At 40.7% G+C, this 288,358-nt stretch overlaps 3 protein-coding genes and 1 long non-coding RNA gene across 9 annotated transcripts; 1 reads left to right on the top strand and 3 right to left on the bottom strand.

The window, feature by feature from the left end:
- The first annotated feature begins 31,787 nt into the window (after nt 1-31,787).
- LOC134346623 (uncharacterized) lies at nt 31,788-156,493 on the top strand. 5 transcript variants are annotated; one of them, XR_010017963.1, is made up of 7 exons: nt 31,788-31,857; nt 109,207-109,318; nt 116,331-116,416; nt 116,760-116,860; nt 123,642-123,783; nt 134,127-134,262; nt 148,693-156,493. It is a non-coding gene; the product is annotated as an uncharacterized LOC134346623 (long non-coding RNA). The 5 variants fall into 5 exon arrangements; XR_010017961.1 differs by lacking the exon at nt 31,788-31,857 and adding an exon at nt 93,923-94,154 and having other exon boundaries at nt 116,311-116,416; XR_010017960.1 differs by lacking the exon at nt 31,788-31,857 and adding an exon at nt 93,923-94,154.
- A 1,068-nt stretch (nt 156,494-157,561) lies between these two features.
- On the bottom strand, nt 157,562-191,995 carry LOC134355039 (transmembrane protein 179-like). Of its 2 annotated transcripts, XM_063064834.1 has the most exons (5): nt 191,617-191,995; nt 179,658-179,795; nt 179,384-179,462; nt 165,070-165,276; nt 157,562-157,658 (listed from the first exon to the last, which is right to left on the bottom strand). In XM_063064834.1, exons 1-4 carry the CDS (start codon nt 191,916-191,918, stop codon nt 165,097-165,099), a joined length of 699 nt encoding a protein of 232 aa, XP_062920904.1. In that variant the 5' UTR covers nt 191,919-191,995; the 3' UTR covers nt 157,562-157,658; nt 165,070-165,096. The 2 variants fall into 2 exon arrangements, with proteins under 2 accessions (XP_062920904.1, XP_062920827.1); XM_063064757.1 differs by lacking the exon at nt 157,562-157,658 and having other exon boundaries at nt 164,146-165,276; nt 191,617-191,992.
- A 3,431-nt stretch (nt 191,996-195,426) lies between these two features.
- Nucleotides 195,427-209,164, bottom strand: LOC134346822 (kinesin-like protein KIF28P). Its single transcript, XM_063048969.1, has 4 exons — nt 209,092-209,164; nt 208,706-208,859; nt 208,464-208,618; nt 195,427-195,603 (listed from the first exon to the last, which is right to left on the bottom strand). Exons 2-4 carry the CDS (start codon nt 208,815-208,817, stop codon nt 195,427-195,429), a joined length of 444 nt encoding a protein of 147 aa, XP_062905039.1. The 5' UTR covers nt 208,818-208,859; nt 209,092-209,164.
- A 10,753-nt stretch (nt 209,165-219,917) lies between these two features.
- On the bottom strand, nt 219,918-284,381 carry LOC134347399 (kinesin-like protein KIF28). Its single transcript, XM_063050072.1, has 21 exons — nt 284,328-284,381; nt 281,216-281,407; nt 275,767-275,973; nt 275,632-275,667; nt 269,105-269,326; nt 260,214-260,368; nt 253,804-253,915; nt 251,489-251,556; nt 248,909-249,051; nt 245,049-245,170; nt 244,320-244,410; nt 243,519-243,555; nt 242,729-242,852; nt 241,489-241,636; nt 238,706-238,818; nt 237,484-237,591; nt 232,204-232,349; nt 230,401-230,529; nt 225,004-225,138; nt 224,271-224,371; nt 219,918-219,934 (listed from the first exon to the last, which is right to left on the bottom strand). Exons 1-21 carry the CDS (start codon nt 284,379-284,381, stop codon nt 219,927-219,929), a joined length of 2,451 nt encoding a protein of 816 aa, XP_062906142.1. The 3' UTR covers nt 219,918-219,926.
- Nucleotides 284,382-288,358: the final 3,977 nt, after the last annotated feature.

A 288,358-nucleotide genomic window follows, 5' to 3' on the forward strand; every position in this document is an offset into this window, starting at 1 on the left:
AAATACAAAAAATCACATAAGTTAAAAAGTAAGAAGAAAGTAAGAATAGATCGGAACGGCTGTACCAGGCTACATGCATGACTGGCGCATGCACATGTTTCTGTTTTCTTGGATTTATACCTTTTTTGTCCTGATGACCTGTTTTAAATTCCATCTGTACATGTTTGCTCATCACTGATTTCACCTTTCATTCATATGACATAGGCGATCATGGTCTTTCCATGAAAATGACTGCTCTTGGCTAATTCTTCCGCAGAAGTGGCTTGCCATTGCCTTCTTCTGGGCAGTGTCTTTGCAAGATGAGTGACCCCAGCCATTGTCAATACTCTTCAGAAATTGTCTGTCTGATGTCGGTGGTCACACAGCCAGGAAGGAGTTTGTATATTACCCCATGGAAAGTGTGGGTTTCTTCCTACAGTCCAAAGGTCGTTGTAAATTGTCCCATGATTAGGCTAGGGCTAAATCAATGGGTTGCTGGGTGGCATGGCTCAAAGGGCCGGAAGGGGCTGTTCCACTCTGTATCTCTAAATAAAATAAATAAATAAATAAAACCCATTGCATGTAAGTCAATACGAAATATACCGTATGGTTGAGGCTTCAGCTCCTACCCTTGTAGGACAGAAACAGGTGAATTGATTATGGGGAGCAAGGACATGGCAGACCAATTGAATAATTACTTTGGTTCTGTCTTCACTAAGGAGGACATAAATAATCTTCCAGAAATAGTAAGGGACAGAGGGTCCAGTGAGATGGAGGAACTGAGCGAAATACATGTTAGTAGGGAAGTGGTGTTAGGTAAATTGAAGGGATTGAAGGCAGATAAATCCCCAGGGCCAGATGGTCTGCATCCCAGAGTGCTTAAGGAAGTAGCCCAAGAAATAGTGGATGCATTAGTGATAATTTTTCAAAACTCGTTAGATTCTGGACTAGTTCCTGAGGATTGGAGGGTGGCTAATGTAACCCCACTTTTTAAAAAAGGAGGGAGAGAGAAACCGGGGAATTATAGGCCGGTTAGCCTAACGTCGGTGGTGGGGAAACTGCTGGAGTCAGTTATCAAGGATGTGATAACAGCACATTTGGAAAGCGGTGAAATGATTGGACAAAGTCAGCATGGATTTGTGAAAGGAAAATCATGTCTGACGAATCTCATAGAATTTTTTGAGGATGTAACTAGTAGAGTGGATAGGGGAGAACCAGTGGATGTGGTATATTTGGATTTTCAAAAGGCTTTTGACAAGGTCCCACACAGGAGATTAGTGTGCAAACTTAAAGCACACGGTATTGGGGGTAAGGTATTGGTGTGGGTGGAGAATTGGTTAGCAGACAGGAAGCAAAGAGTGGGAATAAACGGGACCTTTTCAGAATGGCAGGCGGTGACTAGTGGGGTACCACAAGGCTCAGTGCTGGGACCCCAGTTGTTTACAATATATATTAATGACTTGGATGAGGGAATTAAATGCAGCATCTCCAAGTTTGCGGATGACACGAAGCTGGGTGGCAGTTTTAGCAGTGAGGAGGATGCTAAGAGGATGCAGGGTGACTTGGATAGGTTGGGTGAGTGGGCAAACTCATGGCAGATGCAATTTAATGTGGATAAATGTGAAGTTATCCACTTTGGTGGCAAAAATAGGAAAACAGATTATTATCTGAATGGTGGCCGATTAGGAAAAGGGGAGGTGCAACGAGACCTGGGTGTCATTATACACCAGTCATTGAAAGTGGGCATGCAGGTACAGCAGGCGGTGAAAAAGGCGAACGGTATGCTGGCATTTATAGCGAGAGGATTCAAGTACAGGAGCAGGGAGGTACTACTGCAGTTGTACAAGGCCTTGGTGAGACCACACCTGGAGTATTGTGTGCAGTTTTGGTCCCCTAATCTGAGGAAAGACATCTTTGCCATAGAGGGAGTACAAAGAAGGTTCACCAGATTGATTCCTGGGATGGCAGGTCTTTCATATGAAGAAAGACTGGATGAACTGGGCTTGTACTCGTTGGAATTTAGAAGATTGAGGGGGGATCTGATTGAAACGTATAAGATCCTAAAGGGATTGGACAGGCTGGATGCGGGAAGATTGTTCCCGATGTTGGGGAGGTCCAGAACGAGGGGTCACAGTTTGAGGATAGAGGGGAAGCCTTTTAGGACCGAGATTAGGAAAAACTTCTTCACACAGAGAGTGGTGAATCTGTGGAATTCTCTGCCACAGCAAACTGTTGAGGCCAGTTCATTAGCTATGTTTAAAAGGAAGTTAGATATGGCCCTTGTGGCTACAGGGGTCAGGGGGTATGGAGAGAAGGCTGGGTTCTGAGTTGGATGATCAGCCATGATCATAATAAATGGCGGTGCAGGCTCGAAGGGCCGAATGGCCTACTCCTGCACCTATTTTCTATGTTTCTATGTTTCTATGACACATCATAACCATCATCTCTAATCTCTACCTTCTACCAAGCTAAGCTCTTAACCAAGTCAATAACCCACATCCATTGCATGAGTTCTAACTTTAACTTTTAGCTAAGTATGCAGAATTATATAATTTATATCCAGAGTCATTTCTTTGTTGCATTGATTGCTTTCCCCAAAATTCTAGACAGGTGCTTTTGGCAAAATGTATCTTTGACAATCCATGTTTTATAAATCATGACTAAAGCAGCTAAAATATTTAACCATTCTTTTAAAGCCTGCAATATCAGGTTTGAGGAAATGACAGTATTTTGTGTCATTATCATTTCTATTTGTTTTAACACATTAGTGAGTCCCAGTCCTTCCTTCATTTTTAATTTTCCTGGAATATTAAATGCATAATTCTCTTCCTTAACGGTGAAAACTGACTGAACGTAATTCAGGGAGGGACTCCAGCAGATCATGAGTCATGGCTGACAGGTCTCAGTGAAGATTTCCATTGACAGATAGTCAGCAAGCTCCAATATCTTTAAATTTCATTCGCAATACCCTATGTATTTTTAAAGTATCTACCATTATCCTTGAAATCTACTTTTCTTCAAAGGTAACTGTAAAAACATTCCTTTTTAATCTTGATGTACCTCCCAAATTCCTTTTCAATTCTATTTCCTATTGCTTTTCCTACCTGTCTTCTTTCTTTATACATTTCCTGTCAAGTGGATCACCTCTCTCTTTGGGGTTTCAGCATGGTCCATATAAGCCCACTGTTTGTTAACTGCAGTCCTATTTGTTTGGATCAACCTGGCTGGATGTGAAATCTGTCTCAATGACCCTCCATGCCATGAGTTGAAGGCCAGGGTCTTAGCATTGACTAGTTCACACGCAGTGTAGTGCAGAGGCTCCACTCTCAGAATAGCCTTTGACAGAGACAAAGTTTTGGGACAGAGGTTTGCTTCCTATCATATTTTCGTCTGACTCCCTGTTTAATTTGCAGAATAAACTTCAAACAGTCTATAGCTCTGCTGTGTGCATTACAGAAAAAATGTGGAAATGTTAGAGGTGCAATTCTTAAAAAAACTTAAAAAAAAATTTATACCTAACTAATAGTGGTGTTTTGGCTCCTATTGAGAAACCACTACACTCCTTCCACCGCCATCATTCTCAGGTGAGTCTTGGGTATATAGTGGGGCAACATATGGTATTAAAAGCCCTGAACATGAGGCTGATTCACTTCCTATCCCATCTGGAACAGAAGTGATGTCCCAAAATCTGGTCTGATTCAGCCCTGGCTCAGCTAATGTCCCTCAATGAGCTGCCTCTCTGAAACCTCCACATTGAGACCACTGCACCCATCATTTCCTGCTGTCTGATGTTCCTGACTCTAATCCAACTCAACACACGCCCATCTCTCTGTAGGCCAATGGATTGCGGTAGTGGCTTATAAATGCAGAGTATGCAATTTCGCCAAAGTGCAATATTTAGGTAGGACCAATACTTTGATGTTGATAACCTAAACTGTTCATAAGACGGAGATGTCCAAAAACAGTGTGTGGAAGAGAGTCACAGAAACAGATATATGGGAGGGTGAACAGGCACAGGAAAGGTAGTTGACTGCCAGCCTCACTGACTCAATAAGTTTATGAGGAAGTGCGCTCAGCACTCCCAGCTCTGCTCAACCCGACCCAGCCCCAATTGTTGCAGCTTGATTGGTTGGATGAGTGAGGAGGGGAGGGCAATGGCAAGAAGGAATGCAGATATGTCCTAGCCTCCGACTACTATGGGGCTCTGAAACCCTTGTTGATATCTACAGGTTGTCCACAAGCCGGGCACTCATAAACTGGGGAGGATATGTACTTGGAAATATTAAAAATATCAGAGTAAAATTACCCAAACGACAGTCTCATAGCTGTGCAGTGTCCTCCTCTGTACGACGCTGAACTGAAGGTAGCCCAAGGCACTGATGTCATTTCCTTTAAATAGAAAGTTATCTTTGACAAAGAAAACCTAAGATGATTCATATCGTTATTGTGAATCATAAATGAAAAGCAGATGGGTTAGTTGTTTCTCACTTTGTGGTGCTACAGAATAGCTTGAAAATACTGAAGTTTTTGAATTGAGTTTGTTCGTGAGAGGTTAACATTACATGAAATCGATGGCTCAAAAAATAAGGTTACCACTCTAATCCACTGATGAAAGGTCAGAGACTGGTGGAAAGAAAATCATTGTACTCATACTACGGAGATGTGGTGAGTCAAATGTCTCATATTGTGATGGATACATTATTGAAATACATAATAATGTGCATTAAATAACAATTAAAGAAATAGTTAAGTCCCTATACACTTCAATTTCTCTTAAAATCAGATCTACATTTTTGTAATGTGCTTTTAATGCATAAGACACAATTTACTTGTTAAAACACAATTCAAATAAAGGAGCCCCACCCAGCCCTAGTCTCTCCTTAAGTGCCCCTTCAGCTGTGCCTCCAAAATAACCCAAGGCATAGTTTCAATCCAGTATATTGCTTATGTCCTTCAAATGACATGAATCAATCCAACATCTGCATGGAATAACTGACAGACAAATCTAACTGTTGAATTATGCTATTGTTAATTACTTTGGCATTTAATTAAGGGAAACTATTTAATGATTCAATTTATTTTTCACAAGGAAAAAAAGGAGTTGTTCTTTTGGTTGTTGCATCCATTAAAGCTAAGGAATGAGGAGAAAGTATTTCAGTTAAAGTTGTCAGGGATGTAATAAGTACCATTTCTGGTATTCTTTCACCCTTTCAGCCAACCTAGTTCAAGCAAGGCTTGATCTCAAGATAATTCCACAATAATCTCCATCATTTCAGCAAAAAAGTGAACATTTTTATTGCAGCAATAAAAACAGTGAAGTGATCTTTTGATGCAGTTTTATTAGATTCATTTTATTTCTTATTGACTGAGCATGACATACCAAAACCAGAATTTATGAAGCAAAAATTAATGTGAGAAGCCTATGATCCTTAACGCAGTTGTGAAAAATATTGAGTTGGTGTTCATTACAATCTACACCTTCATCAATCTTAAGATACAACACAGGAAATTTAAAATGTTCTGTTTTGTACATGTAACAGTTACTGACTGCAGGTGACACTGGACTGAAACATCAGCAGTGTCTCATTGTCTTAATGTGCCATGAACTTCCAAAATGATTTAAAAATCAATGTGTATACTTTAAAGATTTTATTATTTGCAGCTCAATAATTAAAATTTTGAATCATTTTGTATTTAATGGAGAGTTATGGGAATTCCTTCTTAAGCTTCAGGATAATTAATTTCTCTAAGACATTCTCTTGTTCAGCAGCTTATTGCAATTGTATATGCCACTGATTTGCATTATATTTATTTCCTTGTGCATCAGTTTTGTCAAATGGCACGCATGCCTCCTGTATTTTTCAAGGCTGCCAGCAACATGTATTCCTAATAGAATCTCAGGAAGAATATATAGAATCCTGCAAACATATCTTATGCTACTATGCTGAAGCACACATCTTTGTTTGGAATAAACAGACAACATCAAAGTGTCCTTTGTTCCTGTTTCATGCTCAGATGCTGACAATTTCTATTAAATAAATAAATAAATAATGCATCACGGCTTTTATCATTAAATCTGCAGCAATTGTAGTACATCAAGAGCAGTTTTGCAGAATGTTACAGTACACTTGTCTCTTCAAGACCCAGATGTTGAGTAAGATAAAAAGAAAAATAACTCCATATGAAATAAAACAGAATTCTATTACTTCTATCACATTACTCTTCAGTTCTACATCACACACTTCCATTGTTTTCTCAGGATTCACAAAAATGATTATTTTGCTTGACGCTTTGCTTCATTTTGCCCCTGTACTTTAAAGTGTTCTTTTACTTTGACAATTGCTGCACCACTTGTCCATTCACCACAACAGCATTCGTGACTTTTCTGGCACTCCCAAACACTTTGATCACCTCACTATCTCTTGGACTAATTATTTTCCATCCTCGCGGATGGCTATTCAGAGGTTGTAACATTGTGTGTAGCTGGACCACCACATACTACTGTAGAAAGAACATTGTGAAGTTCAGTGACAGAGCCAGAGTGAGTTAGGGAGGAGATTACATAATGACACCACCCTTGCCGACAGCCAGCTCCACACCCTTCAGTTGTTTTGAATATTGACAATGCATCGTGGGAGGGTTGCCTCCATTTTACTTCTTGTTTTGCCCTCAGACTGAGTCTCGGTCATTGAACCACGTTGACCAGCATTCTACACTTCATTGATTGGGCTCCTTCCCGACATGTTGTCTTAATTCTGGAGCAGGCTCCATTCAGACTCATCCCTCCAACAGCAATCAGTCTAATCAAGTTCTACCAGAGATTACATTTCTGCAGAGAAGGCCGACAATTTGATTCCTAGTATCCATATTAGATACTTCAGAATTTGAGCTTGAGTCTGTGTGGTGACAGATGCATTCTTTCAGTGTCTCAGTAGATTGATCCATGTGCAATATAGGTGAAACTCTGGCAAATAGAAATGAATGTGGGGGAACTGTGAGGTCATATAGTCCAGCAAGGGAAATCAAAGCAGCACACACACAAAAGCTGGAGGAACTCAGCAGGCCAGGTGGCATGTATGGAAAAGAGTAAACAGCTGAGGTTTCAGGCCGAGACCATTCATCAGGACTGGAAAAAGAGATGAGGCCAGAGCAAGAAGGTGGGGGGTGGAATACATACAAGGTGGTAGGTGATAGGTGAGGGGGACGGGTGAAGTAAAGAGCTGGGAGGTTGATTGGAGAAAGAGATACAGGGGTAATCTGATAGGAAAAGGTAGAAGATCCTGGAAGAAAGGAAAGGGGGAGGAGCACCAGAGGGAGGTGATGGGCAGTTAAGGGTGAGAGAAGGAAACGGGAATGGGAATGGTGAAGTGGGGGGGAGGTAATTACTAAAAGGTCAATAAATCAATGTTTACGGCATTAGGTTGGAGGCTACCCAGGTGGAATATAAGGCGTTGTTCCTCCAACTGGAAGGAGGCCTCATTGCAGCAGTAAAGGAGGCCGTGTACCGACATGTCGGAATGGGAATGGGAAGTAGAACTGAAATAGGTGACCACCGGGAGATCCCACTATTTCTGGCAGATGGAGTGTAGGTACTCGGCGAAGCAGTCTCCCAATCTACATTGGGTCTCACTGATATACAGGAGGCCATACCAGGAGCATCGGATACAGTAGATAGCCCCAACAGACTCACAGGTGAAGAGTCACCTCACCTGGAAGGACTGTTTGGGGCCCTGAATGGTAGTGAGGGGGGAGGTGTAGGGACAGGTGTAGCACGTGTTCTGCTTGCAAGGATAAGTGCCAAGAGGGAGATCAGTGGGGAGGGATGAATGGACAAGGGAGTCATGTAAGGAATGATCCCTGTGGAAAGTGTGGGGGTGTGGGGAACAGAAAGATGTGCTTGGTGGTGGGATCCTGTTGGAGATAGTGGAAGTTATGGAGAATTACGTGCTGGGCACAGAGGCTAGTGGGGTGTAGATGAGGCCTAGGAACCCTATCCCTGGTGTGGCAGCAGGAGGATGGTGTAAGGGTAGATATGTGCAAAATGGAAGAGATGCGGGTGAGGGCAGCATTGATGGTGGAGGAAGGAAAGTCCCTTTCTTTGAAGGAGGCCATCTCGTCAGTTCTGGAATGAAAAACCTCCTCCTGAGAGCTGATGCAGTGGAGACAGAGGAACTGAGAGAAGGGGGTGGCATTCTTACAGTGACAGGGTGGGAAGAGGTATAGTCCAGGCAGCTGTGAGAATCAGTGTGTTTATAAAAGATAACAGGAGGTAATCTTTCTGCAGAGATAGAGACAGAGAGATTGAGAAAGGGGAGTGAGGTATCAGAAATGGACCAGGTAAATTTGAGGGCAGGGTGAAGTTGGAGGGAAAGTTGATGAAGTTGATGAGCTCAGCGTGGGTGCAAGAACCAGCACCAAGGCAGTCACCAATGTAGAGTATCAAAGTTGGAGAGTGATACTGGTGTAGGCGTGGAACATAGACTGTTCTATGTAGCTGACAAAAAGTGCAGACATAGCTGGGACCCATGCAAATGCCCATGGATACACCTTTTGTTTGAAGGAAAATTATTGAGAGTGAGGATCAGTTCTGCCAGATGGAGGAGAATGGTGGTGGAGGGGAACAGGTTGGGTCGGTTGTCCAGAAAAAAGAGGAGAGCTTTCTTGGAGTTTAGAAGAATAAGGGGTGACCAAAAATGAAGGATCCTAAGGGAGCTTGACAGGGTAGACGTTGCGATGTTTCCACTAATGGGAAAAATAGGAACCCAGGACATAGCCATTAAATATGGGGTCAGTCTTTTAACAATGGGATGCATAGAAATTTCATCCTTCAGAGCACGGTGAATCTGTGGCATGTAGAAGTTTCATCTGTGGAATTCACTGTTCCCAGGAATGGTGGGGACCAGATTATTAGGTCTATTTAAGGTGGAGTTAGAAAGAACAAGAAAATGAGGGTTATGAGTAACTGGTACCGAAGAGGTGTTGAGGCCGGCACAGATGAAAACTGAATATTGGGGGAATGTTTGAGGAGACTGTCTCCTGCTCGTTTCCTCGTGTACTTACTTCATGATCCTTCAGAACTTAATAAATATCTCTCTGAAAGATACTGGAAAATAGTCAGTAATTCAAACCTAATAACGATCTGCTCTACTTAATAACAACAAAATAACATCTTTCAGAACATCATGTCTTGCTTCTTTCTCCAAGGAGGCAGACACTGGCATTTTTGACAATAAATATTGTTGCAACACAAGGGACAGTTAGTCACATGCACTGTTCCCTCCAAGCTGCACGGGTGCACAGCCGACCAGTAACTGAAATGCTCCCGCACAGATAGCCTTTGCTGCCACACAGCTAGAAATTTCTTTTATATAATATTACTTAAAGTGCCACGTTGTTTTCAAGCTTTTAAATGTAGCAGGTTCCCCTCTCCACGCAGCTAATGAATCCAAAGGAACAGCAGAGACCAATGTAATTTGATGGTGCTGCAGGAGTTGCTAGTCAGTATTGAATTCCACATAGGGCTGCCTTAAATACTCAGCTCCTGATTTTTCCTTGGGATTTATTCCCGAAGCCTTCTCCTGAATGGATATAGGCACAAGGCAGTGGAGGTTTGAGATCAGAGTTTTCATTCTCCTAGATGAGATGCCAACCACAGCTGATGAGCCCCATCTGGTTTTAAGGCGCCAGCAACCCAACTTGCCCCTTCTCCTGTCAGTAGAAATGGTTCCACCGGGTTTAGTAGCTAAGCCACACGTGAAGACCAGGAGCTGGAATTAGTTGTCACAGGCTATTTGAGACACACACCATTCAGAGTATTTAATAGCGAACTTATCCACACCTCCTCCCCTCCCGGCTATGACATCCTTAAGGTACCTGTTCAACCTGTTCTTTACTTGGTGTAGAGCTTAAAGCCCAGGACAGGTCAGATCTGACTGTCCTCTGAATGGTGAAACAGAAACAAATTAATTCAGGGAAGTGACTGCGCTGACAACATCACCAATTAAAAATGGTTAGGGTGGTTCTTCAACAAGAAAGTAAATTGAAGATATATGCTGCAAACTATACCTTGTTTTTAAATGGTCATTCAAATAGCCAGAAGATCTTTCCCAGTTCGGTAGAGTTTGAGTACCCCCTTTTCTTTCTCCCTAGGCCTCCTGTCCCATGATCCTCTCATATCCCTTTTGCCTATCCACTTTCCAGCTCTTGGCTCCATCCCTCCCCCTCCCCCTCCCACTTTCAAATCTCTTACTAGCTGTTCTTTCAGTTAGTCCTGACGAAGAGTCTCAGCCCGAAACGTCGACTGTACCTCGTCCCAGAGATGCTGCCTGGCCTGCTGCGTTCAGCAGCAACTTTGATGTATGTTGCTTGAATTTCCAGCATCTGCAGATTTCCTCGTGTTTGAGTATCTATAATTAATTCTATAATCTATAATAATTATTGTTAATTAATTAATTAAATCAATTAATTATCTATAAATAATCACTATAATTAATTCCATAATTCTACTCTTATCCATTCAGACAACAGTCAACAATCACCTTAGCCTATTCTCACCCTTAACAACGTTACCTTTAGCACCATTTATTTTTGTCCAAATGAGATGATATTCTTGTGGGAGACTAGAAGCAGCAAAGTTTATCTTTGTGTAAAAGAAGCAGTGTAGTGCTTAGTTCAATACTGAAATATTTATCCATTACACTAATGACTGTATCATTGCTGATTCCTATTCTAGATTGGAGAAGATACATGGAGATTTTGGCAATTTCTACTCCCTGCAGTCCATCTCAAACTTACTTCTTCTGCTTATGTCTTTCAACTGTGATTCACTCTTGTCTCTGAATTAGAAGAATATGTACTTCAATCCATCCCGCGAGATTTAAGCATATCATTCACACTGACATCTCTGCACTTTACGGGAGTACTGCTGCTGCATTGTTGGAAGTGCCGTTTTTCGTTTGGGGCAATAACCTGCCTCCAGAGTTAGGCAGGCATACACAAATCCACCTTTCTATCCTGCAGTATGATGACAGTATTTACTCTTTAACTAGAACCTAATGTAGATCAATCTTGTTGTTGTTTATATAGGGTTTGTGTGTGTTTATTAGCAGCTGCATTTCCTACAGCTCTTCAATGTTAATTCTTTGGCTGTGAAGTAATTTGGAATATTCTGATGCCATTAAAACAAACTCCAAATTGCAGAGGTGAACCAGATGGAACTGTTGGTTCCTGTGCTCCTTTCGCTTCACCATTGCCCTAGCTTCTGTGTTCCCTTTCCATTCTCCATGGACCCAGCTCTGCACTCCCTCTCAGTATTTCATGATTCCCTTTAAAATCACCTTCTGTTTTCTATGCTCGCTTGCAATTTAACAGGTCTTGTTTCCCATATTCCCTATAAACTTATCAGCTTCTCTGGGAAATAATATTCTATTGGTAAACTCTTAAAGTGTGTTGGTGTATTGTTAGAATGACACCTGATTGCCAATGATATCTAAAGTCCAGCACCACCAATGTCCCCAGCGTGACAGGTTAATGGAGTTTTACTTATTCTGTTCACAAGAGCAAGATTACCTCAAAGATGTCTCCTCCTTTTCAAACAAAGACAGGATCCTCTTATTAAGAGTAAAGACATGGCTTGATCTGGATTTGCCTGTAGGCTGACTAAGTAAGAATGGAGTGTTTGCGTGTAAGTAAGAATGGAGTTATCTTCTCCAAACGATGGAAATGAACCATATGAAGCGCTTGTTTTATTGTCAGCACCACTGACACTAGCCTTTTACTTCAGTCCTTAATTTGCCAGAATCTCTTCAGCCATTATAATCGCACCAGAAAGTAACTTAGGTCTTCAAGCTGATTTTTAAATGATTTCCTCCAGGATAATTTAGATTGCTTTACTATTACACTCAACCCTCCACCCTTTCCCTCTGCCAAGTACCCCTTTTTCTCTAGTGGAACTTTGGCAAATCTAACACAATTGCCAACATTCCTGGGCACACTTTCTATCACCAAAAGAGTGTATCTTTATCAACAGCAGAATACAACAGTTACTTGAATACTGTCTGCAGCGGTTTCCAACGTTGGCTCGGAACCTTGTTTCCTTGGTTATTTTCTCATTTCCCTACCATTCTCAAATAATTTGCATTTTGGCATATTTCTTTTTTAAGGGATTGTAAACATATTTGCAAACTTAAGGTTCTTGTCAACTATGTAGTCTATCTTAAAGGCACAAAACAGGTGCAGTTATACTTGTACAACAACATCTCTTCAAGCATTGCCCATCTGGATTTAGTCAGGCTCCTACCCAGAGAAGCATAATAAATATAGTCATTAATTAGAAAACATCACTCAAAAGGACGCGCTTAGCAGAGGCTGGATGAATAAAAAAATCAAATATCTTCTCATTTTATTGGTCTATGGGGTTGTTATAATCACTGCAAAACTAGCCGGCAGGATGTCCATATTGATTCTCTGCAGTCCTGTGAAAGTGAACTGCTGGCCAGTTGAATAATAAATCTTGATATCAGTTTTGCACAAGTTCATGTTCAGGAACGATATGGCAGTGAGTGCAGATGAAAAAGGTCAACATGATCAATGCACTAACCTGTGGCTTACGTTGAGCTGCAGTCATCACTTCCAGAGTCATCCCACAAAACCAAGCAGTTCATATATGGTGACTGAATCTCAGGTAGCAGATACTGAGACTTAACCCAGTATGGCGCTTTGAATGTTTAAAGTGCTTAATGTCTCTGATGACCAAGCATTAAAAAATAGATTATTTTTATTAAATTGAAAAACTTAAGAATTTTTAATTAAGCTAATTAAATACATTAATTAACATTCAAAGAGTGTGTCTTCCATCCAGGTCGGCGACCCTATTCTGATGAATGGGGTCCTACTGGATGCATTATCTATAGCAGGAAAGCAGAGGACCCAGGTACAGCTCAACATAACCAAACATTGCCTCTGGATTCAGTTGTAATGTTGCAGGTCACTGCGCTTCTCTCTGAAAGCACTAGCAAAAGAGGAGCATAACCTGGGCCATAATCTGTTTGGCAAGATGCACTGAAAATGTTAAATATGCCTTCTGTAGACCGAGGATGCTTGCCAAATAATGATCAAATATTATTGTGCATGGCACCTTGCAGTGGGATAAGTTATTTTAAAGCAATCCTATAAATCTGGCTGTTTGAACAGATTTTGTTGATGAACACTTATGCCTTATGTTCCTATTACCAAATATAGGGCCATTTATGTGTGCTGCATCTATTGTGTTGTCTTTTTGATTGTCATGTAATTATCTGCAAGTGTACTGCAGTATGTTGTTTATATTGGAAGCGTGTTTAACCAGTCTGTGCTGAGTTATGCAGGTCATCATACTCACTTATTATTAAAATTGAATTAAAATCAATATGTTCGAGGAAGAACATTATTGTTGTCAGGTCGCTGTGGTGTGAATATATTTACCTTTAAACAGAGGCATACATTAATGTGACAAAGCAGGATTTTCCTACCACCTAGAGATTTGTGGGAGATCTTTCAGAGATGAACAAAACTCAATTTACCCTTTCTTCAATTTGTTAGTCTAACTGAAAGGGTGGCTGAAGATTTGGTGTAACACCTGTCTGTTATGGTTGTGAAGAGGAATTTTTTTTGATAAAATAACTCTACCCAGATTAAAATTACTTTCAGGCTTAATAAGTTAAGAAAAAGAGGCAGGATGCTAATTTAGTGCTCATTACAATTTCCTGAAATATTAGGAAGAATATCATTGTAGCTATAACATGACCTTGTGGTTGATCAAAGAACACATGAGAGTACTGCAGTGTGGTCTTTCTGACGTTTCCTTGTGATATTTGGACCACATTTGAATGTGCAATTTAAAAGATTTCAGTCTGAATGTAGATTTTATCCTTTTGAACTGACAAACTGACTGATTTACCACTTAAAACCAAACTAAAGCAAACTGCAGCTGGAAAATCAGCTGAAACAGCTTCCCTTTTTCTCATAGGTGTTTCCTTTTACTCCGGCATGCCAAAAACAAAACAGCAGGCAATACATACACAAGGCTGAAATGCAGCTCTGCCTCTCTACAACTTTTTTCACACCTCCACTATCACTAAATGTTGTGTTGCTCGGTCAGCATCCCGGCCTGAAGAAAAAGAAACTGCCACCAGCCAAACAGTGACAGGAAAACAAAACCACATAAACTCTATGCTCCCTCCCTGATATTTTCACACATTTGAATGATAACATTTGCATTTTTAGTGTTGAATTTGTGTCTAAGTTGAATACCCAACCATACATCCCACCCAAACTCAAGACAACATATTTCAATCCTCTTGGCATAATTGCTTATTCATTGTTGTTGTTATTATAATTATTATTATTACTATTTTTTAATTATTTATTTTTTCTCAGCTCAATCTTGTAACACATGAGGTTTTACATGAGCTGGTAAAACCTGAGAAATGACCCAAGCACGCTCATTTCTCAATTGCTAAGAACTTTTAGAGTATTCTAGTGGTGTTTAATATTGTGATTGTCTGAAGATTTGCATAGATTTGCAATTCGGGTTGCAAGTAGTTTAATGCTATTATGTAGTGCCTTTGGAGTGATATCAGATATTACTATTGGGACAATCAATAGTCTGTTCACATTCCATAGTCTTTCAATTTCCTCTTTTAATTAAGCACATTTCTGCTGTTTTCACTTCCTGATTTCTGTAAGTTAGGTCTTTTTGGAAAGTTGATCTTACTTGTCTATCCTGTTATATTATATCTGTTGTTATGGATTGTCCTATTATTATCTCTTTTTTCATATTTTATGTGCACAGTTTGTTGTCTTTGCACAATGGTAGATTACCCAAGTTGATGCTGTCTTTCATTTGATTTTATTATGGTTATTATTCAATTATAGGTTTATTCAATATGCCCACAGGAAAATGGTGTATATGGTGACATGTAAGTACTTTGATAATAAATTTGCTTTGAACTTTGAACTTTGTTGTCCTTTGCAGCCCCAGCAAGTGAGATTCAACAGATGGTACTTAAGGAATTTTCTCTGAAGTGTCTTATGAATACTTAACACATCTGCATACGACAAAGGAACATAATCCAAAGACATTGTTCATCATATCAAGTGCTGTGATCAAATAGTTTTCTCACTGCTTTAAGTAGAAGAACCATTGCAAAAGCTATGCAAATGAATTCTAGTAGGTAACATAATGGGCGATTAGATATTAACAGCAAGCTGCTTATTTCTGCAATTCGGATTCTGCCAGGTACAATGCCACATCCACTTTTGTGGCTTTCATCTCAATACCCACACAGCAAACATCCGATAAATCAGTTCAGATTAAATTTCTACATTATAAGAATTCTTCCAAATATTTTAAGCATGGAAAGATTTATAATTTTTAATTTAGTGATGATTGTAAATGTTTTGTTGCTATATCATATTGTAAAGGAAATTACAGACCTTTGTATGAATTTTCCAGAGGACACAACCTATATGTAAAACATTTTGAAGAGCAATGTTTGATTGTCAAATATTTAGTAAACAAATTATTTCCCTTTACAATTTATGATCTTTGGGGATGACTGTTTGTAATATTTCACCCATCAAGGACAGGACCTGGATTATTTACACTCTGTGATGAGACTGTCCAACTGTTAGATGTCATCGTAAATGATAGCCTAGTACTAGTATACTTCTTGAATGCTGTCTTCATGACTTGCTAAGTTTGACTATTTAAAAATTCAGTTATTGCAGCTAGGAATTTTAAAAGGTGGATTTGAGATTATGCTTTTAGAGTTTGAATTCCATTTTGCAGTGGAATTAATAGACAAATGCAAATATTGTAAACGTTATACTTAAAATAGTAAACATGAACTGTTACATAAATTAAGTTGCAATGAATTGAGTGGAGTTGTGCAATGGACCTTTTGTAACAAGGTTAGGTTGCTTAAAGTTCCAGATTTACAGTAATCTAAGGACTGCTGATGCCCAACTAGCAGTGAGCAAAAATGCAATCCACACATTTTCCACAACTCAAAAGATCACAAATTTTGCAGGTGCTGAGGTACATTCTAAGATGTGCTGGCACACATGATCAGTGATGCACCCTGGGGTCATCAGGTGTTTCTGGTCTTTCAACATCAGACACTCTCAGCCAGGGTTGATTAGGCCCTAGCTTCTGTCTGACAGCATTGGTCCATGGGTCACACCTCTTGATCCATTGCCATGTGGAGGCACGTTCAGCAGCCTCTGCGAAGGTCCTGATGGCTCTTTCCTTTGCAGCCCCATAATGCCAATGAAAGAGTAATTCAGCACAGCAAGAAGCCAGTAAACCTCTATGGCCCACCTCTATAGGCTCACATCGTGCACTCCAGCCCTGTCTTTGGCACTGTTCTACCAACTCCTGGTATCTGGCTTTCTTAAACTTGAACACCCTTTTAATCCAGTCTTCCCAAGGAAATCTCAGTTCTACCATCATCACCTGCTTCAAGGTTTCTGACAGTTACCAGATCAACTGATTAAAACAATCCTCAGCAAAATAAGCACTTCTATGCAATAAAGACAATGTGTAATTCTTAATAATAGCAGAGGTTTTATGAAAATGTAAAAAAAAACTTACTAAAAGCAAAAGGTAACTATGTCACCTTTCTATTTTCTAAGTCAACACCTGAATCCTGTGAGGAGACATACATTTTCTAAGCAGTGGTTAATAACTGAGTCTGTATTATAATTAAAGTGGCTTTTTATCGTACCGGCCTGATTTGGCAAAAAAACTTTGATTGATACCACTCCTAGACACAAGAGATTTTTAATCTTTCACTTTACCATACATAGACCTAGGATCTGAGTTGGAATTCTCTGCTGTATGCAATAAATTAATTTTTAGCTATGCTCTGCTATTTATTTAATATAGCCAGCAAATTAACCAACAGATCATATCAAAATCTGCCATTCAGCATCCGAGCAAGAAATAATGATGTATAATTAATTAACTAATAAAAGGCCCGTGAATATCCTTTAATTATGGTACAGCTCAATACATGAATACAAAAGACTGAGTTGAAATGCTGATTCAGCAATTTCATTTACACTTGAGGGTGTCTTGGTAGCATAGTGGTTAGCGCAGTGTTTTACAGTACCAGTGACCCAGGTTCAATTCCCACCGCTGACTGTAAGGAGTTTATACCTTCTCCCTGTGGCCACATAGGTTTCCTCCGGGTGCTCCGTTTTCCTCCCACAGTCCAAAAATGTACCGGTTGTTAGGTAAATTGGTCGTTGTAAATTGTCTCGTGATTAGGCTAGGGTTTCGGGCTGAAACGTCGACTGTTCTCTTTTCCACAGATGCTGCCTGGCCTATTGAGTTACCCCAGCATTTTGTGTGTGTTGCTCATATTTCCAGCATCTACAGGTTTTTTCTTGTTTGTGACTGGATGAAGCAAGATAATTTTCAGACATCACTGATACCTGGGAACTCATCTGGACAATAAACTGGACTAAAAATACAGAGGCTCTGAACAAGGAGGGACAGAGCCGACTGTAGTTTCTGAGGAGGCTCCGGTCATTCAACGTCTGCAGTACGATGCTGCAGGTGTTCTATGACTCAATGGTGGCCAGCGTTCTATTCTACGCTGTAGTCTGCTGGGGCAGCAGGGTGAGGGCAGCTGACACAAAGAATATCGATAAGCTCTTAAAGAAGTCTGGTTCTGTTCTGGGGTTGGAACTGGATTCCCTGGTGGTTGTGTCTGAGAGGGGGATGCTGCAGAAGCTACATAGCATTATGGAACATCCCTCTCACCCCCTCCATGATATACAGGACAATCAGAGGAACACCTTTACTAACGGACTGATTCCACCAAGGTTTCCCACCGAACACCACAGGAGATCCTTTCTCCTTGTGGCTATAGGACTCGACAACTCTTCCTCCTTAAATATACAAGTATATGGTTTCATTGCACATCTGTATTTTGGACTATTACTTTTTAATGCATATTTTGTATTCTTTACGTACTTCAATGCTTGTATATTGTATTCGAAAGCATGTATTTCTGACTGAGCAACCTTGCAATGATAACTTCCTTCAGGATAAAGTTTTATTTTATCTTATCTTATCTTATCTTAATCCCAGCTTCAAGATATCCTCAGGGGTGTGTCACAGGCCCAGCTATCATTAGTTGCCTCTTCAGTGACCTCTCTTCCATCATAAGATCAGAAGCAGAAAAGTTTGCAGTAATGCCATGTACTTCAATTTGCAACCCCTCACTTAAATTGATTGAAAAGTCACATGGCCTTTATTATTCACGGGTTAGAATTTTAAAATAGAAAATTGCATTATTACAGTTGAAAAGGGTGTTATTGAGGCCACATGTATAACACTGGAGTGACAGAGTGACACAGCTGTTAGAGCTGCTACATTGTAGCACTGGAGTTTTGGGTTCAATCCTGACACTGGGTGCTATCTGAGTGGAGTTTGCATGTTCTCCCTGAGACTGCTTGGGTTTCATCCGTGTGTTCTGGAGTCCTCCCAAACCAGGAAGATGTGCAGTTTGGTAGGTTAAATGGCTAGTGCTGTGGGTCCATTGTAGTTTGTTATCTATATCAACAATCTGGATGTTAATGTGGTTAACTGGACAGGCAAATTTTGTGGCTGACACCAAGACAGGGGGTATAGTGGACAGCGAGGAAGGCTATCGTGGATTGCAGCAGGATTTGGATCATCTGGAAAAATGGGATGAAAATGGAATTTAATGCAGACAATGCGAGGTGTTGCACTTCAGTAGGACCAACCAGAATAGGTCTTACACAGTGAATGATAGGGCACTGTGGTGTGTGGTAGAACAAAGCGATCTGGGAATACAGGTGCATAATTTGATGAAAGTGGTATCACAGGTAGATAGGGTCATAAATAAAGCTTTTAGCACAATGGTCTCCATAAATCAATGTATTGAGTACAGGAGATGGAATGTTATGTTGAAGTTGTATAAGACACTGGAGAAGCCTAAGTTGGAGTATTGTATGCAACTTTGGTCACCTACCTACAGGTAAGATGTAAATAAGGTTGAAAGAATAAAGAGAAAATTCACAAGGGTGTTGCCGGGTCTGGATGACCTGAGCTATAAGGAGAGAATTTATTCTTTGGATTGTGAAAGATTGAGGGGAGATTTGATAGAGGTATACAAAATGATGAAGGGCATAGATTGGGTAAAAGCAAACAGATTTTTCCCACTGAGATTGGGTGGGACGGCAACTAGAGGTCATGAGTTAAGGGTGAAAGGTGAAAAGTTTATGAGGGGAAACATCTTCACTCAGAGGGCTGTGAGAATGTGGAATTATGTGCCGAAGCAAGTGTTGCATGTGAGCTTGATTTTAATGTTTAAGAGAAGTTTGGGTAAGTTCGTGGAGGGTAGGGGTATGGAGGACTGTGATCTCAGGGCAAGTCCATGGGAGTAGGCAGTTTAAATGGTTGGGTATGGCTTGATGGGCTGAAGGGCATGTTTCTGTGCTGTACTTTACTATAACTCCAATTAAATTGCCCCTAGTATATAGGCAAGAGGTAGTCTAATGAGAATGTAATAATAGGATTAATGTAAGCAGCTGCTTGACAGTCAGTGCTGATTTAGTGGGTGAAAAAAAGATTTAACGATATTTTTTAAAGACTGGCTTTATTTGTCATATATACATTGAACATCCAAACATACAGTGAAATCCTTCATTTATGTCAAAGACCAACACAGTCTGAGGATATGCTAGGGGCAGCCCGCAAGAGTCGCCGTGCTCAGGGTGCCAACATAGCTTACTAACCCTAAGCCGTACATCTTTCGAATGTGGGAGGAAACCAGAGCACCCAGAGGATACACATGTGGCCACAGGGAGAATGTACAAACTCCTGACAGACAGACAGCAGCAGGGATCAAACCCCGATTGCTGACAATGTAAAGCGTCGTGCCGACTGCCACACCATCGTGTCGAAGAGCCTGTTTCACTGCTGTGTTACCACATGGCTCTCCGGTGTACAGTTGTGGGTTGCCTCATTTAAGAAAGCCACCTAAATGCTGCAGGAAATATGAGCATCATAAAAAGCTAAAGGTATCTACAGTAAGCTGTATTCTTTGATGTTTAAAAGAACGAGGAAAGACCATAAGATCCCATGGACAATGACAGGGTAAATGGTGAGTTGTTGCACCAGTGAAAGAGGGGACAGAGTTCCAAAATAAGAGGAAGTCATTTAAACTGAAGTACGTAGGAATTCCTTTTCTCAAAGGCTAGTTGTTTTCTGGAATTCCCAACTACAGAGCATTATGGAGGCTAGATAAGTAAGGGAATACCATCACTTGCATGTAAACACCCCCAACTCAGACTACATACAACTGAAAATGCTGCCACCAACCCCCCTACCACACCCCACTCACTTTTTATCGGTGTTGTCATTAATTGACTCATTGACTGAACTGAAATTGCATTGGAAGTTAGCTGTTCAAAGTACATTTATTATCAATGTATGTATACATTATACAACCTTGAGATTCATCTCCTTACATGCAGCCACAAAACAAATAAACCCAAGGGAACCCATTTTAAAAAAGACCATCAAACACCCAATGTGCAGAGAGAAAATAAAACAAACAAATTGGACTCACTTTCGTTCTGAAATAGCATTCAGAACGAAAGTGAGTCCACGGAGACGAAAAAGGGAATCACTGCGACTGAAGCAGATCACAGCCTCAGTTCAACGCAGAGCCGAGTAAATATCACAGAGAGGTAAGCAGAACTGGCTCAACTCTCACCTCTGGTCCCAGTTCTCTGGTCTGGTCTTTAAATTGTCCACATATCAGTTTGTTCCTCACTCCAGGATTTGGCCCTTGTCGATTCCTCTGGGCTTGGACCTTACCGTCATGTTTTGGCCCGTACCCAACCTTTCCGAAACGGCCTGGCAATTATATTGATCAAACCTCAGGTCTTCCACCGCTCTCAGTTTTGGTGCATTGCTTTGCCATTGCTCGCCTGCCTCTGCCTCCCCTCCATTTGCCTTGACTCTGCCATGTCTCCATTGTTTGTGGTGATCGTTTACCAGAAATTATACCAAAAAATGAGAATATTGGCTGAAACCTTATGAGAGATGGAGAAGGAAGAAGCATGAGACCCAAGTAAAATCTAGCCGGATTTTCAATCACAAGAATTGGCCAACAAGTGGTTCTGCTGCACATTCCACACATGAAAGCGTTAAATTAATTGGGCATTAAAGTTCTCCTACTTGATGGATTGTTCCCTGTCAATATACAAGGAGGTATCTTCAGATCTGAGTAACGTATGCACATTTGTGTGTGCTTGGAAATGAGATTATTCAATATTAGCATAGAAATGTTTTAGAAAGTCTTTTGGAAATTATGTTTACAGTCATTTAATAAAAAATTTAACTACTTTGTAAAGACAAGAAAAGTAATGATGCAAAGCATTTGTGCAAATATCAAACAGGCTTTTTATTGATAGGATTACAAAGAACTCCACACATTTGTACAAGGGCCATGGAATTAACCTCAATATAACAAATAAAATAATTGATGGTCAAGTGTCATTCATTTATTATCGGTTACCTTTTCGTTTTCCTTCTAAGTTGTTTTTTCAAAGCTTTGTTTCAAGCATATATTCTTTGCAAAACAACTTTAAAATGCTGAGCAAACGTTTTGAAAATCTTAAATCAAATTTGTGCTTAGCACTCAACCAGTGATTTCATTTCTTTAAGGACAGAATGGATCACAGCCAAGAAGATTAATATTTCAAAATGTGTGGCCATGTTGTATGTTTGAATATTTGTAATGTGTGTGTAGGTTTGACATTTATTCATACAGCATGAAGAATACTTGTAAAGTCCACTTGATCTTTAATTCTGCAGTCATTGAATTTGGTAAGTCCAGTGTTAGCAAGATAAAAAAAACTTCAGTTTAAAATACAAAAAGCTCACAAACTGGTTCTCCAAGTACTACCCTAATATTTAAGACTTAGAAGTTCAATCACATTGTAGTTGTTTTAGTAAAAATATGTTACAGTTGAATTGAGGTATGAAAAACTTTGTGGATAATGCACAATGCGATTTTGGATTATTGACTTCTATCAGAATCGCGTTTATTACCACTTACTAACACATATGATGTGAAATTTGTTGCCTTGTGACACCATGAGACTGTCAAATGTGCAGTGCAAATCTGAGCTGCAATGGTGGTTCATGAGTATATGACAAAGGACAAGAATGGGGCAAGAACAGCAAAGTGATCCCTAACAGACAAACCTCACCTGGATTTTTTTTTGATAATCCCTCACAGATATAATTAACTCCCATTTCTCTTTTAGGATGTTTGTTATTTATATATTTTATCACAAAGTAAATATCAAATACAATGGTAAAATCTAGAAACCAGGCCATAGAAACCATAGAAACTACAGCACAGAAACAGGCCTTTTGGCCCTTCTTCGCTGTGCCAAACCATTTTCTGCCTAGTCCCACTGACCTGCACACGGACTATATCCCTCCATACACCTCCCAACCATGTATCTGACCAATTTATTCTTAAATGTTAAAAAAGAACCCGCATTTACCACCTCGTCTGGCAGCTCATTCCATACTCCCACCACTCTCTGTGTGAAGAAGCCCCCCCCTAATGTTCCCTTTAAACTTTTCCCCCCTCACCCTTAACCCATGTCCTCTGGTTTTTTTCTCCCCTTGCCCCAGTGGAAAAAGCCTGCTTGCATTCACTCTGTCTATACCCATCATAATTTTATATACCTCTATCAAATCTCCCCTCATTCTTCTACTAACTGTACTTATCCGGCAAAAAGGTTCAATATCAGGTGACAGGAACATCAACTCTAAAGTTTGATTAGGTCAAACAACAGCCATATTACTGGGCGATTTTCTGCTAATTAAATTCATGACCTGATCAGGGTAGCAGTGGGGGGTGGGGGAGGAGGGTTTCTTCTTCAGACTTTAGAGGAACGGCCAGTGTGTGAGTGGCTCAGGGTAGGAGTGGAGCTTTGAGGCTTTGGCTCAAGAGGCTTTGGCGAGCAGAAGCTGAGGACGAGCTTGCTCCCAGTGAGGTGAGGCCGGGTAAGTTCCTTTAATTAATTTAATTAACTTAGGAGTAGGTAATAGAGGCATCAGTTAGGGCAGTCGAGTGCTCCGTATGCAGTATGTGGGAAGTCAGGGACAGCACAATTGTCCGTGATGACTACACCTGTAAAAGGTGCATCCAGCTGCAGCTCCTGACAAACCAAGTTAGGGAACTGGAGCTGGAGCTGGATGAACTTTCGTGAGGCAGAGGCAGAAATAGACAGGAGTTTCAGGGAGACATGTCACCCCTAAAAGTCAGGAGACATGTAGCTGGGTGACTGTCAGGAGAGGGATGGGGAATAGACAGAAAGAGCAGAGCACCCCTGTGGCCATTCCCATCAACAATAAGTATACCATTTTGAATACTGTTGGTGGGGATGACCTAAAATCCTTAGCCACGGGTGTGGTGCCGGAGGATTGGAGGGTAGCTCATGTTGCTCCATTCTTTAAAAAAGGCTCCAAAAGTAAACCAGGTAATTACAGGCCGGTGAGCCCAACATCAGTAGTAGGTAAATTGTTGGAAGGTGTTCTGACAGATCGAATATACAAGTATTTGGAATGGTATGATGATTGATGTTTTGAAGTACGCAGAGACCACTGCAAGGGATAGAGAGAGGTTATAGATTTCTGTAAAAACCTCTGTGAGATTTTAACACTGAGTTCATGGTCATTCTTCCTTTATGGAATCCAGACTGGTATACAAATAATTTTCCACTACTTTCCACAAAATAAGAAAGCCTTGCTATAACTGTTCATTCAGCGTTAAAATGCCTCAGTGACAACAGACCATTTGCACTCTCCCCCACGGCTGCCAAGTACCTGGAGAGATTGGTTATGCCCCACATTAAGAATGCTATCCTGTTACTGGGGACCAGCAGTACTTCGTCAGATCAACCAAGGATGCCACCTCCATCGCTCTCCACATCGTACTGGAACACCTGCAGCATAAGGACACCGATGCCAGAACGCTTTCTAATCTACTATAGTTCAGCTTTCAACACCATACTCCCTAACAAGTTGACCATTAAACTACACAGTCTGGCATTCAGTACATCAATTTCCAACTGGATTCTGGAATTTCTTACCAATTGCACTCAGTCAGTCAGACTAGGTAAGTACACATCAACCTCCCTGACCCTGAACACCAGTGCACTGCAGGGATGTGTACTGAGCCCAGTCCTTTACACTCTTTTCACCCATGACTGTGCCCCTGTCATGTCACCAACTCCATCATCAAATTTGCAGACAACGCCACAGTAAATGGATTAGTTATAAATAACAACGAAACAGCATACAGAGAAGAGGCACAGAAACTGTCTGAACAGTGCAATAACCATAACCTTAGGGAACAGTGATCACAATATGATTGATTTCACATTGAAATTTAAGAGGGAAAAAATAAAATCCAACGTGTCAGTATTTCAGTGCAATAAAGGAAATTACAATGGCATGAGAGGGGAACTGGCCGAAGTTGCCTGGAAAGGGACATTTGCAAGAAGGACAGCAGAGCAGCAATGTGAAAAATGAGGGACGTGCAAGACAGATATATTCCAAATAAGGAGAAATTTTCAAAGGGAAGAAGGACACTACCGTGGCTGACAAGTGAAGTCAGAGCCAAAGTAAAAGCAAAAGAGAGGGCATACATGAAGCCAAAGCTAGTGGGAAGAGAGAGGATTGGGAAGCTTTTGAAAACTTTCAGAAGGAAACTAAGGAGGTCATTAGGAAGGAGAAGATGAATTATGAAAGGAAGCTGGCAACTAATATCAAAGAAGATACTAAAAGCTTTTTTAAAGTATATAAAGGGTAAAAGAGAGTCGAGGGTAGATATAGAACCAATACAAAATGATGCTGGAGATATGGTAATGAGAGACACAGAGATGGCAGAGGAATTGAATGCATATTTTGCATCAGTCTTCACAGTAGAAGATGTCTGCAGTATACTGGACATTCAAGAGTGTCAGGGAAGTGAAGTTTATGCAGTGAAAATTACAACTGAGAAGGTGCTTTGGAAGCTTAATGGTCTGAGGGTGAATAAATCTCCTGGACTTGATGGAATGCACCGTTGGGTTCTGAAAGAAGTAGCTGGTGAGATTGTGGAGGCATTAATGATAACCTTTCAAGAATCGATAGATTCTGGCATTGTACCGGATGACTGGAAAATTGCAAATGTTACTGCGCTATTTAAGAAGGGTGGGAGGCAGCAGAAAGGAAACTATAGACCTGTTAGCCTGACATCAGTGGTTGGGAAGTTGTTGGAATTGATTGTTAGGGATGAGATTACGGAGTACCTGGAGGCACATGACAAGATAGGACAAAACCTGCATGGTTTCCTGAAAGAGAAATACTGCCTGACAAACCTACTGCAATTCTTTGAGGAAGTTACAAGCAGGGTAGACAAAGGAGATGCAGTAGATGTGGTGTACTTGGATTTTCAGAAGGCCTTTGACAATGTGCCACACATGAGGCTGCTTAGTAAGATAAGAGCCCATGGAATTACAGGGAAGTTACTGGCATGGGTGGAGCATTGGCTGGTCGGCAGAAAACAGAGAGTGGGAATAAAGGGATCCTATTCAGGCTGGTTGCTGGTTACCAGTGGAGTTCCACAGGGGTCGGTGTTGGGACCGCTGCTTTTTACGATGTACGTCAATGATTTGGACAATGGTATTAATGGATTTGTGGCTAAATTTGTCGATGATACAAAGATAGGTGGAGGATCGGGTAGTGTTGAGAAAACAGAGAACCTGTAGAGAGACTTAGATAGTTTAGGGGAATGAGCAAAGAGGTGGCAAATAAAATACAATGTTCGAAAGTGTACAGTCATCCACTTTGGTGAAAAAATAAATGGGCAGACTATTATTTAGATGGGCAGAGAATTCAAAATGCAGAGATGCAAAGGGACTTGGGAGTCCTTGTGCAAGATGCCCTAAAGGTTAACCTCCAGGTTGAGTTGGTTGTGAAGAAGGCAAATGTAACGTCGGTATTCTTTTCTAGAGGTATAGAATATAAGAGCAGAGATGTGATGTTGAGGATCTATAAGGCACTCGTGAGATCACACTTGGAGTATTGTGTGCAGTTTTGGTCTCCTTATTTTAGAAAGGATATACTGACATTGGAGAAGGTTCAGAGAAGATTCACAAGAATGATTCCAGGAATGAAAGGGTTACTGTATGAGGAACTTCTGGCTGCTCTTGGGCTGTATTCCCTGGAGTTCAGGAGAATGAGGTGGCATCTGATAGAAACATTCTGAATGTTAAAAGGCCTGAACAAATTAGATATGGCAAAGTTATTTCCCATGGTAGGGGATTCTAGGACAAGAGAACGCAACTTCAAGATTGAAGGGCGTCCACTTAGAACTGAGATGCGGAGAAATTACTTTAGTCAGTGGGTGATAAGTCTGTGGAATTTATTGCCACGAGCGGCTGTGGAGGCCAAGTCATTGGATGTATTTAAGGCAAAGATAGATAGGTTCTTGATTAATCAGGACATTAAAGGGTATGGGGCGAAGGCAGGGGAGTGGGGATGACTGGAAGAATTGGATCAGCCCATGATTGAATGGTGAAGCAAACTTGACGGGCCGAATAGCCTTCTTCTGCACCTATATCCTTTGGTCTTATGGTCTTATGGAAGGCTCAGTAGTGCCTATACTATCTTAGGAGGTTAAAGAGAGCAAATCTGCCACAAAAGCTGCTGGTAAATGTTTGTCAATGTGCAATTGAGAGTATACTGACCGTGCTGCATGACAGTGGCAAAAAAATTGACCAAAGAGCATTTCAACGAGTGATCAGGACTGCACAGAATATCACCGGGACACAATAACCAGATATGGCAACCAACTACAACTTTACGGCAGTCTCACAAAATTGTGATGGACTCATCCTCTAGTAATCACCTGTTCAACCTCCCACCATCCAGAAGGAGATACAGAAACATCTCTGCACAGACATCTAGACTAAAAAACAGCTTTTTGCCCAGGGCTGTGCAACTGAACAACGCCATTCCCCCCCACCCACCCAGAGTCTATAGGCACTATGGTCAATCTCTCTTTGCAATACGTGGGCATTATTCTTGATGTCATTTTCTATTTAATCACTGTATTTTATACCACGGGCAAGTGCAATACCCGAATAGGGCAGCCACAGTTGCCTTGTATTTTAGAGTTGTTTGTTTCTAATTCAATTGTAACTTAGATGTCATTCTAAATAACTCCGACGTTATTTTAAATTTAGACATTGTGCGTTTATTCATTGAATTGCACTAAATGGAGTAGCAGTACAATCTTGTTGTCCTCAGAAATGACAATAAAGCTCAAGTTTGGAATCTGATACTTGTAAGTTCCAAGTTAATAAGAACCAGTGGTGGCAGTTGATAAAGCTTATGATATTTTATGGACACAAGCGTTGCTGCTTAAATTGGAAAAGATGGAAATAGGTGGTAGAATGTTCAATTGAATTCAAGATTTTTTGTGTGATAGAAAGATTCAAGTTAGGGTGGGAACAACATTCTCTAAGGAGTATGAGATACAGAATGGGACTCCACAGGAGAATGTGTGTAGCCCATTTCTTTTTGTTATTATGATTAATGATATTTTCTTAAGTGTTGGCTCAGACATTTCCAAATCGTTACATGCTGATGATCATTCAGTGTTGAAGAAAGGCAGGAATATAAATTATGTAGTTAGGAAAATGTAGGCAGCTATTAATGAAGTAGAGAAATGGGGCTGTCAGTAGGGGTTTAAATTTTCTGTTATAAATACTCAAGCTATTTGTTCTTTCTAAAAGGAACATTGCATTCACAATGGAATTTGAGTTATATGGTGAAACTCTTAAACGAGTGTCAGTGGTAAAGTTTCTAGGTATGTGGATGGACACAAGGCTAACATGGAAGGTGCATGTGAATAAAATTCTAGAGATGTGTAAAATAAAAGCCCTGAATGTGCACAGGTGCTTAGATGGGTGTGATTGAGGTGCAAGTAAGAGGTGACTTAAACGAATGAATGTTGTTTTAATCAGATCGGTCTTTGATTATGAGTCAGCCTCACCAGCATTAAATAAAGGTCAAGCTCAAGCATTGAGATTACGTAGTGATGCAGTTAAAGGCCCCAATTTCAGCATTACTGGTAGAAATGGGTGACGTACCTTTACATCTACACCGATTACAGTCAGCAATGGTTTATTGGGTTCCCGTAAGAGGACATAACTTTGGTCATCCAACACTAGCAATACTAGAGTGTTGAGAACATTATATTAATGTCTTCAGTTCTGGGTGGATGGGAAATGAATTGGCACAAAATCTTTGGTTGTTTAATGTGGATTATGGTCCCAGTGTACCCGTTTCTGTCACTTTTCCATGTTCCTTTCCCTTTGCCTATTATTGACGAAGGCCTTCAGGAAAATGTCAAGATGAGCGATGATTACTTATCAGTGGCACAGTAAGTTAGCAATATATACAAGGCAGATATTATGGATTCTTACATATCTGCTCAGGTGGTTCAAAAGATCCAGTCACAGGTTGTACTAGTATTTCTGTGTATGTTCCAAAGCTCCAGGTGTCTATTAAGATAAGATTATCAGACAAAGTATCAGTATTCGCAACTGAGATAGTTGCTATCACATTAGCCATGGAAAGAGTTAAAGAATTACACCCTGATTAGGTACTTCTAAGCGTCTGTTCGTTCTCAGTCCTGACATTTATTAAATCAGGTATTTCAAATTGCAGGCTAAAACATTCTTCTTGAGAATGGACAACATTTGTTGAAGCAGCAGGGTGTAGGCTTGTGTATACATCCCCTATGGGTCCCAGCCCATGTCGGGATCGAAGGAAATGAGGTGGCAGACATTCTAACCAAGCAATCACTTCAAATTAAGGATATAAATGTAGAAGTGTCTTTGTTAAGGGTGAAGTGAGGTGAAAGTCGTAATTAAAAAGTCTATTCAATCGCTGTGGTAACAAAATTGCAAAAAAGGAAAAGAAAGGGTGGCATTGATATAAACTTCAGAGGATGGTGAGAACTCAGCTGGGAGATGGGTAAAAGAGGAGGGAGGAAGCTATATTTACATGTTTACATATCGGACATACTAAATTGAATAATTCCCTTTCGGAATTAATATGCACGGTACAGGCATTTGTAGGGAGGGCATTTGTGAAGAAATGGCGGAGCATGTATAGCACAGTAGAGGGTAGAGGCTCCATACGTCACTACTACAGGGCGTGACGACCCTGCCTTACACGAGTCCCCGGCTCAGCTGGCTCCAGCTGACAGTACCCAGTGTGGGCCCCTATCCAGGGTTACGGATCCCACTGCCTTGTGGGTATCTTCGAGAGAAGAGAACGCTAAGGACTAAACCCTACACAAATCCGGAGTGGAGCCCCGAAGGCGGTTGGATGACGTATCACGTCACCTCCCGGCAGCTCCTACAGCCAAGTTGATGCCAACTGTACCGTTTTGCGTTCCTTTCGACCACATCGCGAGGCCGAGAGGGGGATCTTGATGTCTGGGCAGCCCAGGATCTCCATATTCTTCGCCCAGGTCTGTGCCCCAGAACAGGCGCATCCATTGTCTACTCAGACAGCCGGAGCCATGATATAGTTTGAATGTAATTTCTGTGAGTTGCAAAAGCAAAAATCAAATTGCTAAATTGAGATATTTGGGACAGACACAGTTCAACATGGAAAGTTTGCTAGGATATCAGTGCCATCATAATGTATATAAGTCTGTATTTGACTTTCTGAAAAGCATTAGATATTTTGATATTATTTGAGTATTTTTGGAGGGGGGGGTGAACTTAGTGGGTATACTGCCTGACCCTTTGATCCGGCCTCTGACTCAGTAAGTGACAGTAATGCACCTTAGAAGAAGAAGATGCAAAGTAAGTCGCAGATTGAATACTGGAATCATTGTTGAGTTTGGAACGTGTGGAGCTGAGGGTAGAAGTCAAAGCTGCCTTGATGTCTGTTGGACATTTGGACAATGACTACAACAGTGAACACTCTGGTTCAAAAATAAAACAAAGGGAAACTTTTAAATGTTCTAGCCAAGAACTACTTGAGGAAATTTCTAGACAACTGTCCAAAAATTTGTATTTAGTCTGACAACACAGAAAAGGGAAAATCAAACCCTAGTGTCGCCAAATGCTTGTTCGGTAAAATTAATACTTGCTCTGTGTTTCTAAGTTCACCATCCGGAAGGAAAGAAGAACATTGTAGTCAAAGATTAAAATTTTGAAGGCCTTGCTGTACAGAAATATTTTTCACACATTCAAGCAAAAACATTAAAATATTGCCACATGGAAAGCCAAAAGTGGCCGGCGTACACATTTTTCAGTAAGGACAGATTCATTCTTAGTTGCTATGGAGGTTAAAATTATTAAATGTGGAAAGACTAGTAAGATTGTAGCATGACACATTGACAAATAAAATGTGACTCGATGAATCATGGCTCAGTGAATCTTACAATCAGATTTAAAGATTAGTGATTTGATTTTCATACCTTATGTTTCAACACCATATAAATTCCAGTCAGCTTCCATTGTCATGTTAAGCATAAAACAGTGGTAAGATGGAATATTGCATGGGCCTGTGAGGCGGGTAGGACAACTTTTCTTCATTACAGGGATGATGCTTTGGACATTGCCTACATATATCAACGACACTTTATCTGTCACCTAGAGGGATAGCTTTTGATTACTGCTATCATCTTGCGCCAGTCCAAGCCTTGCTTGAAAAGCACTTTGAACATATTGCAGTGGCAACATACTGAAAGCTGGAGTTTACAACTGGGCAGTGATCCAACCAGTTTATATCGTTCTGTCGACTAATTAGTGCGGCCACATTTAGTTAACAAGGAGAATGGATGCCAGCTGCTATGCAGCGTTGGTCTGCTGCTAGCCACGAGGTTAGTTGCAGGATAAAACGTATCATCTTCCTTAACTCGGGAATCCTATTTGTTTTTCTTCTTGCAACTCGAGATAAAATAGTTTGCCAGAATACTGAAACAATGGCAGTTCTTTGCATGCTGTTTTATGGATGATTAATTATTGCAAGTTATCCAGAAGATACCAATGAAAATCCATGTGGAGGTTTTATGCATTTAGTACTAAAGCCAAATTTCCATTTAGCAACATGAGGAAATACGTTAATGGACCTAATTTATTAGTACCTGCAGAATCATAAACATTTGGACTCACAGAGTCTGGATAATGCAATCAGTTTTCCGATAAAATTTTATCATGCCATGCACATGCACCACAGAATTTCCCAGCCTTAACCTTCTGGAATTGCAAGCAAGAAAGAGACGGTTAATGAAATAATTCTTTTTCTCTATGGTTTTATTTTGAGGACCGCACTGGCCTTCAATGGCTGATTTGATGGGACGGCACATTAGCGCAACAGTTATCACAACACTATTAATGCACCAGCGATCTGGGCTTGATTCCCACTTCCGTCTGTAAGAAGTTAGTACGTTCTCCCCGTGATCGCATGGGTTTCCAGTTTCCGCTCACTTTTGAAAGACGTACGAGTTAGAGGGATAATTGGTCACGCATATAGTTGGGCAGCAGAAGCTCATTGGGCCAGAGGACATGTGACCATGCTGTAGGTGAAAAAATTCTGCAACTTAAAATAGTAAAGAATCATCAACAGCATATTCATTTCCTGTTGCTTTGGAATTAAATTGCACTTTTTTCTTAAAGCAGAACTGCAAACATCGGCTTCTCATTTTAATGATTGGAAACATTCAAGCATTTTGAACTTCATCTGAATTCAGAGAGGTGAGTACAGACTCTACAGGAAAAGATTGTTCAGGTATGTTAAGATCATTTTCATGATCAGCCTCATGCCACTCAGTGTTGGTTATTTCAACTCTTTTAAATAACTTTCTGAATTCCAACACCATACTTTTTCAAATATTTCTTCTTCAAATATTTATATCATTACCTCAGGTAAATGATAGATATTCTACATAGATTTCTCCTCACAGCACCTCTGGACAATTACATAAATCCCTGTCGAATGATTATTGACAACCCTACCAGAAGAAAGCCAACACAAACATAAGAAAATCTGCAGATGCTGGAAATCCAAAGAAACCCAGTTCAGTCCTGAAGAAGGGTCTGGGCCCGAATTGTGGACTGTTTACTCTTTTCCATAGATGCTGAGTTCCTACAGCATTTTGTGCATGTTGCTGCCAGTAGAAAGAATTGTTAATTTTCCCAGATCTAAGGAGACATTCACAACTTGCCTAATCTTTCCAAGTAACTTCAATGCCTCATCTCAGATACTGTTGTAAATGCCCTCTACAGCATCTCCTGACAGAACCTGTAAAATGTAGGATAGTTGGGTGCCTAGCATGTTGTAGGGCAACTGATAGGTATGCTTACACTAACATTGGTAGGGCATGAATGCTACCCAGCCCAACAGCTACACATCTGGTCTGCAGATATTCTGCATCTCCTTCCCGAGGGTACTGTATAGACCATGACCTTCTGAAGGTTAGGTGAACTGTTTGATGTAGCAGAGGTCAGGAGCTGGGCTAAGCTCTCCGGATCCCTTTTTTTTGGGTTGCAAACTACTGGCAGAATACCACTAAGTCCAGCTCTCTGGATGGATGATTCTTCCCAGCAGGACCAACAACTATTCCCTTAACCAGTAAGCCAAAGCTACATAGCCCTCGATTTCAACACATATCTAGATACAATCAACATCACCTCCATATAAATTATGGAGGGGAGGGGAGGGGAGAAAGGGAGAAAAATAATCATTATTACTTTCATTATCAAGAATGCATGCAATAAAAAATGGCTCATTTATCAGCAACAAAATAAGATCAGAAATAAAGATGTCACTCCAAGGGTGGGGGGGGGGTGCTTATTTCTCTGTTGTGTGGACTTTGGATTAATGTCTGGGCATTCCACCCATCGTGCTGTGTGTCAGCGATTAATTTTCAGTGGTGCAGCAGTGAATGAGCATGCCTTTGATTAATGTGTAATTGTCAGTCTTCCACAATGTGAAAGATATGAATGTAGAGGAGTTTTTTCAAAGTAAGATGGAGAAAAATAGGCAGTCACAGAATTGTAATCTCCATTGAACAAACACAGTGTGTAATGTAGTATGGGAGGTTGAAAGAAATGTGTGCCTGTTACTTATTAACTAAGAAAAAATTGAAACGAATTTTAAAATAATTAGTTAAAATTATTAATTCAAATAATTAAAAAAAGTTATAAAGCAAATGCTGGTCCTAGAAAAGTAATGAGGAAAGCTATTACTTGTGCAATGACATTGAGAAATAAATGATATATTTATCCTAAAATTTGCCAAGAAGATGTCACTTCACAATTGAGCTGTTCCCAGCCATAACAGCAATCGCCTTCATTTAGGCCACCCAAGGGTTTAATGCTCAACTGTGTTAATCAGAGAATTAGGACATCCATAACATAATGATTTAGGTCACCGCCTACACTGGACCTTGTCACGTAATCTTACAAAATGAAAATGTACATGCTAATTCTGTACAAGCTAATTGGCACAAATTTATCACCTGTCCTTGGAATAGTCATGAATATTATGCATATAAAATGAACAGCGGGGCAGTCAGATAAATAACCTTGGGCTTATGATTGCTTTTGTACAGAGAGGAAAAGTAATTTTCTATTTCAAACAGTATCTAAACTCGGTAATCCAGAAGGTTTGCACTTTAAAAATCTAAATAGCATTGTACTACTAGGACTGTTAGATCACAACTGATAATTAGAACAGCTTCCCTCTCGATCATTGTCAGGGTGACTGAGCTCATATTCTGCACAAAACACAAATGTGGAAGGAAATGCCTTAAGCAATAGTTCTTGCAATCTGTTCCTTTATTTTTAAAAACATTCATTATTATTCTTTGTTTATTCCTTTTTTTTCCAATTGTGAAGTTTTTGACACAGGAGATTTAGGCAGTTGGTGAAAAGGACATCTGTGAAAAATTCTTGTTCCATGTTGAGTGAATTTAGGACAGTAAGAGTGCTGTTCTTGTGTCCAGTGCCACTGGGCTGGGTAAGAGGAAGTTTCCAATGTTCACACCACTGATTGGCATCCAACTCCCACTTCCATCAGGGAACAACTACGCCAGGACCACCAGACTCAAAGACAGTTACTTATCCCAAGCAGTAAAGCTAATCAACACCTCCACCCACTAACCCACACCACCACACTCCCTCCACCACTATTTTCTCATTTCCTGTCAGACACTCCTGTGCCTAGCATCACTCTATGTACATACAATCAAACTATGTATATAAGCTATGTCATGTGTTTATATTTATTGTGTTTTTTTATTATTGGTTTATTTATCTTATTGTGTTTTTGTTTTTCTGCATCGGATCCAGAGTAACAATTATTTTGTTCTCAATAATATTAAACCACCTTGAACCTTGAATAACCCCAGCCATAAATAGGTATGCAATTGAGGACAGTACCAGGTGGGTTCTGTTCTGCTGTCTGCAGCTGCTGTTCAGCCTATGGACACTAACTGTCTTGTCCATAGACAGTTGGGCAAATATACCAGACTGCTGAGATCAGAACCTAACAAGGTAGAAAGCCTGATGGAAACAAATGGAAATAGAACAAGTAAGCAGGGTACTTCTGGTGTAAGATGGTGCTGGTAATGTTGATGGCAAAAAAAACCCCAAAGAGAACTACTAAATACCTTACTAATAACACTTTATTAATAACGATTAAAGCTAGCTATCAAAGGTGAGCAATAGCAGAGGCGGAGGCACAGGTGAGAAATGGCCGAGGAAAACTGATGCGATCAGTGGTGGAGGCGGAGAAGCAGGGAAGGCAGGGTCGAGGCAAGCGAAGCTGGAGGCGGTGTCAAAGCATAGTCAAGGCAGAACTGTGGTGTCCCCAAGAATGAGGAAAGTCCTGATGTCTGATAGAATTAAGCGCTGATCCGAATTGGAAAGGTCAGCTACGGGCCAAATCTTGCAGTGGGGTTCAGGCCCCAGGGCAGTCCAAGAGTGAGGAATGACCTGACGTTTGGACGATTTAAGTGCGGGGCCAGACTGGAAGAGTTGGGTGTCAGGAATGGAGGTGAGGTAAGAGCTGGTTCTTCTCACTGCTCCACGACATTTACTCAGCTCCACGCTGAACTGAGCCTGTGGTCTGCTCCGGCTTTGTGCCTTTCTAAAATTTCAATTCTGAAGTGATTTGCTTACTTTTATTGTTTGCAATATTTGTTTTCTGCTAGCTCTCCATGCATTTGGTTTGACGTTCTTTTTTAAAATGGGTTCTTTTGAAGTTTTTTTGCTTTGTGGCTGCCTGTAAGGAGATGAATCTCAAGGTTGTATAATGTATACATATTTTGATAAGAAATGTACTTTGAACTTTGGATTTGAAAAGATTTGGCACTCTGAGAGTGCTGAATTAACGATTCTTAAAAGGTCTTTAGCCCATGGTCTTCAGAGGCATTGTCATTTGAACAGCCAGGCTTATTAATTGCTGTATGATTTAGTTTGTTTGATGATGCCATTAGGATATATTTTAGAACAAAGTTGTTAACAACAAGGAGAGGCAGTGTACAGTTTAGTGAAGCATAGGGCTATTGGCTTGAATCCTGGGCTTCCTATCTCCCTGGAAACTATCAATGTGTATAATTTTACTTAGAATTACATATTGACTTCTTTATGACTTTAGAACATCATCACCTTGAAATTACTGCTGCTAATAAGAACAAATAGGTTAAAACCTCTACTGAAACTGCTGTCTGAGGAACTCTAGAAACTGTGAATAGATGCCCATGGGGTATTGTTGGCAGTGGTTCTAAGTCAGCCAATGGGAATACAATACTGAAATCAATACTTCAGAAACAGGGTAATGAAGTTATTTGGTAACTACAGTGAGAGACAGAGTAGTTTCATAGAAACATAGAAACATAGAAAATAGGTGCAGGAGCAGGCCATTCGGCCCTTCGAGCCTGCACCGCCATTTATTATGATCATGGCTGATCATCCAACTCAGAACCCCGCCCCAGCCTTCCCTCCATACCCCCTGACCCCCGTAGCCACAAGGGCCATATCTAACTCCCTCTTAAATATAGCCAATGAACTGGCCTCAACTGTTTCCTGTGGCAGAGAATTCCACAGATTCACCACTCTCTGTGTGAAGAAGTTTTTCCTAATCTGGGTCCTAAAAGGCTTCCCCTCTATCCTCAAACTGTGACCCCTCGTTCTGGACTTCCCCAACATCGGGAACAATCTTCCTGCATCTAGCCTGTCCAATCCCTTTAGGATCTTATACGTTTCAATCAGATCCCCCCTCAATCTTCTAAATTCCAACGAGTACAAGCCCAATTCATCCAGTCTTTCTTCATATGAAAGTCCTGCCATCCCAGGAATCAATCTGGTGAACCTTCTTTGTACTCCCTCTATGGCAAGGATGTCGTTCCTCAGATTAGGGGACCAAAACTGCACACAATACTCCAGGTGTTGTCTCACTAAGGCCTTGTACAACTGCAGTAGTACCTCCCTGCTCCTGTACTCGAATCCTCTCGCTATAAATGCCAGCATACCATTCGCCTTTTTCACCGCCTGCTGTACCTGCATGCCCACTTTCAATAACTGGTGTATAATGACACCCAGGTCTCGTTGCACCTCCCCTTTTCCTAATCGGCCACCATTCAGATAATAATCTGTTTTCCTATTTTTGCCACCTTTTCCTATTTTTGCCACTTTCCTTTTCCTTAAACACTGGACTCCACAATAAATACCATCAAGTCCAAGCCTCTTAAAAGCAGTTACAATTACAGATTGATGTCTCATATTAGCACAATGTAAGAAGTGAATTAGTTGGCTGATAAGATAGCAATTTAAAGTAAAGCAAAATGCTCAAGAATTCAAACACAAAATGCAGTTTTATAGGAAATGAAAATGATCTTTAGCCTGAGTAAAAGACAATAGCCATCCATTTTCAAATTGTTTCACATCACACAAGAAATTAGCCAGGCTTTTCCATCATAACTTTGTCCTTGCAAGACGGAATGATTGACCCCCAAGTCACATATCTGAACCAACTGCTGCATGGTCTTTTCACTCGACCTTCTCTGCATTAACTACAAGGAGAGGTTGTAGAAGTGTTGGAGACTGAGGGATAACCTCTGACCTGATAGAAATATATAACAATTCGAGGAGGCATATATAGGGTAAGTAGTCTTTCTTCCTAGGGTAGAAATATCAAATACGAGAAGCATAGATTTAGGTTGCGAGGAGGAAAATCAAAAGGAGATTTGCGGCTCATTTATTTTTACACAGAGTGTGGTAGGTGTCTGCACCACACATTCAGGGAAGGTGGTAGAAGCAGATGCAATGGCATTTAAGAGACATTGACAGGAACAGGGAAGCGATAGAGGGACAAGGACTAGGTGCGGGCTGTTGAGATAAGTTGGATTGGCATCAAAATCGATGGAGATATGCTGCTGAGGGCCAAAGGCCTAATTCTGTGCTGTACTGTTTTATGTTTTGAATCCCCTTCTAAACCCCAATTCCAACCCTCATTGTTCCTCTAGATCCACAAGCTTGACCCCCTGGCCTTTAAGTCAAGGACCAAATGGACTTTAGTGCCCTACTGGTGCTCCAGAATTTCCACTCTATAGTAGGAGGTCGACTCCTCACCAAATCATATTCAATGGTTCCAAGACATTTTTCGCTGAGGCCAACTTTTAGTCTCTCCTAGTCTTAATTTCAACATGCTTCAATGAGCAAAGGAGAATCTCATCCCATAGAGAAAAACTACAACAGTGAGGAATACTTCTGCTACAGTCAGTTTGGTTACATAATTAATTGATTGTTGCTAAGTATATAGCTTCATGCCACACATCATGTTAAAATCATAGGATAATCAACATAAATGATACTCAGTGCAGCTTTGTTTAAATTCCATCAGTTTGTGGTTAATGCTACACATTTTCACTCTTCCCAAAATAACAGTAGAAGGAATGTACATTTCTAGATAAGAATCTCTCACAGCAAAGCTAACAGCTTCACTGCATCTATGCGTTCATTGAAAAGTATTTTCCCTCTACCTTTAGAATCATGTCCTTCTCCACTGCTAGTCCTCCAAACTCACTTATGGACATTGTTGACTCTTTAAGGAGATACAGTTGCATTCAATATATGCTCTTTGGAAACACATATTGATAAATAAACATATAAATGGACGAAGATGTATTGTTCTGGAAAATGTTGCAAAATGTATTATCGAAATTCCCTCTTATTCAAATCACTGAAAGGAGGATTCCCAACCCGGGGTCCGGGGACCCCTCAGTTAATGGTAGGGAGGTAGGGATCTTTGGCACAAAAATAGTTGGGAACCTTGACTTAAAAAAATATTGACTATCTTCCATACTTTGGTAAATGTTTATTAGGAACTAATACAGAAAGGATAGATGTGGATTACAGTATTAAATTATAAAATATACAATAAACTTCAAACACAGGCTAAATAAATTAGTAGGACTTTACCTGAAAGTTAATTAATAATAAATGCCAAAGAGGTACAGAGAGGAAAGGTCAACATTGTCAAAATTTCCTAAAGTGAGAGCACTTTTATCTATAGTCGTGAATTCCTAAAGACACTTAAGTAGATTGAATAGCACCACAGGGAACATGTTGAAGTCCCCATACCCAGTACATGTAAACAAGAGGAAATGCTAGTTCTCTGACAAGCATTTCATGTTGGAGAGTCTGTCAGCATAGTCATTTTGAGACATTCTGACACAAATACAAACGGTTAAAAAGAGGACAATCACTTATCCTATTAGGAATTGCATTTACCCATATTTAAATTTAAAAGGACTACCTTAGAGGGACTAGTTCTTACATATTTTAGAGGGGATGCTTGGAAAATCAATTGCTTTAAAAATCCAGTGCTTGTTATTCAGACAAATGTTGCAACCATTTTGCATTTAGTAATACCGATAAGCAATGAACGTATTTATAAAAACACTCACATATTAAACTTCCCCTTCTTCAATCCTACCACTGTACCATTAAGACCTATCAGTCTGGGTCTCAATTAACATCCTATCTGAAAGAAATAACCTTGTTTGTGCTTTACCTTCTTCGTACTAAATGGTATGACAACATAGATGATGATCATGAGTTCCACATACATCTATGATGTCACCTCTTACCACTTAATAAAAAACTCCAGGGATTTATTGAAGGCATTAATTTCTCAGTCATTGCAGCAATGACTTTGAAATAAACCTAAATTTATTCAGAATTCAGTTCCCATGCTCATACATGGGTATTTCTAAATTCAGTGTTCATAACTCAATCCAAATCTAACAATGAGCAGGTAAATCTCACTCAGATCCCTGACTAATTTAGTTCCTTTATTGAACTTACAGTCTAAATACATATGCACCTACCCCTTTTTACCAGTGTTAGGGTGTATTCTGGAATTAGCATGCAGAGCAAAATATTAACTTCAGCAACTAATCCTTAGACCTGAGCATGGACTGTAGATTATTAAATTTAAAATGCAACCCTTGACAATAGTTTCCTGGAGCTGTGGACACCAGTTAATTGAGAACCAGACAATGCTGACTAGCATTCATTTTGGGTGTCTGGAGTGTGGTTGCGAAGAAGGAGGTGTGAAATTTATATGTAATTCAAAGAAAGCATTGTAGGTACATTGTAACTATAGAATTGTCCTTTGATCTTCAGCATGTAAAATGTCATGTAAACTTGGGTCAAACAGACCTCTTCCTCAAAGTGTGTCTCATTTTCTTGAATAAAGCTCTTTGGTACCCATTAGCTTCAGTGTCTCTCTAGTGACTTTCTTCACATTACAACAACCAAGCTTCAGATTAAAACTAATCTTCTCCTTTTCTTGAAAACATGATCAAACTACTGTTATTAGTAAGGCAAAACGTGCTTAGCTCTTATAAATGACTACAGACCGGTGGCATTGACCTCCCACATCATGAAGACCCTGGAGAGACTTGTTCTGGAGCTGCTCCGGCCTATGGTCAGGCCACACTTAGATCCCCTCCAGTTCGCCTACCAGCCCCGACTAGGAGTTGAGGATGCCATCGTCTACCTGCTGAACCGTGTCTACGCCCACCTGGACAAGCCAGCGAGCACTGTGAGGCTCATGTTTTTTGACTTCTCCAGTGCGTTCAACACCATCCGCCCTGCTCTGCTGGGGGAGAAGCTAACAGTGATGCAGGTGGATGCTTCCCTGGTATCATGGATTCTTGATTACCTGACTGGCAGACCACAATATGTGTGCTTGCAACACTGTGTGTCCGACAGAGTGATCAGCAGCACTGGGGCTCCACAGGGGACTGTCTTGTCTCCCTTTCTCTTCACCATTTACACCTCGGACTTCAATTACTGCACAGAGTCTTGTCATCTTCAGAAGTTTTTGGATGAATCTGCCATAGTTGGATGCATCAACAAGGGAGATGAGGCTGCGTACAGGGCTACGGTAGGAAACTTTGTCACATGGTGTGAGCAGAATTATCTGCAGCTTAATGTGAAAAAGACTAAGGAGCTGGTGGTAGACCTGAGGAGAGCTAAGGTACCGGTGACCCCTGTTTCCATCCAGGGGGTCAGTGTGGACATGGTGGAGGATTACAAATACCTGGGGATACGAATTGACAATAAACTGAACTGGTCAAAGAACACTGAGGCTGTCTACAAGAAGGGCCAGAGCCGTCTCTATTTCCTGAGGAGACTGAGGTCCTTTAACATCTGCCGGACAATGCTGAGGATGTTCTACGAGTCTGTGGTGGCCAGTGCAATCATGTTTGCTGTTGTGTGCTGGGGCAGCAGGCTGAGGGTGGCAGACACTAACAGAATCAACAAACTCATTCGTAAGGCCAGTGATGTTGTGGGGATGGAACTGGACTCTCTCACGGTGGTGTCTCAAAAGAGGATGCTGTCTAAGTTGCATGCCATCTTGGACAATGTCTCCCATCCACTACATAATGTACTGGGTGGGCACAGGAGTACATTCAGCCAGAGACTCATCCCACCGAGATGCAGCACTGAGCGTCATAGGAAGTCATTCCTGCCTGTGGCCATCAAACTTTACAACTCCTCCCTTGGAGGGTCAGACATCCCTGAGCCAATAGGCTGGTCCTGGACTTATTTCATAATTTACTGGCATAATTTACATACTACTATTTAACTATTTATGGTTCTATTACTAGTTATTATTTATGGAGCAAGGGTAACGAAAACCAATATCCCCCGGGATTAATAAAGTATGACTATGACTTATAAAGGTAAACTACTATCTAGTCATTAAGATGAATTAAACAAATATATGGCTGGCTGGTGGTGTAGTGGCACCAGCGCCAGACTTTGGAGTGAAGGCTCTCGAGTTCGAATCCAGCCGGCTCCCTTGCACGCTTTCCATCTGTGTTGGGTTGAGCGTCAAGCTAGCAACTCAGTCTCATAAAAATAAGAAAGCCATCATAACGGCGTCCCAATGACTCCATTCGGAGTTGAGGGCTTTCTTCTTTCTTCAAACAAATATAATTCAATGACCAATTTTTGCAAATGGACAATTAATATTGCAGGAAAGTGTAAGTATACTGAAAAAAATAGATTTCAGCTCTTTGTGAAAGAAGCCATTTGTATTTGTCCGGAATTAGTCGTGAAGCAATCATGTACATCCCTGACCGCCAAGAAAACTATGATGTACCAGTCACTATTGTGAGAATATTTTTACTAACAGGGTCCTATTCAAAAGGATCTCTGGTGATCAGCTGTTATTAAGAAAGCATTCTCAAAATCAGCAGAGAAAGAAGCAAATTGCATTATTTTATAGAGGGGCATATTAAAACTATGACATATTTTAAAAACTGGGATACATTTAGGATTCTAGATGAACTATACAAATTTTAATAAACTCAAAATTTGACATGCATTTTGAAATACCATACCTTTTAAATATGGTATAAAATGCATAGATTCATAGAAATATACAGCACAAAAATGAGTCTTTGCAGCCCACCTCATCCATGCCAAATGATGTCTATCAACATAAATCCTGTCTGCCAATACCATTCTATCCCTTTCCTATCCGAGTAACTGCTCAAACAAACATTTGAATGTTGTAACCGTATCTTCCTCTACCACCTCCTCTGCCAGTTCAATCCAAATATTCTCCGCACACTGTGTGAAATACTTACCTTTCAGATCTGCTTTAAATGTTTCCTCTCTCACCTTAAATGTGTGCCCTCTTGTTCTAGACTGCCCTGCCCTAGGAGAAAGATGATTATCTTTCTTATCTACACCTTTCATAATTTGGTAAAACTCTATAAGTAACTCCTCCGCCTTCTATGTCCCAGTGAAAATAAACGCAGCCTATCCAATCTCTCCTTAGAAATACAACCCTCCATTCCAGGCAACATGAAATTAATCTCTTGTGCATTCTCTCTACTGCTACCATATCTTTCTTGCAGTATAGAGACCAGATGTTCACAAAATACTCCAGGTATTATAACGAATGTCCCTTTCACCACCTTTTCTACCTGTGTTGCCATTTTCAAAAAGCTATGGATTCGCACTGCAAGATTTCTCGAAAAAAAGGTATATCAATGCCATTTACTCTAAATATCCTAAGGGAATTTGGCCTCCCAAAGTGCATTACTTCAGACTTGTCTGGATTAAATTCCATCTGCCTCTACTGAGACCAACTTTCCGGCTGATCCATGTCCCATTGTATTTTTAAAAAACTTTTATTGCTGTCGCCAACTCCACTATTCACATCCCTTATATTCCCATTTAGGTCACATATATTGCAAGCAACAAAATTCCCAGCACTGAGTCCTGAGATGTTTGCATGTACTACACCAAATAATCTACAGATGCTGGGGTCAAAGCAACACTCACAACACGCTGGAGGAACTCAGCATGTCGGGCAGCATTTGTGGAAAAGATCGGTCGATGTTTTGGGCTAGAACCCTTCGTTAGGACCATCCTGACGAAGGGTTCTGGCCCGAAACATCGACCGATCTTTTCCACGGATGCCACCCGACCTGCTGAGTTCCTCCAGCATGTTGTGAGCGTTGCATGTACTCCAAATTTCCAGTCAGAGAAGCATCTGTCCATCACTATCCTCTGCCTCCTATCATCCCGACAAGCTTCAGATCTCTTGAATCTCAACCTTCTGGATTAGCCCATCGTGCAGCACCTTGTCAAAGGCCCACAGAAAATATTTACCACCCTACCTTCTTTAATCTCCTTGATTACCTCCTCAAAAATCTCAATTAGATTTCCGTGAAGGAATTACAACGCGTTTACGTCGAATTAGGTGAGGAAAGCCAGGATGCAAATAGATCATTTTAAAACATGTTTGTAAGTTCACACGACTATCCTTTTCCTTACTGGGATGGAGAAGACTGAAGGTTCTGCAGATCACAACAGGATTTCTGCAATAAACTACCAAGCATAGGAATCCCAAAGTTTCACCCTCTTAGTACCAAGGTAGCTAAGATTGTTACATGGGTTCTGGGAGAACGTGTACTAAAACATTTTAGCAGATTTTGTGAATGAATTTTATTTCAAATCTGATTAGTATGCATGATCAAGATACCTGCACAACCTTCAAGTGCATCCAGAAAATCAAACTAGCCCTCCATGTATTTGCCAGGCATTAACAGGGAGGCTGCTGAGCGCACACAGTGACGTCAATGACAGGCATCGTTGTGTGGGCAATTCGCAGCAAACTGGCCCTGCCTAGAGAAGCAGAGGAAGATGGACTTTACTTAATCAGTTAGTGGAGAGCCTGAGGCACTGACCCTCTTGGATCCCCTCCAAGTAGTTTCCCTGCTCAGTGTTTCTAAACCTTCCCTTTAATTAGGGTGTCTTTCAGGCCTATGATAACAAGTTTAGTTCCCTATGCAACCCTTTCACTCCTGAGTCACATGTCTAATTCCCATTCTGCTTTGCTTTCACTTTCTTGACCCCACGCATGCTTCCCTCCATAGCTGCCCTGTTCTTCAATGCTCCTTACCCCAATGACTCTCACTTCCTAGTGCTCTGACTCCAAGCCCAAGCTCTGTATTTCATTCTTGAACCCTACCAAGCCCCATGACCCAAGCCAGTTGTGCTGTGTTATACATGCTGCCTGTATATCTCACACAAGATTTTGTTTCTCACAAGGGAAATAAATGGATCTGTTAGGAATCTCACTCAGTACAGGAGTGCCCCCCTTTCCCTTCCACAGTGCTTCTTTAACCTCTCCTTTTGAAATAAGAAATGGTTCCGGAATCAGCTACAAGAACCCTTCAATAAGATCACAGCTGATCCGACCTTGACCTTAGCTCCAGTTTCCTGACCATTCCCTATGGACCTGAAATCAGTGAAATCTATCCGTGTGTTCAGTGACTCATTTTCCACAGGTCTCTAGGGGACAGAATTCTATTTATATCAATTTGATTATATAATGTTCCAAGCCTACACTGGTGACCATCCTGCACTTTTCCTATGCTACATCGACAACTACATTGGTGTTGTTTCCTGCACCCATGTTGAACTTGTCAACTTCATCCACTTTGCCTCCAACTTCCAACCTGCCCTCAAATTTACCTGGTCCATTTCCGACACCTCCCTCCCCTTTCTCGATCTCACTGTCTTTATCTCCAGAGACAGTTTATCCACTGACGTCTACTACAAACCCACGGACTCTCACAGCCACCTGGGCTATACGTCCTCCCACGCTGTTACTTGTAAAAACGCCATCCCCTTCTCTCTATTCCTCCATCTCCACCACATCTGCTCTCAGAATGAGGCTTTTCATTCCAGAACAAAGGAGATATCCTTTTTCTTCAAAGAAAGGGACTTCCCTTCCTTCATCATTAACGCCTCCCTCAACCGCATCTCCTCTATTTCACGTACATCTGCTCTCACCTCATCCTCCCACCACCCTACTAGGGATAGGGTTCCCCTTGTCCTCAACTACCACCCCATCAGCCTCCGCATCCAGCACATAATTCTCTGCAACTTCCGCCATCTCCAACAGGATCCCACCCCAAAGCACATCTTTCCCTCGCCCCCACTTTCTGCTTTCCGCAGGGATCGCTCCCTACATGACTCATTTGTCCATTCATTCCTCCCCACTGATCTCCCTCCTGCCACTTATCCTTGCAAGCAGAACAAGTGCTACACCTGCCCCTACACTTCCTCCCTCAAAGCCATTCAGGGCCCCAAACAGTCCTTCCAGGTGAGGAGACACTTCACCTGTGAGTCTACTGGGGTCATGTTCTGTGTCTGGTACTCCTGGTGTGGCCTCCTGGGTATCGATGAGCCCCAACATACGTTTGTAGATTAGGAGATGGCTTCGCCAAGTACCTACATTCCGTCCGTTAGAAACAGCAGGATCTCCTAGTGGCTACCCATTTTAATTCCATTTCCCAATCCTATTCCGATATGTCTTATCCATGGCCTCCTCTACAGTTGTGATGAGGCCACGCTTAGGTTGGAGGAATATCACCTTATATTCCATCTGGGTGGCCTCCAACCTGATGGCTTGAACATCGATTTCCTGAACTTCCAGTAATGCCCCCACCCCCTCCCCACCTTCTCCATTCTCCATCCCCTTTTCCCTCTCTCACCTTATCTCCTTGCCCATGCAATGCCTCCCTCTGATGCTCCTCCTCCCCTCTTTTCCTTCTTCCATGGCCTTCTGTCCTCTCCTATCAGATTCCCCCTTCTCCAGTCCTGTATCTCTTTCACCAATCAACTTCCCATCACTTTACTTCATCCCTCCCCCCCTCAGGTTTCACCTATCACCTGGTGCTTCTGTCTCTCCTTCAACCCACCACCCCAACTTTTAACTCTACTCCTCAACTTTTTTTTCCTCCAGTCCTGCCAAAGGATCTCGGCCTGAAACATTGACTGCACTCTTTTCCATAGATTCTGTCTGGCCTGCTGAGTTTCTCCAGCAATTAGTGTGTGTTGCTTGGATTTCCAACATCTGCAGATGTTCTCTTGTTTGTGATGGGATTCCAATTATACACCATCTCAGCTCCAGGAGTATAGGCTCACTCAACTCAATCTTTCCTAATGATGCAACTCTTTCAAGGCAGGAATTACTATCTTACACTACAATTCAAGTCCATCCTTCCTTGAAAAGTAGGCCCATCCTTTCAGTCACTCCAAGTGTAAAATCTGTATGGTTTCAGGCACAAAGAATTTCTGGCTCAGGATTTGTGAAAGGAGCAGGCAGCATGATCTCACTCTCTTAATATTATTAATGTTTCTATATAAAATAAGAAAATTTCAAGAGTACAGACTTTCAATCACATTTTCTTATATCATTAAACTTTATGGAACCTTTTAAGCAATGATGAAATGCAGTCTACGAATGACAGAGAAAGTTATAGCAGAAATCAGATCTTCTGTGACAAATTTACTTCAGGCAGACTTTAGTTTGCAGTATTCATTTTGCTGGTTTTCTCTTTGGAATGCTTAATTATTTTGCAAATCATAACAATTCCATTTGCTTTACTTCCTTCTGTGCAATTTGCCCAGTGGGTGAAAATGCTAATCACAGGCAAACCAGGTTTTAATGCATCTCTGAATGTAATCTTCATAATCCGTGCCTGACGAGGTTCTGTGACCTCAGTCCACTCTGGTGTGGAAATCACTGCCTATCCTTGTGACCTTCTCCAGGTTAGCCAGACATTGCATAAAGAAAATGCCACAATGCAGCAGCAATATTACAATAAATGCTAAACTGGTGTAGATAATCAAACAATGAAAATGTAGAGCAGTTTGATCAACATCCAAATGTGAGAGGTAGGTTAGAAATTCTTCAGAACTCTCTGCTTCAGGTCAAAGGTCACAACCAAATAGAATAACCTGTTTTCCTCTGCTTTATTTGGGGTTTGAAATTCTTGGCACTATGTGTCACTATCCTTTCCACAGACACAAGAATCCCAGAGGACAGATGGGTACACTCTGCTAACCATACCTCACAGCAATTTCCTGGTATTTCAATACTGTGGTTAATGTTATTATATAATATTCATAATAATATTAATATTGTATTTGTAAAATAAAGTTATTATAGAAACAAATATGTGAATTACTTGCTGATTTTAATTATCCAGGATACAGATTAACAACTTATCTATATGTAAGATGATGCTGCAGTCGGTATTTTATGGAAGCCCTTAGTTCTGCAGACCTAAAGAATTATATTACACTTTAAATAACAGAACCGTAGAAGAATACTAATAATAGCATAAATTGCATTGAGTTTCGTATTAATTGACAACATTGCCACCTAGTGGACGTAAGGAGGATATTCCCATGGTGCAAATACATTTACAGTCATCAACTTTGATTACTAAAATGCACATTTCCTCAATGAAAGCTTCTTACTTAAGCATTATCTACCTGACATGCTGTATTACCATACAAATATTATTAAGCTCTTAATTTTGCCATAACTAATGATAATTTTTTAGCTATTCTTATGTATCTTTATAGGACAGAATTCTTCTTTATCTGTATGTACAGCAAGCTCCGAGGTTCCAATTGTCTAAAGATTAATTACACAAAGTAACATTGCAGACTGAATTCACTTGGAGTCAAAACCAAGTCAAAGCAAATTGTGGTTCTTTCCATTTTGCTGCTCAGTTCTCCTCAGTATACATGCAATTAACTTCCTAAGGTCCACTTTAACATTTCTGCAAAGCAATGCAATATTTTTATAAACCATGGTATGTGTCCCAAATTATTTTACACTTCCTGCTAGTACCATAAATAAATTTCTTTTCAATAGTGAGTCAACATGATGCTAAATATACAACTTCAAATTAATCTGTTCCTATTGTGTATCATGTTCATGTTTCTCTGAATTCTATATCTTAACTTCTTTAGGATGACTAAATTTATATCTGGCTTTGCATATTTAATTTCTTTTGAAACCAAATGTGTCCGTGGTATCAGAGATCTTTTCTTAGCTTCCGGTGTTAAATATATACAACTGTCAACATCAGGAATACTTTGACATCCCTGAACATACTGCATTGAAGACATTCTGTAATAATTTGGCATAATCCTAATCATTTATTTGATCCAGATGTTGAAATGCCACAGCTGCAAGTCCAATATAAGTCTAAATTTCAAAGTCATTCTAATGCATGAGCACATTTAAACTTTAATAGTGTGATGATATTGACTGTAATGGTATCCCTGCAGCGACAGTGTAAAGTTCTTCATATGTAGTTTCATAATATCTAGAAGAGGAATCTCACTGGGAGTCTGGAGCTCATTGCAAGGCATAAGAAATCATGTCCTTTAGCTCCAGCTGTTATGTGTATGTGCAAAAAAAAAAGTCCTCGTTATTGCTGGTCTGAAATTCCTATTGCACTGCAAATGCCAACATCAACCGAGAACCAAACTGAAGTTTTTGATCAGAAACAAGAAAAACAAAATGCAGATGGCAAGCAAATTAAATGAATATTTTTTTAAAAACCTGACTGACAAATCACAGGCAGTCATAAAAAGAAAAATAAAATCCCAAACTGCAACCAGAGGTTTCTTAGATATTGGACCAAGAATTAGTTATCACAGCCAGGATTCGCTGGTGGCATTGAGTGAAACAAAATGCATAAACTGGCCTTTAAAAGAAGTGCTGAAATGGAGATTATTACATTTTAAAAGGGTTGTGCTAATTCCTTCTGAGATCCTCATGTAATGATAACATTTATTTAAAACATTGAACATTTATCCTGGTGCACCGTGCATATGTAAAATGACAGCAAAGCTAATCCCTGACAATAATGTTCATGCATTGTAATTATCTCTTCTGTGCCTTTCGATGCACAAATCAGTCCAGCTGCTCTCTGAAGCTTACCATCAGGGTTTGTATTCAATTCCCAGGGTCTGTCATACATTTCTGATACTCTGAGACATCAACTCATCTTCCTGTCATTTTGTGCTATCACCTACGAAGCTATTCTACAATAAGGTTTATCTTAAAAGCACAACATAATCATCATCTTCCTCACCATCGGAAAATATAAATGCTTTATGATTCACTAATAAATCCACCCAAACATTATTGGTTATTTTTCGATCCGTAGTCTCGTTTCATGGAATATTTATGAATTGGCTTTTGTGATGATAATGATTTTCCTAATTGTGTGTTTCATATTGGTTTGCAAATATGTAGGATGAAATGGTAGTTAAATGTCCCAGTGCAATATCTAAATATATGTTGCTAGATTTGTTGTTAACATGCTTCCTATTTCCTTGTCTCATATTCAAACTTGTTTTCATGTTTTCATTTCTGAGCCAGAGTAAATAGAATACACGGCCAGTAGTAGATCAATTAAAAATATCACCCATTGGAAATAAATACTGTAATAGTTCTGCAGCATTAAATCTTGCGACGAGTGGGTTTACTTTACATGAGGAGATATTGTGGGTTTGGTTAATAATCAGCCTCCACGGGCACTATCAAGAGATAACAGTAGGTGTTTTGATTTCTGGTAAGTTTATGCAGATATTAGAAAACAAGACGTTATTTAATTAATTAATTGAGATACAGTCGGGAATAGGCCCTTCCAGCCCTTCGATCTGCGACACCCAGCAACCACTAATTTAACCCTAGCCTAATCACTGGACAATTTATAGTGACTGGTATGTCTTTGGACTGTGGGAGGAAACCAGAGCACCCAGAGGAAACCTATGTGGTAGTTGGGAGAATGGACCAACTCCTTACAGAAAGTGGTGGGAACTGAACCGGGGTCAGTAAAGAATCATGCCACCATATATCAAATAAAAAGGAGTCTACTGGCTAAACTAGGATGTTCAAAATTGTTCAAAACTTCAAAATAGGGTATTTTAATCAACCATCTTAACATGGTGAACTGAACCATGAGGAAAGAAACAAACTTACTACCTCTTTATACTTTTTATTTCTTTTTATGATCGGCCTAGATTTGTCTTTGGACCTGTGTCGGTGTAATTGAAGCAGAGTAGGTGACTGAGTCATTATTTAAGCTACATATTTTCTGGAAAACTTCCCTTTACACTGATCAAAACAGAAAGGAATGACCGTATTTCTTCTCTGTTCAAAACAATGGCAACGTCCATTTTCTCAAAATTGAAGCTGCCATTTTGTGACACTATAGTTGAGACCTAAACATAAAGGCCCTAGCAACCTGGTAACATGACGTACAGCTCCGTGATTGGAATGAAAACTGAAGGCCTCAAAATCAAATTCTATTCTGTGGCATTGTTGACTTTACTTTGAAGTGTGCTGGACCATTTTGTAATGTTAATTCTCCTGGGAAGGCTTCATCAGTTTCAAATCAATGAAGGATTTTAATCATTTGTTTATTGGGCCAAACCTTGCTAGGAAAATAACTGAGTAAATGATGCGTAATGTCATTAATGTGTAGATTCACTGGCAAATTCAGTGAGTGAAGAGATACAGTCTGGCTTAGAAACCGTCAGCACATCAACTCATGTTGCTCTGTTTAAATGGCTTCTCACCCTGAGCTCTCCTGTGAATTTTCTTTTTAAATTGATGGATTTACAGATAACTAGCACATTGAAGTTGTGGCAGAATGTTAGGATTCATGATTAATAAAATATATTTTAACAGCACATTAATTGCTAATGTAATTCTAACTAATTTCTCTGGCCCAGAAAAAGAACACTTTAATTTTCTCATAAACACAAGAGATTTTGCAGATGGAAATCTCGAGGACACACACAAAGTGCTAGAGGAACTCAACAAGTTAGGCCGCTTCCGTGGGGAGAAATAAATAGTTGACATTTTGGCCAAGACCCTTCAGTGGGACTGAAACATCAACTGTTTATTCCTCTCCATAGATGCTGCCAAACCTGCTGAGTTTGTCCACACATCGTGTGTGTTCTCGATTTTTTTCTATCTCATTTTAGTCTGCAGTAAGTTGTAGTTAAATAAAAATTCACCGATTTATTTCACCAACCCCATCTATTTTTTTTAATCCAGTCAGACTGTGTATAATTGACACAAACACGAGGAATTCTTCAGATGCTGGAAATTCAAGCAACACACATCAAAGTTGCTGGTGAACGCAGCAGGCCAGTCAGCATCTCTAGGAAGAGGTACAGTCGACATTTCGGGTCAAGACCCTTCGTCAGGACTAACTGAAGGAAGAGTTAGTAAGAGATTTGAAAGTGGGAGGGGGAGGGGGAGATCCAAAATGATAGGAGAAGGCAGGAGGGGGAGGGATGGAACCAAGAGCTGGACAGGTGATTGGCAAAAGGGATACGAGAGGATCATGGGACAGGAGGCGCAGATGGCATGAACATTGACTTCTCTAACTTCCGCTAATGCCCCACCTCCCCCTCGTACCCCATCCGTTATTTATTTATATACACACATACTTTCTCTCTCTCTCCTTTTTCTCCCTCTGTCCCTCTGACTATACCCCTTGCCCATCTTCTGGATTTTTCCCCCCTCCCCCTTTTCTTTCTCCCTAGGCCTCCTGTCCCATGATCCTCTCATATCCCTTTTGCCAATCACCTGTCCAGCTCTTGGCTCCATCCCTCCCCCTCCTGTCTTCTCCTATCATTTTGGATCTCCCCCTCCCCGTCTCACTTTCAAATCTCTTACTCACTCTTCCTTCAGTTAGTCCTGACGAAGGGTCTCGGCCCGAAACGTCGACTGTACCTCTTCCTAGAGATGCTGCCTGGCCTGCTGCGCTCACCAGCAACTTTGATGTGCGTTGTGTATAATTGATTTGTCTCTGATTCATTCTCTTTCACTGTTATTTCTCTTCATTCACAATAAGTCAGTCAAGGATCTACACTAGATCTAGAGGTCATAGGTCAAGGGAAAAAGGTGAGATAGTAAGGGAACCTTAACGGGAACTTAATCATTCAGAGGTTGATGTGAGTCTGGAACGAGCTGTCAGCAGAATGGTGGATGCAAGTTCAATTACAATATTTAAGAGAAGTGTGGATAGGGTTGTGGATGACAGCAGTATGGAGGGCTATGGTCCAGGTGCAGGTCGGATGGAACAAGGCAGAATAACAATTTGGCATTGACTAGATGGGCCAAAGGGCCTGTTTCTGTGCCATAGTGATCCATGACTATGACTATCAAGCCCATCGCCTGTTAAGATCACAGATGCTTCACTCTCTTCCAAATTAGTTCAGGTCCTGCATGATAGAATATAAACTACAACACAACTAGAGGGCAATAAATGTCTAATACTGCATGCCATAAGACTGAAGGTTTGATCCAATTAATAATCTAGTTAGCTATCTTAAATAACATCCATGATTCTTCTATTTTAAAAAGACAAGTATTAAAAACAACATTCAATCATCGATTAAAATGTACTTACACTGCAATGCGAACTATCCTGTGCTCCTGATAAAGGTCCTGTTAAATCACTGGTTCGTAGCCAGAATTGGAAGTATTGATCTGCAGACATGAGCTCAAAGCCTAGCAGCCAGGTAATATAGGTACAAGAAATCAAATAAACCAGGAATTAATAAAATCAATTGTATTAAAAGGTTGATTAGCAGTCTTGAAACACAAAAAAATGTCCTATCAATGTTATCCATGAAGCTACTGGCTCACATTTCTGATGTGCTTTAAGCACCAACATCTGCCAAACTGATCCAGTTTGGCCTATGTGTGACTCGCAACCCACTGTGGTGAACAACTGTATCAAAATGAGGGTGGGAATAAATGCTGGGATTATCAGTTTCAGTGCAACCTGTGAATAAATTAATCAGAAATATAATTTCTTAGATTTACAATGAGTGCATATGAACAGTGAGAAGCATTCCAGTCAGGAAATCAAGAAAAGTTAGCCATGGTAGGCAGTGCAAACAACACCAATCTGGAAAGATATGAACAAATTATTCAGTTCAGATCAAACTGCTATGATTAGTACATTTAAGCAACACACATAAAAGTTGCTGGTGAACACAGCAGGCCAAGCAGCATCTCTAGGAAGAGGTGCAGTCGACGTTTCAGGCCGAGACCCTTCGTCAGGACTAACTGAAGGAAGAGTGAGTAAGGGATTTGAAAGTTGGAGGGGGAGGGGGAGATCCAAAATGATAGGAGAAGACAGGAGGGGGAGGGATAGAGCCAAGAGCTGGACAGGTGATAGGCAAAAGGGATACGAGAGGATCATGGGACAGGAGGTCCAGGAAGAAAGACAAGGGGGGGGACCCAGAGGATGGGCAAGGGGTATATTCAGAGGGACAGAGGGAGAAAAAGGAGAGTGAGAGAAAGAATGTGTGTATAAAATAAGTAACAGATGGGGTACGAGGGGGAGGTGGGGCATTAGCGGAAGTTAGAGAAGTCGATGTTCATGCCATCAGGTTGGAGGCTACCCAGACGGAATATAAGGTGTTGTTCCTCCAACCTGAGTGTGGCTTCATCTTTACAGTAGAGGAGGCCGTGGATAGACATGTCAGAATGGGAATGGGATGTGGAATTAAAATGTGTGGCCACTGGGAGATCCTGCTTTCTCTGGCGGACAGAGCGTAGGTGTTCAGCAAAGTGGTTTCCCAGTCTGCGTCGGGTCTCGCCAATATATAAAAGGTCACATCGGGAGCACCGGACGCTCGAATGCACCTCTTCCTAGAGATGCTGCCTGGCCTACTGCGTTCACCAGCAACTTTTATGTGTGTTGCTTTAATTTCCAGCATCTGCAGAATTCCTGTTGATTAGTACATTTGTTCAGTTTCAAAAGCTTTTGGCAATCATAATACCTTCTTAATTCTTGTATCTCAACCCTATTTCAATCTTACTCACCCGACTTGGAACATTTAGCAGTAAAGTATTGTCCATTTTTATCAGCCGAGTGAGTTTTCTGCTGTCATCCTGGTAGCAGTGTACTACACATTCCACCTCAGGCCAATGTCTGACAGGCTCTGGAGGAGCTGAGCACCGAGATCAGCATTCATGAAACAGCACACCCTGATTCCTTCCCTAACCAGGCGAACTTGAAGAAGTCTCTGAACAACTACCACCAACATATCACCTGTGGAACCAGAGGCGCCAACACACTTGACCACAGTTTTACCATCATCAAGAATGCATACCGTGCCATCCCACAGCTACGCTTTGGCAAGTCTGATCACATGCCTGTACTTCTACTCCTGGCAAACAGACCGAGACTAAAGACCACAGCACCAGTGGTGAGAGCCAAGAAGGTATGGTCAAGGGAGGCGGAGGGATGCTCACAGGACTGCTTTCAGTCAATGGACTGGACAATATTCAGGGGTGCATCTTGGAATCTGAATGAATACGCCACAGTTGTCACTGACTTCATCAAGGTCTGTGTGGATGAGTGTGTGCCTTCAAGAACATACCAGACATATCCAAACCAGAAGTGGTGGATGAACCAGGAGATTAGTAGACTGCTGAAGTCTTGATCTCTGGCAGCAAAATACAGTGATCCAGAACTATATAAGAAGTCCAGATATGACCTTCAGAAGTCTATTTTAAGAGCAAAATAAAACAATTCCAGTTGAAGTTAGAGATGGAATCAAATGCATGTCAACTCTGGCAGGGTTTGCAGGCCATAACTTCTTACAAGGTAAAAGATAACATCATCAATGGCTGTGATGCTTCACTCCCAGATCAGCTCAACACCTTTTATGTAAAGGGAGAATGAAACTACATCTGTGAGAATCCCTGTAGCATCTGGTGACCTTGTGATCTCTGTCTCGGAGGCTGACCTGAGAACATCTTTCAAGAGGGTGAATCCTCTCAAGGCATCAGGCCCTGATAGTCTACCTGGGAGGGAGCTGAAAACTTGTGCCAACTAACTGATGGGAGTGTTCAAGGACATCTTCGATCTCTCACTGCTACAGTCGGAGATTTCCACCTGCTTTAAAAGGCAGCAGTCATACCAGTGCCCAAGAAGAGCAGGTTGAGCTGCCTCAATGACTATAGACCAATTGCACTCAGATCAACTGAGACATGGTGCTTTAAGATGTTGGTTATGGCGAGAATCAACTCTCACCTAAGCCAGGACCTGAACCCACTGCAATCTCACTAGCTTTCTACTCGACCTTGGATACCTACATCAGACTGCTGTTTATTGATTACAGCTCAGCGTTCAACACCATCATACTCTCAGTTCTAATCAACAAGCTCCAAAACCTGGGTCTCTACCTCCCTCTGCAATTGGATCCTTGACTTCCTTATCAGAAGACCACAGTCGGTGTGGATCAGAAATCACATCTCATCTTCACTGAAAATCAACACTGGTCCACCTCTAGGATGTGTGCTTAGCCCACTGTTCTACTCTCTGTACACCCACAACTGCATGGCTAGGCACAGCTCAAATTCTGTCTATAAATTTGCCAATGACACAATTATTGTTGGCAGAATTTTAGATGGTGATGGGGAGACCGGTTGAGTGGTCTCGTTACAACAACCTTGTCAAAGTCAGTAAGACTAAAGAATTAATTGTGGACTTAAGGAAGGGGAAGTCAAGGGAACACACACCAGCCCTTAAGGGATCAGCGGTGGAAAGAATGAGCAGTTTCAGCTTCCTTGGTGTCAACACCCCAGGCCCAACAGCTTGATGCAATTACAAAGAAGGCATGACAGTGGCTATATTACATCAGGAGTTTGAGGAGACTTGGCATGACACCAAAGACTCTCTTAAATTTCGACAGATGTATCGTAGAAATCATTCTAACTGGTTGCGTCACCATCTGGTACGGAGGGGCAACTGCACAGGATCAGAAAAAGCTGCAGAAAGTTGTAAACTCAGCCAGCTCCATCATGTGCACTAGCATCGAGGACGTCTTCAAAACGTGATGCTTCAAAAAGGCGGCATCCATCATTAAGGGCCCCTATCACCCAGAGTGTGCCCTCTTCTCACTGCTACCATCAAGCAGGAGGAAAAGGAACGTGAAGACACAAATTCTACACTTTAGAAACAGCTTTTGCCGTCAGATTTGTGAATGGACAATGAACCCATATGCAGACTACCTCAATATTTTGTTCTCTTTTTTTTTGCTTTATTTATTTATTTTATTTTTTAAAAATATACTTCTTATAAATTATAGTTTTTTATTATTATGTATTGCTGCCATATGACATATGGCTGTGATATTAAACCTGATTGTGATTCTATCACAACATTAAAGAGATTCTGCTGAAACCTTAATAAGATCACTGCAATTTTTTTCCTGTCAAATAACTTAGTATGAACTTTAGCTATCTGTGGCCTGTTTACCATGGAACAGTCATAAGGCTTTTTTTGGCAAAGTTGCACTGAATTTCAAGAGGGAAAACAGCACAGCATGAGAACTGGGTGCTTATTTATCTGTAAGAGATGGATAGCAGGGCTGAGGTGCCGATTGCACTATGGGAACTGCTCTATTTGTCTGTTTTCACAGTTTAAAGACCATGTCATGTCAGCAGTCCCATAGTGAAGATAATCTGCAACCCACAACCCAAAATGACAAACGGGTCCTGAATCGATCATTATCTTTCCACTTGGTCTGACTAACGTGAAAATCACCAACTGTTCATTTCAAAGAAAACACAGCTGCAAATGTCACAAATACCATTAGGGTTTTTTTTAAAAAGATGATCATATTACAAAATTAGACTGCAGTTGCAAGTTGTTAATTTTGCAACTCACGATTGAAGCTCGGGAGATGAGGCCTTGCTAGCACTTAGCTCTGAATTGCATCATTGTTAGACCACTATTAAACATGACAGTCTAAGACTTGGTTAAATGCAATTTGGTGCTATTGGTTTAGAACAAGCATGAGAAAGTAGTCGGGATACAAAGGACTTGACATCAATTATTGAAGCCAATTCAGTATTATGTGAAGGAAATGGAGAAAGTGGCAATCAATAGGATTGTGTTTTGGTTCTGTTCTGTCCAATTTCTCCAGCTGCCAGTGAAAATCCAGACCATACATAATTTTAAACACTGACTTGATCAGCTTTATGCATAGTCACGTGTTAGTTATGGATTTGCCGTTTGTATCAGGGAGTTGCCATGCCATCTCCATGGTATACAGTACTGTGCATTTTTAAAATCTGAGTGACGATGTTTTCAAAAATAATGAAATGAAAAGTTTCTAAATATCAAAAAATGACTAAAGAGAGTAAACAGTGAAAAAAAGCTAAATCAAATCAATATTTGGTGTGATCATCCTTTACCTTTAAAACTGCTTCAATTCTCAGGTATAGTGTTGTGCGGGTATATAAGAAAATTGGCTAGTAGTTTGTTCCAAGCATCTTGGAGAGATTGCCACAGTTCTTCTGCAGACTTTGGCTGTCTCACTTGCTTCACTCTCTCTACAGGTAATCCCAGATAACCTCGATGATGTTGAGATCAGGGCTCTGTGGAGGCCATTCCATCCAAAACCGTATAAAAATCCAGGGTGCCCAGGTATCTTGCACAGGATGGTATATCAGCATGTTTAATTTGCTTTGCACACTGTTCAATTTGCCCGTTTTTGCTAACTTCAAGCCAGCTGAAGAACAAAAGCCATGGCAAAGCAAGCTGCTAGCCAAATGACCTGTATCTATCAGATATTATTGGAATATATGCCGAGCTGTTTGTGCTGCCCGTTGTTCATATGCAAAGGACCACTAAGAATGACTGCATAACTTCCTTTATGGATTTGCCTTAGCTGAATGGTCTATTTAACTGCTTAATTATATTTTCCTGAACGGCTGCAAAAGGACACCTGTGGTGTGTTTCTCAGGCCAGCTCTCTGATTTAACCAGGTCAATGGCATAGTTATCTATCATCGCTGTTTAGCGTAAACTAGCTGCGAAAAGAAAACAAAATTAAGCAAAAATGCTGTAGCAACTTAATTGAAAAATACATGATGGACTCATTTAACTAGCAATCAGATGGGCTTTCACAGAACTATTATGTGTTAATAAAGGACTGATCGCTTAGTATAAATAAGCGGCAAGAAGAAATAAAGCAAAATTAAACAAAAGATGCTGCAGCAACTTAATTAAAAATACATGATGGACCCAATTAACCAGCAATCAGATGCTGGTCACAGAACTATTATGTATTAAGGCAGGACCAATTGTTTCCCATTTAAACGTGCAAAGTGGCCCAATTAGTAGAAAATCCACCACCTGCAGATTTTTCAAACACAAATCTATCTATATCCAACATTTTCCAAGGTACAATAGTGCAAGAATAAAAAGTTCAAATTTCTTTATCTGGGTATTGCAGTTCTTGAAAATACATCTTAAAGAAATAGAAGTTTATACATAAATACATATATTGTATTAAAGCCACACTTTAAATTTGCATCATATTGAACAAGGATTACATATTGACCAATTTATATTTAATGAAACAAAATTAGCTATGACAAAACCAATAAGGGTACAAAACATTATGAAGAATGAATTTTTTGCAGATTTGCAGGCTGTATAAGATGAGTGTTTATCCTATTTCTGCACACAGATGAATATAATTCACCAGAAAGGTTACAAATGGTGTATCTGAAGTGCATAATAAATAAAACAGAGATAAAACGTTCCTTTTTATCTGGTTTTATCTGTGTTTTATTTATGCACTAAATTAAAGTTACGCTTGTTTATATCAGGTAATTGAAATTAAATTGCATGCTGACAATTGTAGATGATTTTCTGGTACAGTAAAGCTAAAAATAAATCAGGCAAGGCTACTGTACAACTCTCCTGAATCCACAAAACTGAACAGCAACTGTGGGATTTTTAGGATGCAAATTTAAACATGTATATTTTGAAGTTGCTCTTATTGAGCCGGTACATTAATTCAGCCTGTGCTGCTTACAAAATTACTGCCATCCAACTGTAAAACACCATGAAAAACTTACCTAACTACCTCAGGGCAAAGTTAAGCCTTAACGCCATAGAGGTAAATTCAGAGGGACAGAGGGAGAAAAAGGAGAGTGAGAGAAAGAATGTGTGTCCGGGAAGAAAGATAAGGAGGGGTGTCCCTCTGAATATACCCCTTGCCCATCCTCTGGGTCACCCCCCCCCTCTTTCTTCCCGGACCTCCTGTCCCATGATCCTCTCATATCCCCTTTTGCCTATCACCTGTCCAGCTCTCGGCTCTATCCCTCCCCTCCTGTCTTCTCCTATCATTTTGGATCTCCCCCTCCCCCTCCAACTTTCAAATCCCTTACTCACTCTTCCTTCAGTTAGTCCTGACTAAGTGTCTCGGCCTGAAACGTCGACTGCACCTCTTCCTACAGATGCTGCTTGGCCTGCTGCGTTCACCAGCAACTTTGAAGGATTTTCTCATGTTGAATTTGGCCTGTTTTATTACGTGCCTCCAAGTACCTTGAGACCTCGTCCTTAACAATCAACTCCTATGTCTTCCCAAACATTGAGGGCTGTCTAACTGGCCTATAATTTCCTTTCTTCTGCCTCTCTCCCTTCTTGAAGAGTGGAGTGGTATTTCCAATTTCCAGTCCTTCAAAACCGTAGCAGAGTCTAGAGATTTGTGAAAGATCATTACTAATGCCTGCACGATCTTCCCAGCTACCTCTTTCAGAATCCTGGGGTACAGTCTATCTGGTCCAGGTGATATCCATCTTCAGACACCATCTCTCTAGAAACAGTAATTGCACTCACTTCTGCCCTGACATTCTTAAGCTTCCGGCCTACTGCTAGTGTCTTCCATAGTAACATACTTATTTAGTTTCTTTGTCTCCCATTACGACCTCTCCAGCATCATTTTTTAGCAGTCCGATATCTACGCTCGCCTCTCTTTTACATTTTATATATGTGAAAACTCTTTTGGTATCCTCCTTAATGTTGTTAGCTGTTGATATGAATGGCTTTGATTGCAAATGTCAGATTAAGTTACCTAAATTGGAAAATGCAAGCAAGAACTGCAGGAATAATTTATTTTTCTTCGGGGAAGTTTTTAACAAATGCCAATGTTGAAGTGATTGAAAAAAATCAACATGTAAAATGGATTTTGTGATGTGCCAGAAATCAGTTATACTCTAATAAATCGTCTGAGCAGTGTCCTGATTAATCTACAACTGTATTTCACTTTACTAATAGGGACCTGGTTTAAAAATTAAAGAATGAAGCAGCAGAATAAAGAAGAAAGTTAATTGATTGTGAGTGCTGGATGTATAGGAAGTACAATCAGATGCAAAGAGCATCTTTGTCAAGTTTGTGCTTTCACTGAAGATTGCTCAATATTGTATCCAGGTAGTGATATTACTGAAGAGGCCACCTGAACAAAGGTGACCAATCAGACTCTGACCTCATCTGTCACCTTTGCCTGAGTGGTTTCGGGAAGGTGCCCCTCGGCATCATCCTGAACCCACTGGATAGAAGGAGTCCATCTCTCCTCCACCAACAACTGCAAAGCAGAGACAGTCGAACATGGGTCATCTGTTGTTACTTCTCTGCATCTACCAATAATAGTTTTCAGTGATAGTTACCTGCATTTACAGAGCATGTTCCATTCAGATCTGCAAGCTGCTTTTAAGTACATTGCACAATATAAATGCCCTTTTTTCTTGCAATTGAACAGTACGAGTAGCAGGTAGTGCTGGTAGCCACCTGCATTATTTAAGCAGGGTGCCCAGTGTGGCCTCCACTGCACATGTTTTGAGCAGGTCATCCTATTCTGTGCGTGATTCTGCACGCTTTTTAAATAAAACATGATACAGACGTGAGTCGTGTCCCGAAACAAAGACTATTTATTCCTCTCCTTAGATGCTGCCTGACCTGCTGAGTTCCTCCAGCATTTGTAGGCTTGATACCAAACTTTTCAATAGTTTGCCTTAAACTATCATAATATTGTTTATCATATTGAGCATCATGTTCGATTAGTTGGAAGACCTTTTCAATTGATTATTTTATGAAGGTGTTGCCTTGTGATAATGAAATTACAACAGTCACTTTCTTTACTTAAGATATGACAGTTGCATACTCAAAGACTCCATAAGATCTTGTCATTAATGCCATTACCCAGCAAATGTCCCTTGTTAGTATAGTTGTTTGTAGACCCATCTGTCATGTGGGAGACAGGTTCAATTCACCAGTGGTTTTAGTGCTTCCATATTAAATGGAATGGCAAGTTGTATTTTGCAGAGCAGACTGGATGGGCTGAATGGTATAATTCTGCTCCTATGCCTTATGGTCTTATATTTAAGGAATAATGGATGAACAAGGATTGGTGTCTTGACCCACAGGAAGATTCATTAAGAATAAGAACAATGCCACTCCAATTTGAAAGATTCCAAACAACAAATCAAAAATGTCTTATTACTGTCTTAAACGGGTAAGATTCAGGTTCAGATACATCTATTTATCACATGTAATTGAAACATACAGTGGAATGCGTTAACAACAAATACAACCTAAGGATGTCCACAAATGTCGCCACACATTCCAGTGCCGATATTGCAGGCCCCCAATGTAACACACACAAAATGCTATCACCTATCACCTGGTGTTTCACTCTCCCCTCCCACCACCTTTTGAATCTACTTCTCAGCTTTTTTTTTTCCCCGGTCCTGTCGAAACGTTTCAGCCCGAAATGTGGACTGTACTTTTTTTCCACAGATGCTGCCTGGCCTGCTGAGTTCCTCCAGCATTTTGCGTGGGTTGCTTTGATTTCCAGTATCCGCAGATTTTCTCTTGTTTGTGATACGCACGATGTTCAGCAGTCAACACAAGCAACATGACAACTGTAAACAAAACCAGCCCCCTTCCTCCATCCCATTCACACACAGACAGGCCTCTAACCCCAGGACAAGCTCCCCATGGACCTCCAGCCTCCAGGGGACTCAAAGGCTTGCAGACATCAGGCTTCTGACTCATTGGGCTCGAGTCTCACAGACCCTGGGCTTCAGTCATCAGGCCTTGACTTCTTGACCCACCGACTTCTGTCTTCGCCTTTGAACTTCAACCCTGATATTGACAGAACCCTGAATTCCTAGAATTCCAGATTCACCAACTCGTCAACTAGAGGGTCACCAGCCATCTTGCCTCCTGCTCACATATATTAAACAGTGGTCTCCAGCTATAGATACCCTCATAAGTAGACATATCCTCTCGACATCCACCCTGCCAAGAACCTCTGGAGTCTAGATCTTCCATGTTTCAAAGCACGTCTGCTCACTTGAAGTTCAAGTTCAAGTTTACTTATCATTCAACTATACATGAAGACCCATAAATACAGCCAAATGAAACAGTGTTACTCCAGGGCCAAGATGCAAAATACACTACCAATGGCCATAGACAGCACAAAGCACATACAGCACATATAAAATAACAGGTAAGCATACAGTCACACAAAAAACAATATAACCATATAACAATTACAGCACCAAAACAGGCCATCTCAGCCCTTCTAGTCCATGCTGAACTCTTACTCTCACCTAGTCCCACCGACCTGCACTCAGCCCATAACCCTCTGTTCCTTTCCTGTCCATGTATCTATTCAATTTAACTTTAAACGACAACATCGAACCTGCCTCAACCACTTCTGCTGGAAGCTCGTTCCACACAGCTACCACTCTCTGAGTAAAGAAGTTCCCCCTCATGTTACCCCTAAACTTTTGCCCTTTAACTCTCAACTCATGTCCTCTTGTTTGAGTCTCCTCCACTCTCAATGGAAAAAGTCTATCCATGTCAACTCTATCTATCCCCCTCATAATTTTAAATACCTCTATATATAGCCCAAGTCCTTGAGTGACATGTCCTGTAAATTGATGGTGCATGGGTGTTATCAGCAAGAACAAGCAATTTCCAACAATCCGCACATGAACATATGCACATAATCCGGCCTGTCATTTCACAAATCAGACACTGGAGGGCAGCACTAACAGGAGGGCTAGCCCCCAACCCAGCATGGACATTGTACTACACTGCCTCCGGCATTAAGGATTGCCAACTGTCCCGTATTAGCCGGGACATCCCGTATATTGGGCTAAATTGGTTTGTCCCATAGGGGACCGCCCTTGTCCCGTAGTTCCCCCGCTAAGGTAGAGCGTTCCTATGAAACCATTCATAAGCCAAAATGATGTAAAGCGAAGAAGCAATTACCATTAATTTATATGGGAAAAATTTTTGAGCATTCCCAGACCAAAAAAATAACCTACCAAATCATACCAAATAACACATAAAACTTAAAATAACAATAACATATAGTAAAAGCAGGAATGATATGATAAATACACAGCCTATATAAAGTAGAAATAATGTATGTGCAGTGTAGTTTCACTTAACAGAATCGGGAAAATTAAGCCAAAACCGATTTGTAGGAAAAAAATCAGCACGTACACGCATGCGCACACAGGTACCCACGCAAGGCTTCATGGTCATGGTGGTCTTTGTCGGGGTAAACACTGTCCCATATTTGACTGCTACTTTTGTCCCTTATTTGGGAGTGAGAAAGTTGGCAGCCCTACTGGCGTCTCCTTCCTAAACTGCTGCCCTCATGAGGCCTAGACCTTGCTACAACTGAGGCCATGCAGTTCCCCTGCCATCTGTCTCACAATAAACAATGCAGCATTTTACAATATCAATGTCCAACAGGGTCTTGCAAACACCCACAGTGAGACTGCACACCACCTTCACGCACTGACTCTGAAGCCTTCCTATAGCAGGCAGTAATATGATCCACTCCGAGCCCAGTTCCTTCACCAAAGAGCAGCTCACTGATGGGGTAGACCTGCAGTACCTGAAGTTCTTAATGTCCAGCATTGTCCTACGATCATAAAAATGTTTAAAAAAGACAAAAACATCTTTAGCTGACAATTGAGAGGCTGCTGTCTCCAAACGTGCTGCCATCTTACCGGAAACTCTTCTAAACTCAGCAGCCCAGCCTGTCCAATCTCTCCTCAAAAACCAGCCATCCCATTCCAGGGATACGAGTCTCACCCTGAAGCGTGACTGTTTATTCCCCTCCATAGATGCTTGCCAAGTTTCTCCAGCTTTTTTTAAGTGTGCTTATCAAGATTTACGGCACCTGCAGAATCTCCTGTGCCTCTGTATATTTGGTCAACCTCCTCTGAATTGATACTTCCTCCCCAAACAGGAAGTGTGTTAACGTATGATGAAAGCATGTGAAACCAGACATGGTTTCACCAATATCCTGTATGAACCATGTCCTCTCATGAAAGTTTTCTAATTAATTACCATGCCTGCCTATTAAGAATCATATTCTAGATCCCTTTGCATCGCGAAGTTCTACATTCTCTCAACATTTAAATAATATGCTTGAAAATCAAAACTACAGATGCTGGAAATCTGTAATAAAGGCAGAAAAAGCTGGAAAACTCAGCAGCTCAGGCAAGCTTCTGAGGGGAAGAGAAAACATCTCTCCTGACCTACTAAAACATTTCCAGCATTTTTTAATTTTCATATTTTTTAAATTTTCATGCAAAACTGGATATTTTTGCATTTACTCACATCTTACCTGCGTTTGTCAGATTGTTGCCCACATACTTAATCTATCAATAGTGCTTTGTAAGCTCTTCATCTACTTCACACAAGTTTAATTTCCTATTTAATTGTTTGATGTAACAATATCTAAATTTGCAATTGTGATATCTCCAAACATAGCATGCAAACCTCCATATTGTAACAAAAGAACGGTTAAAGACATATTACTCAAACTCAATTCAAAGAGACACAAGTTACTAAATACGTTCTTTGTCCCCTTCTTGACATTCATCTCCATTGATCAGGAAAACATAATCATTATTTTTAGATTTCTTTAAATACTCCATGGCATTTGCCTCTTGAAAATTTCCAGAGCAGAATGTAATTTCGAATCATGATTATACTGACAATCTCCAACATTTTGTGTGTGTTGCATAGGAAAACTTTGAATTGATACAGTATATATACTGTACCTTAGTTATTATTGTAGTCTGATATATGCTTTCAAATATTCCTCAAGATCAGCAGATTATTTTAGTTCTAAACTTATGACGGCTTTGGCTGAGATCAGAGAAATGATGTTATGAGTGAACGTAACATATTGGTTTTAATTGCATAAGCATTTGTCAAAATTGTGTACACTTTGGATTTTTCCCTTCATTGCTCATGTGAACTGATAGCTCCATTGGATCAGAAGCCCTTGACACACATTATCCTTTGAAGTCCTGGGAAGTGAGCACAGGCAGGGCTTCAGGAGAGCGTAAACAGGGAAGAAACATTTGCCAAGTAAAAAAAAAACTATACACAACAGTAGTCCTTATGCAAAAATATATTTTAAAAACTTCCTTTGTATTCACTCCTTCTGATATTCCTTAAGGTAGAAGGGCCTGTTTGTTAACATAGAATGTAACAGCTCAGTACAGTCCCTTTGGCCCATGAAGTTTTGCCGACTTTTCAACCTACTCAAAGATCATTCTAACCCTTCGCTCCTACATAGCCCTCCTTTTTGCTATCACCCATATACCTATATAAGAGTTCTTTAAACGTTTCTAATATATCTGCATCTACCAATACCCCTGGCAGTGCATTGCACGCATCCAACACTCACTGTAGAAACCTCTGATCTCTGACATTCTCCCTATACTTTCCTCCAGTCACTTTAAACTTAAGCCCCCTCGTATTAGTCATTTCTGCCCTGGGAAAAGGTCTCTGGCTAACTACTGGTTACACCTCTATCTAGTCACTCTTCGTCCTCCTCCACTCCAAAGAGAAAAGCCCTAGCTCGCTTAACCTATCCTCCTTTGTTCTCAAGGTTTTAATCATCTTCTCACTTTGTTGGACTCCAAGGGGCTTGTTTCTGTGATGCAGTGTTCTATGTCCTAATTTGTTTTAGGAGTCGGTGATGTTAAAATCTAGTTCCCTCTCTCAACACCCCTCCCCAAGACTTCAATTTCTTTTCTTTTTTTAGATTATGGACATTATCACGAAGGTGGGTGATTGGCTGCCCACCTGTGCCATGTGACAAAACACTCAGTGAAACAAGGCCAATTCATACTGTTTTGTATTTTTGTAGCCTTTATTACTGTAATGACATCATCAATATGGTGAAAGTATCTTTTCCAAGAAGGTTTCCAGCTTGTGAATTCTCCTTTCAACCTTTTTACCTTCATGCCTGCTGGAGTGCTGAGTGCATCAACAGGAAGCCCTGGGGCCAGGATTTTACTTCTCCAAGTTCATAAATGCAGAAGCTGGAAATCTTGAGCAACGCAAAATGCTGGAGGAACTCAGCAAATCAGGCAGAATTAACAGTCAACCTTTCAGGCTGAGACCCTTCATCGCGACTGGAGAGGAAGGGGTCAGAAATCAAAATAAGAAAATGGTCTATTATCGTCTCCTATCAGATCCCTTCTTCAGCCCTTTACCTCGGCCACCTATCCCTTCCCAATTTATTATTTCATCCTGTCGTGTATGTGGCCTGGTTACACAACAATGGTACAGGTGCCCCCCGCTTTTCGAACGTTCGCTTTACGAAACCTCTCTGTTATGAAAGACCTACATTAGTTACCTGTTTTTACTAACAGAAGGTGTTTTCACTGTTACGAGAAAAAGCAGTGCGCGCCCCGAGCAGACGCTCTCCCCCGGATTCGGAACTGCATTCTAGCCGGCATTGCTTAAACATGTGCCTGTGAGCAGCCATTTGCAAGATGAGTTCTAAGGTATCGGAAAAGCCTAAAAGAGCTCGTAGGGGTGTTACACTTAGCGTAAAACTAGACATAATTCAGCATTTCGATCGTGGTGAACGAAGTAAGGACAACGTGAGTTTGGCTTGTGGAAGTTGACGAAGATGATGTTGAAGAGGTTTTGGCATCCCATGACCAAGAACTGATAGATGAAGAGCTGATGCAATTGGAAGAGGAAAGGATAACAATCAAAACTGAAAGCAGTAGCGAATGGACCAAAAGTGAAGTCGTCCAGGAACTGAACGTGAAGCAACTGCATGAGATTTTCGCTGCAATGATAAAGTATGACTTTAATTTTGAAAGGGTATGTCGGTTTAGGGCATATTTGCAGGATGGTTTGAGTGCTTACAAAGAACTGTATGATAGAAAAATGCGCGAGGCTAAGCAGTCAAGCAAGCCTTCCACATCAACCACAGCTGACGACAAACCTCGACCTTCGACATCGAGGCAGGCAGACATAGAAGAAGATGACCTGCCTGCCATGATGGAAACAGACGACGAGATGACACCCCAGTGTCCCACCACCCGAACCCCCGGGCCGCAGACGGATACCAATTCGTGGAGAATGTAGTGGTACACGGGACGCATCCAGCACATCTTTAAGAAAAAGCTGAAATAAACAAGCTAATTAATTAGGTGCCGCCTGGCACGTAAATGTCGGCCCAGATCAGAGGCGATTGCCGATTGCGTCGCCTCTGATCTGAGCTGATATTTACATGCCGGGCGGCACCTGAATAATTAGCTTGTTTATTTCAGCTTTTCCTTAAAGATGTGCTGGGTGCGTCCCGGCTGCTGCTGGACACCTGCATGCTTCGCGGATCGGTATCGGTTCGCTGCCCAGAGGGTGGGGGCCACTGCACCACCCTAACCTCCGACGATTCAGCTTAACATCCCATCATCAGTGTGCTCGGCGCTGTCCCAATTCCAGTAAGTGATACTACACTGTACATACATTATTACTACTTTATATCGGCTGTGTATTTTTACGTGTTATTTGGTATGATTTGGCAGCTTCATAGCTTAAAGGTTACTGAAGAGCACTTGCGCCGTGTTTGTGCCAAGAGTGCTTGCGTGAGATTTTCACTACGGAGAACAATGCGGCAATGATTGTGGAATAGTATTTTTACTTTATATAGGCTGTGTATACATCATATCATTCCTGCTTTTACAGTATGTTACTGTTATTTTAGGTTTTATGTGTTATTTGGCATGATTTTGTAGGTTATTTTTGGGTCTGCGAACGCTCACAAATTTTTCCCATATAAATAAATGGTAATTGCTTCTTTGCTTTACGACATTCCGGCTTACGAACCGTTTCATAGGAACGCTCTACCTTCGGGTGGCGGGGGAAACCGGTATTAATAAAAACACTGGAGACGGGAGCTAAGGTTCATGGTTCTTTACTGGCAGAAACCGAACTCGCACACACATACAGATCAATACGCGCCTAATAGCGCATTCACCGACGTGTTACTAAAACATAAAGTAGTCCCTTATTATACTGTAGGCTATACAGTACACTCCACCCCTTTTATTTTAATAATGTATCAACTGTTTTTTTTACTGGGGCACTATGCTAAACAAATATGTTTGCCCTTAACATAAAAACGCCTACCATTTGTTTAATTAGTAACGTAATAATATCAAATTATGGAAAGCTTTTTTTTAACTTTTGGTCTAAGTTAAAGTTAAAGTCTGTCCCGAGCCTTGTGGCCCATCAGACCCATTTATAACTCAAGTCTCGGGGGGGGGCGGGGTCTTCTCTGCCTCTCCGGGTAACACCTGTCAATAAATTTAGATTAGATTAGATTATGAGGACACGCAGTCCTATTTTATTGTTATTTAGTAATGCATGCATTAAGAAATGATACAATGTTTTTCCAGAATGATATCACAGAAACACATGACAAACTGACTGAAAAACTGACTAAAACCACATAATTATAACGTATAATTACAACAGTGCAAAGCAATACCGTAATTTGATAAAAACAGACCAAAGTCTGCACGGTAAAAGTCTCAAAGTCTCTTGAAAGTCCCATCATCTCACGCAGACAATGAACCTCCAGCGCCGCAAACTTGCCGATGCAGCATCCTGGAAGCATCCGACCACAGTCCGACTCCAAGTCCGTCCGAAAACTCTGAGCCTCCGACTAGCTCTCCAACACCGAGCACCGAGCGCCATCTCTGCCGAGCACTTCGACCCCGGACCCGGCAACAGGCAATAGGCAAAGCCGAGGATTTCGGACCTTGTTTGTTTTAATACAGATTTCCATATAAAAGTCATGAAAAGGTGACCTCTGAGCATCCGGAATTCAGAAGATATGCACCTCCAACTTGCTAATAGTTCTAGGCAGCAGATCGCCTCCGTATAATGAAGACTCCTCCATGCAGCTGTCCTAGATATATACGTATATTTGTGCTATCACTTGTCTTCCTTACCCATATCTCATTTGTTCCAACTGAGCTAATTACATGGCTAATCTTTGTTTTCTCCTTAGATTCCAAATAGATAGCCTGACCTTTATGATATTATCTCTTATTGCATAATAACTTCCCATCTTCTATTCACGCTTCATATCTTTGTGCTGGTGATTCAGCAGGAGCGCTGGGAAGATGCTCAGGAGAAGACGGAGATGCTGTCACTGTTTGTGGAAAACATCATTTTGGGAGTTAAAGAAATACATGATAAATTGGAGAGCAAGGTTGCATTCTACGCTGGTCAACTTGCAAAGAGTTTGAACAGCAACGCTAAAAGATCCTGAGGGCTCTTTCGGCCGTGATTCAGGTCCTCAGGGACTGTAAAGATAGTGCAGGATGTCTGTTCTTCAGGTACGATCTGAAAGAATATACAATTTACTTAGGAGAACTCAACGATCCCATCCTGCTTCATTGTGATCATTTTTACGGTTTGAAATGTATAAAGTGGTGGCTTGAATCAGGATAACAACTCTGCCAACTGTGCTGTACTTCTCTAGATGATAATTATGTACTAGTGGTAACAGAAGAAATAAGTGAAAATGTAGCAAAATTATTTCACAAGAGGTGTGATGCATTTTTTGTAGCTTTGGTTTCCATGGTCTGCTTCAAAGATGACTTGCCACAAACAAAGAAGTGGTTGGTGATCTGCTGTCTCTGCTAGTTATTCAAAAGTCGGGGCAATCCAATAACTCACAGAAAGATCAGTACTTTACCAGTAATCGTTCACCATTTGATGAAGCAGTTGATCAAAATCCTGTTGTTCGTTCCATTGTTCTTAAACTGCTGTTAAAGTACCGTTTTGCTGATATTAAGGATGACCTGCAGTGCTATCTGTCTGGCTCAAGAGGGAGAATTCCTTCAGATGCACATTCAGCAGAAGTGTGAAAATACAACAATAGAAACCTTAGTTTGTTGCCAGAATTCGCCTCTGTTGTGTTGCTCTTTCCCAACTTCTTTCTGAAAAATAAGACACATTGCTGAGGATTCAAAATATGTACGTGCAAAAGAAACTTCTCTGCAAAGGATGAAGTGAATGATTCTTAATGGAGGAAGTGATTGGTTTGAGATTTACCGTGTGGGAAAGCTGTTCTGTTTGACTGGAGATGCTGGACTTCTTGGAGATTTAAGCTTATTGAGAGTTCGCAGATCTTCCATTATCTGTTCATCTGTTAACAAGTAATTTAACTGCGCAGGTGCAGATTTTCGTCTTTTGTCTGTAATTGGAACAGGGTCATTAGGTCTCTTCCTTAGTTTCCTTGTCATTATTGGCTTTACCTCCATAGAATCTCCTGTGAGTTCCATTGTTAGCCTCTCATTCTCAATCATCTTTTTCTTTTCTTCCAACTCAATCTTTTTATCTTCAAATTCCTTCACTGCTGCTTTCTTCTCTTTAATATAATTCCTTTCTCCTTGTTCTGTCTCCAATTGTTGAAAAAGCTCTGCATTTCATATTCTTTCCTTGTATTGTTGATCTAGGTTCTTAATCCTTTTCTGATACTCCTGCAAAGTGCCTTCCTGTTACTACTGTAGCTGTCTTTTGCGAAATATCAATTTCACCTGGTACATCTGCTCTTTTACTTCCAGGTAGTCTTCATCATCCTGCTTATTGGCAATATCTGTTTCCCTTGCATCCTCTGTATCTTCATCTGAGTCGCGGCCACGGATACTGCGTTCATCCTCATCGTCGACGCTGTCTAGCTCCTCCTCGTCCTTGTAATAGTCGACAATGGGTGAGTGGAGAGCTGTGGACATCTTCCCCGTTGAGCTGCCCTCCTTCGTTGACACATCTAGTGCCTTGATGGTATGCCAATCCAACTGGATTTTCCTGAGCCATTCACATTCCAGCAATGGTGGTCTCCATTTTTCAGTACATAGAGGTTCAGCTGCTGTGTTTTGTCTCTGTAGGTCACTGTCACTTTAATTTTACCTTTGGGATGCACTTTCTGTCCTGTGTAAATCTTTAGTAGTAGTTTAGTTCGTTTCAGAGGCATGTGAGAAAACAGTTGTTTGTAGTCGTGTTCGGAGATCACTGTTAAAGCTGAGCCTGTGTCCAACTCCATTTTCAGTCTCACGCCCGCCACTTGTGGAGTGATCCATATTACTCTTCGATCATCTGTCTCTTTCATGCTGTGAAGTTGCCGACAAGACAAGACAGCTCATTTTTGTCGGAGTCGTTTTCACCATATTCGTTTTGGAATATGCTACAAATAAAATGTCACTGAACAGAAATGAAGGAAAGAAATGTTACTGTTGTGGGAACAGGACACATGACCCGGATGACTGTTGGTTTAAAGACAAAAAATGCCGAAACTGTGGCAGACAGGGCCATATTGGCAAAGTATGCAAAGCTAGTAAACAGCAGAAAAAGGGCAAAATACAGAGAAACAAGAAACCCCAGAAAGGAAAATACAACAAGGTACAGCACTTTTTGTGTATTTCTCCCTTTTGCCTATTTGGAGTACTGCTCCGGACTCATCTGCAGGACACCTACAAATTCTCCAGAGCACATGAATCCCTGACTTACAGTATGACCAGCCCATACATATGAACAAGCATTTGGGAGACCAGCAGAATGGATTTGCCAGCTGTTTCTGTGGGTGGGAATTTGTAACTTGAGAAGTTTTCTAAAGGTGGACATGTGACCATGTATCAAATTCCCACCCACAGAAACAGCTGGCAAATCCAAGTCCTCCACAGGTTCCACCCCTGTGAATTGTCTGCAACTTGAGAAGTTTTCTAAAGGTGGACATGTGACCATGTATCAGACAATTCACAGGAGTGGAACCTGTGGAGGACTTGGAATGGGAAATCTATGGCTTGGGATGTGAAGGGGGATGGGTGGGGAGAGATGGCCTGGGGGCTAGGACAATTTCAGAGTATAAACATAAATTGCCAGATGACACTGACAGAGGAAAATAAAATTAAATATAATAAAACCACCCTACCTGTAGAATCATCTGTCTCTTTATGTAAATAGCACAGGCTGGGAGTGTCTTTTTAAGTAGGTTACACTTGTACTTCTGTTATTAATGTCATTGTAAGTACTCATTTCAACTCTATGTTGTATGAAAATATAAACGTAACATAAATTTAGTCAATGAGATGCTCTTTGTTGTTGTTAGTAATGCTTGATAAATTCATTGAACTAGGAAAGCGTTCTGGTTGCTTTCAGTAAATTAATGTTTGTGTTTTTGCTCATGTTCACTGAATGAAGGTAAATACTTGTAGTCCCTGCTGCAACCACTGCTGGTCATGTAAGTCAAGTGAGTTTGCCAATTTTGTCAGATGTGTTTAATTTGCTACGCTCACATCTCTCCGTACTGTGTCAACACTGTCATATGTATGAATCATTCCAACAGAGAAATGTGTCAACCCATGCTTCAGGTACTTTTTTGTGATATTTATTAATCTAAAATTTAAGCCCACAGATGAACAGATTAAATACTTTTCTGATTTTGTTTCTGTTTCAGCAGATAATGGATAAAAAATCCTTTTGTCCTTCGCTTTTCATTTCCATTTCACGATGTGAAATGTGAATGAGAGCCATAATAGCTTTCCTAATAAGGAACTATTTTGTTAGGAATGAAAAAAGGGCAGAAATCTTGAATTGTTATGCCACCTTTAAAGGCATCCTAAAAATTCTTAACTGCCAAGGAAGTGTCCTAAGTTTTGTTTGGGACTTGACAGCCAATTTACACATTTTAGACATGTGGGTTGTGGGATATGTATTGTCAAGGACAGGCAATCTATTACTGTATCTACTGGTAGAGATTTTAAAAGAGAGAACAGCTTTATTTTGGATTCAGACAGTATGATGGTGGCTGTTTATTTTAAAGAAAAGTATTAGATTTAGGTTTTTTTAACTTTCTTTAGGATTAACAATTATAAAATCATCAACAATGTGTGTAAATGTATATATTATATTTTAAGGAAATAATCCACATGAAAACAGAATGATAAAAGTGCTTACTTCCTGGAGGAGCTGCCAATTAGTTTTCCACCCCTACTTTTCACTCAGCCAGGTATTTCACTTTGAAATCTAAATCTGATCCCCTTTATTTAAACCTGCTATTGGATCTGCTTGAACCTTTTTAATAGCCAGGTAACACTTTTAAGAAATTGACAGAGGAAAGGAGGTTAACAGATTAGTGGATGAAATTAGAGGCCCGAAATCTTAGTGAGTGGAAGACATGGACTGGGATTGGTGGGAGTTAGATTGGACCTGGTAGCCAGTGGATAGCTATAGGAAAAGGTTTACAAGGGATTAAAACAAACAAAAATAAATGCAAACAGGGCACTGAGTAGTTTAACCCTAACCCGAACCTAGATGATCAACAAGATGCTGATCATGATGATCATCAAGAGAATGGAGGGCAGCAAGGACTGGCCTTGAAGTTAAACATTTGTGGTAGGAAGTGGAATCAGCTAGAAACAGAGAGAGGGATTCTCTCTTGCAGAATATGGTAATTTTTAAGAATAATGCAACAGCAAAATGGACCAGGTTGCGAAGGAGGGAACCATTCCATGCTCATGATTGAAATGGAGGTGAGAAACCTTTGGCAGTAGCATCCTGCTGGAAATGGGAGAACAAACCCATTGAATGTAAAGACTGCTGGAGTAGAAGACAGATATAAAGGGAGAATTTTGGTTTTGGGATTAACTGAGAAATAGTGTTCTGGAAAGTAGGGCAGAATCAGCTAAAGATATGCTTAACAGAGGAAAGGAATCCTTGTCTCAAAAAAAATTGGGAGAATGATCTGAGATGTGGAACCATTAGAGAGGATGTGACTGATGGGGAAGCTGGGAGATAGAAGTGAGAACCTCAAAGGAGGAAGGTTGTAGGAAATAATATTCAGATACAGTAGCTATGGGAGTTGATGAGTTTGGATTAGATATTGCACAGTTTTTCTACGGAAATAGTATAATGTTAGTTGAGTATGTGAAAGGGCAAATGGGAGGTAAACCAAATGAATATCGGCAGATGTTGAAAGCAAAGTTTACATTTTCAAAACCATGGAGAAAGTACAAGTTGCACTCTCAGATTATTGATGTACAACAGTGTGTAACAGAAAATGAGGTGCAACATCGAGGTACGATCACGTTAGACCCAGGGTGAGCTATCCAATTGGATATGATTGGCTTGGTGATAGGAGATGAATGGTGGTAGTGGGGGTGGGGAGTCATCTTTCAGTGACCATTGATGTGCTGCAAGGATCTGTGTTGGATGCACTGTTGTTTGCCTTTTATACTAACAATCTGGATAAGAAAGTATGTGGCATGTGTGGTGTATTTAATATTCAATAATATTTGAGTAATATTGTAAATATATTGCTTGATTAAGCATTCTTTGTTTTTACATAATATTATAGTTTATATGCAATAGTGTGTGAATGGCATATGTGATTTTGTCATATGTGCCAGTCTCACTGAAGTAAAATTAAACATACATACTTTCTCGCACTCCTGTGTTTTTTCTTTTGAATAGTTTTTGGAATTACAAAACATAGCAGTGGCAATGAGTAAGTTTTAAAACAAACCTGGGACGACTTGCTGCCTGTTGAGAAGCAGCAAGATGTTAGAGTTTAAAAAAACCACAGTGCATTTTTTCTTTGAAAGGGGAGACAGAGAGAGAGACAGAAAGAGAGAGAAAGCAATGTTAGAGTTAAAAAAGAGCATCAAGTTTTTTTCTTTCTTCACAAGGGGAGAAAGATGGTTGAGTTTTTTTAAAAAAGGCAAAAAAAGGATGAAATTCGCAGGTCCATAAACTTTGAGTACTGAGTGATAATAATAATAAGTTTTAAAAAGCAAAAATGATTGGCTACATGGGAAAGATAGATACTTTTGTTTACACGTGATAATTCAGTAATATATACTGAACAAATTAAGCCGTACATTATAGCAAATGAAACAGCCAATGAGAAACAAGTGCCAGATTTTCTGGGTGTGATTGGTGGAAGAGCATACAGTTGGCTTAGAAATTTGACTGATCCAACCAAACCAGCTGAAATGAGCTTTGCTGATACCATGAACATAATGCAGGAACATTTAGATCTGAAGCCGTTGTTAACTGAAGAATGCTTTAAGTTTCATAAATGGAATCAAAAGGAAGGGGAGTCAATTTCAGCATACCTGGCTGAACGGAAGAAATTATTTGAGCATTATGAATTCAAAGATGCACTAACAGATCATTTTGTTGTGGAATCTTACAAGAAAGCATACAAAAATGGCTCCTAACTGAAGCACAGATCACATTTAAAAGAGCTGTTGAAGTCACCGCAGCAGCAGAGACACAAATGATTTGCAGTCAGAAATGAAAGTGAGCGTGAACAAAATTGCAACATCTCAACAGAAAGCTGCTTGGCTGAACAAATTGTGTTAAAGTTGTGGCAGATGCTCACATACAACAGAGCAATGAAGGCTTAAAGGCCAAACTTGCAGAAAACGCAACAAAATAAGACATATACAAAGAGCATCAAAATCAGGTTTAATGTCATCAACATACGTCGTGAAATTTGTTGTCTTTGCAGCAGCAGTATAATGCAAAGCATAATAATAGAAAAAAAACGTTGAATTACAATAAGTATATAAAAAGTATTCACCCCCCTTGGAATTTTCATGTTTTATTGTTTTACAACATTGAATCACAATGGATTTCATTTGGCTTTTCTCAACGCTGATCAACAGAAAAAGACTCTTTCGTGTCAAAATGAAAACCGATCGCTACAGTGATCTAAGTTAATTACAAATATAAAACACAAAATATTCTGCTAAATATTCACCCTTTTCAAGTCAGTATTTAGTAGATGCACCTTTGGCAGCAATTTCAACCTTGAGTCTGTGTGGATAGGTCTCTAGCAGCCTTGCACATTTGGACATTGCAATTTTTCCCTGTTCTTCTTTACAAAACTGCTCAAGCTCTGGCAAATTGCATGGGAATCGTTACTGAACATCCTTTTTCAAGTTTGGTCACAAATTCTCAATTGAATTGAGGTCGGGGCTCTGGCTTGTCCACTCCAGGACATTAACTTTGTTGTTTTTAAGCCATTTCTATGTAGCTTTGGCTTTATGCTTGGGGTCATGTCTTGCTGAAAACCAAGTCTTCTCCCAAGTTTCATTATCTCTTGCAGACTGCATCAGGTTTTCTTCCAGTATTTCCCTGTATTTTGCTGCATTAATTTTACCCTCTACCTTCACAAGCCTTCCAGGGCCTGCTGCAATGAAGCATCCCCACAGCATGATACAGCCACCACCATGCTTCACGGTAGGGATGGTGTGTTTTGATGATATGCTGTGTTTCGCTTCCGCCAAACATAGTGTTTAGTCTGACAGCCAAAAAGCGCAATTTTGGTTTCATCAGACCATAGAATGATCTTCCTGTTGATTTCAGCCTCACGCAAACTCTAACCAAGATTTTTTGTGAGTTTTGTTTTCAACAGTGGCTTTCTCTTTTGCACTCTCCCATATAGCTGTAATTGGTGAAGCACCTGGGCAACAGTTGTTGTATGCGCAATCTCTCCTATCTCAGCCACTGAAGCTTAGAACTCCTCCAGAGATGTCGTAGTTCTCTTAGTGGCCTCCCTCACTAGTTCCTTAGTTACTCAGATTTTGAGGACGGCCTGCTCTAGGCAGATTTTACAGTTGTGCAATGTTCTTTCCATTTCTTGATGATTGACTTAACTGTACTCCAAGCGATATTCAGTGACATGCCGGACATCCAGGCATGATCAAAATAAAAGTGCTGGCTTGAAGCTTTGTCTGGTGGCCTGAGGTAAATCAGCAGATCGAGCAGCTTGCCATGCACTGTTCAGGATGCCAATATGTCCAGAAGAAAGGTGTCCAGATCTGTCAGTATCATTTCCTGCAGTCCCAGAGTCAACTCCTACAACCACTACAAAGGAGACCCCAAAACTTGAACAACAGGAATTCTGCAGATGCTGGAAATTCAAGCAACACACATCAAAGTTGCTGGTGAACGCAGCAGGCCAAGCAGCATCTATAGGAAGAGGCGCAGTCGACGTTTCAGGCCGAGACCCTTCGTCAGTCCTGACGAAGGGTCTCGGCCTGAAACGTCGACTGCGCCTCTTCCTATAGATGCTGCTTGGCCTGCTGCGTTCACCAGCAACTTTGATGTGTGTTCCCCAAAACTTGAGATTGTTTCACAGCCACAATTCTCCCCTGCCAAGAAGAGTGATACATCTTGTCAGGAAAGATGTTATCCCACAAGAATAAGAATTCTTTAAACCAAGCATCATTACTGTGGTCACACTATGGGCACATTAAATGTTTAGGCCTGAATTGGACGATTTAAAATTTATTGTGCTGTGGATGTTTATATAGTAGTTGTGTTGTATTATTATATACATGTCCAGCGAGCAATACAGTACATATTTGAGCTGAGATGCATGCTATATTAAATTGGAGTTTATAGGTAAGCAGGGAGTAGTGTGTAGTGTGTATATTTAATATTTCAGTAATATTTGAGTAATATTGTAAATATTTTGTTTGATTAAGCATTCTTGTTGTTTACATAATTCATTACAGGTTATATGTAAAAGTACATGAATGGCATACGTCATTACATCACCACATCAAATGTGCGCACCTCACTAAAGGAAAACTAAGCGTACATGACTCCCGGGTTCCTATGTTTTACTTTCGATTAGTTTTTAGAGTTACAAGACATAACAGCATGGTTAGTAGGTTTGTGGGTGACACCAAAATTGGGGGAATAGAGGACATTAAAGGAGGTTGTCTAAGATCTAGATCAACTGGGAATTTAGCCAAGGAATGGTAGATGAAATTTAACTTGGACAAGTGTGGTGTTGTATTTTCGGAAATTAAATCAGAGCAAATTGTAGAAAGTGGTGTAGAACAGAGATTTTTAAGGGTACAAGTCCATTATTCCCTGAGAGAGGTGAGATAGTTAGACAGGATAGTGAAGAAGGCATTTGGTCAGGGCAGTGAGTACAAGAGTTGGGATGTCATGTTTTAGCTGAGCAAACTGTTATTGAGACTGTATGTGGAGTGTTGTGTGCAGTTCGGATTGCCTCACTGTCATTATGATGGTGTTAAACTGAAAAGGGGACAGCAAAGATTCTTAAGGATATTGCCAAGACTGGGTGGCTTGAATTAAATAGGGAGACTGGATAGGCTGGGCATAAACTGAGGGATGATCTAATAGAGCTTTAGAAAATTATGAGGGCCATAGACAAAGAGGATGGTCTCAGTCATTTTCCCTGCTGTAAGAATTCTAAAACTGGAGAGGGGAAAGATTTAGAGAAATTCGTACTTTAAAATGGAGGCTCGTTCAGTCGCAGTGGCTTCTAAGGGGTCAACCAAAGGTGTTATTGTCTTTTTTTAACATATTTTATACAGTCGCAAGACTTTGCTGGACATTAAGAACTTAACGTACTGTAGGTCTACCTCAACAGTGAGCTACTCGTTGGCAGAGAAATTGAAAGAGTTGGGGTCTCGGCCCGAAACATCAACTGTACTCTTCCATAAATGCTGCCTGGCCTGCTGAGTTCCTCCAGAATTGTGTGTGTGTTGCTTGAATTTCCAGCATCTGCAGATCTCCTCTTGTTTCTGAAGGAGTTAGGCTTGCTGTGGATTGTGCTACTGCCTGCGTCAGAGAGGCATCAGAGGAGTCAGTGCGCGAAGGTGGAGTGCAATCTAACAGCGAGTGATCGTCTTAGTTGCATTCCTTGTGATCGCAAAACCCTGTTGGATATTGTTAATGTGGAATGCTGCAAGTCCGATTCACTGATTCGTTGGCAGGCAGCATGGACAGATGTCAGAGGAGCTGCATGAGCTCAGTAATAGCGAAGGCAAGAACTCAGGCCGCGGTGTCACGTGTTTACGACCACCCAGGAGAGAGGCATCAAAATCGGTGCAGCCCACATGAGGTGATGCAGTGCAGCGTCCAAGCTGGAGTTGATGCTGCCCCCAGTGTTCACTCAGCAGAAGACCAGCTGTATTGTGGTCAACTGCAGGCTGCTGCAACATTCATGGACTCTAGGACTTGGACTATTATTTTTTTGTGTGTCTGTATTTTACTGATACCTTTTATGTGCTGTATGTGCCTCGTGCTGTGTGTGACTGTTCGAAATCTGTTTTGTACCTTGTCCATGGAGTAATGCTGTTTATTTAGCTAGATTTATGGGTATTCATGTATAGTTGAATGACAATTAAACTTGAACTTAAACCTTACAGAGAATCTGAGGGGCAACTTCTTCACACAAAGGGTCGTGGTTATGAGGAACAAGCTGCAGAAGACTGACATCCTCTGCACCACAGTTCCCGAGGAGATGTTGGATTGTGTAGCAGGAGAGAGTTCAAAAGAAACCAGCGGGGGCAGTCGAGTCATTCTGCATGCCACAGTTCCCAAGGAGATGGTGGGCTGCATAGCAGGAGAGAGAGGTCAAAAAAAGCGAGTGGGAGCAATCAGGATATTCTGACTGCCACACTTCCTGAGGAGATGTTGGATTGTGTATAATTAGGCACTTGGCAAAGTCCAATGAAATTTAAGTGGTGTGGCCAGTTTTAGAGTGGAGAATTCAGGCTTTGGTGAAGAGAGGTGAAGGCTGTAGGTATATTTTTTTCCTTTTTATTTCTCTTTCTTATTGCACAGTTACAGCAGTGAAGATGATGGGCAGGATAGTGGAATGCTCCTTTTGCAGGATGCGGGAAGGCAGGGAGACCCCCAGAGTCCCTGATCACCACACCTGCAAGAAGTGCATCCTTCTAGACCGTGTGAAGGAATTGGAGTTGCAACTGGATCAACTCCAGATCATTCAGAAGAGAGGGATTGATCAACAGGATAAAACAGGGAGAAGGCTATCACACAAAAGGTGGAGGACGCAAGTAACTGGGTGACTGTCAGGAGGGGGAAAGGGTTAGGCAACCAGTGCAGAGTACCCTCCCTGGCCATTCCTCTCAACAGCACTTAGGGGGCAGGGAATGACTTAGCAGAGGAAAGCCACAGCAGTCAGGTCTCTGGCACTCAGCCCTCCTGGCACTGTGGCTCAGAAGGGAAGGGGTGTAAAGAGGCAAGCTGTAATAAAAGGGGATTCAATGGTTAGAATAACAGACAGGAAGTTATGTGGACAAGAATGAGATTCCCGAATGGTATGTTGCCTCCCAGGTGCCAGGGACAGGGATATCTCAGATCAGGTCCACAGCATCCTTATGTGGAAGAGTGAGCACCCAGAGGTTGTGATCCACTTTGGTACCAGTGAAAAGGGTAGGAAGGGTGAAGAGATCCTCCAAAATGAGTTCAGGGAGTTAGGAGTTAAAAGACAAGACCTCCAGGGTTACAATCACAGGATTGCTACCCATGCCACGTGCTAGTGAGGCCAGGAGTAGGAAGATCATACAGTTTAACACATGGCTAAGGAGATGGTGCAGGAGGAAGGGCTTCAGATTTTTGGATCAATGACCTTTCTTCCAGGGAAGGTGGAACCTGCAGAGAAGGGACACTTTGCACCTGAACTGGAGAATGACTAATATCCCTGGGGGAAGGCTTGCCGATGCTGCACAGCAGGGTTTAAACTAGAGATACAAGGAGATGGGAACCAGAGCACCAGAGCAGACGGTGGAGTTGGTGTGGGAAAGATGTTGTTAAGCCTTTATACAAAATCAGGAATTGAAAAATTGAACATGGTAGGACTAATGTTCTGAGTTGTGTAAATTTCAGTGTATTGTAAGAAAAGTGAATGAGTTTAGGGCATGGAAGCACATGGAATTATGACTTAGTAGCCATTACTGAGACTTGGCTACAGGAGGAGCAGGACTGGCAGCTCAATGTTGTTTTAGATATGATAGAGCAGGAGGATTAAGAAAGAGAGGTGGCATTATTAGTCAGGCAGAACATTACGGTAGTACCCAGACAGGGAAGTCTGGAGAATTTTTCCACTGAGGTTACATGGGTGGAGCTGAGTAAGGTAGAAAGGATGACCACATTAATCTGATTATATTATAGGCCTCCCAACAGTTCACAGGGTTTAGAGAAGCAACTTTGTAGAGAGATTGCAGACTGTTGTAAGAAACATTAAGTTTGTAATAGTAGGTGATTTTAACTTTCCACATATTGAATGGAACTAACATACTGTAAAAGGGCTGGATGGGATAGAGTTTGTGTTCAGGAAAGATGTTCAATCACTACATAGAGGTTCCATCTAGAGAATGTGTGATACCAGATCTCCTATTCGGGGATGAGGCACGCCATGTGACAAGAGTTTCTGTGGGGGAACACTTTTCATCTAGTGATTATATGCCATTAGTTTTATGATAATTATGGAGAAGGATAGATCTGGTCCTAGGATTGAGATTCTAAAATGAAAAAAAGTCCAATTTTGATGGTATCAGAAACAATCTGGCAAGTGTAGATTGGAAGAAATTGTTTTCAGGTCAGAGAGTAGTTGGTAGGTACGAAGCCATCAAAAACGAAATTTTGAGAGTACAAACTTTATACAGTATATTCCTGTCAGAATAAAAGACAAGGATAACAGGTTTAGGGAACCTTGGTTTTTGAGAGACATTGAGGCCCTGGTTAAAGGAAAGAAGGAGGTGAATAACAGGTATAGACAGGCAGGAACGAGCAAATGAGTAATAGAAGTGCACGAAAACACAAAGAAATGATGAGGGCTTAAAGAAGGCATGCGTTGCTCTAGCAGACAAGATGAAAGAGAATCCCAAGGGGTTCTAAAGATATATTAAGGGCAAAAGGACAGAAAAGGGACAAAATTGGTCCTCTGGCAGATCGGTGTGGTCACCTATGCATGGAGTTGAAAGATGTGGGAGATCTTAAATGGATTTTTTGCATCTGTATTTAATCAGAAGACAGGCACAGAGTCTATAGAAGTGAGACAAAGTAGCAGTGAGGTCATGGACCATATATCAGATGACTGGGGAAGAAGTATTTGCTGTATTGATGAACGTTAGATTGGATATATGCCCGGGGACTGTCAAGTTGTTCCCTCAGACCCTCTGGGAGGCTAGTGGAGCAATTGCAGGAGCCTAGCAGAGATATTTAAAACGTCTTTAGCCAAGGATGAGGGGCAGTAGGATTAGAGATAGCTAATGTTATTCTGTTATTTAAGAGAAACTCCAAAAATAAGCCATGAAATTATAGGCCGGTGAGCCTGACATCAGTTGTGGGTAAGTTATTGGATCATATTCTAAGGGACTGGATATATAAGTACCGTTTAAAAATGCAAACATGAGGAAATCTGCAGATGCTGTAATTTCAAGCAACACACATAAAAGATGCTGGTGAACGCAGCAGGCCAGGCAGCATCTCTAGGAAGAGGTGCAGTTGACGTTTTTGGCCGAGACCCTTCGTCAGGACTAACTGAAAGAAGAGCTAGTAAGAGATTTGAAAGTGGGAGGGAGAGGGGGAAGATCCGAAATGATAGGAAAAGACAGGAGGGGGAGGGATGGAGCCAAGAGCTGGACAGTTGATTGGCAAAAGGGATATGAGAGGATCATGGGACAGGAGGCCTAGGGAGAAAGAAAAGGGAGAGGGGAGGGAAACCCAGAGGATGGGCAAGGGGTATAGTGAGAGGGACAGAGGGAGAAAAAGGAGAGAGAGAGAAAGAATGTGTGTATATAAATAAATAACGGATGGGGTACGAGGGGGAGGTGGGGCATTAGCGGAAGTTAGAGAAGTCGATGTTCATGCCATCAGGTTGGAGGCTACCCAGACGGAATATAAGGTGTTGTTCCTCCAACCTGAGTGTGGCTTCATCTTTACAGTAGAGGAGGCCGTGGATAGACATATCAGAATGGGAATAGGATGTGGAATTAAAATGTGTGGCCACTGAGAGATCCATATACGAGGTTGGTCAAGAAAGTTCAGTTGCTTGGTATTCAAGATGAGGTAGTAAATTGGATGAGACATTGGCTTTGTGGGAGAAGCCAGAGAGTGGTAGTAGATGGTTGGGTCTATGACTGGACGCCTGTGACTAATGGAGTGCCGCAGGGATCGGTGATGTTTCCATTGTTGTTTGTTAACTATTTCAATGATCTGGATGATCATGTGATAAACTGATTGGGGGCATAGTGGACAGTGAGGAAGACTATCAAAGCTTGCAGTGCGATCTGGATCAGCTGAAAAACTGGGCTGAAAGATGGCAGATGGAATTTAATGTGGGCCTGTGTAAAGTGTTGAACTTTGAGAGGATCAACCAGGGTAGGGCTTACACACTGAGTGGCAGGGCACCAAGGATTACAGTAGAACAGAGGAATCTGGGAATACAGATCTGTAATTCCATGGAAGTGGTGTCACAGGTAGATAGTGTTGTAAAGAAAGCTTTTGGCATATTGGCCTTCATAAATCAAACTATTGATTACAGGAGTTAATCAGTAGACAGACATCCCACCTCTCCCGGAAGTTCCGGGAGTCTCCCACATATTAATAGTGGCTCCCTGATGCCCTCAAATTATATACAATATCATGGAAATCAATTTTTTGAGGGCAAGAGAGAGAAAGCAAGAGAGAGCGTGAGAGTGACCACGAGTGAGAGCAAGAGCAAGCAAGCGAGAGTGCGCGAGCGACCATGAGAGAGAGCGAGAGAGAGAGAGAGTGCACCATGGGAGAGTGTTCCAAAAAAAGAAAGTATAAAAAGTATGTCACCACAGATGACCCTAAAGTGTACCCCTGCCTAATAGGGGTCAAAAATAATGACAGTGTTGCTCGCTGTGCTGTTTGCAACAGTGACTTTTCTATTGCCCATGGTGCATTAAGGCTGTAAAAGACATGTTGAGGTGAGTTTAACAGGTGTCATTCATTCATTAGTATAGCTAATGTTATTTAAACTAGCTGCTAAGGAGCTACTCTATTGCAGATATCCCACCACTCCCGGAAGTTCCGGGAGTCTCCCACAAATTGATGGTGCTACCTCCCTGAAATGAGTTTTTGCAGGGTGGGATGTCTGCGTTGAAGTTGTACAAGATGTGGGTGAGGCCTAATTTGAACCATTATGTGCAATTTTGGTTACTGCCCCACATGGAAGATGCCAATAAGATTGCAAGCGTGCAGATAAAACTTACATGGATGTTGGCAGGACTTGAGGACCTGAGTTATAGGAGAAGGCTGAGTAGGTTAGGAATTTTATCCATAGAGCATAGGAAAATGAGGGGCGATATGATAGAAGTATACAAAATTATGAGTGGTATAAATAGGGTAGGACGGCACTGCAGCATAATAGTTGGCACAATGCTTTTGAGTATCAGCGACCGGGTTCAGTTCCTGCCGCTGCCTGTAAGCAGTTTGTACGTTCACCATGTGACAGAGTAGGTTTCCTCCAGGTGCTCCAGTTTCTTCCCACATTCCAACGATGCACCGGTTGGTAGGTTAATTTGTCTTTGTTTATTGTCCCATGATTAGGCTATGGTTAAATCAGGGGATTGCTGGGCGGTTTGGCTCAAAGGGCCAGAAAGGCCTACTCCACACTGTGTCAATAAATAGAAAATAAAAAACGCAAGTAGGCTTTTTCCACTGAGGTTAGGTGGAACTAGAACTAGAGGTCATGGATTGAGGATGAAAAGTGAAATATTTAAGGACAACATGAGGGGAAATTTCCTCACTCGCAGGGTGCTGAGAATGTGCCAGCAGTATTGGTGGATACAGGTTCAATTTCAATATTTAAGAGAAATCTGTATAGGTAGATGAATAGGAGAGCTATGGAGGGTTCTGGTCCGAGTCCAAATTGATGGGACTAGGCAGACAAATAGTTCAGCATGGACTAAATGGGCCAAAAGGCCTTTTCTCTGCTGTAGTGCTCTAATTGAGCACTTCATATTGTTCAGCTGTTTTAGCAGACAAGTTATTTGATTTAGTGCAGAGGTGAGTAGAACTGCAATGCTTAATAGATATTAAGACAGGTTCATGGATAGTAATCGTCTACAAGAATATGGGCAACATGCAGGCAAATGTGTCTAATTCAAGTAGTCACCTTGGTCACCATGGATATATCATGCAGAAGGACATTTCCATTCTGTCTAACTCTATGACTCTTTGACCTTGGATTCTGATTCATATTTCATCCCTTGGAATCCTCTAACCAAAACTTTTTATTTACCTGCAAACTACACTTCATGCACTTTTCTGTGTCATATTGACATTAAGCCATATATCCTTCCTCACATTCAATGTTCCTACAGATGTCTAGATCCTCGGTTGATGATTCCACTCATCCTTTAGTTCTATGCCATAGTGCACACATTTGCACAACACTCTTACTGCATTGTTTGTTCTGACTGCCGCCTTTCCACTTCCACTACTCCAGTCTCACAGCCGTGTCTAGTCCACCAATGAATAATACCAGGGAAAATGAACTAGTACAAGAAAAAATGCAAAATCTACAGAAGTAATTCATGCCAGTGCCTTGCTTTCTCATTAGATTTTACCATATATTAATATTTAACACCAAGAATGATTGCACGTTAATCAGGGCACGATGTCATCCTGAGGTAAGTAGTTAAGTAACTTTCTATATGGATATGTATAATTTTACAGTTGATGGACTGAAAATTTAGTCCTATAATAATACAAGGTTTTTGTAGAATGAAAGCACTATTTATAACGTTCCAGAGACATTTCTCCAAAAATTTGTTGAATCGTAATTTTTATTTTCTGCAAGCAATATATGCAAAACTAATCACTAATATTATGATTAATAACCAAGTTCTTTATTCACTGTTTTAAATGTGCCAGTTGGTACATCAGGAGTGCAATTAATTTTAATCGACAGCCTTTTGTGGTCATAATGTCTAATCTAAGTTAAGGATGACTTTAAATTTGTATAGTAATTGAAACAGTTCATGAAGGATGATTATTATGTCTCATTATTCTTAAGCATTTAAGACTGATTAACCACGTTGAGTCAAAGGATTCAAGCCTTTAAAGCTATTCTCTTGTTCAGTCATACAAATTATACCAATCAGTACAGCACAGTTGGGAAACACGAACAATCAGGGCATTAATCAAACGCAAAACAAAGAATTGATTTTCACTCTGCTGTTTAAACAGTTGCTATTTTATATTGTATCTGCAAAGCATTAAATTCATCTGAAATAGTGTCAAATTAAAATATATACAATAAGCAATGCTTCTAGTATTAAATATTCTCCGTCATATGTTAATGGAGAAGTTCCAAGTAAAGCTTTTTTAAAAAAATAAACCTTTGTTTCTACGCTCTTGAAGGCAGCAAATGACACTGGAACATTTTTCAATCCATAAGAGCTATTTTTAAAAAAATAGTTGTGTATTAAGTAGTAATCGGAATCAGGATTATTATCACTGTCATATGCTGTAAAATTTGTTGTTATCCTTTGTAAATTACTTATATATAAAATAAAGAAATTGTGCAAAAAGAGAACAAAATAGCGAGGTAGCGTATTCATACGGGTTCATAGACCATTCATAAATCAAATTGCAGAGGCACAGAAGCCGTTCCTAAACCACTGAGTGTGTGCCTTCAGGCGCCTGTAACTCCTCCCTGATGGTAGTTATGATAAGAGGGCATGTCCTGGATAGTGGGGTTTCTTAATGACAGATGCCACCTTTCTGAGACACCACCTTTTGAAGATGTCCTTGATGGTGGGCTGACGAGTCTCCACGATGGAGCTGGCTGAGTTTACAATCCTCCGCACCTCTTCTCCAATCCTGTGCCGTGGCACCTACTGTATGTACCTACCAAACGGTGAGGCAACCATTCCAAATGCTCTCCACAGTACATCTGGAGAAATTTACTACAGTTTTTGGTTACAAACCAAACCTCAAATTCCTAATGAAAAATAGTAGCTGGTGTGCCTTCACAATTGCATCAATATGCCGGGCCTCAGTATAGACCTTCCGAGATGTTGACACCAGGAAATTGAATCTCCTCACCCTTCCCACAGCCGATCCCTCGACGAGAACTGCTGTGCGCTCTACCAATTTCCCCACAATCAATTCCTTGGTGTCACTGACATTGAGTACAAAGTTGTTGTTGCGACACTGCACAATCAGCTCACCCGTATCACTCCTGTCGACCTCTTACAGCAGCGGTTTAAGTATGTATCCTTGAGGTATGCTTGTGTTGACTGTCAGCGAGGAAGAGTTTGTTGGAAGGATTAACCCTCCATAATAATGACCAGTTAGGCACAGAAAGAATTTCTATTTACTAACAAGTATCTTTATTGGCTCAGCTGACAAACAAGTGAATTTACACAACCAAATACCTGTATCAGACCTACTAGGTTTTCCTGACCCTCCATAAACAGTCAAAGAAGAGGAAAGGTGATACTCGGGAAAAGGAGTCAGTGCTGGTCAGGTATTCCTCATGGTCCCAATGTAAACCCCACATGCTTGACACAAGGTACTCCACATCCACAGTGGTTGGTCTCCAGAGAGCTGATGCTGTCTGTGATCCCAAAATCCTCCATTCTTATTCTTATCCTTATCAGATCAATATATGCTGTTTCAATTACATTGCCTCAAAGACACCTGATTGACCTTTGTCAGATTCTCATTGGATGTAGCTCAGGGCTACAACCAGTATTGCTTTTTGGCCTTTTCCTCTAGCCTCATGACTTAGGCAATTTCCTTTGTTTTGTTCTCAACTCAGACCAGTCTAACAGGTCATGTAAATACTAGGCCAAGAAAACCAGATCAAAGGCTGTTCCTTCTGTGAGCCTGCATTTTACAGAATAAATAGCTTATTTTTTGCGAATTTATTTCAAGTTTTATACACCATTAGTAAAAACTCCTTGTGCCTACGTTGAATTGCTTTGATTAAGTTATTCCGGTGCAAGAATCAACTAGTTCACAAAATGGCGCCTGCAAGGACTGTCTCAGAAAATGGCTGTCTCTATTCCTGCAATCGTGTGGCAAGAGCAAAGACTTCTGTTTTGTCTGCTTCCTCCAGCCTTGCCTCATTTCTGTTCACTGATTTGTAGATTATAGTCTTTTCCACAGCAACAAGAGGTTATTTCCGATCTGCACTGACAGTGGCCTCCCGATGAAGAAGTCAAAGATCCAGTTGCAGAGGGAATTACAAAGATCTGGTTTTGAAGCATTGATTAGTACTGAGGGGATGATGGTGTTGAATGCTGAGCTGTAATCAATAAACAGCAGCCAGACATAGATATTGCTGTTGTCCAGGTGGTTGAAGACTAAATGGAGATCTGGTGAGATTACATCCACTGTAGACCTGTTGGGTGGTAGGCAATTGTTCAGGTACTTACTCAAGAGTTAACCTCTCAAAATACTTCATTACTGTAGATGTGTTTTGCTACTGGGCAATAATAGTTGACACAGCTTCCTACTCTTCTTGGGCAGCAGAATGATTAATGCCCTTTAGAAGCACTGAAAGCATTGATGTTATATTTCCATTATCTTTCAATCAGCACACTATCACTTGGAAATGGAACTTGAGAGATGAAAATAACCACACTTTGTTTTTTTTATTTTTCCTCGTTCTCTTTTATTAACACGTGAGATGCCATTAAGAAACATGGCTGTGGCTATCCCAAAGTTAGTGATAGTAGATGTTCTTACCTGTGTATGTAACCCTATAGACATAAGGAAATGCAGGTTTATCCATGGGGATTACTTAAAGGGAGTCTATATGTCTAAGTATAGATTTCCAAGAATGGTGCTAAGAGCCATCATTTAAAGGGCACTCACAATACAATAAATGGACTACTTTCTAGATTAAATTTTGTAACAAATCAACAATTAAGATCTGAACTATTAGATGCAAAATTTATGGGTTTTAAGACAGAAGAGAAATAAGGATGTTTCTGAGGAAGACTGTCATTTTGTGTATTTCATTTGGATAAATTGAATTTGCATTTGCCTCTTCAATTATGTTGATCTAATAATACTATGTAATAACTTTAAAAATAGTAGATATCTGATATAGTGATTAATACATTAGAACACATTTCAGGACTTAAGAAACATTAAATATATTCATAACACTACTCTTCAATACACACTTCGAAAACAGGGGCCCATTTACATTAGTGCAAAAGACAAAATGTAATATGTTAACATTTAAGAATAAATTGGACAGATACATCGATGGGAGGTGTATGGAGGGATATGGTCCGTGTGCAGGTCAGTGGGACTAGGCAGAAAATGGTTCGGCACAACTAAGAAGGGCCAAAGGGCCTGTTTCTGTGCTGTAGTTTCTATGGTTCTATGGTTAATTATCTTCACCATCCCTCATACTTTTAGCAGTTTATTTCAGTGAAAATCATATTTGCATTAGACATCATTACAAAATTATTTGCATTGCTGAAAGAGGTGATTGTCAGAGGTAGGTGGTGTGCATAGAACAACTGATTATACTGCTGTTAGTATTTCCTGTTTCTGCTTATCAATGTTGGGCGGAATGAGTACACATAAGTATCTCTGATCCAGCAGAAAATCCTCACAAAATTTTCCTAAAATTTGCTTTGAGAAGGAACATAATTATTGCCTAATTACTCTTCGTTTGTTCATCATCTGAAAGCAAAAATGTAGTTGTATTCTTTCATTATACTAAATGTCCTGCAGTTAGGCACTATTCATTGTATTGCCAATTTACATTAAATTGGTTAAAGCAGTATATAAAATGAGGGTTTTGACCATGTGCATTTTCCCCTGCCCAGAAACTCATATTCTACACAGTTTAGGTGCCTGTGCACTGTCAAAATTATGCAATAACCATTTACTTTAAAATATTCTCTTTATATCTTTCATTCTGTTCCACATCAATACTCAGCCATAACCTTATAATATTCAGTCAAGAGTGGACAGACATGAGAAAGTCATGGGATTCTATTGGAAATGTAGCACTGTTGGAAGATGCATGGGTCATTTAGAAAACTGGAGCGATTTCATTAGTATGTATTGAGGATTGGTTGAAGGTCAAAACAGATTTAGAATAAAAGAAACATTGTACTTTTACAAATTATGTGGTTGTCATGTGGATGTCACAGGGATCAGTTCTGGATTCTCAACCATGCACAAGTTATGGTATTGATTTGGATGAAAAGACAGTGTAATCTAAACAAAGGAGTTGTGAGAAGGACATAGGAAACTGTATTTAACCTTCAAGGCTTAAGCAAGCGGGGAGAAGATGGGATAAGATTCCAGGTTACAGTCACTTAACCTTTGACTTCTTATCCTAAACTTAAGCAATCTAGATTTGTATATCTGTACATTGGACGAAGGTTTCCTATTACCTGCCCACCCTTTGTCGTACTTTTGTATATGCCAATCAGGTACCCTCTTAGCCTCCTGACTTCAAAGGTAACAAACCTAATCTGTCTAGTTTTCCTTCACAACAGAATTGTTCCACTCCAGACAACATCCTGGCAAATTTCCTCTTCACCTTCTCCAGCGCAATCACACCCTAGGGTCTAGTGACAAGAAATGCACCCAGTAATCCAGCTTTGGCTGAACAAATATTATTCCCAATTAATCCATAACTTTCCTGCACTTATATTCCACATCTACTAATGAAGTAAAGTATCTTGTTTGCCTTCTGCACCACCTAATCTACCCATGCTACCATTTTCAGTGATCTTTGCACTTACACACTGAGGCCCCCCTATTTCTCAGTACTCCCAGGGCCCGGTCTTCATTGTCTATGATCTACAGTTATTAGTCCTTGGTTGTACCTGCAGTTTGTTCAATTAAAAATGTTATGAAGCAGCTTTGATTTTTCTTGTTAGACTGATGGAGGAATCAGGCAAGTTCCTTAATTGCCCCCTTTTAATCGTGTGGGACATTCTGAATTTATCATTGGTAGATGGCAAGGACTGTATTTTGCTTACATAAGTATATTTTACATTTTAAAAATAAATCCCAGTATTATTCAACTACGATAGCTTCTGTTTAAATTGCAAGTGTTGTAATTTGCCACCAAAGTATATTTTTATTTCATCTCTCCTGGATTTCCAATATTAACATGAAGTAAGCATTTATTATTTGTGCTAACATTCATTGTAATTAAATGGTACTTTGCATTAACTACTTACAGAAATAGAATTCTCTATTGCGAAATGCTATATTGCCCATTTCCCATTCTAAGTTTGCCACAGGACATAACATTTCCTGTCTCTTCCTCTCTATCTCATACTTGTTTGTGTCTGTGAATAAGAGAAATTACCTCACATTGGGAATGCTGAAACAAAAGCAGAGAATACTGAAAACACTCAACATACCAGGCAGCTCCTATGACAAGAGAAATAAGGTTCAGGTTTCTGGTTGACAATCTTTCATCATGTTGGCAGAGCTAACATTTATTCACAGAGAGGTTCACCCTATATTTTAAGGCTGACCCATCTGAACTTTAGCTCATTAAATTTATCATCATGCATTTCAAGTAAAATTGAAGAAATTCCTCCGGCAAAAAGTGCTAGCAACTTAAAAAATCTCATCAGTCTAACTAGCTCAACAGCATTAAATCATCCTGGGGAATTAAACACATTATACATCGCCAGACTCTATGTCCAAATTCAATTACATCTCCAATTCTTTAAATAAGACTGAAGTTTTAAGGGGAAAAAAACTCTAAGGAAGGCATTAAAATGAATCTGATGGGTAAATTATATCATTCTGAAATATGCTATTTTTGATTTACAAACATAAACTACTTAAACATGCTGGTTTTAGGATCCTCCCTGACTCTTTCTACAACTGACATCCTCCTGGTTTTGTTTAAAAGCCACTTTGGTTTATTGCTGCTTCTCTCATTCACAGCAGGGAGACCTTGGGGGAAAGAGTCTTAAAAGTTGCTTAAACGAATGCTTAAAAGTTCAATTAAAAGAGTGCCATTGAAAGTGTGTGGATTATACCTACAAAAATAAATCAAAATCCCTAGTTGAATTTCTATACTGGCCCTGCTTCATATTGAGATGAGATTTTAGCATTAGCATAATTTTGCATAATTAAAATAATAATGGTAATATACCTATGCTCTTTTCACTGCCTTCCTTGTCTTTGAATAGGTGAATAGAGCAGCCAGCTAAAGACATGGGTACAGGCTTCTTTAAATATGGAGGTTGGTTTCATATTAGATTTTGAAAGCTTCTCCAGAAATTCTAAACCAAGGCCTAATCTGCAAAGGCCTTCTCCAAAATGGAGATCCTGTTCCGGAAGTGTCTCACAGTGATAAGCCATTTCAAATGTTTTCATGTTTCTTTGTAGATCAGAGGAAGCAGAAGTGTCTCCTTGGGCTAGCACAGAACTTCGAGCTTTCCTTGCCTTGGCAGCTCCTGGCTATCTTGTGATGGTAATGCCTAGATCACCTTCAAGGGAAAGCTTTTGGTGGGACACTGATGCTAAGTGACTGAGGTTTGGAATGGAAATCTCCCAATACTCACACTGGAATTGGAATTGGTTTATTATTGTCACATATGTTGAGATGTAGTAGATAGACTTTATTTTGGATGCTATCCAGACAGATCATTCCAAACGCAAGTATGTTGAAGTTGTGGAAAAGCAATAACAGAATGCAGAATCTAGTGTTTCAGTTACAGAGAAAATACAGTAGACAAAATGTACAAGAGCAATGGCAAGGTGGATTGAGACATCAAGAGTTAACATTTATTGGACAAGACGTCTGTTCAGAAGTCTTATAACAGTGAGATGGAAGCTGTCCTTGAGGCTGGTGGCATGAGTATCTTCAGCTTGGTGTTTTTTTTTTCATCTCATCTATGTGATTTACATCTGAAATTACAATTCAGACCGTGGAGTTCGAACTTCAGTGAGGTGATACGTTTAAGTGAAGTGATGCAGAGCCTCAACCTAAAATACCAACCGTTCCTTTCCTTCCACAAGATTTGCTTAGACCATCAGGTCATAAGATATATGAACAAAATTAGGCTATTTGGCCAATTGAGTCTATTCCACCATTCAATCATCGCTAGTTTATTATCCCTCTCAACCTTATTCTTCTGTCTTCTCCCTGTAACCTTTGATACCCTTTATAATCAATAACCTATCAAACCCCACTTTAAATGTATCCAATGACTTGGCCTCCACAGCCTTCTATGGCACTGAATTCCACAGATTCACACCCTATGGCTAAAAGAAATTCCTTCTCATCTCTGTTCTAAAGGGCTGTCTTGTATTTTAAGGTTGTTCCCTCTGATCCAAGACTCTCCCACTATAGGAAGCATCCTCTCCATGTCCATACTATCTAGGCCTTTCAATATTCAAAAAAGTTTCAGTGCAATTCCTCCACATTCTTGAAAACTGCAGCAAGTACAAGACTGGTGCCTCTCATACGTTATCCCTTTCATTCCTGGGATCATTCTCCTGAACATCCTCCAGAGCCTCTCCAACACCAGCACACCCTTTAAGGAGTCCAAAGCTGCTCACACTTCTCCAATTGTGGTCTGAACAATGCCTTATAAAGTCTTGGCATTGCATCCTTGCTTTTATATTCTTAGTTTCTCCAGCAGTTTGTAGCCTCTTGTGTCCCAGCTGTTTTTCTTTGATTACTCACAGCTCATTAGTCCTAAAGTTTGGAAAATAAATAAACCAAGACTGCATTTCCTGGAATGTGCTAAGTCATTAAGTTTATCTACCACTGCCCAGCAGTAGAATGTGCTTGTCCAGTTACTAAATTAAAGAATGCCTCTTTAGTTGTTTTTCCTTTGACTGTTTCATTCCAACTGTAACAATCAAACTGAATTGCAAACAGCAAAGATTGCGTCGTTATTGATGGAGTACAGAGCCTTTAACCGGCAGTTCTAGCTTGACCCTCAGTGTTTATCTAAAGTGGCACAGTGCCAATCTTTGGCATCTACTTTTCCTATCAGCTGAGAACTGTGCTTAATGACGTCTTGGCTTATGGTATTTTGCAATTGCTGCAGATGAAGGAGGAAGTTGGGACTCCAGTTTAAAGTTTCCGATTCTGGCCCAACTTAGCAGGGAAAATTAACTGATACAACTCCATTATGATTAACAGGTAGGACTGAAAATGCAATGTGATTATGTGATGACTGCTTTAAACTTTGACATGTTTTTGCTTTGGCTGTATCGGCTATCTGTTTTAGCAGAACAAGTAATCACACGAACTTTTGTAGGCTGGTTGAACTGCAGTATGTGCGTTGAGATCCTGCAAGACATGCAGGCATTACTCCATATAGAGGCTATCAGTTTACGTGCAGTTTACATTTCCAGAGCTAGTGTGAAAGTATCAATAATCTCATCCTGTTGTGGTTTCTTTGCAAGTTGCAGTTCAATTCCAATGTCTGCAAATCGCATTATTTTAACATTTTACAGTGAATGCCTATACAGTATACAGATTAGTGCGGTTACAATGATCTGAGTCATTGCTTAATCTAGTAAGGAAAATAACAATTTCACATTTATATATACTTTCTGTTCAGAATTCTTCTTAATTCACACAGAGAGCAGCATTATCCCTGAGTGTTTCCATATCCTATCTCCAAACCTGAACTTTAACCTTCACAAAACTCTATCTGGTCCAATAGATCACGGTTCATTCTTTCTGTCACAAAATGCCCACAATATTACCAACTTCTGTAGGATTCCTCTCTTTGAGAACGGTCTCAAATCTTCAGCTTTACCTTAAATAACTTTATACCTTCCTGTGTACGCATTGTATCCAGTTGTGGGTGCTTTTATAATTATATTTCACTGATACCAGATTACTCAATGCTGGCCTTGGGCATCTGTCTCTTTAGCAGCCATACTTTGTGCTCCCAAATTTTACCTTTGTTCATTGTTCAATTATTGTCAACTGTAATAGAAATATTCTGTTAATTTCTTTCAAATGGTAAATTGGCCAAGTAAAGCATTCACCCAGCATCACCCTCCCAACTCATTCATACACACAAACACACACACACACACACACACACTCTCGCCATATAAATAGACAATGGGTTATTGCTGGACTTAGCAAAGTTTGAATGCTCAAAAATTAATTAGTCTCACGGACTTTCTTGCATATTTAATTCCACCTAGCTGAAATTTCAGTTGACCCCACCTTACTCATCTTTATTGGAGCCATGATCCATCAGTAAACACAGAAGACTTAATAGTTCAACAATGTCTTGAATATTTATCATGTGTACACTAATTTCTAAATATGGAAATAATTCAGAAATTGGAGGTGCAAAGGAACTTGGGAGTCCTAGTTCTTGATTCCTTTAAGGTTAACTTGGAGTTTGAACTTGCAGTAAACTAGGCCATTGGCATTGCACTGATTTTGAAAAGTCTAGTACATAAAAACAAGGATGTCCTGCTGAAGCCTTATAAAAAACTGTAATGTTGTGAACAATTTTAGGCCCCATTTCAAATGGAGGATGTGCTGGTCCTGAAGGATTTCTTGAGAAGATTAATAAGAATAATCCCTGGAATTAAAAGCTTAGTATATGAAGAGAATTTGATGCCTCAGGGCCTGTGCATGATAAAGTTACGAACGATAAGGGTGATCTCATTGAAGTCTACTGGATAGCAAAAGGCCTGGAGAGAGTGGACATACTGTAGAGTACGTTTCCATTAGGATGAGTGTGTAGAGTCCAAGGGCATCAGAATAAAAGGCTGTGGAGGCCAATTCATTGTGTATATATAAGGCAGAAATTGAAAGTTTCTTAATTGGTAAGGAGGTTCAGGACTATGGCAATGCAGCAGGAAACAGGGGCTGAAAAAAACATCCATGATTGACAAACGGAGCAGCTTCAAGAGGTGAAATGGCCCATTTCTGCTTGGGTCATTTTGTCCATCGTGTGGACAGAATAGGATAAGAAAATTAAACCTCTGCTTTTATGGTCATATCCCATTCTGTCCTCAAAATACAAAATCAGATTATTTCAATATCTGTATAGATATTCTTTCCCATCTTCCCCTCCAAAAAGATTGCATTATGCTTTTGAGGGCAAGATTAGAGAATATACAGCAGACAAAATTGACAAACAAAGAAGGTGGATGTTATGTTGATATAAGCTCCTAGGAAGTAAACATAGAAAACCCTAAAGAGCTTTGTAAAAGCGAGGTGACAAAGGAAATATTTTTCCCCATTCTAAATACAGCATTAGTCAATTTCAATCAGGCTGTCATTGGGCAGGCCAAAAAAAGCCTCCAGTTGTAAACTGCGGAGAATAAAACTTTCTTCTCCAAGAACTATCCAATAGGGCTTGTTGGAAGTGTGCAGTTGCTACTCATTAACAAATCAGCTCACAGTTTTTGAATAGGTTGTACACATATTTGTACTTTTAATGTTGAATGCATAAATAATTGTAAGAATTTGCACAAATTTGTGCAAAACTGCAGGCTGCATGAGAAAGTGATGCATGCTTCACTAAGAGGGAAAACTGAAGGAGAAAAGCTATTGAATGAATGGGAAAAGGCAAAAGGTTTAAATCAAAATTGAAATGTTTTACTACTGTTGCTTAATTGTGAACCGTCTGTACAGCAGGAACTACATTAAAATTGTTTTAGTTCTATTCAGGAGTACTCAATATTTTATAGAGCACGGTCAGTGTTAACTTGAAAAAATACCAAAGGTCAAGTGTAGGAAAGAATGTTCTCAGTTTCTAAATAATTTATAAAGCAATATCACATTAAATCCTGCTGGCTTTAACTGTGGGAATATTAGAGAAAATCAGGATGCTATGTTGATCCAGGAACAATCTTGAGCTGTATCATTGAAAACGATTGTGTGCAAAATGTTGACAAAGTGCAAATAAAGTTTATGCAAGACCTGTTGCTCAACTGGCCATTGTCAACAGGCTGGAATATGTGATACCTAACAGGACTTTAAAAAAAAATAGCAATAGTCCCCCAATTCAAAGTAGTGTCCAATGAAATTTCAGTCCAAGATTAGACTGAGCACAGTCTGGATGGTGCTCCATCGTTATATTCAGATCGATATAAAACATGCTATAGCATTAAAGAGTATAGATTTTTCCTAATGTCCCGATGAACACATAATACTTGAACATCACTAAGCCAATTACCTTTCTCATTTTCGATAAATGGAATTCGGAATCTATAAAATATCTGTTACACCTGTGTACAGAGATTGGCTTTATAGCAAAGTACACAGGAATAATGCCCACTTAAAGAGGATACAGGCAGAAGCCTAGGTACTCCATTTTGGCCAGGAGTTAATATTGGCTGAACTGGAGAAAATCCAAGCGGAAACAAAAAAATCAAAACAAGTATATGTTATTGATATTGTTAATAATAGATTCATTTAGCAGTGGAAGAAGCCCGTATTATATGAATCTATTATTAATAATTCCACCTATGTTGTGTCCCCTCCGTAACAAAAAGAATCATAATTTAAAAGTTTGTAACAAACTTTGCAATCCTCTCCGTTCCAGCGCAAATGACCTCACTTCGTAACATCAAATAATCAGATTTTCATCACTGGAACTTTAGAGCCAGAACAAACAGCCACATCAGTTTCTCAATAAATCATAAATCTGAATTTTGCACAGCATTAGTGGTTAAAAATATCCTTTTCATTAGTGCCTTGTTACCACTGTAAACTCCATGACAACAGTAGACTTAAGCACATTTAAGTTCAGTAAAGAATTTACTACACTATGCAGGGGATCACAGTATCACAAAGTGATACAGTGTGCAAGCTATTTGGAACTTGAAACCATGAAGGCTGCAGCATAGAAGGAAACCATCTGGCCTGGTGAATGTGTGCTAGCTCTTTGCCAGTTGCGTTTATCCTGTTCCTTGGTTTTGTTTGTAACCCCATTGGTTCATTATCATTTTTGGGTAACATGTTTTGTATCTTAAAACACTTTCATAAGTGCTTTAAAGTTTATTCTATTTCTTTTAAATTTATGTTTCCTTGTTAATAACCCACTAGCGAGAGGCAAGAGTTACTCCTCTGTTCTGTTGAAACTGCTTGTCCTCTTGAAAACACTTTTTGTGCAACCAATTAATCTGCTTGATTAAGGAGTAACTCTTTAATCTTTTCAACACTTTCCAGTGATACAGGCCCCTCACACACTGTACCCTTTCAGAAGTTTAAAAATCTTGTTTGCAATATGGTTCCAGAAATTATGCATAACATTCCAAAGGAGACATAAGATATACTTGTAGTAAAGTTCTAATATATGATTTGTTTTTTTATGTTCTTTGGCACTCCTTAGAAACTCAAATAAGTCAAGCTTACTTAAGCAAACAATCAGTTTATTGCGCTACCTTATTATAAATGACATCTATGCTTTATTATAAATGACACAATTTTAAACACAGTCTACAGCATCTGACGTGCGGTATTCAGTAACCTTGTGGGTACACAGTTAAACAGACACATAGTCTCAGAGCTCAGCAAGCATGCATCTACCTTCACCATCACGTAAGTAGTTTTTGGAAGGGTGGTGTGAGTAAATGCTGAAATGTCCTTTTCTACCTTTGCCTCATCCAGCTCAGTAACCACCTGGCCACGTGTTGTACTTTGGTGGAAGCATAACTTGTTTCATATTCATGTGTTTCTGATTCTTCCATCATGAGTGTCGCTAATTTTGTAGATCGTTCAGATACAAAGTCTGAGGACAAAGGCATGCAATTTTCTGACATTTTCATCTGTGTCATTTCCAGTGTCCTGGTCTCAAACACTTCCCCTTTAGAGCTTTTATCTTTTCTATAGAAAAATTACAATATTCTGAATTTGAATAGTTGCCTGGATGACACTAACACACTTCTCAGCCAAGACCACCCCTTCTGGACAAGTGACCTCATCCAGTGAGGAGACCACACACAAATCAATCTCATTGTGTATAGTTTGGAAACATATTGAAGTTGTAGAGTCACAACAGCTTTCGGCAATTCAACAAGGAAGGCACAGATTGCTTCCCTGAGCTTCCCCCTGCAGGCTTCAAATTGAAACTTCAAACAGTTTCTGAACACGTAATATTGCAACTTAATTGAAATGGTCATCAGCCAGACTACAAGATGCTAGTAAACCAGTGCAACAAAAGTACATTTGCACTACAAGGAATGGCTATTCCATGCTGATGCCCCAAAAGCTATATTATCTTACCCTTTGGTCAAATCTGCAACACTGTTGGCACGGTAGCCTTCTGAGTAGGTAGTGAATACTTCCCATGAAGTATTTAAGCCTTCAAAAAGTGCTGGATACAGTCTAGTCCATCACAGGAAAAGCCCTCCCCACCATTCAGCACTTCTACAAGGAGCGCTGCCACAACAAAGCTGCATCCATCATCAAGGACCCCAGCATCCAGGCCACGTTGTCTTCTTGCTGTTACCATCAGGAATGAGATATAAGAGCCTTATGTTCCATACCATCAGGTTCAGGAAAGGTTAGTACACTTCCACCATCAGCCTGCTGAACCGGAATGGATCACTTCACTTATTTCAATATTCAATTGATTCCACAACCTATGGATGTGCTTACAACTCCTGTCCTCAATATAATTTATTTTATTCTTTATTTATTATTTTTTTTGCATTTACACTGTTTGTCTTTTTCACATTGGTGCCTTGTCTCCCTTTGTGGTAGTTTTTCATTAATTCTATTGTATTTATTTGTTCTACTATGAATGCCTGCAAGGAAATGAATCTCAGGATGGTATATAGTGATATGTATTGTACATATTTGATAATTAATTTAATATGAACTTTGACAACTTCATTTACTCTATGAACATCTCAGTGTGTACTGCCATGCACAGTTTTACACGGTTCTTCACAAACTTCTCTTTGCACATCATTGAACTTGGAATGTTCTTGAATTTGCTCAGTTTCTCTTTCTATAATATGCACATTCCATAACCTTGTGTCCTTTTCACTGGGCTCCTTTGTGTGACACTGCGTATGTGAGGAACTGAACAGGCCAGGAGATCTGGTCATCATGGCTGTAATGCCAAGGTTCTTCTCAAACGCTTTCAGAAAGCCCCTACAGACAACTGTAAAACCCGGAGAGCAGATCAATCATGTCGTCCTGTACATAATGAAGTTACAAGCTTAAAGTCATAGTCACCCTTTAACACCCAATACTAAATACATTACACATTCTTTCTCTATGCCCTGCCAAGTGCTTCACATCACACCTTTCCTTAGTAACCTCCATCTGCTGTATGTCTGCCCACTTCAATATCCTAATATCCAAAGCCCATCTTTTTAGCCATCTACTCTTTGTCAGTTTTTGCTATTATATGCAATACTTGCTATATTTTATTCATTATAGATCGTGATGATTATCAGAATTATTGCTGGGAGCCTTTCCTCATCATTCATGATTGCTTTGGTGTGGTTTTGTAATTTCTGGCTGGTGTAACACTATGAATGTTTAATATCCTTGATCCTCTTAAAGCATGAGTTTTTAATAGATGCTAACTGCATTCTTTCCTGAGGTTTGTGATGTAGGTATGTAAATAAAGCACACATTAAACATTCTTACAATACAGCAGTTTATAACTCTGCCTGCTCTGTGAAATGACAAGCTCTGAATTATCACTACAGCCTAGCGTTTAATTTTTTAAAAAGGCATAACTGTGATGAATAGAGAAAGGGGATTATAGTTATGTCTGTATTAGAATGCTGAAACTTAAAATATAATTGAAGAGGAAAATCACTCTTTTCTCTTTAAATTTTGAAAGCTAGTTTCACTAAAGAGAATTATTAATGTGAATGTACAAATCGATTTTCAGTAGTAAAAATAGTTGCTTTCCCAACTACTTTTTAGATTACTTCTCAGTAGTAGGTGGCCTTTTTAAAACATATCATGATAATCGCATAACCAAAATACAAAGTGAACAAGTCTGCCAATGTTGAACACACCTTTACATAAATAATTAATCTACTGTACAATAAAGGTAATCCTACTGATCATCGTAAAGAGATCAGGTACCCCATCGCAGTGTTGAACAGGAAACATTAGGCATGGTATTTACTTATTTATCATGCTTTTGTTAGTTGGCTTGACCAATTTGAAACAGATGCATGTAAAATTTATAGTGCAGAAGGAGGCCACTCAGCCCATCAGGTGCATGCCAGTTACAAAAAAAATGACCCAACCTAATTTCATATTCCACTATTAAGTCTGCTCTTCAAGTCTGCATCACACATGTTGAGGCTTTCTCCTTTACCATCTTTCAGTCGGGAGAGAAAATAGAAGCACAGTATTTATAGAGGATATCATAATTAGGCAAATAGACACTGGTTCTCTGCAGCTCAGACCCTGAGTCCCAAAGGCTGTGTTGTCTGCCTGGTGTTAAAGTTACTAACATATCTTCTGAGGTTAATTTGAGGTTGGAGAGAAGGATCCAGTTGTCATGGCTCACATTTGCACTATTGACAGTTAGGACTAGGAAGGTGGTTCTACTGAGGGATTATGAGGAGAGTTTAGAGCAAAATTGAAAAACAGAACTACAAGGGTGATAACTTGTTCATTATTCCCTGAAAGACATGCAAATTGGCAAAGAGTAAATAGGGTAAGAGAGGTAAAAGGGATGTAAATTGGTTTATTGTTGTCATTATTACTGTTATCAGGGTATAGTGCAAAACTTGTCTTGACTACCAAGCATAGAGATTATTTCATTATAACAGTGCATTGAGTATAACAAGGTAAACCAATAACAAAATGCAGAATGTCATAGTTACAGAGAAAGTGCAGTTCAGGCATACAATAATGTACAAGGCCCTAACAAGGTAGATTATGAGGTCAAGAGTCCACTTTATTGCAGTAGGGGTTCATTCAATGGTCTTAGAACAGTGGAATAGAAACTGTTTTTCAACCTGTCGGTACATGCTTTTGGGCTTACATATCCTCAGCTGATGGGAGAGGGATTTGTTACAGAAATAAGTTCCTATTCATGGGCATTGGTATGAGACCGAGGGAAGGAGAAAGCTGTTCATTGGAGACAAACTTCATCTAAGTTATCCTAGGATCAGTGTCCTGGCAATTCACACAAATATTGTTGGACAAATGATACTTGTGGCATAGTATATTGAGGTGAAAATTGGCAAACAAAGTGCAACACACTGGAACAAAAAATAATGTATGTAAAATTATGTAGCATAAGGTAAATCCAGGGTTAGTAAAATAGGCAAAAAGGTTTATTATTACTTATTTGAACATAAGAACATAAGAAATAGGAGCAGGAGTAGGCCATCCAGCCCATCGAGCCTGCCCCACCGCTCAATAAGATCATGGCTGATCTGTCTGTAAACTCAGCTCCATCTACCTGCCTTTTCCCCATAACCCTTAATTCCCTTACTATGTAAAAACCTATCTAACTGTATCTTAAATATATTTAGTGAAGAAGCCTCAACTGCTTCCCTGGGCAGAGAATTCCACAGATTTACCACTCTCTGGGAAAAACAGTTTCTCCTCAACTCTGTCCTAAATCTTCTCCCCTGAATCTTGAGGCAATGTCCCCTAGTTCTAGTCTCACCTACCAATGGAAACAACTTTCCTACTTCTGTCTTATCTATCCCTTTCAAAATTTTGTGTGTTTCTATAAGATCCCCTCTCATTCTTCTGAACTCCAGAGAGTGAAGTCCCAGGCGACTCAATCTCTCCTCATAGGTTAACCCCTTCATCCCTGGAATCAACCTGGTGAACCTTCTCTGCACTGCCTCCAAAGCCAGTATATCCTTCCTCAAGTATGGAGACCAGAACTGCACACAGTACTCCAGGTGCGGCCTCACTAGTACCCTGTATAGTTGCAGCATGACGTGCCTGCTTTTGAATTCAATCCCTCTAGCAATGAAGGTCAATATTTCATTTGCCTTCTTAATAACTTGTTGTACCTGAAAGTCAACTTTTTGCGATTCATAAACAAGCACTCCCAAGTTCCTCTGCACAACAACATGCTGCAATCTTTCACCATTTAGATAATAATCTGCTCTTCTATTACTCCTTCCAAAGTGGATGATCTCACATTTACCAGCGTTGTATTCCATCTGCCAGACTTTGGTCCACTCGCTTAACCTATCTATATCCTTCTGCAGACTCTCCACATCCTCTGTACAAGTTACTTTTCCACTCAGTTCAGTGTCATCAGCAAATTTTGCTATGCTACACTCAGTCCCCTCTTCCAAATCATCAATGTAAATGGTATACAGCTGCAGGCCCAGCACCGACCCCTGCGGCACCCCACTCACCACAGACTGCCATCCGGAGAAACACCCATTTATACCAACTGTCAGCCTTCTATTAGTTAAATGCACACAGAATTTGCAATAGGATAGATAAGTTAATCCTACAGAGTGCAAAATGTGTGATTGATCTAATAGCTTTGATGAAGAACTGATGCAGTATGACTAAGACTGGGTCTTCAATATTCTGTTTTATGTACATAGTTTCAGAAGAAAAAGCCAAAAGGGGAAGGAGACTGGATAATATTTTAATCAAAGAAGGTATTGAAGCAATGTCTAGTCATGGTGTAGAGGCAGTGGACAGTAAAGCAGAATCAGTTTAGATTGAAATTATCAACACCATAGAGAGAAGACTTTAGTAGGAGTAGTTTATAGCCCACAAATGTGACCTCTTAATAAAGCGAAGCACAGATGGGGAACTTTTCAAGTCATGTCTGAAGGGATATGCAGTCATGGGCTTTTTGCAGTCATGCTCCGGATGGCTCTTGATGTGAGTTGGCAACAGCACATGACGAACGTTGAGCTCTATAACAATCTACTGATGCTTTCCACTAAAATCGAGGCGAGAAGACTGCAACTAGTGGGGCACTGTCTACACCACCCCGAGCTACCTGCCAGCCTAGTCATCATATGGGAGCCCAAGCACAAGAGGATGAACCCTGGACGCCCTCCCAAGACTATGGTCAACATGCTCTTAGAAGACAGCAGTGCGGCTAGTGTAGATGAACTGAACACACTGATGAGGGAGAGGGAGAAGTGGAGAGTCTGTCATCGTGCCCGACGCCGGCCCCCTAGGCCTGAGTCGACATAGTAGTAGTAGTAGTGGCGGCTTTTTCAATCGACTCATTGATTGGACAAACTAAATTGGCAAGGTACTGTAGAAAAGGACTTGTGAAATGCATCATGGGTTGCTTCTAAGAGCAATATGTTGTAGAACCACCTTAGAACAGGTTATATGAGATTTGGTCATGAGTGAAGCAGAAGGATTAATAAGAGATCTTGTGGTTAAAAATACCCTCAGAGGTAGTGACCACAATGCTGCTTGAAGGTGAACACCTCAGGAATGAAACCACGTTCTAGAGCAAAAATGACAACATTTTAGCAGACTGGTCCATTAAGTAGGCAGGAAGATAAGCAACAAGTTGGCCTTTATTGTAAATGGGCTGGAGTTTAAGAATATGGAGATTCAGTTGCAGTTTATGGACACTGTAATACAGTGGGCTGTTATGTTCCCCTTGCCTACAAAACTATAAAATTGCATTGGAAGCCATCCAAAGAGATTCACCAGCCTAATTCCATGGATGAGAGGATTCCCTTACCAAAAGGGACTAGAGCATTTGGATCTGTATTTCTTTCAATTTAGAAGAATGAAGAGGAACTTTCTTCAAACATATAAGATCCTAAGGAAAGTTGACAGACAGCACATCCTCAGAATAAAGGGACATTACTTTAAAACGGAATTGAGGAGGAATTTCTTTAGCCAGAGGGTAGTGAGTCTGCAGAATTCATTGCCACAGATGTCTGTTGACACATAATCATTGGGTATATTTAAAATGGAGTCTGATAGGTTCCTGATTAATAAGGGTGCCAAGGGTTACAGGGAGAATATAAGAGAAAGTGGTTAAGAGGGATAAACCAGCCATGATGGACTGGTAGAGCATCTCAGTGGGCTGAATGGCTTAATTCTGCTCCTATGTCTTGTGGTCTGATGGACAGTGTAGATGCAGAGATGCTTTCACTAGTAGGAGAGACACAAACTGGGGACGTAGCCATAAAACAAAAGGCCTGTCACTTAAAACAGGTGTGTAGCAATCTAATTTCTCAACTCCTGGTGAATCACTATTCTCTGTACCTGAGTGAGGTGAAGGCCAGATCATTAGAAGTATTTAAAGTGGAGAGAGATAAATATTCTAAAGATTGAGGAACTGTGGATTATGGGCATAGAAGAATTGTGACCAGTATGATCATATAGAAAGGTAGGATATGCTTGAGGGATCTGGTGATCTTCTTCTGCCATTCTGATAATTATCTGCATATTCTTTTAGCTTGATGCATGTCTCCAAATGCATTAAATCCCTCTTTTCTGCCCAACTGACTTGACCATCTATGTCTTCCTACAATGTGACATCTTTCTTTCTCACTCTTAACTGATATTTGTATTATTGCAAATACCTTTACCATGCCCCATCCTCCTCCCTAAATTTTAGTTTAATTCATTGGCATATGTTACAGAAAACAAGAGACTAAGTGCACGGCTGTGTGGAACACCACTGGAAAAGCCATTGATTCACTAAATCAAGTTTTGCTCCCTGCCATGAGCCAATAATACTCAATTTGTCACTCTCCCTCAAACCTCCTGGGATCTTATCATCCTAACCACTTTGCACGAGGAACATTGATAAAAGTTGTTAAAATCAAAGTGATCTATTTCAAACCCACGGTCTTTATTGACCAGTTCAGAAAATTCAGTCAGGTTGATAACACCATGGTATTTTCTTAGCAAATATATACTGAATATCATTGACTAAAATGTGCCTTTCTAAGTGAAGGTCAGAATGCAATTGAATAATTTTCCCACCACCAAAGTGAAACTGTCGTTATTTGGTTTATTCCCTAAAACTATGGTACAACAGCACTTCTCCAATCCTCTGTCAAGGCTGACCATTTCAGGGATATAGAGGTACTTTTTAAAAAGAAGAAAGAGGTGCAAGGCAAGTACAGACATCCCACCCTGCAAAAACTCATTTCAGGGAGGTAGCACCCCCGCCCCCCCGCAACCCCATATTCCACCCCCCCGTCGACCTCCAAGGGTGTATATAATACTTTGTTTAGTGATTTTGTCTAATCTGTAAACCAAATTGGGTATATGCAGCAAATGTGGCATTAAAATATGTACTTATATTATATTATCATGTTTATTCTATTACAACTTTAAGCAAGTCTATAGGGAGTTTGGCCTCATCCAGAACGAGGGGTCACAGTTTGAGGATAAAGGGGAAGCCTTTTTGGACCGAGATTAGGAAAAACTTCTTCACACAGAGAGTGGTGAATCTGTGGAATTCTCTGCCACAGGAAACAGTTGAGGCCAGTTCATTGGCTATATTTAAGAGGGAGTTAGATATGGCTCTTGTGGCTAAAGGGATCAGGGGGTATGGAGGGAAGTCTGGTACAGGGTTCTGAGCTGGATGATCAGCCATGATCATACTGAATGGCGGTGCAGGCTCGAAGGGCCGAATGGCCTGCTCCTGCACCTATTTTCTATGTTTCTATGTTTCTATCACGTAGGACATCAATAGCATAGCTCCTTGGCAGCTAGCCAGCTAGTTTAAAATCAGGGGTCCCCAACCTCTTTTGCACCGCGGAACGGTTTAATATTGACAGTATTCTTGCGAACCAGCCGACCCGTGGTGGGGGGGTGTTAAACTCGACCGGAATATAGGTGATAAGTCAACTATAAGTCACTTGTAAGTGGCTAATACACTCAATTTCATTTCTAAAGGGATTTATCTAACGAATTTAATATTAAACACACAGCACATATTTTCCTCACATGAATGTAGTGATAAGTCGTTGCAGTGGTACAACGGTGGCCGGAACGCACCCAGCACATCTTTAAGAAAAAAGCCGAAATAAACAAGCTAATTGATTAGATGTCGCCTCTGATCTGGGCCAACATTTACATGCCAGGCGGCACCTAATCAATCAGCTTGTTTATTTCGGCTTTTTTCTTAAAGATGTGCTGGGTGCGTTCTGGCCACCGCTGTATTCTTCACAGCCCCGAGGTTGGGGACCACTGAATTATAAGTCACTTATAAGTCAATAGCATCATAACATTTTAAGTTATGTTTGGATGTTAAACACACAGCACATATTTTCCTCATATGAACATATAAAATCATTGCAACACACCAATATCGCTGAATCAGTGGGAGCCCTGGGCTTGTTTTCCTGCAACAAGATGGTCCCATTGAAGGGTGATGGGAGACAGCGATACTCGAAGGGGGTTCCTTATGTCCAGTCTATTCAGCAATTTAGTTTTTGTTGCATTCATCGCAGAAAACTCCACTTCGCAGAAATATGTTGGAAATGGAAGCAACGTTTTCAGTGTTTTCGTGGCTATCTCAGGATATTCAGCCTTGACTTTGATCCAGAATGCCGGCAGAGATGTTATGTCAAACATACTTTTCAGCCCACCATCACTTGCAAGCTCGAGGAGTTGATCTTTTTTCCGCGCTGACATGGATGATTCACCGGGGACATTCACAAATGGGTCACGGACCCTTTCCTTTGCACGTCTTGGGTCACTGATGACCTCGCATGTGTTAAAATTCAACAGTCTGTGACAGGGTATGAGGAAAGGTGCAGCTGACTCATATTGTTTTATATTGCCGAATCATATTGTTTTCCTCATGGCCCGGTGGTTGGGGACCACTCTTAGCACGAAGAGAAACCAATCAGGATGCTCATTCTCCCTTTCCTTCTCCCTCTCAAAAAAATCTATTTCCGGGATATCGTATATAATTTCCGGGCGTCAGGGAGCCATATGCGGGAGACTCCTGGAACTTCCGGGAGAGGGGTTTCGTAGAATAGTACAGCACATTACAGGCCTTTCGGCCCACAATGTTGTGCCGACCCTCAAACCCTGCCTCCCATTTAACCCCCCACCTTAAATTCCTCCAGAGGTGGGATGTCTGCAAGTACAGGCAGCTGAGAACAAATGAGGTATAAGAAATGCAAGAGAACAATTAAGAGGGAAATCAGGAGGGCTAAAAGAAGGCATGAGGTTGCTCTGGTGGACAAGGTGAAGGAGAATTCCAAGGGCCTCTACAATTATGTACATTAAGAGCAAAAGGATAGCAAAGGACAACATTGGTCCACTGGAAGGTCGGAGTGGTCATCTATGCATGGAGCTGAAAAAGGTGGGAGAACTTAAAGAGATATTTTGCATCTGTATTTTCTTGGGAGACGGATATGGAAGGTGAAAATTGAATGTTGAAGGATGTGTTTTAGTGCTTGTGAGGCCACTGCAATATTGAACCAATACTTTAATTCCTATCTTTCTGAAGGATTTGCAGGTTTTGTTAGTCCTCTTGAAGGCCAAGAACTCCCATCAATGTTACAACTGAGACAGACCTGTAACATACATATATAGCTCATGACATTAGAAAATTGCCTCCCTATAGTCCATTAGCTTTCGAGGCCAAATGCAGATGTAATATTGTTGGGTTCATGTAGCCCAGCATATCAGGTCCACTTATTAAATGTTCATGCATGATTCAAGTTCAGGAAAACACCTGTCAAATTTAAAAAAATAATAAAAATATTAACTGCAGAAGAAAGTGATGCAAGTAGGGATCAAAAATAAACTGATAAAGAGTCAACTGATGTTTCTGAAATTATTTGAGAAATCATCTGCTGGTCATTTATGGAAAGATAATTTTTTATTGCATCTGATGCTGGCTTCGTAGAGAAGTATTGCATATATCTTGAATTAGATTAGATTTACCCTGGAAGTTATGTGATGTAATGTAACATTGATAGTACTGAAGCTACCTCAGTGGTGTTACTGCCATGTAAAAGAGAGTTTTACAGGACCTCAATGCAAGAGATAAAATATCACAAGCAATCTAGAAGCCCTGAGTGCTGATAGCAATCTAAAGTTTAACACGTACACATCAGAAAATTATTCCTTTGGTAAGTCTACTTCTTGGAATTAAGCAGCAGCAATATTTCTAATCAATGTAAAGAAAAGTATATGATCTTGTACCAATGTACTTAGTAACTCTTAAATTGCAATAACATCGCCATTTCAGTTTTATACATTAATTTTCTGAACACTGATGCACAAATTTATCCATTTAAATGACATTTTTCATTTTAAAATTATGATTGTTTTCTAGGTCAAATTTTGCATTGGTGAGGAATGTATTCCATCGTCTGAAAACATCTGACAACAACAGCTCTATAAACTAACCATAAGAGCAAAGCTTGTTCTATGTCCAATGATAACAGGTAATTTAGATTTGAGTGTTATTTGTGACAGTTCACTGAAAGTAAAAAGATGATGTTCTGGGACATGTCCCAAAGTTATTTTTCTGTAGGATATATTTTAGAGCAAGGTCTCACAATATTAACCTGGGCAAGTCAATACAACTTATTTTAAAACGCAAACACGTGGAAATCTGCAGATGCTGGAAATTCAAGCAACACACACGAAATGCTGGTGGAACGCAGCAGGCCAGGCAGCATCTCTAGGAAGAGGTACAGTCAACGTTTTGGGCCGAGACTCTTCGTCAGGACTAACTGAAAGAAGAGATAGTCAGAGATTTGAAAGTGGGAGGGGGAGGGGGAGGGGCAGTGACCTCTCTAACATCAGCTAATGCCCCTCCTCCCCTTCTTATCCAATCCCTTATTTATTTATTTTCCCCCCTTTCTTTCTCTTTTTCCTCCCTCTGTCCTTCTCACTACATGTTCCTCTGGTGCTCCCCTCCCCCTTTTTCTGCCCCTAGGTGCCCACCCCATGATCCTCTCCCTTCTCCAGCCTTGTATCCCTTTTGCCCATCATCTTTCCAGCTCTTAGCTCCATCCCTCCCCCTCCTGTCTTCTCCTATCATTTCAGATTTCCCCCTCCCACTTTCAAATCTCCGACTATCTCTTCTTTCAGTTAGTCCTAACAAAGGGTCTCCGCCCGAAACTTCAACTGTACCTCTTCCTATAAATGCTGCCTGGCCTGCTGCGTTCCACCAGTATTTTGTGTGTGTTGCTCAAAATAAATTATTCTGTTTTTGTAAAGACCATGAGTAATGCATTTGGATTTTGCCTGCACCTTTAAGCATGCTACTTCCTAAAGAAGATTGGCAGGCATTGGAGACCACAAGACCATATGTCACAGGAGCAGAATTAGGCCACTCACCCCATTGAGTCTGCTCCACATTCCATCATGGCAGATCCATTCTCCTGCCTCCTTCCCATTACCTTTGACATCCTGACTAACCAAGAAACTATCAACCTCTGCTTTAATCTGAAACAATCAGCCTCCACTTTAAATATATTCAATGATTTGGCCTCCACCGATTCACCACACTTTGACTGAAGAAATTCCTTCTCATTCCTGTTCCAGCTGGACACTCCTCTATTCTGAGGCTGTGTCCTCTGGTTCTAATCTCACCCCCTATAGGAATCATCCTCTCCACACCAACTCTGTCTAGGCCTTTCAATATTCAATAGGTTCCAAAGAGATCCTCCCCTCATTCTTCTAAACTCCAGCGAGTACAGGCCCAGAGCAATCAAATGCTCCTCATATGTTAACCCTTTCACTCCCATGATCATTCTTATAAACCTCCTCTGGATCCTCTCCAATGCCAGCACATCCTTCTGTAGAAAAGGAGCCCGAAGCTGTGCACAATACTCCGAGTGCGGTCTGACTAATGCTTTATACAATCTCAGTATTGCATCCTTGCTGTTATATTCTAGTCCTCTTGAAATGAATGCTACCATTGCAGTTGCCTTCCTCACACTGACTCAACGTTCAAGTGTGTGAAGGGAATCCTGCACAAGGGCTCCCCCTGCGCCTTTTCACCTCTGATTTTTGAATTTTCTCCAAGTTTAGAAAATAGTCTATGCTTTTATTCCTTCCAACAAGGCCTCGGTAATTCCTCAATAGTAACTGCCTCTCCACCAATCTTTGTATCATCTGCAAACTTGGTCACAAAGCCATCATTTCATCATCCAAATCATTGTCATATAATGTTAAAAGAAGCCGTCTCGATACTGACCCCTGCAGAACACCACTTGTCACTGCCTGCCAACCAGAACAGGCCCTCTTTACTCTGACACTTTGCTTCCTGACAATCAGCCAATCCTCTATCCATGCTTGTATCTTTCTTGTAATACCATGGCCTCTTATCTTTTTAAGCAGCCTCATGTGTGGTACCTTGTCAAAGGTCATCTTAGAATCCAACATCCACAGTTTCTCATTTTGTCTATCCTGCCTGCTATTAAAGAATTCCAACAGATTAGTCAAGCGAGATTTCCCCATAAGAAACCATGCTGGCTTTGGCCTACTTTATCTTGTGCTTCCAAGTACCCTGAAACCTCATCCTTCATAATGGACTCCAAAATCTTCCCAACCAATGAAGTCAGGCTAACTGGCCTATAATTTCCTTTCTTCTGCCTGTCTCCCTTCTTAAAGGCGGGAGTGACATTTACAATTTTCCAGTCCTCCAAAACCATTCCAGAATCTAGCAATCCTTGAAAGATCATTACTAATCCCTCCACAATCTCTTCAGCTATCTCTTTCAGGAACACTGGGATGTAGTCTGTCTGATCCAGGTGGCTTAGCTACTTTCAGACTTTTCAGCTTCCTAGACACCCTCTCCTTAGTAAAAGCAACTACACTCACTTCTGTCCCCTGACACTCTCTGGCATTCTGGCAGTGTCTTCCACAGTTAAGACTGACGGAAAATACTTCAAACCTCAAAGTTCAAATTCAAAGTAAATTTATTATTAGAGTACATACATGTCACCACAAACCTCTCTGAGATTCTTTTTCTGTGGGCATGCATAGCAGCAAGTAACTGTATACAGGATCTGTAAACTGTATATATCAGGAACTGTGAACTGAAAACAAAGCATGCAAAAGCAGATAATAAATAAATAGCAATAAATAACAACGTAACAGAGTCCTTAGATGAATGTAGTTATCCTCCTTTGTTCAAGAGCCTGATGGTTGAGGGGTAGTAACTATTCCTGAACCTGGAGATGTGAGTCCTGAGGCACCTGTACTTTCTACCTGATGGCAGCAATGAGAAAAGAGCATGGCCTGGTTAGTGAGGATCTTTGATGATGGATGCTGCTTTTCTCCAGCAACATTTTGTGTAGTTGTGCTCAATGGTTCAGGGCTTTACTGGTGATGTACTGGGCTGAATTCACAACCTTTTATAGGATTCCCCTCTCAAAGTCATTGGTGTTCCCACCCCAGGCCGTAATGCAGTTCACCATTTCCTTGTCCCCCATTACTACCTCTCCAGCGTCATTTTCCAGCGGTCCCATATCTACTCTCGCCTCTCCTTTACTCTTCATATATCTCAAAAATGTTTGCTATCCCCTTTGATATTTTTGGCTAGCCTACCTTCATATTTAATCTTTTCTCTCCTTATGGTTTTCTTAGTTGCCTTCTGTTGGTTTTTAAAATCTTCCCAATCCTCCAACTTCCCATTATGTTTTGCTATATTATATGCTGTCTTTTGCTTTTATGCTGTCCTTGATTTCCACTGTCAGTGATGGTTGCCTCATCCTTCCATTATAATAATACTTCATCTTTAGGATGTATCTATCCCGCACCTTCCAAATTGCCCCCAGGAATTCCAGCCATTGCTGTTGTGCCATCATCAATGCTAGTGTCCCTTTCCAATCACTTTGGCCAGTTTCTCCCTTACGCCTCTATAATTCCCTTTACTCCACTATAATACTGATACATCTGACTTTATCTTCTCCATCTCAAACTATAGGATGAATTCTATCACATTATGATCACTGCCTCCCAAGGGTTCATTTATCTTAAGCACACCACACTTATCAAATCTGGTTCAGTACACAACATCCACTCAGAATTCCCTTTCCGCTAGTGGGCTCAACCACAAGCTGCTCTAAAAGCCATGTTGTAGGCATTCTACAAACTCCCTCTTTGAGATCCCACACCAATCAGATTTTCCCAATCTACCTGCATATTGAAATCCCCGATGACTATTGTCGCATTGCCCTTATTACGTGGATTTTCTATTACCCATTGAAATCCATATCCCACATCCTGGCTACTGTTTGGAGACCTGCATATAACTCTGATAGGGTTTCTTTACCCTTGCAGTCTCTTAATTCTACCCACAAAGATTCTATATCTTCTGCTCGTATGTCACCTCTTTCTAAGGATTATGATTTCATTTATTTTTACCAACATACTCACCACACCCCCTCTGCCTACCCCACTGTCCTTTCAATCTTTCAATACAAGTTGTATCCTTTGTAGGTGAAGTTAAAAAATTGCAAGGATAAAAAACACATTATGGGAATCATATATAGGCCTCCAAATCGTTGCCAAGATGTAGGGTTGAGATTGCAAAGGGAGCTGGAAAAGGCATATAATAAGGGTAGCGACACACTTGTAATGAGGGACTTCAATATGCAAAGGGATTGGGAAAATCTGGTTGCGGTCAGATCACAAGAGAGGGAATTGACTGAATGCCTACGAGATGCCTTTTTAGAGCAGCTTGCGTTTGAGCCAATCTTAGATTGGGTGTTGTGTAATAACCCAGATCTTATTAGGGAGCTTAACGTAAAGGTACCCTTAGGAGGCAGTGATCATAATATGATTGAACTCATACTCAGTTTGAGAGGGAGAAACATACCTGGAGGCATATGACAAGATAGGCAGAACTCAGCATGGATTCCTTAAAGGAAAATCCTGCCTGACAAACCTATTACAATTTTTTGAGGAAATTACCAGTAGGCTAGACAAGGGAGATGCAGTGGATGTTGTATATTTGGATTTTCAGAAGGCCTTTGACAAGGTGCCACACATGAGGCTACTTAACAAGATAAAAGCCCATGGAATTACAGGAAAGTTACATACGTGGATAGAGTGTTGGCTGATTGGCAGGAAACAGAAAGTGGGAATAAAGGGATCCTATTCTGGTTGGCTGCCGGTTACCAGTGGTGTTCCACAGGGATCAGTGTTGGGGCCGCTTCTTTTTACATTGTACATCAACGATTTGGATTATGGAATAGATGGCTTTGTGGCTAAGTTTGCTGACGATACGAAGATAGGTGGAGGGGCCGGTAGTGCTGAGGAAACGGAGAGTCTGCAGAGAGACTTGGATAGATTGGAAGAATGGGCAAAGAAGTGGCTAATGAAGTACAATGTTGGAAAGTGTATGGTTATGCACTTTGGCAGAAAAAATAAACGGGCAGACTATTATTTAAATGGGGAAAGAATTCAAAGTTCTGAGATGCAACGGGACTTGGGAGTCCTCGTACAGGATTCCCTTAAAGTTAACCTCCAGGTTGAGTCAGTAGTGAAGAAGGCGAATGCAATGTTGGCATTCATTTCTAGAAGAATAGAGTATAGGAGCAGGGATGTGGCGTTGAGGCTCTATAAGGCGCTGGTGGGACCTCACTTGGAGTACTGTGGGCAGTTTTGGTCTCCTTATTTAAGAAAGCATGTGCTGACGTTGGAGAAGGTACAGAGAAGATTCACTAGAATGATTCCGGGAATGAGAGGGTTAACGTATGAGGAACGTTTGTCCACTCTTGGACTGTATTCCTTGGAGTTTAGAAGAATGAGGGGAGACCTCATAGAAACATTTCCAATGTTAAAAGGCATGGACAGAGTGGATGTGGCAAAGTTGTTTCCCATGATGGGGGAGACTAGTACGAGAGGGCATGACTTCAGGATTGAAGGGCGCCCTTTCAGAACAGAAATGCGAAGAAATTTTTTTAGTCAGAGGGTGGTGAATCCATGGAATTTGTTGCCACGGGCAGCAGTGGAGGCCAAGTCATTGGGTGTATTTAAGGCAGAGATTGATAGGTATCTGAGTAGCCAGGGCATCAAAGGTTATGGTGAGAAGGCGGGGCAGTGGGACTAAATAGGATAAAATGGATCAGCTCATGATAAAATGGCGAAGCAGACTCGATGGGCCGAATGGCCTACTTCTGCTCCTTTGTCTTATGGTCTTATGGTCTTATAACCCATATGTATCAGTATTGCAATGGAATAAAGGGAATTACAGAGGCATGAAAGACGAGTTTACCCAGGTGGATAGGAGCAGGATACTGACAGGGATGATGACAGAGCAGAGATGGCTGAAGTTTTTAGGAATAACTCACAAGATGCAGGATTGCTATCTCCCACAGAGGAAGAAGTTCTCAGATGGCAGGGGTAGGCAACCTTGGCTGACAAAGAAAGTCAAGGATTGCATAAAAGCCAAGGAAAGGGCATGTAAGATAGCAAAAGTGAGTGGGAAGCTGGATGATTGGGAAGCTTTTAGAATCCAACAAAAGACAACTAAAAAAACTATAAGAAGGGAAAAGATTAAATATGAGGGCAGTAGTATAAAGCAGGATCCAGAAGTTCTTTTCAGTTATATAAAGAGTAAAAGGGAGGTGAGAGTTGATAACGGAAAATGATGCTGGTGAGATAGTAATCGGGGACAAAGAAATGGCAAATAAACTTAATGGGTGCTTTGCATCAGTCTTCACTGTGGAAGATACTAGCAGTGTGCCAGAGGTCCATGAGTGTCAGAGAGTAGGAGTGAGTGCCATTGTTATTACAAAGAAAAAAATGCCAGGCAAACTCAAAGGTTTTAAGATGAATAAGTCACCTGGGCCAGATGGACTGCATCCCAGAATCCTGAGAGAGGTTGCTGAAGAGATAACGGATGCATTGGTCATAATCTTTCAAGAATCACTTGATTCTGGCATGGTCCCGGAGGACTGGAAGGTTGCAAATGTCACTCCACTCTTTAAGAAGGGACAGAAGCAAAAGAAAAGAAATTATGGGTCAGTTAGCCTAACCTCAGTGATTGGGAAAGTGTTGGAGTCTATTATTAAGCATATATTCAAAAAGGAACAGAAAATAAAAATCATACAAATAAGCTCATTTAACAAATCTAAAAATGGTAGCAGCTACCTTGATCCTTTGCGATTCTCCTATACTGAAATGAGTGGAAGTGCTCCAAGGCAAATGGCGAATGGAAGATTTGGTAGCTCAGTTTTCACATATGTGAATCATGAACCTCCTGACACTAAAAGTTCGGGAGAAGTAATGCAGACATTTCCCTGCAAAATCCATCACAATGTGGATGCATATAGTAAAGGGTTTTCTTGCCTTTATGGATAAAAAACACTTCACACAGTCTCATAGCAGCATTAAGTGGATTGAACAAATTAGTTAATTAGACTTCATAAGGCCCTGTAAGTAATGAGCTAAGCTAATATTTTCAGTTCTGCAGTTTTTGTTTTATTGTTTTAGGAAGTACTTGTCAGTAAAGACTGGGCCACTATTGAAAGGAAGGTTTGAGCTCTTGACTTCTGAGTGCAAAGTCATCAACAAAACAGGTAATATTGTTTCCCTTACTGCATATCTGCAAATGTTATTAATCTAATGTATTTTCTGGATTGTAATGAAAAGCCATTGAATCCTAGCTAGAAACTGCTCTGACTTTGTACTTTCTATGTGTATTTTTGCACTTGATGTGTTTCTCAATTTAATTTTGCCTTATGTTTATCATGACTATTCATTTGTTTTTTTAAATCCTTTTATGTTTTTGTTACTTCTGTGATATATACTTTTTCTTTAAAAATATGATACACTAACAAGAAATCTAATGTTTTGCAAATTGACTTTTATCCCTGAGCAGTAATTCTTTGAATCTTGTTCTCTTTCTTCCCTCCACTGAAGGTGTGGTTGCCTCAATCCATTAGATCCCCAATTGTTAATGGTTTCATCTTCTACGGTGGCTTCTCACCAGCCACCCTGCCACTTCAAACAAAATCGCCCAGGTATGCACAGGCTCTTTCTTTCTTCTGTTGATCCACAAAACCAGCTGTCCTTGTTGATTCATGAATTTAAATCTATTTTTCTCATTTCACTTTTTCTTTTCATACTTTACTGTCTTTTCTCAGATTAATTGCCATCCTTTAATGCCATCTGGTGCTAAATTTTCCGTTTCCTGAAACAGTCCTTAAAAACTATCTGCTCTGAGACCTACTTGTATGATCTCTGGTCGAAGTAGTCTTTAGACACCATCCACATCCACCAGGTTGAACTTGCTCGCACCTTAAACAAACTTGCCGTTGACCTCACTCACAAAAAACATGATTGCGAAGCCAGTGCGTGGTTTTCATATTATATTGGAGTATCTTTGCTCCAGCCCTGTTCAGCTTCCATTTCTCACTCATTCGAGCTAATATTATGGCAGGAAGCTACAGCCCAGATAGCTAAAAATACACAAAACAATTATAAAGGACAATTGGAAAATACCAACAGGATTAGACATAGTCAATGCAGACTTCCGGAAAGGAAAACATGCTTGACAATTGCATTGAGTATGTTGCTGAAGGAATAGGAAAATGAAAACCACTGACTGTAAGACTATAAGACTGGGGGTTGTGTATGTAGATTTTGCCTTTGACAAAATTCCACAAAGAAGATTAGTGTGTAAAGTTAAAGCACATGGGATTGTGGATAATGTATTGGTATGCATTGAAAGTTTATTTTGGTTGACAGGAAACGAAGACTGGACATAAATGGATCCTTTTCAGGGTGACTGGTCGATATGATAGTGGGGCTTGTTATATATAATGGTTTGAATAAGGGAATTAAATAATATTTCTAAATTGGCTGTTTACACTAAAGAGATGGGATTGTAAATTGTGAGGAAGGTGCAAAGAATCAAGGTGACTCAGAATGAGCAGGTAGACAAAACATAGGAAATGAGTTAAATGTGGATTAATGTGAAGATTTTTTTTACGTTCGTGGAAAAACAGAAGCAATAAATTATTTAAATGCCATTAGATTGAGATGTGATGTACAAAGAGAATGAGGTGATTTTTGAATACCTGTTACGTGCTAATTGTGAGATTCTGCAGGTTTTGGATTGTCTTCACGGTAAGATAATTTGAGTGAAGGAACAAGAACCTCTTGCTACAATTATACAATTATAATATATCGGTGTTGCCCCAATTCTGCTTACCAGATCTGGAATATCTCACAGTTAAGTGCTTTCCATTTTACCTACCATGGGAGATTTCCGTGATCATTTTGGTAATGGTATACAATCCACCTCAAGCCAATGTCAATCAGGCTTTACATGATCTGAGCAATGGGATCAACATGCATAAAACAGTATACCCTAATGTCTTCACCAACATTTTGGGGGATTTTAACCAGGCCAGTCTGAAAACAAAAATCACTAAACGATTACCATCAACAAATCACTTGCAATACCGGCGGAAACAACACGTTGGACCATTGTTACACCACCATCAGGAATGCCTACCGTGCTATTCCACGCCCTCACTTTGGGAAGTCTGATCACTTGGCTGTACTTCTACTCCCTGAGAATAGGTAGAGACTGAAGACTGCAGCACCAACAGTGAGGACCAAGAAGGTATGCACAAGGGAAGCACAGGAGTGCTTACAGGACTGTATTCAGGGATTCATGTTCGAATCTGGATGAGTGTGCTGCAATTGTTACCAACTTCATTAAAACCTGTGTGGATGAGACTGTGCCTACAAAGATATGCTGTACATTCCCAAACCAAAAGCCGTGCATGAACCAGGAGGTATGTCATCTGCTGAAGGCTAGGTTTATGGCATTCAAGTCTGGCGACCCAGGTCTGTACCAGAAAACTAGGACTTGCAGAGTGCTATTTCAAGGGCAAAGAGACAATTTCGAATGAGGTTGGAGGCGACATCAGATGTACGACAACTCTGGCAGGGTTTGCAAAACATTACTTCCTACAAAGCGAAACCCAATAGCATGAATGGTAGCAATGCTTCACTACCAGATGAACTCAATGCCTTCCATGCCCGCTTTGAAAGGGAGAACACAACTACAGCTGTGAAGATCCCTGCTGCACCCAGTGACCCTGTGATCTCTGTCTTGGAGGCCGATGTTAGGCTGTCTTTAAAGAGGGTGAACCCTCACAAGGCAGAAGGCCCTGACAGATTACATGGTAAGGCTCAGAAAACTTGTGCCAACCAATTGATGCAAGTATTCAAGGAAATTTTCAACCTCTCACTGCTACAGGCGAAAGTTCCCACTTGCTTCAAAAAGGCAACAATCATAACAGTGCCTAAAAAGAATAACGTAAGCTGCCTTAATGACTATCGCCTAGTTGCACTCATATCTGCAGTGATGAAATGCTTTGAGAGGTTGGCCATGACTAGACCGAACCCTTGCCTCAGCAAGGACTAGGACCCACTGCAGTCTGCTTATTGCCACAATAGATCAATGGCAGACACAACCTCAATGGCTCTTCACAAGGCCTTAGACCACCTGGATGACACAAACACCTATGTCAGAATGCTGTTCATCAATTATAAATCAGCATTTAACACCATCATTCCCACAATCCTGATTGATATGCTACAGAACCTGGGCCTCTGTATCTCCCTCTGCAATTGGATTATCGACTTCCTAACCAGAAGACAACAATCTGTGCAGATTAGTGATAATATCTCCTCCTCTCTGACGATCAACACTGGTACACCTCAAGGGTGTGTGCTTAGCCCACTGCTCTACTCTCTCTATACCCATGACTGTGTTGCTAGGCATAGCTCAAATAGCATCTACAAATTTGCTGATGATACAACCATTGTTGGTAGGGATCTCAGATGGAGATGAGAGGGTGTACAGGAGCGAGATAAGCCAACTAGTGTCGCAGCAACAACCTTGTACTCAACATCGGTAAGACAGAAGAGCTGATTGTGGACTTCAGGAAGGGTAAGATGAAGGAACACTTTCCAATCTTCATAGAGGGATCAGAAGTGAAGAAAGCTGCTGGGTGTCAAGATCTTTGAGGACCTAACCTAGTCCCAACATATTGATGCAGCAATAAAGAAGGCACAACAGCATCTATACTTCATTAGGAGTTTGAAGAGATTTGGTATGTCAACAAAAATACTCAAAAACTTCTATAGATATACCATGGAGAGCATTCTGACAGGCTGCATCACTGTCTGGTATGTGGTGGGGGGGGGAAGGGGGGATTACTGCACAGGACCGAAAGAAGCTGCAGTCGTAAATTTGGTCGGCTCCATCTTGGGTACTAGCATACAAAGTACCCAGATCATCTTCAAGTAACGGTGTCTCAAAAAAGGCAGCATTCATTATTAAGGACCTCCAGCACCCAGGGCATGCCCTTTTCTCACTGTTTCCATCAGGTAGGAGATACAGAAGCCTGAAGGTACACACTCAGCGATTCAGGAACAGATTCTTCCCCTCTGCTGTCTGATTCCTATATGGTCATTGAACCCATGAACACTACCTCACTTGTTTAATATTTCTGATTTTTAGCACAATTTTTAATCTATTCAATATACATATATCATAATTGATTTACTTATTTATATTCTTGTATTGATTTATTCTTCTTCAGTATTATGTCTTGCATTGAACTGCTGTTGCTAAGTTAACAAATTTCCCGACACATGCCGGTGATGATAATCTGATTTTGATTCAGATACTACTTAGTGAGACCACTGTGAGTATTTAATGCAGCTTTGGTCGCCTCCAAGAGGGAATGCAGTAATGGCTCACAGATTGATTCCTGTGATCGCAGCCCTGCCTTGTGGGGAGAGATTATTGCAACTACGTTTGCCTACATCAGAATGTAGAAGAGGGAGAAGACATCTTCCTGCTCTAAAATGGAACTTACAAAAACTGACAGGGGCTTGACAGACTGAGTGCTGGAGAGATGTTCCCTGGCTAGGGAGATTTAGAATGAGGGGGTCATCATCTTGGGTTACATGGTAAGAGATTTATGACTGAGGTGAAGACAAATATCTTTATGCAGTGGCAAAGTGAACCTCTACAATTTGTTAAGACAGAGCACAAAAGTCACCAGGTCACATAATATATTTAAGAAAGGAATAGGGTCATAGAGTCATAGAAAAGTACAGCACAGAAACAGGGCCTATGGCCCATCAAGTCTGTACCGAACCATTTAATCTGCCTACTCCCATTAACCTGCACTGGGACCATAGCCTTCCTTACTCCTACTATTCATGTATTTATCCAAACTTCTATTAGACGTTGAAGTTGAAGTCGCTTGCACCACTTGTGCTGGCAGCTTGTTTTCACATTCTCACAACCCTCTGTGTGAAGAAGTTTCACCTCGTGTTCCTCTTAAACTTTTCAGCTTTCACCTTTAACCCATGACCTCTGGCTGCAGTCTCACCCAACCTCAGTGGAACAAGCCTGCTTGCATTTACCCTATCTATACCCCTCATAATCTTGAATACCTCTATCAAATCTCCTCTCAATCTTTTATGTTCCAAGGAATAAAGTCCAAACCTATTCAACATTAACTTATAACTCAGGTCCAGCAAAATCCTTGTAAAATTTCTCTGTACTCTTTCAACCTTATTTACATCTTTCCTGTAGGTAGATGACCAAACTGCACACAATACTCCAAATTAGACCTCAACAGTGCCTTATACAACTTCAACGTAACATCCCATCTGCTGCACGTGATACTTTGATTTATGAAGGCCAATGTGCCAAGAGCTTTCTTTACAACCTTATCTACCCGTGACACCATTTTCAATGAATTATGGACCTGCATTCCCAGATCTCTTTGTTCTATCGCACTCCTCAATGCCCTACCATTCGCTGTGTAAGACCAACCCTAGTTAGTTCTACTGAAGTGCAAGATCTTGCACTTGTCTGCAATAATTCAATCTGCCATTTTTTCAGCTGGCCCAGATCCCGCTGCAAGCCATGGTAGGTTTCCTTGTTGTCATCCACAAATTTGCTGATCCAGTTAACCACATTACCATCCAGATGATTGATATATAAGACAAACAACAACAGACACAACAACAGTCCCTGCGGCACTACACTAGTCACAGGCCTTCAGTCAGAGAGGCAACCATAGAATCTACTACCCCTCTCTGGCTTCTCCCACAAAGCCAATGTTTAATCCAATTCATTATCTTACCTTGAATGCCGAATGACTGAACCTTCTTGACTAACCTCCCTTGTGAGATCTTGTCAAATAACTTGCAAAAGCCCATGTAGACAATATCCACCATCTTGTCTTCATCCCCTTTCCGGGTAACTTCCTCATAAAACTCTATAAGATCAGTTAGACGTGCCCTACCAAAGTCATGTTGACTATCCTTAATCCGGCCATGTCTGAACAAATACTTGTATATCTGGTCTCTTAGAATATGTCAGCCTATAATTTCCTACTTTATGTTTAGAGCCTGACTTAAATAGTAAAACAACATTGGCTATCCTGGTACTTCACCTGTGCTAAGGATGATTTAAACATCTCTGCTAAGGCCAAGGCAATTTCTGCACCTGCATCCTACAGGGTCCGAGGAACATTTTGTCTGGCCCTGAGGATTTATCCACCCTAATTTTCCTCAGTACAGCAAACACCTCCTCCTCTGAAATCTGTACAGGGTCTAAGGAATCAATGCGCTTTGCCTCACTTCTAAAGACTCTATGTACATCTCTGAGTAAATACAAATGCAAGACATTAATTTAAGATCTCCCCCGTCTCTTTTGGCTCCACACATGGATTACCACTCTGATCTTCCAGAGGACCAATTTTGTCCCTTGCAATTCTTTTGCTCCTAACATACCTGTAGAAACCCTTAGGATTCTCTATCAGCTTGTCTGCTAGAGCAACCTCATGCCTTCTTTTAGCCCTCTTGCTATCTTTCTTAAGTGTTCTGTTGTACTTCTTAAACTCCATAAGCACCTCATTTGTTCCTACCTGCCTATACCTGCTCTGCTCCTCTTTTTTTTTACTAAGGGCATCAACATCCCTTGAAAACCAAGGTTCCCTACACGTGTTAACTTTACCTTTTATTCTGACAGGCTTTGTACACTCAGAATTGGACTTTTGAAGGCCTCCCACCACTTTTACTTATATACCTTTTACTTTATCTTCCTCCTTCTCTTTCTCCTTCCAGCATATTCTTCCTTCTGCAACACACACACACACAATGCTGGGGGTCTCAGCAGGTCAGGTAGCATCAACGCAAATGAATAAACAGCTGACTTTTTGTGCCGAGACCTTTCATCAGGACTGGAAAGGAAGGGGGAAGGCGCCAGAATAAGGAGTTGGGCTGAGAAGAAGGAATCTGATCAGAGAGGAAAATAGGCCATGGGAGAAAGGGAACAAGGAGCGTCACCGGGGGAGGTGATAAGCAGTTGAGGAGAAGAGACTAGAAGCCAGAGTGAGAAATGGAAGGTGAGGGAAGGGGGAGGGGAAAAGAGAAAAATAATTACTGGAATTTGAAATCGATGCCATCAGGTTCGAGGCTACCTAAATGGAATATGAGGTGTTGCTCCTCCACCCTGAGAATGGCTTCATCATGACAAAAGAGGAGGCCATGGATTGGCATGTCAGAATGGGAATAGGAATAGGAATTAAAACGGTTGTCCACTGGGAAATTCCGCTTTAGGCAGACGGAGCTGAGAAGCTCGAAAAAGTGATCCTCCAATTTATGTTGGTCCTCCAATGTATGTTTGTCTTCTGTTTGCTGACATTGTACTCTGTTTGAACCAACACTGTACCTTATTTTCCCAACCTTGTCTAGGTACATTAAGACCATACCATTCTACTGTTACTCAGGATTTCACTGCTCTTCATTTACAAGATATTTCCAGTGAAGATTTCCCACTAACATTTGAAAGCACTCTGCACGCAAAATGCATAAAACAAATGTGTTGCCAACAAAAGTGAGTCACAAACAGGTACTATTTTTGAATTTGCCAACAAGGGAGATTAAGTATGAAAGACGCAGATGACTGTTGTTTATTTTTATGGTCCATTAAGGAAAATCCAATCAGGTCAAACCAAATACTTGATCAGCAAGACTGACCCTATTATCTTTTCTAATAATCGAAATTGCTTTACCTTTAAATTTTCTTCTGTCATTTCTTCACAAGAAAGGACTAAAAGATTTGAATTTGGTATGAATTTGGAAATTTTAGCAGAATCAGGATATACTCTTCTCAAAGTACATATCCAAGAATGTTTTAAATGTAAAATAAGTTTCTGCTCTGAAGTTTGTAAGTTACGGAAGTCTGCCACTCTGTGGGTAAAAAAACCTCTCCCTCATCTTCTTCTCTAATCTTTCCATTAAATTATTTTAAATCTACATATGCTTCCTAGTTTTTATGTTAAGGGAAACAGATCCTTTCTATTCCCCTTGTCTAGTTCTCTTATGGTTCTATACAACTCTCCCCTTAGTCTCCTGTGTTCTAAAAAATTACACTGGAGTGCTCTTTTCAGTTACCTGATGAGGTAACCATGGCCTCTGACCAGGAGCAGATGTCATCAGGTGGTGCCTAACCTTTATAGAGTGTTTCGATCCTTAACCACGACACTCTCCAGTTGGTGGGTCAGCAGTAGTGGCCAAGTCACTGCCCATCTGCTCCTGACTTCCAGAAAGAGGCTTTCTGCTTCCTCTCTCATCCTGCGAGCTGCTTGGTTTTTGCTCTTTTCATCAAGGCCCAGCACAGACAGCCACCTCCATGCTGACCTTGCAGGGTACCCTCTATATCCTATCTCCATGGGGAATAGCCATGCCTCCATCCTTTGTCCCTGCACTCCCGGACTAAGGACTCGTATTTCAGGGCCTTCCTCTCGTGAGCCTCCTTGCATTCTTCCTCCCATGATACTGAGAGCTCCAGCGGATGATTTTCTTGTCTTTGGTGGACCACAATACGATGTCTGGTTGAAGTGTGGTTTGCACTACCTCTGGAAACTGCAGCTTCCTCCCCATGTTGACCCTCATCTCCCATGATTTGGCAGTTTGCAGCAGACTGGATTTGGGCCTTTTTCATATGACTGATGGGGCCTTCTCCTTGATGAAAATGACTGCCTTGTTTACCTCTCTGCCAGCTGATTTCTTTTTACAGCTCTCCCACTCCAGTGTGTTAGCAAGGGACAGCAGCAAGGGACCTCGTCGCGGCACCACCTGTACAGTCCTTCTGTTAAAGTTGTTTTGCATCCTGACAGTATGTGTGCCAGTGAACCCTGCTGACCACAAAGCTTGCATTTAGGGTCTTCTTCTCAGCCCCCATGCGTCCTCTTGTGATGGTGTAGGGAGGGTGCCATACACAGACCGCAGGAGGAAAGAAATGCGGCAGGGCTCCACTCTCCAAAGCTCTGTGCTTGGGAAGATCCCATTTTGTCCAGGCACCCTATGACCCCAACTTCACTTCCTTTGATACCCACCTTCTGTCCTCATAGTTCCGTACCTCTGCGTGGACCATGTCTCGCCTATCCTATGCCTTTGGAATGGTGCCGAGCTGAGGCCTTGCCATCCCAGGCATGGGTTGCCAATTATGTCTCTCAATGCAGGGACCTCACTGCCTGGTCTATGGCCGAGTTGGTGGCCCACTTTCAACCCGATCTTGTTGGAACTCCCACTTGGTTTATTAGCTTGTTATCGTAGCTCCTCACTGTTAACACAACTCTACATTTTGCCACCTTAAACTCCTCCACTAACAATGACAACGGGAGCTGTAGCTGGCCTGATCTTATGTAAAGCCCCACTGAACAAAAACTTTGGGGGAGTCCCCAGCCACCTCCGCAGGTGCTTGATGACTTTCCTCTCGATGCCTTCTACAGTGGTCATGGGGAACTTGTACACTGGGAAAAACTAGAGCAGCCTTGGTAGAAGATCATGTTGGTAGAGCTATGTTTTAAATTTACCAGGGAGACTGACTTTGTCGATCTTTTTCAGCCACTCTTCATTCTGCTTTACAGAGTCAGTGATGTTGGTGCTGTCCGTTATTGCTGCATTAAAGTGCTTTCCAAGACATTCTACTGGGTTGTCCTCTATAGAAGGAATGACTTCTCCCTGTACTTGAAGACTGATCTGACTATTAATCTTGCCCTTTTTGATCACCATGTTTCTAGACTTCCTGGCCTTGAAGGCCTTCCTAGCCCCAATAGCTAGCTTGTCCAGGGTTTCCAATACCCATCTTGCTTGGACATGGGTTAGAGTGGTTACCGTGATGTCATCCATGAACCCTGTATTGCAGGTTGGTGAATGCTGGGCTCCAACACTCGGTCTCGGGTTACACCTGCTGCTGCTGATATGAGGAGGTTCATACCCATGACAAACAAGATGGGGGAGATGGTACAGCCGGTTGGAATCCCTTTTTGGAGGTCTTGCCAGCTGGTTATAAAGTGAGCTGAAGAGAAGCATAGCTTGATTCCTACTAGGTAGCTGGTGATCATGTCTTGCGTGATTGGTGGGATAAGGTAGTGGTCCAGGCCAGCTGGATGAGGACTTGTGGAACTGGTCCGTAGGCGTTGGCTGGGCCTAACCAGACAACTGACTGTTAGGTCTCCTTTCTTCTGTCTGGCCTCGTGGATCAATTAGCTGATTATGGAAGTGTGTTCAAGGCACCCAGAAACACCCGCGGTGCCACCTTTCTGGGTGGATACAGTGGTTCTCCATTAAGTAAGAGGTCAGCCTTTTCACAGGCACCGAGAAGAATATCTTGCACTCCATGCTAAGGAGGGAGATTGTCCTAACAGGGTGATTGTAGAGGAATTTTCGTCCTTGTGGACATAGCATCCTTCAGCCATTTTCCAGCTTGGTGGGATAGAGTATTACTCCAAATTTTCCTCATTATCTTTCACAACCTTGTAGTGTATAACACTTGGTTCTGGGGTGGCAGATGACTTAGCATTCTCTCTTGATGATATCCTGGGCCTCATGCCACTTTTTGAAAAAGGAGGGAGAGAGAAACCGGGGAATTATAGACCGGTTAGCCTAACGTCGGTGGTGGGGAAACTGCTGGAGTCAGTTATCAAAGATGTGATAACAGCACATTTGGAAAGCGGTGAAATCATTGGACAAAGTCAACATGGATTTGTGAAAGGAAAATCATGTCTGACGAATCTCATAGAATTTTTTGAGGATGTAACTAGTAGAGTGGATAGGGGAGAACCAGTGGATGTGGTATATTTGGATTTTCAGCTTTTGACAAGGTCCCACACAGGAGATTAGTGTGCAAACTTAAAGCACACGGTATTGGGGGTAAGGTATTGGTGTGGGTGGAGAATTGGTTAGCAGACAGGAAGCAAAGAGTGGGAATAAACGGGACCTTTTCAGAATGGCAGGCGGTGACTAGTGGGGTACCGCAAGGCTCAGTGCTGGGACCTCGGTTGTTTACAATATATATTAATGACTTGGATGAGGGAATTAAATGCAGCATCTCCAAGTTTGCGGATGACACGAAGCTGGGCGGCAGTGTTAGCTGTGAGGAGGATGCTAAGAGGATGCAGGGTGACTTGGATAGGTTGGGTGAGTGGGCAAGTTCATGGCAGATGCAATTTAATGTGGATAAATGTGAAGTTATCCACTTTGGTGGCAAAAATAGGAAAACAGATTATTATCTGAACGGTGGCCGATTAGGAAAAGGGGAGGTGCAACGAGACCTGGGTGTCATTATACACCAGTCATTGAAAGTGGGCATGCAGGTACAGCAGGTGGTGAAAAAGGCAAATGGTATGCTGGCATTTATAGCGAGAGGATTCGAGTACAGGAGCAGGGAGGTACTACTGCAGTTGTACAAGGCCTTGGTGAGACCACACCTGGAGTATTGTGTGCAGTTTTGGTCCCCTAATCTGAGGAAAGACATCCTTGCCATAGAGGCAGTACAAAGAAGGTTCACCAGATTGATTCCTGGGATGGCAGGACTTTCATATGAAGAAAGACTGGATGAACTAGGCTTGTACTCGTTGGAATTTAGAAGATTGAGGGGGGATCTGATTGAAACGTATAAAATCCTAAAGGGATTGGACAGGCTAGATGCAGGAAGATTGTTCCTGATGTTGGGGAAGTCCAGAACGAGGGGTCACAGTTTGAGGATAAAGGGGAAGCCTTTTAGGACTGAGATTAGGAAAAACTTCTTCACACAGAGAGTGGTGAATCTGTGGAATTCTCTGCCACAGGAAACAGTTGAGGCCGGTTCATTGGCTATTTTTAAGAGGGAATTAGATATGGCCCTTGTGGCTACGGGGATCAGGGGGTATGGAGGGAAGGCTGGTGTAGGGTTCTGAGTTGGATGATCAGCCATGATCATAATAAATGGCGGTGCAGGCTTGAAGGGCCGAATGGCCTACTCCTGTACCTATTTTCTATGTTTCTATGTTTCTATGGGCTGTTCCACCTTCAGTTCAGTTGCTGGGATTCTTGATTGGTGGACTTTTGGATTGAACTCTAGTCCCTGATTCCTACAGGGATCGTTGTGTGATTCCCACAAAAATTCTTCCATCTCCTGCTTTGGGCTGGCTAGGGTGCCAGATTTCCACTGGCTAAGAAGAGCCGTGGTGAACCTGAATGGGTTTTTAAACAAACTGTGCTCTCCTTCTCTCTTTCTCCCTTCTTCACTTTTGCAGCTGCTCCACCCTCCTGAGCTTGTGCAGCCGTTGCTACGACTTGCTGGCTAGAACTTTGACACCTTTTTCGTCAAGTGGACTGATTTTGAATTGTTGTTCAAGGCCTTTATCTCTCTTCTCAGGTGGCGAATTTCCCTTTCCCTCCTGTTTGGTTGCCATCATGGTTTAAGATCCCCTTTACTCTCCTTTAGGCCGAACGGCTTTTTAGCAAAGTTGAACACAACAGCTGTGAGGGAGTAGATTTTCTTGTAGACAGGTCCTACCAATGTCACTTCCAAGATGCAATCAGGTCGTCATCAAACTGCTTCCAAGATACATTGTCTGATGATCTAGGCCATCTGATCCTCTCTTTCCTTGATGAATGGACTAGGGTGTCAGAGGGGTCACTCAGCTGATCTCTTCTTTTCAACTGGGGCAGCTCAGATGTGGAGAGGTCTTCAACTCTGTGGGTGCTTCCTGGCTGAAGATCTCTCCGCACCTGAGCTGCTCCATGCCAAAGAAGAGTTCTCCATCGTCTCACCGGATGCTGAGTCTGTGCGCCGCACTGGAGTTGCCTTCGTTCCACAGCTGGACCTCCTTCGGTGTATCTTGAGGCCTTTGATGTTTCTGCACATTTTGCCGCAATGACACTTTACAATGAATGCCTTCCTGGTCAGTGTTGTTTGCTTGAGCCTTCTCATGATCATATTTCCAGTCCTGGCCATTGCTGTTACATTCATCCCATTCAATATATGTCCGCCAGATATTCAAGTTTGGGCAACATCCTTGCATCCTCTTTAGGTTAATCATTTCTTCCTTGTAATGTGCAGGTGTACGATATGCAACTATTTCTAACATAACCTGTCTTATGTCCTTCGCCTTTCCTCATAAGAATGCCTTCCTAACCACCTTTTTATGTGCCTTGCTGCCTTTGGCATTTTTGATGTATACTCCAGGAATACCACTCACTTATTGTCTATACCCTTATATGCTTTTACCATTTTTTCTGCTGAATATACCAAACCATTTATATCTTACTGGAGTTGAAAGCTTGACTTCTTGGTCCTATCCCAAACTTAGGTCCAGATTGTATATTTTCAACAAATTTCCTGTATGTGGCCCCTACATTTCCAAGTCTAAATTATTACATTTTGTAGAAAGCAATGGACCAAAAGCTTTGTGAATCTCCACTGGTAACAGTCTTCCATTCTTAAAAGCACCCATAAATCACTACCTTTGCTTTCTGCTATTGAACCTATTTTGGAGCTAATTAGCACATCTCCAGGAATTCCATTAATTTTCTCTGCTTGGTGCCCTGTCACACAGGATCTTAATAAAAACCAAGCTAAAATAACAGGCTATATCAAAAACACAAGAAAGTCTTCAAGTGCTGGAAATCCAAAGCAACACACACAAAATGCTGGAGGAGTTCAGCAGGTCAGGCAGCATCTATGGGTAAGAGTAAACAGTTGACACTTCAGGCCAAGACCCTTCTTAAGTCGTGATGAAGGGTCTCGACCCTAAACATCAACTTTTTACTCTTTTCCATAAACACTGCACAGCCTGTTGAGCTCCTCCAGTATTTTGTGTGTTGCTTTGACTGTATCAAACCCTCTGCCCTTACTAACCCATCGTTATCTCAGTTAAAAATTCAACTAAGTTAGTCAACAATAACCTTCTCCTGACTAAACCCATCCTGATTACCCTATGTTCTTCTAAACGAACATTTAACTTTCCTTTAGGGTTAATTTATTAATGATATCAAACTAACTGGCCTGTAATTGTTTGTTTTTTCCTCACTCCATCTTTAAGTAAAAGAGATCATTAGCAGTCCTTCAAATATCTGGCACCACTGATAACTGAAAAATTAATCAGAATCAGGCTTATTATCACTGATAAATGTTATGTCTTATGGTAGCAATACAGTGCAAAAGGTATACGGTACAAGAAAATAAATAGTGCAAGTAAAGAATAGTGAGGTAGTATTCATGGGTCTATGAACAATTCAGAAATCTGATAGTAGAGGAGAAGAAGCTATTCATAAAACTTAGAGTGTGGGTCATTACGCTCCTGTACCACCACTGCAATAGCCCTAATGTAAAGAGGGCGTGTCCCAGATGATGAAAGTTCTTAATGACAGACGCTGCCTTCCAGAAGCACCCCCTGATGAAGGCGTCCTTGATGGCAGGGCAGGTTGTGCTCACAATGGAGATGGTTGAGCCTTCAACCCTCTGCAACCCCTCTCAAACCTGCACACTGGAGTCTCTATACCAGCTCTGATGCAACCACACACAAAATGCTGGAGGAACTCAGCGGGCCAGGCAGCGTCTACAGTTGACATTTCAAGCCAGGGTAGCCTCCAACCTAATGGCATGAACATCGATTTCTCAAACCTCCAGTAATGCCCCACAACCCGTCCCCTCCTTCTCCACTTCCCATCCCCTTTTCCCTCTCTCACCTCATCCCCTTGCCTGCGTATCACCTTCCCCCCTTTTTGTATTTTCCATGGCCTTCAGTCTCTTTCACCAATCAACTTCCCAGCTCTTTACTTTATTCCACCCCCCGCCTCCAGGTTTCACCTATCACCTGGTGGTTCTCTCTTACCTCCCCCACCTTCTAAATCTACTCCTCAGCTTTTTTTCTCCAGTCCTGCCAAACGGTTTCGGCCGGAAACGTCGACTGTACTTTTTTCCATAGAAGCTGCCTGGCCTGCTGCATTCCTCCAGTAGTTTGTGTGTGTTGCTCGGATTTCCAGCATCTGCAGATTTTCTCTTGTTTGTAATCTGATGCAACCAGTCAGAATGTTCTCCACTGCGCATCTGCAGAAATCTGCTGGAGTCTTTAGCGACATACTAAATCACCTCAAAATTCTAAATGAAGTGGAACTGATAGTGTGCTTTCCTTGAGATTGCATCAAAGCATTGGGCCCACGATAAAGCCTCTGTGATGTTGATGCCCAGGAACTTGCAGCTGCTGAAGTTCCTACCTTGATTCTTTTGATAGAGTAGAATATATTTCATCAGGAGTTGTGGTGTTCATTCTCTGTTGATTTTGGGGAAGGAAACTCTATTCAGAACCATAGAACCATAGAAACTACAGCACAGAAGCAGGCCCTTTGGCCCTTCTTGGCTATGCCGAACCATTTTCTGCCTAGTCCCACTGACCTGCACACGGACCATATCCCTCCAAACACCTCCCATCCATGTATCTGTCCAATTTATTCTTAAATGTTAAAAAAGAACCCGCATTTACCACCTTGTCTGGCAGCTCATTCCATACTCCCACCACTCTCTGTGTGAAGAAACCCCCCCCCCAATGTTCCCTTTAAACTTTTCCCCCCTCACCCTTAACCCATGTCCTCTGGTTTTTTTCTCCCCTTGCCTCAGTGGAAAAAGCCTGCTTGCATTCACTCTATCTATACCCGTCATAATTTTATATACCTTTATCAAATCTCCCCTCATTCTTCTACGCTCCAGGGAATAAAGTCCTAACCTATTCAACCTTTCTCTGTAACTCAGTTTCTCATGTCCCGGCAACAGCCTTGTAAACCTTCTCTGCACTCTTTCAACCTTATTTATATCCTTCCTGTAAATTGGTGACCAAAACTGAACACAATACTCCAGATTCGGCCTCACCAATGCCTTATACAACCTCATCATAACATTCCAGCTCTTATACTCAATACTTTGATTAATAAAGGCCAATGTACCAAAAGCTCTCTTTACGACCCTATCTACCTGTGATGACACTTTTAGGGAATTGTGTATCTGTATTCCCAGATCCCTCTGTTCCACTGCACTCCTCAGTGCCTTACCATTAACCCTGTATGTTCTACGTTGGTTTGTCCTTCCAACGTGCAATACCTCACACTTGTCAGTATTAAACTCCATCTGCCATTTTTCAGCCCATTTTTCCAGCTGGTCCAAGCCCCTCTGCAGGCTCTGAAAACCTTCCTCACTGTCTACTGCACCTCCAGTCTTTGTATCATCAGCAAACTTGCTGATCCAATTTACCACATTATCATCCAGATCATTGATATAGATGACAAATAACAATGGACCCAGCACTGATCCCTGTGGCACACCACTAGTCACAGGCCTCCACTCAGAGAAGCAATTCTCTACCACCACTCTCTGGCTTCTTCCATCGAGCCAATGACTAATCCAATTTACCACCTCTCCATGTATACCTAGCGACTGAATTTTCCTAACTAACCTCCCATGCGGGACCTTGTCAAAGGCCTTACTGAAGTCCATGTAGACAATATCCACTGCCTTCCCTTCATCCACTTTCCTGGTATCCTCCTCGAAAAACTCCAACAGATTGGTCAAACATGACCTACCACGCACAAAGCCATGTTGACTCTCCCTAATAAGCCCCTGTCTATCCAAATGCTTGTAGATTCTGTCTCTTAGTACTCCCTCCAATAACTTACCTACTACTGATGTTAAACTCACCGGCCTATAATTTCCCGGATTACTTTTCGATCCTTTTTTAAACAACGGAACAACATGAGCCACTCTCCAATCCTTCGGCACTTCACCCGTAGACAGCGACATTTTAAATATTTCTGCCAGGGCCCCTGCAATTTCAACACTAGTCTCCTTCAAGGTCCGAGGGAACACTCTGTCAGGTCCCAGGGATTTATCCACTTTAATTTTCCGCAAGACAGCAAGCACCTCCTCCTTTTCAATCTGTACATTTTCCATGGTCTCACTACTTGATTCCCTCAATTCCATAGATTTCATGCCAGCTTCCTTAGTAAACACAGACGCAAAAAACCTATTTAAGATCTCCCCCATTTCCTTTGGTTCCTCACAAAGCCGACCACTCTGATCTTCAAGAGGACCAATTTTATCCCTTACAATCCTTTTGCTCTTAATATACTTGTAAAAGCTCTTTGGATTATCCTTCACTTTGACTGCCAAGGCAACCTCATGTCTTCTTTTTGCCCTCCTGATTTCTTTCTTAAGTATTTTCTTGCACTTCTTATACTCCTCAAGCACCTGATTTACCCCCGTTTCCTATACATTTCATACAACTCCCTCTTCTTCTTTATCAGAGTTGCAATATCCCTTGAGAACCAAGGTTCCTTATTCCTATTCAATTTGCCTTTAATCCTGACAGGAACATACAAACTCTGCACTCTCAAAATTTCCCCTTTGAAGGCTTCCCACCTACCAATCACATCTTTGCCAGAGAACAACCTGTCCCAATCCACGCTTTTTAGATCCTTTCTCATTTCTTCAAATTTGGCCTTCTTCCAGTTCAGAACCTCAACCCTAGGACCAGATCTATCCTTGTCCATGATCAAATTGAAACTAATGGTGTTATGATCACTGGAACCAAAGTGCTCCCCTACACAGACTTCTGTCACTTGCCCTAATTTGTTTCCTAACAGGAGATCCAATATTGCATCCCCTTTAGTTGGTCCCTCTATATACTGATTTAGAAAACTTTCCTGAACACATTTTACAAACTCTAAACCATCTAGACCCCTAACAGTATGGGACCCCTAACATATATTTACAGTGAATATATGTTATAATTTGAGAATGTTCTGAAATAATCAATTTAACGTTGTCGCTTCTTAAATCAGATCAAACACATATAGAGAAGTAGAGAACTTGTGTATCGATTTTCTGGGTTACAGTGTTGAAAATGTTGAAACCAACAGGTGGTAACTCTGAAATGCCCAACATCCATATTGAGGAAGAGATCCAAGTTGACAAGATATCAAGATTCTGTTTCTCACAGAACAAAATCTGAAAGAAGAGTTCGCTTTCAAGAATCAGAAGAGATAATTTTTCACAGTATGTTTGATAATATTTTAACTATTTCATGTTATAAAAAGTGAAGTTACGGGATTATTCTACCATTGAATTGTGAATTACTGGGAGCTGTATTAAAGACATAACGTTTGAAGAGGAAAATAGCCTTATTCCTCACCAATTTTCTGAACGCCAAGTTGTTCAGACCTAATAATTCACAGCCTCATAAGATTTATTAGCCTGCTTCAAAATGGATTATTCCTTGGAAGCTTTTGTTTCCGATTCCACTTGTATCATAAGTACTTTCTATATTCCTAATATTCAAATGTATTGATCATGCAACTTTATATTCTTTGTTAAAATAAGTATAAATGAAAACAGTATGTGAGGAACTTGCAGTAAATCTGACAGAACTTCATCCTACGCATTCACAATCTCTCATACAAATGTTTGTCAGCTTTTAGATATCCAGAACATTTATCTTTATTTCAAGTTTATTTTAATTTTGTTGTTTTAACATATAAGCAAAATGATGGTATATATCCAATATAAAGTTTGGTTAAAGGATTAACTTACTAGTTTTGAAGAACCTATATATTACAGGCATGAGATAGTAAAGTTACTGAATAACAAACAAGGAATATAACATTCTAGTTGACATGGTAGCCACAAGTCAACTGTGAAACGTACTGCATGAATCTCATTATCCTTTTGATTGGGTTCTCCCAAATGATTTTACCTCTGAATATATGTCAGTAGTTTTTCTATATTCATTTTTAAACTTCTCATTTAGTCTTCAGCAAGCCTGAAGTGGTTGACATCCACAATTTCGATAATGCAAGGTGAACTTTAAGCTGTTCTCTTTTCTCTTTGCTGTTCTCTGTTTATGTTAAAGAGGATATCCTGGACTGATACTCCAGTAGTGAAGAAATTATTTTTGGTCAAAATTGATGACATTTCATTAAGACTCTACACTTTCTCCATTGAATACGAGAACATTCATCTATAAATTCAACCACTGCAGTTCTTATGCAAACAACAAATCTTAGTGAACTCCCAGTGGACACCCTTTAAGCAGTTTTCTCACAGAAATGGCACAGCAATCCTAATACAACATTTGTGAGCAGTTTTGGGCCCCTTATCTAAAATAGGATGTGCTGCTACCAGAGAGGGTGCAAAGGAAATTTACAAGAATGATCCCGGAAATGAGAGGGTTAACATATGCATTTGATGTGTCTGGGTGGAGCAGATTCGATGAGTCAAATGGCTTAACTTTGCTCCAATATACATAAGAAATAGGACCAGGAGTAGGCCATCTGGCCCATAGAGCCTGCCCACCATTCAATAAGATCATGGCTGATCTGTCCATAAACTCAGCTCCATCTACCTGCCTTTTCCCCATAACTCTTGTTGTAGCGTGGATGAAATCACTGGGGAGACAGAATCACTGGTAGATACAAAGCAGCTTCTTTATTCGACACAGCAAAGTACAGCAGGCCTCTTAACGGATGGAGACGCTTCCCGCAGAAAGGTCTGCTAGCTAAAATGTGGGCTCGATATTTATATGCTAAACACAAAGGGAATCGCTACTTAAAAAGTTACAGACAATGCTTCCTTTTGAAGTTACATACAAACATCACACCTTCGGATTTCATCCTTTCCTTCTGACGCCAACATGTCTGTGTTGGTATCCACAGCCTTTAGTTCAATCCACAATACATTTTTTGGCATTTCCTGTGCTAACATAGAAGACAATTAATACTTATAATGTATAGATAACACTGTCTTCGAAACTACAGCATCAGGCACCAGAAGCATCTGGTATTTACACCTTTTAGGAAGCCCATTGTGGTGGACTCAATCCACAGTCCTTTGTCAAACAGTTAAAATAGCAGTCTGGTGGCCAAAGTCATTTAAGTGTAAACAAATCATCTACCCAAAAAGAAATCCACTCTAACAGTCCCTCCTCTTGGCCCTCCTGGACAAATTAAATTTGTATCAGGAAAGGCCAACCTAGGAGGATCTGCTCAAATAGGGCAGCAAAAATGCCCTGTCTCGAAATTCCCCCCCAATTTTATGTACCTCGATATCTATCCTAGCATTACCTACCAAATGTTAAGCGGAGAGGCTGTTCCAAGTCTTTAGGAATGCAGCTCCTTTCATGTGCCTGCAGGCTGACTGCATCTTAAATCACATTCCTTTGTCTTCTGCCCTTTATCCTCTGGTCGCTGAAACTCTCCTTCCAGGAGCACCCACGGGCTCTCTCATCGATGTACAGGAAGGGGTTGGGGAGGCCTTTACTTAAATGTCTGCAAGGACCTCTCCCCGGTGGCACCCCTTCTGAACTGTTCCGTTGATCACTGGCTCAACTGCTGAAAAGGGCTCAGCTCCTCATACTCGGGGTGACTGCTTTCAGATGCCGTGTGCAGTCTGAAATGCCATCGAAGTGGTAGAACTTGCCGTCTCTGCCTTAACTCAAAAATCTCTCCACGTCTATTTTCCAAATAATTTTCTATACTATGCTATAAAATTAATCATCTACGTTCAGCAACCAGCCTTCTTTACAGAGCACCATCATCATCACACTTTAGCAGGCTATTCATGGTTTTCCAACATGTTCATAGTGTTTTCTGCCACGCTGTCAGCGTTTTCTGCCTTTGCGTTTTCATCAGCTGTGGTCAGGTCTGCCATGGTCAGCTGGTGTTCCTCTCTTAGGTTCTCTGCAATTACATGGTTACTGGGTACACTTGGTTCCCCATTCTGTCTGTAGGAGCAACAAGAGGGTGAGTTGTATGCTTTAACCTGGGTCCAGTGTTTCCACAGGCTGCCTCGCCGAGTCTGTACACAGACACACGTATCATTGGTTAAGTGTACTGTCTGTGGTCCTATCCACCTGGGGGCAAACCCTGGCCTTTCTGGCAGCACCCTCACCATAATTTGTTCGCCGGGCTGTGCAAGAACTATCCCCTTTCCCTCTGGCTCTTTCTGATCAGCGATTCACTGTTGTTTCGCTCGGTCCTTTAATACTTTAAGTTGACAGTAGCTTTTCCCCCTGGTTTTGGGCCGGGGTCCTGTGCAGTCTATCTGGATGTTTTCCCAGGGTCCCCTCGGCCGAGGCTGATTTGCCAGCTGTAGCTTTCTGTCCTTACCAGAGTTATGCTGGGCACAAATGATACAACGGCGGCAGAATTTCTTAACATTCCCATGTGTCCAGCACCCACCTGGTCCCTTCTTTGCTCCTTTTCTCCTCCATTTTCCCTTCTCTTCTGCCTCTACCTCTTCGTATAATTTTACTAAACTGACTTCTGTCGTTTCCTCCCGCACACTTACAACTTCAATTGCCAAACTTTATGTTCTGGAGTGGCCACAGTCTCTCTGAGTATCCCCTGGTGTTTTTGTTCCTTCGCTATACCCTGAATAGCGGTCGGTGTGTCAGTTTGTATAGGGTCCTGGTTAGGGGGTTTATACAGACCCTCCTCTATTTTAACTGGGTCTATCTCTACCTGCTCACAATCTTGCTTGTCTCCAGCCCACATAGCTGGGAACTGCTGACAAGGTGACCCATAGACACCATCTTAGCTGCAGTCTCTAATGATTGGGGCAGCTGGGCCTATGCTAGCCAGGCCGTGTATTATGTTGGTTGTGCGCGTTCGCTGCCCCTGACTCGTCCATATTACTTCTGCTTTTCCTGAATCTATGACAGCTCCTGCTTCTCTTAATATGTCTATTCCAAGGATCATGCCCTCATTATTTGGACATACCCAGAAATACACTGGAAGCTGCACTCCCCCGATTTCTAGTATTTGCTTCTCGCTTCTTCCTGCTTTTACTGTTTTCCCTCCTATACCCCTGATATAACTGGCCTGTCCGGTTGTTGGTAAGGGTGAGTCTGTTATCGATACAGATGCCCCTGTGTCCACTAACATATTGCATTGCCGTCCCCCTGCCAATGCCGTTGTGAAGATCCGTGAGTCACCAGCGCTGGCAGTGGAGCCCGCTGCCACATCCTTTTCTGCCTTAAGAGGCGCCATAACTAACTCCTTGATGTGATCAACAGTCAGACTGGCTGCTGATGGGGTGAGTGACTGGGTGTCTGCCGTCTCCTTCGCCTGGGTTTCCCCCCTCCCCTTTGGAACACTGTCTCCGGCTATGTCCCGATAGGCCACAGCTGTAGCATATCAACTCCTTCACTGTGTTATGCCAGGTCCAGCTGTCCTTTGCTATGTGCCCTGGCTGCTGGCAAGCAAAACAAGCCCTCCAGGACATCACAGCACCTGCACCCATTATACCCACTTTACGATTTCTCTTGCCTTTTCTTTGGTCTATCTCACTGGCCCACGAAACTATCTCAGAGTAGTTGGACCCTACCGTTATGCCTAAATCTAAAACTTCCTGGTGGGCTGAGCTCAGGCCTTCCTTCAGCATTTTTAGGAAGACTGGGTCATCCCTCCCTGGATTATCCAATCCTGAATACTCCTCATATGCTCGGTATTTACGTTCTGCGTAATCCATGGCTGTCTAATCAGCTTTTTGAATCACTGCCATTATCGTTCCCCAGCTACTCTCGCCTCCCCCCAGGCGCTGCCTCACTTCCCCTTTAAAAGAGCGATATTTTTCTTCATTACTGGCGCTCCCGGTAGTTGTCCATGTACCATTCCGCACCCCCTGGGCCATCCTGTCCCACATATTCCTTGGGAACTTGGCTTTCACTAACACATGTATATCTTTAGGCTGCATCTGGTGAATTTCAACCATTTCCTCGAGCTTACGCCAGAATTCTGAATTCCCACAGGCGACTTTAAGTGAGGGCAACTCGGACAAAATGCTTTGTTTCTCCCCTGGGGTGAAGGGCTTATGAATAGTCGTAATCAAGGTCAAGGGCTGGCTCGGGTCGTCAGGGTTCTGAACCTGACGTTGCCTGACCTCAATAGGTGCCATTCTGGTAGATATATCTGGGTAAAACCTCTTCCTGAGAATTCCCCACACTAATTCCCACACTACGCAAAATATCATAGACGGGTAGCAGTTAAACAGTACATAATTAAAACCACAGAGTATGTATTCCACAATCTGCCAATTTTGGGTACTTGAACTCATGATGCCTACTGTATTCCCTTGCATCACACTTGCACACGCATACACTAAAATGCAGCTCCCCGAACGAGTATACACGCCCCTACTCTGGCGTCTCGAACCGTACCGTTGGTTACCACCTTTCGCAACTGGTGGACCCAAGTTAACCAAGTCAACATGCAAAGATTCCTCACTTACATAAACACACATGCACACGCACACACTACTTTAATATCTACCAGTCCAGCTCTCCACGTTCGTGATACCTCGTGTTCCCGTGTGTCCACCGACCGAACAGATCCAAGTGTGAGTGTTATTTTAGGAAAATACTCACCAACTTAAGACTGCTAGGAACGCTGGCCACACGACGGGTCACGAAGGTATCCCACTTCTGACACCAAATGTTGTAGCGCGGATGAAATTACCGGAGAGACAGAGTCACTGGTAAATACAAAGCAGCTTCTTTATTCGACACAGCAAAGTACAGCAGGCCTCTTAACGGATGGAGACGCTTTCCACAGAAAGGTCTGCTAGCTAAAATGTGGGCTCGATATTTATATGCTAAACACAAAGGGAATCGCTACTTAAAAAGTTACAGACAATGCTTCCTTTTGAAGTTACATACAAACATCAAACCTTCGGATTTCATCCTTTCCTTCCGACGCCAACATGTCTGTGTTGGTATCCACAGCCTTTAGTTCAATCCACAATACATTTTTTGGCATTTTACGTGCTAACATAGAAGACAATTAATATTTATAATGTATAGATAAGACTGTCTTCGAAACTACAGCATCAGGTGCCAGAAGCATCTGGTATTTACACCTTTTAGGAAGCCCATTGTGGTGGACTCAATCCACAGTCCTTTGTCAAACAGTTAAAATAGAAGTCTGGTGGCCAAAGTCATTAAGTGTTAACAAATCATCTACCCAAAAAGAAATCCACTCTAACACCCTTAATTCCCTTACTATGTAAAAACCTATCTAACTGCATCTTAAGTATATTTAGTGAAGAAGCTTCAGCTGCTTCCCTGGGCAGAGAATTCCACAGATTCACCACTCTCTGGGAAAAACAGTTTCTCCGCATCTCCATCCTAAATCTCTCCTCTGAATCTTGAGGCAATGTCCCCTAGTTCTAGTCTCACCTACCAATGGAAACAACTTTCCTACTTCTATCTTATCTATCCCTTTTAAAATTTTGTATGTTTCTATAAGATACCCTCTCATTCTTCTGAATTTCAGAGAGTATAGTCCCCGGCGACTCAATCGCTCCTCATAGGTTAACCCCTTCATCTCTGGAATCAACACTCACAACATACTGGAGGAACTCAGCAGGGGTCAGGCAGCATCAGTGGAAAAGATTGGTCGACATTTCGGGCCGGAACCCTTCGTCAGGACGGCCCTGAGGTAGATAAGTCCCCTGGTCCTGATGGGATGCAGTCCTGTCCAGTCCTGATGAAGGGTTCCAGCCTGAAATGTCGACCGATCTTTTTCACTGATGCTGCCCGACCTGCTGAGTTCCTCCAGCGTGTTGTGAGTGTTGCTTTGACCCTAGCATCTGCAGATTATTTTGTGTCTCTGGAATCAATCTGGTGAACCTCCTCTGCACTGCCTCCAAAGCCAGTATATCCTTCCTCAAGTATGGAGACCAGAACTGCACACAGTACTCCAGGTGCGGCCTCACCAGTACCCTGTATAGTTGCGGCGTAACCTCCCTGCTCTTGAATTCAATCCTTCTAGCAATGAAGGCCAACAATCCATTTGCCTTCTTAATAACTTGTTGTACCTGCAAGTCAACTTTTTGCGATTCATGCACAAGCACTCCCAAGTTCCTCTGCACAACAACATGCTGCAATCTTTCACCATCTAAATAATAAGCTGCTTTTCTATTACTCCTTCCAAAGTGGATGATCTCACATTTACTGAAGTTGCATTCCATCTGCCAGACCTTGGCCCACTCACTTAACCTATCTATATCCCTCTGCATACCCTCCACATCCTCTGTACAATTTGCTTTTCCACTCAGTTTAGTGTCATCAGCAAATTTTGCTACGCTACACTCAGTCCCCTCTTCCAAATCATCAATGTAAATGGTAAACAGCTGCGGGCCCAGCACCGACCCCTGCGGCACCCCACTCACTACTGACTGCCAACTGGAGAAACACCCATTTATACCAACTCTCTGCCTTCTATTGGTTAACCAATCCACTATTCATGCCAATACACTTCCTCTGACTCCATGCATTCGTATCATATTTATAAGCCTCTTGTGCGGCACCTTATCGAACACCTTCTGGAAATACAAGTATATGACATCCACCTGTTCCCCTCTATCCACTGCACTCATTATGTCCTCAAAGAACTCCAGAAAGCTTGTCAAACAGGACCTGCCCTTTTTGAATCCATGCTGCGTTTGTCTAATGGAACCACTCCTTTCTAAATGTTTTGCTATTTCTTTCTTAATGACAGCTTCAAGCATTTTCCCGACTACAGATGTTAAGCTAACTGGCCTATAGTTGCCTGTCTTTCGCCTACATCCTTTTTTAAAAAATGGCATGACATTTGCTGTCTTCCAATCCGCCAGGACCTGCCCAGAGTCTAGAGAATTTCGGTAAATGATTAACAACACGTCTAGTATAACCTCCGCCAGTTCCCTCAGCACTCTGGAATGCATCCCATCAGGACCAGGGGACTTATCTACCTTCAGGCCCTCTAGTTTGCTCATCACTATCTCTTTAGTGACAGTGATTTTATCGAGGTCCTCACCTCCCATTTTGTCCATAACATCATTCTTTGGAATATTAGACGTGTCCTCCACCATGAAGACTGATACAAAATAGTCATTCAATGCTTCAGCCATTTCCTTAACACCCAATATCAATTTCCCTTTACTGTCTTCCAAGGTACCTATTTTGACTTCAGCCACCCTCTTTTTCTTTATATATTTTTGCTACCTGTTTTTATATTTTGTGCTAATTTACTTTCATACTCTATCTTTCCTTTCCTTATTTCTTGTTTAATTACTCTTTGTTGCTTTTTACAAATTTCCCAATCCTCCAGTTTCCCACTACTCTTAGCGACTTCGTACCCATGAGCTTTTAATTTGATACTATCTTTTATTTCCTTAGTTATCCAAGGCTGGTTCTCCCCACACTTACTGTCCTTACTTTTGACTGGAATATACTTTTGTTGAGCACTGTGAAAAATCTCTTTGAAAGTATTCCACTGTTCCTCAACTGTCCTACCAAATAGCCTGTGCTCCCAATCCACATTACCAACTCTTCCCTCATCCTGTTGTAGTCTCCCTTGTTCAAGCATAATACACTAGTTTTAGATCTAACTATTTCATCCTCCATCTGTGTGCAAAATTCAATCATACTATGATCACTCTTTCCAAGACGATCTCTGACTACAAGATCGTTAATCTTACCTATCTCATTACACAGGGGTAGATCTAAGATAGCATTTTCCCTTGTAGGTTCACTAACATGCTGCTCAAGAAAGCCATCACAGTTGCATTCTATGAAGTCCTCCTCAAGACTTCCTTGACCAACCTAATTCACCCAATCTATGTGGAAGTTAAAATCCCCCATGACAACTGCTGTTCCGTTCTTACAAGCCTCAGTTATTTCTTGGTTAATCACCTCTGCCACTGCAATATTTTTATTAGGTGGTCTATAGACAACTCTCATCAGTGATTTTTGCCATTTACTATTCTTAATCTCTACCCAGATGGACTCAATGTTCTGCTCCATAGATCTTATATCATCTTTCACAACCGCCCTGATCTCATCCTTAATTAAGAGCGTCACCCACCTCCTTTGCCTTCCAATGTCTTATGGTCTTGTGGTTTGACATCATGGTTAACATCCTAGATCAATTGTTTCAGGAGACAGTTCCAGATAAGCAATACTTGATTTGGCATGTGATTTTTGATTTCACCTTTTGTTAGTTCTAAAACTTTAACCCTTATTATTAAAAACAAAAAGCTTCCTAGCACAATTATTTGCACAAAAAAAGATTTAATTCAAAATGTATTTATTTATTATTGAAGTGTGTCTGCATTATACATGAAGTAAATTGGGTAGAAAAATCTCATGAGAGCTCAATTTAAGAAGTTACTTTTGTTTTAAAAGGCCATGATATAAAGTTAGCCTGTTCTAAAATAGATATAGTCCTGCCTGATTCTGGTAAGCATCAAAAACAAGCTGCTGGAAGAGCTCACTGGATCAGGCAGTCACTGTGGAATCAAAGAAATAGTCGAAGTTTTGGGTCGAGATCCTGCGTTAGGACTGTTGTAAAGTGTCCCTCCTCATCCTTGATACTTGCAGCTTTTGACAGGGTTGGCCATACTAAGGTTGGCCTTTCTAAGTTCCTTTTGACATCCAGACGGGTGAAGTGATCCTTGAGAGGTTTCATTCCTAGCTATCAGATTCAGAAATCTATTCTCTTGCCCATTTTTCTTCTAATTGGTGTCTTCAACCACATCATCTGCAATACTTTAGATTTCATGTGTATGATGATGGCATCATGTCTCTCAACCTGCCACTGCCTTCGATGCATCATATTGCTTTTCCAGCATATAGTATTTGAAAAACAAATTGTCGAGGAAGTTATTATGTGGTCAACACAGAAGACATTTTAAGGTGACTGAGCTCTTTCTTTATTGAATACAGGAGAAGCTATGTATAAATGTAATCACTGTGGTTATTGACAACATAACAAATCTTGGAGAAATCCTACTAGAACACACCCTTTGAGCAGTTTAAAGATGTGCCTCTACAATCCTTATACAACATCCAATTAAATATTGCAAACCATATTTATAGATATTGATCCTAACCAATGGTTAGACATTGATTCAATATGTTTCCCAAACTAACCAACAATCTTGCTTCTCCCCCCTGCCATCAAGCAGAAGATACATAAGCCTGAAAGCACATACAACCAAGCTCAAAGACCGTTTCTATCCTGCTGTTATAAGACTATTGAACTGTCTCCTGGTATTATAAGATGGACTCTTAACCTTGCAATCTATCTCATTATGATCTTGCACCTTACTATCTGCATTGCACTTTCTCTATAACTGTAACACTTTATTCTACTGTTTTATCGTTTTACTTTGTACTACCTCAATGTACTGTAAAAATGACCTGTATGGATGGTATGCAAGTCTTTGAGTGTATCTCAGTGTATGTGCCAATAATAAACCAGCTTACCGATTTACCTTAGTGTTCTTATTAATCTCAATATGATTTCTTAAACCCATATCCTCTTCACCATCAAAGTTCCCTATTTACACTTCCAAAAATGTTTCGCTTTTGCTGGTCAAACTCTATTCTGTGCCTTTGTTGCCTCTAAACCTGACTATTCCTGAACTGTCTGCTTGGGCTCCCACATTTCACCCTCAAAAATTTGAGCTCATGCAAACCTTCAACTCTAACTATTATTTATATCAAATTCAATTCCTGCATCATCCCGTGCTCACTGGCCAACACTGGCTGCTGGTCCAGCTGTAAATGATGGAAGTTCTTCTGAAGTCCATTGAAGTCATAATGGATAGGATTCCTGAGGCAATCTGTCAATCTCCTAGAAGTGCTCTGCAGCAAACCACAGTTATAGCTCACCAAATAAACTCAGTTTTCAGTGCAATAGAAAAGACATACCATAAAGATTAGAAGTGCTCAGAAAGCATTAGCTAAGACAATCTGTTTTAATTTTAGTTACAATCTAGGATCTGAAGTTCATTATATAACAACCATAATATGATCATTCCAAGCCAATCTGCTTAAATGAATAAAGAAGGCTAAGATGTGTTTTTAAAATACTATTACATTATTTTATGCATAACAAACAGCAAGAGGCCATTTGGTCATCTGATCCATGTTGACTCCCAGAGGAACAATCCTTTTAGTTTAATTCATGTTTTTATTTCCCTGCAGCCTTGCAACTTATTCTCTTTCACACCTGTCCATCAATTCCCCTTTGATTCTTCTTGCTCTTAGTGTACGCAGAGGTGTAATTTGCAGTAACCAATTAATTTACCAGCATGTCCTTGAGATGTGGGAAGAAACCAGATTACCCAGCAGAAACTCACACAATCATGGAAAGAATGTGTGAACTCCACGTTGACAGTATTAAACCTGGGTCCTGGGAGCTATGATGCAACAAAATTAAATGCTGCAGTGCTGATCCACCCCTGTTGTAGCTGGTGTGCAATGGCTATTCTGCTTTGAAAGAAATCATATCTCCCACCCCTCAGTGTAAGCAAAAGTTATCCTGATACATGATTTCATCCAAAAAGTAGATCATAGAAAATCTTCAGTAAAAACACTGGTTGCTAATAATACATGAACCTTACTGAAACAATTCTTGAAAGGCTAATCAAGCTTATAAGTGTGAAATTAAAAAGATTATTTTTTAATTTTTTAATCAACCACTTGAAGCGGTTCTCTGCTTCAGGAATGCCACTACTCAATTGAGCTGCCACATACTGTATAAGCAGTTTCTCGGTACAGTGTTTTAGCTACTGTTGTTAGTCTGGTGCTTGTGATCTTTCCTGGTATGTCTGAAACTTGGCAAAAAAAAAGGAACTCGGAAGCATCTTCTCCTTGTCCTCTCATTACTTCAGTGCATTTAAGGTGACAGAATTGTTTGTCCATTTGCACAAAAAATCATGAGAGTTGATAGAAATAAAATTGCACTAGTATATTGACTTTGAGAATGGCAAAGCATTAGAGTATTGTTGTAAAGAGCGACACAATGAGAAGCTCATTAGTACTGTGTTTAAATATGAAATAACCTTCCAGTATGCAATTCAAATATCTTTCAGAAATATAATATTCTGCTGACTATTGATTTTTATTTGGCATCCAGTACTCCATGGGACAGCTTTCCTCGAAGTCAATCTATTCTGTGCTCTCAGGGGTAGTATTACTCTTTCTTTGTCATTTTACTTAGTAGCCTTGGCTTTTTCTTTCTTTTAAAGGCCCTCTGGTACTGCCACGCCAGATGTGTGAATCTGTCTTTCTTGTGCCTGGTCAATGCTGTCCTTTCTGCAATTAATTTTTATCCTTAACTGTGCTCGTGCCTCTACATACATTTTTTGAAGGAAACAACTTGCATTTATTATGGTAACCAGATGGCCGAGAGCTAACACCCAACACCCAAGCTATTATCTCATAGTGCCCACACTAAATTCTGTGTTATTATACATGCAAAATAAATTGCTAAGCATACATTTTTTTTGTGTTTCCATTAAAGCAACAGCTACCTGCTGTGTGTAGTATTAACTGTGATGATTTCTGTAGGATCTGAACTTTTTTTGCAAAGCACCTTATGTTGATTTTTATTCATACGTTCATGTATTTTTGGCAGACTGTCATTTTATGGGTTCTTGATGCATTGGATACTATAGTTGAGCATTATCAGAGTAGGCCATCGTTCTAAATAAATCTGTTGCTAGTATTAGTTATCCATAGGAAATTCTTCAGGTAACTCTGGGGTCTTGCCATCCATGACCAGTTGGATTTTTTATTAAGATCTACAGAGGTGATAATAGATAAAAAAAACTTAAGTATCCCAGATATGTTTTCTTGACATGGGAGTAAGTGTTAAAGTTAAAAAAAAAAATGAGGCCAGTTTTCTTTCCATTTTATGGTCTTCAGTGTATGAGGAATTGTCAAATTCTTGCCATACTCCCAACCTGGAATCTCAAATTTATTGTCACATTGCTAGGGATTAGTTGCACTTCTGATGACATCACGTAGTAGTCATCAATTTTTCTGTAAATGAGAGCCTCCTCTCAGCCTAAAGTTTATTACTATCCTTATAATAAGCATAAAAAATTGTGAGCAGTTGTTAGGCCTCCACCTTTTAGTTGTGGGTGATAATGGCTAAATCCAAATTATGTCTTTTTCCGGCATGTATACAAGTGTGCTTCCCAGGCATTCAAACATCAGCTTACTCTGTGTAGTACATCATACTGGCTCAAGTCAGACATTATTCCTAAACTCAACATGGTCCTTGCAGCTACTGTTGATGTTTGTTTGGTTCACTGTGTTGTCTCTTGACTCTGTAATGAAATTTTAAACTGGTGTTTAGTGTGTACCTAATGGGTGTAACGATTCCTTGAAAGATGCAGGCTACCCACTCATTCCCTTGCGTGTTACTGGCAAAACTGTATTAACTGGTCTCACATCTGTGTGGAGGCGTGTATCTCTTCAAAGAAAATACGTTAAAAATCTTGTGCAGAGACTCAAATATCTCTGCTATAATAACAGAAAAATAAATTAGTAACACAAATATAAAATGGTAAATCTCTTACTAGCTTTTCTTTCAGTGTGTCCTGACGAAGGGTCTCGGCCCAAAACGTCGACTGTACCTCTTCCTAGAGATGCTGCCTGGCCTGCTGCATTCACCAGCAACTTTGATGTGTGTTGTATAAAATGGTGGTATAGTTGTGTGGTGGTTAGCACAACACTTTACAGTAGCAGCAGCCCAATTCCACTTCCCATTGCTGTCTGTAAGGCAGTTTGAGTGTTCTCCCTGTGACTGAGTGGGATTCCTCTGGGTGCTCTGGTTTCCTCCCTCAGCCCAAAGAAGTACTGGTTGGTAGGTTAATTGGTCATTGTAAGTTGTCCCGTGATTAGGCAAGGGTAAAATTGGGTGTTGCTGGCGATGCAGCTCGAAGAACTGGAAGGGCCTATTCCGCACTATATCTCAATAAATAAATTAGTGGCTGAATATGACACTGACTAACTAGATTGGAGATGCATTGTTAGTTATTAACTGAAGGTGTACGTTTTTTGCATAACAGAAGATATAAAGTTTCTTCAGTCTGCTCCATTGATCAAGCATTACCAATGAAACCTATTTTCTAAAGATGATCCAAATTAAATGTCTGTAAATAAGTTAAGGCTGATTGCAATGCTGGTCTTCAGTCAATGGTGTTGATATTTTTAATTAGAGCATCACAATAAATAGTAGTTATATATTTCTATATACTTAGTGTTATAAGTAATGTATTGAATTTCACCGAAAAAATTATTTTGCTCAGATGCAATCAGAGGAAGAAATCATCAGAGATATAAGAATGAACAATATTGATGTTTTCAGTTAGGTTTAAAGATTTGAAATAAGAAGCAGTTCCATTAAATGGGCTGTTGTGAGTTTGTAATCACTGGTGTAAGATAAGTGTTTAAACTCTGTTTATCTGAATCAGTCATCATTCTCCATATTGCCCATTTCCAAGCAATTGATTTGTCCTTTGTATGAAGCTTCCCATAATATGCATTCTGAACATCAATCACTTTTGTAGCTGTAACTATAACTGAATAATACTTCAATTGTACAAAAGTATTGAGTGTTTTTATAACCCCTTTGTGTTTTTTTAAACCAGCAACTGAAGGTAATTCCCATTTGCCAGCAGTGTTTTGGAAATTATTGGTCATCATTTTGCTGAGTCTGGTGATCATTTTGCTCCATTATAATGAAAGAGCATCAAATATGTTTGAACAACTTCATTCAAAACTCATCAGTTATTGCCTGGAAATAAAACATACAACTTCCAGCTGGTTGAATCGGAATAGAAAACATTAGAATATCCACAAATGTCAGGAACATCAGACAAACTAACTTCAGCAGAAAAACCTTCAACAGCAAACATGAAAACATCTGCCTTAAGCAACTTTTTAAGTGGAAGAAGATGAAGACTTAAATTGAAAGAAGAAACAGCTATGAAAGTAATGTCTGTCGATGGGAATTTGGAAAACTTTAAAACCACTGCTTTATTTTGTTTTGTTTTCAAATATTTTATAATTCATTCAAATCACAGATTATTTCACACCAACATCTAATGTAATTCCCATACCAGAATCAAATCCATGTGAGATATATCATGGTGTGAAGTGGACTAGTATGAAATATCTTACCGCTTTATTTCAATACGGCTGGAAAATTATTGTTAAAATTAAATGATCTTTCCCAATCTAAGTTAGTAGTTTATAGCTACAAATCTAAAACTTATTTATTTTGTCTTTCGTTGTATTGGAAGTGTACTGTCTGTTCCCAGTACGGAACATTGTACTTTTGAGTGCCCGAAGGATTCAGATCATCATACAGCCTGAAGGTTCAAAACCAGATTATTGCTGAATATATCCTGAATGAATCCCGTTGTAGAAAACAAACATGCAACGTCACTACCGCAAAAGTGGGGCGGATGTGTGAACTGCAAGAAGGTTGAGATCTTCTTGACTTTTAACTTTGCTTCTGGCTATTAATATCACTAGGAATTTTCTTTTTAAACCAGCTGATAACTTTAAAAGATATTACTAGATGAAATTTATGGCTTTAGAGGGAAAGTTCAAATTAAATTTATTATCAAAGTGCATTAAGGGTACCATATATTACATCGAGATTCACTTTTCTTGCAGATAGAAAAACTGAAATGCAATAGCTTTTCAAAAAACAATGCATAAACAAAGACTAACAACCAATGTGCAAAGCAGTTATTGTCATGATAAAAACAAACACTTGAATAGAGGAAGGAACCAAAACACAAGTAAGCTTAGAGCAGTTTATTATTACTAATGAGCATTCAAAATATTGAACAATTGTTAAAAGGAAAATATTTTGCTCTAAATTTCTGCTGGATATTTGAGCTAAACACATAATATAATTATAGCTCTAAATTCTACATACTGATAAGGTAATTAAAGTTTCAGCCATTGCCTCTATTTGCACAGTTTGAGAGTTTGGAGATAAGATTCATTTTCATAAACAGTATTTTCAGGACTTGAGCAATCTTGCTACTAAGAGATGGGGTGCAAATGAGGAACGAAAGGTATAAAAATAAAAACACTAGAAATAATTTAATTTGACTATGCAGAAACGCAAAGGCATTTTTAATATTTTCAATACAGTATAACTTAGAATAAAATGTGGTTCCAAATTTCTATTTTTAAATTATTAGTTCATGTGCCATCTCAAATCAGCAGATGCATTTAATTACCTTCATTTGGATTATTACGATTACTCAATCTGACCATTATTCATTTAAAAGTATACTGTATTACAGGTTTGAAAAGAGAAGTATGCCACCATTCCTATTATTGATTCAATAATGAGCTAATATTATTAGAGTCATTATTACCAATGGACCTGCGTTATTTATTAACCGTGATTGTACTATTAAGCTTTGTTATGACTCAGAGTGAGATCTTGGAACTTCTGCCCCTGCACAAGCATCTTTAGCTTCATTTGGGAGCAGCTATCTTAACTGTCAAATGTTATTCATTCTGTTTAGATAGCAGATATGTTCCGATGAATTATTTTGGGACATGATTAAACCAGAAGCTGGGAAACCCAGAGGTGAGAAAAACAGCCAATAGATGAAGGTTACATTTCAGACCAATGACTTTTCATCATGATTAATGAAAGCTCTTTGACTGGAAGTATTAGCTCTCCTTTACTCTGCAAACATGCTGTCTGACCTGCTGAGTGTTTCCAGTGTTTTCTGTACTATTTTGGGTTTCCTGCATTCCAGAGTTTTACGTTCTGTTCATTAAAACACTGTACTTAAATGAATCTGGCAAAAGCTGAAACAAATTTCCTCTTTTCCTCATTATTTACTCAAATAACTTGTTAAAACAATGTAACCATAATGATACAAGAACCCTGGTGCATCTCGGAGCCATAGCACACTACAGCACAGAAACTGGTTCCTCGGCTTATCTAGTCTGTGCTGAACTGTTGCTCTGCCTAGTCCGATCGACCCACACATGGACCATAGACATTCATACCCCTCCCATTCATGTACTTATGCACATTTATATTAAATGTTGAAATCAAAATCACATCCATCACTTCCACTAGCAGCTCATGCTACACTCTCATCACCTTCTGAGTGAAGAAGTTCCCCCTCAGGTATCCTTTAAACATTACGCCTTTGAAGCTTAACCCATGACATCTCATTCTAGTCTCATCCAACCTTGGTAGAAAAACCCTGCTTGCATTTACCCTGTCTATACCCCTCATAATTTTGTATACCTTTATCAAATCTCTCCTCATTCTCCTACACTCCAGGGAATGAAGTTGTAACCTGTTCAATCTTTCCCTATAACTCCAGTCCTGAAGTCCTGGCAACATCTTGTCAATTTTCAGAATCAGAATCAAATCAGGTTTATTACCACCGGCATGTGTCGTGAAATTTGTCAACTTAGCAGAAGCAGTTCAATGCAATACATAATATAGAAGAAAAAAAAAATTTAAAATAAATAAATTAATTAATCAATTACGCTATATGCATATTGAATAGATTAAAAATTGTGCAAAAACAGAAATAATATATATTAACAAAGTGAGGTAGTGTTCATGGGTTCAAGGTCCATTTAGGAATCAGATGGCATAGAGGAAGAAGCTGTTCCTGAATCGCTGAGTGTGTACCTTCAGACTTCTGTACCTCCTACCTGATGGTGACATTGAGAATAAGGGCACGCCCTGGGTGCTGGGGTTCCTTAATAATGGACGCTGCATTTCTGAAACACAGCTCCTTGAAGACGTCCTGGGTTCTTCGTAGGCTAGTACCCAAGATGGAGCCGACTAAATTTATGACCCTCTGCAGTTTCTTTCGGTCCTGTGCAGTAGCATACCAAATCTCCTCAAGCTCCTAATGAAGTATAGTCACTGTCTTGTCTTCTTTAGAACTGCATCGATATGTTGGGACCAGGTTAGATCCTCAGAGATCTTGACACCCAGGAACTTGAAACTGCTCACTCTCTCCACTTCTGATCCCTCTATGAGGATTGGTATGTGTTCCTTTGTCCTCACCTTCCTGAAGTCCACAATCAGCTCTTTCGTCTTATTGACATTGAGTGCAAGGTTGTTGCAGCAACACCACTCCACTCTTTTCCATCCGAGACTCTACCAACAATGGTTGTATCATCAGCAAATTTATAGATGACATTTGAGCTATACCTAGCCACACAATCATGGATAAAGAGAGAGTAGAGCAGTGGGCTAAGTACACGTCTCTGAGGTACACAAGTGTTGATCATCAGCAAGGAGGAGATAATATCACCAATCTGCACAGATTGTGGTCTTCTGGTTAGGAAGTCAAGGATCCAATTGCAGAGGGAGGTACAGAGGGCCAGATTCTGTAACTTATCAATCAGGATCATGGGAATGATGGTGTTAAATGCTGAGCTATAGTCGATGAACACATCCTGACATAGGTGTTTGTATTTTTCTAGACTTTTTCAATCTTATTAATATCTTTCCTGTAGGTAGATGACCAGAACTGCATACAATTCTCCAAATGAGGTCTTACCAATGTCTCATACAACTTCACATAACATCCCAACTCCTGTACGCAACACTTTGATTTATAAAGACCAATGTCCAAAAGCTCTATTTACGATCCTATATACCTGTGATGACACTTTCAAGGAATTATGGATCTGTATTCCCAGATCCCTCGGTTTTAGGGCACTGTGTAAGCCCTACCTTGGTTTGCCCTCCCAAAGAGAAACACCTCATGCTTGTCTGCATTAAATACCATCTACCATTTTTCAGACTAATTTTCCAGCTAGTCCAGATTTTAAAGATTTTTTTTCTGTTTATGCCTTTCTTTCAATAATTGACTGTGATAGCTAGTATGTCTATGATCTTCAGTCTACAGCAAAGAAAAATGTACTTGGAGCATCTCTAGTCTTAATTTCCATGCATTTTTTTGTAACCAACTATATACTCATTATTCAGGATATCTCCCTAACAGGTCTGCATAGAAAAAATAACCATATCCACTGACCCATGCCTTAATGCTTAATTTCACTGAATGGGACAAAAGTCGTATTAGCATCCTATTAATTCAAAGAAAGTAAAGCGTAAGATATTTAACTAAAAGCATCAGTGAAAGCTGATTACTTCCATCTAGTTAGAAATGCAGCTGACTGAAATTTCAATTTAAAATTTTTTAAAAATTGAAGTGGTTTATTAGGCACAATTATGATACTGGCTTAAAGTCACTACTGTATATGTTCGTAGTGGTTATTTCGTGTTCATTTTAAAATCATCTAACTATCCTGGAGCAAAAGATGCCTTAACTTAAAAACACAATGTGTGTCCTATTGATACAAAACCAGCATACACAACGCTTCCATATCTCTTGATACCTGTATGTCATTTATAGTCTACCATATATTCAATCTTATCTTGGGTATCATCATAGATAAGCTGAAATTTGCAGGAATAAAAATGAGATCTGATTTTAACCTTGTTCCAATGTTTAGAAATAATTAGCTATTTTTGATTAAAATACACCTGAATCTTCCATAAGTAAGGGCATTTTGATAAAGGGATGTGTTATCGCAAATGTAGCAAATATTATGCTTATATAACTGATGTTTGTGAATTGTTTTCTTATATTGTGTTGAGTTCCAATTTTTGTTTTTACCATGATTAATTCAACTTGTTGTCCACATAGATCATTCAATGAAAGCATAAAGACAGATCATTAAGTTTAGCTTGACTAATTACTTTATTGGTCATATGTTGTAAAAATCTAAGCCTGAAAACAATACTAAAATGAACATCAATACAATGCTAAGTTATCACTTTTTATTTGGAGAACTAACATGGGACTAGTTCTAAATTCTAGTATTGTGCAAGGTTCACAATTCGTTGTGGCATTTCCTGGGGGTCACTGTTTAAAAATAAAGGGCCATGACAGCAAAGAGGTTAAAAAAAATCTTTGAGAGGGCTGTGCACCTTTAGAACACTGTCTCTATCCTTTGAGGAAGTATGTCTTTAAATATTTCTAAAGCAAAAGTGGATAATTTCTCACCCCATTGTTTATCAAGACTTTATCAGAATAGGTGAGGTTAGGTGTTTGCTGCTTGTAAAGCTACTTATACATAAAAATAATGGCAAGGTAGCATAATCTAAACAGTCTTATATTTTTAGAACTGTACTTACAGTATTTTTTAGATGCTTCCTTTATGTTTTCAGTCCTAAAAAGTCATTATTGGTCAATCTGCATTGAAACAGGTAGGAACAGTTTCATCTTTGGTCCAGAACCTGTCACTGGAATGAAATAACATTTTGGCCAAAATGGGCTGCCAACAATGAGCCACTATACTCACTACTTCCCCTTGTGTTAAGTATAGATATAAACTCCTCCTTGGTCCAAATATATAAGCATTTTAATAGACATGGACTGCTTAAGGATAGTCAGCATGACTTTGTGCATGCTAAGTCATATCTAAACAATCTTATAGAGTTTTTTGAGGAAGTTGTTAGGAATGCAGATGAAGGCAAGGTGCTGGGTGTTGTCTACACGGACTTTGAGTAAGGCATTTGATAAGGTCCCGCATGAGAGTAGTAGTAAAGGGTTGCCTCACTGACTGGAGGCCTGTGACTAGTGGTGTGCCACAGGGATTGGTGCTGGGTCCAATGTTGTTCGTCATCTATATCGATAGATTATAGGTTAAATGGATCAGCAAATTTGTAGATGACACCAAGATTGGTGGTGTAACGGGCAATGATGCATAGATTGCAGAGGGATCTGCATCAGCTGGAAAATTGCCTGAAAAATGACAGGTGTAATTTAATGCAGACAAGGGTGAGGTTTTGCACTTCAGCAGGACTAACCAGGGTAGGTCTTACACAGTGAATGGTAGGGCACTGAGGAATGTGGTAGAACAAAGGAATCTGGAAATACAGGTACATAATTTGTTGGAAGTGACATCACAGGTAGACAGGGTTGTAAAGAAAGCTTTTGGCATATTGACCTTCATAAATTAATCTGCTGAGAAGATGGGATGTTATGCTGAGGTTGTATAAGGCACAGGTGAAGCCTAATTTGGAATATTGTTTACAGTAAGGGTCACGTACCTACAGGAAAATGTAAACAAGAATGAAAGCCTGCAGAGAAAATTTACAAGAATGTTAACAAGTCTGGAGGACCTGAATTATAAGGTTAGGACTGTATTCTTTAGAATGTAGAAGACTGAGAGGAGATTTGATAGAGGTATACAAAATTATGAGGGGTATAGATAGGGTAAATGCAAGCAGACTTTTTCCACTGAGTCTGGGTGGGACTACAACCAGTGGTCATGGGTTAAGGGTGAAAGATGAGAAGGTTAAGGGGAACTTGATGGAAAACTTCTTCGCTCAGAGAGTCATGAGAGTTGTAATGAACTGCCAGCGCAGGTGGTCCATGCGAGTTCAATTTCAATGTTTAAGAGAAGTTTGGATAGATACATCAATGGTTTGGAGGGCTATGGTCCCTGTGCAGGTCGTTGGGTGTAGGCAGTTTAAATGGTTTCAGCATGGACTAGATAAGCTGAAGGGCCTGATTCTCTGCTGTACTTCTCTATGACTTTATGGCTCTATAACTCTATGACCAATTTGGTGCCAGCACATTGCAGCGAAGTCCAGCCAATGAACTGAGTTTCCACCCACTGCCATTTACCCATAAAGCAGCAACACAACTGAGTGCAGAGCACAAAAAAATGGGCATTTGACTTACACATGCATATACATAGACAAGAGATGACTGATCTTCATTTTAAACCAAATTAATAAAAGAAGATCGTACACGTTACTTCATGGATATGTGATGCCTCCTCCCTTCCTCCAGAATTGTCCAAACAATACCAAAAATACTTTACAGGGAGCTAGCACCTGCTAACCCAATCTGTGATGTTTGTTCTCTTTGAAAACTATCTTCAATTTTTAGATCTTCCATTGTTTTTTTCTCCTCACATTTTAAATCCTACTTTGGAGGTGGAAGCCTTTGCAATAATTTATGCTTTGGTAGTCTGAAAGTAGTTGCATTGTGAAAAATTCAAAGTTTCTAGATTATTTTTTGGGCTTTTAAATTGGAAGACCGAGTGATGACTGAAAGGCTGACAGTCAGTAGAATCCAGTCATGCCCACAGGAATAAATTTCAACAGTGCTGTATCTTTACCCATTCAGCTGTTGATGAGCGGATGGGTTGTTAAATTTCCCCTTGTCATTCCATGTCTTTTGTAACACCAAATCTCTTCACCAAAATGGCTAGTTCTGGAGAGACAACGCTGAAAAAATGTAGTCTTGAATATATAAAGATTTGCATTGGACTATGCTGTAAAACTCTTAAATAAAACCTGAAAGATTTTAAATAAAGTTACAGATATTCTATTTACTTTCAACAAATCAATAAAAAGAGTACTTAAATATGAAATGTGAGATGTGTCAGTGACTTCATTGTATTAAAGGACACACAGGCAAATTTCAAACAGCCATTAACTCACAGAAACAGAACAAATGCTTCTATTTTCACATAAAATCTAAACAAGCTAATCTGTTATGTACGTGCAAAGTTGATATTTTAAACTGGGCTAGGTAACTATCATCTATTTGAATTTGTAAATGCACTATTCCCAGCATGATGAATACTGTAATCATCAATGAATTTACAGAGCAAGTATTATCTGGCAACAGAGAAATCACAAAGGATTACAAATCAGTGAAGATGAATGTGTCCAACAAACAAAGGTTAGGAATTTGGTAAAGAATCAACCCTGATAAGATAATGCATTTTATTTTAAGCAACAGTAAGATGGTCTGCCGGTCCTACATTGGACATTTCTTCCATAAAACTGCCTGTGAGACCAAAAGTGGAATTCAGGCGCAATTGTGTACTTGGACAGATGGAGGTCCATGAGCACGATTGCAACTGAGCAAATATTATTGTTGTCGGTTTGTTAAGGACATACACTATTGTCCCAGACTCCTCATGGATGGCTTTAACTAGCAATTACAAAGTTAGAATGGCTTGTAAATTAGGTTATCTATCCATTCCATAAATTAATTTGAGCTGATCCAATATTACATGCTACTGCTAATATTGTTTCCTGAAACCCAGATTTTAAAAAAACACACCTGCCATGCACAAAAGTTAAAATCTGGCATCACAACAGTCGACCAATCCTTTATGTGAGGGAGTGTTAATACAGGTTATTTAGTAGGTTTTAGTTTTTATTGTGTAACCGTATAACACATGATGTGTGGAGTCATACTGATAGACTTTGAGTTCCACACAAGAGTTAACTTTTAACGCCTCGAGCTGTAGAATTAGTATGTATATTTCGGGAGACTTTCATTGCAAGTTGTCCCTTCAAATATTGGAGATGATTAAACTATCCATCAAACGTAATGTGTACTCTTAAAAATGACCAGACTGCAATAAAACATGTTCAAACCACCCAGCAGTGTGGAAGGATTTATTACGGAAGAATTGTAATTCGTGGGAGCTTATGCTTCTCGGAAGGCCATATTGAGGTTTTTGGGATCTCACTTTCAGCTATTAATCAAATTCTCGCCTGCAAAGAAAAAGAAGAAACCATGGTAAGTTAACTAATCACTTGTTTTTCATTTCCGTATTTAAATTTAGGTGTTATTGTATAACAAGCTGTATGATAATTGTATGATTGTTATCTTTTCCCATAAACTGGTAATCCAAACAAGAAATTTTTAGCAGACGTATTCTCATTTAACTTAGTAGGATATAATACTGTGTGTTACCATCTGGCCAATTATAGAAAAAAGAAGAGTTTCCCTTATTAAGTAGACTATCTTTCTTGAACTGCTCTCCTCTGCTATTTTTATTACTGTTTTCATCACCTTTGTATCATGCACTTTTCTCATTTGAAAATTGCACCCCTTAATTGAATTTTATCATGACGTAGCCACTTCAATTGCAAAGGAATGACAATTTGGCACTCATCAGTCCTATTCCAGCTGTGTGACTTGCCGTCTCCATCGTACATCTTCAATACCTTGTCCTTCTCAACTATCTAAAATTCCCTTCTCCCAATGTAGCACTTTCTTCCACATGTATGAATGACGTACAATTGAATGATAGTGCTGTAACAAAGCTGCTCAAGGGAGAGGATAGCCTTAAGGTGAGAACTACATTCAGTGGCCACTTTATTAGATACATCTGCACACCTGCTTGTAATGCAAGTATATAATCAGCCAATCATGTGGCAGCATCTGAACGCATAAAAGCATGCTGACATGGTCAAGGGGTTCTGTTGTTGTTCAGACCAAACATCAGAACAGGGCAGGGAAGAAATGTGATCTAAGTGACTTTGACCATGGAATGATTGTTGGTGCCAGATGGGGTGGTTTGCATATCTGAGAAATTCCTGATCTCCTGGGGGTTTCACACACAACAATCTCTAGAGTTTACATGGAATGGTGCAAAAACAATAAAACAAACAGTGGGGGGATTTTTTGGGGGCAAAATTGCCTTCTCAATGAGAGAGGTTGAAGGAGAATGGCCAGACTGGTTTAAACTGATAGGAAGACAACAGTAACTCAAATAACTGATACAACAATGGTGTACAAAAGAGCATCTCTGAATGCACAACGTGTTGAGCCTTGAAGTGACTGGGCTACAGCAGAAGAACACAAACATACACACAGTGGTCATTTTATTAGGTCAAGGAGGAACCTAATAAAGTGGCCACTGAGTGTAAATGACAACCTCATCCTGTCATCTTTACCATTTTGATAACAATTCACAATTCACCAGCAACATAATGAAACTGTGGAATGTTAATTGAAGAAGTCAGTTGTTACTGTACATTCTTGGGATAATAATGTTGTACCCACCCCACTCCACCCCAGACATTTTTGACAAATCAACCATTTCCTATACTTCATCAGTTAAAGCTCCATCTGCTTCTCATCACACTTTCAGCAATAGAAAACCATTTTTGTAGTTAATTTCAACCTTTGTCGTTTGCTTTACAGATGGTTTCCAGATAACATTAGAGATATTTAAAGTAATTGGTAGAAATAGAGGCGATAAGGAAAATATTTTCACCCAGGGAAATCAGCAGAAACCTATAGTGCTTTTATGATGTGCCTAGTTTGGGTGTGCACGTGGATATGGTGTAAGTTTTGTGTAAATGTTCCAGGGTTCTATGGAAGTTTGGATTGCTGTTCCTAGTTTACCATTTGGTATCCATGAGGATTCCCACACAATGTTGATATGAAACAGTTGCTCAGTTATAAGCCACAGTCTCGCTGCATGTCTCCCATGACTCAGGTCTGATCCTGACATCCGTTGCTACGTGGAGTTTGCACACTCTTCCTGAGAATGTGTGGGCTTTCTCACATGCTCTGGATTCCTCCGCTCCTCAAAAACATGCTGGTAGGTTCATCGGCTTCTGCCAAAGAGTAAGTTGGCTAGCAGGAGAAAGGATATTGGCTATCAGGTAAGTCAGTGAGCATGTGAGACTGTACCATTTACAGGGAATTATGGATAAATGCTATAGATGGGTTTTCTCTGAGAACTGGCACAGAATATAATTAGAATCAAAATCAGGTTTAATATCACTGACATATATCGTGAAATTTGTTGTTTTGCGGCAGCGGTACATTGTACTACATAGTAATAAAACTATGAATTACAATAAGATACACACACACACACACACACACACACATATATATGAATGGTTCATTGTCCATTCAGAAATTTTGTGGCAGAGCGGAAGAAGCTGATGCTGTAAAGTTGAGTGTGTGTCTTCAGGCTCTTGTACGTCCTCTTTGCTGGTAGGCATGAGAAGAGGTACAAGAGCCTGGGTGTTAGGGGTCCTTAATGATGGATGCTGCCTTTTTCAGGCATTGCCTTTGGAGATGTCCTGGATGTGGTGGAGGCTAGTGCCCATGATGGAGCTGGCTGAGTTCACACCTTTCTCCAGCTTTTTCCAATCCTGTGCAGTGGCCTCTCCATACCAGATGGTGATGCAACCAGTAAAGACTCCATCGTACATCTGAAGAGAACTGTGAGTTTCTTTGGTGACATACCAAGTCTGCTCAAACTCCTAATGAAATATAATTGCTGTCATGCCTTCTTTGCGATTGCATCAATATGTTCCGCCAGGATAGATCCTCAGAGATAGAAACATAGAAACATAGAAAATAGGTGCAGGAGTAGGCCATTCGGCCCTTCGAGCCTGCACCACCATTTATTATGATCATGGCTGATCATCCAACTCAGAACCCCGCCCCAGCCTTCCCTCCATACCCCCTGATCCCCGTAGCCACCAGGGCCAAATCTAACTCCCTCTTAAACATAGCCAATGAACTGGCCTCAACTGTTTCCTGTGGCAGACAATTCCACAGATTCACCACTCTCTGTGTGAAGAAGTTTTTCCTAATCTCAGTCCTAAAAGGCTTCCCCTTTATCCTCAAACTGTGACCCCTCGTTCTGGACTTCCCCAACATCGGGAACAATCTTCCTGCATCTAGCCTGTCCGATCCCTTTTGGATTTTATACGTTTCAATCAGATCCCCCCTCAATCTTCTAGATTCCAACGAGTACAAGCCTAGTTCATCCAGTCTTTCTTCATATGAAAGTCCTGCCATCCCAGGAATCAATCTGGTGAACCTTCTTTGTACTCCCTCTATGACATTCAGGAACTTAAATCTGCTCACCCCTTCCATTTCTGATCCCTTGATGAAGGCTGGTAGCTGTTTCCTTGACTTTCTCTTCCTGAAGTCCACAATAAATTCCTTGGGTTTACTTACAGTGAGGGCAAGGTTGTTGCTGTGACACTACTCAACCAGCTGATCTATCTGGCTCCTGTATGACTCGACACCATCTGAAATTCTGCTAACAATGGTTGCGTTGTTGGCAATTTTATAGGTGGTGTTTGAGCAGTGCTTAGCCATGTTGTCATGTGTGTAGAGAGAGTAGACCAGTGGAAAAGCATACATCCTTGAGGTGTGTCAGTGTTGATTGTCAGTGAGGAGGAGATGTTATTTCTGATCCACACAAATATTGGTCTCCATTGAGGAAATCAAGGATCCTGTTGCAAAGGCCCAGGTTTTGGAGGTTTTTGAATAGAACTGAGAGTATTATTGTGTTGAATGATGAGCTGCAGTTAATAAACAGCAGACTGACATAAGTATTGCTATCGTCCAGGTGATAAAGGCCAAGTGGAGACCAAGTGAGATTGCATCCACCATAGACCTTTGGTGATGACAACAGATATAATCCCAATGACTATCACCCGGTGGCATTCATATTGACTGTGATAAAGTGCTTTAGAAGCTGGTCATGGCTAGAATCAACTCCTGCCTAAGCAAGGACCTGGACCCACTCTATTTGCCTATTACCACAATAGGTCCTTGCTTAGGCAGTTGATTCTATCTATGACCAACCTCTCAAAGCACTTCATCACAGTAGATGTGAGTGCTACTGGGCAATAATCATTGAGGCAGCTCATTCTGCTCTTCTTGGGCACTAGTATGATTGTTGCCCTTTTGAAGCAAGTGGGACTCTGACTGCAGCAGTGAAAGTTTGAAGATGTCCTGTGCAGGTTGAATGTTCTACTGCGTCATAAAGAAATATGAGAAGAGATGATTATAACATATGAAATGCTAAATACTAATTGAGTAATATTCCATGACTACAATAAATAGTAATTAACTTCTAGTCCATGATTGTAATTATAAAATATTAATAATGATGTGAGCCTGTTTTGGATGACATTCCTTTAAAAGAGATTGTGCAGCACACCACCACTGTCAGAACAGTACTTTGCAACATTGATGTCTTTAAAAATAATATGGGTGTATGGAAGTATCTATCGCCATAGCTTATTCCTTCAGAATTTCTATATCAGGAAAATGAATTGTTTGAAACTTAGACCTTCTAACCCACAGGTAGTGTCATTATTTAGCCTGACACATCTCACAGGCTGATTTTGAGCCAGCCACTGATTCTTGTCTCGTATCCTATGGTGCAATTTCTTAAAGGATTATGAATTGTTCTCTTTTTGATTTTAAGGCAATGATTGATCTTTTGAAAATGATGGGGAGCCCTGTTTGTTCTTAGTTGTACGGCTTTTGACTAGTTAGTGATTAATGGACCTGTCCTGTATACCTTAAAGACAGTAGTAATTTTCTGACTGGCACCAGCTTATCTTAAAGCAAGAGGTAAAAGTGCATTCAATCTTTTTTTCTATATAACCTAAAAAGGCCTGCATTATTTTAAGCCTTATCTGAATGTTCAACCAATGCATCACCCTGGTTTTATTAGGATTTTACATTGAATGGAGAAATTAAAGGATGTGGATATATAGTCCTTGTAAACACTGCTCTATATAAATTCTTCCATTTAATGACCAGAATAGCTAAATATAACTCTGATCTGCTGGTTAATATATGTGCACCATTTATGAAAGGTTTTTATGAGACTGCAATAAAATAATTTCATGTTAGATTATGTACTTGTTATTTTTATCCTTAAGCTTTTGGAGCAATTTTGTAACTCAGAAACACTTATAAAAAAACTGAGTGTGAAGTCCAGTATGTTTCTGGCCAATCTTTACTGGATTTCTATTTCTACAGAGAAAATCAAATGCATTATTGTGGTACCTAGCTGCCTTTATATAGTGTCTTAAATATAAAGTAACATCTCATGTCTATACAAATTTAGTCATTCAAAGGTTCAAGGTGCAGAAGGGGTGATGGGCACATGGCAAATAGGATAGGTTTTGAAGAATGTACTAAAATTAAAAGGAAAAATTAAAGAAATTAAAAGAAAAGTTATATCTCTAATACTATGTCCTTACTTATTTGTCAGTTTTTAAAAAAAAATTCAACCAGTTAGAAGTCATTTAAATACATTCACTAAAATTGTTCATTACAGATTTGTGATATAGGTGGGCCAAACTTTCTTTAGGATTCCGTCCTAAATCTGCGGCATTTTATCTGATGTGCACTATATCTGTATTCTTATTATTGACTCTGTCTTAATCTCAAATTTTCTCAGATTATTAAGTCTTTGTTTTTGTTCTCACAACAGTGGATACTACTGGCATGGATATGAACAAAAAGTGGTATATAATTCATAATCTCTCACATATAATACAGTGACATCTTTCTAGTTGTTGAACATAAGTGTTAAACTAAACCTCTCACTGCATGGCAGAGGAGAAATATAGCTTGCATTGATGCATCAAAGCATCTCATTACATTGCAGTTGAGAGTGGTAATCAATTACACTGCCATTATGAGTGCCATCTGGATGTTGATCTGTAGTTGCATGTCTTGCCCCGAAGCTGACAAAGGCTTGAGATTGAATTGTTGTTATGACACTATCTTGCCGAAGGCCAGGTGACTGACACTTCAGCAGTTCACACAATACTTCAAATCATTATCTCCAAAGTTTGTAGGATTAATATTTGTACAATTCAAAAATTCCTACTTGTGGATAATATGAGCTATAAATAATAGCCTCCCAGAATCAAGTTTATGACTGAGGGTATTTTTATGCAATATTTCAAATGTTAACAACCAATTCTCCAATTACAATGCAGAAGAAATGTGCCTGACGCAATTCAAATGCAAAAAGCATATTAAGCTTCTGCTTGCTTCTCATTAAAGGATAAAGCATTCTCTTCATTCTACTCAACTATGTCAACCAGATTGGTTGTCTTTCACAATTGACTGACAATTTTCAAAGATCAACACTAATTAATCACTTATCTTGGATACTACAATTTGGCCTGGAACAATATATCCTAGGTTCTAACAAAGACTATCATTAAGTTCCAGATCACATGTCTGAAGGGAAATTAAGTAGATTTATTTTTCCAGAAAATGGTTGAGTGGTATAATATACTGACACTTTGAGGAACCACATCAGGCAAACATAGATTACAGGTTTGCCCTTGTGGTTCCCATATGGCAGATGTGTCATTTCTTCCATCCTGTGAAGGTACAAGAAACATAAATGGTGTATGGTCACCCATATCCTGACTGATGCAGTTAGAGAGTAGTTTTTAAGGTGCAGCAGAAATAATTGTTTGTGTTTATTTTCACAAGGGGAGACCGAAACAACAGCACAGGTGTAAGCAAGTGCATGGATTAATTTAATAATTTTACACATTTTCTGAGCATTGTACACTGTAATCATGGTAAGGAATTAACATTAGTAACAAAAGATTTTTATGAGCAACATATGGCACAATAAAGTCTGTCACTTTATACTACTAACCCTCAAATTGCTGTTTTTCATTTTATTAGCTATAGAGAAGCTGTTGACTTAGGTACAAATTCAGTAGTGCGAGATAGCAGCTGTTCCGTAAGAAACAACCATAATCATTTTCTAAACACTGCAGATGAGCTTTTCAAGTGCAAAGACAATGTATTCTGCTGCTAGAAAGAATATTCAGGTGTATCAATTTGGCTTTAAGCAACTGTGGCATGTTGAGCTTCCTTGAGGAGAATGGACACAATTTATCAATTTGTTCATTTGTTTTCAGAACACTTTATAGCGTTTGCAATGTTATGAAATGTACCGAATGAGCTGAAAGATTTTCCACATGGTTTTAATTTTTTTATGTTCATTCTGAAGATTCAGTGTATGCTATATACAGTAGCTTGATACTGTAAAGCAGGATAAATTATTCTGATTAATATCTAGTGTTTTGGTGTACAAATATTAACAATGAGTTACCAATATAGCATCTGTTACATTTCATGTTGTGACATTTTAGTAAATCGTCATCTTTTAGAGACAAAGGTTTATCAGGCACTGAAAGAAGCATCTACTGAAAGACACATTTGTGATTAGGTTACCTACTATTTAGTTGGAAGATAAGGCTAGAGAGTGAGTATCCTGCTTTACAGTAATTTTTCAGCACTTTTACCTTTACAAAAAGACATGCAGCATTATTGTGTTTGAACATGTTGGCCAAATCTCACATTCTATGGCATGTACAGTAGCTGGATTTAAATCAAGGCATTTTTCTCAATTTCCTCTGCTGCTCTCCTGGATGACCTCGCCAGCAGCAACTCCTTCTCGTGGACCAGGCTGTCGAGGAGATCTTCCTGCTTATAGTTGTCATACACCTTCAGGAATGCAAGAATGGTAATTGCCGTCCAAGCAACCCACCCAGCCCATAGGCCAAACTGCAGATGAAATTCAAAGGCATTAGTCAAGGCTTGAAAATCACCAACTTCAGAGCTTGTGATTATCTTTACTTTTCAATAGAATAAGCAGGTTGCTTCTTTACACCATTAATAACAACTTATGATTACATGATTTCTATATATTGTATGGGCCATGGTTATAAATCTCATGGCCCATACAATATATGATGTTCTATAAAACAGTAGGTTTAAGTTCACATTGTGGCCAATAAATAATCTTAATGAAATCAAGATAATAATTAAGCAAGTTATACTTATGCAATATTCAAAAAAATTCACAAATGATCATTTCATGTAAAAACTACAACTTCTGAAACAGGCTTTTAATATAAATCTGCTAGACAACAATTTCCATCAGCATACAAGTGATCCGCCTGCTCTCCTCGTACAGCTTGTGAGTCAGTAATTATAAAACATTAAATTTTCTTAACAAAGAAAGACTGTCCAATCTTTGAAACCTTATAAATTCTCCACATAAGAGAATTTCAGTGACTGAGGATATTCACAGCTGAGAATTGGTGTTTTGAACACTAAGGTAATCATGGAATGTAAGCACCAGGTAAGAAAACAGAGGAGGTACAAGATCAAGCCGGATCATTTTAGTTTTGGTGGAATGGGTTGACAGATTGTTCTGGTCTCTAGAGGCACAGTTTATCTTGTATGAATATCACTTCCTAGAAGTAAACTGTTTTTTGTACAACTTCCTGCACGCCTGAGTTTTGATTTGATTTGAAGCACACAGTGGGAAAACATTCATCTCCATCCACAGTTTGTTTGAACTTGAAATAACAATATCTGTGAGCCTTAAGTATTTGGTAATATTGGTAAACAATTAGAAGGTATATTTTGAAGGAAGTATTACATTTATTGTTATTAAGATATCATTGCGCCACGAGTTTTCTCTTGCTTACATGGCATAGTTATGGAGTATTTTGTATGTGTATTACCTTCTTAGCACCAATTACGAGAATAATCAGCAGTATTAGCATATTCAGATGCTTCATAATGCTGTAATAACTTTAATATTTACTTTACTTAACCTTCTGCAGTTTGACAAGTGAAAACCCTGAAGAAAGCTTCCACCTCGGCTGATTTTTGGAACGGTGTTTACCTTGCTGCACAGCTGTGTAGAGACAGACTGCGAGGACAGTAGAGTCAGATAACTAATCTTTAAAGGCAGCACCCAGACACTGGAGACACGTCCAAACGCTGCGGACAATAATGCCCACTTTAAACCTGAGCGAGGCTAATTGCAAAGATCTGGAAGTGAAGTCAGAATGTGCATCTACCTTGTCTTTGTGACACTGGAACAAATGCTTGACTAGCATACTAGCATTGCTGCAGCACGAACCCACGCCAGATCTGGAGCGGCAAGAATGAGAGCAGATTATGCTAAGCGCAAAGTTGAGATATAAATGGAGAAAGCTGATATAGACAGGGAGAAAGCAGATGTAGACATGGGGAGAGCACATGTAGAGGCTACATTCAGTGCACTCAAGGAAGAGCTGAGGCTGCCTCAGCAGCGGCAAAGGAGTATGAAGCAGCAGCTGACTTACGACAGTGGTGAGTCTATAACCAGAATCAGTAATGCTTTGCTGTCACAAAAGTCAATACAGCTTACTGAAGAATATGTCCAAATCCATTTTCACTATAAAAATGACAGTGCTGCAGCTCTGTAAGAGAAGGGGTCCACACCACTTTCATGTAGTCCAGGTATTGACAGTAAAGGTCTACAGCAGCAAACAACCACAATAACCCCTCTGATGTCCCACCACAGCAAAGACCTCATTCAAGAGTTGCTACAGATGCCAATCCTATTTGCATAAACATGGACAGACTGAACTTCCATCCACACCAGGACAAACATTTGGCAAACCAGTCTCCTCAATGCTGTCATTCAGGTACTGCAGTTGATATGGTTTGGTATCTGGTTCATCGAGGCTAAGTCAAGGCTGGACTAAAAGTGCTCGACAACTAGTCTGCCAGTTATCTGTTCCAGAAGTTAAGCTTTCACAAAGCCGTGGAAGGACTAAGTCTCAAATCTAATGAAGAGATAGTCCTTCTCTGTAAGTGGTTTGGTGGTGAGTTACTGCTTCACGCAAGAAGAGTTAAGAGCAGTGCACATTAATAATCCAACTAATAGTTTATAAATTCTATGCCAGAGGCTGGACAAATGCTAAGCCTCTCCGGAGGCCATCAAAGAATCATTCTTCAGCAGACTTGATAACTTACCAAAGCTCTCACACAAAGAACCGTGGAAGCTTCTGGAACTGCAGCCACAAAAAAAACGAGGGTTACCTACTAGGGCTGTGTTTCTAGGACACAGCAAGAGGAATAAACCCTATAGTGGAGAAACTACTGAGCACTATCCAAGTACAGTGACTAAGTGAAGGGTTCAAGTATAAAACGAAGCATTATGCCCCCTATCCACCATTTTCATGCTTTGTGGAATTTGTCTGCTGCTATGCAGAAGTGGGAAGTGACTCCAGTTTTATGCCCTCAACTTCTAGTAACATGTCATTCAAAGAGAGGTCTCCAGCAAAAGCACTGGAACCCAGAACCCCTATCATGGTTAACAAACTGAAGTAGGGCAGCAGAGCATGCTGGGAAGCCAGCTGAGCATCCATCAGATATCGCTACTTCCTCATGCATGGAAGTATGCGGGAAAGTCTTCCAAGGAAAATCCTGCTCAAAAACATGTCTGGTCAACATCTACCTGAAAGGACATCCTGAGCAAAATAATAAAGGCATATGTGATATCAGATGATCAGAGTAATGTGTCTTTGACATATTCAGTACTCAAAGTTCTGTCTCCCTGTATACTCTAAAGACATGTTCAAACATCTAAAGACATCAGAAGCTGCTGGAAGAAGAATCAGTGGATTTGTTACAGGTTCAGTAAGAGCGAAGGTCTGCTTACTCTTGCCAACCCTCATTGAGTGTGACCATGTTCCCAACAACAGGGACGAAATTCCAACTCATGAAGCTGCATGCAGCCATTCACATCTTAAGGCTACACCCAACAAGATCGAACCTACTTGACTCTTGTGCTGAGATTCTCCTATTGCTTGGCAGAGACACCATCCATGCGCACACGGTACATGAACAGCACAATGTTCAGCACAGTGTACCTTATGCCCAATAACTGGACTTGGGTTTGGTCACAGTGGGTGAAGTCCGCCTCGATGGTGCTCGTCAGCCAACTGTTGGCACATTTAAGACTAACGAACTGGAGAGTGGGTGCCCAAATGATTTCAGATCCTGTGAGAATAGAATCTGTATGAAGGAGAAGATTGTAGGTAAGCAAACCACAGACGAGTCAAAAGTTGGGCAGCTCTTCTTCCTTTCTGCTCTCCATTACAATTCCTACTAAACAGAGAGCAGGCCCTTAGGTGACTCATGTCCCTTAGTCACATATTGAGAAGCAAACCAGAACTGAAAGATCAGCTCATTACATGGAGTTCATGGAGAAACTCTTCAGGACTAATCATACTGAACTAGTGCCTCAACCAGATCCCAGCAAAGAAAGCTGATATTTGCCCAACTTTGGTAACCCCAGAAATCTGCACAAATACAAATTGTCTGTGATTCAAGTGCGCAGTTCAAAGGCGTAGAAATGTGCACAAATACAAATTGTTTGTGGTTCAAGTGCGCAGTTCAAAGGCGTATCACTAAGCAATGTGCTCTTGTGGGGTCCAGGCCTCAATAACAGTCTCTCAGAGTCCTCGTGCATTTCAGAACTGAGTCTGTCACAGTGATGGCAGGCATCGAACAAATGTACCACAGCTTCCTAGTGAGAAAGGACCATCGAGACCATCTCAGATTCATGTGATTTCATGACCACCAAATGGACAATGAGATTCTGGAGTACCGCATGGGAGTTCATGTATTTGGTAACTGTCGCTCACCAGCTGTGGCAATCTATGGCCTTTAAGAGGACAGCTATCCAGGAAGAGAAGGAATACAGGACTGAAGCACATAAGTACATGGAAAGACATTTCTATGTTGTGGATGTTCTTAAATCATTTTCTAGTGCACAAGAAGCAGTCTATGTGCTGAAAGCAGCGCAAGACATGTTGTCAGCCTAATCCCAGACTGCATATGATGGCATCCAACAGTGCTGAGATCATGCAACATTTTCCATCTGAAGATCTAGCCAAAGGTCTACCGATCTTGATAATGGACAGAACCTCCCTCCTATGCAGTGCAGTCTGGACCTTAGATGGACCTCATTATCAACACCCTTACTTTCTAGATCACTAATACCAAAAGACCCTTCACGTGTCGTGGTTCTGCTATTGATTACCAACAGCCTATTTGACCCTCTTAGATTGGCTGCTCCAGTCAGTACCCAGGGGCACTTCATGTTAACAAGGTTCACTCCGGACTCCTATTGGTGAGATGTCACACTCCCTAAGGAGAAACGTGAGCAGTGCCAGAAGTGATGTTCCTCCCTTCAGGATCTTATAACCTTGAAAATTCCAAAAACTTAAACAAGTCCACTGTCTACAGCCCAAGAGAAAGTGGCCTGCACCTTCTGTGACGCATCAGGTAAAGCTACTGCTACTGTTGCACATCTAAAGGTCACAGGCATTGCTGGATATAGTGAAGTTGGATTCATCCTGGGCAAGGCAAAGCTTGCTCCCAAACTAGATCTCAACATACCAAGGCTTCAACACAGTGCTGGTGTTCTAGCAGTTGAGATAACAGAGATGATACCGAAGAGCAACACACACAGAAATATCATGTTCTTTACCAACAGCAAAGTTGTGTCTGGTTATATATTTAATAAAACAAGTGCAGAAGCATAATAGGATAAAATGTATCAGGGAATTAACTCAAGAACCAATGGAACTACGTTCCTACAGATCTCACTCTGGCTGATTATGCCAGAAGAAGGCGCTAAGCTCACCCTCTCCTCACTGCTCCCTGGCCCAGCACTTCTTGCTGATCTTCACCAGTATCATCATCAAGGCTGGTATATTCAAAATGAGAATGCTTAAAGACTGTGCAGTAAGATTGTTTTCAAGACCAGCCTTTTACCAAAGGCTTAGTGAAGTGATCACTTAACTTTTAGTCTCAGTATTTAAGTTTGACATCCTATGGATGCCAGCTGGACAGTGTTCTGGCTTCCAGAGGCATAGTTTGTTTTGTATAAACATCACTTCCCATAGGTAAGTTGTTTTTTTTTAAATCATTCCCTTGCAGATAAGTTTTGTTTCAATTTGAAGCACATGGTGAGAAGACATTTATGTCTGTCCATTCTTTATTTGTCCTTCAAACAGCAGTATCTGTGAGTCATATGTTTTTGGTAATATTTATAGATGTTTAATAGATATACTTTAAAGGAAGTATTACATTTATCGTTTACTATTATCAAGATTTTATTTATTTATTTATTGAGATACAGCACAGAATAGGCCCTTCTGGCCCTTGGAGCCACAATGCCCAGCAATCTCCCGATTTAATCCAACCCTAATCACAGGACAATTTACAATGACCAATTTACCTAATAACTGGCAGATCTTTGTACTGTGGGAGGAAACCAGAGCACCCAGAGGAAAGCCACATGGTCATGGGGAGAACATACAAACTCCTTACAGGCAGCGGTGGGAATTGCACCTACGTCACTGATACTGTTTACACAGAATAATTATAGAGTACTGCATAAATGTATTACCATGGTTAACACTGATGGTGCAAATAATTGAAAGTATTAGTATATTCTGTCTTAATTCTGTATTGAATTTAATATGTACTTAACTTAACTTTCTGTCCTTTCACAAGTAAGATCTCATTAAAAAACCCTGAAGAAAGTTTCTGCCTCGGGTAATTTTTGAGAAGGTGTTGAACTCCCTGCATATCTATGTACAGATACACTGCAAGGGCAGTAGAAAGATTAATTGACTTAACCTTACTCCCACTTCTACACATTTTTTCAAAAATATAGAGGCATTTCTAACTTTGTGCAATAACGTGGTCTGTCAGTATGTGTGTGAGTGGAAAGGAGGAAAGGGGCTTGTTTAATTAGCCATATAAACACCGTGGCTACCAGAATAGGTCAAGACTAGGAATCCTGCAGCGTGTAACTCACCTCCTGATTCCCCAAAGCCTGTCCACCATCTACAAGGTTCAGGTCAGGAGTGTAATGGAATATTCACCACTCGCCTGGATGAGTGCAGTTCCAACAACACTCAAGAAGCTCGACACCATCCAGAACAAGGCAGCCCACTTGACTGGTACCCCTTCTACAAGCACCCAATCCCTCCACCATCGACGAATAGTTGCAGCAGTATGTACCATCTATAAGATGCACTGCAACAATGCACCAAAGTTCCTAAGGCAGCACCTTCCAAATCCACAACCACTACCATCTAGAAGGACGAAAACAGCAGATACCTGGGACCACCACCACTTGGATATTCCCCTCCAAGTCACTCACCATCCTGACTTGGAAACATATCGGTGTTCCTTCATTGTTGTTAGGTGAAAATCATGGAATTCCCTCCCTAACAGCACTGTGGGTATACCTACACCTCAGGGACAGCAGCGGTTCAAGAAGGCAGCTCATCATCACCTTCTCAAGGGCAACTAGGGATGGGCAATAAGTGTTTTTGTTGTTGTTTGTGTTGTTCTGCTGAACACTATGGGCATGGTATGTTGGTGTAATGATGGGATAGCAGAGCACACTCGATGGGCTGAATGGCCCAATTCTGCTCCTATAACTTATGGTGCCGGAATGTGTGGCAGCAATTGCAGGTGGCCCCATATCCTTATGTTGTGCTGGACATCAAAGTAAATGATGTATTTCACTGTATGTTTCGATGTACATGTCATAAATAAATTAATCTGAATCTGATTATTCTCTGGAAATTAAAGCTGGTGTACAACAGACAACTGACATTGCCTGCAGTATCACCCAAAGTTAAAAATACTATAATGCAATGTAAATTTAATTTTAATTATTCATTTACCAGGAAATTCCACAAACTGGTCATATTCGTTGATATTTTATTGGATGTCTGATGGAAATTTAGTTTGCATGGAAAAATAGGATTCCTGCTGCACTTTCAGAAGAATAACTCATAAAAAAAGACTCTGAAGAATTTCCTGACTATAAGTTGCCCAACAACATAAGTTTACATTTTGCCACAATGAGGCCACTCTCAGGGTGGAGGAGCAACATTTCATATTCCGTCAAGGTAATCTCTAACCTGATGGCACGAACATCAATTTCTCCTTCCCATAATTCTTTTCCCTCCTCCTTCCCTCTTCTATTTCTCCACTGGCCTCTTACCTCTTTTCCTCACTTGCCGATCACCTTCCCCTGGTGCCTCTCCTTCTTCCCTTTCTCCCATGGTCCATTCTCCTCTCCTATCAGATTCCTTCTTCTCCAGCCACTTTCCCATCCACTTCGCCTCATCTATCACCTCCTTTCCCTCCTCCCATCTTTTTATTCTAGCATTTTCCCTCTTTCTTCCCAGTCCTAAAAGGGGTTCGGCCAGAAACATCAACTGTTTATTCATTTCCATTGATGCTGCCTGACCTGCTGAGTTCTTCCAGCATTTCATGTGTTGCTCTGGATTTCCAGCATCCGCAGAATCTCTTGTGTTTAAGTTTACATTAACTGTTTACAAAATAAATTGTAATTGTGCAAATTTTTTAAAGTTATTAAAACTGTAGGTTTTTAAATAAAGATTTTTCTTTCCCAACACGTTATCAAACTAGTTGCTAGCCCCAAACTGTCAGAAACAATTCACAACTTCCACAATATATTTTTAATCTCGCCTTCTTAATTATTTGCATCTCATCATTGTAACTATAGAAATGTGAAAGGACATAGAAGGAATTACTTTCATGGACAAAACCAGTGTTTTTGAACTTTACATGTGATTTATTAAGATATAAAGAATGACCTTGACTCTGTTCAGGTGTCATGTATATCTTTGTGAAAGGAAAGTTGAGCCTTAACCATCTGTTTGATTTTACTGCTTTACCCACTTTGTGCATAAAACCGAAATGACAGTTGTTTTATAGTAAAAGCTCATTGTTATTAACCACCTGGCTGTTCATATAAACAGTGACTTATTTTATATCAGACATCAATTAAGGAACTGACATCTTTGCACCCAAGGCTTTTTGTCTACCCAGCTGCCTATCACATTAGCTTTCTTTAAATTCCAAACTGATTTCCCATTCATCAACAAAGTATAAAGGAGCATTAATTGGATTTTTTTTGCCTTAATTAAAAAGTGAGAGGTTAAATGCTAGAATTATGAAATTTATTCATGCAAAGACCAACCAATTCTTCTATGAAAAAGATGACATTCTTCACAAATAATGTTGTATTATGTTAGTCACAATAAGATGAAAAAGGTTACATGTTATACCACCATTTAATGAAAGCAGTACAAAAAAACCTTTTGACGTTTCATATCTTTCAGTAATTTCAAGTAATAGTGTCAGGGCAAGCTTCCCACTTCCAGACTTTTATTCAAAATCTATTATTACTATTAGCCATTAGTGAGACTCGGTTGCAGAAGGGGCCGGACTGGCAGCTCAGTGTTCCAGGATTCCATTGTTTTCGATGTGATAGAGCAGGAGGGATTAAGGGAGGAGCGGTGGCATTACTAGTCGGAGAAAATGACACAACAGTGCTCAGACAGAGACCAGAGAGCCCGTCTAGTGAGGCTTTACGTGTAGAACTGAGGAATAAGAAAGGTAAGCAACACACACAAAATGCCGGTGGAACGCAGCAGGCCAGGCAGCATCTATAGGAAGAAGCACAGTCGATGTTTCAGGCCTTACTGAAGTCCATGTAGACAATATCCACTGCCTTCCCTTCATCCACTTTCCTGGTAACCTCCTCGAAAAACTCCAATAGATTGGTCAAACATGACCTACCACGCACAAAGCCATGTTGACTCTCCCTAATAAGTCCCTGTCTATCCTAATGCTTGTAGATTCTGTCTCTTAGTACTCCCTCCAATAACTTACCTACTACCGACGTTAAACTTACTGGCCTATAATTTCCCAGATTACTTTTCGATCCTTTTTTAAACAACGGAACAACATGAGCCACTCTCCAATCCTCCGGCACCTCACCTGTAAACTGCGACATTTTAAATATTTCTGCCAGGGCCCCCGCAATTTCAACACTAGTCTCCTTCAAGGTCCGAGGGAACACCCTGTCAGGTCCCGGGGATTTATCCACTTTAATTTTCCTCAAGACAGCAAGGACCTCCTCCTTTTTGATCTGTACAATTTCCATGATCTCACTACTTGTTTCCCTTAATTCCATAGACTTCATGCCAGTTTTCCTTAGTAAATACAGACGCAAAAAACCTATTTAAGATCTCCCCCATTTCCTTTGGTTCCGCACATAGCCGACCACTCTGATCTTCAAGAGGACCAATTTTATCCCTTACAATCCTTTTGCTCTTAATATACCTGTAAAAGCTCTTTGGATTATCCTTCACTTTGACTGCCAAGGCAACCTCATGTCTTCTTTTAGCCCTCCTGATTTCTTTAAGTATTTTCTTGCACTTCTTATACTCCTCAAGCACCTTATTTACTCCCTGCTTCCGCTGTGTACATACATCTATTTGATGCTTCTCGACACATCTTCAGTGATGTTGCTGGAATCATCGGGTGTTTCGGGTCTTTCAATATCATACAACCTCCGCCAGGTGACCCAGCCGGGGCTGATCAGACCCAGCTTGTGTCCAGATGGCTAGCTACTTATGACTCCATGGCTCCCCTCTTTTGAGCCACAGCCATCTTGAGGCCCTCTCTGCTGCATCGGTGGTACTGCGGATGGCTCTCCTCTTCCTCTCTCCCTCGATGCCCAAAATGCTGAAGGCTCTAACTAAAGAACGGGCTACGAATCCCCTACAACCAACCTCCACTGGGAGACACCTCGCTCTCCATCCGCCTGCTGACAGTTGCTGACCAGTCCTGCGTACTTGGAGAGCTTCCTTTCAAAGGCCTCCTCCAAGCTATCTTCCCATGGGACTGTCAGCTCCAGCAGCACCACTTGCTTAGTCGACTCAGACACTAGGACAATGTCTGGTCGCGGGGTGGTGGCTGCGATATGGTTGGGGAACTTCAGCTGCCCTTCGAGGTCCACCAACAGCTGCCAGTCCCTTGCAGAGGTCAGAATGCCTGCAGATATTCTTTTGGCAGGTATTGGCTGCTCCCCAGCTCTGACAAAGGCAATGGTCTGCTTGGAGGGTCGGGACCACTTCGCCCACTCAACTCCTGTGCTGACGGCTTCAGCGATGGTCTTCAGGACCTGATCATGCCTCCACCTGTTACCGTCCCTCACCAAGTGCCCTTGCACAGCCGCTGAGGATGTGCTCCAGGGTTCCTCTCTTGGAGCACAGTGGGCACGCAGATGACTCTGCCTTGCCCCATGTGTGCAGGTTTGATGGGCTTGGAAGCACATCGTACACTGCCTGGATGAGAAATTGGATGCGGTGCGGTTCGGCTTTCCAAAGATCAGCCCAGGTCACTTTCCTCTCAACTGCATTCTCCCATCTTGTCCAAGCTCCCTGTTGGTTCATTCCCACTGCCCTGCAGGCTCTCATCTCCTCCACTACTGCCCTCACCTCCTCCTGAACTAGACGACGCCTTTCCTTCCCTCTGGTGTCCATTTTTCCTATACATGTCATACAACTCCCTCTTCTTCTTTATCAGAGTTGCAGTATCCCTTGAGAACCAAGGTTCCTTATTCCTATTCTCTTTGCCTTTAATCCTGACAGGAACATACAAATTCTGCACTCTCAAAATTTCTCCTTTGAAGGCTTCCCACCTACTGATCACATCTTTGCCAGAGAACAACCTGTCCCAATCCATGCTTTTTAGATCCTTTCTCATTTCTTCAAATTTGGCCTTCTTCCAGTTCAGAACCTCAACCCTAGGACCAGATCTATCCTTGTCCATGATCAAGTTGAAACTAATGGTGTTATGATCACTGGAACCAAAGTGCTCCCCTACACAGACTTCTGTCACTTGTCCTAACTCGTTTCCTAACAGGAGATCCAATATTGCATCCCCTCTAGTTGGTCCCTCTATATATTGATTTAGAAAACTTTCTTGAACACATTTTACAAACTCTAAATTATCTAGACCCCTAACAGTATGGGAGTCCCAATCAATGAGAGAAACTAACTTAGATTAAAGTTACAGAGAGGGTAGGAAGGGAAGTAGCACAAGGATAGGTGTTGCCTCACCTGTGCTTGCATAATAAAATATTATTTGAAGGTGAATGGCTGGTTACAGATGGAATGGTAGTCTTGAGACGCATGGAACAGTCTCTTTGAAATGCTGAAAGGAAAGGGAAACGAAGATATGTCTGATTGTCGAGTTTCATTGCAGGTAGCGGAAACTGCAGAGTGATGCATTGTATGTAAAGGCTGATGGGCTGGTAGAAAGAAATACTATACTTCCCGTGCCCAACAGGGATGAGAGCAAATGTAAGGAAAAGATAGTTTTATCACAAAAAAAAATAGATTAAACCAAGAAATTTGGTAACCTACTTGCTCCTTGGAGCACTTGAAGTTTCCTGAGGAACTTCAGTATGAACTTTAGCAAATGCCGATAAGTTCTCCATCACAACTACCTTCATGTGAAAACCGATGACAAGGACCTTAGAAATTTACAGGCAAACTGCAGACAGGTCCCATCAACTTATACAACAGGAACCAATTTGTTATCTGATTCAGGATCCAAGTTAGAGCTAATTATATTTTAGTGAAAGTTACAATTAAGAGTCAAGAAAGCTGTGTAACATAATTAGCAGTGGTAACCAGTAGGATACTTATAGTTAATGGTACTTCATCATGGTTTGTAACATTTCTTACAGTCTTACATGTCTCAGAGACATTCCATTGTAGGTCATTTATTAGAGGTTTAAAACTTTGACAACTCCTTCTGATAACAGGCTATCTTTTAGGATAGCATAAAGATGCCAGACTCTTCTCTCAATATGGTGGCAATCTCTGTAGTTATTGGATCTTGTCCAAGAACTAGAATGCCTAGAATTAGATCTTCAGTTTAGCTGAAATGAATCTGTAATTTGTTCAGTTGTTATTTGGAGATATGAACTTTCTCCATCATTTATGTTTGAAACCTACACCAGAAATTCTATTCAGGTTCCAGCAAAACCTTCTCACATATTTTTCAAATAATAGATGCACATACTATAACTTTGCTGAATTGTTTCTGTTAGCTATGGAGTTTGATAATGCTTAGCTGGAGAACAGGCCACCTGCAAAAAGCTGTTACAAATGAAGTTAGCAGAACAGAGGAGTTATGAGATGTGGATTATATAGATGGTATATAGCAGGTACATGAAAACAGATGGTAGACATTAAATTGTTGCTAAAAAATATCTCACTCTCCTTGAGGAATACTTTAGATGTTGATATTGGTTCTTGATCCTAGGTTTAACTAAGTGAGAATGCCAATTCAGAGTAAGGTCACTCAACTAACATCTGTGCTGTGCTGTCACTGATCACAGCTGGAAAGCCAGTATCCCATAAGTCCTCTGCTTTGTGACATATGTTAACTCTCAGTCCAGGAATAACTCTATTTTAAAATAGCCTTCCTTCTTTTCAGATTCCTCTTCTCTCTGTAACCACAGGAGATAATCTTCCTTTGTACCTGTCAGACTATGTTTGGGTAGAACCTCTTTAGATTGGGTAAAATAGCCAAGACTCAAGAGAGCAGCAGAACTCAGAACTCAAGTTTATTGAAACTAACTGACATTACATCTAATGTATAAAACACTGCAAATATTATAAGGACATGATTAGAAAAAGCAAAGGAATTAAATTATATAAGACTACAAGATATCTCTGATAAATGGCCTACAATAGAATGTCTCCTAGCAACAAACTTGGAGTTCAAGAGCTAACTTTAGGAGCTTACAACTAATTACATTTTGAAATGGGCAGTTATCAAGCTACACACATCAAGGTTGCTGGTGAATGCAGCAGGCCAGGCAGCATCTCTAGGAAGAGGTACAGTCAACGTTTCGGGCTGAGACCCTTCGTCAGGACTAACTGAAGGAAGAGCTAGTAAGAGATTTGAAAATGGGAGGGGGAGGGGGAAATCCAAAATGATAGAAGACAGGAGGCGGGGGGGATGGAGCCAAGAGCTGGACAGTTGATTGGCAAAGGGGACATGAGAGGATCATGGGACAGGAGGCCCAGGGAGAAGGAAAAGGGGGAGGAGGGGGAAAGCCCCAGAGGATGGGCAAGGGGTATAGTCAGAGGGACAGAGAGAGAAAAAGGAGAAAGAGAGAAAGAATGTGTGTATATAAATAAATAATGGATGGGGTACGAGGAGGAGGTGGGGCATTAGTGGAAGTTTGAGAAGTCAATGTTCGTGCCATCAGGTTGGAGGCTACACACTCAGAATATAAGGTGTTGTTCCTCCAACCTGAGTGTGGCTTCATCTTTACAGTAGAGGAGGCCGTGGATATACATATCAGAATGGGAATGGGATGTGGAATTAAAATGTGTGGTCACTGGGAGATCCTGCTTTCTCTGGCGGACAGAGCGTAGGTGTTCAGCAAAACGATCTCCCAGTCTGCATCAGGTCGCGCCAACATATAGAAGGCCACATTAGGAGCACCGTACGCAGTATATCACCCCAGCCAACTACCCCCCTCCCCCTCCCACTTTCAAATCTCTTACTAGCTCTTCCTTCAGTATCTCCCCCTCCTCCTCCCACTTTCAAATCTCTTACTAGCTCTTCCTTCAGTTAGTCCTGACGAACGGTCTCGGCCCGAAACGTCGACAGTACCTCTTCCTAGAGATGCTGCCTGGCCTGCTGCGTTCACCAGCAACTTTGATGTGTGCTGCTTGAATTTCCAGCGTCTGCCGAATTCCTCATGTTTGAGTTATCAAGCTAATTGATCTTTACTGAAATATTTATGTCAGCATAATTTACCTTAAAATGCCAAAGAAAGAAATTAGATTACAAATTGTCTGATGCTGGCTGTGTCACTTACACTGGATCTAATTTGGTAATTATGCCTCTCACTGTGTCTAAAAATGAAACATTTCCAAAGATTTACCTGGATAATTGAAAATTGCTTGTAGAAAGAAGAATTATCCAAATGTAGTTCCAGATCAATATCCTGCAATTCCTCACAACTGTAGACAAAAACACTGTGGTCATTTACAAAGTTCAACCAGTCATGCAAGTAGTTACTAGTTTGAAAGACAGTTTTGGTACTAAATATCTTCACTATTTCTTGTATTTTGTATGCAAGTACCTCTAGTAATTAAATGGTGGCTGGTTTTCATATTAAATTCAAAGAACAGTGGCAATTTCCTAAAATTACATACCTGTTGGGCATTCTTCCATTTTCTGTAATTGCATCGCACCACATGTTGAAACCAACAGTGACAAGAGTGCTTGCCACAAAGATAAGGAAAACCACAAAGGTGCTGACCAATAGATTCAGGAACGTTGCAAAGAAAGTGCTGTAACGGGGTGGAAAACAAGTACATCAGTAAGCCACACAGTTGATGAGTTGTCTAGTAAGTGTTGTTATCAATGGTTCCTCACAATGTTGCACCAGAGTTGGATCTAAAATAATGGTAGGCTACTGATATAGAGTAACCTCCATTCTGCAATAAAATACCAATCTTAAAGCAGTGCTTTTGATTTTGTGTACATGGATATAGGAAAGGTAGTAGAGAAGATACTGCAGATTGGAAAAGTAAACATTTGTGGGATCAGAAGGAAACAAAAGGCTGGATTTAAAATCAATGTCAGAAAATTAAGGACAGAAGTTGATGGGGGTTTTTGTGACTGCAAGACATTTGCAGTGGAGTTCTTGGCCCCTTACTCCACATGCCATACACCAATCAGTTAGACATAATTTAGGAGCCACAGTTGAGAAGTTTGAAGCTGACAGAAAACTTGGCTGAGTAACTGAGAGTGAAGTAGGAAGTACAGACAGTGCTGCAGGAAGGTATCAATGGTCACAACAGCAAGAATGTGACAAAAGGAATTCATTCCAGAGAAGTGTCATTTGGGAAAGGGAAACAAGACGAGGGATAAGTGCTGCGGTACTGAGAATCACTGGGGAGACACAGACAGCACATCTGTTAACATTTGAATGTAAGAGGGCAGATAAATGCAGGTCCACCCCAGCTTACGTACAGCTTGTGAACAAATGGTTTGGAGCCCAGCGATATGTCTGGCTCCTCCAGGGCTGTAGGCATCATCTGCAGTCTGGGGATTCATATCATGGCTGCATTTCCGATTTGCAAACTGTTTAGGTAGTGCAACAGAACACTAGCATTACTAGCATAACCTGGGGTCCACCTCCAATGTGTTTAATGAGACCAATGGATAATTACCTTTATTGGGCAAGGCTTAGAATGTGCAAAAAGGGATCAGGCTAAAATTTATCCATCTTATACAGCTCTTCAGGGTCAATAGTCACTTGCCTCCACTAAGGTTATCCAAAGTTCAAAATAAATTTATTATCAAAGTACATATATGTCACCATATACAACCCTGAGATTCATTTTCATGCAGACGTACTCAATATATCCATAGAATAATAACCATTACAGAATCAATCAAAGACCACACCAACTTTGGTATTCAACCAGTGTAGAAAAAGCAAAAATCTGTGCAAATACAAAAAGAAAGAAATAATAATAATAAAAAAAGGAATAACTATCAAGAACATGAGATGAAGAGTCCTTGAAAGTGAGCCCATTGGTTGTGGGAACATTTCAAGTGAAGCTGAGTGGCGTTATCCCCTTTGGTTCAAGAGCCAAATGGGTGAGGGGTAACAACTGTTCCTGAACCTGGTGGTTTGAGTTCTGAGGCTCCTGTACCTTCTTCCTGATGGCAGCAGTGAGAAGAGAGCATGTCCTGATTGCTGGGGGCATCCCTGGTGATGGATGCTGCTTTCCTACGACAGCATTTCACGCAGTTGTGCTCAATGGTGGGGAGGTGTTTATCTTTGATGGACTGAGCCGTATCCACTCCTTTTTGTAGGATTTTCCATTTTGACGCCAGGGTTTGGTGTTTTCACACCAGACTGTGATGCAGCCAGTCGATATACTCTCCACTACACAACTATAGAGCTTTGTCGAAGTGTTAGATGCCATGCCACACCTTCACAAACTCCTAAGGAAGTAGAGGCATTGCCTTGCTTTCTTTGTAACTGCACTTACTTGTTGGGCCCAGGACAGTCCTCCAAATTAATAATATTTTGAGGTTTGCTGACCTTCCCCACCTCCGATCCTCCGATGAGGACTGGCTCAAGGACCAGAGGTTTCCTGCTCCTGAAGCAATAATCAGCTCCCTGGACTTGCTGACATTGAGTAAGTAGTTGTTGCTATGGCACCACTCAGCTAGATTTTCAATCTCCCTCTATATGCTGATTCGTCGCCACCTTTAATTTGGCTTACGACAGTGCTTCATCAGCAAACGTGACTACGGCATTAGAGCTGTGCTGAGCCGTGCAGTAAAGAGAGTAGAACAGGCGGCTAAGACACAGCCTTGTGGTGCACCTGTGCTGGTGGAGATTTTGGAGATGTTGTTGCCAATCCAAAATGATTAGGGTCTACAAGAGAGGAAATCAAGGATCCAGTTGCACAAGGAGGTACTGAGGCTAAGGTCTAGGAACTTATTGACTAGTTTTGAGGGGCTAATGGTATTAAATGCTGAGCTGCAGTTGACAAAGAACATCTTGATGTATGCATCTTTGCTGTCCAGATGTGCCAGGGTTAAGTGAAGAGCCAATCACATGGCATCTGCTATGGACCTTTACTCCAGTAGGCAAATTGGAGTGGATCTAAATCACTTTCTCAGGCTGGAGTTGACAAAACCTCCCAAATTACTTCATCACTGTGGACTTGGGTGCTACTAGACGAGGGCCATTGATGCAGGTCTGTATGTTCTTCTTGGGGACCTGCTTGAATTCTAGATTGACAATTGAGTCCTATGTGGATTGCTCCACAGTTGGATTAGGTGGTTCTCGGCAGTTCAGAGGGTGGGCTGTTTGTAGCTTGCATCCAAGTGTAGCTGTCCTTCTGGGGTGCTTATTTCAAGTCAGAGTTAAATCACTGTGTTACTGTGCTGTCACTGCATTACAAGTTGGATGTGCCAGCACCAGTTAAGTGCATAAGAGATTTACAGATGTTGCCACACCTGGAGAAGTTTAAGAGTGGCTGCATTTGTACAAAACATTGGTGAGGCCACTTGGAACAGCATGTGCAGCTTTAGTTACTCTGTTATTAGGAAAGATATCACTGAATTGACTTGACTTTATTTCTTACATCCTTCACATACATGAGGAGTAAAAATCTTTATGTCTCCATCTGAATCTGCAATGTGCAATTTATAATAATTTGCACTAAATAATAGGTATGTAAGGGTTTCTTCTTTTATGTTACTGCTAAGGGGAATAAAATGGCTTCTCTGTACTGTTAACTGCTGAGACAGTGGTTCTCTATAGCAGTTAGTGATAACGGGATTTGTATTCATTTGCTAACCAATTGGGATAGATGTTATTCTTTATGTCTGTGTGAAAGCTGTTAGTTTGCGCCGGCTTTGGGGAGAAAGCGTGAAGAGGATGAAGAGAGAAGAGGTAGCTTGAGGAAACGGTTGCCGGACCGGCTGGGCCTGGGCTCAGGGTGGGAGCCCAGGGGTCGACGACGAGTGGAAGAGGATCAGCGAAAGGGAATCCGTGAGCTCCAACGTGGTGCACTGGACATTTTTATCAGATTATTGGCGCCTTTTATTTGGTTTCCTTTTCTTTTGTTTCTCTACTAACTCCATACTTAAATATAAAATCTTAATCGTTTAACCACACCTTGTGGACTGAATGTTATTTCAGGGTACTGATGTTACACAGGGGGCACAACACGCAACATCCACCCAAACCAAAGGTTTGGCCGGGCGGGGGTTATCACCCTGAGATCATGCCACCTGGCAAAGCGAGTGTTACACGTACAACAGAACAGTCAATATAGCTTAGAAATACAATTGTGTCAGTGTGAATTAATCAGTCTGATGGATCATTAAGCTGGAAAGAGTGCAAAGAAGATTTATGAGAATGTTGCTAGGACTAAAGGGCCTGAGTTGGCCAGCTAGGACTTTATATTTTGAAGACTACAAGACTGAGGTGTGACTTTATAGAGAGGTATACAGTGCCGTGAAAAAGTACTCAGCTCCCACAACTATTTTCACATTTTACTGTGTCATTTTCTAAATATAATATATATTGAAGTAGGATTTTTGAACTAATCTACAACACATCGTGCATCATGACAAAGCAAAAGAAAAATTCCAAAATCTGTCAACAATTTATTAAAAATTAAAACCAAAATTGTAATGCTGAAAAAGTATTGATCCCCTTTGTAATTACGACACTAACTTTCCTCATGTGTAGTACTGTATACTACCTTACCAATTCACTCAATTTGTTGATGTAGAAAATTGGAGGATCATCTGTTTTCAATTAATTCATAAGGATAAATACCCCATCCTTTTGTAAGGTCCGACAGAATGGTAGATTTTCAACAGACCATCCAAAGTGAAGACAAAAAGGCATTTGAGACAAGTCAGGGAAATGATAATAAAGAAGCACAAATCTGGGGAAAGGTGCAAGACTACCTTAAAGGCACTGAACATACCTTGGAGCTCAGTGCAGTTCATTGTGGAAAAGGTAGAGGAAAGGCACTATATGTACCTTAGAGTTCAGAGCAGTACACTGTTAAAAAGTGGAAAAAATATGAAACCACAAACACACAGCCTAAGTCAGGCCGCCCCTTTAAACTTAGTAGCCGGAGAGGAATGGCACTTGTTAGAGAGACTACTGAGACACCAACAATCACTCTAAGTGAGCTGCTGAACTCAGTGGCTGCAACAGGAGATGAAGTTCATGGCTCCACAATCTCTAAGGCCTTGCACAAAAGGAGTATTTGTTGAAGATTGGCAAAGAAGTCCTGGCTACAAAAAATATAGCCTTGCCTGTAAAAATTTGCATAGCATCACTTAGAAAACAATGTAAAGATGTGGAAGAATGTTTTGTGGTCAGATGAGACTAAAGTGGAACTTTTTGGCCTCAACACTCAGCTGTATGTGGGGCATAAATCTAACATTGTACATCAGCCAAATAACACCAGCCCTACTGTAAAGTATGGTGGAGGTAGCATCATGCTATGGGGATGTTTTTCAGTAGCAGGAACTGGATATTTGATCAGAATTGATGGGAAGTAGCACTCTCTGTAATTTAACAACAGAAAGGGAGCAATCACCCTATTGAGCAATCACCCTATTGAGCTGTCAAAAGACCCAACAATCTAGACTCACCCATAGCAAAAGAGGCACTGAGGAACAGATTAGTTTGCAGATTTTGGAAAGATGCAAAAATAACATGGTTGTTGTCATGGGCGACTTCAACTTCCCCAGTAATGACTGGAACCTCTGTAATGCAAAAGCTTTAGACAGGGCAGAATTTGTAAGGTATGCCCAGAAGGATGATTGTGCTAGCTTTCTTTTCTTTTTTGGCTTCATGGCCAACCAGAGAAGAAGAATTTCAGAATTGTATACTTTGATAATGATGTATGAACTTTAAAAATGTAATGAAGAATTAAATGAAATGTAAAGGTTGCTTAGGGATCACTTTCATGGGGTTTGTCGTGTTGAGGCTGGGAAAGGATGGCAGGGTAAAGGAACCATGGTTGACAAGAGAAGTGGAACATCTAACTAAGAGGAAGAAGGAAAAGGAACACTATAGCACAGTGCAAACCCCGACTCACAATCTTGTGCTGAATTTTTAACCCATACCAAGATCAATATAACCTTTCCTTCCTACATAGCTCTCCATTTTTCTTTCAACTATGTGCCTATCAAAGAGACTCTTCAATGTCCATAATGTATCTGCCTCTACCACAACTCTGGCAGCACGTTCCACGACCTACCATTCTGTGTAAAAAACGGCCTCTGACTTACCCCCTTTAGAGTCATAGAACACTAGAGTACAGAAACAGGCACTTCGGCCCATCTAGTCCATGCTGATCTATTAACCTGCCTAGTCCCATCGACCTGCAATTGGACCATACCCCTCCCATCCATGTACATATCCAAACTTCTCTTAGATATTGAAATTGAACCCACATTCACCACTTCCACTGGCTGCTCATTCCAGTCTCTCAAAACCTTCTGAATGAAGAAGTTCCACCACATGTTCCCTTTAAACATTTCACCTTTCACCCTTAACTCATGACCCTTAGTTCTAGTCTCACCCAACCTTAGTGGAAAAAGCCACTTACATTTACCCTGTCCTTACCCCTCATAGTTTTATATACCTCCCTCAAATCTCCCCTCATTGTTCTACGCTCTTGGGAATAAAGTCCAAACCTGTTCAACATTTCCCTGTCAAGTCCTGGAAATGTTCTTGTACATTCTCACACTCTTTTAAACTTATTGGCATCCTTCCTGGAGGTAGGTGATCAAAACTGCACACAATACTTCAAACAAGGCCTCACCAAAGTATTATACCACTTCAACATCTCAACTCCTATACTCAATACTTTGATTTATGAAGGCCATTGTGCCAAAACTTTCTTTACAACCCTATCTACCTGTAATACCACTTTAAAGAAATTATGGATCTGTATTCCCAGATCCCTCTGTTCCTCTGCACTCCTCAGTGTTCTACCATGAACAGTGTAAGTCCTAACCTGGTTTGTCCTTCCAAAGTGCAACACCTCACACCTGTCCACATTAAATTCCATCTGCCAGTTTTCAGCCTATTCTTCCAGCTGGTCCAGATCCCAATGCAAGCTTTGATAGTCATTCTTGCTGTCTACTACACCCCCAATCTTGGTGTCATCTGCAAACTTGCTGATCCAGTTTATCACACTATCATCTAGATAGCAACAAACCCAGCACTGATCCCTGTGGCACACAACTAGTTACAGACCTCCAGTCAGAGAGGCAACCAGCTATTACCACTCTCTGGCTTCTCCCACAAAGCCAATGACTAATCCAAGTTACTACCTCATCTTGAGTGTCAAGCAAATGAACCACCTTGCCAACCTCTCATTCGGGACCTTGTCAAAGGCCTTGCTAAAGTTCATATAGACAACATCCTTGCTTCATCAGCTTTTCTGGTATCTTCCTCAAAAAATTATAAGATTGGTTAGACACGACTTAACACACACAAAGCCATGCTGACTATCCCTATTTAGTCCGTGTCTATCCAAATACTCAGATATCCAATCCCTGAGCATTTCTCACTACCAATGTCAGGTTCACCAGCCAGTAATTCCCTGGCTTGTTCTCAGAGCCGTTCTTAAACAACAGAAGAACATTCGCTATCCTCCAGTACTCTGGCACTTCACCTGTGGCTAAAGGCATTTTAAATATCTCTGCTAGGACGCCTGCAATTTCTGCACTTGCATCTAACAGGGTCTGAGGGAACACCTTTTCAGGCCCTGGGATTTATCCACCTTAATTTGCTTCAAGACAGCAAAATCATCCTCCTCTGTAATCTGTAAAGGGTCCACAACCTTGTCATTGTTTTGCCTCACTTCTAAAGAAGTTGTGTTCGTCTCCCAATCAAATACAAATGCAAAAAAAAATTTTGAACAACTGCAAAAAAAGCAGTGGCTCTGAGTAAGATCCTTGCTCTTACATTCAAAACATCTTAAAGCTCTACCTTAAATTACATTATACTTTCCTCCCAACACCTTAAAGTTATGTTCCCTTGAATTAGCCACATTACCCATGGTAAAGTCATTCAGAAAGTCAGGAGGCATTCAATCCATATAAGCATAAATTAGTAAATTTGCAGATGACACAAAGCTCAGTGGTGTTGTAGACGGTGTAAGAAGTTGTCGTAAATTACAATGGGTCATTGATTGGATACAGAGCTGAGCTGAGATTAGGCAGATGGAGTTCAATCTGGAGAAGTGTGAAATGATTCACTTTGGAAGGTCAAACGAAGGCAGAGCACAGCTATAGATCCCTCAAAGTTTCCATATAAATTGAGAGACAATAGACAACAGACAATAGGTGCAGGAATAGGCCATTCAGCCCTTAGAGCCAGCACCGCCATTCACTGTGATAGTGGCTGATCATCCACAATCAGTACCCTTTTCCTGCCTTCTCCCCATATCCCTTCACTCCGCTATCTTTAAGAGCTCTATCTAACTCTTTCTTGAAAGAATCCAGAGAATTGGCATCCACTGCCTCCTGAGGCAGAGTATTCCACAGAACCACAACCCTCTGTGTGAAAAAGGTTTTCCTCAGCTCCGTTCTAAATTGTCTACCCCTTATTCTTAAACTGTGGCCTCTGGTTCTGGACTCCCCCAACATCGGGAACATGTTTCCTGCCTCTAGCATGTCCAATCCCTTAACAATCTTATATGTTTCAATCAGATCCCCTCTCATCCTTCTAAATTCCAGTGTATACAACCCAAGTCGCTCCAATCTTTCAACATATGACAGTCCCGCCATCCCGTGAATTAACCTCGTGAACCTACGCTGCACTCCCTCAATAGCTAGAATACCCTTCCTCAAATTTGGAGACCAAAACTGTACACAATACTCCAGGTGTGGTCTCACCAGGGCCCTGTACAATCTTTTTGCTCCTATACTCAACTCCCCTTGTTATGAAGGCCAACATGCCATTAGCTTTCTTCACTGCCCACTGTACCTGCATGCTTGCTTTCAGTGACTGATGTACAAGACCACCTAGATCTCGTTGTACTTTCCCTTTTCCTAACTTGACACCGTTCAGATAGTAATCTGCCTTGCTGTTCTTCCCACCAAAGGGGATAACCTCACATTTATCCACATTAAACCGCATCTGCCATGCATCTGCCCACTCATCCAACCTGTCCAAGTCACCCTGCATTCTCGTAACATCCTCCTCACATTTCACACTGCCACCCAGCTTTGTGTCATCTGCAAATTTGCTAATGTTACTTTTAATCCCTTCATCTAAATCATTAATGCAGGGGTCCCCAACCTTTCTCGCACTGCGGACCGGTTTCATATTGACAATATTCTTGCGGACCGGCCGAGCAGGGGGGAGACTACAATGACCATGAAGCCTTGCGCAGGCACCAGTGCGCAAGCGTGTACGTGCCGATTTTTCTCTACAAATCGCTTTTGGCAATTTTGTTCGGGGGGGAAGGGGTGTTAATGACGAACACAGTATCGGTGATAAGTGGCTAATACACTTAATTTCGTTTCTAAAAGGGTTTATCTAATGAATTTAATATTAAACACACAGCACATATTTTCCTCGCATGAACATAGTGAAAAATCAATTATCAGGGGAGCTTGAAGTAAGTGTTGAACGAACTTCCAGTAGAAGTGGTAGAGGCAGGGGTATTATCATTTAAAGAAAAATTGGATAGGTATATGGACAGGAAAGAAATGGAGGGTTATGGGCTGAGTGAAGGTCGGTGGGACTACGTGAGAGCAGCGTTCGGCACGGACTAGAAGGGCCGAGATCGCCTGTTTCCGTGCTGTAATTGTTATATGGTTATATAAGTAAGTCAATAGCATCGTAACATTTTAAGTAACGATTGGATATTAAACATAAAGCACATACTTTCCTCGTATGAACATATAAAATCATTGCAACACACCAATATCGCTGAATCAGTGGGAGCCCTGGGCTTGTTTTCCTGCAACAAGACGGTCCTATCGAGGGGTGACGGGAGACAGCGATACTCGAAGGGGATTCCTTAAGTCCAGTCTATTCCGCAATTTAGTTTTGGTTGCATTCATCGCAGAGATATGTTGGAAATGGAAGCAACGTTTTCAGTGCTTTCGTGGCTATCTCAGGATATTTAGCCTTGACTTTGATCTGGAATGCCGGTAGAGATGTTACGTCAAATATGCTTTTCAGCCCGCCGTCATCTGCAAGTTCGAGGAGTTGATCTCCTTCCCACGCTGACATGGATGACGCGCGGGTAATGACCTCGCGTGCGTTCAAACTCAACAGTGACAGGGAATGAGGAAAGGTGCAGCTGACTCATATCGCCAAATCATATCGTTTCCTCGCGGCCCGGTAGTAAATGCTTTGCGGCCCGGTGGTTGGGGACCTCTGCATTAATGTATATTGTAAATAGCTGCGGTCCCAGCACCGAGCCTTGTGGTACCCCACTAGTCACTGCCTGCCATTCTGAAAAGGACCATTAATCCCTACTCTGTTTCCTGTCTGCCAACCAATTTTCTATCCATGTCAGTACCCTACCCCCAATACCATTTACTCTAATTTTGCCCAGATTAAGAGAGCGTGGTTAAGAAGGCATATGATATGTTGGCCTTCATTAGTCGGAGAATTGAGTTCAAGAACCATGAGGTAATGTTACAGTCAGTAAAAACTTGCAGTATTGTGTTCAGTTTTGGTCACTTCATGATAGGATGGATGTAGAATCTTTAGAGAGGGGGCAGAGGATATTTTCTATGATGCTGCCTGGATTAGAGAGCATGTTTTATGAGGAAATATTGAGAGAGCTAGGGTATTTCTCTTTGAAACGAAGGAGAATGAGAGGTGACTTGATAGAGATGTATAAGAGGCATAGACAGAGTGGATAGCCTGCACCTTCTCCCCAAAGCATCAACAGGTAATACAAGAGGGCATAATTTTAAGTTCTTTGGAGAAAAATAGAGAAGGGATGTCAGGGAGTTTTTACACAGTGAGTGGTAACGCATGGAACCAGGCAAATACATTAGGGCCATTTAAGAGACGTTTAGGTAGACACATGGATGAAGGAAAAATGGATGGCTATGTGAGAAGGAAGTGTTATATTGATACTGGAATAGGTTAAAATGTTGCCACAAATCGTGGACCAAAGGGCCTGTGCTGTACTGTACTGTATTACCTGGATGAGACCAGACTGGTTATGACATGCCAGCCTAGGAGCTGTGAAGTGAAGGATAGAATCAATCAAATGAGCAAAATGGGCCAAATAGCTGAATGACCACCCTGCTCTAACAGGGGAGGGCAATGCAATTCTGAAATATGAACATTTACATTTTGATTTTTATATTTTTTTAATTGTTTAAATGCAACCCATTGCATGTTACATGTTTCATTGCAGATTCCAGAAGCTCTGCATGTCTGACTTTACAAAAAGGTTTAAACTGAAAATTAGGGAAAAGGTCCAAAATTGCCTCAACATTCAACATGCCAAAAGATATACAGGAAGAAACTAGGGATCGGCTTCTGTAGGTAATGATTTTTTGGTTTGGGATGCAATGGGTATGGTGTGTAGGGTATCACAAGTTCTGTGAACATAACGGTCAGTGGATAAATGATGGACAGAGTGGTGCTTGAAGGTTTGACTCAATGATGGATGATGTTCAGTCAGCAGAGATTCACGGAAGAACAGGAGTTAAAGGGAGGACTCAATGCTCAATAGAGTTGAGTGGGGATAAAGATCAGCAGGGATGGAATTCAAAGGGAATATAGTTGAGAGGATAACAGAATTCACTGGGGCTGCTCAGAGGGAATGGGGTCTATGGGGGTGAGGATCAGCGGGTGATGTGATCCACAGTGATAGGCTTCGATGGTCATGTGATTCAGTGAGGGGGTGAGGTTTAACGAATGGATTAATTCATTGAACATGCAATTTATTCAGAATGGGGTTCAGGTGACATGCACAGAATTTCAATAGCACATGGAGTTCAGTAGGGTTCACAAGATGAGCTGATACAATGGAAATGGAATCAACAAATAAAGGTGGCTTATTGGCAATGAGTTCCATGGTGTGGTTGCATATAGCAGGTCATGGTGTTCAATAGCCATTTGATCCACAGGTTGGCAGAGTTCAGTGGGAATGAGGTTCCAGGGTCAAGGATACAGTTATTAATGGAATTCAATGTGATAGGGTTTAGTGAGTGATGGATTCTTTGTGTTGTGATCCAATAGGGAATGGGATTCAGTGGAGGACACCATTAAGCAGTTGAGATTTAGTAGGTGATTTTGTTCCGTGGGATGGGGATGGGGGGAGAGGAGAGAAGAGGGAAAAGAAAAGAGAAAGTAACTGGTCATAATCTTAGGGCAAGTGGATGTAGTGAGTAATATTTAACTGGGGTTCCGCGGGAAAGCCGAATGCTGATGAGGTAGGGAATGTTGGGATGTAGTCCACTGAAGGAGGGGAACAGCAGCCGAGGGTTTCAGTGGGCGCTGTGCTCAAACGGGAATTGGGTTTAGTGGGAATTGGGATTCACAAGGTGGGAATGAGGTTGAACAGGAGGAGAGATTCAGTAAGGATCAGCATCAATAGGGGCTAAGTGACTTACTCGTCGTATCCTTTGCAAAGATAGAAGAGGAGCCTCCAAGCCTGGATGGCGGAGAAGAGGACGGTGAAGAGGCCGATGAAGGTGGTGAATTGGCAGGCGGACTCCGGGCCCCACTCCTCCACCACGAAACGCTGCTTCTCCACCGTCATATTCTCATTCTGCCACATCCCGCGGGTGAAGAGCAGGCATTTGCCCCCGAAATCACTGCCGTTCTCCGACAGCGGCACCAGTGCCGTGAAACCAAACAGAAAAGCAAGAAAGTACAAGATACACTGACCGAATAAAAAATTATTCAGCCCCATTTCTCAGGATGAAGCAGCTTGCAGAGCAGCCGACTGGCGCCTGCGCGAATCGATTCTCTGACGTCTGGCGGCTGGAGCCGTCCCGGGGCTGAACGGGAGCATCCCGCCGCAGTATCGCTGGAATGCAACGGGAGGCCGGGCGAGCTGAGTGAAGCAGCGGAATTCCTGTAATGTAGCTGGAGGCACTCTGGGGTGAAGCTGCAGCCACGCTGGAATGTAACTGAGAGCACCCTAAAGTGAGGCTGCGGCATCCTTGGAGTGAAACTGGGTGCATGTGGGGTGAAGTTGCGGTATCCCTAGAGTAAATTCTGGAGCAAAGGTGGGGCCGACCCGGAGAGCTACTATCTTGGAATGAACCTATGATCATGATAGCTTGGAGCAGGTTTCCGGAGTGAACGTGAGTGCTCCCGGAGCAAAGAGAATACTAGACTACACAGATTGGAATCATTCTGGAGAAAGTTCAGACAGGTTTAGAGACCATCTCACAGTGATCATGAAGCATACCTACACACAAGAAATAGGAGCAGGCATTTCAAATCTGATCTCTTATCATAGCCCCATCATCTGGCCCTAACCCTATATTCCTGGTGTGCCTAACATTTAAACACGTATCAACCTTGAATATAGTCAGCCAATGAGCTGCCACAGCCCATATCCAATGATTCATCATCTTCTGGGTGAAGGAATTTCTTCTCAGCTGAACAACCATTTCGTTGTTTTAAGACAGTGATTCCTGGCTCCAGATACCCTACCGCAGGGGAAAATATCTATCATGTCAAGCCCTGTAAGAAAGTTGTACTTTTCAAAGACATTGTCTCACTTCTTTCTAAGCTCAAGGGAGTATAGAACCGGTCTGCACATTCTCATACAACAAGTCCTCCAACCAGGAATCAATCACATATAAATCTTCCTGGAGTAGAGAGGCCAGACCTCCACCAAATATTCTAGACATAGTCTTACCAGGTCAATATATGATTGGAGTAAATCACCTCTGCAACTTTACTCATAACATCTAGCAATAAAAGCCAACATTCTATTTGGCTTAAAATTTGCTTGCTGAACTTGAATATTAAGTTTGGTGATTTGTATTCAAGGATAGCGTGTTCAGAAACAGTATATATTCATAAAAATGAAAACACTAACATCGAAAGTGACTGCCCCGTGCATCAAGACAGCTCTTGACTGTGTGACATCAGGTGGCCCTGAATCACCAGCTGTCCTGCGGAGGACATATAGCCATCCTTCTTATGGTTATTGTAGAGCCAAGCTGAGATGATGCCAATGTTCCTGGGGGTGAGAGGCAATTCTGAAACAACTGGGACCAGCCTGAACTGAACCTGGGGCTAAACTAGAATAAATCTGAAGCTATCCTGAACCATTTGCTATTCTGGAGTAAACCATGAGTTAATCTGGTGGTTAGTCATGGCCCATCCTCAATATGGATCACTGAACTGTACCTGGAATAAACACAATGCTTTCAAGCAGTGAAAAACCCATATATGATCATGTACAGAGAGATTTTGATGTGCTGATTGATTAAAAAAATGTAAACCCACCAGTACAACCAATCAGGAAACCAAGTGATACACTAGCCCTCAGTAGAAAGTGGTTGAAATACAGAAGTTAAGATTAAAAAGGCTTTGATGACTTTAATTTAAATCTACATGCAGATTTGATCTGACAAATGATCTGTCTTGGAATCTATTCAACTTCGGTTTACTAAATAGGCTAGCGACTAATATCCATTAAAAACCCTTAACTTCCCATAGCAATCTGGACTACAACTCACTCAACCCTGTAAAGATTCCACTGTATCTCCCCATTTCTCCAGCTCTGTCATACCTGAGCTAATGACAGCATCTTCTATACATTTTACATAATGTTTTTTCCTTTCTCCTTAACTGTGGTAAGAAAGAAGAGGCAGAAACCCGCAAACCATTGACCTGTAGACCTGATATCTGTAGTTGTGAAAACATTGGAATCTATTATAAAGGATGTTATCACAGGACACTTAGAAAATAATTAATATAATTGAGCTGAGTCAGCATTGATTTACAAAAAAAAATCATGTTTGACCAATTTATTGAAAATAGTTGAGGACATCTCCAGCAGTTGAAATGAGAAAGAACCAATAGATGTGGTGTATATGGATTTTGATCAGGTTTTTGATAAGATCCCATAGAGGAGGTTGGTGAACAAGGTTAGAGCACACTGAAGTGGGAGTAAGTTACTAGCAAAGACTGCTTATAGATCAAATACAAAAGTAGGATTTTAAAAATTTTTCTTGGGTTGACAGGCTGTGACCTATGGGATAGGTGTGATGTTTAACAATCTATGTTGACTATTTGGTTGAATTTGGCCAAATATGCTGAATATGCAAAGTTTCCAAATTTGCTGAAGGCACAATAGTGATGGGAATGTAAAGAAATACTTCATGAGGTTATAGACAAGCTGAATGGGCAGCAAGAGACAGATACTGTGGAGAAAAAAATATGAGTTTATCTATTTCTTTACTGAAAAACAAAAATGTTGAGTATTTCTAAAATGGTAACTGGGAAATACCGATACTGAGAGACACCTGGGTGTCTTTATATGCAGGTCACTGAAAGCTACCATGTAGATGAAACTAACAATTAAGAAGATAAATGATATATTCTCCTTAAGTGCAAGCAGATTTGAATACAAGGAATAAAATGAATTATTAGAATTATTTAAGTTCTTTGTAAGACTACTTTTGGAATATTGTGTACACTTTTGGTCTCCTTATCTAAAAAGGTGCTTGTTCTAAGGCAATACAATGAAGATTTACCAGATTGATTCCTGAAATGGCAGGGTATCATAAGGAAAGATCAAGACATTAGGCTTCTGTTCTCTACAAGTTAGAAGAATGAGAATATCTGTATAAAGATATAGGAAATGCCACTTAAATAGGATCACCAAAGCTGAGCTCCAAATCATAATCAAGAACTTAACTGGTACAAACAGATTGACACAATGGCAACTAGAGGATGGGAGAATAAGATTAATGTATGACAAGAGGCTCCCTCATTTCTTCCCCCGTATTCTTGTCAGGAATAATATGGTATATTAAAGACACATACACATGGAAATTAGCCTAGAACAGAGGAGTCCAGTTGAGTGGTGTACCTGACAAGTAACATTCTATTTCCACCACCTCTACCATTAGCACATGGTGGATGTCTGGGTACTAGCTACGAGACATATCATCAATGCCATGTCATAAGTCATTCTGAACTAAACGTAGGCACCTTCTTTCATTATACGAATCAGAATCCTGTAATTGCCCATTTCAAAACATTACATAATGGTGTTTCTTGACTAGCAGGGATTGCTAGTACCTGCTGGCTTGATAGCATCACCAACAAACCAGAAAAAAAGAAAATATCTGTTATTACCAAATACAAATAAAGTAGGAGAGTTTTCAGATATATTTTGATCACATGATTATTCATTTGTGGTAGATAGATGAACACAACTTCAGATATAATTATTCAGCTTGAACCACTGCTGTTGAGTCCATCTGAAGTTCTTTCTTTTTCCTGATGATTTTTGCAACATCATTCTTCAGTTTCGCAACACTGCCTTCCAATTCTTCTCCAAGTGTTTGAATCAATTCACTCCGTTCATTCACAAAATACCTCAAGCAGTGAATATGCTCTTCATCCTAAAATAAAATGCACAAGGAATACTGATTAATTGGCAATATTAAAGGTTTCTTATCCATTACATAGTGGGATTTAAAAGCGTTACTCAAAGGAGCTAACAAAGTCCCCTTTAATTTAACAAATTATTAAATTGCAGAAAGCAATCAATATCAACATGAAAATGCATACTGGGACATATAATGGAAGAATAACACCTTTACAATCGGAAAGTGCAACATAAAGACTGAAGTCATGATTAATATAATTTTTAGTGTTCCGGGTGTATTTTCTCTCATCATTGCATTCAACTGTACTGTGGAGAAGATCCCTCAGATACACCCAGACTGTCACCACTAAAGTACAGTAAACTGTCAAGATTTACTTTGCGTAAACACATGAAATTCTGTAGATGAAGGAAATCTTGAGCAACACACATAAAATGCTGGAAAACTCAGTAAACCAAGCAGCATCTATGGAGGGAAATGAATAATTGATGTTTCGGGCTAAGACCCTTCACCAGGACTTGTCCCGAAACATAGATGATTTATTCCACTCCACAGATGCTGCCTGACTTGCTGAGCTCCTTTACTTTGTGTAACTGCTTACTTCAACTTACAATGCAAAAATAACTTATTTTCTCAGTGTCCCTGCTCAGGATGCTCGCAATTGGCAAGAGAATACATTCTCTGGTGATTTTTGCAACATCATTCTTCAGTTTCCCAATACTGCCTTCCAATTCTTCTCCAAGTTTTGGAATCATAGAACTCCTTTCACTCACAAAATACTGAGTTCCTCCAGCATTTTGTGTGTGTTGCTTGATTTCCAGCATCTGCAGATTTTATCTTGTTTGTAAGAGAATACATTGAGTCTCTTTCCTGCTTCACAACGTAATGTTGTAAGGATAGCAGGTATTTTTGTCTATCATTCATGCTGCTCTATTATTAGAGGAGACTTCCTATCTTATTTGCTCATCTCTGCAGCGCGCAAAATTATTGCCAGATAATAAATCAAAATCTTTCTTATGGCGGTCTTCGAACCTGGGAACATAAAAGCTAATTTAAGATTATCATTATAGCCAAAGGTGTGTTCAGAAAGACCAGAGAATGGACAGAGAACATTTTGATTGTCATGACTCAATGTCTGCTCACGGGTTTACATAAAGAGAGCTATTCCCTGCATTTTAAAGCCTATATGTGGAACATAAACTGGCAAAACCACACCAGACACATAAAAATCTTCAATAATGAGCATAAGGCCTTCCAGAAATTCAAAGTAAATTTTATTATTGAAGTACATATATGTCACTGTATACAATCCTGAGATTCATTTTCTTATGGGCATACTCAGCAAATCTACAAAATAGTACTTATAACAGGACCAGTGAAAGAATAACCAGAGTGCAGAAGACAACAAACTGTGCAAATGCAAGTATAAATAAATAGCAATAAATAATGAGACGATGAGATAAAGAGTCCTTAAAGTGAGATCATTGCTTGTGGGAAGCATCTCAATGATGGGGCAAGTGAGGGCAGTTATCCCCTTTTATTCAAGAGTCTCATGGCTGAGGGGTAGTAACTGTTCTTTCTGCAGCCCACAGAAAGCCATCGATTATTGCTGGTGCCATCTTGTCTTCAGAGACCAGGTACGAAGTTTAAAAAAATAAGAGTCATTGTGTTTTACAGCACAGAAACAGACCCCTTGGCCCACCATGCCTAAGCTCATGCATGCCCATGTATACTAATCACACTTGCCTAGCTCACCCTGGAACTCATGTGATCTAGCCTCCAGGCCAGTCTACCTTGCTTTATCTCATCAAAGGCCTTGATATATGTCTACTTCATGGCATATCAATTCTTTCAGTTACCTCTTCAAAAACTAAATCAGATTTGTGAAATGTTTTTCCATGCACAAGTCATGCTCACTATCCCTAATCTATCCTTCATTTCTATATGCAAATAAATCCTATCTCTTAGAACCACTTCCAATAACAATCCCACCACTCCCTGTCCTGTAGTTCACTGGTTTGTACTTGCAGCCCTCCTTAAATAAAGGTACAACATTAGCTATCCACACAACACACACAAAATGCTGGAGGAATTCAGCAGGCCGGGCAACATCTACGGAAAAAGTGCAGGAGACGTTTCAGTCCTGCCAAAGGGTCTTGGCCCGAAACATCAACTGTATTTTTTTCCATAGATGCTGCCTGGCCTGCTGAGTTCCTCCAGCATTTTGTGTGTGTTGCTCAGATTTCCAGCATCTGCAGATTTTCTCTTGTTTATGATTAACTACCTACCAGTCTTCTGGAACCTTGTCTGTGACTAACAAAGATATAAAAGTCTTTGCCAAGGCCCCAGGAATTTCCAACACTTGCTCCCCATAACATTCTAGGATATACATGGTCAGTTTCCAGGGATGTATCCACCTTCATGCTTTACAACTCCTCCAACACCTCCAGCACCTCCATCTTTATAGTGTTGGTATGATCTAGAACATCACTGCTCCTTTCCCTGAACTCATAGCTTCCATGTGCATCTCCATAGTAAATACAGAACAGAAGTATTCACCAGCCATTTCCCGTAATTTCCCATGAAGATTACCATGGATGATTAAATGACCTATCTTATTCTTAATACATTACAGAATCTTTTAGGATTCTCCACAGAAATTAGTGATCATAATGCCATGAGATTCAAAGTAAATATGGAAAAAGAGAGGTCTGGACCATGGGTTGAGATTCTACAGCTCAATACAAGAGGACATGACTTTAAGGTAAGGGGTGGGAAGTTCAAGGGGGATATTAGAGGAAGGTTTTTTACTCAGAGAGAGGTTGGTGTGTGGAATGCACTGCCTGAGTCAGTGGTGGAGGCAGATACACTGGTGAAGTTTAATTGACTACTGGACAGGTATATAGAGAAATTTAAGGTGGGGGGGTGTTATATGGGAGGCAGAGTTTGAGGGTTGGCACAACAATGTGGGCTGAAGGGCCTGTAATGTGCTGTACTATTCTATGTTCTATGATCTTATCTGCCAAGAATATCTCAAAACCGCTTATTGCCCTCCTCCTTTCCTTCTTAATTATACCGTTACATCCTTTACATCCCAGAGACTCACATAATCCCAGCTGCCTCAACCTGACCTATACCTCCTTTTCCTTGGCCAAGGTTAAAGTGAAGGACAAGATAGGGAAGATTAGGGAATGGACTGAGAGTTGCTGTGAATTGTTAGCCTATCCCTTGAGGGAAAAGGAACTGGAAAACAATTTCCTGGAAAAAAGATGAAATTATTCTGCATTCTGATAACTGTTTTTGAACAGTAAAGAATACCATTATTTTATGTGCCAGGACATACATTTGTTCATTTGATTGAAACTATAGCTGAGGAAAATGTTCAAAATTTTCCCACATTATTCAACTCAAATTGTCATTTGAAATTACAGCTGTGGCTTGAAATTAGCTTATCTATAAGCTTGTAACTTGTTTTCCTTGACAGGTAAAAAATGAATGGGTTAACAATACTTCCAATAGCCAGAACCTTTTATTGGCATTTCCAAAATTTGTCTATTGAAATTATATCTAGCAGCAAATTTTCTAGGCTTACCCATGATTATAAAATTATAGAATTGCATTTATTAAATAAATAAGTGAAAGTCAAGATGATGGCCAGTTTTTGATGTGAATGCCAGGACAGGTAATGATGCCAGCAGGATATCTCATCAACAAAATCCTTGCAGCAACAAAGTTATACATTCTTAAACTGAAATGGAATAAAAGAAGACTGAAATGGTTACATGATGAATGAACTCCAGATCTAAGCATAAACCTGTGGATTAGTTATGGCCCAAGTAATTCGCTGTATCTATTATATTTTGCATGAATACTGAACAGCAATTTTTCTCTCTCTATTGTTCATCAGTTTTGTGGACTGGCAGGTGCAAGCTCCAAGAAAATCATGTTCTTGAGATGTGAATGCTCATATGAAAGATTAATGATAGTGGGGTGCCTACAGCAGATTTAACAAGATATAGTCCATACCTATTGCAGGTTTAACAAGAAGCAGTCTGCAATTGATAGCTAGGTGATTTTACATTCAGATATGTTATAAAGGTGTATGTAAGAACCCAAATTAATTTCAGTTATCCAGCAGCTCTAATGTCTCATGAATGATGAAAGTCCAATGGTGATTTCAAATACTTTCACTCAAATGCAATAAATTCTTTTAGATTATCATTAAAAAAGTGTTTTTATAGTTATAGATTCATAGAACACAGAAACACTCCTGGGCTCACTGAGGCTGTGCTTACCGTTAAGCATCCATTTACACTAATCGCCAACTGGAAATTCCACACTCACACACTCAGTTTTCCAATGAAATTTTCAATTGCTCTTGAAACAATTTTCTGGGGTAAAATTCCATGACATAATGTCAACAATAAAGCAACATCCAAAAATCACCCCTGTGTGATTTTCAACCAGTCTGATCTGGAAAAGTGCAGTTCCTATGTATTCATGAAACAATCAGCTTTTACTCTTAAAGTTTTCCATGAGACAGAGCAACTTAAATTGGTCAACACTCAAACTGCATTCTTTACCCTCACAGATCTTTGAACTCCTATGCCTTCAAATATGGAATCACAATACTGCCTGGACTGCTATCATTCAGTCTCAGGATCATTCCAGACTGGTGTTGCTGATTTCTGCCACATAGAGTCATAATGTCAGACAACACTAAACACAGACGCAAACCCTTTGGTCCGGTCAGTTCATAGAGAACAGAATCCACCAACCAAAAATCGAAAATATGGAATAAAATTCCCTCTCATGGAATCTGCGTGTCTTTAAAAAAAGTAAGTGTTTTTTTTTCCCACAACGCACACTTGTTGACTCATATTCAAATGATGTGTCTTTGCATTACAGGAAATCAGAATGCATTCCACTTTCAAGCAGCGTAACCCACCAGGATCACCAGAACATAAATGCAATTTGCTGCTACGGTTGCAACCTGACCTTGACTGTTGCTCTCTGCACAACTATTTTTAAGGGACATATTACATGTTCCAGTTGTAATCTTGCTGGAGCAAAATACTATAGATCTAACTCAGAAAAGTACTGCCAATTCTGTTTTTCTCTCTCACACATCCTCTCTGTATATTTACAATATATTTTATGAAGCATATGAATTTGCACATATTGTAATGTATCTATTGAACCATTTTCTTGGACTGATGTGTTTTTCTAGCATTTGTTTTATTTCTCTTGTACTCTGGTCATCTGTAAAATGTCTTGATGCTTCTTGCTGTGCTGTGTGACTTGAGATTCTATTTCTCACTCTAACATTTTGACTTGGCTTCCTCACCTCTGCATTATTCCAGGTCCATTGCTTATATTTTCTTCAAAGTGTTTCTGTTTCTTCCTTTCTTTGGGTTCCTTTTACTAAACTATCCATCAGCCATGTTTTGCTGCACTTATCTGTTATAAATGGAAAACTCCTTTCAGTAAGCTGCGTACACCATTAAATACATTTTCCAAGTTTCACCGAGTATTCGAAGTTAGCCACTTTTAGTTGGCCTACAATTACGTAATTAACATATAATTAGTTAACAACCCTGAACAAAACAATAACATCCTGACATTATATGCTTTATTTGATTAGCCTGGGTAAATCCTTTTATATGTGTAATCATATCCCCATAGGTAGAAGCATATTTAATTATTTCCTGCTCTTCAAAGATCAGTTTTGTGAGGATATGTATGGGTTGATACAGTACTTTATGAAACAAATTTAAAAATCCCTTCTGAAGCAATGTTTTCATATTTTTACAGCGATATTGTTGTAATTCTGTTATTTATTTTCCTCTGGTTGACTACTACACCAGTGTTTAGCAGATGTATGAATTTTAATGTCAATGTATGAATTTCAATATGTATAAATTCATATATTTTATAAACATCTCACAGATACATGCTATATTTAACAACAATGTTATAGTTGTTTATTAAAAGCCTACACAGTCTGGGATTCCCGTATTATGTCAACAAATGTAGAATACAGAATCATTCAAAGATCCACATAACTGAGACTACTGAATCTAGTTCAATTTTTCTCCGTTATAAGGTCATCAGTTTTGAGTCTGATTATGGTTCCACTTTTCATATTCAGAAGTATTAGTAGAAAACTTGCCATAAATTAGATTGACAGTGATTTGTCTCCCCTACAGAGAGTACTCTGGCACGGTTGATGCAGAAAATATTAACAGTGCTGTAAAAAATACACTCTCTTGCTGGTGTTCAGTTTTCATTGGGGCAAGGCACTCTGCATCCAATAACCATTTTATGGAGGCAAATGGGAACCAATCTAATGGAAAAAAAGCTATTTCAGTTTTCCTTTCTGATTAATTGTATTGCAGATCAAGTCAGAATAAAGAAAACGTTTACTGCTCTGTTCTCTAATTTTAATTTTATAGTATGCGGAGCTTGCATTATTGTAAATTATCAATAGTTGTACAAAGTGTGATGGAATTAGCCTTCTTGGCACCAATCCTCCTATAAATGTCCAGTATCCATTTTAGCTGAAGTCATTATAATCAGTTTCAATAACCTACAATATATCCTTGTACCATATGAAAATAGAAAATAGCGTGGAAAATGTCTGCACACCTGTCAACACAGAGCATTTAAATGCACATTATGACAGTAAGTTCTCAACAGTAAGATTTGTTTTTGTTATGTATTTTTCAAGATGCAAAGCCAGCATTTAATGCCCATCAACCTAATTGCCCTTAAGGGGTTGAGGAACCACCTTCTTGAACTGCTGAGCTTCATCTCCAACATAGCAGCTATAATAGAGCTGATTGGCTTGCTGTGCCATTGCAGAGGGCAGTTAAGGGTCAATCATATTGCAGGGTTTTAGACTCACATATAGGCCAGACTCAGTAAGGATGGTAGAATTTCTTTCTCAAGGATATTAATGAATCAGGCAACTTTGTACAATAATCTAGTACTTTTAAGGTCACCATTATAAATACTAGTTTTTTAAAAGCATTGTAATTTGTGTTTAAATTTCACAGCTAGCGTGGCAGACTTGAATCTTGGAGCAACTCACACAAAATACTGGCATATAATAGGTGATCAGCAGGTTAGGCTACATCTATAGTGGGGAACCAGTTGTTAACAATTTGGGCCAAAACCCTTCCTCGGCACTGGAAAGGGAGGGGGAAGAAGCCAGAATAAGAAGGTGGGAGAAGGAGAAGGAGTACAAGCCGGCAAATGACTTATGAAACCAGCTAAGGGGGAAGGCGGGTGGATGATGGAAGGGGGATGGATTAAGAAGCTGAGAGGTGATAGGCAGAAGCAGTAGAGGGCTGAAGGTGAAGGAGTCTGATAGGACAGGAGAGAGGACCATGGGAGAAAGGGAAGGAGGAGGGGCGTTAGAGGGAAGTTACAGGCAAATGAGGAGAAGAGAAGGGGTAGAGGGGAGAAATAACTGGAATTTAGAGAAATTGATGTTCATGCCATCAGATTGCTACCCAGATAGAACATGAAATGTTGCTCCTCCAACCTGAGAGTGGCCTCATTGTGGCAGTAGTGAAGACATGGACCGACATGTCAGAGTTGGAATAGGAAGTCGAATTGAACTGGGTGGCCAGTGGGAAATCTCGCCTTTAGTGGTGCACAGAGTGAAGGTGTTGCACTTGCAGATGAAGTGTTGTCTCACCGGCAAGGACTATTTGGGACCCTTAATGGTGGTAAGAAAGGAGGTATAGGGGCAGGTGCAGCACCAGTCCAGTTTGCAGAGATAAGTGCCAGGAGGGAGATCAATGGGGAGGGATGAGTGGACACAGGAGTCATGTAGAGCCTTTCTAATCTATCACCTATCACATAATTTAGTGCATTTTTTGTGGTTGAACATGGTCCATCCACAAGATAAATAGATCCCTCGCCAACGTAGGCTTTGATCATAACAATCATTTAACCAGTGATACAGAACACATTCTAAAATTATGCATTTTTTCATCCAGATTGCATCAAGCAAACTTGCACAACTAGTGAGAATTCTGCCCAATAGTGATGTCTTTTTCATTGAACTCGATTTCACTAGTCCCGAAGTACTGCTGATGCTGGAATCTGAAATTAAAATAATAAATGCTAGTGATACACGGAAGGTCAAGCAACTACTGTGAAATAAAAAAAAACAGTTTACTTTCAACTCCTCAAAATAAATTTGTTTCATCAGCTGTAAACCTGAGGTGGGACTGCTTCATAGAACATAGAACGTGGAACAGTACAGCACAGGAACAGTCCATTCGGCCCATGTTGTGCCGAACCAGCAAAAAGCAAATCAAAAACATCCAAACACTAATCCCTCCTACCTACACCATGTCCATATCCCTCCATCTTCCTTTCAGCCACGTGCCTGTCCAAACGTCCTTTAAAAGCCTCTCATGTATTTGCCTCTACCACCATAACAGGCAGCACATTCCAGGCATTCACGACTCTTCGAGTAAAAAACTTACCCCTCACATCCCCCTTGAACCTACCCCTTCCCACTTTCAATACTTGCTTTCTGATATCAGACATTCCAATCCTGAGAAGCAGATACTTTCTGTGCACTCTATCTATGCCTCTCATAATCTTATAAAACTCTGTCACATCTCCCCTCAGCCTCCGACGCTTCAGAGAAACCAATCCAAGTTTAACCAGCCTCTCATAATAGCATGTGCCCTCTAAACAGACAGCATCCTGGTAAACTTCTTCTGCATTCTCTCCAAAGTCTCAACATCATTCCTATAGCAAAGCAACCAGAACTGTACACAATACTCCAGATGTGGCCTCATGTGGCCATGAGAGAGGTCTGGAGGGAGATGAGGACCATCACTGGGTTCCGGCAAACTAGCAACAGAGGAGCTGAAGGCAGTGTGGACAGGGCCAATCAACTTAACCTGTTCTTTAACAGATTTGACATTGTGGTCCCTGCCCATCCCCCACATGAGCCATCTGTTGTCGGCCCCCAACCAACACATATTCCACTCTCTCCTCCTACCCTTCCTCATAGTACCCCACTCTGCTCTCATGACTATACCCCTTCCCCACACGAAACCACCACGGTGGGTTTCACAGCTGAACAGGTGAGAAGACAGCTGAAATGTCTCAACCCAAGCAAGGCTGCAGGACTGGATGGTGTCAGTACTGGGGTGCTCAAAGCCTGTGCCCCTCAGCTATGTGGAGTACTTCGCCATGTATTCAACCTGAGCCTGAGGCTCCAGAGGGTTCCTGTACTGTGGAAAACGTCCTGCCTCGTCCCTGTGCCGAAGACGCCATGCCCCAGCGGCCTCAATGACTACAGACCGGTGGCATTGACCTCCCACATCATGAAGACCCTGAAGAGACTTGTTCTGGAGCTGCTCCAGCCTATGGTCAGGCCACACTTAGATCCTCTCCAGTTCGCCTACCAGCCCCGACTAGGAGTTGAGGATGCCATCGTCTACCTGCTGAACTGTGTCTACGCCCACCTGGACAAGCTAGCGAGCACAGTGAGGGTCATGTTTTTTGACTTCTCCAGTGCGTTCAACACCATCCGCCCTGCTCTGCTGGGGCAGAAGCTGACAGCGCTGCAGGTGGATGCTTCCCTGGTATCATGGATTCTTGATTACCTAACTGGCAGACCACAGTACGTGTGCTTACAACACTATGTGTCCGACAGAGTGATCAGCAACACTGGGGCTCCACGGGGGACTGTCTTCTCTCCCTTTCTCTTCACCATTTACACCTCAGCCTTCAACTACTGCACAGAGTCTTGTCATCTTCAGAAGTTTTCTGATGACTCTGCCATAGTTGGATGCATCAGCAAGGGAGATGAGGCTGAGTACAGGGCTACGGTAGGAAACTTTGTCACATGGTGTGAGCAGAATTATCTGCAGCTTAATGTGAAAAAGACTAAGGAGCTGGTGGTAAACCTGAGGAGAGTTAAGGTACCGGTGACCCCTGTTTCCATCCAGGGGGTCAGTGTGGACATGGTGGAGGATTACAAATACCTGGGGATACGAATTGACAATAAACTGGACTGGTCAAAGAACACTGAGGCTGTCTACAAGAAGGGTCAGAGCCGTCTCTATTTCCTGAGGAGACTGAGGTCCTTTAACATCTGCCGGACGATGCTGAAGATGTTCTATGAGTCTGTGGTGGCCGGTGTGATCATGTTTGCTGTTGTGTGCTGGGGCAGCAGGCTGAGGGTAGCAGACACCAACAGAATCAACAAACTCATTCGTAAGGCCAGTGATGTTGTGGGGATGGAACTGGACTCTCTGACGGTGGTGTCTGAAAAGAGGATGCTGTCTAAGTTGCATGCCATCTTGGTCAATGATCCCATCCACTACATAATGTACTGGGTGGGCACAGGAGTACATTCAGCCAGAGACTCATTCCACCACGATGCAGCACAGAGCATCATAGGAAGTCATTCCTGCCTGTGGCCATCAAACTTCACAACCCCTCCCTTGGAGGGTCAGACACCCTGAGCCAATAGGCTGGTCCTGGACTTATTTCCTGGCATAATTTACATAATACTATTTAACTATTTATGGTTCTATTACTATTTATTATTTATGGTGCAACTGTATCGAAAACCAATTTCCCCCTGGAATCAATAAAGTATGACTATGACTATGACTATAATCAGAGCTTTAAAAAGTTGCAGCATAATACCCTGATTTTTGAATTCAATGCTTCAACTAATAAAAGCAAGCATTTCATAAGCCTTCTTAACCACCCTGTCGACCTGTGTAGCCACTTTCAAGGAGCTAAGAACTTAGATCCCAAGATCTCCCCACTCAGCGACACCGTTAAGGGTCTTGTCCCTAACAGTTTACTACCTCCTTGCATGTGCCCTACCAAGGTGCAACACCTCTCCTTTATCTGTGTTAAATTCCGTCTGTCATTTCTCGGCTCTTATCTGCAAATGATCTATATCATCTTGTATTCTTTGACAGTCTTCTATACTATTCAAACCTCCACCAATCTTGGTGTTATCCACAAAGTTGCTAACCCACCCATTTACACTTTCATCCAATCATTTATATACATCACAAACAGCAGAGGTCCCGGCACAGATCCCTGTGGAACTCCACTAATTACAGACTTCCAACTCGAATAAGTCCCTTCAACCACTACCCTCCACGCAAGCCGGTTCTGAACTCAAATTGCCAATTCAGCATGTACCCCATACATCTTAATCTTCTGGATTAGCCTGTAGTGAGGGACTTTGTCAAACAAAGCTTCAGGCAATATTACAAAACTGGAAATTCAATTTCACCCTTTCTTGTTGCTTTGACTCTGTGCTTTGTAAAGCACTAACATCCAAGTAGATCTCTTGCATAAAATGGTGAATTGAGTGAAAATTCATTAGATGAAACACTAGTATGATTTACACGTTGAAAGATGCATTATAATGTTGAGCAATACACACAAAAAACTGCAGGAACTCAGCAGGTCAGGCAACATCCATGGACAGGAATAAATAACTCATGTTTTGGACCGAGACCCATCATCAGAACCTGAGTTCCTCCAGCATTTTGTGTGTGTTCTGGATTTCCAGCATCTGCAGAATCTCCTGTGATTATGATAATGCATTATACTGTATGGTTCCTATTAAAGCAGTTTACTGCACAACTTTCTGAAAGTATCCCTAGTCACACTCCCAATGGCAGTCTGATACCATGACTGCAAAGCAGGAATACTTTGCTGCAAAGAACAGAAAGGGACTCCCTAGACATACTGAAAGAGACATTAATTCTCATATGTGAGACAAATGCCAAGACTGAAGTCCTGTTATGCCAAAGGTGGAGGGTGGAGGATGGGGAGGGTGTTGGAGAGGAGGGAAGGTGATCCTCACTGGAGACTTACTCGGGAAGAGCCTGGCAGGAGGTAGCTCCAGCTGTCTCTTCCAGAATCAAGGATCCTCAATCATTTAAGGTTCAAAGGCTCATTATTCGAAACATAAACCATAACCATAAACAGTAAACCTTAAACTATTACATATGTTCTCACAAGAAATGGTGGTAGTAAGAGAGCCATCTGAGTAGCACATTCATTCACGTGTTAATAACATATTCATCCATGTGTAGTGTTGCAAGTGGATCTGATATGGGAGATTATTATGCATCACCTGTTCTTTCATAGACAATTAATGCAATTCCACATTGATGTTAGAGATTGGAGTGTGTGGAGATGGATTTGTCCAGACTGGGTACAATAATTGGGCAGACTCTTTATGAAAAGTCTCCCTCCATCTGTGAGATTCTTATTGCCCAAGGTGAAAGCTCCCCTTTTCTGAACTGCTAGTTTTCTGCTGAGACATTCTCCTCTTCCTGTCACTCCTAATGTTATTTAGCCTGCAATCCAGATCTTACTAGTGGTCTGACTGCTGTTTTCTCTCTTCCTCCAGCTACTCTTTTCCCCCAGATTGTTGGGCTGTGGTAAATACAGCTAAGTCCTTTTTATGTTTGATGTCTGCTAACAGATCCAATTTCAAGTCAGGGTGGTCTTAGAAATGGCCTGGTAAGATGGTTTAAGTGCATAGGGTCAGATGTAGTAAGCTTGTAAACAGTTTGGTGCAACTGCAGACATTTGCCAGGGAAAAGGATGGAGTCACTGGCTAGCAACCAATTTTCTGAGAACTCAAAACATTAACAGTATAATGTTGTGCATCACTTACTGAATGCTAACCACTTGCAAACACTGTGTGTCACTGTAAAATTCTGTTTTGCAATGATATTTTATTTCTGTTGAAAGTTAAGCAGGGTCAAAGCCCTTCTTCCGTTACTTGAGTTCTTCACTGGTGTCTTATTCAATGTCAATGTAAAGATATATAAAGATAACTCTCCTCTTACTAGTGGCCTGAGTTGCTTCAAGCAGATCAGTCGTCCTCTCACTCCAATCATGCTGAAGTAAAAGGTCTTGAGTGCTTTTGCGAACTCAGCATCCACACTGGGAAATGGTGACCTTTGACAGGATTGATCACCAGTGAACTTCACTGAAACTCCATCTGCAAACAAACAAAAGGAAAGTTGAGAGTTAAAGCAACGAAGGTGATATTATCAGGAAAAAAGCAGCTCATATTTATCAGCACTACCAAGCTTTGAAGAAAAGTTTCTCATTTTTTGTGCCTTCTTTTGCAGTTTGCTATTTTCACTTCTCAAGGCTTGGTTTGCTTCTCGAAGATTTTTTGCTTCTTGTTCCATCATTCTTAGTTGCTGAGATAGTTTGAATTTATGTTCTTCTTCATCCTGCATGATCAGATATCAAAATAAATTAAATATAAAAGGTTTCTGGAATTTTTTCATTCTGTTTATCAGATTAAATTTGAGGAATATATGAAAGCATTAATAGTTCTTATTGCTAAACAAACCATAGGTATCTGTGGTCTGTGTTGTAAAATTACAGCAAGCAAACATGAATTAACTGCAAGCTTGAATCTTTCTAATTCTGGTAATCTTATAAAGAACAGATTTATCATACCAGTGGCGCAGATGTCCACCGATTTCTATAGCTTAGATCTAACAGCACGCTACCATCACTTGACAGTGGGATATTAGCAAGCTCTGTTTTCCTTTCTTGGCAACCTTCTGAGAAAACACAGTTCGAAATAATGGTTATGTTCCACTTCCAGTCAAGCATATTCTTTCTCCAATTCTGAGTATTCCGGTAGACTTCCTTTTAACATTTAACACCAATATTGAACACATTTCAAAAAAGCATACTAAACGGACATATTAAAAATCTGAATCAATATAGGAGACCCAGGAATTACTAAGTGGGTCCAGCACTAGTAGAAATGATGAATAATTGTTTATCTTCCCAAACTTGCTGCCTAACCTGCTGTGTATGTCTAGCAATTTCTTATTTTGTTATTTTACTGTTTTCTGCTTTGAAAATTGAGTTTTGGATATTCTATTTCACTTTGGGATGAAGAAACTGAAGAACATTTTTGTGGCCAAGTAGAATGAAGAAAATCGACTTCTAAGGTGATAGGACAAAATGAATTGAAGGGAATGGTGGAAGAGAAACAATGGTGGAAGACTGACAAGATGGAACAAGAGGACAGAGAGAGGGATGGGAGGAATAGGAGATATTGTGCATGTGGAAAACCTGAAAGGTTGGAATTTAAATTTGCTGCAGTCCCTTTCAGGCAGCAAGCTCCAAATACACTCCACTTCTCATGCAAACAAAGCTGCTATATTCATCTCTAATTTTTCTACCAATTGCTTTAAACCTATGCTTCTTGGTTAATGGTCAAGTTCCAAGGAAGATGAGTCCTTCTTTTCTACTTTATCAGAGTTCATTATAGTGTTATACTCCTCAGTTAGATCTCTTTTATCTCATCTGTAGCAGGGATAACAATGTGGTCTTCTCTGGTCTTTCCCCATCCTGTCCTGGAAATATCTACATGATCTTCCACAGCAGTCACTTTCTTTATAAATTGATAGAATAGGCTGCAGATGCTGGAAACTGGAGCAACAAATATTCTGCTTGAGGAACTCAGCAGGTTGAGCAGCATTTTTGATCAGTTGAACTTTTGGGGCACAAGCTTGACCTCTTTCTGTAATGTACTGACCAAAAGTGAATAGAGGTCTTTGGCTGAGGCCCAAATTGCATTTTATCCAATTCTCTGTGATAGTTCTGCCCTTGTATTCTTTGCCTTGGCTTATAAAGTATTGCATATCTCTTCACATCCACTTTGTCTATTGCTCCCATTGCTGAAATCAAAGCAGCAGGAGAAAGGGAGAGACACCCACCAGTTAGACACCCCATCAAGAAGATTTTCATTCACTTAAGTGAAGCTTCTTTTGGGAGGGAAACAATATACAGTACAATGTCCCCTAAAGGGCAGTAGAGAAAAACTATAAGACTACAAGATATAGGAACTAAAACAGGCCATTTGGCCCATCGAGTCTGCTCTGCCATTTCATCATGGCTGATGCAATTTTCTTATCAGCCCCAATCTCCTGTCTTCTCCCTGTATTCCTTCATGACATGATTTTTCAAGAATCTATCAAACTCTGCCTTAAATATACAGAAAGACTTGGCCTCCACAGCTGTGTGTGGCAAAGAATTCCACAGAGTCACCACTCTCTGGCTAAAGAAATTCCACTCTCTGGTTAAAGAATTTCCTCCTCATCCCCATTCTAAAAGGACGCTCCTCTATTCTAAGGCTGTGTCCTCTGGTCTTAAACTCTCCCACCAGAGAAAATATCCTCACATCATCTACTATATCAAGGCCTTTCACCATTTGATAGGTTTCAATGAGGTCACCCTTCATTCTTTTGAATTCTCATGAATAAAGGTCCAAAGCCATCTATTGCTCTTCATATGACAAGCCATTCAGTCCTGGAATCATTTTTGTGACCATTCTTTGAACCCTCTCCAGTTTCAACACATCCTTTCTAAGATAAGGACACCAAACCTTCTTACAATACTCCAAGTGAGGTCCCACCAGTGCTTTATAAAGTTTCAACAATACATTCTTGCTTTTATATTTTAGTAGTCTTGAAACGAATGCAAACATTGCATTTGCCATCCTCACCACAGACTCAACCTGCAAATGAACCTTTATAGAATCCTACACAAGGACTCCCAAGTCCCTTTGCACCTCAGTCTTTTTGTATTTTCTCTCCGTTTAGAAAATAGTCAACCCTTTCATTTCTTCTGCCAAAGTGCATAACCATACACTTCCCGACACAGTAATCTATTTGCCATTTTTGCCCATTCTCCTAATCTGTCTGTCCTTCTGTAGCCTCTCTACTTCTTCAAAACTACTTGACCCTCCACCTATCTTCATGTTGTCTACAAACTTTGCAAAAAAACCATCAATTCCATCATCTAAGTCATTGACATATAATGTAATAAGAACCAGTCCCAATGCATATCCCAGTGAACACCACTATTTATGGGCAGCCAGCCAGAAAAGGCTCCCTTTATTCCCATTCTTTGCTCCTGCTAATCAACCACTGTTTTATCCATGCTAGAATCCTTTCTGTAATGCCATGGGCTCATAGCTTGTTAAGCAGCCTCATGTGTGTCACCTTATCATAGAAACATAGAATATAGGTGCAGGAGTAGGCCATTCAGCCCTTCGAGCCTGCACCGCCATTCAGTATGATCATGGCTGATCATCCAACTCAGAACCCTGTACCTGCCTTCTCTCCATACCCCCTGATCCCTTTAGCCACAAGGGCCTTATCTAACTCCCTCTTAAATATAGCCAATGAACTGGCCTCAACTGTTTCCTGTGGCAGAGAATACCTCAGATTCACCACTCTCTGTGTGAAGAAGTTTTTCCTCATCTCAGTCCTAAAAGGCTTCCCCTTTATACTTAAACTGTGAGCCCTCGTTCTGGACTTCCCCAACATCAGGAACAATCTTCCTGCATCTAGCCTGTCCAATCCCTTTAAAATTTTATACATTTCAATAAGATCGTCCCTCAATCTTCTAAATTCCAGCGAGTATAAGCCTAGTCGATCCAGTCTTTCATCATATGAAAGTCCTGCCATCCCAGAAATCAATCTGGTGAACCTTCTTTGTACTCCTTCTATGGTAAGAATGTCTTTCCTCAGATTAGGGGACCAACACTGCACACAATACTCCAGGTGTGGTCTCACCAAGGCCTTATACAACTGCAGCAGAACCTCCTTGCACCTGTACTCGAATCCTCTTGCTATGAATGACAGCATACCATTCGCCTTTTTCACCGCCTGCTGTACCTGCATGCCCATTTTCAATGACTGGTGTATAATGACACCTAGGTATCGTTGCACCTCCCCTCTTCCTAATCGGCCACCATTCAGATAATAATCTGTTTTCCTGTTCTTGCCACCAAAGTGGATAACCTCACATTTATCCACATTAAATTGCATCTGCCATGAATTTGCCCACTCACCTAACCTATCCAAGTCACCCTGCATCCTCTTAGCATCCTCCTCACAGCTAACACTGCCACCCAGCTTCGTGTCATCCGCAAACTTGGAGATGCTGCATTTAATTCCCTCATCTAAGTCATAAATATATACTGTAAACAACTGGGGTCCCAGCACTGAGCCTTGCGGTACCCCACTAGTCACTGCCTGCCATCCTGAAAAGGTCTCGTTTATTCCCACTCTCTGCTTCCTGTCTGCCAACCAATTCTCTATCCACATCAATACCATACCCCCAATACCGTGTGCTTTAAGTTTGCACACTAATCTCCTGTGTGGGACCTTGTCAAACGCCTTTTGAAAATCCAAATATACCACATCCACTGGTTCTCCCCCATCCACTCTACTAGTCACATCCTCAAAAAATTCTATGAGATTTGTCAGACATGATTTTCCTTTCACAAATCCATGCTGACTTTGTCCGATGATTTCACCGCTTTCCAAATGTGCTGTTATCACATCTTTGATAACTGACTGTAGCATTTTCCCCACCACCGATGTCAGGCTTACTGGTCTATAATTCCCTGGTTTCTCTCTCACTCCTTCTTTAAAAAGCGGGGTTACATTAGCCACCCTACAATCCTCAGGAACTAATCCAGAATCTAAAGAGTTTTGAAAAATTATCACTAATGCATCCACTATTCCTTGGGCTACTTCCTTAAGCATGCTGGGATGCAGACCATCTGGCCCTGGGGATTTATCTGCCTTTAATCCCTTCAATTTACCTAACACCACTTCCCTACTAACATGTATTTCCCTCAGTTCCTCCATCTCACTGGACCCTCGGTCCCCTACTATTTCCGGAAGATTATTTATGTCCTCCTTAGTGAAGACAGAACCAATGTAGTTATTCAATTGGTCTGCCATGTCCTTGTTCCCCATGATCAATTCACCTGTTTCTGTCTGTAGGGGACCTACATTTGTCTTAACCAATCTTTTTCTTTTCACATATCTATAAAAGCTTTTACAGTCAGTTTTTATGTTCCCTGCCAGCTTTCTCTCATAATCTTTTTTCCCTTTCCTAATTAATTATCAAAGGCTTTCTGAAAATACAAGTACACAACATCAACTGATTCTCCTTGTTTATCCTGCTTGTTATTTCTTCAAGGAATTCCACAGATTTCACAGGCTTAGAGGAGACGATGGCACCTAACAGCGACTCCTTTGCTTTCATCTTCAGAAACAGCTCTATTTCCATCTTTAATATCTCTAGTTTTCCCTTTAAGGGTTCTTTTGAAGACTCTGACCTGGAGTTACATGCTGACTTCGGTTCTTCACGGGAATGGGACCAGCTCTAGGGGTTTCACAACTAGCTGTTATTCGATTTGCCAAGGATGCGGCCTAAGAGATTAGCTCGTCTCCGGAGTTCCAGGATATCGTGACTCTGGAGATGGGTGGACCAAAGGTTGGTGTCCCGGCAGGAAATCGGTGTGTTGTGGAAGATGAAAGATCTCTGGTTGTGTGCCCAGAGACCCGAGATCTTTGGGCACAGAGCTCGGGAAGAGCATCACAATGCACTTTCAACATTGTAAATCAGCCAGTTGTTTATTATGTCTCCCCTCTCACTGTGAAAAGGAGGCATAACTTTCTCTTTTCTTAGGGACAGAGAGAGCCTGTGGTACGTCGAATATCGGGTGAACAAGTAGTCATTGGTAACTGCAGGTCTGTGTCTTTACTGTTGCTTTGCTGCACGCTTGAATGCTCGATGGTGGGTGCCAATGCTTTTTTTTTGCTGGTGGGGGAGGGAGTTTGTTGCTTTGCTGCTGCTTACGTGTGGGAGGGGAGAGCTGGGGGGGCTGTGGGGTTATAACATTTAACTGTCATTCATTCTTTGGGGGCACTCCTCTGTTTTCATGGATGGTTGTGAAGAAAAAGCATTTCAGGATGTATATTGTATACATCTCTCTGACATTAAATGTACCTTTGAAACCTTCGAGATTTGTCAGTCAAGATTTTCCATTAACGAAACCATGCTGACTACAGTCTATTTTATCATGTGCCTCCAAGTACGCGCATCATTAATAATTGACTCCAACACCTTCCAAAGCACTGAGGTCAGACTAACCGGCCGATAGTTTCGTCTCTTCTGCCTCTCTCCCTTCTTGAAGAGGGAAGTGATATTTGCGATTTTCCAGTCTTCTGGAACAATTCCAAAATCTAGTGATTCTTGAAAGATCATTACTAATACCGCCATGTTCTCTTCAGCCACCTCTTTCAGAACTCTGGCGTTCTACCGCGCTAGCATCACTTTCTAGCAGTCTGATATCCACCCTCGCCTCTCTTTTACATTTTATGTATCTGAAGAAACTTTTGGAATTTCTTCTTTAATATTATTAGCTAGCATTCATATTCCATCTTTATCTTCTTAATGACTTTTTAATTGCCTTCTGTTGGTTCTTGAAAGCTTCCCAATCCTCTAATTTCCCACTAATTTTTGCTCTATTATATGCCCTCTCTTTGGCTTTTATTTTGGCTTTACCTTCTCTTGTTAGCCACGGATGTGTCATCTTTCCTTCCTCTTTGGGATGTATATATCCTGTGCCTTCCAAATTCCTTCTAGAAATTCCGGTCATTGCTGCTCTGCCATCATCCCTGCCAGTGTTCTTTTCCAATCAATTCTGGCCAACTCCTCCTTCATGCCTCTGTAGTTCCCTCTACTCCACTGTAATACTGATACACCTGACTTTAGCTTCTCCTAAAGGGCAGGACTATTGTAGGAAAGCCTCCAGATCACCAGATCAATGGTAGGAAAGCCGTGGAGAAAATCTGAAGGACAGGATTTATGCACACAAGGAAAGCAGGTACTGATAAAGATGAGTTGTCGTGGTTTCTCAAAGGTGATATCATCTCTCAAAAATCTGATTGAGTGTTTTGAGGTAACTAATACATGAAGGCTGAATAATAGATATGATTACATGGATGAGAACGTAGGTACATTAGTAAATAAATTAGGTGGAATGTAAATGGATTGAATTTAATCCAGGTAAGAGTAACTTAGTGCACTTTGGGAGGTCAGATTCTGTTAGGACATATAGAGAATGTGGCTGGGACCTTAGGAGTGCTGATGAATGGAGAGACAATGGGATGCAAGCCCATAGATCCATGAACATGGTGACACAGATAGAAAGGTATCGGTATGCTTACCTTCATAGGCCAGGGCATTGAATAGAAGAGGTGGGATTTCATTTTACATTTATACAAAATACTGTTTAGCCCAGACTTAGAATATTGTATCATGTGTACCAGCAGGTTACAGAGATAAGAGATGATCAAGCCACGTTTTTCTCTTTGAGCTTGAGAGGTGACTTGATAGATGTGTGCACTAAAAGATTATAAGAGGCATAAATAGAGTGGAAAGCTATCGCCCTTTTCCCAGAGTGGCACAGGCTAATACCAGAGGCCATCCTTTTTAGGAAAGTTTAGGGGAGATAACAGACGTAGGTTATTTTTTTAAACAGAGAGTACTAACTGCCTGGACTACATTGCAGGGGATTGTGATATAGGTTGTTGCATTGGGGACATTTTAGGGACTCTTAGATAGGCACATGGTGAAAATAAATGATGTTGAAAGTTTAAGCAAATCCGCTGATAGAAAGGTTGTGTGTGGTGGTAAAAATCTTCTGAGGTGTATATATTTCAATGCTAGGAGTATTGCGGGGAAGGCGGATGAGTTGAGAGCGTGGATTGACACGTAGAATTATGACGTTGTAGCAATTAGTGAAACTTGGCTACAGGAGGGGCAGGACTGGCAGCTTAATATTCCAGGGTTCTGATGTTTCAGATGTGATCGAGGCAGAGGAATGAAAGGTGGGGGAGTAGCATTGCTTGTTAGGGAAAATATTACAGCAGTGCTCAGGCAGGACAGATTAGAGGGCTTGTCTACTGAGTCCTTATGGGTGGAGCTGAGAAACAGGAAAGGTATGGCCACATTAGTGGGATTGTATTACAGACCACCCAATAGTCAACGAGACTTGGAAGAGCAAATCTGCAGAGAGATAGCAGACAACTGCAGGAAACATAAAGTTGTGGTGGTAGGGGATTTTAATTTTCCATACATTGATTGGGACTCCCATACTGTTAGGGGTCTAGATGGTTTAGAGTTTGTAAAATGTGTTCAGGAAAGTTTTCTAAATCAGTATATAGAGGGACCAACTAGAGGGGATGCAATATTGGATCTCCTGATAGGAAACGAATTAGGGCAAGTGATGGAAGTCTGTGTAGGGGAGCACTTTGGTTCCAGTGATCATAACACCATTAGTTTCAACTTGATCATGGACAAGGATAGATCTGGTCCTAGGGTTGAGGTTCTGAACTGGAAGTAAGCCAAATTTGAAGAAATGAGAAAGGATCTAATAAGCGTGGATTGGGACAGGTTGTTCTCTGGCAAAGATGTGATTGGTATGAAGATTGATACAAAGATTGGAGGTGTAGTAGACAGTGAGGAAGGTTTTCAGAGCCTGCAGAGGGACTTGGACCAGCTGGAAAAATGGGCTGAAAAATGGCAGATGGAGTTTAATATTGATAAGTGTGAGGTATTGCACGTTGGAAGGACAAACCAACATAGAACATACAGGGTTAATGGTAAGACACTGAGGAGTGCAGTGGAACAGAGGGATCTGGGAATACAGATACAAAATTCCCTAAAAGTGTCGTCACAGGTAGATAGGGTCGTAAAGAGAGCTTTTGGTACATTGGCCTTTATTAATCGAAGTATTGAGTATAAGAGCTGGAATGTTATGATAAGGTTGTATAAGGCATTGGTGAGGCCGAATCTGGAGTATTGTGTTCAGTTTTGGTCACCAATTTACAGGAAGGATATACATAAGGTTGAAAGAGTGCAGAGAAGGTTTACAAGGATGTTGCCGGGACTTGAGAAACTCAGTTACAGAGAAAGGTTGAATAGGTTAGGACTTTATTCCCTGGAGCGTAGAAGAATGAGTGGAGATTTGATAGAGGTATATAAAATTATGATGGGTATAGATAGAGTGAATGCAAACAGGCTTTTTCCACTGAGGCAAGGGGAGAAAAAAACCAGAGGACATGGGTTAAGGGTGAGGGGGGGAAAGTTTAAAGGGAACATTAGGGGGGGCTTCTTCACACAGAGAGTGGTGGGAGTATGGAATGAGCTGCCAGACGAGATGGTAAATTCGGGTGCTTTTTTAACATTTAAGAATAAATTGGACAGATACATGGATGGGAGGTGTATGGAGGGATATGGTCCGTGTGCAGGTCAGTGGGACTAGGCAGAAAATGGTTCGGCACAGCCAAGAAGGGCCAAAGGGCCTGCTTCTGTGCTGTAGTTTCTATGGTTCTATGGTTCTATGGATGAATGAAACATGGAGGGTTATGGGCCATTTGGGAGGAAAGTTTGGATTGATCAAGATCTGCACAACATTGTTGACCAAAAGGCACATACTGTGCTGGATTGTTCTACGTTCTATGTTCACAAGGATGTTGCTTGGAATGGGGTATTGTAGTTATAAGAAAAAATTGGATATCCATATAGATATATGGATATAAAAGTCCTAGAGGGATATGGGCCTTTTGTGGACAGAGGATTAGCATAGTTCGGCATCAGAGTCAGTAGGAATGCAGTAGGTCATAAAGGCCTACTTCTGTTCTGTACATTACTAAGTTTCTAAAATATTGCAACCCATGCCAACTACAGATGCTTTTCGGTTTTGTATCGAGCCTGAGTTCAGTTCTGCTACCTACTGGTCAGCCACACACTTTGCTCGCTGATTACTAGAAAACCTGATCTGTAACTGATCCATAATGGTGTGCTCTGGAAAAACTCATTGTTTGATTTCTTCCAATCTCCTTGACGTTAAACACCTTCCCTGTACTTCATAATTTGTCCTAAAAGATGCTTTATAAATAGGAGTCTCTGGGCTATGTCAGGATTAAAGCTTGCTATTTAGAAACACTAAATACAGTTCCATTAGTAGTTACAAATACATACTGTGCAGTTATAATTTTTGCTTCAGAAATTGTGCTTTATCTGAAGAAAGCTCATTACTATTCAATTTACTTATTAAAATAATGCAAGTTGACAATAATTTGAATATTGTCAGGATGTAACTGTTACTACCCGTTATCCTAGCACACTCTTGGTACAGTTGTCTGACAAAAATGGCAGCAGACTTGTGAGGCTGGTTGCACTGCAACGAATCAAATCTAGCCAGAGAATTGGCAAAGATGGTGGATTAGAGAACGCTTGGAGAATTATTAGAGGGAACAATAAATAAAATATTTGATTCATCTTATTGAAAATGGCACAGTTGAATCAGGGTTCATGTAACCTTGGCAATGAAAGGTTTTTGTTTTACACAGAACAGAATTTCACCAGTAAGTGGAGTGTGGCATAACAGTGGAGTTTAGCAATTTAGTGTACAATGGTACTGAGTGGTGGGAGTTGCACCAGCCATCGACATATACTAAGTGCTGCACAAAGAATTACATGGTCTTCTGCTGCTGCTTGTAGCCCATCCACTTCAATGTTTGACGTGCTGTGCATTCAGAGATGCTCTTCTGCACACCACTGCTGGAACACATGTTTATTTCAGTTACTGTTGCCTTCCAGTCTGCTTGACTCAATCTGGCCATTCTCCTCTGACCTCTTTCATTAACAAGGCGTTTTTACCACAGATCAGCAGCTCACTAGATTTATTTTGTTTTCTACACCATTCTCTATCAACACTTGAGAAGGTTATGTGTGAAAATGCCAGGAGTTTCTGAGATACCACTTCTGACACCTACAATCATTCCACAGTCAAAGTCACTTAGGTCACATTTCTTCCCCAGTCTGATGTTTGGACTGAACAACAAGTGAATCTCTTGACCATGTCTGCATGCTTTTATACATTGAGTTGCTGCCACAGGATTGGCTGATGAGATAATTGCATTAACATGCAGGTGTACCAAATAAAATAGCCACTGAGTGTAATCTTACAATAGAATTCTTAAAAATAAATAATGGCGGAGCTACGGATGGTGACAATCGTGGAGGGGAAAACGAGGTGAAAGGGTACGGAGTAAAATTTAAGGAAATAAAAAACAAGCAGAATGTTTACAACTCAGGCCAGTTTTGAAGAACAGTAAAATACTAAAGGTTATTATCCTCTACAAATATATTCTATTTCTAAACCCTGTTATTGGCTAGTGCCCAGATAGATAAAGTAACTTGAATGTGAATATTCACTGGCAGAATTTCATTTCACACACCTTGCAGCCCCCACAGCTCCAGGACCAGTGCATGTGTCTTCAGATAGCTGAGGAAATCCGGTGTAACATGTCCAATTGTGAAATGCATTGAATAATCCAGGAGAGGGTTAGTATTATCCCAGACAGCAGGGGTATAGAATGTTGTAGGGAGACTGTACATTATAAATCTGCAACAAAAAAGACACATGTTTTATTACAATGGGTTTTTGATGAATGACAATATGGAATAATAAAATTCAAAATTTATACCAAACATTAATAAAGGTAATGCTCTGTGAGTTGGATAGTTTCATAATATTGTTGTGAATTAATATTTAGTATCTTTCCTCCTTTAATGTAGATTCATGATATTAAGGTTTTGCAGACTTTAATAAAGATTAAACATATTTATAAGATCCTGGTCATACCTCACATGGAGTACTGTGCTCAGTTCTGGTCACCTCACTACAGGAAGGATGTGGAAACCATAGAAAGGGTGCAGAGAAGATTTACAAGGATGTTGCCTGGATTGGGGAGCATGCCTTATGAGAATAGGTTGAGTGAACACGGCCTTTTCTTCTTGGAGCGACGGAGGATGAGAGGTGACCTCATAGAGGTGTACAAGATGATGAGAGGCATTGATCGTGTGGATAGTCAGAGGTTTTTTCCCAGGGCTGAAATGGCTAGCACGAGAGGGCACAGTTTTAAGGCGCTTGGAAGTAGGTACAGAGGAGATGTCAGGGGTAAGTTTTTTACGCAGAGAGTGGTGAGTGTGTGGAATGGGCTGCCGGCGACGGTGGTGGAAGCGGATACGATAGGGTCTTTCAAGAGACTCCTGGATAGGTACATATAGCTGAGAAATATAGAGGATTATTGGTAACCCTAGGTGATTTCAGGTCATGCTTTATTGATCTCGGGGGAAATTGGTTTTCGTTACAGTTGCACCATAAATAATTAAATAGTAATAAAACCATAAATAGTTAAATAGTATTATGTAAATTATGCCAGGAAATAAGTCCAGGACCAGCCTATTGGCTCAGGGTGTCTGACCCTCCAAGGGAGGAGTTGTAAAGTTTGATGGCCACAGGCAGGAATGACTTCCTATGATGCTCTGTGCTGCATCGCGGTGGAATGAGTCTCTGGCTGAATGTACTCCTGTGCCCAACCAGTACATTATGTAGTGGATGGGATCATTGACCAAGATGGCATGCAACTTAGACAGCATCCTCTTTTCAGACACCACCGTCAGAGAGTCCAGTTCCATCCCCACAACATCACTGCCTTACGAATGAGTTTGTTGATTCTGTTGGTGTCTGCTACCCTCAGCCTGCTGCCCCAGCACACAACAGCAAACATGATCACACTGGCCACCACAGACTCATAGAACATCTTCAGCATCATCCGGCAGATGTTAAAGGACCTCAGTCTCCTCAGGAAATAGAGACGGCTCTGACCCTTCTTGTAGACAGCCTCAGTGTTCTTTGACCAGTCCAGTTTATTGTCAATTCGTATCCCCAGGTATTTGTAATCCTCCACCATGTCCACACTGACCCCCTGGATGGAAACAGCTCTCCTCAGGTCTACCACCAGCTCCTTAGTCTTTTTCACATTAAGCTTCAGATAATTCTGCTCACACCATGTGACAAAGTTTCCTACCGTAGCCCTGTACTCAGCCTCATCTCCCTTGCTGATGCATCCAACTATGGCAGAGTCATCAGAAAACTTCTGAAGATGACAAGACTCTGTGCAGTAGTTGAAGTCCGAGGTGTAAATGGTGAAGAGAAAGGGAGACAAGACAGTCCCCTGTGGAGCCCCAGTGCTGCTGATCACTCTGTCGGACACAGTGTTGCAAGCACACGTACTGTGGTCTGCCAGTCAGGTAATCAAGAATCCATGACACAAGGACAGCATCCACCTGCATCATTGTCAGCTTCTCCCCCAGCAGAGCAGGGCGGATGGTGTTGAACGCACTGGAGAAGTCAAAAAACATGACCCTCACAGTGCTCGCTGGCTTGTCCAGGTAGGCGTAGACACAGTTCTGCAGGTAGACAATGGCATTCTCAACTCCTAGTCGGGGCTGGTAGGCGAACTGGAGGGGATCTAAGTGTGGCCTGACCATAGGCCGGAGCAGCTCCAGAACAAGTCTGTCCAGGGTCTTCATGATGTGGGAAGTCAATGCCACCAGTCTGTAGTCATTGAGACCGCTGGGGCGCGGCGTCTTCGGCACAGGGACGAGGCAGGACATCTTCCACAGCACAGGAACCCTCCGGAGCCTCAGGCTCAGCTTGAAGACATGACGAAGTACTCCACATAGCTGAGGGGCACAGGCTTTGAGCTCCCTGGTACTGACACCATCCGGTCCTGCAGCCTTGCTTGGGTTGAGACGTTTCAGCTGTCTTCTCACCTGTTCAGCTGTGAAGCCCACCGTGGTGGTTTCGTGAGGGTTTCTAAAGTAAGTACATGTTCAGCACAGCATTGTGGGCCAAAGGACCTGTATTGTGCTGTAGGTTTTCTATGTTTCCATGCCTACTAAAATCCATGTAGACAACATCCACTGCCCTACCCTCATCTATCTCCCTTATCACCTTGTTAAAAAATTCAATCAAGTTATTTGTTTGGGAATTGTTTCTGTTTCACGTCTGCTATTAGTGAAGAGATTTTTGGGATACCATGTTGTGTGAATCTGACTCATATCAATAGTCATAGTCATAGTCATACTTTATTGATCCTGGAGGAAAATGGTTTTTGTTACAGTTGCACCATAAATAATTAAATAGTAATAAAACCATAAATAATTAAATAGTAATATGTAAATTATGCCAGGAAATAAGTCCAGGACCAGCCTATTGGCTCAGGGTGTCTGACTCTCCAAGGGAGGTGTTGTAAAGTTTGATGGCCACAGGAAGGAATGACTTCCTATGACACTCTGTGTTGCTTCTCGGTGGAATGAGTCTCTGGCTGAAAGTACTCCTGTGCCCAACTAGTACATTATGTAGTGGATGGGAGTCATTGTCCAAGATGGCATGCAACTTGGACAGCATCCTCTTTTCAGACACCACTGTCAGAGAGTCCAGTTCCATCCCCACAACATCACTGGCCTTACGAATGAGTTTGTTGATTCTGTTGGTGTCTGCTACCCTCAGCCTGCTGCCCCAGCACACCACAGCAAACATGATCGCACTGGCCACCACAGAACTCGTAGAACATCCTCAGCATCGTCCGGCAGATGTTAAAGGACCTCAGTCTCCTCAGGAAATAGAGGAAATAAAGGAATATTTTTCTTCATCACTTTATCTTTGCAATTGAATGCTGAACTACCATCAGGGTTGATGCAGTCTTTTAAGTGCCAACTGTATAGCTAGGTAAAGAACACAGCGGGAATCAGGGTTTGAAAATTTCATAATGCTTCAGTGCAACACTTCCACAACAGCAGGGACTAAGTTGTGGGTCTCAGCCAGGATAACCCAAAGAGGAAAGTACCAATTGGAGGCATTATGCTTACAGTGGCTTAGGGTTTCTTTCATGTTGCTGCTGCAACTGCAGTACTTTAGACCAGACAGAGCTAATAACAGAACATCCTTTAATAAGGCAGTCATTCTCAAATCAGACCGCACAGTGTGGCACAATAGCATGGCAAGGTCATGCATCGTGCACGCAGTTATCAAGTCACATTCATATTCAAATACATTACACTCGTTCTCCATTAAAATGTAATAAATCTACAAATGCCATCAATTATCTACTTTCATTAAACTGTTTACAATCAATTACTAACAGAAAAAGATGTACTTATAAGTTTAACCAAAGACAAATTCATTAAATTTCTTAATCTACTAATCTACAAAACTCTTTGTTACAAACTGTACTTCATCTCTCTGAAGTGTCTACTTCATGCATTAGTGATTTCAGTAAATCACTTCAAGTAGGTCTCATACACATTTGGACGGGTAGGGTTCTCCATAACTGTTATATTAACATAATTATCTCTGTAACTTTGAAAGCAAATTTATAAAAACCTTAAAACAAACAATGATTAACTCTAATTAATAACTGCACAAATATAATCTGGCACATTACTGAATTTAATTAACTCAGTGTTAATAGTTGTGCTATTGGTTGCCTTTTAGTGCTTCATCATCTTGGCCTGTTCTCATTCCTGCCTTGAATTCTGTTCTTCCTTCTTCTCATCCCATTCCTTAACCCTTTCTCTTTGTAACTCGTTCAGCCTTTGCTTTGAGTCAATCCACTGCTTTCACACTTTCCCATGGAAAAGAGTAAACAATCGATGTTTCAGAAGGGTCTCGGCACGAAAAGTTTACTCTTTTCCATAGATGCTGCCAGGCCTGCTGAATTCCTCCAGCATTTTGTGTGTACTGCTCACTGTTGGCCAGTTTAGACTTTACCAGGGTTACTCGGCTCCAAACCTTACCTTCACTTTAGTCTAAATTAACCTTAGATAATTTCCAGGTAATCAAGCATAGTCAACATGGCTTGTGAAAGGGAAATCGTGCTTGGTAAACTTACCAGGGCTCTTCGTAAATGTAACATGTGGTGGAAGAAGGAGAGATTGGTGGATATACTTTACAGAGATTTCAGAGCTCAAAGATGCAGGAGCATTTGATTTCCTAGTGTTGAATTGCAAAAAGGCTAGCACAAAGGTACAGAGAATGTTAAAACAATCACAAAATATTACTGTTCATTGTTAGGGAAATTTCACCCTCCCACCTCACTCACTATCTGGTCCTGTTCCATCAGCTCATTCCAGAGACTGCTTGAAACTGGAATAAAACATTATCTAAAATGATGAAATATCGAAATAATCCAACAAATTATAGATTTTCAGGTTAAAATACAGGTAGCTATGAACTGAACACACCTTTAAAGATTACTAATGGTTAATAAAGCAAATAGTAAATTGTAATGAGATAAAGCAAGGTATTAGAAATAAAAACAATAATTAATCTCTCTGTGGCATTTATTAATTCAGGTGATTGTAGTCATTCCATTTGCTGTTTACTATGTTTATTCATGTACAGATTTCAATCTTTTTTACACAAAACCAGATGGAAACAATGACAGGGTTTCACAAAAGCAGAAACATCCTATCAGAGTTTTATAATTTTATCACTGTTTTTAGGAGACCAGCGGAAAACATACAAAGAGGAAACATTTTTGGCTATTAATTGGATTGAAACCTCAGGTGTTTGGCACCCTCGTCCACCCTTTGTGTATGTAGATGAAAACTGGGATTTCTCACCCTACTTGAACTCCTCTGTTGCTGCTTTCGCGAATCCATTTCACTCCTAAACACAGACTAATCTCCACTTGAAAGTCCATGCGTTTTCCCAGCAGATTATCCGGATTCACGATGACAGTTTCCTCTCCCAGTGGACTAAGCAGAAAGTGTACACATCAAATTAGTTGCATTTACTACTGAAAAATCACCCTCTCCCATGTGCTCACATTTCAGGTGTCTCCAGTAGAAACGAATGGGGTGACTGCCCTTTTGCTTCCATTACAAATTCGGCTTTAAAATCTTGGTTGTAGGAGAATGGTTACAAAGGCTGCATACTTGAAGAAAGTTCAAAGCAATTTATGTATAATGTATGAATAGATATTTCCAAGGATAAATGTCAATATTATACCCAAAACAAAAGTGTTCAAAATTGCGGGAGACTAACCTATAATGAAAGAGATACAGGATGTATTATTATATTTGTTTTTGCCACCGATTTGTTTCTTTCACCTGGTGTAATGACCCTCTTTATATTACTCATTGTATTCAGTGAGTCTCTGATTGTGCTGCTTATTCCTTTATTCCTTTGCCAAGACAAAGACTGGGTATATGGGGCCGGCTCAGTGGCATAGTGGTTAGCACAATGCTTTACAATTCAATTCCCATCACTGCCGGGTTTCCTTCAGGTGCACCAGTTTCCTCCCACAGTCCAAAATGTACCTGTTGGTGGGTTAATTGGTCATTGTAAATTGTTGCGTGATTAGGCTACGGTTAAATCGGGGGATCACTGGGCTGCATGGCTCAAAGGGCCGGAAGAGCCTATCCCATGATGCAGCTCAATAAATAGATAAATAAGACATAAAATGCTAGAAATTATCAGCAGATCAGCCAGCATTAACAGAGAGAGAAGCAGTTAACATTTCAGGTCACTGAAACTATCATCAGAATTAAGCAACATGGGCTAATTTTCAGAGAATGGAGATAGGTGCAGAGAACCAAGTGAGTGTTTGTGTCGGATAGAGACCAAAAGAAACTGCGCAACAGAAATGTTGGTGTGCGGGCCAAGAAGAAATGGTGAAGGTCTGTTAATCACACGCGATTTGCCTGGAGATGAAAATTGGGAGAAAGGGGGGAAAGAAAAAAAAGGTTTTGGAAATGTGAGGTGCAAACTGGATAAGTTAAGCACTGCAGATATCAGAAATCTGAAATAAAACTGAGAACACTGGAGAGAGTGGGAGGGCAGTCTGGATAAATTATGTAAGCCTCTGTTCCTTCTGTAGCCTTGCATATAGCCAGCCTGAACACAATGTGCTCACATCCTGCTGGTATCACTGGGTCCTGGTATCACTTATCACGTGTATCCAATAACAAGTAGGCTGTGGTTCATTTTAAACACTAATCTCATTTGAAAGTCAAGATAACAAACATACACTGTCAAAGCGTCATTTTATTAGGTTACTAAGGGCGACTCATTATCCTCAATATAGTCTATCAGAGCAAATTTATGACATATTATTGAATAGAAATATCTAAATTAAATTCTTGAGTCATTTGTGATGAATTATTTCATAGTTTAGTATCAAAAAATAATTACTGAAGGTAAGCGTGAGAGCACAAGATCAAACAATAAAGTTCAAAAGTAGAATTAATCTTCCAGTTATGACTACAGAGCTTGTGCACAACTGTGAAAACTTTAATGGCTATGGATTCTCATCAAGTGATTGGTTACCTTACAGGGTGTACAATTTTACTGCCTTGGTAACATCACCAAGTTATCCATCACGCCTGACACAGTTACAGTAATAAACATACTGTATGTATTAATATTAGTCTTATCTAATACTATTCTCTAACTAATTTTGAAAAGAAAGTCAGATGTTAAGACTATCAGGACCAGGAAAAAAATCAGGCTCTTAAGGTCATTGAGGAAACAAATGAGACTTTGACAAAATTCAGAACTATTGTATGTGGGTTTAGTTCAGGTGATCCAGCTTTTAGAAACCAAATTGGAAGTAGATACTTTAACATAATAAGTTTGTTATATACACAACGCTATTCCTTCTTTTAACATAGTATTAGGTACCAATGAGTTGGACAGTGATTGATCTAGCTTTCCTTAACTGTTAAGCAACTGCATGTTGTCTCCACGGAAATAAATTCAAGCTCAAGCTTTTTCATTAATGTGCATATATCATTTGTACCCAAAACAACAGATTCTGGCTATCTAGCAGCATGCCAAAAATTCGAGTGTCATGGGACAAAAGTGAGTGTAGCTGCTGTTACTAAGGGGACAGGTCTGAAAGTAGATAAGTCACCTGGACCAGATGGACTACAATGCAAGATTCTGAAAGTGGTAGCTGAAGGGAATATAGAGGTTTTTGCAGTGATCTTTCAAGAATCACTAGATGCTGGAATGGTTCTGGAGGACTGGAACTTTGCAAATGTCACTCCACTCTTTGAGAAGAGAGGGAGGCAGAAGAAGGAAAATTATAGGCTATTTAGCCTGACTTCAGTAGTTGGGAAGCTGTTGATATCCATTATTAAGGATGTGATTTTGGGGTACCTGGAGGCACATGATAAATTAGGCTGAAGTCAGCATGGTTTCCTTAAGGGATAGTCTTGTCTGACTAATCTGTTTGAATTCTTTGAGGAAATAGCAAGCAGGCTAGACAAAGGAGAGTCAGTGGATGTTGTTCGCTTGGATTTTCAGAAGGTATTTGACAAGGTGCCGCACATGAGGCTATAGAACAAGATAGTGTAAGAGCCCAGGGTATTACAGGAAAGGTAGTAACTTCGATAAAAGATTGTCTGACTGGCAGAAAGCAAAGAGCAAGAATAAAAGCGACCTTTTCTGGTTGGCTGCCAGTAATGGCTCTGCTACTTTTCATGCTATATGTTAATGATGACTAAATGGATGACTTTGTGGCCAAGTTTGCAGATGATACTAAGGTAGGTGGAGAAGCAGGTAGGGTTGAGGAAGCAGGAAGTCTGCAGAAGGACTTGGACAGATTAGAAGAATGGATAAAGGGTGCTCTGGTTTCCTCCCACAGTACAAAGACAAACTGGGTAGGTGAACTCTTTATTATAAATTGTCATGTGATTAGGTCGGGGTTCTTTGGGATTGTGAGGTTGCTGGGGTGGTTTGACTCGAAGGGCCTATTCCACGCCGTTCTGCAAAATAAATAAATAAATAAATAGATAGATAGATAAATAAAAGCAAGATGTACTTCTGAGGTATTATAAGGCATTGATCAGACTGCATTTGAAGTATTGTGAGCAGCTTTGAGCCCAATATCTAAGCAATGTTGTGCTGGCATTGGAGAGGGTCCAAAGGAGATTTACGAGAAAGATCCTGGGAATGAAAAGGTTAATGTTTGAGGAGCGTTTGTTGACTCTGGGCCTGTACTCATTGGAATTTAGGAGAATGAGGTGAGATTTCATTGAAACCTACCAAATGTCAAAAGGCCTGTGCAGAATGGACATGGAGAAGATGCTTCCAATAATGGGAGAATCTATGATTAGAGGGCACTGTCTCAGAATACAAGAATGTCCTTTTAGAACAGAGATTAGGAAAAATTGCTTTTAGCTAGAGGGTGGTGAATCTGTGGAATTCATTGCCACAAATGGCAGAGGGTGATTGGTTCTTGAATAGTTGCAGGAAGAAGGCAAGAGAATGGGTCTGATAAAAAAAAATGAATCAGCCATCATGGGATGGCAGAGTGGACTTGATGGGCGGATGGCCTAAATCTGCTACTATGCATTATGGTCTAATGAAGGAGGTGATAAGGAAGACTTGTGTCTAATGGTCTTATTGGGGACGGAGAGGCCCATGCCCAGCAACCTACAATGCAACAGCAACACATATCCATTTGATCCCTGCAACACAGAATACATTTTAGTCCTGACATTCCAGTGAAAGTTACCACCTCACAATTGAATGTTGTTTTAATATTCTTTATGGATTTTTTTCTACAATAGATCAAATCTCCATTTTTCCCATGTATCCATTATTCTGAAATCATCTTAAACACTTGCACCTGTGTCTTAAGGCCCCTCTATTCTTCACAAAACAGAATAATGATGGAAATATTCAGTCTGTTAGGCACCATCTGTGGAGCTAGAGATAATTAATATTTCGATCAATGAGCATTAAAGGTCATCAAGCCAAAACACAACTTTGACTTATTTCTTCGCAGATGGCATTAGATCTGCTCTGCTTTTGCCAGCATTTTCTGTTTTATCACAGATCTCCAGCTAGTGCTTGGTTATATGTTCATTATTAATCCGTGCTGACTGAGCTGCACATCTTCATTTTAAAATTCTTTTCTTTATTTGCAAATCACTATATAGTCTCTTTATCCCTGCCTCAAGAATTTGCTCCTGTTCCATATCAGTTCAAGAAATCTGGGCTATTTTACTTTTGGTTCGGAATGCTGTTGCTGCTTGCTTCTATTGTTTTCATGATTTGTTTTGACTGTTTTTCTCTTTCTCTGTTGGCACCGGGGGCTGGTCTTAGCTTTCAATAATTGGGTTCTTTTGGGTTCCTTGCTTTTCGACTGTCTGTAAGCAAACAAATCTCAAGTTGAATAATTTGTATATTCTTTGATAATAAATGCACTTTCGATCTTTAAATCTTGAAATCTTTTGAGCCCCTTATATCTTCAGGACAGCCAGGTCTCTGGCTCTTGGTACATTAATGGTGCTATGTAAATGGAATTATTAAATGTATGTACCAGTCCTAGTTTTACTGAAAACCATAATCATAGTCATGTAACCACTAAGTCACATAGTGTAATAAGACAACGCTATTACAGCTCTGGGGCCTTGGAGTTCGGAGTTCAATTCCAGCACCCTCTGTATGAAGTTTTTACGTACTTCCCATGAGCATGTGGGTTTCCTGCCACATTCCAAAGGTGTACCGGTTCATAGGTTAATTAGTCATTGAAAATTCTCCTGTGATTTGATTAGGGTTAAATAGGTGGGTTGCGGCTCATTGTACTGGAAGGGCCTGTCCCACACTCTATCTCTAGATTAACTAAGTAAATGTTCCCAACCCCTTCAGAGGCTTTTAATTTCCAGGCTACCTGTAAAATCCAATCTAATTATAAACAATAAAAGAATAAAATCTAATCATGTTTATATTTCCGCTCGCCCCTTCAACCCACAAGCTATGCGACTCCCCCTGAGGAGGTAACAGCAGATAGTGTCCTGTTGAGGGTCATCAAACTGATAGCTGTTCCTCTCTCCAAACATCCTGCCTGACCTGCCGAATGTTTCTATTATTTCGTGTTTATTTGTAAAGTTTTCTTTTATACTATGCAGAACATCATTTCAGTATCAATTTTTAAAAAGTGGAGGTTTCGTTCACCTAACTCATGTTAATAGTGTTAGCATTTTGAAGTAGTGTTTTGAACTTACTCTCCTCTTGGTGTGCAGGGAAGCAGTCTGACCTGTATAACTGCTTCTTCTTTTCCATGATGATTATTGACATCCACCTGGTCTTCATAGGTTATGCAATATGCCAACGTCTCCAACCACACATGGGCACTGCAAAATATTTACGTTGGTTCATCTTGGTGAAACTGGCACAAGTAGCCATTTTACTGATGCCCTGCTTTACCATTTTTATACACAAACACCTAAAGACTAGATACCTCATGTTTTATGCATTTCTGGATCTAATCCCTATGCAACAATAAAAAGAAATTCAAACTCAAGGGTTTGCTATTTGAATGACAGTGTACGCAACTTTTCTTCTGGATCTACAGTTGCTAACCTGGTGTCCATGGATCCCTTGCTTAATGGTATTGGTCTACGGCAAAAAAAATTGGGAACCCCTGTTCTAGATCATCCTCTTGTTTGTCTGGCTAATACAGGGAGAAATACACACATGTGGTGTTCTGTGCTCCAGTGACTCATGGAGATACAGGCCCTCATTGTGTTAGCGAAGGCTAACTCATCTTCACTTAAAGTGCTCCTGCATGACCAGATGAAGATAAAATGACTGCATATGCTGTGAACTGGAAACAAAAGAAGAAATTTCAGCAAACACCCAGCTGTAGATGTCATCTATGGAAAGAGAAACAAACTTAACATTTGAGGTCTGAGACAAAGGATTCTGAAGAAGACTTTTCAATTAGAAAAATTAGCTTTCTTCTTCTTTCCACAGATGCTGCCGGACCTGCTGGATATTATCAACATTTTCTGTCAGTGTTTCTGCCCAGCAAATCTTGGTGTGTTGTTGGAAACCCAAGGTGGACTCCCTTCGAGTGAATCACCTATCTGTATCTGCCTTCACCACCTCAGTTCCCCAGCAATCGCCAAACAATCTGCCATTTCTGCCCCCTGCCTATTCCAACTATAAATCTGTCTCCCAAACAATCACATGCACAATCTCACCAAACCTAGGCCGCCAAACTTGTACCAAGACTATACAGTGCGGGCTTAGACAACCCTACTCACTTTGGCATGGATACCAGTAATCCAAGCTGGTTGACCTGCTGCAGCAAAGTCGCTGCTACAAGGGCCGTGGATCCCTCAAGACACGTCCAGCTGATTTGTGTTTCATGGAAACCAATGGTCAGAGGGAGGCACCTCAGCAGCGTAGTGATGTGTTGATGCAAGCCAGTGTCACCTTGTAAGCATCTTTAAAGACAGCAGGTATCTGTAGTTGTATCGGCAGGTGTTTCACCTCGCACTCACTTTTGCACGTTTCCATGCTGTATGACACTAAATGAAGTCCACTTGGACAATGAAGTTTCACATAACTCTGAAACATTGCCATTTATTATTAACAAGAGAAAATCTGCAGATGCTTACCCGATGCACAAGGAAAACCACTTCCAAGGTGATGCAATTACCCAATTTTAAGCTGCTTTATCATTGGCAGCAGTGCTATCAACTACCTAGACTCTAAGCTTTGTCAACTCCTCTCTAATCCTCTGTGACTCTTTCCTTTTGGGGCAATCTGCATTCAAGTTTGTACATGCAAGTTATTGTTGGCCTTCTTACAAACACGTCCTAAAAACAGCACAGAGATCCTACATATATCTTAGAGTTAACCTTTTTATAAAAAGTCTAACATTATAGAAACATCACAATATAAAGTAAACTAAAATCACTTCTGGGCCAAAATAAAATCTAACTCAAAATATTACATTGGCAATAATCAATTGTAAGTTTAATAAGAACACTCTACGGCAAATGCTCTTTGAAATTTACCTTCCAAGATGCAAGGTCTCAACAGGATCCCAAAATGGGTCTTGTTCCATCTTGTTGTGTACTGTTCCATTTTCTAGAAAATTCTGGTAAATGTCTTCAATTAGAAGTTTTCGATCAGTGAATTTGTCCTGTGTCCATATGACCACCTTGAATAAAAAACAATAGCTATTCCATTTTTCAGCCGCATTCTGTTTTATAGACCTCCCTACACAAAAAAAAATTGCCTGGGCAAGTTGTTGGTTTGATCAAGTCTAGCACGTGAAAGATGTACAAGTTTAGGAAATCAAGCACTAAACAAATAGGTTCAAATCCAAGCATCAGGTCCCCTTCACTGAAGGATATTAATGAATCAGCAGCAATGATGAGATGTCATAGTTTTCTGTGTTAGCCACAAATGAGTGAAGTCATTAATTATATTACTGAAGAATGTGACATTACAATTTCTGGAGATTAAACCAGTATCTAGGTCAGTATTTGAATTCACACATACTGTATGTAAGCACTACCCAGTAGGAGTGCCAGATCATGCCCCTAGTTCTCATGTGGCAAAATCCCGGCCCATGCCTCAGAGGTGCATTGTTGCAAGGAGTCACTAATACTCTTTAACCAGTATTTGTAACAGTTATATTGCCCAACATGAACTGGAAAGCAAATTTATGAAGTGGTTAGAAAGAAAGATGGGAAGACTTTTAGGTTGTTATTGAGTAGGTAAACTATTGGCAGGTGGAGTGCTATGCCAGGAATTCTGAGATTATTCATGTAAGTAGAAACAACAAAAGCAAGACCAAGAATATCCATCAATGAGGAAAGATTGCAGAACACTACATTACAGACAGTTCCAAGTGTCTTTGTACACGATGCACGCAGTATGCAAACAGTTACAGCAGTCGTTAGACAAATTGAATGCTTGCTTCAAGGACATGAATTACAAAAATATGGGAAATAAACAACAGTACTGAAAATATTTAAAGAAAACAGAAAACTTTTAGAAATACCAAGGTTCTGAATCTGATAAAATGGTTGTGGACCTGAAATGCTAAAATCTGTTTCTCTCCCCACAGAAACTGCTGACCTACTTAAAAACACAAAAAAAAACTGCATACGCAGTTTCATGCTTTAAAAGGTGGCTTACTCTGTACATTTGTGTCTCCTTATTGAATGAGGGATATACTTGGGCTGGGCGCAGTGAGGTAAAGGCACCAAGGAATAGTTGCACAATTAGACCCATATTGACTAAAGTTTGAAAAAATCAGTCAGGCTTTAGAGGAGATTTTATTGAAACTGGCAAGGCACTTGTCAAGCTAGACGCTGAAAGCATGTTTGGTGAAATCCAGTACCTTCGAAGCTGAGACAGATAAATTCTTGAGAACAGGCAGAGAGATTGAGGGACCAGATCAGATTAGCCACTGGATGGCAGAATACGTTCAAGGGGCCATACGATTCTTTAGTCACTATATCTTATATTGTTATCTACTTCTAGATGGAATAGACAGAGTTCTCATTGATCAGATAATGAATTTAATTCACACCAGGAAGACCTCCAAAGAGAAGAAAAGGCAACATATTGTCTTTGGATGGAATCTCTGCTCATCTTTCCAATGCAATGTAGTTAATTATTCATCAGCATGATAAATGTAGGAGCAAGGAGGTGTTAAATATACACGATATAGATGATGTTGGCAAAATCACTTCCCCTCATTTCTCAGGCCTGCCACTCCTGAGCAGTGCAACAGCTTGTACGATATTGCCACATCCCTCACATCCTGTCATAATATGGATCTTTCCCACATGTCTCATGTTAAAATGAGGAGAAGACTCAGATTCTATGATTCGTGACTTTGAGGTCATTTTTAAAAATTTAAATTATTTAAGTTTGCATTAATTCAATGATTTATTTTTTATTCATGTCCTTTCAAACATCTGTTTTTTTAAAAAATGTACATAATCATTGCACTATTCATAGCATAGGAAAGACTGCAAATGGTGCCCATCTTTAATTTATCTGAAAATTAGGTGTTAGTCATTCACACTGCTGCCTGCTTGGGGGTGCATTGTATGAGGAATGTGAATGTGAAACACAGACCAAATCTTCTACCAGCATATCTAAATATGTCAGATAACTTATTGCACAATACTTCATGAGGGATACAATTTTAGAAAGTAAGTACCTTTATTTGGTAGTACTGAATTCATTCATCTGGAAAATATATTAGCAGATTAGAAATTAAATTTGTATTAGCATAATGGAGGGTTGCATGATATGGAATTGAATTGACTTTATTTTTTACATCCACGTACACGAGGAGTAAAAATTTTTACGTTACATCTCCGTCTAAATGTGCAATGTGCAATTTATATTAATTTATAATAAATTGTATGTATAGCAGGGCAGCCAATATAACATAGAAATACAATTGTATCAGCGTGACTTAATCAGTCTGATGGCCTGGTGGAAGAAGCTGTCCCAGAGCCTGTTGGTCCTGGCTTTTATGCTGTGGTACAGTGTCCCGGATGACAGCAGCTGGAACAGTTTGTGGTTGGGGTGACTTGGGTCTCCAATGATCCTTCGGGCCTTTTTTAAGCACCTGTCTCTGTAAATGTCCTGAATACTGGGAAGTTCATATCTACAGATGTGCTGGGCTGTCCGCACCACTCTCTGCAGAGTCCTGCGATTGAGGGAAGTACAGCTCCCAGGCAGTGATACAGACAGTCAGGATGCTCTCAATTATGCCCCTGTAGAAAGTCCTTGGGATTTTTTTTTAGATTATGAGAGCACTTAGTCCTCTTTTACTGTCATTTAGAAATGCGTACATGCATTAAGAAATGATACAATGTTCCTCCAGAGTGATATCACAGAAAAACAGGACAAACCAAAGACTGACACTGACAGAACCACATAATTATAACATATAGTTACAGCAGTGCAAAACAAAACCATAACTTGATAAAGAACAGACCATGGGCACGGTAAAAAAAAAGTCTCAAGTCCCGATTGACTCCTGAGTCCCCGATAGCAGGCGGCAAAAGGGAGAAACTCCCTGCCATAAACCTCCAGGCACCAACAACTTGCCAATGCATTAGAAGCACCCGACCACACCCAACATTGAGTCCGTCCATCCGAAAACTTCGAGCCTCCAACCAGCCCCTCCGATACAGCCTCCCAAGCACCATCCTCTGCCGAGCGCCTTCAACCTCGCCCCGGCCACTGAAACAAGCAAATCCGAGGATTCGGGGCCTTCTGCTCCGGAGATTCCGGTTACCACACAGTAGCAACGGCAGCGAAGCGGGCATTTCAGAAGTTTCTCTGGATGTTCCTCCATACTCTCACATCTGTCTCCATCAAATCAGGATTGTGCACGGTACCCTACTTGACAGATTACAGATATCATTCACTGGAGAGGCCACGTGTGCTGCATCGCGCCGCCATCTTCTCCTCCTCCTCTTTGGGGGACTCATGTCAAACTTCTTCAACCGTCTGAGGTGAAAGAAGAACCTTTGTGCTTTTTTCACCACACAGCCGGTATGCACAGACCACGTGAGATCCTTGATGATGTGTATGCCAAGGAACTTAAAGTTGTTCACCCTCTCAACCCCAGATCCATTGATGTCAATAGGGGTTTGCCTGTCTTCATTCCTCTTGTAGTCCACAACAAGCTCTTTTGTTTTTTAGACATTGAAGGAGAGGTTGTTTTCTTGACACAACTGTGTCAGGGTGACGACTTCTTCTCTGTAGGCTGCCTTGTTATTATTTGAGATAAGGCCAATCAATGTAGTGGCGTCAGCAAATTTAATTAGCAGATTGGAGCTGTGGGTGGCGACACAGTCATGGGTATACAGAGAGTAAAGAAGGGGGCTTAGGACACAGCCCTGAGGGGAACCTGTGTTGAGGGTCAGAGGGGCAGAGGTGAGGGAGCCCTCTCTTACCACCTGCTGCCGATCTGACAGGAAGTCCAGGATCCAGCTGCACAATACAGGGTGAAGACCAAGGTCTCTGATCTTCTTGTCGAGCCTGGAGGGAATTATGTGGTTGAGTGCTGAACTGTAATCCAAGAACAGCATTCTCACATAAGCATCCTTCTTCTCGAGATGTGTAAGGACGGTGTGTAGAGCTGTGGCTATTGGATCATCTGGTGATCGGTTGTGTCGGTAAGCGAATTGTAGGGGGTCCAGTTTGGGTGGTAGCAAGCTGCAGATGTAGTCCTCGACCAGCCTCTCGAAGCATTTGCTTATTATTGAGGTGAATGCAACAGGACGCCAGTTGTTCAGACATTTTACCTTGTTCTTTTTAGGGACGGGAACAATGGTGGATGTTTTGAAGCAGGAGGGCACTCTACATTGGGAGAGGGAGAGATTGAAAATGTCTGTAAACACACCTGCCAGTTGTGCCACGTATATCCTGAGTACCCACCCTGGGATGCCGTCCAGTTCCGCATCTTTGCAACTGTCCTTCTGTTGGAAACACCTGTGTACTTCAGCCTCAGAGATGACGAAGGTGCAGGTCGCTTTGGCAGCTCTCCTCGGGGGCTCAGTGTTGGCGACATTGAACCGAGCGTAAAAAAAATTGAGCTCATCTGGGAGAGAGGCAGCAATGTTGGCAGCACCATTGTGCTTCGCTTTGATGTCTGCCATGCTGTGCAGACCTTGCCATAAGCTGCATATGCTGTTTGGTGGAGAGTTGTGTCCGGATCTTGTCCCCATATTGTCGTTTCACTGCCTTGATGACTTTGCGTAGATCATAGCTGCCTTTCTTAAGTTCCTGTTGGTTACTGACTATGTAAGCAATGTCTCGTGTGATAAGTTCCGCTCGCACGGAACTGTTGATCCAGGGTTTCTGGTCTGGATAGACCCTGACCGATTTCTGGACGACAACATCCTCGATACACTTCCAGATGAAGCTCGTTACCTCATCCGTGAACTGTCTGCGCAGTAGTTAGCACAATCCTCAACTCAGGTGCTGTCTCTGTGAGTTTTGAAGACTTATTACTGGCTGTTCCAATTTTCTCCCACATTTCAAAGACATGCTGCCAGGTTAGCTGGCTGATATAAAATACATCTTGGTGGAGGTAATGGAAAAATAATCAAAGTGGAGTAGGAGGCCGTGTAACAAAGAATAAGCTTCAGAGAAACATACAGAAGTTGGCACAATCCTGGTGGGTTTGTTCTTCTGGGACGTGCTACGACTTAATTAGTCAAACTTCTTTGGAGTTGCGATAAGTAAATAAATGGAAATGAAATCCTGTGTGAACAGCAATAAACAATATTGCTACCAATGTGACTCACCTGCTTGTTTATTTTGTTCGTCACCTTTATTGTAATTTCTTTTTCTAACTCTTCACCCTTTGCATCTGTTGATGTCAAATTCTTCACCTGAAGTTCAAAGGTAACAGGCTATGGAAAAAAAAATATGTGCTATTAATTTGCTACTGCATTATTAAAAACAAATATATTTCCCTTAACTTTTCACATACAAGATGTCACCCAGCGTCTTAAGGATTGTTTGTTGCCCCAAGGGTGCAAGCTGGGAAAATTCAGTGTTTCTACAAAAATGTCACTATAATTAACTGCGAGCCAGTCAAGATGGCATTGACTATCTTTCACCCTTCTGGCAATGGGATTTCCCCTGATGGGAAATAATAGAATCAGGTTTTGTTTAATTTTATTTAAGAATACTAGCAGAAAGGTCACCAGGAGATTTCCCCCGCTTTTCTTTGAGTGGTATTTTAAGATATATTAAATTCATTTTGCTTCATGAAGTGCAAAATATTTGTCTGGAGATTCATGCCAAGTCAGAATTGCTTAAACTATTATATACTAGCATTGTAGGAAAATAAAATACAACTGCAATGTTGAAAATATTGAATAAAAGCAGAAAATGCTGTACATACTCATCAGACCAGAAAGAATTTGTGTGAAAGCATTTGACTTCAAAGATCCCTTATTGGAATTGGGAAGGAGAGGTTTTACTCTTCTTTGAAGTTCTGATGAAGGTCTTCAGTCTGATACAATAATTCTGTTCCTCTTTTCACCGATCCTGCCAGAACTTTTGAATTTTTACAGCGTTTTCTTCCTCATATTACCGTTATATTCTGCCTCCAAGATTCATTTCATCGAAGCCAGAAGAAACATATAACAAGCTGATAGGTCTAAATGCCACATGCAGTGCTAATGATCAGGGATTCATTTCTAGGTACTGACCTGAAAGATGGATTAGTGGCCATACCATTTTTGCTTGTGTTCTGTCGGATATGCATCTTAAATTTTCAAGTTGCCGACTCAATAGGTATGGATAGTAATACTGAACTAAGTTCATCACCTAAATTGCACAGACTGGCAATCATTTGTAGGGGAACAAGTATCCTTGTCTCCATTTTATAGTGCAGGCCACATAAACTATGACAGCAATTTTGTATTTTTATGTTGGAAATCGTTGTGTTGAGGCAGGATTAAATTATGGAGACGGGATGTTTTTATTTGACTTCTTCAAGAAAAAGAGCAAATGTACCCTGTTAAGTTCTTCACTTATTTGGTTCACTTGGGCTACCATAGGCATGATAGCAATAAAGTCATGGAAGATACGAGTCAAGTTAGGATTCATATTTTCTTTTTGTTTTCCATCTGCAAATAAAACAAGTATAAGATACAAATTAAATGTCAGCGGTAAAAACAAGTGTTCAATATCTAACTAGATATAAAACGGCAGACATACAGTGGCATGAAAAAGTCTGGGCACTCCTGGTCAAAATTTCTGTTACTGTGAATAGCTTAGCAAGTAAAAGATGAACTGATTTCCAAAAAGCAGAAAGTTAAAGATGCCACATTTCTTTAATATTTTAAGCAAGAAAACTTTTTTATTTCCATCTTTTACAGTTTCAAAATAACAAAAAAGGAAAAGGACCCAAAGCAAAAGTTTGGGCACCCTGCATGGCAGTACTTAGTAACACCCCCTTTGGCAAGTATCAGAGCTTGTAATTGCTTTTTATAGCTCACTAAGAGTCTTTCAATTCTTGATTGGGGGATTTTCGCCCATTCTTCCTTGCAAAAGGCTTCCAGTTCTGTGAGATGCTTGGGCCGTCTTGTATGCACTGCTCTTTTGAGGTCTATCCACAGATTCTCGATGAGGTTTAGGTTGGGGGACTGTGAGGGCCATGGCAAACTATGCAAAAGGTTCAAAGGAACATCTAAACAAGCCTGATGCATTTTGAAACAAGTCCTGTGGACTGATGAAGTTAAAATGGAACTTATTGGTCGAAATGAGCAAAGGTATGTTTGGAGAAAAAAGGGTGCAGAAGAACCCCTCTCCAACTGTTAAGCACGGGGGTGGATCGATCGTGCTTTGGGCTTGTGTTGCAGCCAGTGGCACGGGGAACATTTCACTGGTAGAGGGAAGAATGAATTCTATTAAATACCAGCAAATTCTGGAAGCAAACTTCACACTGTCTGTAAAAAAAGCCAAAGATGAAAAGAGGATGGCTTCTACAACAGGATAATGAACCTAAACACTCCTCAAAATCCACAACGGACTACCTCAAGAGGCACAAGCTGAAGGTTTTGCCATGGCCCTCACAGTCCCCCGACCTAAATATCATCGAGAATCTGTGGAGAGACCTCAAAAGAGCAGTGCATGCAAGATGACCCAAGAATCTCACAGAACTAGAAGCCTTTTGCAAGGAAGAATGGGCAAAAATCCCCCAAACAAGAACTGAAAGACTCTTAGCTAGCTACAAAAAGCAATTACAAGTTGTGATACTTGCAAAAGGGGGCGTTACTAAGTACTGCCATGCAGGGTGCCCAAACTTCTGCTTTGGGCCCTATTCTTTTTTTATTATTTTGAAACTGTAAAAGATAGAAATAAAAAAGTTTTCTTGCTTAAAATATTAAAGAAATGTGTCATCTTTAACTTTATGCCTTTTGGAAATCAGTTCATCTTTTACTCGCTTAGCTATTCACAGTAACAGAAATTTTGACCAGGGGTGCCCAAACTTTTGCATGTTCCTTGTGAGATTATACAGACAGGAACACGGGGGGAAAAGAGCAAGGATAAGTTTAATTGAATTATTTTTAATTAAATGAATAAGCCGGCTGGTGGCGTAGTGGCATCAGCGCCGGACTTCAGAGCGAAGGCTCCCGACTTTGAATCCAGCCGGCTCCCTTGCGCACTTTCCATCCGTGCTCGGTTGAGCGTCGAGCTAGCAACTTGGCCTCGTAAAAATAAGAAAGCCTGCTGAAAAAATGCTGTTTTGATGGTGTCCCGATAACTCCACTCGGAGTTAAGGGCTTTCTTCTTCTTCTTACATGAATGCATTCATTTAAAAAAGAATTTTAGTGTTTTATTTTGTCTTTTCAAAGAAGTTAATAATTTTAAAATTTGTTTTAATGGTTTTAATAGACAATTTTAAATTGTGTGTTAATGCTTCTGAATCTCTGGAACACTCAACAGTGCTCAAGGCTCCTGAGTGCTGACAATAGCTTAAGTTTAGTTGATTCCAGCTGATTCATGGGGAGGGATTTTTTTTGCACAAGGGTCTCAATATTCCCAGTATTTGCAGCAAGCTGCTGGAAGTTGAACTGAAAACGGTGATATTCTCTTTATAATTGTTTGTTAATGGCAGACTCCAAGGAAAAGGAGAGGTCTTTGAGAAGTTGTGGCTTGTACCCACTCATAGCTCTCTCCCCACCCCCAACTTTTCTCCATCTAGCTCTGACAAGCCGGCTCACCTCCGTGAATATATGTTACAGATGAGAAGTCAAGTGCATGTGCCATGGAGCTTTCCAGACGGCTGATATTAGTCTGCTCCGTGATTCATCTGACAAAAGTGAGATGCTGACAGAAAGGGCTGATCAGTAGTGTAAGGGCAATTTTCCCTGGTTGGCAGATTCATGTGTCAGCCATCACTAGTGTTGTCACCTGTAGCCACAGAGCTGTGACGTTGACACTTGTTCTCCTTCAACAATTCAGAGTGGCATCTGCACCAGCACAGCTTTCTCTCAGAGGCCGTAATTTCAGTCTCTTATCTGCAGCTGTCAGAGACTCAGTCCATGGATAAGTGGATGCTAATTGATTTTGAGTGAATCTTAAGTCACAAGTAATAAAAACGAGAAGGAACCAAGATTGTTGAAAGAAACATATACAGGCAGATTGTAAATAACAAAATATTGTCTGTTTCTGTTTTTCCCCAAAATGAATGAGATTTAATCACAAACTTAACTCTGACCCAAAGATTTGGTAAAAAATTTCTACAGAAAAGGTGGATATTAATTCATTATTATATTTATAATGGATCATACCCAATTTCACCTGGCTGAAGCCTTCAGTAGACACCAGTTCAGAAGTAAAAAATTCATAATTGTATTTATGTATTTTATCTCTATCACTTTGTTCATGTGGAAAACCCACATATAGGAAGAAAGAACTGGATCCAATTATAATTCTGTCCTGCCAAAAGAGCAAAAATAAAATGATATGCATGTGATACAAAAGAAAAAAACATTCAACTTATATGATTTTAAGTGCAAAACATAATACATATTTGAAAATTTAAATATCTGAAAACAACTGCATCTGTGTCTTTGCTGGCTGTCAAGCACATTTAATGATTTCTTTTACAGTAACTGAGATCTGCACATGATCATGTAATGTCAACGAAGATTTAAACTATAATTATTAGTGACATTTCTTGAAGAATTATATTTATATTGATCTTGAGCTTTGAATACACCAAGTTGCTAACATTTAGAATCCTTCCATCCACCGTCATCAGAGAAACTTTCTAGCGTGGTGTTGAAGCGTTCAAGTTTATACATGCTAAGTATTCAAGTCACCTGGTTAGCTTAGTGGCCAGCATTCTTGATTTCAAGTCAGAAGCTCGTGAGCTTGGATTCCATGACAGAAGCACCATCTGTGTTTGTTTCTCTAGTAAAGTTGTAAAGGTGTCTTGATATTATAGATGTGGAAAGGATATTTCCTCTTGTGGGAGAATCTGGTATCACAGGGTCACTGATTTAAAATAATGCCAAATTTGAAATACAAATGAACCAAAAGATTTTCTTGCAGAGGACTGAAAGTCTTTGGAGCTTTCTCCAAAACTGAGTCTTTGGAATATTCTTAATTTAGAAATAGATACATTTTTGATAAGAAAAAAGGTGAAAGCCATGAAAGGAGAGCAGGAATGCAGAGTTGAATTTACGGTCAAATCAACAATAATTTTTAATGAATAACGAAGCACCTCTTCCTGCTTTTTATTCACATGTTTGTGTGTGCAAACATATTACAGATGAGGAAATATATGATGTACCCCAAAGAAACAGACATACTATATGTTTAAAAATGCAAACACGCGGAAATCTGCAGATGCTGGAATTTCAAGCAACACACATAGAAGTTGTTGGTGAATGCAGCAGGCCAAGCAGCATCTCTAGGAAGAGTCTCGGCCCGAAACGTTGACTGTGCCTCTTCCGAGAGATGCTGTCCGGCCTGCTGCATTCACCAGCAAATTTTATGTGTGATACTATATGTTTGAATGCTTACCAGATGTTTCAGCTGATGTTTATTGAAAAGGATTCCTCCATTGACTCTAACCCTAGCCTGGCTTATAGGCTCAATTATCACTTTGCGCTCACAAACCGTTATCACTGCATGCCTGTCCAGAATCCTAAGAAGGCAAACGCAGTCAATGTTCAGCACACTTTTTTAATAGCTATTTTCAATAACCTTTACCATTTGGTAGATCAGTTATCAACTTTCCATTCAATTACTTGTCTGTTACCTTTCAGAGGCTTACACTTGAGCCTTATCTTCAGATTTTCCCCCCCTTTCTTCATGGTGTTAAGTCACCCTTTGCTGTGCCTGCACACTCCCATGTATTTTGGTAAAGCAGGTTGGTGATCATGCTCCAAAGCAAGCTTGTTTGGAGAGGACTCTTTGCAATGAAAATAGGCATAATTTTTTGCGCCTTGTAATAATATTATACAGCAGATTTAATAATCAAATTATGAAGAAAAATTACATTGCAAGGCAGGCTTTCTTCTCATCTGCCTGTTTCTCTGTCCATCTGTGATGGCGATCAAGAAGGACCTGCAAGAGCCAGGCAGATGACTCTTTATCCATACAAATGAAATATCCTATAATATAATTAGGATCCTGACTTCAGTCTTGTGTCATGTATATGTAGAAATGTGCTCTGCCCATGTGAACCTTAAAGGGCCTGTTGTTGGCAATGCAGAAATGGCCACATACAGTATTTTATATTTCTGGCACTAAAAATATTCTGCAGGTTATGCCTGGCCCAAATTGCTTGACTTAACCTCCAATCACTCACCTGGAGCTGTCACTGTAAGCCCGGTTAGACAACATTACTGCATGATGGAATACATATTATACATTCAAAAAACATGCAAGCTACCTTGGAGCTTTCACTTGGCATTTGCAACTCATCTGTCAAATGAGACCTATGTGAGAAACTAGTGGCCACCTCTTCACTGATAGAATAGGCAGCCAGTCTATACACTCTGCAAGTAAAAAAATCTAACCATATGAATCCTTCTATAATCTTCTGAACTGCTCTAAGCCTTCCTGTTATAATGTCAAACAAACAGTGGAAGATAATTCAATATATACTTTTTACTTACCCAGGTCCTTTCAAGACAATGTCATGCTCTGAATTAACAGTGCGTCCTACTGCAGATGTGCCTAAAACATTTAAAGAAATTTCTGGTTTCATCATTCTGTAGTTGTAATTATAGAACACTTATTCATATTAGGCTCCTGCTCAGTATACAGAAAGAAATCAGCATATTCATTTGTAAAGAAGAGTTTGCTTTTCATCCAGTGACAGCAGAATTCCTTCTAAATACTAAGTACAGTGTCAGGTTAAAATGGATGCAGTTCTATTTTCTTTGCTTTAACTCTTTGAAGCATGAACCAATCGCAAGTGTTTGAGAATTGTTAAATACTTCAGCAGTCAAATGAAACAGATTTGATCCTTTCAAACTGTAACAAGCTTGTTTTACTGCCACAGCAACAATATAAGTGCATAAGATTAAAACACTTGAAGACTGATTAGTGTTACTCTTGGACCATTAGTTTTAGATAATGGAGTCTTTTTTAAAGCTTCACCTACCATTATGAATAAAGTGTCGAATCACCCCGGACAATTGGGGATCTTCATTAATGTTCAACAAATATGGAAATGCTGCCATCATCATCTCTTCCTGAAAATAAAATTGGTCATTTACAGTTCTATACTCTAATCTTTGCTGTATCAAAAAGCAAATTTAATTGCTGTTAAAATAGAGATCCATTTAAATGAGTATTCATTGATCCAAAACAGTTTTAGTCATAGTTTTATGACCTTTCCACAAAAAGCTCAGTTGTTTTATCAGAATCAGGTTTAATATCACTGGCATATGTCGTGAAATTTGTTAACTTTACTACAGCAGTACAATGAAATACATGATAAATAAATATAGAGAAATAAAGTGAATTACAGCAAGTATATATATTCTACTAAATAATTAAATTAAAATAAGTTTTATAAAATAAAATTTATCTTGGTGTTCACTCTAGGAGAGAAGACTTGAAGTTGTTGAAACTTATTTTGCTTTGAAGCTATAGTAAATCTAAAGAACCTTTAAATAAGTCAATTCTATATCATTTTTCAGTTTAGAAACCCTTACAAATGTGTTCTTATCTGCGTTACAAAAATGAAGTATTGGATGATAACATTATGTTGGAGATGATAGACCATTACCAGTTTGGAATCCCAGTTGTAACAATGCTGTAGTAAACTGACCATGATATTTGATTGCTTTTGTAAAATAGATAGGTTATTAAATATTTGAATTATTACCTTTGTAATAATGCTATATTGCTGTTCCCATTCCTTCCTTGCCTCTTCTAGCTTCTGTTGCCATGATTTCTGTATTTCTTTAACTTGTTGTTCATTTTCTAAAATTCGTTGTTTAAGCATCTCTGGATTGTAGGTAAAGTAACATATGTTCTCAATCAATGGCCCAAAACGCAAATGCAACTTAAGTCAAGTGTTACAATTAATAAACAGTAAATCACAGTAAAGAACTTGGCCTTTAGGCACTGAATGCACACTGACCATAAAGATCACTAGGCCTACTCTAATCTCATCTTTATTCTCCCCAATTTGCCATTCTATCATGCTAACCCTTTGGGATGCAGGAAAAAAAACATGAAGAACAAGCAGTCTCTATGCGAATAGCCCTGGAGAATGTGGTTGAAGCCAGAATCAGAATCGGAGTCAGAATCGGGTATAATATCACTGACAAATATTGCTTCCTAGCAGCAATGCAATGCAAGATATAAAAATTTCCGAAGTTACAATAAATAAATAAGTGAATGTTGTGGAAAGAGGAATAAGAAGCTAACGTTTATGGGTTTGTGGGGAAGAAGCTGTTCCTAAAACGAGTTGTGTTAATAGAATTTTTAGCTGTAACATATGCTCCATCCTCACATATCTTACAATTTACAACAGATTATGAAGCATGAAATCTCGAAAAAACAATTGATCAGGTCAAAGCTCTGCATTGCAGCGCACTCTTACCATTATCTGTTTAGCATTACTGAGGGAGGGGCTGTGGACTATAAAACGGGCAATGCAAAGAAACTCCAAGACCATTCACATTTTCAATGATGGCAAAATCAGTTCATGAGAGCTACATGCTAGACATTTGAAAGAAAATTTCCATCTCAATCCTCATCATCATAAAGGCCAGAGTTTGGTTCACATCATATATATCAACAAGACCACTAGATATAGCAAAGGCTTTACGACCAGGCAAGATCCCAAATCTGAAGAACTGCATTCCAGAACCAGCTACGTCTCAAGCCTTGCTCTTCCAGTACATTTAAAATACTGTCAGGTATCTGACAATATAGAAAATTGTCTAAGTACATCTTACTTACAAAGGACAAGATAAATTTAGTCTAGCTAATTACTTCTCTATCAGAAAGAAGGTGTTGGAAGGCATCATCAACAGCACTGTTATGCAACATTTCATTTCCAATGTCTAGTTTTGGTTTTGCACAGACTAAGTGGGTTCAGACCTAATCACAACCTTCATCCAATCATTAATATCTGAGCAATTTTGGGCCTCATATTTAATGAGAAATACGGTAGCCCTGGAGAGTCTCCAGAGGAGGTTCTCAAGAATAATCACAGAAATAAACGGCCCCATATGAAGGACATTTCATGTCTCTAAGGCTGTACTCAATGGAATTCAGATGGATGAGGGGTTGGGATCTCTTTCTAACCTATTGGATAATGAAAGGCCTGGATAGAATGGTACAGAGAGAGGTTATTTCTATTAGGATGAGAGTCAAGGATATGAGATTACACTCTAAAATAAAAGAATGTTCCTTTAAAACTGAGATGAGGAGGAATTTTTTCACTTAGAAGGTGGTGAATCAGTGGAATTTGTTGCCATAGAGGAATGAGGGTATATTTAAGACAGAGATTGAAAAGTTCTTGATTGGAAAAAGGGTTAAAACATTTACATGGGTTGAAAATCAAACAGCCAGGATTGAATGATGAGAAACTCGATGAGCCAAATGGGCTAACTGTGCTGTGATATCTTATGGTCTTAAAAACATGGGGATAAAAGAGTTGCAATATTAAAAATCAGGTGAAATTATTCTCCATTGACAACAATTTGTGTTAGTGTAGCATCAAACATCAGGGTTAAAGTGAAGTCCACCGACTATATAGAGGAAAACACTTCAGTGGTTGGAGTTATAACTTCTTAAACATTCATTCTCTCCACCACCACCAGATCATGGCCATAGTTCCTCATTCCTTTATGGCAACAATGCATGGCATCTGGAAAATATGCTTAGTTACTTCCCTTGATCCCTCTACCATCAAGCATGAGGACTTCAGGCACAACTAAAAAACACTATAAGCAGAATCTGTTTCAAATCATACACTATTCTGAACGCTCATGGTCTTTAGTCAGAGCTGGGTCAGTATCCTACAACACTCCACCAAGTAGCATTTTGGAAATTACTTCAGCAGAATGAATGCAACAATTCAAGAAGATGACTCACTACAAACTTTTCAAAGGCACTTGAGAGGCGGATGATAAATGCTGGCTTTGCTAACAACAACCCTCTCCTGGAAGTATAGATGCATTGAAGTATCTTAGTTTGTTTGAAAGCTTTGAAATAAATTAGATTGTTAGTAATAACATGTAAACATTACTCAGGAGTGGTAGAACAGGGGTCCCCAAACTTTTTTGCGCGCGGACGGTTTAATATTGACAATATTCTTGCGGACCGGCTGACCCGGCGGGGTGGGGTTGCCAATGGACAAGAGTAGTAGTCAAATGCGTTGCGTTTACACCGATAAAAACTACAATGATCATGAAGCCTTGCGCGGGCACCAGTGCGCATGTGTGTACCTGCCGACTTTTCTCCTGCAAATCGTGTTTGGAGATTCTGTTCGGGGGGGCCGGGTGTTAATCATGACCAGAATATAGGTGATAAGTGGCTAATACACTCAATTTCATTTCTAAAAGGGTTCATCTAACGAATTTAATATTAAACACACAGCGCATATTTTCCTCGTATGAATATAGTGATAAGTCAAGTCAATTATCAGGGGAGGACAGGGGAGCTTGAATTAAGTGCTGAATGAACCCAGTAGAAGTGGTAGAGGCAGGTTCGATATTATCATTTAAAGAAAAATTGGATAGGTATATGGACAGGAAAGGAATGGAGGGTTATGGGCTGAGTGCAGGTTGATGGGACTAAGTGAGAATAGCGTTTGGCACGGACTAGAAGGGCTGAGATGGCCTGTTTCCGTGCTGTAATTGTTATATGGTTATATAAGTAAGTCAATAGCATGGTAACATTTTAAGTAACGATTGGATATTAAACATACAGCACATATTTTCCTCGTATGAACATATAAAATCATTGCAACACACCAATATTGCTGAATCAGTGGGAGCCCTGGGCTTGTTTCCCTGCAACAAGACGGTCCCACCGAGCGGTGAGGGGAGACAGCGATACTCGAAGGGGGTTCCTTGTGTCCAGTCTATTCCACAATTTAGTTTTCATTGCTTTCATTGCAGAAAACTCCGCTTTGCAGCGATATGATGTTGGAAATGGAAGCAAGGTTTTCTGTGCTTTCGTGGCTATCTCAGGATATTCAGCCTTGACTTTGATCCAGAATGCCGGCAGAGATGTTATGTCAAACATACTTTTCAGCCCACCGTCATTTGCAAGCTCGAGGAGTTGATCTCCTTCCCGCGCTGACATGGATGACGCGCGGGTAATGACCTCGCGTGAGTTCAAGCTCAACAGTGCGTGACAGGGAATGAGGAAAGGTGCAGCTGACTCATATCGCCAAATCATATCATTTCCTCGCGGCCCGGTAGCGCATGCTTTGCGGCCCGATGGTTGGGGACCGCAGGTAATATTCCCAAATTAAGTCCTGAATGCTGATGGCATTTAATATTTGAATTACTGGCAAAATATGAGTATAAAACTGAATGAAAAAAATGAAAGAATTTTGGTGCAACAAATGAATAAAGTAACAGTAAAATCATTCTTAATGTCAAAGATGTAACAGCAATTACTTACATTTCTGCCCTTACCATTTCATCCACACATCTACTGATCCCATTTTTAATAAACTAAAATGTTTCCAGTCTTCCAGTAACAAAGTAATAAACCAACCTCGCTCATCATTGTGGCTATCACCAGCCTTCTCCAAATCAATAATTCTTGCTTGCAATCTAGCATTATCTGCTTTCAGATCCATGAAAGGTTGTTCGGCTAGGCGTTCATTAATCACTGCTGTGTTCTGGATACTCTTAGCTCTTTAATGACAAGAAATATGCAAATATTAAGTAAGCCATTTGATGTTTTCTTGTATTATTTTAATGTATAACTTTACATTTTTTCAAAAGGTCAGGTCATTTTGGTGTCCTTATTTAACAGGTAATATTGTCATCTGGAAGGTGGGTGTAGAAAAGGATTCTGCAGCACTCCATGTACTAATCACTTTGGAGGCTCAATATGGAGGATAACATTTATATGTCAGAAACACAGAAAAACTACAGCATAATACAGGGCCTTCTGCCCCCAATGCTGTGCCGAACATGTACTTACTTTAGAAATTACCTAGGGTTACCCATAGCCCTCCATTTTTTTTAAGCTCCATGTACCTATCCAGGAGTCTCTTAAAAGACCCTATCGTATCTGTCTCCACCACCATGACCGGCAGACCATTCCATGCACTCACCACTCTCTGTGTAAAAAAAACCTACCCCTGACATCTCCCCTGTATCTACTTCCAAGCACCTTAAAACTGTACCCTCTTGTGATAGCCATTTCAGCCCTGGGAAAAAGCCTCTGACTATCCACACGATCAATGGCTCTCAATGCCGATGATCTTTGTATTTTTAGTAAGTAATAACTTGTATCAAAATAGAGTTAAATATACTTTGTCATTTCTTTTCATAGATCTCTTTCTCATCAACACTTGTAATTGTTTGCCTTTGCATTTTTCTCCATGGTTTTGTATAATGGGGTAATTTGCAAGCTAATAGGAAACAGGATCCACATGCAACCTGAGCATGACGCTTTCAACGTCCCATCATGGCATACAAGCACGTTATTCCACTTGAGACCATCAGATTAAAGTGGCCATCTTATCTTATGTGAAATTGGTTATGTGAAAAAGAATAAGTGAACACTATTATTTTTCAGCTCACATTCCTTGATATGTGTAGATGATACCGTTTCATTCTGGGGAAAAGTGCAATATGGATTGTTTACTGGGAAAACTCTTCATAACGTTGGAGGTGGGGTCACCTATACAGAAATAATAGTATACAGCATGTGAGTGTGTCTGTAAGACCTACAAGTATTGTGCGGTATGACCTTTGACTGTTGTAGGAGGAACTACAATCTATAAATCATATTTGTTTCATAGCTCTTTCCTTGCTACTTGCCTTTCTGAATAGCAAATCATAAAAAGTTTAAGGATCCTAAAATAACAGGATGAACAATGTAATAATCCCCATAATGGCATCAATCTATTTGCTGAAGACTTTGGTAAATACAATTATAAACGAGAACATAGCTGCTTATAAAACCCGGCATGTGTAGACAAACAAATTACTAATCACTGTCATTGACACAAGAGATTCTGCAAATGCTGACTATCTTGAGCAACACACACAATGCGCTGAAGGAATTCAACTTGCCGGGCAGCATCTTTGGAACTTAGAAAGTCAGACAGGAACTGTGCAATCATTGAACAAGCCGACAATTTACTCCAAGAAGCTGATTACATTTTTTTGACTATGCTGCAACTTTTGATCTTGAATCTCAATCAAGGGCACTCCTCTAAAATTTGCTCAGACCTCTGTAACTATCCATTGTGCAAAGAGACCAAAATTGGATGATATATTTCACACAAAGAAAGGATAGTACTTTTGCACTCATGTTTCATTGTGTCTACTGACTCCAACAGTCATTTTCTAACTCCCAACCCCTCATCCATCTGAATTCCATTGAGCACACAACTCTGTTTACAGTATAGATGTTTAGACGTGCTTTTTCCCAATGCATTAGGCTTCACTTGAGTATAAACCAAACTTTAGCCCATTTTCCTGTATTACCTTTCCAGTACGGGCGAACATAAAAATTAGGGGGAGCGTATTCTGCCCCTAATGGCTGCTTACACTTTAATAAGAACATGGCTGAATTGCAGCTGAATTCCACATTCCTATCACCCTCAGCCACATTTCAATCCCCTGCTTGTTCAATATCTATCAACATCAGCCTCAACAACATTAAAGACTTTTCTGCCTTGCACTTAGGAGATCCAGACTCACAACCATAAGAAAGAAAAAGAACACCATTTCACCTCTGTTTTTAATAGTCAATCATTTAATTATAAACAGTGATCCCTAGAAGAATCTTCTCCACATTGACATTTTCAAGACCCCTCAGGATCGTATGTTCAAAGTTCAATATTTTTCACGTAATCTTCAACCCCACAAAATGCTCTACATTATTTCCTGGCATGTAAATTTCTCCCAGCTTCTTCATCCAGTGGATTGGTATAGATGGTGAAGAGAAAATGCCCTCACACTAACTCACACTGAATCCTATTATGATTAGGTCTCAACAGAACATTTAACCAATGTCTACAATGAAGCTCGGATTTGGAAGGTAATGTGACACAAATGCCATTACATTTGGATTTCATTACCAATTTAGATGTAAAAAAAAGCCCCTCTTTACCTTTCTGCAAACCGTAATGTTGACATTGTCTCATCATAACAGATATCTGTGGGGCTTATTGTTGCAATCTGAAAATAATAATCAGCAAATGATCAGTATAGCAAAGCAAAGGTTTCAATTAAACAATCTGATTTTATGGCATAATTTGAAATATAACAAGGAATGCTTGCAGATATTTTGTAGCAAATAACATGGCCTCTATCTGTGCAATATGTGTCAGCTCTGACTGGACCTAGTCCCCACTTGGATTTTCCTTTCAAGGTTCCCACCCACGTGAACTTGCCTGGACTATTTCTGGAAGCACCTGCATGCTAGCAAGCAGCTTCACAAAAGGGCAGAGGGTATTGTGCACAGGCCCTGCTCCCATCCTAATAGGAGATAATGCTGAGGATGAAGGATTAAAGCCAGGACTATAAATAGAAAAAAAAATTATGAGGCCTCTGATATTTAGAAACATTTAGAAGCTATTAATATAACGTAAATTTAAAAAATTACATTTCAATACAATGATAATAGAACTCTAAGAAAGAATCAGTAGTATTGAAGTAAGACAAAACGTCCATCCTTTCCTCTTAATCTCCAGACCAGGAATCCCTGGTGGTTTGAATGGGTTTTCAAATCTGACACTAGGTCTGACAGGCATGGGACCAACAGCCGGCAGTTTGCACTCACTCTGTCCTAATGGTACAGTATGACTGGTTTTGCACAGGACCAGAATTTTCTTGTCGGGGAGGAGCTAAAGACCAGTGGCTCCCCTCCGGACCACAGGCTTCAGCAGGCAGGATTTGGCCCAGCATGTTTTCAAAGAAGTGTGGAAGGTTTGTCAGTCACTTTTCAAGAAAATTGTAAACACTTAAAGGATAGTAAAACAGAAACCAAATGCATGACTACCAAGAGGAAAGAGAACCATTAAGGCCAGCTATGTGAAATTGAAGCCTATTTAAAATCATTGCCCTTGAAATAACACAGTGTATATAAAATGCAATTATAATTCCTTTCCTTCTATTGTTAATCCATTGATTTTATGAGAATAATGCCAAAATTGCTATAAAATGCACTTGAAATGAAAGCATTACAAGTTCATACCTAATAATCTTTGATACAATTTCAAGGCCATAAGTTTTTGAAATTAAAATTTCAGTTCATTGTCATTGACATGTAGAATAACTGTCCTCCTTCCAGCCTATGATGAATTATCAGACATTTCACTTGCTTCATCATTTACGGAAATATGCTGGAAGCATATCATTTGCACCTATCTTGCACTTTTCAACATTCCCTTTCTTTCTTGTAATTAGTGCTTCATCCTGTGGTACAGTTTTCCAGAAGCTACTAATCCTCTGGTATTATCACACGTAGCATTCTTAATAAGTAAATCTAAAGAACCAGACCAAATCCTTGGCGTTCTCCTGTTTTCCCTCAGTACTTTTAGGAGGTGGGATGCTGGAAAACACTGTAATGTTTAGATAAATATTAATTACATCTTCATTCATATTCTCAAATGAGTTTTCATAGTAGATGTTTGGGGAATTCCTGCAGAACTTCAGGAGCCAGTTGCTTTAAAGTTATGGGAGACCAACAGTCAGAATATAATTGATGTGCATAATTGTTCTTTCCAATTCCAAAGCCAAACATGCTAGCTTTATGTAGACACTAACTTTAGTTTCATAAGCAAAGCTGGGAACCCAAGTTCTTTTCCAATCCATAATCTAGGGAACAGAGCAGAAAGCGAGTGTTTCTCAATTCTACTGCAACACAGAACTGACAATAGACTTGAACTTGATCTAAACGAGGTTGGAGCCCAGTGCATTAAAAGTCAGTCAGTTGCTGGTGAGCCTTCAGTAGCTCATCGAAATCTTTTTGGTGACCTGCATTGCATCTTTTTCAGATTTGCAAACTTGCAGAATCTAGACATGATGCAACGACCAATGTGTCTTACTTTACAAGTACTTGAGTTTGAGAATGTGACTTTCTCGCTTGCTCCATAGATAGATTCTGAATAGACAAAAGATGCATAAAGCACTAGAACATTTTGTAAATGAGATATGCATGCAAATGGATAGATACTTTAATCTATCACATTTATCATTAGGTGAGAAGTTGATAGAAGTTTTTCTTTAATGGATAGACAGCAGCAGTTAGGTTGCTGAGATGTGTTTGTCACTCAGAGAGGATGAAAATTTGCCTATTTGAGCCAGGTATATTCTTATTCATGCAGTTACAGATAAATATTCTTGAAATAGTTTAAATTCATTTCTGCCATTTCTCAGTTGTTAAAAATTAATGGGTACTGGTAAATATCATGAAAAACTCACCATAAACGTCTTGCTGTTCCCTCCCAGGGCTGAGCTGAGTATTCTGGTAAGCACCGAGTTCCGATAGGGGATGTACTGAACTCTCTTGCCCACAGCCTTGTCCGATAAGGAACTGTATAATGTTTGCAGTTTTTCATTTTAACGATGGGTACATCAGAATCAGAATCACTTTATCGACGGTATGTGAAACATACCAGAATTGATTATGGTTCAGTGCCAAGCATAAAACACAGGATAATACCGTAACAGGCAACACAAGAGCAACCAGCAATCTACAAGACAGTAGTCCAAACAGGCAGAAGTAATCAACAATTAGCAGAACAGTTATATGTCCAATAATCAAACGTAAATAAACGTGAATATGTGAGCAGACTCAGTAATTATCATTAGAACAAGAAAAGCGGGAAATGCCATTTACAGATGTTGTGCAGGGACAGTCAGGGTATAATACCTGAGAAAGTTTTGTTGAGAAGCTGGATAGCTACAGGAAAGATGCTCTGGAGAACTCGTTCAGTCCTGGTGGTGATGGGGTGATGGACTCCCTGATAGCAATTTGGTGAATAGGTGACTGCAAGGGTGGGAGGAGTCAGCAGTAATTTTTTTTTCAGTAATTTTTTTCCAGAACTTTTCTTCGCTTTAGCAATGAAAAGGTCTTTTAATGTCAGTACCTGGCAGTCATTTGTCTTTTCTGCTGAGTGGACCACTCGCTGGAGTTGGAGAGGGAGGAGGTGGCAGGAACCGAATGGTGAATGGTCACAACACTCTCGATAATAGCTGAGTAAAAATTCACCAGGATACCCCCTGAGATGCTAAGCTTCCTAAGTTGAAGTAGGAGGTACAACCTCAGAATCAGAAACAGGTTTATTATCACCAGCATGTGTCATGAAATTTGTTAACTTAGCAGCAGCAGTTCAATGCAATACATAATATAGAAGAAGAAGGAAAAAAAATTACAGTATACATATATTAAATGGATTAAAAATCGTGCAAAAAGCAGAAATAATATATATTTAAAAAGTGAGGTAGAGTTGATGGGTTCAATGTCCATTTAGGAATCAGATGGCAGAGGGGAAGAAGCTATTCCTGAATCGCTGTGTGTGTGCCTTCAGGCTCCTGTACCTCCTACCTGATGGTAACAGTGAGAAAAGAGCATGCCCTGGGTGCTGGAGGTCCTTAATAATGGATGCTGCCTTTCTGAGACATCACTCCCTGGAGATGTCCTGGGTACTTTGTAGGCTAGTACCCAAGATGGAGCTGACTAGATTTACAACCTTCTGCAGCTTCTTTCGGTCCTGTGCAATAGTCCTCCCATACCAGACAGTGATGCAGCCTCTCAGAATGCTCTCCATGGTACATCAACAGAAGTTTTTGAGTGTATTCGGTGTCATACCAAATCTCTTCAAAATCCTAATGAAGTAGTATTGGGGCCAGGTTAGGTCCTCAGAGATCTTGACCCCCAGGAACTTGAAGCGCTCCACTTATGTTCCTTCTATGAGGATTGGTATGTGTTCCTTCGTCTTACCCTTCCTGAAGCCCACAAAATCAGCTCTTTCGTCTTACTGACATTGAATGCAAGTTTGTTGCTGCGACACCACTCCATTAGCTGGCATATCTCACTCCTGTACACCCTCTCGGCTCCATCTGAGATTCTACCAACAGTGGTTGTATCATCAGCAAATTTATAGATGGTATTTGAGCTATGCCTAGCCACACAGTCATGGGTATATAGAGAGTAGAGCAGTGGGCTAAGCACACACCCCTGAGGTGCGCCAGTGTTGATCGTCTGCGAGGAGAAGATTATTATCACCAATCCACACAGATTGTGGTCTCCCGGTTAGGAAGTCGAGGATCCAATTGCAGAGGGAGGTACAGAGGCCCAGGTTCAGTAACTTCTCAGTTAGGACTATGGGAATGATGGTGTTAAATGCTCAGCTGTAGTCGATGAACAGCATCCTGACATAGGTGTTTGTATTGTCCAGGTGGTCCAAGGCCATGTGAAGAGCCATTAAGATTGCATCTGCCATTGACCTATTGTGGCAATAGGCAAACTACAGTGGGTCCAGGTCGTGCTGAGGCAGGAGCTCATCTAGTCATGACCAACCTCTCAAAGCATTTCATCACTGTAGATGTGAGTGCTACTGGGAAATAGTCATTAATGCAGCTCACATTATTCTTCTTAGGCACTGGTATAATTGTTGCTTTTTTGAAGCAAGTGGGAACTTCTTCCCTTAGCAGTGAAAGGTTGAAAATGTCCTTCAATACTCCCGCCAGTTGGTTGGCACAAGTTTTCAGAGCCTTACCAGACTTTCCTAGTGATGAGCGTACTGTACTTGTTCCACTTCAATGTCTTGGTAATGTTAGTCCCCAGATATTTGAATAACTTGACCACAGACACAGCCTGACCATTAATTTCCAAGGGGAGGGGGTAGTGGAAAGCAAAATTTGTTTCCAATGTCTTGATAGCATTAAGCTCCAAGTTGTTACAAGCACACCATGCTGCAAGGCAGTCTACCTCTCTTTGAAAGCAGGTCACATCATTATTAGAGATGAGACCAACTACAGTCGTGTCACCCATGAACTTCAGGATTTTTATGGATTTGTCTGAGGAGGTACAGTCATTTGTATAAAGTAAGAAGAGGAGGCGTGAAAGAGCACAACCCTGGAGAGAGCCTGTGATTATAAACATTCAATCAGACTGGCAGGAGTCCAGCCATACATACTGCTCCCTTCCTGTCAGGAAGTACATAATCCACTGACAGATACTGTAGTGTACAGCTGGCTGGGTTAGATTGCTCTGGAGCAACTCTGGAACAATAGTGTCAAAGGTGGAGCTAAATCCACAAACAAGATCCTCACATAGATGTTGGGGGAAGTCCTAATGCTGTAGAATGCAATGAAGGCACAAGTTAACTGCATCCTCAAATGACCGATTTCATAGTTCAAAGGGCAAAATAACTTTATTATCAAAGTACATGCATATCACCATACACAACCCTGAGATTCATTTCCTTGTACTCAATAAATTTATAATAGAATAATAAACAAAATAGAATCAACTCATATGTAAAAGACACAAACTCTGCAAATACAAAATGAAAGAAATAGTAATAATAATAATAATAACTAAATAAGCAATAAGAACGTGATGAAGAGTCCTTGAAAGTGAGTCCATAAGTTATAACACACATAAAAAATGCCGGTGAACACATCAGGCCAGGCTGCATCTATAGGAAGAGGTACAGTCAACGTTTCGAGGGCCGAGACCTTTCGTCAGGACACATAAGTTGTAAGAACATTTCAACGATGGGACAAGTGAAGTTATCCCCTTCGGTTCAAAAGCTTGATAGTCGAGGGGTAATAACTGTTCCTGAACCGGGTGGTGTGAGTTCTGAGGCCTGGTGTGAGTATCTTCTTCCTGATGGCAGCATTGAGAAGAAAGCATAAGTTGGGTGGTGGAGGGTTCCTGATGATGGATGCTGCTTTCTTGCGAAAACACTCCATCGAGATGTGCTCAATGTGGGAAGGGCTTTACCCATGATGGATTAGGACTTGTTCATTACTTTTCGTAGGAAGTTCCGTTCCAGTGCTTTGGAGTTTCCACACCAGACTGTGATGCAACCAGTCAATATACTCTCCACCACACATCTGTGGAAGTTTATCGGAGTTTTAGATGTCATGCAAATCTTTGCAAACTCCTTCAGAAATAGAGGAGCAGCCATGTTTCCTTTGTAATTGCTTTTATGTGCTGGGCCCAGGACAGGTCCCCTGAAATAATAACACTGAAGAATTTAAAGTTGCTGACCCTCTCCACCTCTGATCCTTTGATGAAGACTGGCTCATAAAGTTCCAGTTTCCTCCACCTTAAGTCAATTATCAGCTCCTTCGTCTTGTTGACATTGAGTGAGAGGTTGTTGTTGTGGCAGCACTCAGCCAGATTTTCATTCTCCCTCCTATGTGCTGATTCATCACCAACGTTGGTTTGGCCTATGACAGTGGTGTCATTAGCAAACTTGAAAATTGCACTGCAGTCGTAAGTGTAAAGCAAGTAGAGCAGGGAGCTAAGCACACTGCCTCGTGGTGCACCTGTGCTGAGATTGTAGAGGAGATGTGGTTGTCAATCCGAACTGACGAGGGTCTGCAAGTGAGGAAATCAAAGATCCAATTGCACAAGGAGGTATTGAGTCCAAGGTCTTGAAGCTTATTGATTAGTTTTGCGGCAATGATGGTTTCAATGAAGATCGTCCTGATATATGCCTCTTTGCTGTCCACATGTTCCAAGGTTGAATGAAGAGTCAATGAGAGGGCATCTGCTCTGGACCTGTTGTGCTAGTAGGCAAATTGAAGTGGATTCTAGTTGCTTCTCAGTCAGGAGTTGATGTTTCATCACCAACCTCTCAAAACACTTCATCACTGTAGGAGTAAGTGCTACTGGACAATTGTCGTTGAGGCAGGTTACCATGTTCTTGTTAGGCACTGGTATAAGTGAAGCTTACTTGAAGCAGTTGGGTACCTCATACTACTGAAGCAAGAGGGTAAAGATCTCAGTGAACACTCCAACCATTTGATCAGCATAGGTCTTTAGTACTTGGCCAGGTACTCTGTTTGGACTGGATGCTTTTCGTGGATTCACACCCCTAAAGGATGCTCGACTGTCAGCGTCAGAGACTGTAATCACAGGATCATTGGGACTGTAGGAGTTCGTAATGGTTCCTCCATGTTTTGATGGTCTAAGCGAGCATAGAAGGCATTGAGCTTGTCTGGAAGTGAAGCCCTGTTATCAGCTATGTCACCTGATTTTACTCTATAATAGGTGATAGCATTCAAACCCTGCCACAACTGTCGAGCATCCTTTGTTGATTCAAGTTTAGTCCGAAATTGCCACTTTGCCCATGAGACGGCTTTCCAGAGATTGTACCTCAATCTTTTGTAACTTCTTGGTCACCAGATTTGAACTCCTTTCATCTGGCCCTCATCAGGTTGTGGATCTCATGATTTATCCAGGGTTTCTGGTTGGGGAAGATTGAATGATTTTGTGGGGACACACCCATCTACAACTGTTTTTATAAAGTTCGATAAGCAAACTGTAGCAGGTCAAGGCAGGCCAACATCAAATGCTCAATGGTTTTCATTTCTACCAAAGTCAGAGCGACTGGCCTATAATAATTTAGTCCAGTGATCATGTCTTTCTTGGGAACTGGAACAATTATAGCAACTTTAAAGCAATCCAGAACCCTACATAATTGCAGGGGAGGTGTTAAGTATCTTAGTAAAGGCAAATGCTAGCTGCACAGTGTCTTAGAGTACTAGGTTGGACACCATCAGGGCCTGCAGCTATCCTGCTGTTCTGTTTTCCAAATCGTTTGTGAATGTCTTCTTGCTCCACAGATTGTACAGGGTAGGATGGGGGGGGGGTGCTGAAGAAAGTGAGTAGGGCTGGGGTGAAGGGGTCATGGTGACATTGGAGTGCTTCTGAAAAGGATGGAGTAGGAGCTCAGAATATCAGTATCAAAAGAAGTGAGAATCCAAGACATCCGTAGTATCCAAGACACCTTCAAGGAATGGTGCCTCAGAAAAGCAGATTCCATCATCAAGGATCACCGTTCTCTTCTCATTGCTACCATCAGGAAGGAGGTACAGAAGCCTGAAGGCACACAATCAGCCACTCGGGGACAGCCTCTTCCCCTCTGCCATCCGATTTCTGAATGGACTTTGAACCCATGAACACTACCTCATACTTCTTTTAAATTTCTGTTGTTGTAGTACTTACCTTAATTTAACTATGTTATATTAATGTGCAGATATATAATTACTGTGATTCTGTTTTTTTCTCTTTATCATATATTGCATTGGCCTGCTGCCTCAGGGTCAACAGATTTCACAACATATCCCAGTGATATTAAATCTGATTCTGATTCTGAGAAGAGCTAAATGCTGATCGTCCTTATCAAACCGGCAATAAAACTGATAGATCTCATTGGCCAAGGTAGAGCAGGGAGAGACTTGGGAGCACTTCTGTTTGAAGTTGTTAAGACCTCGCAGGGAACTACAGACTGTCCGGCTGTTGGTGTTGAAGTCTCTCTCTGGCCAATCCTGGTAAGTGGCTTTCACCACTTTCCAGAGCTTTATAAAACTGCTGTTTTGCAGAGCTACATTCCTCTTGATTCCAGACCTGTAGGCATGATCCTTTGCAGATATGAGAGTCCTGAACTCCTTGGTGAACTGTGGGCTCACATAAAGAAATCAAGATAAAGACATCAAGACTCAGTCACACTGATTTTGTTTACTGTGCACAGTATAAAGAATTGCCAGGGCAGGGATTAGACATAAATATTAAAACTGCAAGCTGGACTCAAGATGCAATATCGGTTTCATTTACTTTTTGAAGAAAGGTCAGGTAGGGTTAAGCTCACCTAATAACATTTCCAAGTGTTGTTAGACTGAGATTGATTGCTCGTGCTTCATTGAATCTGTCAGAAGTGACTCCTGCACTTTGCTGCCTTTCACTGCCAGCCAAATCCACCAGGTCAATTTCCGAATGCTTCACACTATGCTGGTCTGCGAACACCTGCTATGAATATGAAGTAGTTATTTATTTGCCTATCAAGCTGTAATCAGAGAACCTACTGAACTGAGTGAAATGCAGCGGTCAAGTTAAGAAATAAGGACATAAAATGTGCAGAAAAATTAAACGCTTGATATAAAACAAGAAAACATGGACATGGTGGTGATCAACCTTTTGCATTGGTCATCATGTCTTGGAGAGTACATATGGCTCATTTAGCTAAAAACATTTAGACAACTATTTTAATGGACCTGTTGAGATGACGGGCCTGTTTCCACACTCTATGACTAAGCACTAAGCAATCCCTCAACAAGTATGGTGTGAAGAGATTAAGACCATAAAACAAGGAGCAGAATTAGGCATTCGGCCCATCGTTGTTGACTTACTATACCTCTGAAACCCACTCACCTAGCTTCTCCTCGTAACCTTTGACACCCTGATAAATCAAGAGTCTATCAAACTCTACCCAATGACTTGGCCTCCGCAGCTGTTCATGGCAATGAATTTCACAGATTCACCTCCCTCTGACTAAAGAAATTTGTCCTCATCTTTGTTCAAAATGGATGTTCCACTATTCTGAGGTTCTGCCCTCAGGTCCTAGATTCCCCCACCATAGGAAACATCCTCTCCACATCCATTTTATCTAAGCCTATCAATATTGGATAGGTTTCAATGAGATTTCCCACCCCCCCCCACTCCCATTCTTCTAACTCCAGTGAGTACAGGCCCAGAGCCATCAAACACTCCTCATATCTTAAACCTTATAGCCCTGGGATCATTCTCGAGGAGCTCCTCTGGACTCTCTGCAAAGCCAGCATATCTTTTCTTAGATAAGGGGCCCAAACCTGCTCACAATACTCCACAATACTCCAAGTGCAGTGTGGCCAATGCATTATAAACCCTTCGCATCACACTTGCTGTTGTATTCTAGACTTCTTGAAATGAATGCTAACATTGCATTTGCCTTTCTTACCACTGATGCAGTCTGCAAAATAACCTTCAGAAAAGCCTGCACGTGGACTCCCAAGTCCCTTTGCACCTCTGATTTTAGAATTTTCTCACCAAAATAGTCCACACCTTTATTCCTTCTACCAAAGTGCATGATCATGCTCTTCCCTACACTATATTTTATCTGCCACTTCTTTGCCTGTTCTCCCAATCTAAATCCTTCTCCAGACATCCTGATTCCTCAACACTACCTGTACTTCCACCTATCTTCGTATCATCCCCAAACTTAACCACAAAGCCATCAATTCCTTCATTAGCATACTGTATAACGTGAAAAACATGGTCCCAACGTTGACCCCTGCAGAACATTACCAGTCACAAGCAGCCAACCAGAAAAGTCCCCCTTTATTCCCACTTTTTGTCTATATCCATGCTAGTATCTTTTCTGTAATACCTTGGTCTCTTACCTTGTTCAGCAGCCTTATGTGTGGCAACTTGTCAAAGGCATTTTGAAAATCCAAGTAAAGAACATCTACTGATTCTCCATTGTCTATTCTGCTTGTTATTTCCTCAAAGACTTCCAATAGATTTGTCAGACACGATTTCCCCTTAAGAACACCATGCTGACCATAGAAACCATAGAAACTACAGCACAGAAACAGGCCTTTTGGCCCTTCTTGGCTGTGCCGAACTATTTTCCGCCTAGTCCCACTGACCTGCACATGGACCATATCCCTCCATACACCTCCCATCCATGTATCTGTCCAACTTATACTTAAATGTTAAAAAAGAACTCGCATTTACCACCTCATCTGGCAGCTCATTCCATACTCCCACTACTCTCTGTGTGAAGAAGCCCCCCACTAATGTTTCCTTTAAACTTTTCCCCCCTCACCCTTAACCCATGTCCTCTGGTTTTGGCCTATTTTGTCATGTGCCTCCAGGACTCTGAAACCTCATCAACTTCTGCCTTAAGCATACCCATGGACTTGGCCTCTACAGCAGACTGTGGCAGAACATTCCACAAATTCACTGCTCCCTGACTAAAAAAAATTCCTCCTTACCTCTGTTCTACAAAGTCACCCCTCAATTCTGTGGCTGTGTCCTCTAGTTCTGGATACCCCCACCACAGGAAACATCCTCTTCACATCCACCCTGACTAGTCCTTTCAACATTCGGTAGGTCTCAATGAAATCCCCCCTCATTCTGTCCCTTTTGTACAGGTCATGCCTTCCCCTGAAAACATCCCAATGGTCCAGAAATCTGAAACCCTGCCCCCTGCACCAATTCTTCAGCTACGCATTCATCTGCCAAAACATCCAATTCTTACCCGCACCCACACAGGCAGCAATCCAGAGATGACTACCCTGGAGGAACTGCTTTTCAGCTTTCTAACGAACTCCCAATATTCTCTCTTTGGGACCTTTTACCTTTTCCTACCTGTGTTGTTGGTGCCTACACATATCATGACTTCCGTCTGTTAACCCTCCCCATTTAGAATGCTGGGGACCCAATCTGAGACATCCCTGACCCTGGCACCTGGGAGGCAACATACCATCTGGGTGTCCCTTTCATGTTCACAAAATCTGCTTGCTACCTGCTTCCTAATTAAGGGATCTTCTTTCCCCTCTCCCTCTTTCCCCCCTTCTCTTCTGAGTCACAGAGACAGATTCAGTGCTGAGATTAGGTCACAGCTGCCTCCCCCCGGTTGGTCGTTCCCCCTTCCAATGGTATCCAGAGTGCTTTACTTATTGCTGAGGGGAGAGGCCACAGATATAATCTGCACTGGCTGTCTTTCCCTTTCTTGACAGTCACCCAGTTCGACCACCAGTTCAATTTCATTCATGTAGATTATTTTGAAAAATTTTATAAGACCAAATGAATTAGAATAAGCAACAAGCAGTGTGTTCACCTGCAGCATCAATGCTGTGTTAATGATACTGTGCCTCTGTTATTCATTGATCCTGAAAAATATATTACTTTTCAATAATAACCCAGCATTGAATGACACGGTTCTAATTGAATGCACACGTGGAATAAATTATGAACAGGAAAAATCCTTGCAGTTGACACTCAATACCACTAGGTATAAATAATGGAGTCAATAGTGGATAATTCATCTGCTTTGTGGGACTGGACAATAATGTCTTGGCTCTAAACAGGGAAGGCCACTAACCTGATGGACAACCAAGATGAGGTTTAAATCAGTACTATTAACTATTGATGTGCTGTGGCAATGCCTCTGTTCATGCCCTATATTTGAGGAAGAATTTTCAATTGGAATATGTTGGGACAGTGTTGAGGCAAATTTATTTAGGGTGCCTCCCATGGGACAAGAGATGCGATCACCTTACACGGTTAAGATTTCTTGCTTGTCTATTGGGTAAATTATCTGAGCTCCAAAACCACCATAAATACGTTCAAAGTGAATTTGGATTATTATGGTGTCTGAACACACCACCTACAATGCCTACCCACACCAAACCCAAGCCAGCTAAGCTGACCATGTCTGAGAGGTATTTCACAAGGCAGTGAATGCACTTCACAGGCTCCAGATGTCAGATCCTGAGAGCAACCTGCAAGAATACCCTGAATACCTTATTGTGACTCATTGCTGTTCAATGACAAAGGTTACAACCAGGAACTGTTTCAAAATATCTCTGATTTTCATACGTTCAGAAGGTGGAAATAATTTCAAGAAGTCTAGTGAGATGTGTGAATTAAATTAAAAATACTTTAAAATAATACCAAATTATTTTTTAAAGCTAAAATCAAAAATTAAAATCAATAAATTTGAAGTATCCCTTTTCCCTCATTTATCCTGATCTTCAGCCACCATTCCATTCGACAGAATAGGATAATGGTTTCTGTGCCAGCTTACACTGCCATATAAACTGAAGGACCTGAACTCAGCCCTTTAGTGCTCAGTCCAACAGGAGGTAGCCAGCAGTTTCCTACAACAAGGCCAGAAAAAATGAAACCATGATCCAATTCAATATTAACCTTTAACTAGACTGGTAACAGCCATGGGAAAATACATTCACTATTAATAGGTTATACACTCAGTAGCCACTTTATTAGGTACAGGAGTGGAACCCAGTGTGATCTTCAATTGCTGTAGCCTATCCACTTCAAGTTCACACACAAAATGCTGGAGGAACTCAGCAGGCCAGACAACATCTATGGAAAAGAGTACAGTCGACGTTTCAGGACAAGACCCTTCAGCAGGACTGAGTTGGTAATTTATGACGTTCATGAAACTAGTGATGCCACAAAGCACTCCTGTTTAATCTGTTGACTCAAACCCCTCTGAAGCTGCTCCCACTGACTGTTTCTGGGATTGATCTTCAATGTTTCCTAGACTGTTCAATTTTCACTCTCAGCTTGTTACTCAGCTTGGGGAGCATCTGTCTTCTCTGAGGCAGCAGTGACAATGGAAAGGTCTGGCACTTTTACCTGCAGGTCACATTTTCTCTGTGATCCAACCATGGCAACCATGAGAGATTAAAGTTAATATAAAGTTATACTTTTGGGCAGATGGGGCTCATCAACTGTGGTTGGCAGCTCATCTAGGAGAAGGAAGACTCTGATCTCAAACCTCCAACAACAGGAATTCTGCAGATGCTGGAAATTCAAACAACACACATAAAAGTTGCTGGTGAACGCAGCAGGCCAGGCAGCATCTCTAGGAAGAGGTGCAGTCGACATTTCAGGCTGAGACCCTTCGTCAGGACTAACTGAAGGAAGAGTGAGTAAGGGATTTGAAAGTTGGAGGGGGAGGGGGAGATCCAAAATGATAGGAGAAGACAGGAGGGGGAGGGATGGAGCCAAGAGCTGGACAGGTGATAGGCAAAAGGGGATACGAGAGGATCATGGGACAGGAGGTCCGGGAAGAAAGACAAGGGGGGGGGTTGACCCAGAGGATGGGCAAGAGGTATATTCAGAGGGACAGAGGGATAAAAAGGAGAGTGAGAGAAAGAATGTGTGTATAAAAATAAGTACCAGATGGGGTACGAGGGGGAGATGGGGCATTCACATAAAAGTTGCTGGTGAACGCAGCAGGCCAGACTCCACACTCAGGTTGGAGGAACAACACCTTATATCCTGTCTGGGTAGCCTCCAACCTGATGGCATGAACATCGACTTCTCTAACTTCTGCTAATGCCCCACCTCCCCCTCGTACCCCATCTGGTACTTATTTTTATACACACCTTCTTTCTCTCACTCTCCTTTTTCTCCCTCTGAATATACCCCTTGCCCATCTTCTGGGTTTTTTCCCCCCTCCCCCTTTTCTTTCTCCCTAGGCCTCCTGTCCCATGATCCTCTCATATCCCTTTTGCCAATCACCTGTCCAGCTCTTGGCTCTATCCCTCCCCCTCCTGTCTTCTCCTATCATTTTGGATCTCCCCCTCCCCCTCCCACTTTCAAATCTCTTACTAGCTCTCCCTTCAGTTAGTCCTGACGAAGGGTCTCGGCCTGAAACGTCGACTGCACCTCTTCCTAGAGATGCTGCCTGGCCTGCTGCGTTCACCAGGATCTCAAACCTCCACTGCCTTGCAGCTATATCCCCCCATGGGGACAAATTTGGGAGTAAACCCTGAGGGAAAGCTCTGGAACTGGAGCCCGTAAGGTAGTTGTATGTTGAATTCAACGATGACTGGCAACTCCTGTGACGCTGCTGGTGCCAAACTGTATCGGTCTCTGCTGTTTCTTTGGGTTTATCAGATGTATGGAGAAGGGGAGCTTGCTACATGGACAACAGCTTGCACTTCATATTATATTGCCCAGGCTTGCGTATCTAGACAGCTAGGACACAACATCCATGGTCGGCCTTGACCAACGGCCTCAGACTCAGATAAGGTTATAGCAAGGTACTTATAAAGTTGTCCAAAACAACAGTAGTCTTGGGAATTTGGAATATTATAGAACTCAGCAAAGGGGGACAAGAAAATTGATAAAATGTTAAAAAGGAGTAACTTGGCAAGAAACATAATGGATCATGACAGCTTTTATATACACGTCAAAAGGAAAAGATTAACAAGAAAAATGTGATCCCATATAGAGAGGGAAGAATTTATAATAAAGAACAGAGAAGTGGCAGAGAAATTAATCAATTACTTCATATTTGTCTTCACAGAAGATGTAAAATCCTGCCATAAATATCAGAAAGCTGCTCTAAATGAGAAGAACAAAGGAAGGTACTTAAAAAAAACTAAAGAGTGGGTAATGCTAAATTACGGTGAATCCCAAGAAATTGACTGTGTTAATTCCAGAACTTTGAAAGAGATTGTGAATGTCTTGGATATAAAATTCTGTAATATGTTCTGACAGGAATGCTGCATATCTCTGGTTAGGTCCACAGATTAGAGGGGTTTGGAAGGATATAGTCTAGGTGCAGGTGGATGGGACCAGGCAGAAGATCAGGTTGCCCTGGACTGAATGGACTGGAGAGCCTGTTTCTGTGTTGTGGAACTCTGTGATTATATAACTACTGGAATAGGCTCAGAGGTCCAAATGGTTCCTATGTCATATGTTCTAACATACTCTAAGTTGTATCCAAAATGAAATATGAGGAGTTTAGTGAGATTTGTGGAAGCATTCGCCATGGGAACAGTTGACTGTGAGGGGAGCCCTGAGGTGATTGTGGTGGAGTGAGGTGAGAAATCTTAAGAAAATAAAAAAACAAAGATTGTGTGGGATTAATCTTATAGAATTTGCTCTCAGCCCTCAAGCAGCTTTAACACCATGTGACTAATGTGGACTTAGTGAGAGATGTAAAATTATAAGGAAAAGCAATACGCAATTATTAATATTTGGAATTTGACCAGCAAAGGATTACAAATATTTGGAAGACATTCACAGCTTTATTTTTTTCCACTATTATTAATGGTTACCAAGAGTTGTGCAATAAAAACTGTTTCCCCATATTTCATTGTGCAGTCCTTACCATCCCTGATTAAATAATGTGTTATATGCGTTGCTGAATTAATAGATATTGATTATGTTTAAATTAAAGGCGCACATACACATCACCAGGGAGATGCTGTTTAATAGAAAATCCAATAAATAATGATGGAATATCTAATAAAGATTTTTATCTTTTGTGAAATGAGTATAAAATACTCAGGATTAGAAATTTATTCTAAGAATATGTCAGCTTAGATGGAAGTACTAAATGGACCTATAGTAGCTTCATGTTACAGTCTGCTTCAATAATTTTGGAACCAAGAACATATAACAACTACCTTCGGGCATGGTTAGTGCTACCAACCAAAAGATAAATTTCTACGTTCAACTTTGATACATTCTATGGTTTAATAGTCTACAAATAAAAATAAATAATGACTTGGGTGAAGAACTAGAGGGTCAATAGTATTCTCGAAGGGATTATGCCTTCAGGAAATGGGGTGGAAATGTAGCAGATTGTCCTTCACAGAGACTGGAGCTAGGCATGTAATAATATAACTGTACAAGTTCAATCATCCTTTTGATGAAAATATTGCTTTTGTCTGACTGACACTACTGCAGATTGAACTGCTCATGTTATCAAAATATTATCAGCATTTGATGAAGTGCATTATCCATTAGTTAAATAATTTTAAAGAATAACAACATATAAAAATACAGAATGCATTAAAATCTGGCAGTTTTGTGCCACATTTGTCATGTGTTATGGACACTGAGAAATCTCTTCTCACAATTCGTTCTGAAATTCATTTTAGAAATTTTAACCTTTGAGTACATAGAAATAATGGAGGTAACTTGAAAGCAAAACAAAGCTCATAACTGTGATGGAATTTTACCGATGGTTTCCTGTCAATAATGTTAATGTAAATCAGTAACTACACAAAAAAATAAAAACATTATGTATAGTAAACACGAGGAATTCTGCAGATGCTGGAAATTCAAGCAACACACATCAAAGTTGCTGGTAAATGCAGCAGGCCAGGCAGCATCTCTAGGAAGAGGTACAGTCGACGTTTCGGGCCAAGACCCTTCGTCAGGACCCAAAACGTCGACTGTACCTCTTCCTAGAGATTACGTATAGTAATTTTCTTTGGCCAAGAGACCAAATCACATATCCATTGTGAATTTTAGCTTCAGATTATGAACCTCCTTTTTTTAGCATTCTTTTCATCAGGTTTCAAATTCCAAGTTCTAAAGTTTGTGCCCAAACTAGCAACTGTACAATAAGAGCTAGACACTTTAAGTACTGCTTTTCACAGACCAAAAATAATCTAAGAATATCAGCAAATAAACCAAAAATCTTAATAAATGTAATTCCATTTCAAAATACTTACACTTTGTCTGCTAAATTTCATTAAAATGCAGGGAACAATTTTCAAATTAAGTGGAATTCACTCTGGTTTCAATATTTTTTTATATTTTCATAGTCATATCTTCCCTGAGTTAATGTTTCTTCTTTTCATTTCCAATTTTCCTTGCATTCCTTCCTCATTTGTGCTCAGTTTAATACACAGTAATTAACTCTTTAACTGTAGCAGGAATAAATTCCACGAATTATTATCCTAAGTATTACTTAACCACTTATGTTTCTACCCTTCAAACCTTACTCAGTTAAGCAGGATCAAATAACTGCTTTGCTAAGCCATGTCTACAATGCTTAATTACGATGGTATCACAATTATATATGAAAAGGTAATGCTACTAAAGTGTATTTTGCTCACTGCTTCATATTGTTGCTTTTTTATTGGGAGCATTTCGAAAGCCTAGATGCTGAAAAGATTACACACTGTTAATGAGCTTCCTTAATGGTCTTGTACTCAATACCTGCTGAAAGTAGATTCTGATAACCATGTGGGATCTGCTGCTACTAGTGTTCCAATTAGTTGAAGCAACACTTCTGTTCCGAATTCCTTGTTTCAGGAAAGCCTCGAGTTGACTAAAACTGCTACAAAGTATTGACTTAAGGCTCTGAACGTAAAATCCATTTTTGCTTTCCCGGATCCGCAGACCATTAGGATTTCGAGCCTTTGACAGGAGGTCCTTAACCTTTAAAACCAAAATAAGTAACCACAACAGATAATGCAAATCTCTGACTGGTAGCTGGCAACTAACGTCTGATCATTTTTATTAATTTACTGCAAATCCATAAGCAAATATATTTATGAATAATAGCAATGTTATTCTAAAATACTACAAAACATTTATTTTGCACACTGCTTCATATCATCACTCTAATATTACTGTTTATCAAATATCACATTATGTTCATTGATTCCAACAGACTCAATGTTGGAAGGCTTCAGCGTAGTCCGTGAGCTCCACTTGTGGTCTTACACCAAGTAGCTAGAAAATATGGATTCTTATAACCATGTAAGTAAAATGAATAAACTCTTCTTGGTTTTCCAGCCGGGTACAGGTGTCGTTTATAACCGATGCATCATCCCTGATGAAGATGTCAGAGTTTGTCATCGAAATATTGGTTATAATCAATACCTGTACCTGGCAGGAAATTCCAAGAAGAGTTTATTCGTCATATACGCCAGGAAAGCACTAAATCCTTTTTCAAGCAAGTAAAAATTTTTAAAAAACTGCAGACACTGGAAATCTGAAATAAAAACAAAAAATAATGATCCACAGACCATTAGGATTTTGAATCTTTGACAGGATTCTCAGATTTGTTTCTCCTCCCACAGATGCAGTCAATTCAGTGTTTCCAGCACTTTCTGTTTTTATTTATGATCACTGTTACATACCCCGTAACTGGGTTGCCAAACCAGCAGAAATGGATCACTCAGTTGGAGTCTGGATTACTAGAACTAAGAAAGTTTTATTAAAGAAACAAGCAACACAGTACTCTAATCAAAAGGATAATGAATGCAACAGTTCAGCAATGATAAACACACATGTACACAGAATTAGGATAACAGGATCAATCAAGCTCTATCGTCATCTAGGGGTAAATGACCAGTTTCAAAGTGACGCAAAGTTCAGTTCAATTGAATTCAGTTCAGTTCGCAGTAATCACTGCCGTGGGAGATGGACAGTGGGGGGAAGGAGAGAGAGAGCAAAAACGAATGAATATTCAAACGGCTTCCACACAGACCTTCGATATTCTTTGCAGTCAGCTTTCGGGCGAGCCCTTTGTGATGTCTTCTGAGGTCACCGACCGTGACCCCTCCGTTTCCAGATACGATCGTTTCTCTGCGGTGAACCTGGCACCCAGGCAAGGGCAGACACACACCAGGTTCCCGCTGATCGTGCCTTTCCACCCTGTGCGTCTATGGCTTGGTCCCGCGATCAGCCTTCCAAAACTTCCCACCGACTTGTGGGAGACGCACCACTTCCAGGGTCTCGTTACCTCGGGGTGTCGTGTGTGTCTTGCCTTAGCGAACCTGTCCCTTTTTATCCCCCTGCTGGGGTATCGCCTGTCCGTCACTTCAAACAGTTCAGGGTTCAAAGGGGGAGCCGATCTTGACAGCTCTCCTTCCGTTAAGCTCTCCCGTCCCTTCATTAACATCTCCAAATGCTGCTCCATTGTTTTCCTTATCTCTCTTTCTCCAGAAGACAGGTGGCAGACCAACTGCTGATCCCACTGGTGCCAGCACAGGACAGCTAACATCTTAATCTATGTGTATTCTCGTCACATCACCATGTGGGATCTCCTTCTAATGATGTTCCAGTTAGTTGTGGGAACACTTGTGGACATGTTTCCGAAACATGTTACTTGATAATGGCATAGAAGTGCTCAGATTATAAGACAGTGACGCAGAATAGATAATTTCCTTTGGCAGAGTTGCCAGGAGACAGATGCTGTGGGTGCAAGATTAAATTAATGGGACAAAATGAAGTGCAGAAGCACTTCTATATGGAGGAATTTTTCCAGGGCTGGTGATCAAGGCAGAAACAATGCTAACATCCTTGATCGGAGATTAAGTTGTTGTTGGGAATAGTTAGCAGGATACAAGAGCAAGATGCGTAACTTGCTGCAAGCACTGGCCCATGAAGACAGCAAACCCATTATCAGTGAGATCCCAATTGAATAGTTTGAGCCAAATGATATATTCTCATATTGTAATTATATACTTCTAGTAAGAGACCAGAATTTCCTGGGAATTGCTGCCGATCATCACTTGGCTGCTGGCATTTACTGCTTCTCCTGTAAATCCAGCAAGTGTCGGTCTTCTCAGCAAATATAGAGGCACTGAACTTGCTGGGCAAGTTACCCTGGCAAATTCCTGGAAACATTGATGGAATAATGCAATAGCAGAGCACTAACTTAAAGAATCTCCCAAAGATCGGAGGCAGGAACAGCAAATCCAATCAACTTCTTCACTACTCTACTGCAAAAAAAAAGATAAACATGTTTTCAAGAGAGAATGCACCGAAGGTTCCTCTGAATGGTTCCTTGGAGGCTAAGCCTGTCATGTGAGGAGAGATTGTATAGGGCAGGCCAGGCTATTGGTTAGAGTTTAGAAGTATGAAAGGTGACTTCATCAAAACAAACAAAGTTTGTTTAGCAGAGAAGATACAAAGAGGATGTTTTACTTGTCCAAGGAGTGTGGATCTTAGGGTCAAGCTAAGGAGTAGGACATTCATGACAGAAATGACAAGAAGTTTCTTCATACAGAGGACTGTGGATCTGTGGAATTCTGTACCCCCGAGGGCAATGAAGGCTGATTCATTTTCTACATTCAAAATGGAGCTTGATAGAATTTCAGATATTAGAGTCAACTGCATGAGTGAGAATATGGAGTCAATGTTAGGCCAATAATGAGGGCAACTTTCCTCCCTTGAAATAAATAAGTAAACCAGATGGGTTTATAATTAAAATTCCCAAATTTTAAGAACTGAATTTAAATTCCACACCTGACAGAACTCAATGGTAGATTATTAGTCTGGGTTACTTGTGTGGTAATTTAACTGCTGTATCCAGTGGCATACCAAAGATATGGCAGATATGGCACGTGCCCTGGGCACCACTTGAAGGGGGGGGGGCGCCATTGAGCAGTTTCTATTAAAGTCAGACAAGACATCCTCAGATAGTGAAAAAAGAATTTTCTTCAGATGTATGATCTGTCTTTGATTATCACGGGTGAGAAGCACTAGGATGGCCTTATTTCAGAGCATTGTGTAAGAAGGCCATGAAACGTTTCTTCACGAAGAAGAAGGAAAGTGGAGCTGAAGGACGGAAGAGACAAAAGTTGGAGGCGGAGGAAGCCAAGAAGTCGAGCAAGTTCTTCATGCCCTTCTTTGAAAAGCCCAGAACAAGTAGTTCAACACGTTCCATGGAGTCACCTGCACCTGCTCCAAGTTCGTTAGAATCCGAAGGTGGATCAAGTACAAATGCGTCACAAGCCGAGGAAGAAGTCAAGTCAGATAAATCTGACTATGACGAGATTAAGAGTGAGGCTGCCACAGAGAACTTGGACATGACAGGAGGGGAAGACGATGGTGGTGGTGGTGATGTTGAGTATATTGACGAGATTTTACCTGACGAGATTGAACCTGATGACACTGAACCTAGTGAACTGGATGGTGTCAAAGAGCCTCGAACCGTCATACCAGAAGTGATTGAACAGCCTGACGTTGGACTTCTGAAGTTCGACAAGAATACTGGAAAAGCAATTCTGCCTGAAGCATTGAGAACAGAAATAATAAAGCTGGGTTTGAAGTATTTCCAGAACAGTGAGGAGCCTTTCCTACTAACAAATAGCCGCTCAATGAACAAAACTTGGTTCAAGAGGGAATTGGGAAATGGTCGTGGTACGGAAGTGACTCGCTAATGGCTGGTCTATTCCCCTTCTAAAAAGTCTGCATTTTGTATCTGTTGTCTTCTCTATTCCCGGTCAGACCATCAATCCTCATTGGAGCAGGAAAGTGCATTCAACCAGTAGAAAGCACCTGAAAGGATTGGTGTTCATGAAAATGCCAAGAATCATCAGGAATGGAAGGAAATGGAAAGAAATTTGGCTGGAAACAGAGGAGTTATTGACGCGGTATTTCAGTCACAGATTGAGAAGGAAAAGCAGAAGTGGCGTGGTATCTTGATGAGAATCCTTCACTGTATAAAATTCCTTGTGACTCAGAACCTGGCTTTGCGAGGACACAGGGAGTCACTTCAGCTAGACGATGACTCCAATGTGGGAAATTGCCCTTGGCTTACTGAAACTACTGACCATCTTTGACCCTGTCATAAAAGAACACCTCACTCATTTGGAAAGTCATCCTGGATCCACATTTTATCTTTCACCGGGTGTCCAGAACGAATTCATCTGCATGATGGCATCCACTGTTCACCAGAGTTTACTGAGAAGCATTTGTAAAGCCAAGTACTATGGTCTCATGTTCGACTTGACTCCTGATTAGGCACACTGTGAGCAGATGTCAGAAGTAGTGAGGTTTGTGGAAGTTGATTTTGAGAGGAAAACAGTCCGTGTTAGAGAGTCCTTCCTCGGTTTTATCCAGATAAGCCAGAAGGATGCTGAGAGCTTGGTTGAAGACATCTTGAAACAGCTAGAGGAGGATGAAATGGAGCTACAAGATTGTCAGTCACAGTGCTATGACAACGCTGCTGTGATGGCTGGACACATAAGTGGTGTTCATCAAAGAACAAGTGAGAAAAACAACCTGGCAGTGTTTGTGAATTGCGATAATCACTCACTCAACTTGGAGGGTGTACATGCAGTCAAGCAGGATACAATGATGGTCACGTTTTTTGGAACCATCGAAGCTCTCTACTTGTTTTTGTCTCGTTCAACACAGTGCTGGAAAAATCTCAAAAACGCCGTGCCCGTGGTTGTTAAGTCGGAGTCCAAAACCAGGTGGAGTGCAAGGACAGAAGCAGTGAAGTCCGTCAACAAGTACCTTGAGGAGAAACTTCAAGTTCTCCAGGACATGATAGACAGTGAAAACGAGACCAGTGAAACAAGAAGTGACGCAAGGCAGCTGTACAACTGCATGTTGAGTTATGATTTTCTGATTTTGCTAGGATTTTGGAACAAAGTACTCATTCGCATTGACCACATTCTAAGGAGGCTGCAGGATCCTAACATGAACTTCCACAATGCTGCCCTGGATTTGAAAGCCCTTCAAGATCATTTTTATGATGAAAGAGAAGTGTTAGTCAGTGAGTCACTCGAAGAAGGAGTCGGTCTCTGTCAAGAATGGAATATTGAAGTTGAAAGACGTCAGAGACGAAAGAAACAAATGGTTGATGAGAACTCGAGAGACGCTGGGTTAGCTTCTAAGGAGGAAGTGGAAGGGGTCATGAAGGGTACACTTGACCATCTTCACAGAGAAATGGACCGTTCGCTCGTTTGCACGACACTGACGCCAAGTTTGGGTTCCTTCTTGATGTCGAGGGACTGTGTTACGGTGCCGACAGTAACGACCTAAAGAAGAAGTGTGAAAATCTGGGCAAATCGTACAGCTCGGATGTTGATGGACAGTGGTTATATGAAGAAAATTTGGATTGCAGAATGTTGCTATTAAGGTGGGTCAACATGAAAATATCAAGCACTGAAGAGCTTCTTGAATTTATTGTTCAGTATGGAGATGAGAGCGTCTTCCCCAATCTTCGCATTGCTGTTCAGATAATGCTAACCATCGCAGTTTCCATCGCCGGCTGTGAGAGATCATTCAGCAAGTTAAAACTAATACTTTCACATTTGAGAGCCTCCATGGATCAAGGCAGACTCTGTGATCTTGCTCTGCTGAGTGTAGTAAGAGAAGAAACTGAAAAAACTGACTTTGATCACATCATAGACCAATTTGCATCAGTGAAAGCAAAGAAGGTGCAGTAATAATTTTCCTGTAGTGCTATAATTTGTTAATTAAAAGATTAATGAGCTTGACCTGTATTTTTGAGCTGATATTATGGCAAAGTTATCTAAAAGATGGGTGTCAGATGTTTGGACAGGGGCGCAATTTCAGTGCTTGCCATAGGCGCTATTTTCCGTAGATAGGCACCTGACTGTATCACCACTGCAACAACTTGTTATATAATAACATAAACCAGACTCCAATTCACACCCAATATCGGCTCTTTATCCAAATGCTAACCATGCCCTTCCCCCACAGATGCTACGTAACCTGATGAGTTCTTCAGGCAGCTTGGTTTTGCTCCAGATTGCAGCATCTACAGTCTCTTTTGTCTCCATCTTAGATCTGCACTATATCAATTAGTATCTATGCCTTATAATCAACTTCAACATAATGGGTGCACATCCAAAGTCAAACTCTTTTCTTTAGCACTGTTATTTACTTTCCACAAAAATTGGAAAACATCATTACATTTAGGTATACAATTACTATTTTGTTACCAGACAATACCATATTTGTACTGTACATACCTGTTCATTGTAGATCTCAAACATGCTAAAATAAACCTACAAAAAACAATTGACATCCAATAAAGTGGCAGATTTAGATGTTAAACCTATTTTAAACAAACTTAGAAATACTATAAAAATGATGGAGCTTCTTACATAAAACTCTATGTCATTCTTTTGATGCAACTTAATCTGCTTGAAGAGTTCTTCACAAATCATGGGAACAAGACCTCTGTTTCTTCCAAATCCTGTCATGGAGTGGCTCTTCCCTGATCCGGTCTGTCCATAGGAAAAGAGAGTTGCATTGTACCCCTGCCAGGCATTCTCCAGCACAGCTCTCCCAAGGTCATTAAAGATTCTTTCCTTTCAATGAATGTCAGAAATGAATTCACAGTAATATAAAAATCACAATATTCAAAATTATTCTGCAAATCGAGGTAGATTTTTAATGCTTTAAAATAACACTGCATAACATTTGTTAATGTTGGCTGTTCTTATTTTCTTATTTATTTGTAGAGAGTTTCACTTAAGAGGAGCCAAGAGGCACGATAGCTTAAAAGAGGCAGATACTGGTTCTTCCTGGTGCAGAGGCACATTGTTAGTTAATAGTTGATTGACTTATTAGCTCATTGACAGCAGCCAAGCAGAGTGGCCATTCTGAAGTTTCCATTGTGAGAACAGGCTGGTAAATGAGTGGAGACCTGAGGCTTTGTTGTGAAGTGGTGTGGGAAGTACCTCAGGTGATAAGAGTGAGAGCAGCTCTTTGGAAATGCTTCAGTGAGAAGGTACAGTTAAGAAGAAGGCAGATTTTTTTGTTGTTGATCCTTATTTTCCTCATTCAGTCCAGACAGGATGATAGTCAGGGCAGTGGAATGCTCCTCCTTCAAGATGTGGAAAGTCAGAGAATCTCATGGTCTCACTGGTGACTACATCTGTGGGAAATGCATCCAGCTGTAGCTCATGACAGACTGGGTCATGGAACTGTAGATTCTCAGGATCATTTGAGAGCCTCACAGATGAGCATTTTAGAGAGGTGGTCAAACCTAAAGTCCGAGTTTCAGCTAGATGGGTATCTGCAAGGAGAAATAAGGGTGGTAGGCAGTCAGTACAGGGTTCCTCTGTGACCATTTTCCTCACAAATGGATATACCTCTTTGGAGCTCTATCTACAGAGGTCTGAAAGAGGTGGCTGAAGAGATAGTGGAGGCATTAGTAATGATCTTTCAACAATCATTAGATTATGGCATGGTTCCAGAGGACTGGAAAATTGTAAATGTCACTGCATTCTTCTAGAAGGGGCAGAAGAAAGGAAATTATGGGCCAGTTAGTCTGACCTCAAATGGTTGGGAAGACATTGGGGTCAATTGTTAAGGATGTGGTTTCAGGGTATTTGGTGGCATGTGATAAAATAAGCCAAAGTCAGCATGGTTTCGTTAAGGGAAAATCTTGCCTGACAAATCTGTCAGAATTCTTTGAAGAAATAACAAACAGGATAGACAAAGGAGAGTCAGTGGATGTTCTTTACTTGGATTTTCAGGAGGCCTTTGAGAAGGTGCTTCACATGAGGCTGCTTAACAAATTTAAGAACCCATGGTATTACAGGAAAGAGACTAGCGTGGCTGGAGAATTGGCTGACTGGCAGGAAACAGTGGGAATAAGGGAGCCTTTTCTGGTTAGCTGACGGTGAATGGTGCTGTTCCACATTGGTCTGTACTGGGGCCGCTTATTTTTACATTATATGTCAATGACCTGATGACAGAATTGATGACTTTGTTGCAAAGTTTGCGGATGATATGAAGATATGTGGAGGAGCAAGTCGTTTTCAAGAAGTAGAGAGGCCATTGAAGGATAAATTAGGAGAATGGGCAAAGAAGTGGCATATGGAAAACAATGTTGGGAAGTGTATGGTCACTTTAGTAGAAGAAACAAAAGTGTAGACAATTTTCTAAGTGGAGAGAAAATTCAAAATTCTGAACCGCAGAGGGACTTGGCAGTCCACGTGCAAGATTCCCTAAAGGTTAATTTGAAGATTAAGTCGGTGAGGAAGGCAAATGAAATTCGTTTTGAAAGGACTAGGATATAAAAGCAAGGATATAATGTTGAGGCTTTAAAGGCACTGGTGAGGCCTCACTTGGAGTATTGTGAGCAGTTTTGGGCCCCTTATATAAGAAAGGATATGCTGACCAGAATGTCATGAACAGAGCAAACACAAAAAGAGAAATAATGTATGAGATCATGAAAAGGCAACGTAACTTCATTGGACATGTGATCAGGAAAGAGGAGTTAGAATGCACAGTAATTATGGGAAAGATTGAAGGGAAGAAGGCAAGAGGAAGACAAAGACAAATGATGATGGAGACAGCAGCCAGAAAACTGGAAATGAATACCAATGAATTGATCCACTTGACCCGAAACAGGAGTGTGTGGGCCATGGCAGTCAAAGCTCAAACTGGGCATGGCACCTGATGATGATGATGACAGTGGAGGGATTTCAGAGGTTGTTCATGAGAATGATTCTGAGAATGAAAGAGTTACTCTGATGTCTGTACTCACCTGGAACTCAGTAGAATGAGGGGGGATCTCGTTGAAGCCTTGAAAGGCCTAGATAGTGGATGTGGAGAGGGTGTTTCATCTGGTGGGGGAGTCTAGGACCAAGGGGCAAGAATTGCAGAATAGAGGGATGTCCATTTAGAACAGATGAGGAGGAGTTTCTTTGGCCTGAGTGTGGTGAGTCTATGGAATTCAGTGCCACAGGCAGCTGTGTAGGCCGAGTCATTGTGTATATTTAAGGCAGAGGTTGACAGACTCTTGATTAGTCAGGCCATTAAGGTAATAGGGAGAAAGCAGGAAACTGGGGCAAAGAGGGAAATGGATCAGCCATTCTGAAATTGTGGAGCAGAATCAATGAGCTCTGGCTCTGAGGCTTGGGAAGAAAGAAAGACAGGGTGGTCATGCCAGGAGACATGATTGTGGGGCCACAGAAAAGATGCCAAGATGCCGGGGTCAAGGATGTCTCTCAGTGGCAGAAAGAAAATTCAAAGAGGAGATGGAACAGCCAGAGGTTGCTGCCCATGTTCTGCCTATTTCATTACTACCAGCAATAGATGAGGTAATGAGGAGTGAAGTCTTAGATTTTTTTTATTACAAGAAAGGAAGTCTTGACCAAGTGCTCCCCCGGATCTTGTGGGAAGCCAGAAAATAAATTGTGGCAGCCCTTGTAGAGACGTATGCTTCATCATTAACAACTGGTGAAGTTCCAGAACTGATGGGTGGCTAATGATTTTCCATTATTCAAAAAGGGTAGCAAAGGCAGGCAGAGTTCTACAGGCTGAAGTTATAGAAGGGAATTCTGAAGGACTGTAAACCCTGTTAGTCAAATTCATCGTTTGGATAGTTAAGGCCTGATCAGGAGTAGTCAGCATGGATTTGTGCATGGGAGGTCATGTCTAATGCATCTTTAAGTTTTTTGAAGAGATCACATAAGGTGATAGATAAAGGTTGGACAATAACAATCAATTACTGTCTATAATGGGTTTCAGTAAGGCTTTTGGCCAAGTCCAGCTCAGCAGGCTGATCTGGAAGATTAGGTCACATGGGGTTCAATGGGAACTTAAGGTGGAGTCAGAAATGGTTTGGTAATAGGAAGCAGAGGGTGATCATTGAAGATTAATTCTCCTCTGGACTAGTGTGACTAGAGGAGTGGCCCCAGGGATCAGTATTGGGACCTCTGTTAAACATTATTTATGTAAACAATTTGGATGTGAATGTATATGTCATGATTAGCAAATTTATTGATACTAAATCAGGCTGTCTTGTTGTCAGAGAGCAGGTTTAAATGAATTACAAAATGATCTTGATCATTGGAGAGATGGGCTGAGTGCTGGCAAATGGATTTCAACTTGAATAGAACATAGGACATAGAAAACCTACAACACATTACAGGCCATTCAGCCCACAATGTTGTGCCGACTATGTAACCTATTCTAGAAGCCACCTAGAATTACCCTACTGCATAGACTTCTATTTTTCTAAGCTCTATGTACTATTAAAAGACCCTATTGTATCTGCCTCTACCACCTTTGCTGGCAGTGCATTCCACACCCACCACTCTCTGTGTGAAAAACTTACCTCTGACATCCCCCTTGTACCTTAAAACTATGCTCCTCTTGTTAGCCATTTCAGCCCTGGGAAAAAACCTCTGGTTATCCACATGATCAATGCCTCTCACCATCTTGTACACCTCTATCAGGTCATCTCTCATCCTCTGTTGCTCCAAGGAGAAAAGGCAAAGTTCACTCAACCTATTCTCATAAGGCATGCTCTCCAGGCAATTTCCTCGTAAATCTCCTCTGCACTCTCTCTATAACATCCCCATCCTTCCTGTAGTGAGGTGACCAGAAATGAACACAGTAATCCAAGTGGGGTCTAACTAAGGTCTTGTATAGCTATAACATTTCCTCACCGCTCTTGAACTCAATCCCACGGTTGATGAAGACCATACACCTTCTTAACAAGGCGATGCATGTGAAGTGATGCTGTTTGGTCATTCAAACCAGGGAAGAACTTGTACAGTGAATGGCAGGACTAATTGTTGTGGAACAGAGGGACCAGGGAGTACAAGTGCACAGTTCACTGAAAGTGGCCGCACAGATGAAGAAGGTGTTCAGCATGTTGGCCTCCATCGGTCAGGGCACTGAGTTAAGGAGTAGAGACATTGTGTTGCAGTTACAAGCTGCTGATATGGCTGCACTTGGAGCATTGTGTACAATCTTGGTCACCAGTCACAGGAAAGATGGTGCAGAAGAGATTTACCTGGCCTAGAGGGTCTGGGTTATCAGAAGAGGTTAGCCAAGCTGGATTTTTAATCCTTGGACCATAGCAGAGTGAAGAATGGCCACATAGCAGTTTATAAAATCATGGTGGGTATGGATAAGGTAGATGGGCATAGTCTTTCTTCCCCAGAGTTAAGAGTCCAAAACTAGAAGGAACAGATGCAAGATGAGGAAAGGAGAGTTTCTAAGAGATCTGAGAGGCAACTTTACACAGAGGCAATGAGTACGTGGAATGAGTTGCCAGAGATAGTGGTTGCGTGGGCACAATTGCAACATTAGGTATCCTGATGAGTACATGGAAGGGAAGGTCTTGGAGGGTTACGGGACTAGCAGGGAGGGTGCTGTAGTCAGCATGATCTGGTTGGGTTGCAGAGCTTGTTTCTGTGTTATGACTTTATCACTGGAAAATCCATCTTTATTACATATCCCTTACCACCCCTGCAAGATCCAAACATTTCGGTAGGTTCTAGAATTGTTTAATGGTCTGAGTGTGTAAGGATGACAGATTGCCTTCCCTGAAAGACATTCACGAATCAGATCTTGTTTTAAAATCAATCCAATAGTATCCCTGAGTAGCTTTAAATGTTGAAATTCCAGAATTATTTCATTTCAATTCCCATCAACTATGGTAAGAGATATCCAGGACTGTGGCTGCTGATCCATTAACTTAACCAGTATGCTGCAGGATTTGTATTGTATTTTATCACTCATAATTATAAAATCAAAAGCCAACAAATGAGATCAAGTATCTGAACAGATGTTTATCTAACTGACCTGATCGATGTACCTGCTGTGGGGCCCATCAGGCAGGAATACACCCTGGTCATCTTCAATGTATCCATCCATTGACCAATAGCAATAGTCAAAGTTAAATGTTCTTTTGTTGCTGAGATCTTTGGGATTGACAATGGTAATACTGTTGCCAATCATAGAGATGATGCATTTTCTTCTCATTGCCTTTTCTCTCTTACAAAATCATATATGTGAAAAGAACAACCGTTCATTTACTTAAATACATTCACTCTGTAAATCTACTGGATGCACAGGATCATGTCAGGAGTAAATCTATTAGGGCCCTAAGCAATACTGATTTGATCAGAAGTTGTACAGTCAGTTAGTCCATCTGCTACATCCCATGTTTATCCAGAGTGTTCCAACACTTAGTATTTTTGAGAACGTTTTCAAGTTACCTCCACCCAATCCCAAACTCATCCGATCTTCCATTAACTTCTCTAACAAATCTGTGGGAACCATTCATCTTGTTATCGATTCAAATAACTTCACTCACCAGCCTCCAATCTCTAATGAGATGGAGAAGGTGTTGAGCAATGAGGGGACCAATTCCACTCCAGCACACAGGAAGCAATGCCAGTTTAACACCAATTCTACTACTAGGTAATCAAGCCGCTCTATTCCCCCAATTCCTCGCAAAAATACTTTATCTCTAACACTTTTTTTTGAAGGCATGAGGATAATCCACCCCCAACAAAAAATGGAAAGCTCCAGAAGGCCACCTCCTTGTGGGTCCTTGAGGTATTAAATAACCATCATTATTTGTTAATATAGTGACAAAACACCTAACAGACAAACAGCAAACATTTTCATGTAAAATGGTTCATGCTCACAAAACTCTGTGTTCCATTCTGATTTGAAATTTCAAATAGAACCTTAAAAATAAAACATCTGAATGCCTCTCACTATATACTCTATAGATCTTGTTTGTGGATAATATTGAGATAATATCTTACACTTTGAACAGAGACGCAATTTTCACTAAGTTGTTTATGATGTATTTGTATACACGCTTGCATGATTTCTCTTTTCAGACTCTCAGTGAGTCCATGGACATTAGGAATCAATTTCTACCTTTGTCAGTGGGGAATCACAGCAATTGGCAACCCATGTCAAATAATTCAAGGGATTATACACAGTTTTTACCATTAGCTCTGATATAGAATGCCCTGGAATTTCCTCCAGACAGTCTTCCCCGCAGGAGGCACAAAATTGGAAACTGACCCCTGCCGTTGCAAGTATCAGTTTAGATCAACAACCTCAATCAAAAAGAGAATGATTGGTTATTCACCTCATTGCAGTTTATGGGACCTTGCTACGCACAGAAACACAGCTCATTTGTTTCTGTAACAAGACTCACTGAACTTCCAGAATCATTTACTGTAAAACCAAGCTCCTTGAGATGTTTCTGAAAGATTGGGTATTATGCAAATACAAAGAAGTCATCATTCATGTCAATTCTAAACGTGAAGAATGTTAAAGAAATGCGTTTTCCATTCAAACTTAAGGAAAGAAAAGACATTCACTTTGAGCACGAGCACTGCATTAAACTAGTCACATCACTTCATCTTTAGTAGTGATATTAGGCAATTGATCGCCTGTACACCTCAGGGCAAAAGTTCAGCTGTACTGTCTTCTGAAACATGATAAGGTTTTCTCCCCCATCAAATAGCAAGATTAAACAAAATTCTTTTAACATCTAATGCACGCAAAGGAACCATTTCTAAACCAAAACAACCAACTTCCAGTGCCAGTTTTCCTTAGCACGCAATTTTCCATGCCAGGGGACACCCCAATGCTAATTTTGAGTCTGCTAATTGTCCAGGTTGTTTTTCATTAACTTCAGCTCAGCATTTTACATGAGCATCCCTCATAGGCTGGTGGGTAAATTGTCCTCACTGGAACTCGAATCCCCTCTCTGACAGTAAGACCCCAGTCAGTCTGATTTAGCCACAACATCTGAAGCTCCATCGCGCTAAGCACTGGTGCCCCCCCCCTGCGGCCCCACCCAGGGTGTGTTTACACTGCCAGCTCACAACTGTACTACCAGATCCAGCTCAAACCTCATCAGGTTCGCTGATGATATAACAGTGGCGGACCTCATCAGCAACCATGATGAGTTGCCGTACAAAGAGAAGGTTGAAAGGTTTGCCAGATGGTGTGAGAACAGCCTGAGTTTCAACATGGACAAGACAAAAGAGATGATTGTGGACTTCAGGAAGGCGCAGGTCAATCACTCTCCATTGCACATCAATGGCTCTATTGTGGAAAGAGAGCAGAGCACAAAGTTCCTTGGTGTGGGCATAATGGACATAACCAACAACATCTCCTCATCAGTCGAAAAGGCACAGCAGCATCTACACTTTCTGAGGAGATTAAAGCATGCAAGGCTCTCTTTCTCTACTCTAACAACTTTCTACAGGATCACCATCGAGAGTGTCCTGTCTGGCTGTATCACTGTGTAGTACAGAAGCTGTAAGGCAACAGACCATAAGACCCTACAGAGGATAGTAAAAACTGCTGAGAGGATCACCAGGGTCACCCTCCCCTTATTTGTGATATTTACCAGGAACATTGAAGGTCTCGAAGCATTGTTGAGGACTCCTATCCCACAATCTCTTTGACTTACTACTATTATGAAGGAGATACAGGAGCATCAGGACTAGAACGGCCAGACTGAGTAACAGCTTCTATTTTCAGGCTGTGAGACTAATGGATACCCTTCCTCCACTAAGGTCTCGTCACTAGCTCAGCAAGCTTTTACTGTTTACTGTTAGTTGTTTACCATTTACCTGTACTGCACACTACATACACATTGAATGGTATTCCATATTTTATTAACATTTTGTGGTAATGTTTTGTTTTATGTGCTGTCTGTAATATATGTTTTGTGGGTGCACTGTGGTCCACAGGAACATCGTTTTGTTTGGTTGTATATTTGTATAGTCAGGTGTCAATAAACTTGAACTTGATGATGATAATAACATTACTTTTCAATGTCTGTGAAATCACTTATTTTAAACATGCAAAAAAGAGTATCACAGTTTTCACAGAAGGAAATTGGTAACTAAAAGACTGAAATGGATTATCTTACCTGATTGAAGGGCCTTACGCGGACTGCAACTTTTAAAGTACTTGCATTAAGCATTACCGAGGTTCTGAAGAGAAGCGATTCCGTTATTAAAACAGTACAGTGGAAACAATCAAATGAAACTATACAGTGAGTGAGTTCACCTGTTTCAGTGTCGGAAGTGCACTTGGCTTTTGACAGTTGCTTGTTGTGGTTTTTTGTCCGTGGTGGTGTGAGGTTGATGACCTTTGTACAGGAGCAATCAAGTACATATGATTCAATATCAAAAACATTCCTGAAACTGAAGGATGCCTAATCAAACCTTGGCACTTACCCCATTGGTAACTATAATAGTGCAACAGAGGGAGAAGTTACTGAATTATTCTGTGAAAGAATATTAATATTTTATGTGTTTCCATCCATGCTACAAAAACTGAAATGCTTAAAGTCACTGGAATGTGGGAATGGTAGGTTATTTACATACAAAAAATAGCTACTTTGGGTTTTACCTTGTATCAAAGTTTTGAATTTTTTATGTAAGCAATTTATTACTGAGGTTCAAGTTTACAAAGTTCATTATTAATTTAATGAAGAGTCTCATACAAATGGTAATTGCAATGAGGTGAGCTTGAATCTGCTGAAGGTTTCATATAACCTCATGCCTAATGAGAAGAGAAATATATTTATCAAGGTTTGTAAATGCATACAAGAGTTTTTGTTCTATCATGTGCAGACTGAATCTCATTTTTACATTAATATAATATCCATTATTCCAATCAGTTGTGGTGTATTAACCTCAGTTATCTTCAAAATTTCCCCTTGTTAGTCAACACAACTAAGTTTTCAGCACAAGAGACTTTGGCAGTGTGTGATAATAAAATATTCACTGTAATGATCAAATATTTGAAAATCTCTTTCTCCTTGCGCCAGATTTAAGCTTATGTAGGAGAAAATCCCACCAAAGTTCAGGAAAAGTATATAATTTAAAAATGACTAGAGTAACATTGGACTCTTGTTTGAAAAAAAAAACAGGCAATCAACAGTTGAAAGTTTGGTAAAGCATTAACACCTATACCTCTCCAATTTTGGGCATCTCGCAAAGCAGTAAGGCACCCTGTCTCTCCATGAGAACACTTTTAAGTTGAACACTACCAACCTCTGACACTTTGGCCCATCCTCCACAACCAACGCTTGCTTAGACAGTTCAGACAGAAAATTGCAAAATGACAATTTACAGTACAGAAGGAGCCCATTCAGCCTACTTGTCTGTGCTGGCCCTGTGCATCAGTGGTCTGGTTTACAGCCAGTTGTCTCCCCATTATCCAGTTATTCCAACTACTTTGTGAATGCGGAAATTAAATCTGTTTCCTTAACTAGCCATTCCAGACTCTAAACACTTGTTATGCAAGACAAATATTTCTTTGTGTCACTTCCATGGTCACCTCATTCTGTGTTCCACAACTCCTGACTCTGCCATGAATAGGACAAGTTTCTTTCTGTCTACTCTCTTAATACCCTTCATTATATTATACCCATTCTGTAAGTTCTAATCTATTGAGCAATATTGGGGAAGTGACCTATCAACATCAACTAATGCACCTGTAGGTCCAAACCAGTTTAAATTTGGCACCTAGTGGTCCAAACCAGTTTAAATTTGGCACCTGGTGTGTTGAAGGAGAGGAACATTAGCTAACATAAGCATAGGAAACTCTCGAGCATCTACATTCTCCAAAGTTGAATGCATGTTCCAGGTTATTAGTAAAGTTCCCAAAATAAAACCTCATGATCTTCTTCCCCAATACCATGCCGGGCCTCCTTTCTCAGTCTCCACAGTCAGCCAGCCTCCCTTCTTCCCCACCTTCTCCACCTTCTCCTGCCCAAATCTCCATCACAAACTCCGTCCAATTACAACTCTATTCACCCGGTCTCCATGGCCTGCCAACAATTTGGCCCCAGTGTCGCTACCCTGGCTTGCCATTTCCCAAATGGGCCAGTAGTTAGTCTCCCAACTCTATCCGCTGGAGAAGAGTACCGGGGCATTTCAACATCAAGTTTCAATTGAATTTTTCTATTACAAGGCCAAAATTATCAGTCTTGCATAGCATTAATATCTCTGTTTAGCATCGTATAGAGTACACTGGAATTCTGATCAAGAAGGTTAAGAATGTTAATGCAGCTAGCAACCAGGAAGGTTTATGGTACAATGGTGTTTAAAAAAAAAACAGCATTTTTGTACCTGCCAATGTAAGTATGCTTGTCATTTGAGAAGTGATTTCTTTGTCTGACTGATGCTGAGTATGTTCATTAGACCAATTTCTGTAATTGTCTGAGATGAGAATATGCATGTATTCAGTGGAGCTTAGAATAGTTAGAGAAGATCATATTGAAGGGACCGAGAAGGCAGGTGCTAAATGGTTTCTTTGTCTGTCTAGAGTCTTGAAATAGGGGCAAATTTTAAGGATAAGTGATCAGCTATTTTGGATTGAGGTAAGTTATTCTGTATACTGAGATTTAAAATCAATCATTTTTGGGGACCTAAGGAAAACAAGAGACAAAGGAACAATCAGCAGTGCGGTCTGAGGAAAGGGGATTAGTTATAACCTTTGTTACCAGGTTCAGGAACAATTATTATCCCTCAACCATCAGGCTTCTGAACCAGAGAGGATACTTTCACTCATGCCAACACTCAACTGATCCACAATCTATGACCTCACTTGTAAGGACTCTATAACTCATGTTCTCGATTTATTGTGTATTATTTAGTTATTATTTTTCTTTTTTATGTTGCACAATTTGTTGTCTTTTGCACATTGCTTGTTTGTCTTTGTGCACAGTTTTTCATTGCTTCTGTTGTGTTTCTTTGTATTTATTGTGAATGCCTGCAAGAAAGTGAATGTCGGGGTAGTATATGGTGACATATATATTCTTTGTTTTTTTAAGGTTGTCATAGCTGGGGGTGGAAATGGAGATAAACTTCCACTATCTATTAAATGCTCCCAATGGCATGTGCCTCAAATAGCTGCTGACAACCATGTCCAGCCCAGCAGAACTATTTCTACTGACAGGAGAAGAGGCAAAGGTGGGATACTAGTGCCTTAAAACCTCAAAATTGGCGCTTTGGGCAGGTTTGTGTATCATGTAGACAGCTAGGACACAACATCCATGGTCAACCCTGACCAACGGATGGCCTCATATGCACTTTATTAATAAATTTATTTTGAACTTTCTGAATAGTGAAATAGACTCTAGAATACTGTTGCCTTTGTTTCTTATGTTTAAATGTCCTTTGTTTCTTTTTTTTAAATGTTGTCCTTTGTTTCTTATGTTTCAATGTTGTCTTTTGTTCTGATTTAGATTGTCCTTCCTGTAACACACTCAGATTTAGCATTGGATGTTAATAATGAAACTGAATCATGTAGATAGGGAATGAATGAGAGACGAAAGGAGGGAGTAAGATTTTATTTACACACCAGGAGGATCAATTAGATTTTACTTTACCTTGCTTCACACACCATTATTTACAGCATCTCAGGGCAAGATCTAGAAATGTTGTGTTAACTAATTAACCATCACCGCTGTACCAATTGACAACTCGTGTGGCCTGGACACTTGATACTTTAGCCTGGAATGATTTTACATGATCTATCACAAACCAACACCAACAATGGGAAAGAGATAAGCAGGTAGACCCAGAAGAAGCCAGAATGGCATTGTGAAGTTCCTCTTTAGCAGCATGGGCCTTGCTGCCAATAAGGCCAAAGTAAGCCAGCAATTTACTCTTCATTGAAAGGTAGCTGAGGAGCCCGTTCCCATGCTGAATGACTCTACGACACTCTATAATGTACTTTTGGAATGCAGGAAATGCAAACTCTTGGACCAGCACTGAGGATTGGTCATGTGGAAACAATAGTCCAATTAGATACAATAAACGTTCATGGAGTAGAATTTTCCAAGGTGGGATAAACTGCTAAACCTAACAAGAATCTGTCACTGGAAATGTGAGATATATATAATTTTATTACATTATGGGGAAACTCAATTGATATTGAAGCAGC

This window comes from Mobula hypostoma, chromosome 1, assembly GCF_963921235.1.
Source record: "Mobula hypostoma chromosome 1, sMobHyp1.1, whole genome shotgun sequence".
Lineage (NCBI taxonomy): Eukaryota > Metazoa > Chordata > Chondrichthyes > Myliobatiformes > Myliobatidae > Mobula > Mobula hypostoma.

Excerpts from the sequence above, each read along its gene's own strand:
- LOC134347399 (XM_063050072.1), bottom strand. The coding sequence starts at position 284,381 with ATGCTTAATGCAAGTACTTTAAAAGTTGCAGTCCGCGTAAGGCCCTTC. Across the intron at positions 269,327-275,631 it reads TTGAGATCTACAATGAACAG|GTTAAGGACCTCCTGTCAAA; the intron begins GTATGTACAGTA and ends TTGGTTTTAAAG. Across the intron at positions 241,637-242,728 it reads AACATCAGCTGAAACATCTG|GACAGAATTATAATTGGATC; the intron begins GTAAGCATTCAA and ends CTCTTTTGGCAG.
- LOC134355039 (XM_063064834.1), bottom strand. The coding sequence starts at position 191,918 with ATGGGGCTGAATAATTTTTTATTCGGTCAGTGTATCTTGTACTTTCTT. Across the intron at positions 179,796-191,616 it reads CTTTGCAAAGGATACGACGA|CACTTTCTTTGCAACGTTCC; the intron begins GTAAGTCACTTA and ends ACCCCGTTACAG. Across the intron at positions 165,277-179,383 it reads AGCAATTTTCAATTATCCAG|TTTGGCCTATGGGCTGGGTG; the intron begins GTAAATCTTTGG and ends TTTCATCTGCAG.
- LOC134346822 (XM_063048969.1), bottom strand. The coding sequence starts at position 208,817 with ATGATGGAACAAGAAGCAAAAAATCTTCGAGAAGCAAACCAAGCCTTG. Across the intron at positions 208,619-208,705 it reads AAACTTTTCTTCAAAGCTTG|ATGGAGTTTCAGTGAAGTTC; the intron begins GTAGTGCTGATA and ends GTTTGTTTGCAG. Across the intron at positions 195,604-208,463 it reads TGAAGCAACTCAGGCCACTA|GATGAAGAGCATATTCACTG; the intron begins GTAAGAGGAGAG and ends ATTTTATTTTAG.